The sequence below is a fragment of the Mirounga angustirostris genome, unplaced genomic scaffold (genome assembly GCF_029215605.1).
Source record: "Mirounga angustirostris isolate CCGP_5_RB_7025 unplaced genomic scaffold, mMirAng1.0.hap1 SCAF_7, whole genome shotgun sequence".
NCBI lineage: Eukaryota > Metazoa > Chordata > Mammalia > Carnivora > Phocidae > Mirounga > Mirounga angustirostris.
The window spans coordinates 150174948-150463305 of NW_026991715.1; the positions used below are offsets into that span (position 1 = coordinate 150174948).

The 288358-nt window shown below is 46.5% G+C and overlaps 1 protein-coding gene, 1 long non-coding RNA gene and 1 pseudogene across 13 annotated transcripts; 1 reads left to right on the forward strand and 2 right to left on the reverse strand.

Annotated features, from left to right (window-relative positions):
- Window positions 1-32175: 32175 nt before the first annotated feature.
- On the reverse strand, window positions 32176-177822 carry ADAMTS16 (ADAM metallopeptidase with thrombospondin type 1 motif 16). 12 transcript variants are annotated; one of them, XM_045863753.3, is made up of 24 exons: window positions 177559-177822; window positions 177373-177475; window positions 170471-170796; window positions 139589-139847; window positions 136850-137049; window positions 135940-136023; window positions 133463-133622; window positions 131925-132030; window positions 122672-122809; window positions 113958-114111; window positions 105185-105280; window positions 99904-100052; window positions 98401-98573; window positions 96394-96524; window positions 94329-94452; window positions 93684-93928; window positions 91646-91781; window positions 75035-75161; window positions 41633-41834; window positions 41279-41473; window positions 40129-40353; window positions 33843-33990; window positions 33635-33699; window positions 32176-33463 (listed from the first exon to the last, which is right to left on the reverse strand). In XM_045863753.3, the coding sequence occupies exons 1-24, from the start codon at window positions 177670-177672 to the stop codon at window positions 33215-33217; spliced, it is 3909 nt and encodes a 1302-aa protein (XP_045719709.1). In that variant the 5' UTR covers window positions 177673-177822; the 3' UTR covers window positions 32176-33214. The 12 variants fall into 12 exon arrangements, 8 of the variants coding, with proteins under 8 accessions (XP_045719709.1, XP_045719701.1, XP_045719720.1 ...); XM_045863745.3 differs by having other exon boundaries at window positions 177373-177478; XM_045863764.3 differs by lacking the exon at window positions 33635-33699.
- On the reverse strand, window positions 100064-102081 carry LOC123834750 (large ribosomal subunit protein eL34-like; annotated as a pseudogene).
- Window positions 177823-178034: 212 nt separating the features above from the next.
- Window positions 178035-202974, forward strand: LOC135365459 (uncharacterized). The gene is made up of 4 exons (XR_010413372.1): window positions 178035-178311; window positions 182150-186190; window positions 195773-195915; window positions 201604-202974. It is a non-coding gene; the product is annotated as an uncharacterized LOC135365459 (long non-coding RNA).
- The last annotated feature ends 85384 nt before the right edge of the window (window positions 202975-288358 follow it).

Here is a 288358-nt window from a genome sequence, read left to right on the forward strand (position 1 = left end):
CCTTCACTCAGTTCTATTCGTGAACTTCTTTAAATAAATCACGTGGCTTGAATGAACAAACTGAATGTAAACTATACATCCTTTTCAAGTAAAACCTAACTAACCTGCATAGATAAAGGGAACTCTAATAGAGCGCTTGTTTTTCTTTCTTTTTTTTTTTTTACTTGAAGGAAATTTTAAGACTTTTTTTCTTTTACTGCTACAAATAACCACTATCTGAGACTATCACAGAAGAGCAATGGTTTTCAAGTAGAACCAACCCACAAGACACTAGAAAGAAGCCAGTTCCCCATTCAGTTGGGATGTGGTTACTTATTTTTTAAAATGAAGTGTTGGACACAGAATTCCCAGCCTCAGGGCTTCACACTGGCTGAGAGTACCTCCGATACGTCTCACTCTCTACGTAAAATTTCTTAGACGGTAAGTGAAGCCCCCATGACAGAGGGCCTTGACTCGCCAGGAGTCTGGGATCCGAATCTGCGCGTGCAGGGTTGTGGGGGAGAGAGGGACGGAAGGTGAGCCCTGCCCCACCTTAGCAGCCGACATCTTGCATGGACCTGACTGCAGGTGTCAGCCTTCGGACCCCCAGCCCTGCCTCCGTCCCCGAGTTCCAGGTGACCGTCCCCGACAGAGATATCTGCGTCTCTGGGCAGATGATGGGAGATTAAGATTTGTGGGACCGCACCTTCTGTGAGCAGTAGCTCTACCTGCCGACCGCGTCTGGTCCCCCTGGTGATGCTTTTGTCTCCTGCACACACAGAATGAGCTTTTAGAGGCAAAGTCCAGCTGTCAGCAGGGTAGGGACCACCTGAGCCTCGGGTTGTCTCAATTTCTCAGGCTCTGAGCCTCGTATGTTCAAAGTTCCCTGAGCCCCTCACATTCAAGGAGACACCTCACAGTTCCTCCGTGTATTTTAGAAAAAACACTTCACTCTTTTCTGCTATTGTGTTTAACTCTCTGAATCTGCTCACTTACCTATTTACTTAGGGTAGAGGGACTTGGGACCCTAAATCACCTTGAAAGAACTCATCATTTAAAGAGCTTGTGTTTTAAACATCTAAATGGGGATGTGATGTTTTGTAGAGACATCTTATGAAGATTTTAGGGGGGTCGGGGAGGGGCAGTCAGGCAATTCTTTATTCTGTGGGTCATTTTCTATCAAATGCGACAGCAGGTCTCAGCCTGATCTTAAAAGTCCAGACAATCCAGAGGGGAAAGAGCCGTCTGCAAGCCCACCGAACCCACTCGTCTCCACTGTCTTGGGAGTGGGAGGCAGCCCCTGCAGAGGCCTGCTGTCAGCAAGGCAGGATCATGAAAGTGGGATTCAGGAGGCAAGAATATGTGGGACCTAGAGATGTAGACTTCTTAGTGCGGTTCTATCAGTCAGCATAACATACCCAGCAGCTCCATTGTTTCTGTTGCCTTGAGCAGGGGCCCTTGACACAGTCCCAAGCCACGCCCCGGCCCTTGGGCCCCCGCCTGCAGCCATCTCTCTCCTCTATGGTGGTCCTCAGGCTGCCCATAGCCCCTCTCTGGCACCTCCTGCTGTTCACTCTGGATCTTCGGTTGTGGGTGCTCCCGTGGTAAACCCCACTCCCTCTCCCTCCCCAGTGGAGGCTCCCTGGGGAGGGGGCACCAGTCACCCCTGGGATGGGCCTTCCTACCCCTTGCTTTGCTCTCCCTTCCTCTCGCTCTGCTTGACTTGACCCTGTGAGGTTCCTTCTCTTCCCAGCCTCTCTGCTGTCTTCACTGATTTCCCTCACTTAGACCACAGGATGGGAATCAGTTCCCGGAGAAGCACAGGGTGTGTGACAATGGGTGAGACACATGCTGGGAATTTATGTGGTCTTGGCAAGTCCAGAACACTGAGGTACTGGATCCTGCTCCCAGACCGGGGAGGGGGGAGGAGAACAGAGGTGAAGTGAAAGGGTCAGCGCTAACTAACAACCCTGCCGAGGAGGCTCACAGCCTTGACATCCTAATAGTTACAACTCACAACTTAACCTTTGTTTTTCCCTGTCGAGAACCAAGCGCGTGGAAGGAAAATTCCGTGGTGCTGTGGACTGAATGTTTATGTCTTCTCAAATTCATATGTTGAAATCCTAATCCCACTGTGCAGGTTGAGAGGTGATTAAGTCATGAGGGTGGACCCTAATGAATGGGATTAATGTCCTTATGGAAAGAGACCCCAGTGAGCTCCCTGGCCCTTTGTCTCTCAGCCATGGACTTAAGTAGTGTGCCAAAGTTTTCCCCCACAAATTATCTTAATTCCCCACTTAAGTATGGCCGTGAACCTGCTAGTCCTTAGTAGAAGGACAGCACCCAGGCTGTCTAATTCAGCTGCTATAACTGACTGACGAGCCAAATCAATGTTTTTTAAAAGGCAGCCCGAAACATTAAAAACCTGAAATATCATTTCATACATGTCCTTTTTAAAAATTTCTCCTTGGAATGTCAGAGAATGTGGACACTTCATCATGACGTGACTTGAAAGGAATGGTTGCGTTAGTCAGGATTATCAAAATGTTTTGTGTTGACAGGGCAGCTTGATTCTCAGAGCTGTGTCTCTTTGTCTTTACACCCACACGGTGTCTGGCAAGATCCTTCAGCTACTCAGGCTGCACAGGGCTGCACGGGGCTCCCCAAAGATGCATGGGGCTGCACAGGGCTGCACGGGGCTCCCCAAAGATGCATGGGGCTGCACAGGGCTGCACGGGGCTCCCCAAAGATGCATGGGGCTGCACAGGCTGCACAGGACTGCACAGGGTTGCCCAGAGTTGCTCAGGGCTGCACGGAGATACACAGGGATGAATGGGGATGCACAGAGTTGCTCAGGGCTGCCCTAACTGCAGATGAGGTTGTGTCCACATGTCTCTATCTTTCATGACCTGGGGCAAGAGAAAAACTCTCTTAGCCCCTCCTTGGTGAGATTGTGCTTTGTATTTGTATATTTGGGGTGGGTTTATTTTGCTTTTAGGTGTGGGGATATTCCATGTCCAAAAGTGAGTCTATTTCATGATCATAGACTATTTACATTTTAAAGCATTTCACTGAGTAGAGTTCACTCCAGTTTCTGAAATATGCCATCCTCTTTGCCCTCTGAGAAAAGACCAAAGTGTTCCTTGGTGAGCATTCCCAGGAGTTGACAAACTTATGGTAACAAGAATCACATCTTTCAGAAGGTAAATGTTTCAAGTCTGTGGACTTGACATATAAGATGGCTAACTGGGTTTTGTATTCTGTAAAGAACAGATATTAAATGTTATGATCATAGGTTTTTTCTAAGAAGGCTATAGAAACACACACACACAAACATATACAAGTATATTCATAACTATGATTCTTACTTCATTGTTGAAAAAATGGATTTTCACTTTAAAAATGAGCATCTAATTCAGGGGCTTTACAGATAGTTTATGATGCTTGAGAAAGGAATGACATGTTCTCCAGAATTTAGCAACATTGAACTTTAATTTATCCCTGCAGGAATGACTGTGGAATTTGGTGAAATGATTTTCACAGAAAAGTAAAAAATAATTTTGTCCTCAAATTTCTGCTAATTGAGTAATCGAAACCTCTGTGACCTTAACTTCCAAATATTTTGGCCCTATTAATCCAAATAATGTCGATTTGCCAGCCACGTCAATTTCTGTGCCTACAACCATCTATCCAGCCTTTCATTCACCCACCATTCCATCATTTATTCTCAAAATGCAGTAAGTTGGGTTTTCCTTCTGTTGTGGGGCATAATGTGGAGAATTACGGATCCTGAGACATAACTCATTCCTTCATCCCTTCTCTCAGGTCAAAATTCATTCAGTTCCAAGAGTTAGAGGAACATACAGAATCACAAGAATGGTGGGGAGCTTGGGGATGGTCTGAAGCTACCAATGTGCTTGTGGGTGGAGCTTTGAGGACTGACATAGATGTAGGGGACCAAGGACCGCATGCTTTTGCCCCCCTCAATTTATAAATTGAAACCCTTTTCCCAGTGTGATGGTATCTGAGAGAGGCACCTTTGGGAGGTGAGAGGGTTAGGTGAGGTCGTGATGGGATCGGTGGCCTGTTGAGGAGAGGAAAGGGCTGCTCGCTCTCTCAGCGCCATGGGAGGACACGGCGGGAGGACGGCCCTCCGTGAACCAGTAAGCAAGGCCCTGCTGGCATCCTGCTCTCGGACTGCCAGCCCCCAGAGCTGTGGGGAGTTGCCGGCTGTGTGAGCCGCCCCGTCTGTAATAATTTGTAAGAGCCGACTGAGAGACTAAGGTAAGGCACAGGTATCCAGGCAGGGTGTCTACACAGAGCTTCCTCCTCCGACTCTTGGAGTCGGAGCGCGATCTGGAGAGCAGGTGCATGTCTGCCTGGAAGCGCAGGTAGTTTCTCACCGCGCCCGGGGTGCGGAGGACCCTCTCACCATCACTGGGGCCTGTGGTGGGTCAGGAAGAGCAGCTGGGGCAAGTGCTGTGGATTGGTCGTGAGGAACCAATTCTTATCCATGACCAGAGCCTCTGAGAAGGTCGTTGGTCATGGTTGCTGTCAACGTGGATATTGATAGTACGACAAATGGCTGATGGGCAAAATTAGCACCGATATTATCATTAAACTGTAATAAGCAGATGAAGCACTGTGTTTTCTCAAGAACAAGGACCAAATCAGTCTAATGGCTAAGTCCAATGTCAAACGCACACTTTAATTCTCCAGGGAGAAATATCAGTGGTTAATGTTAGGCTAGAGTTCTTTTCAGTGAATCAAAGATCTAAAATGAAAGGGATCACATATTTCTGGGCTTCACGGGCAGGTATTTCTCTTGAGTGATTTAAGATGAAAAGTCATTTTTAAATAGCTGAGTCCAGGGGCGCCTGGGTGGCTCAGTTGGTTGAGCGACTGCCTTCGGCTCAGGTCATGATCCTGGAGTCCCGGGATCGAGTCCCGCATCGGGCTCCCTGCTCAGCGGGGAGTCTGCTTCTCCCTCTGACCCTCCTCCCTCTCATGCTCTCTGTCTCTCATTCTCTCTCTCTCTCAAAAAAAAAAAAAATTAATTAAATAAATAAATAAATAAATAAATAGCTGAGTCCATGATTTTCTTAAATAAAGGAATATCAGAAACATGTATAATTATGAGACTTTTTAAACATCAGTGGGGTTTCACCATCCTATGATTGATGAGACATATTTGGGGCACGGATGTGTCACTCCGCAGGGGACAACAGTGCCAGACTGTGTTTATTTATTGAAAACTTAAAAGAAGTACAAGACCATTGGGATGCTCATGATTTTACAAAGGGTAAGATCAAATAGGAGTGGGGCTTTAGCACACTGTCCAAAACCAATGTTTAGAATAGGATAAAGGAAGCCCAAAAATGCAACAAAATACAAGTCCCTGGGCTTTTTCATTAAGATGTTTATCCTGGGTGGGATCGCGTTTCCTTGCTTCTGAGGGTAAGGCCTTGGCACCAGAGGACGCCCTCTCTCTTTTGGTCTGAAGCAATGCCTTTTCCTCATCTGAGGTGTGGTTTGGCTTCTAGGGGGAGCCCCCTCCCTCCCCTGTCTCCCCTCCCCCTTCCATCCTCCCTACCTCCCCTGCCACCCCTCATTTCCCCCTCCTGCCTCCCCTCCCCTTCCCTACCTTGTCCCCCCTTCCCCACTCCCTTCCCACCCCCAGGGGAGGAAAAGCAAGTCAATGCCAGTCTCCATGGCTGTAGGGTGTACAGGTTAAGTATAGGCTGGAACTTTGAGTCATGTTTAGCCCTACAGAGTTGGCAATGCGATGAGGCTCCTGGGGCATTCCCCAGCCCTGCCGAAGCCTTGGGGGGCCCAGAACAGTCTGCTGCCCAGAGGCCAAAGAGAGTGCCTTAGCCTGAACACCTCCTCACTCCACCCAAGGTGGAGCGTGAAATGGATCGGGGCCAGTGAGGCGCTGCGCGGACCCCAGCTCTACCTCTCACTGCTGGGTGACCCCCAGTAACCACTCCCACACTCTCTGCCTTGGTTTCCCTTCTGTCACGGATGGAGGCACCCCACCCGCTCACTCACTGGTTTGAAGATTAGGAGGAAGCTTACATAGACTGCTCAGCATGGCTGCGTAGCTGTGATATGTAATAGGAAAAATAAAAGCTACTCCAACAAGTGGTGTTTGAGCCATCGATGTCCTTCCACCAAAAATGAGCCTCACATCTTATAAAGAAGAATCTCAGAGTGGATCACGGACCTAAAGAGAAAACCTAGTTCTATAATTCTTCTGGAAGAAAGCATAAGAGAGAATACCTGTTATCTTGGATTAGGCGAGGACCTCTCAGATACAACACCAAAAGCACAATTCACAAAAATGAAAAATTAATTAATTCATCAAATGGTAAGCTTCTGTTCTGTGAAAGATGCTGAAATGAAGGAAAAAAAAAATAGACCACAGATAGAAAATACTTGCCAAACCCATGTCGGATAAAGGGCTTCCATACAAAATAATCAAAACTCAAAATAAGAAAACAAACAATCCAATAAAAGTGGGGAAACCATTTGAGATGTTTTTCCAGAAAGATGTGCAGATGGCAAATAAGTACATAGCCTACAGGGCTCAACACCATCAGATGCGGGGGGAGATGTCAGGAAGCCCGGGGGAGATGCCGTATGTCCCCGCCCATTCGACTGGCTGGATAGAACATTCTCAGACGCTGAGGCCCTCCAGCCCTGGCCACCTCAGGCTGGCTAGGGACGGAGCAAGGCAGCGGGAAGCATGGGAGGGAGGGAGGACGTGGGGGCAGCAGAGTCCCCGGCTCCCGGCGGCATCTTTATAAGAAGAGGAAGTGGGACAGAGTCTGGTCCCTACTACAGCTAGATGCACCTCTGCGGAAAGCCGCAGGAAGAACATTCTGAGCTCCGGTGACCTAGCCTACCTCTTCCGTCACCAATGTGATGGGCACTTGGAGGAGTTCAGGTCAGCTACAAAGAAGTAGAGGGGCCACATCTATTGCATTGAGAGATAACTCACGTGTAAGGTTATATTCGTTTCAGGTGTACAGCATAATGATTTGATATTTGTGTGTATTGTGAGATGCTCACCACAATGCATCTAGTTAATATCCATCACCACACCTCATGGCACCACACCTCATTTCCTTGTGATAATAACCCTTAAGATCTACTCTTTTATGAAGCGCCTGGGTGGCCCAGTCGGTTAAGACTCAGGCTTTTGATTTCAGCTCAGGTCATGAGCTCAGGGTTGAGATGGAGCCCCAAGCCAGGCTCCACATCAGGCTCCGAGCTGAGTGTGGAGTCTCTCTCTGCCCCTCCCGATCATTCTTTCTCTTTCTCTCCCTCTCTCTCTCTGTCAAAAAAAAAAAAAAAGATCTACTCTTTTAGCAAGAAGTCCCATTTGAGTGGCATTTGTACATTGCACCCTGCATACTCATTCACATGCTTGATCGGCACGTTTGAGTGCATCCAAAAAATTCAAAAACAAATTCTCTCCACAAAACTAAGTTTCCAGGAAGCTAGAGTCTCTTTGTCTCCTGCTGTCGAATGTGTGACCTCAAGACCCAGCTCATAGGCCTGTGGCAGGCATGTCCCGAGTGGAAATGGGCTGCGCTCAGTGATCATAGGTACACCATGGAGATATCAGGACAAAGTGTGAGTCTCCCCTTCGCTAAAGCAGATAGCATTTTAAACAACTCTACTGTAATGGGCTTTTAAAAGAATTAAGCACTAAAGGGGCGCCTGGGTGGCTCAGTCATTAAGCCTCTGCCTTAGGCTCAGGTCATTGTCCCAGGGTCCTGGGATGGAGCCCCACATAGGGCTCCCTGCTCCGTGGGAAGCCTGCTTCTCCCTCTCCCACTCCCCCTGCTTGTGTTCCCTCTCTCGCTGTGTCTCTCTCTGTGAAATAAGTAAATAAAAACTTAAAAAAAAAAGAATTAAGCACTAAAATCCTTTCTCCAGATATAAGCATACACAGAACCCCAATAGCTAGGGGAGACAGAGGGGGCTAGTCTGAAGCCAGCGCCCCCCGGCTGATGCATAATCACAATTCCCAAGCCCTCCTCCAACAGCTCCCGGGCCAGGGAGCCCCTTTAGGCTCCCCCCTGGGAGATTCTGTGCATCCAATACCAATAGGGGAGTTCACTTTTTGAATGGAGTAGGACTCTTAACATCCACAAGTTTTAATCACAAAATACTTTTCAAAAGGCTGGGAAGAAATATACAAAAAGTTTAGGAGTGATTATTTCCAGCTGATGGGATAGTGAGGATATTTCTTTCTTTTTTTTTTTTCCCCCAGTGCTTTCCAAATTCACCTACAGTGAGTATGTGATAATTCCATAATGAGGGGAAAAGTGGAGTGGGCTGCACGATTTGGCAGTCGGTCCTGCGTGTAGGCGAGCACCGCGGCGGGGCTCGGCCACAGCAGGCTGGCACTGCCGGAGGGGAGGGTCCCCGAGGGATTGTGGCTTGTAATGAGGGCTCAGCTTTGCTACAAGCAAATAGGGATTTCACATTAAAGATTCTCCAAGGGGCCATTTTCCTAATTGGTAACCAATGAAACTGTCTTCAGGAAAAACAGTTTTTCTATAGCGTTTGTTTTTCTGTTTAGTGAATTGGGAATTCCACGTCCGTGCTCATTCCTGCTCGCATCTCAGTGACACAGTTCAGAGGTTTGGTAACAATCACTCCTTAAGGAGACTTTGTTTTTATAGTTATCCTCGCGGTTGTATGCACACGTACCTGTGTGGCTCGGGGTCGAGACTCTGTGAGTGTGCGAGGGCAGGACAGGCCTCAGGGTAAGGACTTAGGAAAGCTGGGTGATTTGCCTCCCAGCTGATTCCTGTGGAAAGGCTTGAGTGGGGCAGCCTCCCTCTGGAGTGGAGCCAGGAGGCTGCGCTCAGCTCCAGGCGCCCCAGGGGCCCAGGCCCACGGGCAGGGCACCACACCCTGAGCCTCTGTCTTCTCGTCTGTCCAAAGGGGAAAGGCACCGCATCCTGCCCACGTCACCTGCTTTTCCTGACAGTCAAATGCACCGATGCAGGTAAAACAGCTTTGCTCTGTGTTGGAACATGGCGGGGCTGGCAAAGGCCAGTGTGTGGCAGATAAGAGTTGGAACGGGTGAAATCCTGTATCTCTTTCTGCTTGATTACCCGAGGGGTTGACCTTTGATGCACTTGGAGGGACTTCACGGTGCATCAGTGGTAATTCCAGCCCAACCGCTTTCCAGAACCCATCATCGGTTCTTGGGGACTCTGCTGTGAGTTTCTCAGAGAGGCCTTTGCTGTGACTGTGGGCAGCACGTCGACCCCCTCTCTCCCTCCAGGACAGTGTCTTGATTTCCTTAGAATCCCAGCGGTGGGAGTTTCTCAAGTGCCAGCACGGCTAATGTTTCTGTGACTCTATCTCCCGAATGCCCAAACCACTAGATAGCAATAGAAACTAATTTTCTTGGCATTTGAAGGACCAAAAGGATCCTGACTCATGCTGATGCAGCCAGTGAGGAAGTTTTAGGTCAGAACAACAAGGAACAAAAGTCTGAGTCAGCACAGATTGTCCTGCCCATCACCAGGGAATTTGGGCTGAGGCATTGGCCTTGTTCCTGCAAAACGCCCTTAGGGTGGCCCAGGTTCCTGTTGCTCTTCCCCGGATTGCCTTACTGATGTGGTTTGAAGGTTGGGGTTCGGAGCAGATGGCCAAGAAAGAATTCTTGAGCTGTCTTCAGTGCAAAAAGGTGGTTTTATTAAAGCGCGGGGACAGGACCGTGGTCCTGTGACTGATTAAGTAAGATTGTCTATCCTAGGGAGGGGAGGGTGGCGTTAGGGCTCCAGGAAATGGAGTCTATAGGTTTCCTGACATTGCTTTTTTTCTTGTAAATCATTAAGACAGTTGCAAACTGATGGAGACTCCTGTCCTGCAGGACTGTGATCTCCCTCAGTTAACCATTTGTCTTCCGCTTTCCTTTGTTCTCCAGTAGCCAGGAGGGCCTGAGGAATGCCACACATACCCCACCTAGGGGTTGTGGGGTGTTAGCTTGTGCTTTGTCCTCAGCTTGCCTTCTGCTCCCTCATCATTACCACCCCCTAGTCGGATAACCCCTCCCTGATTAACCCAATCCTTGCCTCATGTCCCCTTTGTCTTTAAACACTCAGCAGGGTTTCCTGGTGGGACCCTGTCTGATCCACAGAAGCAGCCTAGGCCCGGAGAGGTTGAGTGAGCTGCCCAAGGTCACAAAGCCAGCATGCAGCAGAGCTAGGATCTCAATCAAAGAGTGGGCTCAGGTCGTATGTGGCGTGAGTCCTCTGTTCACTCACGTACATCTGTCGGAGACGAACATAGATGAACATAGAAACGTGAACCCAGGTGAACCTTGCCGTGTTGGCATCCACAACATGCCTCCCCAGGACAGTGAGCACACACACCCCGTTTTGTCTGGTGTGGTGGCTCAGCCCAGCCTCAGATAACCCTGCTTCTGGCCCTCGCGGTCACTTGAAGTTGGTGCCCCTCGCATCCAAGGCCACCCCTGCTCCACGGCACAGGGCCCTCCCTTCCCTTCCCTCCTCAGCCTGTCGAGGCGGGTTCCACCTGGGTCCACTGCTCCCTCTCTCTCTTCTTCTCTCCCTTAGGCTGCCGGCATGGGGGCGGGGGCTGGCGGGGTCAGCGGAGGCAGGTGGAGCTGGGGTGCCCTCGCAGGTCAAACTCGGTTCAGGTCTTTGCCAAGGCAGAGTCTGTAGTATGTCCGTGCTTCCCGGCCATTCAACATGCATGAAACTGTACGGCTGGGTTTGCCAGGTTTCTGCCTTTCTTCTCAGTGTGTTCCTAATGAAGATTTTCAGTATCTTACTGCCATCACCCCATGAGCCCTGTGGTCTTCACTACAATTCTACACAGCTCGGTGGCATTTAGGAACACCCACGTCACATCATAACAGAGCTCACTGTATATACTTTCACGCACATGCACGCACACACACGTCCACATTCATACACACAAACTGCACGCACAAGCTCAGTGCCGCATAGGGCCTGTTCTCTCTGCCTGTTCAGCCGGGGAAGTGGTCCTTGTTCCCCACCCACTGGCTCCGCATGAGAAAAGGTGCAGCAAGGTACCATTCCCCTAGCTCACCCGGGCTCCCTGGATGACAACTCACAGCAGACCTGCCTTCTGCTGTGTGTCATGACCAACACAGTGATGATGGTAACTGATGCCAAACTCCTCCCAGTCCGATCAGTGCCCACTTCACCACCTCCTCCTTTCTTGCCAAAAAGTAGAGGAGACATGTATCATGTGCCTAGACTGGCCATTAAGTAGGACCTAGGGCCACTTGAAAGAGCCAATTCCTAATTCTGTTGAAACTGACCCAAATAAAGCAATTATTAGATTCTCTGTGGTCAGAGAGTATCAGACTGTACATTCCCTCACTATCGAGGCACGGGGCCCCTAGTTCTTTTTCTCAACGTCCCCCCCAGGTAACTGCTGGACCGCAGATAAGTAGGTAGCTATGGTAAGAAGACCACTATGTTGGCGGTGGCCACTGTGGCATCCTGGGAAATCAGGATCCTTTAACAGTGAGGAATATCTCATAAGAGACCATGAGAAATCACATGACTTGAAGAGAAGAGGTTAAATCTTATAGCCAAATCTTCATATTTCACCAATTAGGCCACGACTATATCTTAACATGCTATTGTTGGCTTTGTGTTGAGTGGCCTTATTATTCTGCTTCCAGTTCCAATGGGACTGGGGGTTGGGGGAGTTTTTCCACACCAAGCAATTCTGCAACACCAGCTGGGTGTCCTACAATTCAACTCAATCCTGATACTACCTAGAGACGGTGCCAGATCCCACAGGTGAAGCACTCAATCCTACGAGAATGCAGTCCCCCCCCAACTTCAGACACCCATCCAAGTCCAGGTTGGACCTGTGCTTCTGACCAACCGCTCTAGATCAGAGATTTCTAAGACCTCCTCCTTGGATTCAATTTAATTTGCAAGAGCAACTCACGGAACTCAGAGAAACAGCTTACTTATTAGGTCACCAGATTATTATAAATTGATGTAGCTCAGGAATAGCCAGATGGAAGAGAGGCACACGGTGAGGTTTGTGGGAGGGGCCCTGAGCTTCCATGTCTTCTCCTACTGGGCTACCTTCCAGCACCTCCACAGGTTCCCCAAGCCAGAAGCTCTCTGAACCCCATCCTTCAGCGTTTTTATGGACGTTTCCTAACAGAGTCACAACTGATTAAATCACTGGCCATTGGTGATTAAACTCAATCTCCAGTCCCTCTCTCCTCCCCAGGGGTCTGGGGATGGGGCTGAAGGTTCCAAACATCTAATCACACAGCTGGATCTCAGGGCACAGCCCCATCCTTAGGCTACCTGAGGGCTTTCCAAAAGTCATCTTGTTGATGTATAAAAGGCACCTTTATTGCTCTCAACACTTAGGAAATTCCAAGGGTTTTAAGAGCTCTGTGCCAGGAAAGGGATGAAGACCAGATATGCCTTTCTTATTATAAATCACAATATCACAGCTCTACTTAAAAATTAGATTATCCAAGTATTTAAAATTTAGCCTCAGACAAAAGGAAAGAAAGAATCGGAGGAAGTTTTGAAATGATGTCAATTTCTTAGACCCACTAAGGACTGACTTTAGCAGCAATGATTTGATTCAGACTGGGGTGCAGATGGAGGGAGAATGAAGAGAAGAATCCCTTTCTGAGCATGGTTATAAGATGAATGGGATAAAGTTAAATAAGCAGAGAAAGACCTGAAAGTAGCCTCTGCTCTGAGACTAGGTGGAGCCTGCTGGATGGATCGTCCTGCTCCTAGGAAGGAAAGGAATCTGAATTGCTTTGGGGAGAAAAACAGGTTAATTCTATAGGAAAAGATAACTATAGTCAGCGATTCCATTTGGAGACAAGGGAGAGAAATGGGCAGCCTGAAGGGACGATCTGCAAACGTGTGGCCAAAAACATGTGGTCCCATGCCCCACCCCCCGGGAGTTCTGCACCATGAGCCCTCCTCCGTTGGTCTGTTGGGGTGTGTGTATTGGGGGGCAGAGCATAATCCCTAGGGGAAAGGCAACTCACGACCAGGGTGAAAGATCCCTCCAGCCCCCAGTGTGAGATGAGTCTGAATGTGCCTCATGGGTCACAGAGAAGAATGGCGACCAAGGCATTTGTCATTCCATTGCCCTCCCCAGGCCCCGGCCCCCTCCGTGAGCAACCTGCCACCAGTAGAATGGAGAGGGGGTCAGACAGGCACACAAATACTACTTACATTACTCCTCAGTGGGATGAAAGAGTCCTAAGACGTTTATAGCCCAGACAGAGAAATTTAGTGCTGATTTATAAATATCATGTCAGCCCAGGGAGTCCATTTATCAGTCGTCTTGACAATCGCCATAGCTTGTCGCTAGGATCTCAGAACAAAGTGCCTGAGAAAGTTTACAAGATCAGGGAATTGAATCATGGGCACAAATAGGAAAAGAGAAAACCATCAAGCCCTTGAAGACAGCTGTGGGCGGCTCCCGCACCGTGACTTGGATAGTATTTCCCCTGGAAACTCAAAAGGTCACGGTCAAGTAAACTTGGGAACAGTGGATTGTTCTCGGAGAGGCTGGGAAACCTCAAAGACTCTCCATCTTGGGTGCATGGGAGTCCAGTAGCATTTCCTTCTCCTCATCCTATCCCCTACTCATCTGTCACTCTCCCCCCAAATTTGAGAGTTGACCCCCCTCAAGGCACCCAGGAGCCCCAGGAGAGACTCCATGTTGAAATAAGGTATTCCTCATTCCCCTGTTCCCTGGCTGGTGTTTCCTCTTTCAAATTCATACTGAGGCCAGACCTGCCCTGTATGATGTTTCCCTTCTGATCGTCTCATCATCTGTTTTTGTTTTTTTTTTTTCCTGTTGCCCTTTCAAAGGGCTGAGGCTGCCAACGAGCCCACCAGGTTGACCTGGGGGGCACATGTGCATCTCTGTCGATGAGAGGCCATCAACACAGTAGAGTCAGCCCTCAGGGGCGGCCAATGGGAAGCTCCTTGGATCCTGGAGCCTGCACTCCAAATTACCTCCAAATTATGAGCGCTTCTACTCTAGGAGGTTCTTGGTAGATCTTTGGATAGCTCAGGTGTCCATAAACTTTTGACAAGAAAGGATTGGAGTCCCTAAAATTTTACAGGAGGGACAGACCGAGCATCTGGCAAGGAAGACAGAGGTTGCTTTCTGGAACTATGGAGAGAGACACAAGACTGTAGGGACTCCATTCCCCATGGTGGAATCCTGGAGAAGCCACTTAGCATCCATCCTTGGCTCTCAGTCACCCATACGTAGAGGAAGTGGGGTGGATTCCTTGCACTCTCCCTTTTAAGATCCTGCCACAAAACCCTGGTTCTTCCCAAACACAATGGTCCACTTTAACTTTAAATAAATTAAATTGCTCTTTACAAAGTCAAATAATTTAGACCAAGCTACATTTCTAAATGTGTAACTTGTGTGTGTGTGTGTGTGTCTGTGTGTCTCTGTGTGTATATATTTGTATATGTGTGTGTGTTGTGTGTCAGAGGTGCATTTGTGTGTGTGTGTGTCGGGGATACATTTAATTGTGTAAATGTGTGTGTGTATTTGTGTGTTGGGAGTGCAACTGTGTATGTGTGTGTACATTTGTGTATGTGTGTGAAGGACGTGAGGAGAGCCTCGGATCCAGGGCCATCCTACGGAAGGAAATCTTCCCTAAATATGACTTCTGTCAGCTGAGCTTCTGACAAGCCCTGGAGGGGCGGAGAGCTCAAAGGTGCCCTTGGATGACACCTGGGGGGCGGCCCCTCTATTTTACTAAGGGCAGACTCGGTCAGGCTGCCTCTGGGCAGGTGGGCAAGGACCCGTGAAGGCTGAGAAGCCCGGCAAGGTGGTGGCAGTGAGCAGCAGGCTCCCCGGGGCGAGAGCTGAGCCCAGGAGGCCGGTGAAGCCCATGACACTGGGACCCCAGGCCCCGCCTGGCCCCCGTGCCCCACCCCGTTCCTGGTTTCTCCTGCCCCCTCCCTTCGGGGCTCAGCCCTGACAGATGCTGCACGCTGGGGCTGCTGGCCATTCATTCTTAGATTTCTCTTTTTGAAAAGCTATATATGTGATATGCATATAAGTTTTTACTGGGCAAGATTTAAGCTACATGCCAGTATCAGTCCAAACCATAGAAATTGCTCTTCACCATTCCCATTAGCCTCCAGAGATAACCGCTCGGCATCCTTCATTTATTATGTGTTGCACACTTACACACACACGTGCACACACTCACATACACCATGCAAAATATCCACACACACACACACTATGCATAATACACTCACGCATGCATGCACGCACACCACACGAAGACATTCATACATGTACACATATGCACCCACATGTCCACACACATATATACTTTCTTTTACTTTTTCAAATATAAATTACATGTATATATACTATTGTGTTATAAATTAAGATGCTCATACTATTTTATACATTTTGGATCCCTGTTTATAAACACTTGGCATTTCGCCTGGCTCACAGTTAGAGGTCTGTTATTAATACACATTATTAGTAATTTAATATTGCCCTGATAAGTTATTGCCCTAAATATCAACTTAAAATAAAGACTGTTCCCAAACCAGACAAGAACATTTTCATGATAAATTCTGTTAGTTCTTTTTTTCCCAAAGGGACCAGAAACACTTTTTCTTCAGACATATTAGAGATTTTTGCCATTTTATACTCACATATTCTGAGTAGACCTTGAAATTACTATCTATCTTAACCAAAGTCCACCTAGTGCATTTTACATTTAAATTATTTGAGTGATTTTGGTCATAATTCTGGTCTGAGTGTGGAGAATTTGGACAAACACCAGGGAGTGGTGGGTCAGTTGTATGATCTCAAGGCTACAGAGGGAAGCCTGAGAAGGCTGGCCAGAAAGAAGCATCCCGGGTATGGAAGGGCATTCGATAAGGATGTCTAATCCTCTGACATTAAATAAGCACATTGAGATGTGCAGTGATTACAAATTAACAGGTATTAGGATAATATTTCTGATCTGATGACTGAGTGTATTTGAGATCTGTTACCACCCCGGGGTGTGTGTACGTGTTTAAAATTAGCTCCTTCTCTTTCCTCTCAAAAGTTAGTTGGTAAGAGAGTTGGGGAAGATGGATAGAAGCGATGCAAAGTGTGAAGATGTCAGGATCCGGCTTTAACTGCCCCCCACTCCCCAACATGGCAACAGAAAATCAAACCAAACACACTCCAGGAATCACTCTGTATTAATGAGAACCTCCTGCCTCCAGGGGCAGATGTGATAAAATCTGTGAAAATTTGGGGCTTTATGGATGTTGCCCCGGAAAGAACAATTCTTGGGTTTTTCCAGGGCAGGATGTGTGGGTTGAATGGCTTTTTGTTTTATTTTTTCTTAATTTCCTGAATATGTAGGCAATAGTTGTGAGCCCTGAAGGCCTGGGGTGGGCGTCAAGCTGCAACCTTCCCCCCCGCCCACTCAGCGAATCCTAGATGGAGATGCGGGAAGGGTTTGGGGAGGCCACTTGGTGGAATTCACCTGGGCTCTGTGTCTGGGAGCGGGGGAAGAGCGGGTCAAAATTCCCCGCTGCGGGCTTAGGGCCTAGGACATCAAACACATGTTTGGGCAACTGGAAAAGGTGGTCTGCAGCCAAGCCTGGACCTTTCCTGTAATCCTCTTGTTCTGTGGGATCACAAACCAGTTTGCAGATTTGTGCAGCTTACATTCAGAAGAAGGGGCCTTGAGGGGCAGAGGTGTGGATGGAGCGATTTCAGGAGGCCCTGAAAAAAGATTGATTCATCTTCCTAAGAGGTTTCAAGTTCATAGTGTAACATGCAGCATAGAAATGATAGAGACCATCCGCTTTGACCCTGAGAAGCACACACTGGGTGACGTCGTCCAGCCACACGCTGGAAAAGGGCCAGTCACCAGGGTCATGTTGCAGTAGACACAGTAGCAGCAGGTGATGCTGCTGGAAAGGGGACAAGGAGGACATTCATCTGCAGAATACTGGCTATAGAAAGACAGATGTCATCAAAAGGCTGGGGCCTCCATCTGCCTGGCCATGATCCAGCTCAACCATATCACACACAAAAGGCAAACGGTGAGAACCTCAGTGGTGTGTCAGGACCAGACACTGGAGGAGTGAGTGTGAGTCTTCCTAAATTACACAGTGAAGCCATGGCCATGTTGCCTTAAGTACTGGTCTTCTCTATAGCACCAAGCGTTAATCTCTTAGGGTTACTTAGAAAACAATAAAACGAACTGACTCATTTTCTCTGTAATGCTTTCCACTCCTTACTGGTCCTCCTTGAAAAGTGTAGATCATCACTGGACTTAACAAAAATTTAAAAAAAAACAGGATTAAACCCTTGGAAGAAAACATAGACATAAATCTCTATGACCTTGGATGAGGCCTCCATTTCTGAGATACGACACCAAAAGCAAAAACAAAAGAAAAAAATAGATCCATTGGACTTTATCAGAAGTAACTTGTTCTAAAGAAAAACACTCTTGAGAAAGTGATAAGACAACCCACAGAGTAGGAGTACATATTTGTAAATCACATACCTGATAAGGGTCTTGTCCCTACATCCACAATACATAAAGATACATAAACACAACAATAAAGAAGACGTGGAGGCAGTGGGCCCCACCCACCTCGCTGCGGGGGCACACAGGATGGTGCAACTTCTTTGGGAGTCAGTTTGGCAGCTCCTCAAAATGTTAAGCAGGGACTCACCAAAGGGCCCCACTAATTCTAGTCCTAGGTAAACACCCAAGAGAAAGGAAAACAGTCCATGCAAAAACAAGTGCACGATCATTCATCAAAACAAGGAGGTAGAAACCACCCACACCTCCACCTACTGAAGAATGGATCCACAAAATGCGGAACTGTTACCCGCAGTAACAGGGACCGACGCATTGACACAGATCACCACACGGATGAAAGCAGAAAGCACGTTCGGCTAAGGAAGCCAGCCACGGGGCCATCCATTGTGCGATTCCTTCAGAAAGCGAAGTCCAGAGTAGCCACAGTCATAAAGATAGAACACAAACTGAGGGCTTCCAGAGGCTGAGCACCTGCAGACAGCACAGTTTCTTTTTGAGATGGCAAAAATGTTCTGCAGGTAGGTATCAGTGCTGGCCACGCAGGTTTGTGAATAGACTAAAAACTACAGAATAGTACTCTTTAAAGGGGTGATTTTATGGTATGTGAATTATGTCTTAATTTAAAAAAAAGCAAAGAAGAAGAAGGCATAGTGCATGCATGAATTATCTATAAAGTAGACAGTGGGAGCTTTATTTAAAGACCAGAGCTTTGGATCACCAAACGTTTCAGCCAAACAATATAAAAACATTTTGGGGGCTATCATGGCTGACAGTGGAGGTGTATGGCTCAGGTGAACCCTCCAGCACCCTCCAGTACCTCAGGGGATGAGTAATTCCATGAGGCGGGACACAGAGGCAGGGGGTGGGTTGAAGCCTAAAACCTGGCCGTGAGCTCAGGGTCCAGCCCCAGGACGGGGTCCTGGACCCACTAATGCTCAGTCATAGTCTCTGACTAATGGGGTAGCAAACAGGGGAGCTTCAGCCAGGAGGGGAAGCTCCCCCTTCCCCCTGCACCCTTCCGTGCTGTAAATAGCTTCCATTAACAGGTCGTGATTGTCTCCTCTTGTGAAGGCAGGTATTGTGGGCAGGTTTCTGGGTATCTGTGCCATTTCTTTTCCTGCCAAGGTCCTCGGTTGCAGAGTGACTCAGTGGGCCATTCATTCCTAGAGTTGCTCTGAGATGTCAAATTTAGGTTTCAGTTATGCAAAATGGCTAGCTTTCCTCAAAATCAACTCCCTGGGCAGTTTGAAGGGCCCAATGTGCTGATCAAGGACAGAGGTGTCCGTGAGCACTGTGCTAGACCCCTCATGGTTGTCGGGGTCTGAGGGACCCCCACACAGGTCACGGGAAAGATGCCTGGGGAAGTGGCTCAGGCTACACAGTTCCATCTGCAATCAATTCTTCAGGTACTTGAAGATAAATCCATCAGAACCCACTACCAGAAAAAGAGAGGCGAGGGTGCTCTGTCTGTTAGCTGTCTGGGGGCGTGAGGGACAGTTGAGTGATGGTAGGATGATGAGTAATGCGAAGAGGAAGCAGGCGTATGGAGGCTTCCACAAACAGGGAGGCCCGTTGGGGCCCAGAGGGGCGGGAAGTGGTGGGGGGTCTGGGAAAAGTGCGCTGGTGTTCACGCTCAGCTCTCCTGGGATTCCCCCGTCACTAATTCCAATCTCCTTGCAATGCCACATCCCAGTAAATTCTCCATAAAGGGATTGCTCGATGAATGGCTTTCCTGTTATTTGCCTTTGAGATCCTCACCTCCCTGGCCAAGGATCTGGCTCTCTGGAGACCCACAGATTTTTCTTCTGGCCTCAAATCTTTAGGAGAGAGGGAGGCCCCACGATGAAGCTGCCAAGCTTAATCAACTGCACCACAAATTATATTAATACAAAAAGGCAGAATGAAAACTGTTTCGTGAATTTGGGCTGTTTAGAAACTCAAGGCGGACAATTTGGGATCGATCATAAAATACAGTCATTAAAACAAAAGGAGGCCCTGCCCTAGAAATGGTTTAATATCTTTGAGAAGAAAAGAAATCCACAAGTTAGTAGGTTTGCCTTTGAGTTCTAAATTTGACTCTGGGTAGTGCCAGGACAAGGGGAGGGGGAATCTGGACCAGTTTCCTCAAGGTCCTGGGTTTGCCAAATCAAGGAGGGACCATGGTTGCACTGCCCCACCCTGGGCTGTGTGAGACCTTGTCCTTCCTCTGAGATCCATGCCAGGGAGAGCCACAGCAACCGGAATCCCAGGGCGATGAAGGCAGAGGGGCAGAATCCAGGCACCAGGGCAGCCTGAAACACGGTGGCCAGAGGCTGCGGCAGGTGGTGCTGGGCGGGCTCCTGGCAAAACTGGGGCTTCCTTGATTTCTTAAAAGAGCGATGATTATGAGGCTCTTAATAGAAGCTTACATGAGGGGAGAGAACTATCATTGTCTCTCACAAAGTGTATTGTGGAGGTGATCCTCCAGGCTGGGCTTGGCCACCATGAACAACGCTGCCAGGAATTGGTGTACACGTTTCTGTGTGACCAAGTTTTCAATTCTCTTGGGTATCTACCTAGAGGTGGAGTTCCTGGATTCTGTGATAATTCCATGTTTAATCTGTTGAAGAAATTCCAAACTGTTTTTCGCACTTGACATTTCCACCAGCAAGGGTACTAATTTCTCCACATCCTTAACCAACACTTGTGTGTGTGTGTGTGTGTATGTGTGTTTTATCAGAGCCACCTAGAGAGTGTGAAGTACTATCTCACTGCGGTTTTAATGTTAATTTCCCTAATGACTACTGATGATTAATATCTTTTTATGTGTTTATGGGCCATTTGTATACTTTCTTTGGATTCTATTCAAATCCTTTGCCAATTTTTAACTTGGGTGATTTGTGTTTTTATTGTTAACTAGTTAAGGGTTCTTGATATATTCTGAATATTAGGCCAGTATCAATATATGGATTGAAAATATTTTCTCCCATTCTTTGGGTTGTCTTTTCACTTTCTTGATAGTGTTCTCTGATATGAATGTTTCTCATTTTGATGACATCAGTCTGTTTATTTTTTCCTTTGGTTGCTTGTGCTCTTTGTGCCGTATCCAAGAAACTATCACCAAAACCAAGATCATGCAGATTAACATCTTCTAACAGTTTTGTAGTTTTAGGTCTTTTATTTAGGTGTTTGATCCACTTTGAGTCAATTTTTGTATATGGTGTGAGGTAGGAGTCCAGCTTCATTCTCTCACATGTCAATATCCACTTATCCCAGAACCGTTTGTTGAGAAGACTGTTCTTTCCCCATTGAATTGTCTTGGTAGGAATTTTACTGTAAATAAAAATTGAAATCTATTACCTGATTTTTTTTTTTTTCTAATTTCAGAGTCCCATTAGAGTCATTTCTGGGTGGTTGTCACTGAACAGATTCTCTTAAAATTTTCACTGATTTTAATTATCATGTTCAAAGTGATCTCAAAATAGATATAACTGCTGAGTGTTTAAAAATTCTTGCATGTCCCCTGTAAGCGAACACATATTCCACGACCCAGTGCCTTCCTGCATGTTGCACCACTCCTGAAATACTCTGGTCTCCTCTTTAGGACTCAATTTCACATCTCTCTTGTTAGGATGAAGCCTTCTCTGTACACCCAGGAGCTTCTGGATGTGATGTTTTATGTGCTTCCATTACTGAAGGGTAATTACTTGTTTCTATTCCTGTTCTCTCACCTTTGCCTCAGAACAGATGCCAAGTAAGCCACTTAGGGCCAATTTATGTCAGCAAAGATCACTTAGCATGACCTGGTTGGGGCTCTCTCTGGGTAACACGGCCACCCTGAGAGCACGGGGAGTGCATGGTGTGTTCTTATTTGTCACAGCTGATGGAGGGATCCCTGGCATTCTGTGGGATAAGGGTGCTCACCATTCCACAATGGGTGGAACCACCAATTATGGGTCAGGATTATCCTCCAAGAATGTAGGGGTGCCTACTTGGGGAAACTCTCCCTCCTCAAGGAAAACTCATCATCGGCTTATAAAAAAATCCTGGAAATTTCATTTAATGCTTGTTGAGAAACCATCAGTCATTTAATCAATTAGTGCAGGAGAATTAGGATTCCTGGAGAAAGAGGGTCACACTGCCATCAGTCCAGCGAGGCCCTCGGTCCTCTGTGATGAGGAGTTGCTCCTTGGGCAGCATTTTCCCAGGTGCTCAGGCAGTTGGCTGTTCATCCTGTCCTCAATAGGTTCTCTACTTCCAGAAACTTACTCTTTAGCTCTCCAGCTGGTGATCCATTCCTTCCTCGGTCCTTTGCCACGTCATTGAGGAGGGACCCCTGGTTTTGCTCTCCCCATCCATCTCAAGTCACATGACTCAGTTTCCTGACCCGCCAGACTGACTCGGTGACTGATGATGTCTCAGCTTGTCCTGGAGCTGCTTCCAGTCCTGCCTCCAGCCACACAGGACTGATGAGAGAGGTGCCCTTCCCACCCGGCATCTCTCCTTCGGTTTCAGTGGTACACAGAGCCCAAGTGCATGATTCACATGGTTCCATGTGCTCCTGACATTTAGCTCCTTTTGCTCCTCTTGTGGCATCAGCCTGGAAAGCCTTTGTCCTTTCGCTCCAGAACCTTGCATGTTCCACCCAATGTGCCAAGTGGCCCCTCTTCGCACCCTCACCCAAACCCAAGCCCCACCACAGTTTTATTCATATATGCTCTTATGTGAGATGCTCACTGCCTCACACTGAGAAACTGACTTCCACAATAACTGGAAAGCAGCTTGGGATGGGTCACACAAAACTAAGTTCTTCAAAAGACGATGCGGTGCACACCATGGGAGCCCAGACGGTTACTGATGACCTGGATTGAAGGAACAAATTTACACACTTACTAAACGTCTGTTATTTTTAGCCTTTGTGATTCTGGGGACAACCTTGTCTCACCTCATGATGTTACTGGATATTTGAAAGCTTGACTGTCTCAAATGTCTTAGGATGGGTAAAACCGGCTAGAAGAGGAAAGCTGAGAGAACGAGCAATGAGGCCATCCCTGGGGTGAAAAGTCTCTTGGGCTTTGTGAGCCTAGAAGCCACAAGCTTTGTGGTCCTGGCCCTGAGGACAGATTGCTGATTCCGGGGGGATTTTGTGCACACATACCCCTGAGCTCTGTGATCTGGGAGCACCCATGAAGAGGGTCTCCTGCGATCCGAACCAGAGAATGGGCTCCGGGATGGGGGTTCGTGGCACACAGCAGCTGAGAGCAAATGCCAAGGAAGCAGGTTTTCTTTACTTCGAGTTCCACGTTAAGAAGGGTGCTTCTCCGGTCTCCTGGCCGTGCCTGTTTTATGCTGAGCCCTGGTCGGTAAGACATTCCGGTTGAGGAGGAGAAACAGAAGGTACCTCCAGAGGTTAGTTGTGTTTTCCTTTGTCAGAAGACAGAAACTTCCAGGTGACTTAGGGAGATCTGAGATGTGTAGAAAAAGATGACTTTGCAGAGTGGTAAGTCATCACGGCTGAGCCATGACCCCTCTCTCAGAGAGGGGCCCACGCTATTTGGGCTTCCCAGCTACAGAGCATTTCAGGCTTGTCGCTTTACAGGAGAACCTGGCTTGCCAGGCCCACGCTTTCCCTGCTCTCTTCTCCTTCCGTGGTTGTGTGTGCACAGATCTGTAACTTGGGCAATTCACTTACTTCCACATAATCTTCATTAGATACTCAGTATGTGTTCGCCACTTTTATATTCGCTATTTCACTGATAAAGGAGTATGATTCACACACACCCATTGCCTATCTGAACAATAACCCCCTCCCCCACCAAACCAACTTGCCAGAAAGTCTGGATCTATTTGGAAAATGTCTTTGTTCTTCCATTCTGTACTTTTTTGCCCATTTGTGATAGTTGTGGAAGGCAGGAAGACACTTTTTGCCCTTTTGTTTTGGCCAAAAACACCTCCACTGACTCAAGGGGCTCTGTCCTCATTAAAACCACTTCCTCTGTGAAATGGGTGTGCTTCTGAGGTCAGCCTGAGAGGATCTCTGGATATTCTTGTGAGAATGGGAAGGAGGGAGCGTGTTCGGGGGGCCCCCTGGATGCACCACTGAGTGGCTAGAGTGGAAGAAGGGATGGCCAAGGTGTGGAGCCGGTGGGAGAGCTGGGAGGCGCAGGGCAGAGGCCCTGTGCTTACATCTGGGCAGGAGGCTTGCTGGTCTGCTGGTCCCAGGAGCTCCTGTGTACTGAAGGCTGTGCCCCCCAAATTCTCACAGTAAAGATCTAATCCTTAATGCAATGGCATTGGAGGTGGGCCTTTGGGAGGTGATTAGGGGAAAATGAGATCCTGAGGGTGAGGCCCCAAGGTGGGACTGATGCCCTGAAACCAGAGCCCTCTCTCCACCCTGGGAGGGCCCAGTGAGGAGGAGGCTGTCTGCAGGCTAGCAGGCAAGCTCTCAGCAGACACCGAATCTGTCTGCACTACCGTCATGGACTTCCCAATCTGTGGTCTTCTGGCATGGTGGCCTGGAAAGACTCAGGCAGGGGCCAGCTGAAAAGAAGCTCCTGGAATAAGAAAGATTCTAAGGATGAGGACAAACAAGGAGCCTATGGATGGGGCCAGGCTGTCCACAGAAGGGCCTACGAGGAAAGGCAGAGCAGAGAGGACACTGATGCTGAGAAAATAATGTGGCCGAGAATCTTCCAGAAGGAGCCACATGGAACCAGAATGGGGTTGTGGTTTTTCTACATCTTTGACACAGTTGGATCTAAAACAGGAAAAAATATTTTAAGGTGTGTTCAGGTTCCAAAATCAGCATGGTGAAAACTTGGAAAACAGGTTAAAATTAATTAGGGGACATTCTAGAGAGATCATCTCTCTAACCCAGAGCCTAAGAAGGACCTCATTCTCTTCAAAGACCTTGAAACCAACCAGGTCACTGATATGTGCGTTTTGCATCCCCTAGGATGGAGCTCATACACTGAGGCCCTTTCAACCCATGACCGACCAAACACAAATGGTGACATTTTCCATATACAGTCTTCTCACCCTTGTTCCCAATATCTGCATCTCAATCCTACAGCCTTTCCAAAAACATTTCCTCCCTGAGCTGAGAGAGCTTTGAGCAGTGATAAAATGTTGACAAGTAAAACCATGTCTGATATTGGGACTCATCAGAAAACCCTGGATGTACTGACCCCAGGCCATGGGCCAGTGTGGCTGTTGACCTCGGTGTCCATTCGGAAGAGAGTGATCAATGTGAACAGTAACCACAGTGCCTCATGAATTCTCTCCTGACATGAGACGCACCAGAGAAGGCATGATGCTGACATGATCCTTCCTGATTAGTTACCATCTTCTTTTTTGGTCCAAATTGCCATAGGCAATCTTAACATGTTGCACCCTAAGTTAAGATAATAACAAAACCAAGGGGTGCTTGCGGGCTCAGTCGGTTGAATGCTTGACTCTTGATTTCAGCTCAAGTCATGATCTCAGGGTCGTGAGATCAAGCCCCGTGTCAGCCTCCACGCTCAGCACGGAGTCTGCTTGTCCCTCTCTCTCGGTTTGCCCTCTTGCTCACTCATGTACACTCTCTCACTCTGTTAAATAAATAAATAAATAAATAAATAAATAAATAAATAAATAAATAAAATATTTTTAAAAATAGCAAAACTAAAACAACTGTGTGTTTTTGCTTTCATGTTGTTCGTGTAGGTTGGTCTGTCTGGATGGACCTTCCAGTAACCAATGGTTATGCCCAGAACCTCAACACCTACTTGGCAACAAACTGTATCTCTTTAGAGAATGAGAGCACACAAGTTTTCTGTTTGTTTTTTTTTTTTAATTCCTACCATCACTCCTTCCTTCATTTAAATTTGCCAAGAGTTGATTCGAGGCAGAGATGAATATGTGGTACTCATTCTAAACAGTGGAAGAAAGAACAAGACAATTCTCTAGTATCTGTTTTTGAGATTAGTCAAAGAAAGTGGAAAAAACTTGGTTGGTTTTTTGCAAATCTTACAATGTCCTCCCTTCTCACCTGGATAGGCACAGGTGTGTGTGTGTGTGTGTGTGTGTGTGTGAGAGAGAGAGAGAGAGAGAGAGAGAGAAAGAGAGAGAGAGATCTAGTGTCTCCTTCCTTCCCTTCATCCTTCCTTCCTTCCCTCCCTCCCTCCCTCCCTCCCTCCCTCCCTTCCTTCCTTCCTTCCTTCCTCCCTTTTTGCCCTTCCTCCCTTCCTTCCTCCCTCCCTCCCTCCCTCTGTCCTTCCTTCCTTTTATTCTTCCTAATTTGGCATCTTCATGGAGGCTTGCCAGGCCCAGGGAAAGCCTGTTACTGCTGGCGACAGGAAGCATCATTCTCTTCGCCGCTAGGAGCCCAGCCCTCAGTGCTCAGGGTTCGCCTAGCAGCAGGAACCTCATAGCCGCTCCTCTCTCCCAGCTGCTGCATTCTGTGCAGCTCGAAGAGCCCAAGACGGAGGGGCAGGCAGTGAGGGCCTGGCGGTGAGGTGGGCCTGGCCTCAGCTCCTGCTGGGGCCGCGCTCAGGGTGCTGCCCCAAACGCAGGAGGGAGAGCCCGCCAGGGCCCTGTTGAGGACACCATCCGTCCTACGGGATGAAGGTTTCACCTAGGACCTCATTTAACCTTAATTCCCTCCTCAGGGGCCCCATTTCCACGTGGGGGTTAGGGCCTCAACCTATGAATCTGGGGGGACACAATTCAGTCCCCAGCATGCAGTGTGCTGGAGGAGAGGGCTTTTGGGTGTCCAGGGTCTGGGAGTAGTCTTGAAGGGCACAGAAGAATGACAAAGCACAGCACATTCCAGAGCTATTGAGCTCACTCAGAAGTGAGAGAGAGCTGAAGCTGAACAAATATTTGGTCCATTTCCCCTCAGGCATGAGCCCAAGTGGAATGATGCGATATTTAGGTGTGTCCCAGCTCTAGAAGACAAATACACCTACCTGACCCATCTGCATTTATAGGAGGCATCCTCCAGGGCAGGCAGCTTTGCGACCTCCAAAGCCCCGCTGGGAAGGCCTGGTGTCCCACTTGATGGAGAGGTGGGGGCCGAGGGCACTCGGTGGTGCACAGTCCTGTGGTGGAATGAGCCAGAGGATGAGGCCCATCAAGGAAATCACGGAGACAAACGTGGCGTGCACATTGATCTGGATGGGTTTGCTCCTGATTTCCCTGGGGAGACTGGCATGCCCTGCTCAGGCCAGGAACACATGGGTGACTCCAGATGCGCAAGCAAGGCAAGCCGAAACATGCTCCGGCCCCTCCCGCTCCGGGCTGGCTTCCCCCAGGGCGCTTGCTGGGGCCTGACCTCCTGCCAGCGCTCCGACCCACTCGCCTCTTAGCCACAGGACACCCAGGTGTTGGTGAGTCTCTGTCCAGACTTCAGATGAAAGCCCTGAATTTGCAAACTCACTTGAAACCCTCTGGGGTTTTTGGACCCCAGCTGGGGCGTCAGCTGTCTGGGCCAGTCATCCAAACCCCTGAGGTCAGAAGAAGAAATCTTCATCACTGTGAGTCACAGGCTGGATGCTGACACAGGCGGGAGCTCCGGGAGCCTCTGCCCAGGCCAGGGACCATGGGAGGGAGCCAGGTGGCTGTAGGGTGAGTCTGGCAGGCACATGGGCCTGGGTACGGCTCCTGTCGAAGACCCTTGACAGGAGGACACTCCGCCCTGCTTTTGGTCTCCCCCCTTGCAGGTGGGCTGGTGGCCCTGGACTCCCGGGTCCGGACTCACTGCCTGGCCTCTGGGAGAATTATAGGTGGGAGTTCTGCTCTGCCCACCACTTAGAGTCTGGGAGTATCTGAGTGTAGGTGTAAGGATTTCGATAGGCATTGCCCAAACGATCCTTACAAACTCCCCAGGGCCCTCTTTTCTGTCTTCTAATGCAGGGAAGGACGATCTCTTTCCCTTCCAGTCCAATGACGTGGGCTAAGATCCTGTTCTCGGGGCTGATTCATGACCTCCAGTAAAGGATTAGTTTAATCATAAGTAAAGTAGAAAGGCCAGCATCTTAGAATTTCTGAGAACCCTGAAAAATCTAAGTCCTTTTTTTTTTTTTTTTAAGATTTTATTTATTTATTTGACAGAGAGACACAGCGAGAGAGGGAACACAAGCAGGGGGAGTGGGAGAGGGAGAAGCAGGCTTCCCACGGAGCAGGGAGCCCGACACGGGGCTGGATCCTAGGATCCCAGGATCATGACCTGAGCTGAAGGCAGATGCTTAAGGACTGAGCCATCCAGGCACCCCTCTAAGTCCTTTTTTTATGGATAATGAAGCCAACAGCCAGATAGGTGAAATGACTTGCCCCAGGCCATGCTGGGGGAGCCTTGAGGGAAGGGGTCTTATGCACTGTGCCTGGCACACAGCCCATGTGAGATGGTGTGGCTGTTCTGAATTACTCACTCCCTTCCCGGCAAGAGCGGGGACCACCCTACAGCTGTCCTGGGCCATGCAGGTCATCCCTGCCCGAGTCACAGGGACTTCACCTCGAGCCTCGCTCTGTGCGGACAGTGGGGCATGAGCACAAGGGGTGCCATGTCCCTTCTGCGAAGAAGCAGTAAGAGGCCGCTGCCATTCCTGGTGGCTTCTGACAGGTTTCCCACTGCCCTAAAGACAGCATGTCCTTGAATGAATAAAAAATATACATAGAAAACACATTTCGATGCTGAAATTAACGGTATTCTATTTCAGAGCTTCTTTCTATTTGGCCTTCCATTCCAGTCTCTTTCTACAACATTTCTTGTAAAGGATTTTGCAAACATTGCAGAATGAGGGGCTTTTTCTTCTGTCTACCGGATAGCCGCCGATTTCGCTCCTGAGATTTAAAGTTTGCCATCTGAAAAGTGAGGATGAACCACAGCGTCTGTCAGCCCAGAGGGGCTCAGTGGCTGGGCTGGCACTCCCTCCGGGACTTAGGGTTGAAAACCATTCCTGGTTGTCACCAGCCTTAAAAAAGCAGCCTATGCTTTTTTTAGATTCCACAGATCAGTGAGATCATATAGCATTTGTCATCTCACTTAGCATAGTGGTCTCCGGGTCTATCTACGTTGTTGCAAATACCAGGATTTCTTTCTTTCTCATAACTGAACAGTGTTTCATTGTATATATATGTACCTCATCTTTATCCATTCATCCGTGCATGGACGCTTGGGTTGTTTGCACATCCTAGCTATTGTGAATAATGCTGCAATGAACATGGGGGTGTGGGCTTCTTTTCGAGATCCTGTTTCCATTTTCCTTTAGGTAAACACCCATAGGGGGAATTGCTGGGTCATACGATAGATCAGTTTTGTGAGTAGAATGGTGGTTACTAGGGCCTGAGGGCTGGGGGCAAGAGGAAGATGTTGCGTAAGCGTACACACTTGCAACTAGGAGATACCCAAGTCCTGGAGACCTAGCCCACAGCACAGCGAATACAGTGAATATGGCAAACCACTGTTGCACGTGAAGGAAGGGACAAGAAGTTCTGCGTTCGGAGGGTCAAGCCCAACGTCTGGCATTTATGAAGGTCGTGGGCAGGAAGCCAGGAAGAAGCACAGAACACCAGCGGGGCGGGGGACAGGCCTGCGACGGTGGTGGGGGGACTGGCGGGGGAGAGGCTGGCCTCCTTCGCTGGAGAAGAGCAGACTCGAGGAAGCCTCCCTCCTAGTCCTGGGAGGCACGGCTTTGTGACCACACGGACACTGTCATCTCGGCCGCCACACTGCAGATGAGTGACATGCAGAATATTCGGGGAGGGGGCAGGGAATGACCCAGGAAGGTACAGACACAGTTCTGGGATTCTGGGGAGGTTCCCTTCACCTCCTAGAGTGTCTCTGCAGAACTTTGTTGCTGGGGCTGCCGAGCTGGGAGCTGGAGGGTTTTTATCTCCAGGAGTGCTGGGAGGGTCAGGTACTGGATGGATGGACGGAGACAGACTGGGTGACTGCTGTGTGCCTGGCTTATCTGGCAGGGCCGCCTCCTCCCCGTAGCTGTGCTCAGCCTGGAATTCCTGGGGGCTGAGTTCGGTCCGAGTCGCATGGCTCCCGGGGCTTGGTGACATCACCCCTTGGTGTGATTCTGCATCTGGGGGACTCCGGAGAGGCAAGCCGGGTAAAGAAAAGACTCTCTGTGGCTCGGTCATGGCCTCTGCAGGGAGCTGGAAAACAAGCAAGGAGAAAGGCCACCACAGCCACTGGGACAGGGGAGGCCTGGTCTCCCCAAAGCAGACTGCATGGCATCATGGGAACCGCACAATCCGCCTTCCCTGGATCGTCACCCCGTACCTGGGATCCTGTCAACCCAATCCTTTCCCACTTTCCGCTGTCACCCCCCAGGGCCAGGGCAGTGCGGATCACACGGAGATTCCTCAGCAGTGGGGTCAACCAGACCCCTGGGTTCCAGAGCCCAGAGAGAAGCCCCATGAGCTGTGCTTCCCAGGGTCGGCTCCTCCTCGCTCAGCCCACAGGGCAGGCCCCAGAAAAGGAGACAGTGGGGGGGGGGGCAGCTGGGGAGCCACTCATGCCTCGAATTCAGACATTTCCTACGAGGGGTCAGTGGGGGGATCCTCCCTCTGCACGGATTCTGACTTCATCCCCACAGGACCTGGGAGTTTCGCACCTAGAACTTTCTTCCAGTTCCAAGTACTGAGAATCTATTGGGATCACACATTTTCAGGAGAAACTAACTCAGGTTGTTGGGGAAAATCCCACCTCCCATCACTCTTAAGGAAAGTGATTCTCCATGGGCTAGATTTTCCCAGGGCACTGGGGGGTGGGAGGGGGTAGAGCAGGGTTCCAGACACAGAGCAGATGATTCTAGTCACTGTCCGTGTCTCCTGTCTCTGCGGAGCCCCCAGGCTCCCGGGCCACCCACCGCAGAAGCAGGGGCGTGCACCCAGCCCACAGGGGCCTGAAGACAGTGGTGCTGGCGAGAGGAGCCCCACGGCCTGCACGGATGGAGGGGGCGCTTCCAGGGGTCGGGCTGCACATGACGGGGAAGCCAGGACTCGCGCCACGGTGGAGGGCTGCGTGGGGTTTCGCACACCCGCACCCGTCTCTGTGCTTGGCCTGCAGCGATGCTACATAAACATCAAGGGACATGCAGCCTGCACTGTTTTGAAGCTCACGGTGGCAGCACGGAAATGAAGGTTCTGGTCAGGGACTGACACAGACACACAGGGCAGGGCACCCGCCCCTTAAGGGCACGTGGCAGGCCAGGCTGGGGGACAGACCTCGAGCAGGACACACGCAGGGGAAAAAGGCTGACCAAGTGCTGGGGGCGTAGGTGCCCAGATGGAAGGCTGCCCCTCTCCTGTCCTACCTCTTCCCTCGCTGATGGGAGCCAGGCTCCCCCTCTTCTGCCTGTCTCTGTCCCTGTGATACATCGCTTTGCTGTTTCCCGATGGAACATGAAGTCCTCGAGGGTAGAACCACGTCTGCCCATTTTTGCCCCCTTCCCACAACCAGACACAGATGTCCAGTGAAGGGTTTCTGAGAACAGTACTGAAGGATTATTGGAAATCTGTTAGAAGGACGGAGGTTTGGGAGGGGCCCCCTTGCCTTGGTGGATCCACAACACCCTCATGTGTTGGGACGAGCTGCCTGAGTCCTGCAGAGTCCCGGCTTGGTCTCCTCTGGCCGTGACACCGGGAAGCACTGCGTCCATTTCCAGTCTCACCTTCCTGTCTGTGATTCGGGATTAGGATTCTGTCCCCCGCTGGTGGGGCCATGCGCTAGTGAAGGCGGGGTAGGCTTGCTGAGCCACATCAGCAGCTGGGGTTGTCTGAAGGCCCGGCAGGTTTGGAGGGTGAGTGGGACGTTTCATGGTGCCCCATGTGGGCTGTTTTAATCCAGGCCAAGGGGAGTGGTGTGATGGATGATGCCACACGGTGACATGCTGAGCTATGGTTCCCACCTGCTTGGTCAAACACTAGACTCGATGTTGCTATGAAGATATATTTTATATATGATTGGCATTTACTGGTTAAATTAATAGACTTTGAATAAAGCTGATGATCCTCCATAATGTGGGTGGGCCTCACCCAATCAGTTGAAGGCCCTAAGAGCCAAGACTGAGGTGTCCCTGAGAAGGAGGCATTTGGCCTCAAGACTGCAATGCAGAAACCTTGCCCTCTTTCCAGCTTTCTGCCCTGCAGAATTTGGATTTGCCAGCCCCCATAACCCTGAGCCAGATCCCTAAAATAAAGCTCCCTTCTCTCTCCATGGGACACCTGTTCTTTCTGTTTCTGTAGCGAACCCTGTCTAATAAAGCAGGAATCACAGGGTCAGGGGTCGCCCTCGAGTTAGCTGTGGCCCAGGGAAGCTGTCCGCGCTCAGGTTCCAGTGGAAGCTGCAAAAACCTCAGTCCCCTGGCCGGTGGCCCCAGCGTCCTACCCACCCCCACACTGGCCACCTCCATCCCCGGTCACCTGCTGTCTTCCCTGTAGCCTCCTTATTTAGGGGCACTTCATCCTCTGACCTGTTCCAGCCCCAACTCTGTCCCTGGACCAGTTCCCCGCCTCCATGCCAGCCCCCGGATCTCAGGCACAAAACTCATGAGGAATCAGAGCAGGTCAGAAGCAAGCAGTACAATATAAAATTTATTATAAAACTTCAGCAAATATAAATATCCAGGTGCCCATTCGGAATGGAGCCACGTGGCAGGAAGGACAATGCAGAGCAGTACCAACACTGCGCGGGGTGTCGGGGGCCTGTGTGCAGCTTCATGCGGAAATGCTGGCCTTCTTTCTGAATGGGTCTTACAAAACAACCAAAATTCACGGAAAAAAAGTTCAAAAACAGCACAACACACGCAAAGGAAGCATGGGGTTCTGAAGGTCCCCACGTCCGCGGACAGGACAGCCAGCGGCTCATCAGGACGGCAGGGTTGTGGCGTAGCTGGTCGCTCTCTGATTCTGGTGTAACCTGTGATTCTGTCATTTCAGGGAGAAGCATTAAGGAACAGGTTGGAGTAGAAACGCTCGTTTGTCCGTAACAGAGAAGGATAACACGTAGGCTATAAAAGTTCTCTCCCCCAGCGTGTGAGTCTGAAAGGGACCAAAGCACCATAGCAGGACCTCATGTTTCCTGTTTCCAGAGGCAAAGTCTCCAATCGGGACACGGAGTCCTTAGTCCAGTGTCCCCCCTGGCAGGGCAGGCGCCCCTTCGAGGGGCCCCCCGGCTCTTGTCCCAGCAGAGAGAAGTGGGGCTCCCGGGGTGGGAGGAGGGGGCCATGGGGACACCTGCCGGGAGCTGTCCCACCCAGCTCCTTCTCCAGAGGGAGGCTGGTTAGTCCAGACCTGGGGCAGGGCCTCGAGGTGGGAGGGAGGCTGGTGTACGTAGCCGCAGATCTTTTGTACATGTTCCTAATGTCATGGCATTTCCTTCCTTCTCCAAAGCACCACATATTTAGCATTTAGCAAGTTCGGCTCCTTCTGTCTTTTGACTTGATTCAGCTGTAGTACAAGTGATGAGCATGACTCGGGGTCTGCAGAGTGGGCCCTCCCGCCTGCCTCCATGCTTCACCTGAAATGTGTGTGCATGCGTGCCCAGGCATGCCTTCAGACCCACGATTTGCACGCATGCACACACTCACACAGACACACGCACACACTCTCTCTGTCCCATCAGAGAGCCAGACACAGCTCTTCTTCTCCCAGCTTGCATCCTCCCGGCCGCGTTCCGATGCACAGCGCACAGCTGATGTGGGCTGAAGGCACAGCACCTCTACTCTCCGCCCTGGGCAGGGCCACCCGGGCCTCACAGGTTGGAGGTGGAGCACGTCTTGCAGCACCGATCCCCATAGAACTGGTGACTGCACATCCCGTGCTGGGGCACCAGAGAGCACCAGGGGAAGTGGTCTCTGCAGAAGCCATCTGAAAAGCACAGACGCTGTGTTAGCCGGGGCCCTGGGCAGCGGGGGCATGGCTCCGAGGCTGCGGAGGGCGGCCCTTCAGGGGAGAGGCAGCCCTGTGCGAGGGGCTGTTTCCACAAAGCCCTCCTTGGAACGTCCCTCAGGACGTTCTGTCCTCCCTTCTGTGCGGCACCTGCACACTTAGTGACGCCGGGAACGACGGTCCAGCCTCCTGCCACCGAACTTCAGTTGCACGTTCTCTGAAAGAGACAGAGACCCCGACGCCAGGGCTCTCTAACCGCGGGCACCCCACTTCCTCGGGCCCACTAAGGAACTGCTCCAGTCACATGACAGCCCACCCCGGGATGCCAAGGCCAAGCCGAGGGGCTCCAGATACTCACCTTTCTTCTCTGCGATGGGGCAGAAGTGGGTGTTGCAGGCCAGGGAGGCGGTGGGCTTCTGGTGAACGAAGCAGCCCAAGGCCGGCCGGCCCCCCGCCAGGCACTGCACGGCCCTGGTCTGCACGCCGCCCCCACAGCTGGCCGTGCACTGGGAGAAACACATGCACAGCGGTCATCCGGGGCCCCCGGGGCCCGGGGCACCCTCTCCTCCCCTCCACCCAGACTCCTCAGTGATTGTGGGGAAGAGGACCAGATTCCGGATTAATCCCAGGTGTGGACAGAGGGGGCAAGTACTGGAGGTCTAACATGCTTTTGAGTGGTCCGTGTCTGCTGAACACAAGGAAACTGGAGCATATCTGGGGGTACCAGGATCGTTCCCCGGGTCTACTGGGCTCTGGGGCTAGAACCAGAAACAATGCCCTTCGTGGAAGGCCATCACTCAGGCACCTTTTCTGGGACTCTTGCCAGGGAAAACCTTGACAAGCCAACTTCCACAGAGGCACGATGAAACGAAGTCCCTTCTAGACCCCAAGTTCCCGGAGTCTGGATGCCTGCATGGAGGTGGCCACACCAGGAGCCTGGGCTCGCTGGCATCCTCCCATTGGGCATGGCTCTGGAACACATAGGCCCTGGTATTCTAAGGCAATCTAGCACACTGGAACCAGGGCACGGATGAGCCGCACGGCTAGGTCATCCTCCCCCAGCTGCCAGGCGCACAGCCTACAGACTATGTGCGCGGGTCCATCTGAGCTGGATGGTGGGCAAGACATCAGAGAGACGGAGGAGCCCCAACCAGCAAGCAGTGAATCTGTCCAGAGAGCTACTTGAAGTCTTCACTGAATTACGTAAATTGTGTTCCAAAAAGGCTCCTCGTTCAAAAATGTCAAGAATGTAGGCAATTAAGGAGCACCTGCAAGAAGAGGGGGTCAGATAACATTGCAGTCGTCTGGAGCGTGCTGGGGACGCTAAATCCTGTAAAATGCAAGGATAGATCTGTGCAGAACCGGTATGTCCACGGCACAGGCTGGTTGCCAAAATGTACAAGACGGCACGCCAGACCCCCCTTCGAGCAAGTGCACTTAGCCCGCCCTGGGCTGGCTTTCCACAGCTGAGGTCAGCCTGCAAGGGAAAAGCCCGCTGCTCTCCTGCTTCTTTCCCAGGACCCGCTGTGAGCAGGGTCCCCGGAGGTGAAGACGCAGGGCTCCCGCTGATATGCACGTGGGTCTGGAACGTTTCCGTGAGGCCCAGCCCTTTCTCTTCAAGCCCGACTTCGGTGAAAGTCGTCAATAACTCAGGTTCAATAAATGACTGCAGCAATCAGAAAAAGAAGAACGGTGTGGGCAGATCCGCGTCTGGCGTCGGAATTAGCAGCCTCATCCATGATGGAGCCCCATGTTGCCCCCTGCCTACTGCACCTCTCCGAGCAGGCCGCCGCAGCATGTTTCCAGCTTTGCACTTGGCCCTCCGAGCCCCTCCCAGCTATGGCCCCACCGAGAGCTTGAGGAACTGGCCCAGGGCTCACGGCTTCGCCCGCATCACATCTGCATCTGTTCGCGTCCACGACCTCTCTGCCATCGGCAGAGCTCCTGGCATTGGCCTCAGCCGGGGCCGAAGTCCAGTCTTGCTAACGACGTGTCTCAGTTGAACACAAGAGATCTAGCCATCATTTTGCACCACTTAAAATCATGAAGAAGTGATTTGACTCTTTTTGTCACAGACTCATTTATTCACAACCTGAATCACTCCCTCCCACGTACCAGGGGCCGATCTAGGCACTGGATGCCGAGTGCTGGACGCAAGGGAGTCGCCCGTCCCCAGGATTTCCTGTCCCTACTCGAACTGCGATCCTTCACGCTTTGTGAAGAGAGACTCTGGGATTGGATCTGGAAGTCAAAGCCGATGGCATCTTCTTTAACTTGATGGGGTTTAATGTGAGCATTTTGGGTAATTCTTCCTGTGCATGGCAGGATGCAGGGGGGCAATGTGCTGCAGAGACGGGGGACTGCCCTTGTCCCTCGACCTACACGCGGGGACGAGTGCCAGGGCCATCCATCCAGGCCCCATGGCTGATAGCTCCAGCCCAGGTCAGCGGCTCTCGAAGCCGACGTGCAGGCCAGCCACCTGCTGGGCCCATCCCAAACCTGTAGCTTCGGCAGCCGGGGTGGGACCTGAGATCCTGCATTTCTCCGCACAGCGCTTCAGCTGGAGGCCGGGCCAGGCTCGCAGAGCCACCCTCTAGCTGACCAGAGCTGCGTCGGCAATTACTTTTTCCTCTCGTCTTTTAGTTTTCAGAGCCAAGTCCGGCCACATCTAAGTCCGAGTAGAGTGTGCACAGGGCCAGTGTGCGATCAGGGGAGCCGGCCCTCTCATAAAGGGGCCGAGACTTCCTGTGTCACTGTCACCTGGCAGCCTCGTGGACTGCCTCCCACCCCCACCCCCAACCTGCTTACTTCTGCCCGGGTGTCCCTGCTGCAGACAAGGGAGGACCCGGTGCCCCTCCTCGAGGGGAGCCTCTTCTTGCCTTCAGCCCTGGTAGGGCCACCACCGGAGCTCGGCAACATTCGCAAACGTTTTTCTTTACGGTCTGTGTCTCCTGCTGAGGCCCACACTCGCCGGGGGCAAAGGATGGCCTGCCGGTGGGCAATTCTGGGTCTTTCTGCTGAGGGGGCAGTGAGGCAGTTCCAGCCCCCCGTGCGGGGGCGCAGGAGGTGAAGGAGGAGCATCACCCTCTGAAGAACATCCCCGGGCTGCTCCCTCCACGAACACCAGCCTCTTCCAGGTCCTTGGGCCCCTGCTTTGCCTCTCATCCTTCAACTCCACATGCCTGCCTCCCTCATCCAAGGCCTGAGGCCAGGCACAGCTAAGGCAGGGCCCTTTCCAAGACTGCCCGACTAGGGGGGATCAGCTGTGGTCCAGGGGGAGCGTCCCCCCCACCCCGAGGTCAGCAAACTGGGTCTTCTTGCCATCCCAGGATTCAACAACCTTGTCGAATGTGACGGCACCTCCTGGGAGCCCTCCGTGCTGACGCCCTCGGAGTCGACCCCTGTGGGTGTGCCAGTCTCAGACTCCCCGGGGGTCTGAGCGGCGACCTGCTAAGCGCACATTTTCCAGAACACTGAAATCCTGAAAACGCTCTCCCTTCTGGACTTCGTCTGTCTCAGGAACAATCCCCGTGCTTTGTTGGACATCCCGCACCAAAGGCGCTGCATTTGCTCTGAAGAGGTGACTGGGGAAAACTGATCATCACTCTTAGTCATTATCAGAAATCCAAAGAGATACATTTTCAAAATAATGTCTGCCTCTGGGTTTCTTTTAAATTACAGGGATGACTGTGTGTCTCTGGCCCGACGGCAAAAGGCTGGGGATGCCTGCTGCTCTGAGCTCCTGGCTGATGGTTGGCTGGCTCTATTCAAAGGCTCTATTCATGCCCCCCCCCCTTCACGGGACCCACGAGTGCCAAGGGGTTCTTGCAGGGCAGGCTCAGCTCCCGAACTCAGGAACAGCTAGTAAACAAATCCACTTTTATTCCTGAGAGTCTGAGGTCTCATACCTTCCTTGTCCCACTGTGATGACATCTCTCCCCTCCGGGGAGACCCATGAACGCTTCTCCCTTTTTGTCTCCTTCCTGGGGCCTGGGGGGCGGGGTGCTCTCTCTCCAAGTCTGCAGCTGCTCCCCACCGGGGCGCTCCCCACTGTCCCCGAGACCAAGGTCTCAGGTCAGGATGAGAGACTACAGCCCTCGAGGGCCTCATCATTACAACCTCTGCTCTAAATAAACATAATCGCAGCTGTGAGTTTTTGTACAAATTTAATGGCTTACAAATAGAAACGCCCTCGACTCGGGTGGCATGTGCTGTGGCCCTTATCCAGCAGTGTCAGCAAGAAGGGTCTTGTCTCCCTGTGTCCACCCGTAACTGCAAGACGAAGATAGCAGATCAGCAGCAAATTCTTAGAGGTGGACAGGCAACTGGACAGCAGGGTGCAAGAAGCCTGTGTGTTCTGTGTGCTGGTGTGTGCATGCCCGTGTGTGTGTGTGCGTGAGTGTGCGCCTGCGTGGGTGCATGCCCGTGTGCACGGATGCCCATTGCTTGTGTACATGCGTGTGCCCGTGGGCATGTGTGTGAGTTTGACACAACTTTAATCCGACTCTTGTCATAGCTGCCATATTGATCATCAGCGACATGGCTCCTTGGTCCTCAGAGCCTCTGGGTTTCCAGGTCAGGGGTGCACGGTCCCGGTCAAGAACCCCTGGAACAATCCGGAGCCCCCACACTCCCGCACCGAGCACACACTCCCATCTCTGTCACGTAGAATCAGACAGTCCAACAGGTGTCACCAAGTAAGCCATTCCCAGACCAAATTAGCATGTGAACCACCTGACGCTAAGCCCAAATGACCCAAATGATTTAAGTCAGACCTACCAGGCAACCCGCCATGAAATGTGATAAGCAAAGCCATTTAAATCAATAGAAACCCTAAAGATCACATAACAGCAACCATGATCTTTCGACTGTGACAAGAATAAACCTGTCTGGGGCAGAGTTCAGCCAGGCCCAGGCCATGCTTTACGGCCCCACAATTTCCCACCGTTCAGGGATCCAGAGTCTTGAGTACCAGTGCTTACAGCAAACAGAACCCTTTGAGTTATGACTCCCCAAATGGTATAGTCTCAGAACGTAATAGATGAGTCACGCTGGATAAGAACTTCAGGCAGCTTATGATAAAAATGATTTCTTAGACAAACACATTGAATATTTCAGACTGGAGAAAGCTATGCAAGATGTATTTTCGGTTTTGGGTTAAACGAAATGATGATAAACCTCTGTTTTTCTAAATTTTCCCAAAGTCTCCAAATGAAGCACAGTGGGCTGAACGCTGGCTCAGCCGGAGTCTGGGGAGCTGCCTCAGCTTCGGGAGTCTCAGTGTCCCGTTGACAGAGGGACAAATGTCTCGGGAACCACCTCTATGTGCCTCTGACCCACACTTCCCGAGGGACAGAGAAAGTACGACCTCTGTCCCAGAGAAAACTTGACCCCGCCTCTTCGCTCACCCCTTGCTTCATCTCATGGCAAAGACTATGAGCTCACAAGAAAACAAAAGGGGTTTCCCACTTGGGAAAATGTTGTACTTATTGAGACGTTTTGTCTACTTAAATCAGAAAATGCTTGAGAAGGATATAGTTCACATGCCCCCTGCTCCAGTTATTTAAGCTGAACAATTTCTCATTTAAATACTTTCGGGAGACGGGCTCATATATTTCTAAATGCAAGTGCTACGTCAGGTTTGAAGATCCACAGAACCAGAAGCTGCGGTGGGCACCCAGAGGCTGGCCGCCACCAAACACCCCTCGTACTCCTTCCCTCTGTCTCCTCTACCTTCATCTTTCACAAAGAGGAGAGTCAGAGAGGGGCTGCCACGTGCAAATGAGACAGAGGTCTTTCCCATGGTTCTGCTCCTCTGGCCCGGCCAACAGACTAGAGAGTCAGAAAATGCTCTCTGCTCCTATTCACGGGCCTCACTGAGGTGAGCACCCGTCTCTCCCACGCAGACCAGCAGAGACCAGACTCCTTGGGGTCTGGCCAGCAGGAAGGGCTCAGGATGCCTGAGCCCCACACAGCCCTCCGGCCTGGGTGTACCCCGAGAACGAGCAGAAAACGCAGTGGGAGCAAGAATAGTGAGGGGACCCAGGACGGGCAGGAATCAGGGAGCACGGCCAGAGGAGCAAAACCACGGGCAGGGGCAGGGAGGGGAGCCAGGCCCCAGGATGAGGACTGCCAGGAATCCAAAGCGGGAAACGGGGCAAGGTAAGAGGTGGTTAACGACATTAACAGAATTCTTCCTTAGAGTGGAAGGCAGTGTGGACGGAGGGAGGGGTGGGGGCACGGAAGAGCCCGGGCAGGCCTGGACAGTCCGGGGTTCTCCACCCTCTTCCCACGTGGGCAAGGCCTCAGGGTTACTGGAGTAGAACGTACAATCACCAACTTATTCCAGATCCTGTACCTCTTCCGCATTCACACGCATCTCTGGGGGCGTCTGCCCAGCTTTTACAGAAAATAAAACATGTTTTCCCACACTTGATTGGGCCGATGATGTAGAACACGGCACAAGGGCCCTGGAGACCAGCCTTGGAGAGCTGCACCCACACCCAGGAACACGGGCCCCACACCCACTCTGGAGAGAAGGGTCAGGACCTGGCTCAGTGGGTTTGGGGGTACACCCTCACAGAAAGTCCCCCACCGAAGCCCCAGCCAGCTCCCAGCTCTGCGGAGACTGAGTGTCACCCTACCTGAGACCAGGGCGAGGCAAACCAGCTGGCTCGAGGGGGGCCTGCAGCTGTGTGCAGGGGGGGCCTGGGGCAGGGAAGTGGGGCGCAGGCGCGTTCCAGTTCCACAGCGGGCCGCGGCAGGTGCAAGCACTTCTTGGAGGCCAGCTCTCGGTATTTCCCAGAAACGTGCTTTTCAGCACACCTCAAGAATCTCTTCTGTGTTCCTCTTTCGCACGTAACAGAGCACTAAAAATGAAAACACAAGATGTGAGTGAAAAATATTTCTTTGCTGGCGTCTGTGTCTTTTCTATCTTGCAAGAGTCAAATTGTCTTCTGCTTATATCTGCTTGAACATGAACAGAAGGGTAAAATTTCTATGAGATTTATTAGACCTTGGCATTTTTAAAAGGAATTGCAGTATCTATCTTTTAAAAAGGAGGATCGTAAGGCTCAGCGCTTTGGGGCATTAAGTAGGGGCAGGGCAAACATAAACCGTGAAGGGAGTAGTTCTGAAGCTATCATTTGGCTGAAATGCTCAAATGCTGGGTTGCAGCTGATATTAGAGAGTGCAGAAATCTAATACCCGAGGACGAGACCAAACCCCGGGGCCCCAGTGAGCCGCACCACCCAACTGTGGCGTGATGCTGGTCCCCAGATCACCAGCAGGCGGGGGCACCCAGGGCTCACAAACCCCCCTCAGGAAGCCAAGTGAGGGGAGCAAGCATGCTTGGGGCCCAAATCCATTCTTTCCCCCCCAGGGAGTGCTCAGAGCCCGGGGCCGGCAGCACCCACCCGGGGCCCAGAACACCCACCTGGGGCCGGCAGCACCCACCCAGGCCTGGAGCCTCCACCCGGGAGTGGCAGCACCCACCTGGGGCCCAGAGCACCCACCCGGGAGTGGCAGCACCCACCTGGGGCTCAGAGCACCCACCTGGGGCTGGCAGCACCCATCTGGGCCTGGAGCCTCCACCCGGGGCTGGCAGCACCCACCCGGGGCCCAGAGCACCCACCCAGGGCCTGGAAGCACCCACCTGGGGCTGCCAGACACCCACCCGGGGCCTGGAGGCCCCACCCGGGAGTGGCAGCACCCACCCGGGGCCCAAGAACCCACCCAGGACGGCAGACACTCACCCGGGGCTCAGGGCACCCACCCGGGGCCGGCAGCACCCACCTGGGTCCAGGCAGACACAAGCCACTGCAGCTTCTTGTGCTTGAGGCAGCGCTTGAGCAGACAGACTTCATGAGTCCTGGGCTTGGGCTCCGAGCCGCAGACGGCGTCCGGCAGAAGCTGCGCCCTGGCCGAAGGGTTGGTGCTCTTACAGGCCACGGACCTCTTCCTCCACCCCTTCCCGCAGGTCCGAGAGCACTGCCAGGGAAGAAAGAGGGCAGCCACCAGCAAGGAGTCCATCAGACCTAGCCTGGGGGGTCCAACCACAGGCCCTGCAAGGCTCGGTGAGAACTGAGCTCTGCGATCCACCGGTGGGGGCCCAGCGGCTGCCCCCCCACGTGTCCCTGCCCCACTTACCTCTGCCCAGGGCCCGGTGCTCCAGGCGGGCGGGCAGCTCTGAGAGGGGCAGGCCTGTCGGCTGGAGGGCATGGGCTGCGGACACAGGATGGCCGCCACTCGCTCCAACACGTAGTGGGCCCGTCGTGTGCACTGGACGGGCCGGCTCTGAATGCCCCCACCGCACGTTCGGCTGCAGGTGCTCCAGTTGCCCACCGACCAACTGGGAGGAGACAAAGACACCTTGGTGAGGGGCACCACCTCTCCCGGAGACATAGCGGCACGAATCCCACCCACAGCCCACAGGCACGTGGTTATTTCTAGTTGCTCTCCAAGCCTGCTGGGTCCTGGGGCTTCTACCTCCTTGATTAGCTGTCCTGGTGATCGTTCTCCCCTCCCCTGATTTTATTCACCTGCACTTGGAAGTGACCCCCTCAACACAGTGTTCTGTTCTGCCCTCTGGCTTTTTAGGTGGGAAATTTCACACATGTGCAAAAGGAAGGCCCCACGTGTCCCCAGCCACCTGACTTGAATGATCTTCAACTTAGGTCCCCAACCCCGTAGCATGCGGAAGCAAATTCCAGATGTGTACATGTTTCAGTGCACATCTCCAGAAGATGAGGATTGTTTGGTTTTTAAAACAACCACAATACCACCGTGACATCTAAAAAATAGGCCATGATCCCTTAATGTCATATTATGCATATTATTATATTATTATTCAAATCACATAGTTCATATTATATCAATTCATGTTATATTATTCAATATCGTATTATTCATGAATACCATGCTATTCAGTGTTACATCTCCAGCGGGGTCATAAATGTCCTAACTGAAGTTCATCTGCTTGTCGGGAACCCAGAATCCAGATACAGTCCGCTGTTTGCAATGGGTTGGCAGGTCTTTCTTCTCCTTTACTCTATGGGTTCTTAACCTATTTTTTTCTATTCCATTTACTGGTTTCAGAAACGATACTACCCACTGGACTGAGTCTCCACAGCTCTTTCTGATGATCATAGTTGGCAGATTGCATCTCTGTGGTTTCCCTTTGCATGTTCCTCTGTCTTCCACACATCCTCTAACTTGGCACCTGGCTCCAGAGGCTGGGTCACAGGTTCTATTTATTTATGTACGTGTTTCTTGTACGATGACCTCAGACGTGATAACTTCCGATAGGAGACCCATAACGTCTGGTCATCTTTCTTTGAATTCTTTAGAAGCTGTAGAGAATATTCTCTCTCAAAGCAACCTTTTTTTTTTCTTTTCTGAGTATAAAAGTATTTCTTGTTGACATGAATGTCGGCCGCTGACAGAGGTGGGATGGACCTGGGCAGGCTCAGCCAGTGGTACCACCGTTGGGGGTCAGATAAGCCCGCGACAGTCTACAAGCACCCGCTGGCTTTGCACAAACAAATCGCAGGAGGCCCTAAGGTGCACACTCTGGGGTGGGCGGTCATCGGAGGCAGGAGGGGCAGAGGTGAAATGTGGCCCAGGGACAAGTGTTCTTATGGCGAGAACGCCTTGGGCTCCCCCCAGGTGGCAGCCATTTGGCCTCCAAGAGGACGTGATGATTCTCACTCGTATTTGTCTTCCCATTCAGGGCGTTCAAGCAAAAACTGGAAATTCTACAGGTAACGTCAGGGCGCAAATGGGTGCATGCTGCTGGTTGTTGAAAATCTGCTGCAAAGGGCAAGGAGAAGCATGGTCTTTGTTACTCAGGTGGCGCGGCGTGCCTTTGGTGCAGCGAGGAGCTCAGAGGGCCAGCCATGCTTCTCCCGCGTGGCCCTAGCCTGTTGGCGTGGGTTGTGATGCAGGCACGTCCCGGGACAGCCAACCCCAGGGAGCACCCATGAGCCTCTGTCACTGGCTGAACCCGCAAGGGGCTTCTGTCTACTCAGCAGCCATCCCTGAGTACGAGTTAACCCAACAAGGATTTTCTCCTGAATCTTCAGGTAAAACAGGGGATTTGTGAAGGTCCCCTGCTTTGTCCTTTGGCTTTGTGACCCTCCCTCCCACACGCACGCTGTACCTCAATAGTCACACTCTGGTCAAGCAACAGCCAAGAACACCTGGTGGAGAGTTCACGAGACTCCTCTCAGAAACACCCCGTGCCAACGGGAGAGGGTCCGTGAGGACCGAAGCAGGGACCCGACTTATGCAGAGAGGGACACAGAGCGGAAGACGGAGACTGCCCAGAGGACCGCTGGGACTGGGCCTCACATTCGCTTCGGCTGGGCCTCTTTCTCTGAGCATGTGTGCACATTGTTTTTAAAGGGAGGTGAGGGCAGGCAATACATGCAACTTCTAAATTCAGCGTTTTACAATTTGGGCGTGGAGTCTACTTAAAATAAAAAACCCAACAAAACAAAACAAAACAAATCTGAGAAACTGTTAGAGCCAAGACGAGCCCAAGAAGACACAACCAGATATAATGTGGTGTCTTAGATAGGTTCCTGAAACAGAAAAAGGACATTATGTAAAAACTAAGAAAAACCAAATAACCTGTGAACTTTAGTTAATAACATATCAATACTGGTTTATTAATTCTAACAAATGTACCATGCTAATGTAAGATGCTAATAATGAGTAAATTGAGTGTGTGGGGGCGGGGCATGGGGACTATGTAATATGGGACTGCCGGCTCAGTTTTTCTAGAAACCTAAAACTTCTAAAAAATTAAGTCTCTTACTTATTTTATGAATTAATTATATTTCTGTATTCAAGTAACTAAGAGAAGGTAAAAAAAAAAAATCAAGGTCTAAAACAACCATTTTGCTTACACAGCAAAGCCTTTGTAAATGTATTTTCAGAGTCTCTATGGACCAAGGTGCGGTTGGGAATACCTGGGGACCAAGGTATGGGAATACGTAAAGAAGGGAATGAGGGCTCCAGGCCCCGGGAGGCTCATGGGCATCAGGACGCTGCACCAGTTCCGGGCGTGCCGTGCCTGCCGACAGGTCCGAGCAGAGTGACCAGTACTTCCCCTCACGTTCTCAAGGGGGCAGGGACCCAAACAGCTGTAGAGCCAAAACCTGGACTCTTGTGAAAGCTGTGACAAATGAGGTGGTGAGGGGGGGACAGGGGGCTGAGGGGGACGGAGGGGCCCTGTCCCCGTGCTGTGTCCCCGCCCTGGCGCACTTCTCCTATTTTATACCCCGTGTTTCTCCTGAACAGATTCTACTGTGCTTCTAAGAAAACTATGTAATTCCAAGTCTTAGCCACCTAAAAAGAAACCGCTGGCTTTGTAGGAATTGTTCTAGATCCGCTGTGGAAATGTTTTCATTCTTCGGTGTCGATGGGATCAGTGATTTCTGTTTCATGGGAAGCCACGGACGTGACGCATCCTTGGTATGCACGGTCCGTTTCCAGCCTCGAGGCTGTCATGGTTCTGCCTCTGGAGCCTCTGGGATGCTCTTCTGTTGTTTTCCCCCATTTCCTACCTCTGCTCTCCCAACCCCGCTGCCTTATAAATTCTAATTGGTGTGTCCACACTGGGGTTGCAAAGACGGCTTGGCTGCTCTCAGGCTTTTCACACCACCTTGTTAAGTCTTCTGTCTCCACCGTCTTAAGCTGTTCCAACTGGGTTGATCCATTCTCTGCCCTTCTCTTGGCTGCACGTCGTGAAGAAATCCTCCCGAGCAAAGATCATTCACACGGCATCTGGAAACGCCAACTGTCTGTTTTGTTTCACAGGCAGAGCTCTGGGGAAACGTCTTGATTTCAGCTCAGGGAAGAGTCAAAATCCCCTCGAGCTTCTGTGCTGGTGTCTGAGGGTTCTGGGAGCAGAAGCCCGGTGTGCCTGGTTGCTCACCGGTGGCCGTACTTGGCCCACTGGGTTCTGTTTTCACGCAGTCCACCAACCAGAACGAAGCACGTAGCTGGTATCACCGAGTCAGCTGGGCTTCCCGGGCAGGACCTGGAGGACCCGGCCGCCTGGCCCCCGGGGTCCGTCCCCGCCGAGGGCTCCCCCGCCCGGCCCAGCTCCAGGCTCCCCCTTAACTTTACCACTGTCTCTCCACAGTTCAGGCAGGCTTTCCTGGAGTCCTGGGTTCAATACTCAACATGCCCAGCTGTCACCAATCATCAGCGGCTTCTCAGTAACATGACTTTGTCTTCTCCATTAGAAAAATAATTGTGACATTTTGGTTTTGATTATTTAAGGTTTCCTCTGAAAATGCAAATTCCCAGCGAAGGTATTTCAAGCAGCCCCTGGGCATCCCTGGGCTCACGGCTGCCCTTCTGACACCCAGGCCCCCGCGGCAGGGACGGGGCCTGCGGCCTAATTGAGGCTGAGCCCCACCCGGGGCCACCCAGGGCCTCTTGTGGATTTAGCATCAGGAAGTCTCGCAAAAAGCGCGTAACTGCTGGCTTCAGTTTAGAATTTGGTTCTTGTTTCTTTTTTCTGTTATTCTTTTTGAAATTTCAAGACTGAGCACTCTGCTGTTCCATTTTCAGGGAGAGCCCTTGACCTTCGCAAAGGTACACACACGGAATCGTGGCCGCAGCACCTGCGGGATGGCCGTGGGCAACACGAGGCCCCCGCAGCTGGAGTTAGTCGCAGGCGTGAGCGTGGGGCACGGGGAAGCCCGGCATGGAAATTCAGCTGCAACCACAGGGCGGCCGCCCGCGCAGGCCGACCTGGGCTCGCGGTGGGGCACCTGCCACGGTCCAGTGGGCTGCTCTGACCTTCCTGTACCATCTGCCACGACCTCTGCGGCTGTGAGCGTGGGCACCCCCAGGCTCAGCCCTCAGGGCTCAGGCTCCGGGGGGAAGGCAGCTTCTGCTGTGGTCCGACTGGGCGGGGACTGTGTGAGTTGAGGGCAGAGATGGGCGTGTCTTCACATGCAGGGAATTTGAGGTCTACACCACTTTTCTCCTAAATAACCTGTTTTAAAGATAACAATGCGCATCCAACAATACACAGATGCTGGCTTGAAAAAAAGCTGCCTTTTTCATAGGAAAAACGTCAGTCACAAGTTAAGGAGCAGGGGCAGGCCGGACACTGAAGGCACAGTGGTGGGGAACCGGGAGGACGCCGTGGGCCCCGAGTGCGCCTGCCCCGTCTGCTCTTGGGTCTGGCTCTGCAGGAGCCAAGGATCTTGGTGCCTAAATGTGTAAGCGAACATCGCAGATATAGCAGAGTCCCTGGACAAACAGCTTGCGCTCTGCTCACACCCCAGCTTCTGGAGCAATCATGCGCTTGTCCCCAAACGCACTAGAGTGGAGGAGTGAGCGCATCAGAAATGACAACAGCATGCCCAACACGCATCACCACTCGGCCACCGCCACGGTCTGCGAGCGGCAGGTCCTGGACACGGTCTCTAGGGGCAGCCCTGGGGACTGGCCCCCAATTTCACCCCAGAACGGGAAGTCTGTCACTGACCCGGCTGGCAAGAACAGGAGCCAGACCTCAGCAACCAGGAGGCCTGGACAGGGAACGTGGCCCCGGCCATGGGCCCTGGGACGCGTGCGAATTGACAGCTACTTCACTGTGTTCAGCCTCAAAAGTCAAGCCACCCCGTCCCGCCTGTGACCCTGACGGAGAGATTTATGATGAGCCAGACACCAGCCCGAACCGTGTTCATCCCTACACACACTCACGGCTTCTCTGCCCAGTCCCACAAAGCCATGTGGAAGGACACCAAAAGCTCCCCCCAGAAGGGGCGCTGCGAATATTAATTTTATGGACTGTGCTAAGTCAGGGGTATGCGAGTTTTTAGTATTCAGGGGCCAAATGCTATTTGTGCCAGATTTTTCTGTCTCACCATCCCATCATCAGAAGTTGTCTTGAGAAGAATCTCTAAGATCTGCAAGTGTTCACCTTCATGGAGAAAATCTGAGGGGTACACGGGCTGGAGAAATGGAGCCCACTCTCCTGGACAGCCTTCCGAATTCTATTTCAGCAAAAGTCCTTCATCTAGGGGTGTTCTCTCTGCTGACCACAGAGGGTGTGTGCATTCTGTCAACTCGGGCGCAAAACTTTGGCTCATAAAAGGTCAAAGGGCCATCATTAGATTCTCAATAATGACGAAAGGCTGGCTCACTGAGCCACTGCTCCTCCATCCAGTTTCCATGGAAAACGGGGAAAAGGAGGTTGGGCATCGGAGCTGGGGAGGACTTCACCATCCCACCTCAGGTCTGGGGAAACTGAGCCCCAAGAAGCAAGGGCATCCATCAACGCAGTTGCAAAGGTGATAGTGAGGGACGTGGGCCCCCAGGCTGTTCTCTGCTCATAGGATGAGCATCCTTTCCATCCTCAGATTTCTCCCTTGGGCGGGGGTGCCTCCCTCCTGCTCTCGTCCAAACCCGTTCAACACCCAGCTGCCTCGATGACAAACACTTCCGCATGGAGGCACACGCATTGGGGTGGTTGGTAACTACGTAGAGCAGACAAACCAGCAATCTGCGCCAGACTGCAGCTGGGACTGCGTACTGACAGAATAGGGGGTCCTGCCCCCGCTTCCCCGGGTCTAACATCCCAAATTCTCATGCCAGGGGAGCATGCAAAGGGGCTGACGGGACCTTGGACTCTGCCTGCGGCCCAGCCTGAGCCAAGACAGAGGTTCCCAAACCTCAGCTGGCTGGTGAGGCTCTCGAACACCTCTGCATGCCTGGCCTCTCCCCCGTTCCCCAGGGACTACAAATCAGGGGTGGGAGTCCTGAATGGGGATTTTTACAAAGCCCTTCCTTCCCCAACCTGGTGGCCTGGATGACCAGCAGAACCATGACTCGGAGAAATGCAAGCCCTGCTCTTCTTTGGGACAGTTCAGGGCACTGGCCCACAGCTCAACACTGCCTCCCCCCACCCCTGCATTCATGTGGAACTCATGTCATGACTTCACTATGAGGAGAATTAAGAGGCGTCAATAGAACCCGGGGCGGAGGAGCCTGGTGAATGGGTTCTTTGGAGGTACTTTCATTCCCGATCACTGAGTTAGAAGAGCCCACCCAGGTTCTCCTGGGGACCAGCGCCCTGGTTCCGTGTAGCGCTCCTGGTTTTTCAGACTGCCCTGAAGCAGACGCCCGGCCCCAGACCCACAGCCGGGAAGCTGGGACTACAAGGTCACAGCATCACAGCAGCTCAGGCCCCTTCCCCAAGAAAGACCATCCCAGAACCAACGTACCGAGGAGCTGGGACGGACAGGAACTGCTTCCAACCTTGAGATGACGAGCTCTGAGAAGTAAAGGTAACGAAGCCCAGTACCGATACCCTTCCAAGGCTCCCAGACAGCCCACCCTGAGGAGCGCGGACCCACCCCTGTCCTGGCACAGCTGCGTGGGGTGTGGATTTTACCTGCACATGACAGGCTGTGATAATGGACGTATTGCCAACTGGGGACCCCAGCGGCTTCTGTGCTGAGCAAGGCCGATGTAACCTCCTACGTCACACGCCTCCGGCCTGCCCTCAGGAGGACAAAGCGGCTGGGTACCTCTGGGTGAGTTTCTGTCGGGGGGCTCTCTCCATCGGTTCTGCTCTTCCGCGGACACCAGGCATGCTGCTGGCAGGGCTCCTCCCCGCCTCCGGGCCACTGCCCGCCTCAGGAGAGCTCCCTTCTCTACTTGCTCTGATCTGACCCATCAGACTCATCGGGCCTTTCCGTTCTCCTGGCAGAACAGCCCGGCCCCCGCCCATACCATGCTGCACGCAGGCCGAGCAGGCAGTCCTGGGTTGTCGGCATCCATCCTTCTGCTCCCCCCAGTGACGCAGGAGCGCTCACGGCCCCAGCTGCCCCTGCACACAGCCTCTGCCAGCTGAACTCGTTATTGGCATTATGTAATATAATTAAGTTTGGTGTAGCATGATGAAACACGAACACAAAAACCGAGAAGCTTGTTTCTATGAAAACTAAGTCAAACCTCTGGAATGACTCTGGAGAGACCAGTCATTAAACTGAACAGCAATCGGATGATGGGGGCAACTTTCACTTTTCTCCTAAAAAAACTCAAACTGGACACCATCAGTAATAGGCATGTGATTGCAAATAATCAACTTAGACCTTCCATAGGCAGTCCTCGCCCCAGGGAGCTTTGGGCCATGAAAGAATCCGAAAATGGATGCACGTTTTTAGAGCTTAAGTGAAAATAAAGGTTCAGCGCTGTGTGTATTATTAAGTCATTTTTCCTTGGCTCAACTTTTTTTCATCAGTGGGACGAATAAAAGCTTCTCGTCTATCTGGTGAGAACCCCCGAATCCTGCCTGGGGAGCTCCTCGCCCACGCGAATCCCTGCTCACAGAGCATCTCCCGGCGACAAGAGATAAGAACACAAAGCCCGCAGTCCCTCCCTCGGGCCCTGCTGTCCTGTGTGTGTGCCCATTTCAGGCAGGGGAACCCTTCTGGCTCTCTGACTCTAGCCCCTCCCACGTCTCCCCAGATCTACTCCTGATTGTCCAACAAAGCTGCTCTCTGCTGTCCATCTGGCTGAATCCAGGTCTGTGCTGGTTCATTTTATGTGCCACTTGGCTGGGCCATGCGACCGAGATGTTTGGTCAAGCACTAATCTATGATTCTGTGAAGGTGTGTTTTAGACGAGGTTAACATTGAAGTCAGTAGACTTTTAATTAGTAGCAGATTGTTCTCTACAATGTGGGTGGGCTTCGTCCAATCAGTAAAAGTCACACACATTTTGTTGCATTACCCCTAAGTGATTCTCCAACATGGGTAAAAATAATGTGATAACGGGATCATGATGTTGAAAGTATGCCATTTTAGGATATTCACGCTTATGAGAATTGTTGAGATAGTTCAGAATTACATTCTAAAAATGGGGGAGTGGGGATGAAGGAATATGGAAAACAATGCCCTGCAAGGAAAGGTAGCTGAATACATTTATTCATAATCTAAAGAAAGGCAAGTGGAAGCTATCTCAATTATATGAACCTAAATTAGAGATGGCCATCACAGATGTTCCTTGTCTCCTCTGAGACGGAACAAAAGCCAAGACCTCTGATGGAAGAGCATGGCCTTCAGGATCCACAGGGTGAAGGTTTATAAGGGATGAGAAGCTCTGCTAGTCCTTCCCCAAACCCTATCTTTCAGAGAGAGAGGGAGGTAGATCCTCGAAGAAGTCCTGAGAGACACTGCCAACACTCACGGAGTCATGGGAAGGAGGAGGATCTTGGGGCCTCGTAAGCTGCCTTTGGAAGGGAGGTGGTTCGTCTCCCACCTCCTTCAGAGAATGGGCCCATGAGGCCACCCACCATGCTTAGACATGTGGGTAGCTGGCTAGGATATTATACAATTTAGGGAAAAGCCAGCAGTATGAATATGAGCTTGCATGTTTATTGACCCTAAATCTCATTTACTTCTTTCTTTAGACAAACTTTCTTATCCTGAAGATACGCCACTTTCCTAATCGAGGAAGGAGAATAAAACATATCACCCAAATTGCTGAGAAGACAGATGTCTGAATAAACCCGTCATCCAAACCCCCCCTAGCGATGCCTACATACTGATGGGAGGAAGCCTGTGGACTTGAGCCAGGCTCAGGGGCGGCATTTTCTAGGAGGACCCTGATCTGGCTGGGAAGATGTTACGTGGCAAACAGCTGACCAAAGGGCCAGATGGCAAATGCTCTCGGCTGGTGGGCCACAGGGTCCCTGTTGTCACAATTCGAGGGAGTCACGGCAGGGAGAGAGCAGCCTGACCTCCTGGAAACATGTGGGCGAGCCCGTGGCTCCAGCCAGACCCCACTGACGGCACCAGACGGCCGGCGGCACTTGGCCCGTGGGCCGGAGTTTGCGGCGTCCGGGCTTAAATTCGCTTAGGAACACTAGGCTCGAACACTGTGCGGACACCAAGAAGCAATGGGTATTTTTACGGTAGTCAGGACGGTCTTACAAGGTAGATGCTTTGGCGTGTTACACCTATTCTGAGTGCGGCCAAAGCAAATTACTGGCAGGGTCGGAACACACTACCCCGTCGTGGGAGGCAGAGTGTAGCCATAAAACGGCAGCACCGAAAGCAACACGCCCTACACGCTCGAGCTCGAGGCTCTAGCCAAATACTTGGGGATCTAAGAGACAGAGTGAGGCCTGCTCAGAGTGAAGCGGGCGCCTTCACCAGCAAGTGGGAGGAACGAGCAGGCTGGGAGTCCGACGGATCCCGGTCAGGCTGCGGCCACAAGCTTCTGAGAGCTACGGACCCCTGCGGGCCGGGACTGCAACCAGCCAGTCCAGCTCCCCGGCCTGCTCTGGGCCCTGCGTCATTCTTGGTGCTTATGCCGATCCATCCATTCACACACACTCCCATTAACATCCCCAGTGAAATTCTCATCTTACAGATGAGGACACTGAGGCCCAGGGATGGGGAGTGGCTTTGCTGCGGCCCCTCAGGCTCTGGATGGTCAAGGTCACACAGCTGACGTGCGGCAGGGCCAGGGAGAAAACCCCGTGAGCCCACGTTCTTACCCACTCTGCTGCGTGCCACTCACAGAACAGGGCTGGGAACCTCTAATGGGAGGCAGTTCTCCAAAGTGACCTCGCTCTAAAAGGTCCCAGGAAAAATGCATACAGTTAGAGGTTTGCTGGCCACGACATATCTCAGTTGCAAATGGTGTGACGCATATCTATTTCATAATCACAGACGCGAGCTCGCTCCTCTAGGTAAAAGTTGTGTCTTTCTACTTATGGCTAATTATGCACACAGGGTAGTGTCTGGAAGGGTTCTTAATGATTCGGTATTGAATCAGTGTCCACATACTTAGGGCTGTGCTCTTTCCAAACAGTTTTCCCTTCCTTGCCACAACGTCAGATTTCCTATAACATCTGAACGATCTTTCCCTGCCTCTCAAGAGAGCCTATTTGGTGATGCTCAGGGGAAAGCCTGTGTATCTCACATTAACTTAACTATTCATCAACTGACCTGGGTTCATTTTTCTTTCTTTTAAAATGAATGACGTTCGCTGAGGAGAAGGTTTAATTCACACGTCGAGGTGCAAAGTGGGACGTAAATCATGGAAGAGTCACCAACCACTGCGTTTCGACTCCCTTGTTTGGATCCTTGCTTTCTCGGGGAAAGAAGGTCGCTTCTCCCTTCTGTTACGGAAGGTGAACTCTCCCCACTGTGGCTTCTTCCTTTTTATGAGAAGGATTTAAATTGATGGCCTCACTCCTCCTACGGTTTCAGGCTTTTCTGGCGTTTCTGCTTCATGGTTTCTTGGATGTTCACTCCTTGATAAATACTTTGAAATGATCTTCTCCAGACTCATGAGTCAATTCTCTAAGAATGCTTTCCAGGTGGCCTCGTCCAGAGTCTGGGCCTGGACGGCAGCCACCCAGCATGCAGCCAATGGGGCTGCCATGAGGTCTGGTCCAGGGGGGGCGGGGGGGGGGGGAGATCGGTCGGTGAGGGCAGCGGACAGAGGGCTTCTGTATGGGAGTGCCAGGGACTGTCACCCAGGGGGCTTTAAGAGAGAAACCAAAGAAACAGATGGAACCCATGTCTGACAAAGATGGAACCTTCAAGGAAACCGACCCCTGGGAGGCAATCGATGTCAATATCCTGCCCGGGGTTTCTGCCATGTGGTCTGCTGTCAGCTAGCAGAGACAATAAGACACAAGGTCACACAGCCACATCAGGTCCATGAGCTGTCCTCATCGCTCTGCGAGTGCTTAGCATGTGAAATCAAAACCAAACCGGTCATCCCATTTCGTGGCTTCTTTTGGCTTAATTGTGAAAGTGGTGATGTCAACTGTAGGACGGGGAATAGGAGGCCATAGCCTGCAGAGAGGGGTCGAGGCAAGAATTCCAAAAGCAAAGGACAGACATGAGGGCAGCTTCCACAAAAGGATGGCAAGATGTGATTTTTTTACAGTGATTGCTAAGAATCCCTAAGTTTTATCTGCGAAGCTGTCAAAGGGCTCCCGCACGGAGGTCCAGGTGTGAAGAGAGACAAGCTGCGGACGAGTTTCCTGGCCAGGAGGCGCCATAAGGCCGGGTGCCTGCCGAAAACACACGGTGAACACTGGATGGCAGAGTCCTCTTTCTTAACAAGGCTGGAACGATTCCATTCTACAAAGGAAGGATTTCTCACTGTGACACTTTAAGATTAACCGGATCCAGGAAATGAATGCACAGAGTATGGAGAACAATATTTATGTAACCTCGTGGCTCCCATCCCTGTGAAACCACCTTTTGCAGTTGCATTTGCTCTTCTTCAAGACATGTGTAGATTAGTCTCATTTTCTTACTAAGTCTTAGGAACTCACTGATTGCATTTAATCCCCACCAGGGCAGTCTTACATATTACCAAATACCGCAAACTTGTTACACATTAAAAATAATAATTAAATAATATTGCTAGTTGCTAGTATAGTTAGCTAATTAAATAATTATTTGGTCAAATACTGTTGTAATCTTTGGAGTCGACATCCTAATGTAAAGCTCCAGATATTATATCACAAAACTTACCAGATGAATCATGTTGTAAATGTCATATTTATCTACTGCTCTTAAAAACTCTGGAATATGAACAGGGACGTATACACCGGTATCTCATTAACTACATTTACTGTATTATAATTGGTATAACTTATTAGCCTGTGTTGCAAAAGAACCTAATGGTATTTACTTTATGTACATGGACATGAGAAAATGCTCTACTGTATATTTAAATGGTTTCACATATGCTCAGGACTCTTCCAATGAGTCAGGGTAGAGAGAAGCCCCATATTCAAAGACCTCATTTTCTAGCTCAGCTGGTTTAAGTGACTCAGATTGGAACGGCAGCCAACCAGTATGGCATTTCTGATCATTTATCCCAAAATATCATATGCAGAGCATAAAAACACTGTCTGGATAGTTTAGACAGTACTGTGATGTCTTTTTTTTGAACTGTCCATATGATGTAAGGTCTACATACATACAAGTAGCCATGAGAGAATTGCATTAGCATTCACAGACACGGGAGAGACATCTGTGGGAAATTCAACTCTGTGAACTAAAAAAAAAGGATCTCAACAGAAGAACAAGTGAAGGCATCTGGAAATGCGGCATAAGTCTCACGTGTGGCTCATCATGTAGCATGAAATGACACTGGAGGGTCTGCAAAATCTTATTATTCTAGAGAAACCAATATATGTCCTATGTCCGGAAAACCTATAGTCAGACAATGAATCCAAAGCCCAAATCCCTCTAGTCTGTCGAGTTCCATAGTGGTAAGGGTAGCAAAGCATCACTGAGATCCTTCATCTGCATTAGCCCATTAAATCTCACAGCAAATCTGTATGGGAGGTACAGTGATTATACCCATTTCAGAGATGGGAAGCTGGAGTCCAAGACACTAAGGAACATGCTCGTGGATCTGCAGGAGCACGGGGTGGAGCCAGGATGTTAGTGCAGGTAGCCTGGTCCTGACTCCTGGGCTCTGGACCCTACGAGGCCCACCACTCCGAGGCCACGTGAAGCATGTCACAAATATGGGTCACAGTGGGTCACAGTGACTACAAGGAGAGGAACCCTTCACAGGAATCCCCCTCTTGAGATGGCACCATGTCTGGGGGACAAATCATGCTGCTGTTGGTCAACAGAGCAGATTCTGAGTTAATGTCTTTGGTCACCACAGGTGGGCCATGTAATTATTTGACAGGTGTGGACCACTCTTCAATAGCTTTACAAAGAAAGCACATATCTCTGACACTCCTTTTTTTTTTTAAATTTAAAAATCATGGCAGGAATTTTGGAAAGAAGGTTCAAGTGATGCACCATAGAGATTCCTTTACCAAAACCAAATAAATGGCCGAGAGCTGTGAACATATCAAAAGAACCAAAAGGACTAGTCACATTATAAACTGTCTACATTTGTTCCAGAAGGCACTTGGGAAAAAAATGCGCCCCAGGAGCAAGGCCACGAGGAAAGAGACCAGCTCCACTCTGGGTGATAAAAGACTTGTCTGGAAATGCCCTGCTTCCAGCTGAGCTGGGAGAAAGGAACCTTAGTGGAGCCTACGTGAAGATTATAGAGCAACCCGTCCAACAAAATGCACAGGTAAAAAAGACAGCACTCAAAGGAAAATAAAATAAAAATATTGTGAAAGAAGACTTATTGTATCAAATAGAATTCTGCAAAATAGCTTCCACTGTCAGGAAATTTAAAAGAGAGAAAAAATTGAATGAAGGAAGACCTCAAGAATGAGGCAGGATGATAGGATGACATTACAAGAAGCAAGACAAGAAGCACCAGAAAGACGCTCCGAGGTCAGCAAGGGGTGAGGCGATCTGTGGTTTAAGGATCCCTCTTGAAAAATCTCCTTGAGATACACTCCTGCTGGCCAGGAGAAGATTTAAACTACTCAACTGAAGAATGAGAAAGTTATGGATGCAGGGACTGGCAAGACCACTGGATCCATTTAAACAGACCAGTAAGATTGTAGCACAGAATGAACACGCCCTCTTTATTGAAAGAATAGACTCCATGATATAAAAATCATAATAAAATTAAAGTTAAATTGAAATGAGACAATTTTAACAAAGATCAGGGCCTGAGCTGAAGTTTGGTGAGTGGAAAACTAAAGAAGTAGAAATATACCAATTGCCTTACTTTGCCCGACAACATTTTTACAGCTTTAGTTTACATTGTGACATGGATAAAAAAAAAAAAAAGAGTGGCTTAAGCATATTATTTTAAGTTGTATAGGTAACTATACTAGAATTCGAAACAGGTTATGTGTTTCCTAAATAACCAGAGGGGCAAACAAAAGAAGACCATAAATCCAAAGTTAGCAAACAGTAGGGAGCTATTTGGAAATCACAAATAGGAAGCCAACACAGATGGAAGAATTAATATAAGGCATATGTATTGAGAAATCATACACAAACCCACAGATCACTCTTATAGAAATGTACACGGATTATGAAGGGTTTACTATCAAATTAAAGGCACCGGTACACTAAAGAACACACAGCGGGGCTCCTGGGTGGCTCAGTCGTTAAGCGTCTGCCTTCGGCTCAGGTCATGGTCCCAGGGTCCTGGGATCGAGCCCCACATTGGGCTCCCTGCTCCGCGGGAAGCCTGCTTCTCCCTCTCCCCCTCCACCTGCTTGTGTTCCCTCTCTCGCTGTGTCTCTCTGTCAAATAAATAAAATCTTTAAAAAAAAAAAGAACACACAGCGACCAACAGGGGTTCACTGTTGGAATGCCACTTGGGGCCATTAATCACTCATCTCAGGTGTAGAATGACAGGTGCTTTCCTTCTCTTCACAAATTTAACATCCCAAGGGCTCACATGTCTGAATAATGGAAACGTGCCCCAGTTCAATGTGTTCCAGTGACTTGGGGGCTGACCCCACGTCCCTTACATACACACTCAGAGCCTGCAGTGAACACTCAGTGGTGTCCATGCTGCCTCTCAGCTCCCGTGAGTTTCCATCTTTGACCTGTAAAGCCCAGGGACCTGTGTGTGTAGACAAGGCCTATGATCTAGATCAATGGACCAGTCCTTGAGGCTCCGCAGCTCTGTATCCTGAGGGGAGTGTCCTGGGATCCGGGTGGGGATAGGAAGCAGGAATCCACCCTGTGCTTTGCTCAGAACCTCACACACTCTCAAAAACAGAATCATCAATGTCTTTTCTTTTTTCTTTTTTTCTTAAGATTTATTAATTATTTTTTAGAGAGAGAGAGAGCACAGAGGGGAGGGGCAGAAAGAGAAGGAGAGAGAGAATCTCAGGCAGACTCCCCACTAAGCGCAGAGCCCAACTCGGGGCTCGATCTCATGACCCTGAGTTCATAACCCCAGCTGCAATCAAGAGCCAAATGCTCGACCAGCGGAGCCACCCAGATGCCCCCATTGATGTTTTTTCTTAAAACCTTTCCAAGTCTGCTGTAAAACTGTCACGTCAAGAAGAAAAGACATTCACTAAAAGTCAGTAACTGAGAAAATACAAACAAGTGAAGTTTCATAATACGATAAATCAAAATGTAAGGGGCAACTTCTATGAAATAAAGAGCTGAAAATGTCAACACATTCCAATAAGGATCAGGAAAAAGGACTGACACATTTTACTTTTATTCTAGAAGCATATGCCTTTGTAGTTAAACTGGGGTGGGGTAGACAAGAGGTACGACATTAGAAAAGGCAGCCAAAATTATCATTATTGGTTTATGATATTAAAAATAAAAGATTTCTGACTGGAAAACACAAAATTTTAGTGTATGGTTACAAAATTAATTTGACTCTAATTAAAGTATAATGGTATAGATACTACTCACAACATTAATAAAAATATGAAATATTCAAGGAAATATAAATGCTCACAGTCACGTAAGTAAAGAAATCTATGAGCTCTTCCTGAAGAACCTAATGACCAAATGGGATAATGAAGAAAAAAAATTGGTTCTCAGTAGGTGACTTCCATATGTCCAAGATTTCAATTTTGTCTAAATTAGTCTACTAAGGCAATGTAATCCCAATCAAAATTTCAGAAGGATGCTTTTTAAAAAATTTTTTTAACACGGCAACATAAATATAAAGTTCATATGGAAAAAGAACATTCGAGAAGATCCAGAAAAATTCTAGAAGAGACACATGATTCATAAAATCTATTCATCAGACGTGAGATTCTGGCACAGAAAAATAAACCGGGAAGGGCAGTAGGGTCAATGCAGCAATTATATACATGGACTTAAGCTAGGATGCAGCTGGCCTTCCAGATCAGTGGGCAGAAGATGAATTTTTCACTAAGTGACATTGGGGCAGATCACTGGGCCGTGGAAGAAAAGCTGTGGGACACGGGCTTCATTCTTCCTGCCAAAATACATCTCATTTTCATCAAAGTCAAATATTTAATGTAACCAAAATGTCTGAAATGAGTAAAATATTTCATGATACAAGAGTACAGAAAACTTGCAAGTTACATTATATAAAGAAGAATCTATGGAAAGTAAATAAAAACTTCACTGCATAGCAATTTAAAAAGTAGGTAACAGTAATAAAAATGCATCTGACAAGGCGTTCAACAAATCTCCACAGGATTATCCCGAGAGCCAGGATGATGTGTTGGGTGACCAAACGGGGTTCCCCCCAAACCTTTGGAGGGGAAGGATACTACTGAATATAGACGGACAGTGGATCAACTGGAATCGTTCTGAGCACACTGGGATGTCCCATTGCCCTTCTTATGGGACTTTTGTTTTCTTTGTTCTATACACACACGTACACACACACACAGACGTATGTATGAACATACACTAGTTAACATATATTAACATGGTATTCGCTTTGATCACACGTAGTTTCCTAATAGACACACGTGTACATGTGCACGCACAAGGAAAAGAACAGTACAGATAAGGGGTGTCAAATATATTTTCATACTGTTCCATTTACATTCGAAACTTACACAAATCTGATCGGCGGCTAGGCGTGCCTGAGATAATTTCCTCTCTGCACAACCTCCCGTGGCCGTCTGTCAGAGTCTCCACGTCTCTACCGTGGATGGTAATAGTACTGACTGGCATTTCTGTGAGCATCTCGTGAGTCGATCCCTCATTCTGGCAAGCGTTAGAGTCTGTCAGGGTCACCACCACCACCGCTGGGGCGGATCCAGGTTTGTAGGGCCTGGAGCTTACAGGATTTAGGACACTCTCCTCTAAGAATAGTGAAAACAAAACTGGGGACTTGAGGCGAGAGGATCCTTCGTGTTACCTTCGGAGGCTCCGTGTCCCACCCCCCCGCGGATCACTAACATCCCTGCAATGACACAGAACGTGCATCCCTGGAAGGTTCTACTTCTCTTTTCAGATTCACTGCTTAGGGCCCAAGACGACGATCATTGGCTATGAAAGAAATCGCTGCATGAGCATTTCCTATCATAATTCAGTTTGTTTTCCTGTCGCTCGTGGAGAGCGAGGGCAGGATGACCTAGCACTCTGGTGGTCTGGGACTGAGGGACATCCCCAGACACAGGGCAATTCTAGGTCATTTGGGGCATATTGCTCACCCTACGGGTAATTTACTTTCCTCTCTGCTCAGTACAAAACGTATTTAACCCTAGACTTGTGTAAAGATTTCCAGTAATTTTTCTCCGTATATCAATTGCCTTTACTTCGACTTATTACTTCTAGTTATTACAGTGAATGCCCCAGCAGTGTGCATGTTTTCAGGATCTTAGGACTATTTTGTTGTCACTCCAAGCACCAACAAGAGAGGCCTTTCGTAACATGCAGTGGACTGAGTACATGCTGCGTTCCCCAGTTCTAACGGAGGCCAAGGAGGGGGCTTCTGCAGGAGACATGGCTCCGGAAGACCAGGAGAGGCGTGGGAACAGCAGGTTCTGAGACCCCAGCCTGGCCCCTTCCCCACCGTTCTGGAGGGCTGGGTGCACCTGCCACTTTTCCCTCCCCCCGCAACACGCACAAGTCTGATGACAGGACCCTTCCCTGGAGAAACCGATGATCCCAGGGCAAAGAGCAGCTGATAACCTGTCTCAGCACAGGGGGTGTCCGTCGGACGCCTTGGGGTCTCTGTCTCAACGTGCCTGGACAAATGTGGATGATGAGGAACTGGAGGCAGACACCGGCAGGACAGAGGAAAACCCACCACCCCGCTGCTAGGAAAAGGGCATATGGAGGGAATAATCTGTGGGGAGGAGAAGAGACAGAAAGAGAGAGAAACAAAGGAAACATAAAAGAAACAAAGAGAAAGACAGAAATTCTGTACTGCTCTGTGAGGTGCACCCGACACCCCACGCCTCCTGCTCTTAACACTCCCACCCCCTCCGCCTTGCTCTATTCTTGTTCTTTTTATCCTTGGTTCTCATCACCTTCTAGAATATTCCGTCATTTAAAAAATACCTTATGTTTATTGTTGCCTATGTCTCTCCGCAGATAAGCTCCCCCAAACAGGGACCTCTTTCAACTCACTAACGTATCCCCAGGGCCTGGCACGTAGCAGACACTCCAATTATTATATTGGTGAAATGAATCAATGACCTTAATGAATCTCTTGGGGTTTATGTAAAGAAAACTAATCAGGCGAAATTCAAGCCATTATTAAGTCTTAGAAAACATAAAGTTCTCATATCCAAAAGGACACAGAATCAAGGTATTCTACTTAGCCAGCAAGGACTAATCAATAATGAGGTGGACAATTCCAACTACTGGGGTGTAGCCACACGGAAGGATGCAGGGCAAGGAGGTGGTGACCACACAGCCATGGGAGGGTGATAAAGGAGATGCAGTGGACCACACCACGCAGTCCCCTGTGATGGATGGGACTGTAACCATGAGAACCAACACGTGGGACATGGTGATTATGCCTGTTATTTAGGAATAGGGGGAAGGATACCAGAAAGAGCCAGAGTAAGAGATTTGCCCCTGGTCCATGGGATTGGGGATGGAGTGGTGGGCAGGCAGGATGGTGATTTCTCATGGTGAGCTTTCAAAGTATAGTATGGCTTTTTATGCCATCTGCATTTGGTTCCTGCATAGTATAAAAATCAACTAAAATTATAGTGTAAAAAACAATATCCTAGAGAATTTAAATGGATTCTCCCTTTTTAGTTTTTTATTGAGGAAATACGTAATAAATGCATCAAAACAATTAAAAATCCCCTGTTAGAATCTTGTTTGACATAAAAATAAAATAAGGCTGCAGCCATATGGCAACTGGAGGAGGAGGGGGGATGCTTGAGTGGGCTCTTGTCTTGCATTGGATCCAGACAAATCTAAACATTCTGGGAGACTGTGGTCTTCCCTTTCTGGCGATTACATTCCTGGCCACCAGAGTCAGAAGCACATTAAAAATTTGCTTCCTGTTTCAACTCCCTTTGACCTGAACTTATATGGAACCTGTAGGAAAAAAAGCCACACGGAAATGTCTCAAGCTCTCATTTGGTCATAGTTTTCACCCTGCAGCACTGTTTCTTCAGATTGGGGGCGAGGGCTTATCCTAAAGGCGGTATTTCAATGGAAAAGTAACTTATCTAAACAAATGAATTTGAGGATCTCTTTGGTTGTGGGAATATTGTTTAAAAATCTATGCATGCCTTTACAAATGACAGAGGTAATACTTACTGAAAACTTTGTAAATCAAATAAGGACTGCTTAAGCAGAAACCCAAGGAAAAAAAGAGGGATGGGAAAAATCTAACCTTTGGTCACCGTATTAATATTGTCAGAAAATCTTTCAGCCACATGATAAAATTAATGCATAAGTCTTCTTTTCCTTCTAGACCTGGAAAACTCTATCAGATCCCTACAAGCTGGTAATAGGATTGGCAAAATCACGGTTTACGGGTGACTTTGGAACGACAACACATCAACAAGTCAACCAAAACTAACTTGACTTTTTAAGCAAATGTCAATGTGAATTGCAAAATAATTAAATTTCTGTATCAAATTCTAAAGCCAATTACAGTTGACCCTCGAAGAACATATATTTGAGTTGCGTGGGTCCACTTACACACGGATTTTTTTTGACAAATACAGGACAAGACTGTATATTTTCTGTTCCTCATGCTTTTTCTTAACATTTTTTTCTCTAGCTGACTTTATCCTAAAACACATAATATATACGACATGCAAAATACATGCTAGTCAACTGTTTGCATTATGGGTAAGCTTCCAGTCAACAGTGGGCTGTTGATCATGAGGTTCTGAACGTGCCAGCACCCCAACCCATGTGTTGTTCAAGGATGAACTGCAGTTTGGATTCCCCCTTAAGCTAAAGCTCTTTCAAGGTTACAGGAGCTCACCGGACTCATTTGCTCAATTTTTCTTGCCCTGTAATGCCCATGATTTTTTTCTTTTTTTCCTTTTTCAGTGAAACCCCTTTTTATGGTGATGGCAGTGGACTGGAGTGGGGAGGCTAACCAGGATTCTGGTGGGAAAAATAACTCTTTAAAACCTAGAATCTTACAGAACCTCTGAAGCCTCAACAAGCAGGAAACCCACCCTTTGCAGCGGTTACTATGGAGACGGGTGTCAAGCTGAGTAGTGCCCGGGGTCTAGGGTGCAGAATTTCTGTGGTGCCTGAGCAATGCAGCCCTTATAAGAGCTACAGTGTGATGCAGAGAAGGAAGAGCCACCCCCGTCCTTCCATCTGCTCTCCTCCCTCCACTATAGATGTGTGTGCTTACCCTTAGCAGGGAAATAAAGGGCGGCCCCCCCCCCCTGCTTTCCCACACTCATGCTGGCTTCAGAGTCTGAGAAAGCTGGGGACACAGCATGCTTCCTTTGAAGGGAATGTCCGGGAGTTTTGTCTAACGCTAAGGCCTCGGAACTCTCAGACTTTTTTTTTTTTTAAAGGAGAGAGTCTCAGAGTGTCTTCCTTTCAAAAACCTAGTTTATAACAATGTCATATCATGTCAAATACCAGAAACCAGGCTGGACAACTGTCAACCGCTTTCAACATGGAAGGAGTGTGCCTGATCCCTGAGCATCCATTGGGCTGATCACGTGAAATGTCCCAAACTCACAAACAGTGCATGTTAATATATGTAGTATGGATTGTCAGCAGCGCGAAGGGCTTCTTCCTTTCTTGTTCGATTTTTGCTAAGCCACCCGGTTTCAGTTTCTTGAACTGCATCATTGGCCGAACATGATTTTGCCAGGACTGATGTGCAGAGCACATGACTCCCTGGGCCCTGCTCAGGCACAGGCTAATCCAAAAGCACACTGGGCGGTGTATGGACATGTACCAGGCAGGGACTGCACAGGGGACATGCCTGAAAACTTGCATCTCCTTCAAGGTGGTGCCTACAGAAGAGCTTTAAATGACCGACTCTGAACCAAAACCAGTCCTCCCTAGGCCTCACTGCCCCCACCACCCCCTGAAAATACACCATGGGAAACAAGCCCAGGCTGAAATGACAAACTGCCCCTCAGTGTCAGTCCACTGAACAAACCCCCGGTTCTGTGTTCTTTAAAGCTGTGTCTCTAGAAACACAGCACTTAGGATGGTTTGGCTTTTAACACTGACCAAGGATACCTTCATCCAATGGTCCTGGGATTGCACAGACATGGGCCCAAGAGACTTTGTGTGGGGCAGAGCCACCTGCTTCCAGGGGCTTCTAGCACGTCACGGTGACAGACACTGGGAGCCCCCAGGACACCATGTGAGTGACCTCCAGCAGCAGGGCACTCCTGCCTCCTGAGCTGAGCCACAAACCAAGCATAGGTCGCTCACATTTGGTGTCCAGGCTGGAAAGAAAAGACACATCTTTAAACACTAGACAAAAACTCAGCCCTGTCACATGGGGACCAAAACCGAAGTCACCTGAGAACAGAGGGACAAGGACGACCCCCTTTGTAAAACTGAATTGGCCTTTCTCCCTCATTTCCTTGATCAGCAATCAGCAGCTGAAAAATGCCAGTTGTGTGTTCTGCAGACGCGTGCAACCAAATACCGGGCCTTCTTCAGTACTGGGCCGTGCTTGGATAGACGTATTTTTACTGGTGAATCACTTGAAATGAGGTTAATTATAACCTGTTTTATTTTCTTTTCATCCTAATCCTGGTTAAGCCAACTCTGCCCACCATGTCTGCAACTGTGACCAGGGTCATGACACTCCATGTAGGGCCTGCAGGTGCCCGGAGACGCACATCCCTGGCAGGGTCACCGTCCCACCGAACGCTCTCCTTCTCCTGCCAGCAACCCCCCTCGAACTCCCATGACTTAGCCTCTTTCACTGTGAAAACAAAAAGAATGAGTAAGGCGCTTCCTCCACGTGGGCCACCATGTCTCAAGCCGCGTCCCTCTGTGTGCCCAGGGTAACCCTCCCAGCTACCCACGGCTGCTCTCTCCAACCTCCCTGGCCAATCATGTCCAAACATGCACAGGTACACTGAACCAGCTCTGGCGTAAAAATGAGAAAAATGGCCGTGAACCCTCCCTGGGCTTCACAGACATTTACCGCCGCAGCCCTGCCCCCCTGCTGTTCTTGGCAGCAAGACTCCTCCAAAGAGGTGCTGGAGCCCACAGCTCTGCTTTCTCACTTGTTGCTCTGCCCCCACCTCTCTCTCATGCCTTTGTCCCCAGGTTCCCTAGAGGTGGGTCACATGGTACCAATGCTCAACTCTTCCCAAGTTTTATCAACACTTGAGGAACAGAATACAAATTCCCCAGCCTGGCCTCCAAGGCCGTGCACACTTGGATTCCCTTGCTGATCCCCTCCTGATCACGGCCACTGCTCCCTTTGACCAAGGCCACATAGGCCTTCAGCCCTCTGCCAACATCCAGTCTACCTCTGCCTCAGGGCCTTTGCACTTGCTGCTCATCTTGGCTGGATCGTTCCCACCCTCCATTCCCACCAGGCACCCTATCTAAGAGCTTAGAGAGATCTACTGTCATCCTTTAAGAGAAGTAAAGCACCCTTCCAGGATCTGCCATGCTCTGAATCAGTATGCACATGTGGAAATGCGCTTGTCCATACCTGGGTGCATGCTGATGGCCTGGCCCTGTGAGTCCCATGGATCAGGGCCCAGGTGCAAGCCATCTAGAATGGTGGCACGTACTAGGTGGTCATGCAAAGATCTGATAGATAACTGAATAGATATCATAGTACGTGTGGTCTCTCAAACTAAACTCCGCTGTGAAGAGTGAAGGAGTGTGACTTCTTCCTGTGATAGCGTGCCCATGCTCACCCTCCCACAGCCACCTGATTGTTCTCTTTAATGACATCAGTGAACCCCATGTTTGGAGACAGTCTAAAGGTACATTTCAGTCCAACTCAGCTTTAGAAAGTCACAAAGTTTAAATGAGTAATGTCTTAATAATTTCAGGTCACCATATGTGAAAGCATGCCCGACTCGCTTGTCCAGAATCAGAACCAAAGTATTATTCACATTATCTCCAAATTCAGCAATGCTTACTCCAGAGGGCAATGCTCCTTAAAACGAGGCCTCTGTATCTCGAAAACCTAAGTGGCACTAAAACATTCGTTCTTAATGAACACAGGGTTCACGGAGCAGTTTTCTTCTCTTTTTTATTATTATTGTTTATTGTGTTTTATTTTCTTTCTGGCAAGAAAAAAAGCAAAATTAGGCAAGCGGCCTTTCTTGAGGCGGGGGGACAAAGTATTGTCTTTCTAGGGCCCGTGGTGCTGGCTGTGTCCCCAGGGCTCCACCCTGCCAGCTGACCCAGCGGAGGGAAGGCCGGGGGAAAATGGCCCACAGTGCCATCGGGGAAGCCTTCCCTGAGCCAGGGCCCCCTGCCCACGACCCCGCCCTGGGGATGCTTCCATCCAGTGTGGCTCCTGACCCAGGGATTCTTGACACTCCCCAAAGATGCGTCCAGAACAATCTAAAATTCTGCACCATCCATCTGTGAGAAGATGTACTCCACGTTAAGCTCTCTCCAGTTCACTGAGCTTTTTCTAGAAATTATTTATTTGTAAGGGTTTTATGATATTCATGTATGAGCAATCCTCGGTGTTTCTCAAGTTACACTCATTTATACAGCTGTCTATCTTATTTATTTTTATCAGAAGCATATGGTGTGAAGAAAAGGAGAATATAGAGCTTCTGGCAATACTGACAGTAAAAGGGAATAAACACAATCCTACAAATTCATAAGAAATCAGCAGAGACATGGAACAACATGATGCAAAGAAAATGCACAGCAGACAGAAGACACATAAGAAATTGGAGCTAAATCCAAAAACAAGGGCAATTACAGCTCATAAAAGCAGACCAAGGGTATGCGTGAGAAGATACATTCTTTTCTTTTTAAAAAAAATATTTTATTTATTTATTTGAGAGAGAGAGAGATCGCGAGAGAGCATGCACCAGCAGGGAGAGAGGGAGAAGCGAAGTCCCCGCTGAACGGGGAGTCCAACTCGGGGCTGGATCCCAGGTGCCCCAAGAAGATATATTATTGATTTGATAAAATTAAATCCAACAGGGGCACCTCTGTGGCTCAGTCGTTAAGTGCCTGCCTTCGGCTCAGGTCATGATCCCAGGATCCTGGGATCGAGCCCCGCATCCGGCTCCCTGCTCCACGGGAAGCCTGCTTCTCCCTCTCCCACTCCCTCTGCTTGTGTTCCCTCTCTCGCTGTCTCTCTCTCTCTGTCAAATAAATAAAATCTTTAAAAAAAAAATAAAATCCAACAGAAAAGATGATTTGTTCAAGATGCAGAGAAACCTCATAATGCTGACATTTAAAAACACAAAGAATGAAGAAATGTCAGGCACGAGGGAATGGAAGTGAGGGCCATATTGTTCACTTCAGAAAAGAACAGCTTAAGTTGGAAAGCAATATTAGGTGTAAAGATGGTTCTTATTTAGCAGGACAACACCCGAGGAAGCTATAATGCTATCAACGTGATGTGGAACTTTAATGTTAATTATGAAATAAAAGTAACAGGAGAAATTGAAAAGTAAGCAATCATAAAGTGAGATTTAAAAATACTTCTCTCAGAAACAGATATATAAGATAGACAAAAAATCAAAATATATTTGAATAGATAAATAAGGACCGTGATCTAATTGCCATATAAATAACTCTACTCCAACACAGAGCACACATTCCTTCATTCCCACAGGAAACAGTTATAAACACTCCCATGCTCAAACCATAAAGGAAGTCTCAAAAATGCGAAAAATGATATAATTTTAACTCTTTCTTTGATCTCAATGTAATAACATCTGAAATAGCAAAAAAAATTACCGTAATGCCTCCATAAATTTGGAAATAGTAAACCACAATAATTCTAAATAATTCACAGGCTTAAGAGTAAAACAATGTTACCTCTTACCTAAAAACAGTATCCTATATTCTTCCCCCACCCAAAACATCATGATTCTGAGCGAAGCTTCCGGTTTTCAACAAATATTTCCAGAAGCACTGATTAGTATATATACAGTGGACATATGGATGTAGGTAAAGACTTGTAGTGAGATCTATTCTATCATCTATCTATCTATCTATCTGTCATGTATCTATCATGTATCCACCATCCATCCAACCACCTCTATCTATCTGTAAGTTAGTTTTTAATTTTAGAAACCAAAATAATAAAAATATTATGAGAAATTTAGGTATTATTTAATGTATAAAACTAGTTAAGTTCCCTGAAAAATGGAAGTATTCTCAAGGTGACTTTCTGCCTTTGTTCATTTGGATAAATAAATAGATATGTATATAAATATAAAACAACACACCAAACTAAAACAAATGAAGCAAAATCAAGCAGACAAAAAAAACTAAAATACAAAATATTTTACAGAACTACTTAAGGCAGATTTTTTTTTTTTAAAGATTTTATTTATTTATTTGAGAGAGAGAGAGAATGAAAGACAGAGAGCATGAGAGGGAGGAGGGTCAGAGGGAGAAGCAGACCCCCCGCTGAGCAGGGAGCCCGATGCGGGACTCAATCCTGGGACTCCAGGATCATGACCTGAGCCGAAGGCAGTCGCTTAACCAACTGAGCCACCCAGGCGCCCTTAAGGCAGATTTTTAAGTGTCAAATAACAAATTCAAATCTAGAAAGCTAATTATTTTTTATATTCCTATTGCAACGATTTTTACGTTAATATGTAAGTGACTGAGGAAGTAAATTACATCAGCCTTGCCAGGGCGCTTGGGTGGTTCAGTTGGTTAAGCGTCTGCCTTCGGCTCAGGTCATGATCCCGGACCTGGGATTGAGACTTGTGTCGGGGTCCCTGCCTACTGGGGAGTCTCCTTCTACCTCTGCCCCTCCCATCTGCTCATGCTCACCCTTCTCTGTCTTGCTCTCTGAAATAAATAAAATCTTAAAAAAAAAAAAAATCAGCCTTGCCTATGACGAATTCCATTTGTTCCTATTTGTAACCTGACTTTCCTTGACGATACATCCTAACAAATATCTGTACCACCTTTAACGCATTTTAAAGATTTTATTTTTAAGTGATCTCTGCACCCAACATGGGGCCCGAACCCACAACCCTGAGATCAAGAGCCACAGGCTCTACACTGAGCCAGAAAGGGCCCCTCGAGTGCATTTGAAATTCACTGTTTTGGTGTCAAGTGATCTCCTTCCCTGGGGAGCGCGGTCAGACATCATCTTCCGTACTAAGGTACAGTCACGTCAGACTCTGTCCTGACGCTCGCACCTGAACTGGTGACATCATACTTTAGCCAAACATCCCTCTAAAGACAGTGTCAATGTCACACTCTTCTGGTTTCCCTGACCAAACGGAGAAGGTCAGATGCCTTCTCACTGGGGGCACATGGGGTAGGACAAGACACAGAAAGAAGAACAGGGTCCGCCGCTCTTTGGGAGGTGGCGTCTCTGGGCATGAGCCACAGCGTCAGGTTCCCTGCCGGAGCTGGGCCCGCGGCCAGACGAAGAGGACAGGGGAGCGTGGAGCCCAGAGGACGCATCCTCACAGACTGTGACCCTGGGAGCGTCCTTCTCTTCAGCCACATTGGCACGCATCCCGTAAGTGAAGGGGAGAAAGCAGGAGAGGACTGCACAGAGGAGCCTCCATCCCTCAAGTCTACTGCTGTGGCATCCAGGAGACACCTGTGATCAGAAGTCCCCGAAGAATCGCTTTCCCAGCCCTGTTCCAGATAACACTGTTGAACAGAAGAGGGGCTGCTGGGCGGGACTGGCTGTATAATTCGTGGAAGCTAGGGCAGACTCAAAGACCGTTAGGAATTTCAAGTTGGGATGGCAGTGAATGAGAGCAAGCAAGGACCCTTCTGCACTCCGGGCCCTGGATGCAGGTCAGATGCCCAAGAGCCAGTCCCGCTGCTAGTTCATTCTCAGCCACTCAGACAATCAAATGAACTAACGCGCTCACTTCTTTGGCATTCCCATGAGTCAAACCCTTTCAAACGTGGGAACCGCCTAAGTGAGGACGGTTCTTTTCATTCCCTTGGTAACCTAGGCAGTTCATGTTTGTGTTGCTTATATCTAAAAGAGGTGAGAGACAAAAAATCACGGCCCCCTCTCCTGTCACTGGAAATGTTGCTGTGGGAGAGCATCCGTAACAGAGTTATCCTGCTAATCCTTACCTTGCATTTCTACAATGTGCAACCAAATGGTGACCCAGGCACTTTGGGTGAAAGCAAACAATTCTGCTAACGGGTCGGTAAGGAGTCACCAAAGTGTGGGCAGAAATAGTCCACCCAGTGGAAAGTACTACAGAGGGGGGCTGTCTTCGCATGACTTTCTAAAACAAGAAAACATAGTCTATTTGATGACAATCTGTTTTACCTAAACTCTTACTCTGCATTCCTAGGAGAATCGTGAAGAGGGAGGAAAAAGGCCTGTTTCCCATCTGGAAAGTATTTCCTCTCGCATCTCCCCGCCATTGTCCAGGAAGGCGTGCTGTTAGTATTCATGCTTCCAAAACCAGATACTAGTTAAGATAAATGACATGAAGGGCCACTCCATTTAGATAAGCTCAGAAATATAAAGGAAATAAGTATCTGTGTGATTTATGGTTCGTGTTTCACAGGCAAGCGATAATAGCCTGGTTCATGCTCCAAGGAGGACAGAGGTAGCGGGGCCCTGGGCGCACCCCCTGCTGTCCGTTCCAAGGCCAGCACTGAGCCAACCCTCTGTGTGGAGCAGAAGCCAGGAGAAGCCGCAGGCTTCCCCCTGGCCTCGCTCCAGCCCAGAGGAGCACCTGGGAAGTGCTGATGCCTGGTTCTTAGCCACGATGCTCCTGCCCGCCACAGCCTCCAGGACCTATTAAGATCATCTTCCTCCAGGGAGGAGACTCCTGATTCCCAGCCCACCGCCCCCACTCCCATTTACGAGCTGGGGAGCCCACATGGCCACTGAGGCTGGGGCTCCACAGCCCTCCTGCTGCACCAGCTCCAGCCTCAGCCCAGGCAAGTATGTGGACGCTGATGGGGAGGTCAGGAGTTGCAACCAGTGTAGGAGGCTTTCATTTTCATTTCAGTTAAAGATAAGGCGGCTACAGATTAAGATGTTTTAAAGACCCCACTCCCGGATCCCATTGAATAACGAACAAAAAAACTGCCAGTTTTCTGGGCAAGAGAGAAATGTATCTTACATCGCAGAGGAAAACAAAACAACTTTTTAAATTAAGATCTATTTTCCCAACTCAGTTGTTAAAATAAAAATGCACAAGGATTAATACATGTGATATTAGTTCATTCTTTTGTGTTTTGCCATAGTCTTGCTTCACAGACTAAATAAATAATGGATGTGAATTTGTTTCTCCTTTTACACCCTAAATAAAAACAGCCAAGAGTTATCGAGTGCTTAGCCCATGTGTTGCGCGTAGAGCGCATGGATCTCACATGAATTCCCTCAAAAAACCCTCGCTCTCTATCACCGTGGTTACATACAAAGTGGACACACAAGGGAGATCTGAACCACACCTTTAAACCAGCTCCTGAGCTCACACCATCCTTGCTCTCCACCATCCTCGTAATCCCGGCCAACCCAGTCCACTCCATCAAAAGGACTCTGATGCACACAGTTGGGGTCAGAGGCTGGGACATCTTGCCCCACCTGTTCAGCACAAACCTGCGGGGTCCCATTGGTCATCAGGCCTCTGCTATTTGCTGGGGATGTAGCAGGAACCTCATTAGGGATCTCCCAGCAGGAAAGTATGGCATTAGGTTTACAGCAAGCTTAGGACTGTCGCCAAAAGCTTTCTCCTTCAGATAAGAATACAAATATTCAAAAACATTAGACATAAATCAAAGAGCCAGATGGATGGAGGCCTCTGGATGTTTCCTGGATGAATTTAGAGAGTCCTCACTATGTTTTAACAATGCTGTTCCCATTCATCAGTGCCAATTTCCCTTAGACTAGTCCTTTTGCTCTGAACTGTGCCTTTTCTTTCAGCATACAAAGCTCTTGACAGAATTTACTGATAAAATTTTACCTGAGTAAGTTTAGAATACATCAAAGAACATAGAGATGTTTTAACAATAGATCCCTCAAAACCAGAAAGACAAACTCCAGGGAAGCAGAGGAGGCCCGGGGAGAAAAACAATGGGCTAAACAGGTGACCTGCCCATAAAGTGAGTGATCTCCTAATATGTGTGTGTTTACAAGACAGCATAAGGAAAATCCAACATCCACTTAGAAATCTTTGTTGGAAGGAATCGATAAGCCTGATGGAAAAGGGGAATCAGAGACATAAGCCATGAGGACTTTTCGGGAAGAAACGAGACCGTTGGCTCACTATGAAGAAGGGCCAGAGCGAGTGGAGGATTCACAGGTGGGCTGTTGGCAAGAAGCAGAGGCGGCCCTTACCTGATGCTTGTGTCTGAGGTCCGACATCATGGGCTGAGAGTGTGGATGGGGAGGAGGAGGAATTCTGGAGGACACTGGAGGTGACACGGAATCCTTGTCCTGGGAGGGGTGGTGGGATGGCCATCCTGGGGGGCCACTAAGAGAGGGCCCATCCTTTTCCACTGAGAACATGGGCTTTGAACTTCCTGCAGCCTGGAGATCCTGAGCACCGTGCACGGCCTGGGTGACGTGCTGGGTGTAGCCGGGTTGGGTTTCGGGGGAGGAGAACGAAGGAAGAGCTGTGCCAGCAGGTCCAGTGGGCTGGCGGGACAAGGGTTACAGTGCCATCCCTGGCCTCTGGGCTGAGGGCGGGCCGGGGGGGTCTGGACAGTGAGAGGTGGGAAGGCAACTGTCCAGGTGAGACAGGAGAACTGGAGTGTGGGTCCAGGACTGCTGAGCTGCAGTGACACAAGGAGGCAGTGGCCAGTGAGGGGTGGCTCGGACCTCGGTTTCACAGGCGAGGCACGCCGGAGTTAGGACGGTGGCTTCCCACACCAACGGGGACCGTATGGTCAGGGCTCCAACACGGGAGACTAGTCTCCTTTCCTGCAAGTCTGAGCTGGTAGGCAGCTGGGCTCCAGGTGAGGGCAGCTCTGCTTCGGGAGGTCACCAGGGAATCTGACAGCCCCCCATCCTGGGCTCCACATGCCTGGGGCTGGCCTTGCCCACAGGGCTGGAGCTGGGGCAGTGAGGAAGGAATGGAAGGGAGCTGGAGAGGAAGAGGAGGAAGCACAGCCTTTGCAGGGCGCCCATGGAGCGCACCCGCATTACTGCCGCTCGCTTCCCATGGCCCAGAGGACGAGCTGGGAGGGCTGGGGGACATCTAGCGGGGGTTCCGTGTGGGAGTGAAGCAATGTGTGTGCACACGGTGGGGGTGGGGCTGTGCCCTCCAAGGAAGCACCAGCGGCTCCGCCCGTGACTCTGGCCTCTCCTGCTTCCAGGTCGAGCCCTGCATGGGTCACAGACACAGAGAGGCCTCTTCTGGGTTCCCACTCTCAGTTCACAGCTGAGTCAGGTGATGCTTGAAGGCAGGAAGCTGGCAGCAGGGAGTTGGGGACCTCGTCTTGGGTGTTTTCTCTACATCCCCCTTGATGAGCCTCATCGAGCAGACAGGCGGGCTGGACTGCGGGCTGACTTCATGCAAACACTAACCCTTTCCAATTATCCGGAGCTTAAACGGATCTACCTTCACTAAGGCTGGTTCTGCATGTACATAAAAGTGACATGCACACATGTCTCTTCGTCTCAGTGAGGGAGGTTTCTCTGCAGCAAAGTTAACTAGCTGTTTTGAGGTGCCCAGGTTAGTGGGCCCTGGCAAGAACTCAGCACGATGTCAGCAAGCATTCCCAGGTCATGAGGTTCCGTGGAGATCTGCCATCGAGGTCACGGTGACAGCAATGCTGTGTCACTTGGAACACAGGTGCCCACCCTGCCGTCGAGGAAAAGGGAGTCCCAGGGGTGCACCCACTTGGCAGGAGGCCGCCCCGCCATCTGTCTCCTTCCCACAGCATGATCGTTTTTGCAGGCAATGGTGCCACGCTGCCGCCAGCCTCCCTCTGCCAACCGTGAGTTTCACTTCCTAAACCATCCAGAATTTTGTGCACTTGGCCTGTCGCTTCGGACCCTGGAGAAGCCTTGCGGTGGCCTGTGTTCTCGCTGTCCAGCTCAGCACAGCCCACAAGGCGCATGGGCCCGCGGAGTTCCCACGGAGGGATATGACGAGGGGATCAAGGAGTGTGGCCATTACAAGAGCCTGTCCAGCCCCAGAAAGGATCCCCAGGTCGGCACCCATGCACTGGTGGGTGATGGGCCTCCAGCACCAAAGTCCTCATGTCAGTTTCGACTGGCATACCTCTCAACAGCAGGCCGTGGGGCGAGCTGGCTGAGGAGCCCAGACTGGGGCAGGGCAGGTGGCTTTGTGAGGTGGTGGGTCCCCAGCCCCTGAGGGAGCAGGGAGACTGGAGGACAGGATGTCCCCAGGGAGGACCCCCCTCACCGTGGTGGAAGGAACGGTCCTGACCTCTCAGATGCGGGTAAGTGGCCTCCATCTCTATCCTGAGCCAGTGACCAGGGACCCAACAGCTCAGAGATGAAGGGAGACATGGGGCCTCTCCCTCCTGTGTCTTCCTGTCTCCCAGGAAAGCATCACGCTGCTGAGGCACATTTCCACAAACCTGGAATCAGCTCGCCAGCTACCGTGGATCTTTAAAAATCAAGCAGTTTGAGATTATCTTGTACTGTTTTTAGTGCGTCGGCTGTCTGAAGAATCTGGAGTCAGACTTTCATTCCGTAAATATGTTACTCACATGATTCTCACAATCCCTCTGGGCCGTGGCCCCCGTGAAGATGAAGCCACTGAGCACAGAGACGGGAAGGGCATGCCTGGGCCGGCACAGCTGGGAGCAGGGCCGGCCCAGCCCACCGACTCCGGGCACCTGCGCTTTCCTGAGAACTATCTCGGGGTGGCAGCACCGCGGGCAGAACGGGATGCCAGGGCCCCGGCTTCCTTCGCTCAGTCTCACACGTGCGCGTGTGCACGTGTGTATGCGTGTGCGTGCGCACACGTGTGCATGTGTGTGTGCACGTGCATATGTGCATGTGTGCATTGCATGCACGTGTGTGCATTGTGTGTGTGCATGTGTGCATTGCGTGACCGTGTGTGCACGTGCATGTGTGCGTGTGTGCGTGAGTGCATGTGTGTGTGCATGTGTGCGTGTGTGCGTGTGTGCATGTGCGTGCGTGTGCGTGCGTGTGCACATGTGTGTGTGCACATGTGTGTGCATGTGCGCGTGTGTGCGTGCGTGTGCGTGTGTGTGCATGTGCGTGCTGCAGCGATCCACACGCCCTGCCTCACCTGGCAGGCCTATGAATGCATCCTTCTGACACATTTCACTCAGTAGGCAAATAAACCAGAACGGAACGAACTGGAGGCTGAGAGGGAAAACGTTACTGTCACCACGGTATGTTATCACCCCTGCCAGCCGGCGGTGATTACGGTGAAAATACAGCAAATAGGATGCCGTTAGGAGAACTTGCACTTACGTTCACAAGATATTCCAAACATACCTGTTCAGGCACTTCTGGTTACTCTTGCTTCTTCCTCATCCCCGATTACATGACAACAATCAGCTCTTCCCTTCTCTAGACTCTGGAGCTCCCAAGACTCACCGAGTATATTTGCAAAACTATGACCCCTGTCTGGATGAACGCAGCAGCTCTTACCTGGGAGGACAGGCAGATACTTTGCAAGACACCACCCCCGTGACAGGTCTGGTGCTGGGATTACAGAACGATGTGTTGACTTGAAACCTCAGGTCTCGGTAGCAGCCCGCCCTCGTGGTCATCTGCCCTGCAGGAAAGGGTGCAACGTATAATAGTCTCAGAAATGTGCCCCATGGGGAAAGGCAGAGGAAGAGCAATGAAATCCCTTTTTAAAAAGGATTTACCACATTGGCAAGTCTTTATGCTAATGACCAGTTGGCCAACTCTTGGCATACTGGTTCTTTTCTGATCTGTCTTTGTGATTTTTATCAGGGAATTTCATCAATTCTAAGTTACCTGTACTTCTCTCCTGTATCTTCGCATCTTTAAAGTCAACATGTGCCTTTGTCTTGTAATTGGTGCCAACATACATTTGATGACACATCATTCTTTCCTATTGTTTCTGGAGTTGGGAACATCACCCACTTCTCAAAAGAAACATAATATGCCTGATTTCCACTTGATAAGTCACAATAGGAAGCAATCGATAATAAGCCAGAAAGAGATACAGACAAAAAAAACATAAAGCAGTTTGTCACCAGAGATTCCAGAGTTAAATTTTGCCATGGTTATAAACTGAACGGAGGCCTTTTCACAATAATGACTTAGCTGTCCTATTGAATGAGGTCAGTGGAAATGGTAGAAATGAAAGTGGGTTCAATCCTCAGCCCCTATTCATATCCCCAGTGCTGTTTACAGCTTTGCAAACATGTCCAAATTTGTTCAGTATTTCAATTCATTAAATTTACCAAAAAAAGTACTATTCTTTACATGAAGTTCCTAGAATAGTCAAAGCCAGAGAGGCAGAAAGTAAGATGTTGGTTTGCCCAGGGCTGGGAGGAGGGGGATTGGTGAGTCACTATTCCATGGGCATAGGCTTTCAGTCTGGGAAGATGATCAAGATCTGGAGGTGGATGGTGGGGATGTTTGCACAACAGTGTGAATGGACTTAACAGTTCTGAGAAACATTCTGTCATGTATATTTTACCACAATACTAAGGGGACTCTAACTAGATACACATTTTGAAGGACGGTATTAAAGAATTCATCCGATGGAGAAAAAAATAAAGAAAAAGAACCCAACTGGTACTGCTTTAAAATGAACACAATTAAAATATACTAAGATCTACAAATGATTTCACTGCTGCCCTTGGAAAGCCTGATGAAGTCCTGCTGCTCGTGTGGCCCCTCTGTCCCCCGTGTCTGCAGCCCAAGCCCGGGCACAACTCAGCATCCCCTATATCCAACTGGATTCCCCCGCCGGGCAGATGTTCAGAGCAAGAGACAGACCAAGTAGATTGTAGATGCCAGGCACAACCATCTCTAACACTAGGGTCCATGTGAAGACAAATCCTTCTTTACTCAAGGAAAACTAGAAGTCTCTAAAATACACATTGGACAGTGTGGCTAAACTTGGTCAGAAGGAATAAGACAAGTCAATGCCTTAGATGGGGAATGTTACATTCTCTAGGAAATTGGTTTTCTTAAGCAGTCAGAAGAGGAGAGTCCTCCCTGGTTCCAACAGGAAATCACCATGGAAGTTCATGTGTCTGACCCCAAACTGCCCACTCCGAGGGGTTAAGCTCAGTGGGTGCTGATGAAGGACAAGGAAATCGTAGTTAGGATCTTGGCAGTTTTGTAAAATTTTTCAGTTCTCTGCTGATGTAACGTAATTATATTTTTAACCAAGCTGTGTAGTTTTTATTTTATGCTCCCTAATGTAAATTTTGCAATTATTTCTGCCCAATTTCAATGGAATCTGATGAGAAACAGCTTATTAAAAATGACTGAGGGACACCTGGGTGGCTCAGTCAGTTAAGCGTCCAACTCTTGATTTTGGCTCAGGTCATGATCTCTGGGTTTGGAATAGAGCCCCACATTGGGCTCTGCACTGGACATGGACTTTGCTTAAGATTCTCTCTCTACCTCCCCCTCTGCCCCTCCACCCCACACTCCTTCTCTCTCTCTGGAAAAAAAAAAAAATTTTGAGGGGCCCCTGGGTGGTTCAGTCATTAAGCGTCTGCCCTTGGCTCAGGTCATGATCACAGATTCCTGGGGTCAAGCCCTGCATCAGGCTACCTGCTCAGCCGGGAGCTTGCTTCTCTCTCTCTCCCCCTCCTTTTGTTCCCTCTCTAGCTGTCTCTCTCTGTCAAATAAATAAACAAAATCTTAAAAAAAAAAAAAAAAGACTTTGATAATGATCATGAAATACTTCTGCAGAAGTTTGAGAAAATTTACTTATACATATGGATAATCCTAAAGAGTATTTCTATTAAAGAGCAAGGTTTAAATCACACAAAATGAATGCCCTTAAACACCAAAGAAGGTCAAGTTCATTGAAGATGAGCCTTAACCCCAGGAGGCGACAGAATGGTAATAAAAATGGTAGCATCTCAGCCCCAACACTTGTTCTAAAATACAGATTTAGGAGACGCCTGGGTGACTCAGTTGTTAAGCGTCTGCCTTCGGCTCAGGTCACGGTCCCAGCGTCCTGGGATGGGGCCTCGCGTTGGGCTCCCTGCTCAGCGGGGAGTCTGCTTCTCCCTCTGCCCCTCCCCCTGCTTGTGTTGGGCCTGGTGACCCGTGTGGGACATTCGAGTGGGATGAGTATGGTGACAGCTCCGATTCCATGTGTTCTGAGCAAGACGCAGGAGTCGCCCACCCGGCACAGCGCATACGTAAGGCTTCCAGACGCAGCGCTCAGTAAACCCAGGAGGCCTTCCTCTTGACTCCACCTGGAAAGCAAGTGTGTCCCACACCGTCCCACGACGTCCTCCAGACAGGGACAGCCAGCTGTGCGGCCTGTCACTATGGCCCACACGGGACCGACGCAGACACGCAGATGCAGGCCGCTCTTCTACTCAAGCCCTTGCAGGGCTGTACCCCCTCAGGGAGGGAGAAGCTGGGCTTCATCCTCTTCCATTTTCCTGTTAAGTGCTTTCCTGGGGTGGGTCAGACTCCCTTTCAACTCTGGCCTAAGGTCTCCTGGCTGCCTGCTGGACACACAGACCACACTGTCTAACAAAAACACAGATACAGACACATCCTCGTAAAGCAGGCTGCCCGAGACCCCACCTGCCCTGAGGTCTGTGGTCTGGGGTCTCCCGTGGGGTCAACGGGGTCGGTCTTGTAGCCCCGAACCCATGCCTTCCTCCAGGTATTCCTCCTCCCAAGTCCAAATGTCAAACTGAGAGCAAAAACATTTCCTCTGAAACACACACACACACACACTCATGCCACTCACAGATTAAATGCCTATTTTTCTTGTTTTAAACTCGAGGCTTCCTAGCCCTTTCCTTCCAGCCTCGCTGGTGCTGACGTCCCCGCTCCTCCGATTCTGTCTTGTCCTCCAGGGCCATCCCCTCGGCATGCCTGCCTGATTTCTTCTCATCCCTTTAAATGAGACCCAAATACGCCCTCCTCTGAATCCCCCTGGCCAACGGCTCTGGGTCTGGAGCAGGCATCAGAACTGTCTTATTTGTTAAAACGCAGAAAGAGGCATCCACCTCCAGAGTTTCTGATTCAGTGGGTCTGGGGTGGGGCCCGAGGATGCTGGCCAATGCCCAGGGGTTGCTGGTGCGGGGACCACACACTGAGAACTGCTGCTCTGGGAAAAATCTGAAGCCAGGATTTTTAGGTCCAGAGCTACGAGAGGTGTGACAGAGTAAAAAGTTAGTATATAGGTCTTTGTCCCTGGTTCCTGGCTAGTGGCTCCTAAAACCCTGGAAATTACAGGTAAGAATGTAAAAGTTGAAGGAATGTCTTTTGTATGCTAACGGGTGACTGGAGGCTGGGCCCTGGGGAGCCTAGGATGGGGCTGGCCTCCTGAGAGATCCAGATAGGAATAAAGGATTAGAACTTTCAGCCCCATCCCTGCCCTGCAGGGATGGGAGAGGAGCCAGAGATGGAGTTCATCACCAAAGGCCAAGGATTTAATCAATCAGGACTAAGTTCAAAAATGTCTCATAACCCGCAGGGTTCAGAGAGCTTCTGGGTCCATGAGCACATCCCTATGCGGAGAGGGCGGCACACCCCAGCTCCACAGGCACAGAGCTCCCTGAAGTCCCCCCTTGTACCCGTTCCTCTGGCTCTTCATTCCTCTCCCTTAGAATAAACTAGTACTTCCAAGTACTGTGCCTTCCTGGGTTCTGTGAGCTGATCTCACAGATTATCAAACCTGAAAGGGAGGGACTGCAAGAAGCCCCAACTTTGTAGCCACATCAGACAGAATGTGGGTCCGCGTGGCCCCCAGTACTTGTGACTGATGTTTTAATTGGGAACAGTCTTCTGAGGCCGAGCCCCGAAACTGGTACAGTCTGAGTAACCCAGGTAGTTCGTGTCAGAACTGACCTGCAGACCTCCCCTTGGCCACGGACAATCGGGGGCTGTTGGCGTGGCCAAGGCCACACACTTGGTGTCAGAAGTGTTGTGAATAAAGACAGCTGAGGCGAGGCGAGTCAGGCTTGTGCTCATCTGTCCTGGCAAACGGTAATGAGGACCCGCTCCCTCTCGAAGCATGCGGGCGTGGGCAAGACACATGGTGAGTCTAAGGACAAGGTTCAGTGAAGACATCGTGTCATCCCTTGGGGCGTATTTCTGGGCGGCAGAGAACATACGCTGCCTGTCTCCATAATCCCCCCGGCGTGCGTGGATCACTTTGTGCCCTCACTTACTAAAGAGTTTTTAAGCCACTGGCCAATTGCTTTACATTCAGGAACTTCTAAGTTCAGACACGTTAATAGTGGGGGAGCTAATGCCCAGACAAAAAAGCATCAAAGTAGATAGGGGTATATTCCCTTATTTATACATTACTTCGGATGAGTTGGGCGGTTCTGAGGAGTCGCCCACATATCAATGTAGAGATGAAATCTGCATCAGTGTTTTATGAACCCAATTTCCATTGCTAACAGGGAATAAGAAACTATAAAACTGGGGAGAAAAAAAGAGAAACAAATGTCTGTTTAAGCTGTTCTGCAAAGAATCATGGGGACTCCCTAAATTAAGCCAGTTAATCGTAATGATCCCATTTATATGAGGTCAATATTGAACAACAGTACAATTTCCTAAAATTGCTAAGAGTTTGTTCACCCTAATGAAAAGAGAAGGAAAACTAATCTTTTCTCTCCACTTATATGTCAATTTAAAAGTTCATTTTTTTACTCTTTAACCAAACTCGTCTGACTTTTTAGGAGGTGTGACTCTTTAGATAATGGCTTCAGTCTGGTTTCCTGTTTTGAAATTAAAGGCGTGTGGAATCCAGCCCTGCTGCTCCAGTCCCAACAAACAACCTGGCCTTAATGGTCCCTAGGGGTTCCGAGCAAGTCACAGGCTCTCGGTTAAGCAAATACAAAACTGGGTTTTGCTTTGAAATGGCCAAAGAGGTTGACTTTATTAAAGTGCTTGTTTTTCTTCTTTACTGGAGACGTCGTTTGGCTTCAGTCCTGAGTGCCTAAGTGTCAGCCGAGTGCCAGAGCTTCTACCTGTTAACTGGGTAAGAAGGAGATCTGGAGCTAGTAATTCCTGAAATAATTTAGTTACAGTGTACTAAATGTACATATATATTACCCAAAGGAAAACGGGGGTTTGTCTTACACATGTGCGGGTCCTGACTCTGCCAGGTCTCTTCTTAGCTGGTGACTTTGGAGACCTTTCCTTTTCCTTAATGGGGCACCAGTGGTGCATCGGCCACAGCCGCACAAAATGCAAGACTTCTGGCTGGAACCCCGGATCCCAGCCCCCTAAACGCCATGGGCGCTCACCCTCAGTCATCAGTCATCGTGGCTAAAATGTACGCGCACACGGGCAGTGCACCCTTGGGTTGACAACCCTGAAGGACATAAGTGGGTAAGGGAGAACGTTGACAGTGAAGAAAAGAAAGGGGGAGTGCAGTGTTGCCTCGAAATTTTTAGCAATTACTAGAAATAGGACAAAACAGGAGGGCAATTAGTAGGTTCGAAAAAATGCATTTAAGAAAGTAACAATGCGGGCTCCTGGGTGGCTCAGTTGGTTAAGCGACTGCCTTCAGCTCAGGTCATGATCCTGGAGTCCCTGGATCGAGTCCCGCATCGGGCTCCCTGCTCGGCAGGGAGTCTGCTTCTTCCTCTGACCCTCCCCCTTCTCATGTGCTCTCTCTCATTCTCTCTCTCAAATAAATAAATAAAATCTTAAAAAAAAAAAAAGAAAAAAAAGAAAGTAACAATGCTGGGGCGCCTGGGTGGCTCAAGTTGTTCAGCGTCTGCCTTCAGCTCAGGTCATGATCCCAGGGTCCTGGGATCGAGCCCCGCATCGGGCTCCCTGCTCAGCGGGCCGTCTGCTTCTCCCACTCCCTCTGTCCTGCCTTCCCCTTGCTTGTGCTTTCTCTCTCTCTCTCTCTCTTTCTCTCTCTGACAAATAGAAACTATCTTTAAGAAAAATCGCACAATGGTGAACATGGTATAAAACAATTTGTGGGATGTCGCACATCCCACTTGGAGGACTGTTCACGGTCGGAAATACTTATACCGATAAATAAGAATGGAAACCCATGAATGTAAGATCGAATGAGGATATGAGAAAAAGAGCTCAAGGAAGTAGAAAGAATTGATCTAGATGGAAACAGAAATCAGTGTATTAGAAAACGAATATATGTCAGAGTACTTGATTCCAGACAAAAACTTGTGTTGCAAAAGGGACAGTGGAATATCTAAGAGCTGACTTTGGGCAGGGGATTGTGCCCTCTTGCCCGGGAGACTGGCTTAGATCCCACCAAGGAGAGGCAGGAACACAGGATGGGGTGGGAGAATGTCAGAGACGCATCGCCACCCTCCTGGCTGAGGCGGGTCTGAGCATGTGCTTTGGCAAGCAGGAGCTTTGCGGTAAGGCAGGCATTTTCCTGGGAACCCTCTGTGCCAAGGCTGGCTTGGCTCTACGCCTAACGGGTGATTTCTGGAATGTTCCACGACTTCCTGGTTCTCAAATAGCCAGAGGGACTCTGAGAGCTAATGGTGTCTCTCTCTGACCTTTACTCCTCCACCCTCCAACTATTTTATAAGCAAGTGATCCTTTATATTAAATACCTTCCGGCATGACATACCTAGAATGACGCGTTTTCCTGGTTAACCTGCTGCTGATACACCAACTTAATGAAGAAAATAAGGAATAAGAACAAATATGCTAGATACGAAATGAGCATAAGAAAATATCCTACACAGAAGAAATTAAGAGAATTTAATGAGGGCGCTTTGTTCAAATTTATAAGCATAATATTTAAAATCTTACAGAAAAATATGGTTTTCTGAATTAGCAAAATTACAGAAGAGAGAAACAATCTATGTGGTTTAATTACCAGACAGACTACAAAACTGTCTCAAAGACCTAATTCCTGAAAATGCAAGAGTCAGATGCTGCAAATAGATCCCACCACATCTAAAAGAAGAAATAATACCAACGCTAGTTAAATTATTCCAAAGCATCCACGTAAGAGTGAGGGTCAGGAGGGTAGGCAGTCAGATGGACGGAAAGGAGGGTCATTCTCGTGAACAGGCAGTGAAGGCAAGGGACAAAGGGAGGGCGTGGGAGAAGGAAGAAGGTGTCCCTCCAAGGCTGGGGAGGACTGAGCACTTTCAGGAACAGAAGGAGAGGAAGGGCCGGTCTGGTGGCGAGGAATCGTGGTGACAAGGTCCAGGGTATCTGAGTGTCAGCTTCGGAAAGGAGGGGCTGCTCCTCTGAAGCAAAGGCCGGTGTGAGTAAGGGGGGGCTCTGGCTTGGTGGGACACGTGGGGCTGGCACTTGGCAGGAGCCTCCCTGCAGAGGGGATGTGAGCTGCCTGCGGGGACCTGCAGGGACACCCACGGGGCAGAGCCCATCATGGCCCTCCTCCACCTCGGACCTGGCTTCCAAGCAGCTTCCGAAGCCAGTCAAAGAGCTGCCTTCAGTTATCATCCACCAACAACAGTAAGTAGGTCTGGGATCCTGTTAGCGGGAACTGCTTTCCTCCTTTTTCAAAATGACTGATTAAAATCACATGGGAGGAGATGCTAACAGTCTGACTTGGGTCCTGGGTGTTTTCCAGGAAAGTTCTTGTCTGTAATTCTCCTGGCCATCCACTTAACCCGTCTTAACTCTGCTCCCGGAGAGCATCAAGCTGCCCTTGGACCATCAAAGTCCCTGGTGGGCAATCCTGAGGCTGCCATTTATACACTGAGGGGTATTCACTCAAGTCCCTGTCTTCTCTCAGCCGCTCTCCCCGGGAAGTGGGTTTCCCTGTGGTTCCTGAACCGGATTGCAGAGGTGCCTGTGAGGGCCTCGGGCTCCGGGCGGGGGCCCGCAAGTGGGCTTTCCACATAGTGTGTTAGGAGAGAAGACCCCTGGATGCGTCCTCAAACTGGGATTTGAGGACTTCGGGTTCTACAGGGCTGGCGTGGGCCCCAGAATCTGCATTTCTCACAAGTTCTTGCGTGATGAGGATGCCGCTGCCCTGGGGCCACTCACGATGCCCACCGCGCCTCAGTTACCCTTGCATGGGATTTCCCACACAGGCAGGGATCTTACACCGGTAGGCAGTCAGGCCCCGCAGGGTGAAATCGGATTCTTTACAACTCCATACCTCAGATCTCACGCCACCACTCCAAATCTGTGCCCACAAGCGAACAGGACTGTGTGTGCAGGCATGCGCGCTTGCACGTGTTCTCTGCTCAAGACGTTTAGGAACCATGCCCTCAAAATACCCACCAAAACATGGAGCCTAAATCTGTAATTGCTAAGGAATTTTTGGGGGGCACAGGGGGCTCATTGTTACAGTTTGTTGAAATCATTGTGACAAGCATTATAAACAATGCTTGAGGATATTGGCTCCAGAATCTGAACCACCGCATTAAAAATGGGCTGTTCGCTCAAAACCTTAGCAGAGACTCTCCGCCAGTGGTGGATACAGAGAGCGTAGTGATGGGGCAGGGGGTTGCCGTCAAGTCTAGAGAAGGGTGCACCCGGGAAGGGCTGTACGTGGGAAAGACCTGGGGTGGAATGCATTAAAATCCTCGCAGTGACTTGGGTCAGAGAGCGGTTTGTCTTCTTTTCTATCTGTTTACGGCTTTGTAAAGAAAACTAATGACAACATGAAAATGCACATCTGTCTTGCTGACATCACGGACACTGGGCAGTGAGAGGTGGGGGCGGGAGGGGCCCGACTGCCCAGGTGACCCTCTGGGGACTTCCAATTGGCCCCCAGCCTCTCCACCCCCCTGCCCTGGCCTCTCTCTCCTCCTTCCCTCTCATTCTCCCCAGAAGGCTCAGCATCGAAAGCCTCAAGGGGTGCCCACGGAGCTGAAATTCTGGTTTATCTCTGATCCATCTTGCAACTGTTAACTGACCCAGAAACAGAGAAAACCAAACCAGAGAGCTCAGCAGAGGCCGCATAAAACACACGCCCGTGTACTTATGCACGCAGGCAAACACGCACACTCAAGTTCCCTCCTCAGCAGAGGGCGGCGAGGGAGGCCGGCTCCCAGTCTGCTTCCCTCCACCTCACAACTCCGTGGGCTGTGCCCAGACAGCACATCTGCCCCCCTGGGGAGTGTCCAGGTGTCACCTGGCCTGGTTACTCGAGAACAGGTTTAGGTGATGCGTTAAGAAACAACTTTTCACAACTAAGCCAGAGCTACAGATAATCATGTGACATGGGGTCTTTGCTGTGCTCAAGGACCTGAAAATCTGTGCCCACTGGCTTGGCTAAGAACAATCAAATTTCTTCTCTCACCCCTGACTGTTAGCCTTAATTTCTGTGTGAGGCCTATCAGATCCTTGAGTATTCCCCTCTGATGTGCGTTCCTGGGGTGTACTCCCCACACTGTGTTCACCTGTCTGTCCACCATCAAGTAACCTCACCTGCAGGAAACATGGCAAGACCTAAGAATTAAGCAAAATAACGACCCTCTGCCTATGTCTTTTTTTCTTTTATGCAATGATTTTATTTATTTATAAGAGAGAGAATACTAGCAGAGGGGAGGGGCAGAGAGAGGAGAAGCAGGCTCCCTGCTGAGTGGGGAGCCCAAGGCAGGGCTTGACCCCAGGATCCCGGGATCATGACCTGAGCTGAAGGCAGATAGTTCACTGACTGAGCCCGCCAGGCGCTCCTGTCTACGCTCCTTTTTCAAAGGGCTTCCTTGGGTCCTTCATCAGAGACTTTTGCTCACCGTAAGTGTAGGATCTGCATACTCAAGATCTTGGGGAGTCTGTTCTTTGGGAAAGGAAGGATCCTATAGGCTGGTACACTGTGTCGACCGGATGCCAAGACACCAGGCTTGGGCTACCAAGGGAAGACAGAACTCTACCAAAGAGAGTTTCAGAGTACCAAACAGAGTGATAACTTGGGGCGTCAGTATGGGGCAAGTGGCCCGGGGACATCAGGAGGCCTGACTGCCAACAGCCACAGGATGACGAGCCGCCACATCATCCTGGCTGCCGGGACGGAGCTCGGACGGATGACCTGAGTCAGCAGAAGGGAGGCAGTTTCCAGCAAGGAAGCGGAGAAATCAGAAGACGTGTCCCAGGTACGCCTCCCTGCATCAAAGACACCGAGTCGTCTGTTCCCCGAAAGGAAGCTTCCAGGCGGCCCCTCCTGCCCTCCGTTCACACCGCTGCCCCTAAGCTGCCCCCACGTCCTGCCCGCCGCCTCCGTCCCAGTCCTGCGGGAAGATGGTGGGCCACTCTTTGACGCCTCAGCCGCAGCAGGTACAAGCCTGCACGCCCATGCACGCACTTCTCCAGGGATGCGCGTATGCACTCACACAGGCCTGCACACACGTGTGTGCACATATGTGCACAAACACATGCTTGGAGGGCGACATAATCCCAAAGAGGGAGGAAAGTGCCCCTCATCCCTGCCCTGGGGAGAATAACATGGAGAATAACATCAGGACGTGATTCCCTCCTGCTTCAAGAGTTTAGTAACCTAAACTGTCCGGTTTCTCAGGCAAAGCTGTAACATTAACAGAGAAGAACCGGGACTGACATTTACTTGTAGACACAGTGTTAAGAGCTTTACAGGTAGTCTCATTTAATCCTTAAAGGAACCCTATAAGGTAGCTTACGTTATTAGCCTCATTTTATAGATGGGCTCACTAAGGCATAAAAGGCTTAAGTAGCTCATAAGGTCGGGAGATTTTAAGAGGCAGGGCCTCACCGTGACTCCTGGCAGGCTGGTCACAAACACCACGCTATCTCTTCCAGCTCAGCAAGGCCTGATGCATCAACTCCCGGCCCGGTCTTTCCATCCAACATGAGATATGCAGGTAGAACTTGTAACCTCTTGTTTGACAGAAAGAGATGGGTACCATTTTCTATTTCAGAACTCTTCATACACTGGAGGACAATTTTTTAAACTCTATTCACTGGGAGCTGAGTAAATGCCTGGAAGCAAGGGAACCCGAATTCTGAATGATGGAAGGCATTTCCGGGCTCCACTCCCTGCTTTGTGTCTGGGAGCAGGAGGGAGGAAGAAATGAGGGAGCCCTGAGGAAGCTGCCCCCATGGGGGAGGGGTGCGTGTTTCTGGGTAACAGTGGGATGACCCCATATCACCCTTTCCCAAACACGGCCTTCATGTATTTCTAAATCAAAAAGTCATCGAGGTCCTGCATTTGTCCACTTGACAAATAGATCCTTGGTGGCTGGTGAGTGCCAGACGCATTGCTAGACCCTGAGGACACAGCAGCTAATAAATGTGACAAAAGCCACAACCAACCACGGCCCAAGTCTGTTCCAGGCTGTCACAGAATCTAAACACAGAGAGAAGGCAGCAAACAGCAAAAACAGACCACACCCAAGCCAGGTGTAACAGGGCCAGAGAAACTGATGGTGGTCCTGATGTGGGGTGGTGGGGACCATGGTCTGAGGCCTGGGGGTGTTCTGGAGCTCAGCATCGGTGAGCATGGTGGAGACATGCTCACAACTCAGTCGACACCAAACCCGGGCCCCAAGTCCTTTCCTCAGACCCAAGGAGAATTTCAGAACAACAAGAAAACTTACAAATAGGAAATTGGTACAAAAGAGACTCAAAACCAAGGATAAACAAATCCAAGTGGTGCTCGATCCCACAGCCATGTTGGAATGATGGGACCTGGAAGGCAGAATATACGCTCTTTTGTGTTCACTTGTTCATTTCCATGCAGTTGCTGTGACCAGATCCTGGGCATTCTGCATAGATTGATTTGAGAGCTTAAATAAAATTATCCTTTCAAGTCCTAGTCTAGCATTTACCTCCATTTCTGCATGATCAGAAGGTGAATAACACCTGATGTCTCACGGCATTTTCACCAGGATTAAATCAGATCACGAGTACAGAAGCAAAGGACAGGCAGGCCAGAGGAGTTGCTGAGCGTGGAACCCAATGCGGGGCTCGATCTCACACCCCTGAGATCATGACCTGAGCCAAAACCAAGAGTGGGATGCTTAACAAACTGAGCCACCCAGGCACCCCTAAGATTTGTCTGAGAAATTTTAATTGTAAATCAGATCAATATTTTCACTTAAACGAAAAGCATTAACCCCAGACATTGCATGGAGCATACTGGAGAGTTTAGAATGTAGGTATAAGCCAAATTTTAATAAGCATTTCACTTGGAAGCAAATCAGCCGTTTGAGATTAGTTATTTGAAATGCACTGAACCAATGGGATCAGAGGCTGATTTTTAAAAATAACAGCATCTGTAATTTTGAGAAATGTCTGATGCTTTTACATTGGCCACGAGAGTCTAGTGATGTCATTACCATGTGAAAACAGTGTCCACCTTAGAGTCAGACTTCATCAGCTAAGCCAGTTCCTATGTGAACTATATTCTTGGCTTCCTGTCTCTCTGTGTAAGCCCAGACCCCTCACCGATGCCCAGACACTGGCTGAGAGTCCGGTCAAGGCACAACTAAACAGGATCATTGAAATAAAAAATGTGGTTATATCATAAAAGTGAGTGGAAAGGAAAAAGGAGCAGGGGAACCTTGAGAGGAAAGAAGATGAATGGTCGGACCTGCCCTGTGTCTGTCAGGAAATCTTATTTTCCAGAGAGAGATGGGTCCATTAGAATAGAGAAGGAAATGACACCTCTTAAAAAACAAAAACAAAAACAAAAAAAACCCCATTATGTTTCCTCCACTGATGACAGGTAATGCATGTTTCTTGAATGAAACAAGAGGTGGGGTAGTTTCCAAGTGTCTTTCTCAGTTCATTAATTCCCTAACTGGGTCATTTAAAGGTCCCCTTATAGATATTAAGTTCACAGGGAGATAGCTAAGAAAAGTATGCTTTGAAAAGTTAATAACCCAGGATGTCGGAAGGTCTGTGCAACTAGAGATCCTGAAAACACAACATGGGCAGATAAAATGAAACTGGTGCCCATTCCTTCCCTTTGTCTTGGGTTGAGAATGTTGGGTGATGTGTTGAACGAGGTCCCCAAGAAAGGAAGACAGGAATCAAGTGCTCTTTATCAGATTCGCTGGTGAATTTAGTTATTCTCTCGTAAAACTGAAAACACAAGAACGGACCCATTTTGAACGGTCAGCCTCCAATGTTAATCATTCAGTCCTATTTTCAGATAATGCACATTTTAAAAAACCTGGCCCACCTTTCAGAAGTGAGAGGATCCGACAGCACAGAATGAACAAAACATTGTATAAACCTAAAGTAACTAAGGATTTATCTCCAGAAGATGTGTGTCATCAGATACCATCAAATCCTGAAACACCGAAACATCAAGACAACCACTTGTAATCAAGTCTGGGGAACTAAACGCCCCTACCTGAAAAGGAATCGTTATCTTTAATCCTTGGCAAATAACCATGTGATTTGAGGCTACTGGGGGAGGTCTGACAAGTCCATGAAACATAGATCAAAAAACAGCACATGTTAGGACTGAACAGGACAAAGCCTTGACCTTCAAGTGGTCATGAAAGGAAGCGCTACTGATAAGGTGGTGGAGATCTCACTCGCCGCCTCTCAGGCTTCTGTTCCGGGTACCACCGTTCCCATCGATGAGCAAATGCTCACTGTGAAGGGAAGATGCAGGCTGAAATCACCGTGCTTCCCAGTAGAATCATCTTTGTTAAAGAATGTGAACGGACAACAGCCTATGAGCATCGTGGACGGTTGGGAGTTTGGCCGCGGTGGGAAGCACACGGAGTCAGTGGAGTTGTTTGAATCCACACTGCCTGCTGGGTTATCTGGGGGAATTTCTGAAACTTCTGAACCTCTGGTTTCTACAGAATGCGGGGAAATAATACCAAGACCTCCAAGACATGAATAATGATTGCTTCCATGCACTGATACTCGTAAAATCTTACAGATTCAAGCACATGAAACGCTGTTGCAAAGATTTTGTGGATGGTGCCCTCCTGCAGCCCAGAGCTGCCCCCAGCAAGCACGTCCTGTTTCCACTCTCAAACCCTGCTGCGGGTTTCCGCAAGACCGCGCTTGTGACTACACACACAAGGTGCTCAATAAATGGCAATAGTGTTTTTCTCACTGTCCTCTTGCTTCTCTGGAGAATTAGTCCCGGGGGGCCCTTAGAGAGCAGGAGAGTTGAAGGCATGCTGTTTCCTTTCAGGGAAACAGGGGAGGGTCAGTGTAACCCTTCCTGACGGTTCCCATGTGGCCAGTGAGGGGTACTTGGACCAAGTGCTGAGTCTCGGGACCCTGGCAGGTCCGGTTTCTACCAGGAAGACTCTCAGAAGAGTCATATCCCACATGAGGTGCTGAAGGTCAGGCATCCTGCCCTCCATCTAGTTGTTGAATTGACAAACCCTAATTTCCCATCAATTTTTCCACCCAAACTGAAAACAAACAACACATTCACTGACTCGATAATGCCGTTCTTTAAGCAAATGATTATGGAATGGGTTCTGGGTTGATTTCTTCTAAAAACCTCAATGTGAGAACTATTACTGAGGGCTAATTAGGTGATTTGCAAGTACACTAATCACACATACAGCGTTTTCGGGACCCTGAGACGAGTAACTCGGTAAAAGCTGAGAAAACCAAGTGCTCCTTGGAATGCCTGACACGCGAACAGGGGACATGAATGAAGCTGCCATAAAGAAACAGGGGCAGACCCGCCATCCTCTGCAGACGTTCCCATGTAGTTCTTTCTATTTTTTTTTTCCACCAAATGAAAACGTACAAAGAAGAGTTCTGAAAATCATAATGTCCTTGCCCAAATATAAAGCTTTGTGATTCAGTTGTTAATTTAACCAAACTCTATTAGATATCTCTAAATAGGGATGGATAAAATCAACTATATATTCAATATAATCTGTGAAAGCATGAGGGGTTGTTTTAAGATCAGAAGAGAAAGGGAAGAGAAATAAGTATAATTAGAAATTAATTTTCCCATGTCATACACAGGGGATGCCTGTGAACATAGTTCTATTCCTCCATTCCCTGAGTGGCGGCACATGGTAGCTCGTCTGGCCCCGTCCCCCGTGAGGGGCCCATATACTACTCTCTATTTTGTAATTAAAGCCATTTGCTTGCTCTCCTTGTGTGCAGAAGGGAATCAGACTTTTCCTTAGGAAGCTCTTAATGTCAGAATTTAAACAGGATTTCAATATTTTATTTTTAGTTAATAATGGGGAGAATTAGTGTGTGTCAAGCACATGAGTGTCAGCAGTCCAGACTTACGTTTTTTTGTTAATCTTTGTTTTTCTCTATTTCTTTTATGTCTTTTATTAGAGCAACTATTAAGAATATATGAATTCAGGTTTACTTTTTCTTTATTCATTACATTCTTACTTCATGCAAGTCTCCATTTTGTGTACCTTTTTACTTAAATATCAACTCTCTAAATTAACTTCTTAATTATTAAAAGCTGGAATTCACAAAGCTGAAATCTGTATATCCATATGAAAACTTGTGTGTTTTTGAAATATTAGGTAGAATTGAGTATTGTGTTTCTAAATTTGAAAAATTTGCTCACCACTCTTTGTCAGACAGTATGTCTGGCTCTAGCTGAGAATGTTCCTGAAGTGAGCTACCTTTACCGATTTAGACATTCCTATGGTCAAATTCTAATGGTCTTAAGATGACCAAGGCATCGACTGTCATGTGAAATTCTCCTCTCTGACATGCTGTTTCTAGTCATTTCCACTGCAACTGGCATAAAATTCATATGGTTTCTGGGTGAATTTCAATACACGACTTCATAGTATATTTTTTGAGCAAGACGATTAGACAAAAACCTCCGTCTGTATCACAGTATTTTCAACATAAGCTTCTATTTCTCATCACCAACATGATAGATATAATAACTGGAGTGACTATCATTTCAATAATCTCAAATAGCAAAACTATTGTTTATCAAATCTTCACTTAGATGGAAATTAGAAACCAATTCAGTGCATGACTTCCTCAGAGCCACACGCTGACGCAGATGATGGGAGAAGGCAGGCCAGGCCTTCGAGGGACATTCAGAGCCCTGCTCTCTGCTCTCCCTCTGGGGACGGGCTACCTGCCAGGACACGGTGAGGACCCGTGAGTGCAGCGTGCCCGTGGCCCAAATGCACCCGGGCCCCTCAGTGCCCACCACCAGGGGAGGCGTGAGAAGTGACCTACCCCCACCGCATGACACGGAGCACTCGGAGCGGATGATGGTCCACGTGTAGCGAGGCTGGCTGCCAGGCTTTTCCCTGCTCAGCCGAGGCACCGAGTACTCCCAAGCAACACCCGGGTTCCTTCCCTGAAACAGAAGCTGTAAAATAAAAAGGGGGAAAACAGAGCAAGTTAAAATGGAACTGATAAATATAAGCTAATTTTTAAATAATACATAAACATCAATATCAACAATCAGTGTTACAATGGGAAACACTGTCCATCCTCCAAAATGTATATGAACTTTTTAAACAGAAGTGAACTGCCGGCGAGAATCAGACTCATTTAAAAAAATGTAGATATTTTACTCTTTGGCTTTACATTTAGTATATTCCTCCATGCAAGACTTTGAACACCTTTGCAACCTAACTAAAGTGTTTGGTAACGTCCCCCAGTGTTTCCTTGGGATCCCCCGCAAATCCTGTCCATCTGAGAGAATCAGAAAGCAATGCCTATAAGGCACTGTCCCACTTCCTAGTGATTCCAAGCAGCCCAGGCCTCTTGAGTGGGCATCACCCATGCCACCATCAAAGCCGAGTCAGAGGACTTGCTAGTGTGGCCGGATGCAGAGGTCTTTTGCCACGTGGCATGCACCCTGTAGATCCAGAAGAAAACTATCTTATCAGTAAAGATCTCTCAGGTTGAGCCTGTCCGTGAGCCGTGGCTTGGCACCTTGTATTTGGAATCCTCACCTCCTAGCTTGAAACCCAATCATTTGGACCAGTTCCCTTTCACTCATGAATGTATCGGATCCACTGATCTCAGTGAGAAGGATTTTTATTTTGGAAACCTCACCATTAATCCATTGGTAGAAATCCCTTCTCTGAGTCTTAGAGCCTTTCTTGGTCCTGATGTGATGTGCCAGTGGGTAAAGATATTGGCCCCTCCCTGACAACCTGGCACCGCGTTCCCCTCCCTGACAACACAGGTCAAGTCTTAGTTGCTGAAGGTGTTGTAGGACAGGGGAGGGCCCCGGACAGGTGGAGGCACGGCCAGGCCACTGAGATGTTCTCCTGCCTGACATCCTGAGCCTTTGCAACTCTTCTTCCACCCAGAACAGTTCCTAATAAGCCATGTTCATCTTCACACTTGACCTATCTCTCCTTCTGTGTGATTATTCCAGCTGAAGCCTGAGATGGTGGGAGAAATAATCAAGGCAAGAATTCAGGGTGAGGGGAACAGATCAGGGTCAGGAGGGGAGACAGAGGTGGGATGTGTGCAGATGGGGCGACTGCCCCCAGACCGCTGGGGGAAGCATCTCCCAGGAAGATATGAGAGGACAGAGGGGGCTGCTTGGCCCCCAAAGCAGGTGGGGGACATGTGAGGGGCTCACATCTGTGTACCCAGTTGTGGGCTGGTGGGGCAACTTTTGAACCACGTGCTTTAACCGTGCACAGAAATACAAAATGTAAGGAATTAGCATATCCAGTGCCTGCCACCTCCATCTGCCCAGTCCCATGGGGACAGATCATGTTGTAGGAAGAGACTAATTGCAGCTTGTGAGCCTCTGCGGTCGTGGGTAGAGAACAGAAGGGCAATGGGTCAGGAGGAGGCTGCGTGGCCCCCTCCCTGCACACCGGGGCCCATTTGAGGGCGCAGCAGGGGCTTTGCTTCTGGGTGCTCAACTCGCTCCCATTCCACAGGATTCAGTGGAATGCTGATCCCACCCCAAACACAGGCAAAGGCAGAGTCCCCTGAGTGTCCAAGCTTTTCACAGCCAGACAGCTTACAGGACAGGGGCAGACTTTTGTAAAAATCCACTGTAAAGGACCCCAAACAGGAGCTGCGTTATGTGCATAAATACAAATTTGGTGAGGCCCCAAGAAAGGAAAGAGAACGAGTCGATGGCCCCATTCAATGTACCCATTAGTCTTGTTTCTGAGACGCCATCAAGTTGTAAACATTATTCTCTGCATTTAAAATTATTCCCATAGCCCTCGATCTGCACCAATGCCAGAAGACCCCCACATCCCAGCCCGAAGATGAGAAGGCTGGGGTCTACCTCCACAACCAGTGTTTCGTTGGTTGGCCCAGACGAGGTTAAGCTCTCCGGCTGGTGGGAGGACCGTCTGTAGTCAAACGTGGTGCCTGAAAACTTGTATCGGCCGGGCCAGTCGACCGTCCAGTGTCCATTCAGGTAGTATTTTTTGAGAGCGTTGCGCACAGAGATGTAGGAGGTAGACACGTTTATCTCGTGGATGCGAATACTCCGGGCTCCAGGAGGAATGGTGACCATCTGATAATACTCTACAGTAAAGGAATCAGGATCGGGGAGAATGTGGTTTCTCATTCAGTAACACCTACGTGAAATCCCTACGCACCTGGGGTTCCCCACCACCAAAACCTGAGGATCCACATTGGGAACCAGGAGAAGCTCTGGTGTGGCAGTCAGTTCCATTAGGTCTTTAAGTGACTTTTTCTTTTTTTTTTTTAAATTGGAGCAGAACTGTTATCATTTTCGCTAATAGTAACCTAGCAACCGCTTCCCATCCAAAGGAAAGGCTTGACAAGTAAAGCAGGGAAGGAGATTTGTAGGTCTTTGAAGGACCCGTGAGGCTGCTGTCCCCCCTGCACCTCCAGGGTTGCCCACCAGGAAGTCCCACTCTCCATGTTGTCTCCACACCTTCAGGCAGCTTCGCGTACTCACGGTTGGCGCCATGGTGCTTGGCATAGAGCCCCTTGTGCGTCGTGCAGTCTGAGTTATTGCCCCTGCACACACCACAGGAATCTTCTACAGCATTGGACCCAAGGACATGGTCACATCCGACTCTCTGGGGGACCGGGGTCCCACGTCATTCGTGCAAGAGAAGACGACAAGGGCAAAGTCACAGACCTCCAGTGAGAAACCTCCCCGAGACAGCAGAACATTTCACCCACACAGGGTAGTTCACAAATATTTATTGGATACCAAATATGTGCACAGCGAGACTGTAACTCGACTCTCGGGTCCAAAGGAGGAGACCCTGACTCCTGTTCTCTTCAGTACGGCTGCACCACCTCAGTCTCTGGAGCCCTCAGTTAAATCTCTCAGAGCATCATGCTGGACACAACAGTGCATTTCAGACTGACACAAAGCTCTTCTTAGTAGAAATGACAAGCAGTGTGTCCACAGGAGGGTCCACTGGACCTGCCGCATGCCTCTGTATCACCGTGTGCAATGCAGAGAAGTAGCACATGCCACGTGGGAATTATTCCCAGCAGTAAATTATGTAGCAGGCGTATCTGTTTACTGTCCTAGAACTTAAGGGGCTCTTTATAATCTCAGTGGTGCTGCTAGTGTTATACTTCCTAACAAAGAGTTAGTATATACAAGTAAAAAAATCCATTCAGAAATGAAGTAACTACAGCCTGCAAGTCCTTGCTTGAAATCCTTAGGGCCGATGCATTTCAAAACTCAGGGTTTTTGGATTTTAGGAAGGTAATTAACATATTATGCATATAACGTGAGAGTCCCAGCAGGGCCCAGGGCAGCAACCCTAATAAAGCACATAAATGATGTTTCTATAGTAAAATGCGAGCATCATAACTCTAAGCGAACTAAATAAAACTGAAAAAAAGTCTCATATCAGTTCAGGGCGGGTTTTGGCCAGCGAACAAATTCAGGGCAGCTTACATTGTGCAGCCCAACAAACTTTCTGTTAGATAGCTTTTGGGATTTCAGAACTACACGTAAGGGGTTGTGACATTGTATCATTAAGGATACCTGAAAATAATGAAGTATTTAACAAGTCAACTAGTAATTAGACAAAATGGACAGAGATCTGAACATTTTAAAGCTGAAAGAAAACTCAATAGATCGGAGTCGATCTTCACCTACTAAAAAGGATGACACTGTGTGTCTCAGGGGATGACCCTGAGGGGATGTCTCAGGGTAAAGACCCTGGTCATCCAACTCAGAGAAATCTAGAAGGAAGTCCAAGGTCCTTGGACTCGTGGGTACACAACCCGAGTCACCTCAAGGAAAAACCCATTGTTCACATGCAATGTATTTGATCCGGTAAAGATTTCACTTTCTGCATATAACAGAATTCCTTCCCCATCCCACCTCTGCATGGGGCAGCAAGCTCAGGGCTCTATGGCCACTTAGCCACCAAATCGTTCCCAGCCTCTCTTCCAAGTCCCTCCACCAAAGAGACCCCTGCACAATGCCAAGTGGCCTCGGGGCTCAAAGCTGTCCCCATCCTCACTGCTGCCCATGTTACTGCAGGCTGACCCCCGCTCTGCTCCTCTGGGGTCCCAGGGCCTGTTCCTCCCTGATGTGAGGATACAAACCCTCTGAGCATCCCTTCCTGCCCCCTCACCTCCCTCGGCACCCCGGCCCTGTCTGCCCTTGGGTACTCTGATGCCTGAGTTGGGGCCTACCAAACCAGGCCTTCTCGCAGGAGTCTGCTCCCCCAAACGCCTCTGCCAACTCACCCTTCCAGATCTAGCTCAGAAGCTCCCTTCTCCAAGGAGCTCCATAAATCCCCCAGATCTGCTTCCAGGAAGGAATCTGCTCTCCCCCACTCCCCATCCTCTGTACGCACCTCGACTGCAACAAACCCCATGTGTCTCAGTGTGTGTTCGTCTGGCATCCCGCCCCCCCACCAGGCTGTGAGTCGGAGAGAAAGGGTGGGATTTTAATGTCTGGTGTCTTTAGCCCCTTAGAGGATGCCTGGCACAAAGCAGACTGTCTGGACACATGTGTTGAATGAATGAACGATCATTATTACCTCACATATCCCATCTATACAAACATTACGGCTATCCTCCGAGCATGGAGTCCCATCTTTGACTTTATTTGACAAAGAAAAGAAGAAATCAAATCCTTCTGCGATACAGTAGAGTTTGCATAAGTGCTGATCTTAAAAAGAAATACACACACAAACACAAATAAGAAAGATACTTAAGCTCTGATCATTTTTGCTCTAAATTTTAGATAGACTTTTTAAAGGTTTTTTTTTTTCCCCATAAAATAACTTCCACACAATACTCATTGCAAAGACATTTTTTTATGGTTGTCTCAGGAGGCTTGGGTTTTTTTCCCTTTAATTTTTAATTTGTATAAGGCTTCACTATTAATTTTTACTCTGCTGTGTCCTTTCCTGCCCTTGTTCTTTACCCAGAAGTGGCACATAGTAGGCATTCAATAAATATTTGTTGACTTGAATACAACATAACTGTTCTACTACTCGTATGATTAACTACTCTCTTGTAGAAATGCAAAAGGTCGTTACCATTTAGGAGCAATATATAAAATTCTCACAAATAAAATGTAATAAAAGAGTTCAAATGATCACCAAATTTCTTAATAGCTAACGCATTTGATGAAATATGTATTTTTGAACTGATAAAAGGAATAACTTCTAGATGAACTCTCCAGAGGATAATGATTTCTATGAATATAATGATTGTCGAAACACACTGATAACGTGGAGAATAAAGGTATTATTGTACACTTCAGCATGGCAGATCAAGGTGACTTCCTCTCTTGATAATCTATTTCAAAGATTTTATGATTTACATAATTAATATGGACTTTCATAGAAACTTTTTCCCTTCATTCTTCTTGGTAAAGAAGGGAAGAGTTGATGATGAAAATATAGTCTGCCTTAGGAATTTTCATGGGCTCAAGACTCATCTACAAATATTTTCTTTATTGTGTAAGATGAAACCAACTGAATAACCCTAACAGTCAAGTTGAGTATGTGCTTCCACGATAAATGTATTTATTTCCTGGGATCGCGGAGTCAGGGGTAACACACATATTTTGACCCTAATTTCAAAGTCCTTTCTCTTTTTTCTCCTGCCTACTTATTTCTCACTGGCTCAAATTTTACTGAGTTTAGGAGTTCAAAACACAACCAAAAATGCTTTGTGTGAAACTGCTTAAAATTTTCCTTTGAGACTGTACTGACTTCATCAAGCTCTCAGCCTCATCAGGGCTAGTTAGCTTTTTGTAAGTTCAATCCATTGTTTATCTTAGAGCGATATATATGCATACACACATAGAGCATAAAGTACTCATCAGGGCTAGTTAGCTTTTTGTAAGTTCATCAAGCTCTCAGCAAGAAAACATTGTCTATTGGGCTGGGGAGGGGTAACTTCAGAGGAGATTCATGTATTTCGGTATTCCCGGTTTCAAAGAGCGAGATGACTAGCTATTCTTTGAATTTCTCCTTAAATTACTGCCAAATGAGCTACCGTGTTCAAGGTATTTTAATCTTAAGATTAATAGATCTTTCTTTCAACCTAGAGATTAAAATCGGACATATGGTGCAAATAACCTTCTTGGTTTAGATCAAGACTTTTGAAAATAGTACACTTGAAAATGATCTGCTTTTCCAAAAGATGCTAAAGTTTTGCTCCCATTCTCTGGCCATGATAAGTGTTCAATGGGGTGACATGCTTACAGCGATATCACCATCAACTGCCGTGATTTGTAAGGAGGAAAACATTGACCCATGATGCATAAATCCTGTATTTTGAAAGCTTTGTCACTTCTTTGAAGATCTGGCTGTGTGGTGCACACCCTCTCTAGTTGCTTGCTATTTTCCGACCACGCAGCCGGTCCAGTTTAGACCAGAAGTCGGTGGCCGTGGGGCAGGCGAAGAGCCCTGGCAGCGACCTCACACAGCAGCATGGTCTATCCGAGCAGCACAGCTAAGATCATGCCACTCTTGCAAGAGTGCAGATAACAAAGCGCGAGGCTGGTACCGGGAGAGGGATTTAGGATTTACCTTCCACTTGGGTGTATGGCTTCCACGTGTAGCGCCATCCTCGGAACCGTTTGCCATTGTACTCGGCGCACTGCAGTGCGCGGAAGTCAAGGCTATTGTGCGGACACTGCTGACGGTTGCAGAGCCTCAGGGTACGAGTGGAGCCCTCACAGAACTTCCCTCCGTGCGATGGTCTGGAACGGTTAGAAACCTTGCATTCAATAGCGACTCTCCCCTCCCTGGGAACTAGGCTCATTGGAGAGAGGAGCAGATCCGGTTAAATGGCTCACAGTGACCAAGGGAGAAGCTACACACCCCGAGGGGACCCTGGCACTTTCTCACCATGAACAATATGAGCCGTGTTACTGATGTCTCTAGGGCAAGTTACGATGTGGAAGTGGGTCTGACTGCTGCCTGTTCACGGCTGGTTCCCAGCACCCCTGCAGAAGGCAGGTGCCATCGCTGTTCCCCGCACTCCATAGAGGGACCTTCTACCACCATCTTCCCTGCGGCCAGGCCAGGTCAGCAGATCGGCTTAGAAGTCGTGACCTTCCGCCGGTTGGTGCTGACAGCAAAGAGCACCTGCTCACCCCTCTAGAATCCATGTGGACACACCCCGGAGAGGGCACCCACTCAACGCAAGGGACATATTGGGTATCACACATTGAGGACATGACCAAAGAGCTGTCATATGACTCATGTTTTAAACCAATTGAGGTGAAAAAGGAGGATTGGGAACCTCCTCCACCCCACTGCACTGGGGACCACCTTTGATGGCCGTGTCTTCTCACAGAAGGCCACAATTAAACCACGGGTGGCAAAGCTAAATATATTGGATGAAAGACCAAACATTTGGCTTTTTGCACATAAAAAGTGGTTCTTACAGATTCTTATTCATTTGTCTATGCTTTCATGATTGATTTGCTTACCTTGGTATTTCACATAAATGTGGTAAAAATCCATTTCCTGAATACCACTGCTGGGTCTGTTTCCCTGTGCTATGGTCAAGTAGTTTCAAGCATCCTAAGTTATACCGAAGAGATACCACTGTTTGAGAAATACTTGACTAAAATGACTTCCCTACTTAGTGATTTTTTTTTTTTTTAATTCCAGTATAGTTAACATATAATGTAATATTCAGATGCGGTGCTCATCACGACAGGTGCACTCCTTCATCCGCATCACCTGTTTCTCTTGTCCCCCCATGTACCCCCCTCTGGGGACCATCAGTGTGTTCTCTAGAGTTAAGAGTCTGTTTCTTGCTTTGTCCCTCTTTCTCTTATTTTTTCCCCTTTTGTTGTTTGTTTCTTAAGTTCCACATATGAGTGAAATCATTTATCTGTCTTTCTCTGACTGACTTACTGCGCTCAGCATAATACCTTCCAGGTCCATCCATGTGGTTGTACCTTCCCACTGATTCCTACAATACTATGTGACGTACGGATCAATATTACTGTACGCAGGCTGTTGGGGAGGTTCACAGCCTAGAAATCGCTCATGAGGAGGACGTGCCGACGTGCTTACTTGGGATTTGTGCACAGGCGGTCTCTGTGAGAGACCCCTCCTCCGCAGGTCCTGGAACAGGGGGACCAGGAAGACCAGTCTGACCAATGACCATGGGTGGGCTTGGGGCCTTGGTCGCCATATTTCACACACTCTCCTCCACGGCACCACTGAAAGTTAAAAAAAAAAGAAAAGAAAGAAAGAACGGTTGACATGACTCACGGATGGACAGGTGGGTCCATGGCTGCCGTAATGCTCAGCCCTGGAGAGCTCTGCAGGGCAGGCAGACATCAACATCCCACCTTCAGGTAGCACATAATACAAATAAAATTAATGTAGCTTTTTTCTTTCCAAACCTAACGTGATTTCATAAATGCCCACAGAGGGACAATCCAGAGAAGAATCATTTTCTAACGTCTGAGCTGCTGGAATTCTGCACATTTAATTAAGTGGTGTTGCACGGATGTTCAGCCCGATTGTTGAGCTCTCCAGTGAGTAAACTCCAACCTCTTCTGGAACAACGTGCTTTTCAGAGCTCTTTGGAAACAGACAGAGTCTCGGGTAGAAAAGTCCAGCTGCAGGTTCCATATGACTCAACACCTTGTCATTTCTGGCCAGTGCTCTGTGCCTTCACTCCCAAGCACCTGGGCTCCGAGCCTGGAGCCTGGAGGTTGTTAGCGGATGCGTGTCAGAGGTCAGACCGCTTCCCGAGGAGATTAAACAACCCACACAGGAGCTCCATCCGTCCCCACGAGGCTGGGGATTCTATCAACTCTTCTTTCGCAAGAGGAGCACTCATCAATGTTAGTTCAAGCTAAAAGCCACGTTTACTTTGCTGCCATCACACGTAAAGGCCACACAACATCTAACGTTGTGTTCAGCGGTGCTGGTTTTCTGCCCATGGTTTGGTGTAGACTTCAGGGATCTTCTGGCCATCTGCTGAGAGGAGAAAAGGAACTGGCTTGTTCCTTGCTGCTGGCCTGCATGGAGCAGCAGAGCCCGGCCCGAGGGCTCGGGGTGGGGATGGGCTGAGGTCTCCTGTGTGTCTGTCTCCCAGATGAGGACCACCAGATTTGTTCTGGGCGAAAAAATGGGACTTTCCAAGAGGAAAATAATAATACTTCCATTATTAATTGTTGTGTTTGGTGAAAACATATCAAGTTGCTGATATCTGACCATTGTCACACAGAAATGGCAGTTACAAATGGTTTAATATCATTTAGGGAAGAAAAATGGAACATAAGTAATTCTGAGGACTAAAGCCTCATTCATTCAATTCTTTGATTCTTTCTGAGAAGTAAGTAAGTAAATAAATAAATAACTCACTCTTTTGTTACCTCCTGGCCACACCCCAGGTGATAGAAGGAAGTCCTAGAATCCCCCTGACACCCTCAGCTCAATGAGGGGCATGCAGCTGACAGCAAGGTGTCTGCTCCCTGATGGCCTCGTGAGTCCAAGGAGAGAGCTGGATCTGGGCAAAGCAGGGACCAGCTCATGGGGACTTCGGGCAGGGCCCTGGGACAAGGAGGGACACAGAGGGACACCGATGGATAAGGATGGTGTCTGTTGTGATTGTTTTGTCCCATTTTAAAAGAATGATCTGGTCGGAGCTTTCTAATACAAAGAAAGAAAATGGGAACATAGGAACCCAGGAGTTGAAAACTCAGAAAATGTTTTCAGGTTTTAAAGTCACTTGAAATAATTCTTCCTTGATGGTTATGATTAAGCCAACAAGTTGGTTAAATTGATTTTGCTTTTGGTATTTAAGGATCACTTTAAGAAAATTTGGTTTAATTTTTTTTAAGACTTTTGATTTTTTTTATTACTCAAAAAAGCTTCATTTTTTTATTTAGCTTTCTGACTCAGCACTTGGGCCTTCAAAACTTTCACAACGATTTTATGCTCCTCGGTAAGGAAAACACGCTTGATCCTGTCACAAACACACTTAGCACACGCGGAACCACCAGAGGCCCTGATGACGTGTTTCTTCGTTTAGGACAACCTCATAAGGACTTTAGGTCTTACAGCACGAACTCCTCGAAGTTGGCCTGGGCCGACGCCACGTGCAGATTTTGGTGCTTTCCCAACCTTCTGGGTATAAAGGTAAACGATTCTATTACCAGGGGTTCGGGACAGCCTAGTTTTGTTAGAGGCTGTCCTGCAGGACAGCCTACAATGTTAGGTCAAACGCTGGACCATTCTGAATGCCTATGGACGCCGTCCCTGGAAGAGCTGGTTTAATTTTGTTTTACAATTACACAAAGTACTTTAAAAAAAAAATATATGGCTTATTCCCTTTATTTTTTAATGAAAGGAAGTATTTATACAGATTAGTATTCCCTTGTCTTTGGTAAGTGATCACACACAACACATGTTCTTTCATGTGCTTCTCCACCTAATAGTGCGTCTGGAGATCATCACTTGGAAGTGTGTAGACAGGTCTCTCATTCTGCATTTCGGGTTTTGCTCTCTTCCTGGACCCCTGCATGATTCCCAGTCTGCAGCTGTCACAGTTGTTGCTGCCATGAGCAGCCTTGCCCATGCAGCTTCTGCTATCTGCACCAGAGTATCCTTAAGTGACTATCCTTTTAAAAGTTATTTTAAAAAACCTTTCTGAAAATCTGAGGAGAAAGCACTGTACCTTCTGCCATGGAGGTTGGGGGGATGCAAGGGTGCGGGCCGACAGAAGCACAAACACACGCACTCACACACACACACACGACCTGGAGTGTAAGTCCACGCAGGTCACAGACCTGTGGAGCCCACCGTGAGCAGGTCAGGGGAAGAGCCTGTGTTCAACAGACATATGACATTTCCACCGAAACACCAGTTAAGTTTCTGAGGACCGTCCCATGTTTCTCACCATTTTATATTTATTGATGGACACTGTGGCTTTTGAGAGAAGGCTTTACCTTAGCAAGCAAGATGGCACTGTGTATGCTTGCTTCTGCTGTGATGCTGTCCCCAGAGTCTGCATGTCACACCAAAACCCAGCACACACAGGAAGCACCCCGATAAAGTACAACAGTGGACTTGGGGAGAGGGGAGGAAAGGAGCCTCTGTACTACTTCTGCTGCTGTGTGGCCTGGGGCAAGTTACTCAAGTGCTCTGAGCCTGCACATCCTCCTGAGAACCTTAGGGATGGTACAAACTACCAGAATGAATTGTTCCCAAAATGCAATGCAATGACACAGACCAAGTACCTAGCACCAGGTGTAAATATAACGTGAGAGTGGTTTAATATACTACATTAGGGACCCATGATTGTTAGAGAGCTAGAATCTGCTTTCCTATGCATTAGGCTGTAGTACGAAACCCTCGTCCTGGATTTCCCATGGTGTGAGCACAAAGGACCCTAGTGTTCTTTCCCTGGAAGGTTCCTGAGTACACAGTGGGGCTGCAATGGGCTCACCCTCACAGGGTGGTTGTGAGGACTGAAAGTATGTGATGTACTAAGGATGGAGTCTGACACTACAAAATGCAATTTAGTTCCATTTACCACCATGCACAAGCCTCAAAGGCAGTACAGGGTGGAGGGAAATAGGCCCCCACCCAGGAGAAAAGTGCACAGAAGCAGTATGGTTATTGCCAGTCATCCAGGACACACCACCTGCTCTGGGATATCCTGTAAGCACTGAGATACTGACTTCTGGTAATGCACACGCCTAAATCAGTAAACCTCAGGGACACACAAGAACCCATAACACAGGAAGACACACAACTAACAGCAAAGGGAGCTCTCACAGGAGCCTCCAGTGCTGCCCCACCGTGGCCACCGTGCAGCCCCTGGGCAGAACACATCTTTCCTGAGTAATTTTAGGCATGCGTTCTGGCTTAGCATGCACTATTTCTTTTTTATATGAAGGAAAGGCCCATATTTGGAAATACACTGAGAATAATTTAAAAATACCCATGACCATCAATTTAACTGTGCTTTCGGGGTAAATAAAATGTAAGAATATATAGGTTATTCTGAGGAAGGTCACTGCTCTGATCAGTCCTACAGGAAGTAGGCGATGGAGAAGCACCCCATGCCCGTGTGACTTGAAACCCAGGGGCAACAGCGGGAGGATGGACAATCTTTCAGGAAATGGAGACACTTTTGCAAACTATCACCTGAAGAGTAAATTTTAGCCAATTATGTGGAGAGAGTGATGACCAGCGGCAGCTTAGTACTCAGGCAGCTTCCCCAGCCTCCTGAGACAAGGGGCATTTCCACACCGCAGTGCATCCGCATGTCCCTTTCCTCTTCTGAGAATCTAAAAGCATTTTTATTCAGTTTGGGGGGGATTATAAGTTATGTAACTACTGTTGCTTATATCTCTGGAAGGATTTAAGAATCCACCCCACACTCTGGGGGACTGCGAATAAAGCACAGAGGCGTATGCAGGACAAGTCGCTGCTGGGCGCCCTTCCCAGGTAAGCGCACGCAGCTCTCTGCACGTCCCCAGTCAGTGTTGCAATACTTTCACCTGAATGCAGGAGTTAGCGCTGTTTATGTTTAACCCTTGTTGTCTGTGCTTACGTTTAAATAGACTCAGGCTGTGATACGTTTGCTTTGGAATCAACACATAACAGATCGGTGCTATTTACACATGTGTCTCTTTCATGTGCGTTAGTGTCACTAAAAAGGTCACACGCCTAGTGGCACAGAAATGGGTACAGGGCTCATTTGGGTCCAATATATCTCTGTCTTTTTCAATGGTCTTGTATTTTAAAAAGAACAATGCAATCACAGGTTGAGTCAAAGGAATCAAAATAATACTCTTGGACTTTATGGTAATTTATTTTTGAATTTCAACAACAAAATTATTCTCTCCCAGTGAGTAATAAATGTGCTGTTTCTTTCTTTCTTAATGTACTTCTTTTCCCTGCCAAAGCTCCTCTCCTTTTTCCCAGGAGACACGGTAAGTCAGAATGGTCTGCCCAGGGTCTTTAAATTGATGCTCTGCTGCTTTAATAATACTACTTAACTCAGGTTCTATATGTGGTTGAAATACGGCCAAGAGTTTCATGTTTCCCCTTATTAAATGGATGTAGTCACCACCTGTCGCCTGGCATCTACATCTACTAATTGCAGATAGCCCATCAATTACATCATCGGGAAAGGGGCAAAAGGAGGAAGGAGCCCCATTCACAGTATTGATATAAATTAAACACCGTCTTCTGACCTGGGGGTAAATTTGCACATAGAAATGAGGAACACGGGCTGACAGAATACCGACACAGGAGGAGGGGAGATGCATGGGTAGAAAGGCCCTGACATCTGAACATGACTCATGACCTAAGATTAGCTCCTTACCATGTCAAGCCCACAAATAGTGCCTTCTGCTGCGGGCATAAACTTAGTCTCACATTTCCTTCCGATCCGGTGGCACCACAGGGCTTTACAGATATCCTACCAGGGAGAAAAGGTCATTAGTATTACAGGTGATCCACAAATCTATAATAAAATATCACTGAAAAATTTAGGGAAAAGAACTGATATAAATTAAAAGCTGATAACTACTTAGCAGTAGATAGACAGAAGACCCAGAGACTCATGTTCTAGACTTGCCCCAACTTAATTCCATCCCTGAAACTTTATTTATCCATATGTATTTATCATAAATGTAACAAAATTATATTTTCTAAATTAAAAAGTAAAATATTCTTAATTCAGAAGTTGCAGAAAACTGCAGAAATTAAAATTTAAAAAAACGGATAAAACCTAACATTTTATAATTCATTCTTGACCCAACCATTCACTAAGCTCTCCAAGTGTGAATGCTCATTTCCAGATTAAAGATGATTATGAAACTTTCTGGCTTGTCCATCCTTTCATCCATCCATCCATCTGTATGTCTGTCTATCCACCCACCTACTCACCCACCATCCCCAACCTTTGATGAAGACCTGGAATATGCCAGTTGCCTTGCTAGGAGGGAGGGAGGTTCCATGAGGTTCCATGAGGAATACATCCCAGACCTACCCTCTGGAGTATCATCTAAGGCGGGGGTGGGTAAATTTCCTATATGTCACCATATGAGGCATGTGGGAAGAGATGCTCCCAGGGGGGAGAGCACAGTGCAGGGTGAGTTTGTCAGAAGGGCAAGGCAGGGACACTTAGAGAAGGACTCATGGGAACATGAGATAGCTGAGCCAACTCCCGAGCTTGAGTGGTTTACTGGAGGGACAGGGGATGGCATTCAAGGGACAAAGAACAAAGCGTTTGTGCAAAGGAAGGAAGATGTGAAGGAAAAAGTGTGTGTGCAGAGCAAGGGAAGACCCACACGGCTGCCAGGGCAGTAAAATGAAACAAGATCTTGAGAGTTCTACACCATGAAAGTCTCTCCAAGTGCAAGGAATGAGTTTTCCTTTCATAACCTTATGAGCCCAAAGGAATGTCTTAGTGAAGGGCAAGCGGTAGGACTCAGAACATGATGGAAACTTCAGGAATGCCTGTGGTAGCTTTGACTGCACAGGAGGAAAACATTTCTTAAATTATCTGCACAAGTGTTCTGAATATTTGAACCGGCGCTGCATTATTTCCCAAGATATTTACTGGCTGTATCTACTGGGTGATCTTTATCATAAAGGAAATGCAACACGGCCAAAAGTCGGCATAGTTTTGCCTCAAAGATGGCATTTCATTCCCTTTATGCTTCCACCCCGTTTCATCGTGTTGAAAGATGAGCCCACACAGAGCTGTTCTACATTGTGTGAGTGATCTTTTGAAGGGTTTTATTGCTAATAATCAATATTAATTTTACTTTCATCAAACTATTCTCAAATCTCCTCCCTAAGCTTAATTATTACATATTTAGAAACTGAGGGCATACATGTATTTTCTGCCTGTATCTCTCTCACTAATAAATCAGCTTTTGGGAACTTGGAATGGTAAGAAGTAAACTTTCAGTGTTTTAATTTGGGTATCAATTGCATTTATTTTCAAGTATTAAAATAACCTCCTATGGTTACAATTGCTGTAATGTTAAATTTATTTCCCTGTGAGCCCTCCAAGTTCACTAAGCGTTACCGGGGCAATGTGTCACACTGCTGGTTAGTGTTCCCCTGGCCTCTCATGACATGAATTGGCACGCTGAGCTGGGGCCTCTGTTCTTGGCCAGAACAGCGTGTAAGGACCAGAGCCATAAGACCTCAAGGAATCCATAAAAGCAGGGGCCTGAGTGTCTGTAACTCTCCAAAGAGACAACTGGAAAGCTCCGTTTGTTTGCAGGGTGACAACTTGATCGAATACCAGGATATAAATAAAGCTTCCTTGAAATCGGAGCTCATGGACCCAGGCTCAGTGTCTGGGTGGAACTGTGGCGGATCAGAACCAGCATCTGTTCAGCAGTGCAGGTTGGCCTACCTGCCCTCGGGTGGTGGCCCACAGAGAGCAGCTGCCTGGCTGGCCTATGGAGACCTACTAATTCAGGAGGCTGAGTGTGCACACATCAACAAATCAAGGCATGATGGATGAATGGATGAATGGGTGGGTGTGAAAGAGGTGGCCGCCCGTGGTCAGGCCAGCCGGAGACGGACACAGTGGTCCAGTAGAGGGACTGGGCTTCCGAGGAGGCAGGCCTATCTGGCGTGGATTGGAAGGCAGATCTGGGGGCAGAGCCCGGTGTCCTCCTTGTATGCATGAGGATGGCAACACCTGCTTATTTGACTTGGCCTGGGAGCTAAATGAGGTGTTTGCAGGTAACGTGCCCAACTCAGGCCTAGTACCTGAGAGGCATGGGGCCAGCATGCACTTCCTTCCCCACTCCAAGGGCGTGGAGGTGATTCCAGCCCAAATGCAGCTCTCCGCTGCTTCATGGCTATGGCCTCAGGGAGTCGGTGGTACCAATTCATGGGACAGTTTCAAAGATTATCCAAGACGATACAAAATAAATGGTGTTTTAAAATGTGAAATTATTTTTTTGTATTTGTCATAGATCTCTGGCACGGTGCTCGGTACCTAGCTGGCTTTCGATACATGTTTTCTGAGTGAGTCAAACACCTATTAGTTTGTTCTCATGAAAACCTTGAACAGAATGAGTGGGAACATTTTTCGTGTAAAAAACCAATAATGGTAAGCAAATGTTAGCATTAGAACATCTAAGATGACATAGGCGGGCCACCTTATGTGTGAAAATATAGATCTAGACCTTAATATTTCTTTTTTTTAATTTTTTTTTTAAAGATTTTATTTATTTATTTGAGAGAGAGAGAGAGAGAGCACATGAGAGGGGGGGAGGGCCAGAGGGAGAAGCAGACTCCCTGCCGAGCAGGGAGCCCGATGTGGGACTCGATCCTGGGACTCCAGGATCATGACCTGAGCCGAAGGCAGTCGCTCAACCAACTGAGCCACCCAGGCGCCCTAGACCTTAATATTTCAAGTATTTTCTTTTTTTTCTTTTTAAAAATTTATTTATTTCAGAGAGAGAGAGAGAGCATGAGCAGGAGGGGAAGAGGGAGAGGGAGAGAGAATCCCAAGCAGACTCCCCACTGAACTCTGAGCCCGGGTGCCCCTAAAGTATTTTCATAATATTCTTACATTGTAGTTTTCTGGAACATTTTGCAGAATAAAGAAATACGAATGGAAGATACTGTTAAAGGTGATGGTTTTTACCTTCACTAAGGACAAAGCTCTGAAGTATAGGAGGCAGGTGGTAGCTTGCCCCCAAGCAGGTGACCCACTAACCCAGTCTGCGTCTGGCTTGTGCCCCCCATGTATTTCAGCCCATCCTGGGATCTGCTCAGTCCTCAGTGCAATTCTCCAGACAGAAACAAATGACAAGAGTTAGAACAGCCTTGAAATGCCATACAATCCATGCTACTGTTATTCAACATAGCGAAAAGTACTTGAGACCTTGGTACTCTACAGATATAACTGACATTTCACAAAAACGTGACACTCTACCCTGGAAAACAAATAAAAAATCTAGTTCCTCAAAGAATTAGATAATAAAATGACCATGAAACGACCGAACAACCAAAAACCAGTTTTATCCTTTCTTATCATACTTTGAACTACTAATTCTAGACAATAATGTGCAATGATTGTATTAAGTTAAGCATTATTGTTGTATGTCATTATATTCTTAATTAAATTTCAGGGTCCCCTTGGAACAAAGACCCTATTAAATCATACGTCTAGGGCCAAGGAGCTGGAATGTAAGACATGCTGGTGTGGGGGGAAGCTCCCAATTTCACAACAGTGCCCAGGACACTAAGGTGATCAAATTTCAAAGTAATTCTGGGAGCCACGCATCTCAGACTGCAGGGTCAGGCTGCCAAGCCCTGGATGATGCTGATGAAGCAGAACAGGCACTAGATGAAGATGCAATGTTTGTAATAACTAATACTTTGGAAGAAAAAAGCTAAGTCCACATGGACAGCCCATGCTTTTTTTCATCTTTGCAGCGAAGGAATCCAATCTTTAATGAAGGTGCTCACTTGTGAGTCTATGTTATAATTTAAGAGCTATACTCACGAAGACCAATTTCAGCCATACTGACTTGGTTGAGTTAAGCACCACAACCTAACACCCCAAATAAAACCAACATTTTCCAATGTCTGTGTTGGGAATTTATTGGGAGATTTCCCCACTGTGAGTGCACTGTCCCTGGATCCATTTTCTCATACTGTCGATATTAGACTCACCAAAAATACCAACTGAAAATGCCATCACAAATTATGTTATAATGGGATCTCTAATTTATCGCAATTATTTGTCTTTCAAGTATGGGGTACTTTATCACTAGTTCCAATGATCACTCTACAAGGCATCGGAGGACAGAGGAAGCTGTGGCCATATAGCTGCGTAAATTTATACATAAGTATGTAAACACACGTACACCAAATACACATCTATTTGTCCAAGAGACAGACGCATATGAATTTGCATTATCTATTAACTTTTCAAAACCAAGAGTCCCTTTCCAAAATAGCATTCACCCATCTATCACCTGCTCAGCAAATGTTCACTGAGGAGTCCTTAGGTGCTAATTGCTGGTTTAGGTAATTCGCTTGTTATTTATTTATTTGTTTTTCGAAGATGTTATTTATTTGAGAGAGAGAGAGATAGAGAGCATGAGCTATGGGGAGGGACAGAGGGAGAAGCAGACTCCCCGCTGAGCAGGGAGCCTGATGTGGGACTCGATCCCAGGACCCTGAGATCGTGACCTGGGCTGAAGGCAGATGCTTTAATTGACTGAATCACAGGGTGCCCTGCTTGTTACTAATTTAAATTCTCCCATCAGCAAACTTTTGGATCTTTATACTTCAACCTAACAAAACAGACCTATTTTCATAAAACTTCAGAAGGAGTTCATTGAAAAAATAGAATTTTAGAACTGAAAATGTTCTGAGATGCTTTAATTCACATGGAAAATAACCTAACTGCCCACCGTATCTAAATTTGAGATTCAGGACCCTAGAGATTCTGGCCACACAAATGGTATTAACTTAGAAAATCCATCAAGTTTATTTATGTTGAAGAACAATTTCACATCATAGGGAATGAGGTGACATAATTGATTGTAAAGGATGTAATTTTTTTTTTTAACTGAAGAGATATTTCCTCTACTGTCCTTGATAAAGGAACTGGTAGCAGGCTTACTTTTCTGCATACAAAAACTATATGAAACTGGACAAAATATATGGGCCAGTTGTTTTAGACTTTGCAACTGGAAGCACAGTATGTGTCCCTGGAGAGAAGGAAATCCGTAAGGTGAGTGTCACCTTTGCTCCATCAATCTGCCTGGAACACTTGCCTGACACGGTGCAGCCAGGTGGGTCCCAGGCAGACAATGACAATCTCCCTGCGTGGGGGATGCAGAGATCAGAGTTGGGGCCTACAGAAGTAGCTAGAACCTGTGGGACTCTGTGGGACCAGAAAGTAAAAAGTCACATTAAGTAAGGGGCCCCAGATGCCTGCCTGAGGATTTCCTGCGGGCCCTTGCTTATCTGTGGGGTGAATGGTTGATGAACTAGTGGACACCTCATGTGGCCTAGATCAGGGCAGTAGCTGTGGGCTGCACGCTGACCGGCTGGACGACAGAGGCCACACCATGCTGGGAGACACCGGAGTTTGGGCCCACACGTGAGGGAGAGACCTCAGTGGAGAGCCCAAAGTCCACGCTCCCAGCCAAGAGCCCAGGTTGTGCCTCTGGCTAAGGAAAAACTGAAAGAGAAGAGCCCTAAGGAAGAACCAAACAAAGCCTCAAAGGATGAAGGGATCCACCTATTATAATAATACAATACAAATTTATATAACATAAAGTGATACTCTATTATAACATGTTACAAATATACTCAAGGCTATAAAGGAAAAAGTGGACAGAATGAGTGAGAAAAGATGGGAAATTTCAGTAGAGAATAGAGAGTATAAAGAATCAGATTGTATTTCTGGAAACAAAACTTAAACTAACCTAAATGTAGAGTTTGCTGAATTGTCTAAATGAATGATTAGGTATGCCAGGAGATAAAGATGATGATCGGCTTTTTATCAGAAACAACCGAGTCCAGGAGAAAATGGAATTAAAACTTCAAAATGTGTATAGGAAAAAAAATAAAGAAAAAACTGTTTAGAACTCTATATTCAGGAAAACGATTCTTCAAAACAGAGGTTGAATTTAATGACATTTTCAGATAAAGAAAACCTGACCTACCCTATGCCCAGCAGATGCAGGCTATAGAGAACGCTAAAGAAAGATCTTCAGACCAGAGCAAATGATACAATTTGGAGTTGATCCATAAGAAAGTGTAAGTACTACATGGTGCATTTGTGGGTGAATATAAAAGGTAACATTATTTTATTTAAAAGCAACTCCCTATGTTAAAGCAAACATTTTAACATCGTGTCATGTTGCTTATAACATGCACAGAAGTAAAATACATGATGAGGACAGTACAGCGAGGGAGTCACATGGGCTTACTTGTTTTAAGGATCTTGCATTTTGCATAGAGCGGCACAATGTTAAATCAAAATCGACTGTAAATTAGAGATGTAGCTATAATCTCTGGAACAACCACTAAAAATCAGTATACGGAAGTATAGCTAAAATGTAAATTGAGGCAAAAAAACAGGATTGTTAGAAAGAAGTTTAATGCAAAAGGAAATAAAGAAATAAAAAAGAAGTGTGACCAATGGGAAACTAAATTTAAAACCTATCAACACAATTCTCCGCATTCACATCATAGAGAAGAAAAACAGTATAAGTACATCCCCAGAAGGAGAAAAAGCATTTCACAAAAGTCAACACACTTTTGTGATAAAATCTCTCAACAACTTAGGACCAGAAAGGAACTTATCAGTTTGATAAAGGGTGACTATGTAAAACCAACAACTAACATCATATTTGTTTTTTTTAATTAAGTTTTAATTGCAGTATACTTAAGATACAGTGTTCTATTAGTTTCAGATGTACAAGTGCTCGACAAGTCTCCATGTGACTCAGTGCTCATCACAACAAGTGTGCCCGTAATCCCCATCCCGTTTCCCTGATCCCCCCACCCACGTCCCCTCTGGTAACCCTGTTTGTTCTCCATAGTTAAGAGTCTGTTTCTTGCTTTGTCTCTTTTTTCCTTTATTTGTTTTGTTTCTTATATTCCACATATGAGTGAAATCATAGGGTATTTGTCTTTCTCTGACTGACTTACTTCACTTAGCATTATCCTCTCTAGTTCCCCCTGTCATTGCAAATACTTTACTTGGCATTTACAAAGTTCCAGAATAAGCAAACTGTATCTATGGTGATAGTAATCAGAACAGAGTTTGCTTACCTGGGTGGGGAAGGGGCTGAATGGAAGAGGGCATAAGGGAACTTTTTGGCTTTATGGAAGTAAGCCATGTTTTGATCAGCATGCTGGTAACACGGGTAAACACAGTTGTTAAAATTCCAACAGTACACCTAAAACGAATCCATTTCACTGCATATAAATATTCCCTCAGTAATAAAAGATGAGTAATAAAAGATTTAGCTTCTTACTTCTTGTATTTTCCAAATGGCGCCAGAGTACCATGGATGATACAGTCCATGGTCACACAGAACAAAAGAATGTGGAAACCTGAGCTTTGCTATAGAAAATCCCATCTTTGAAAAAAAAAAGAATTAGGCCTATGCTCCTGTCCTTAACAGACATAAGAGTAACACACTCAAAAACTTCCTAGGGATTTCACGTGGAAAAGACAACATTAGGGACACAGGCTGATGGTAACTGATTCATTGCTCTTGTCCCGAGCTGACATTACCCAGCTCGGGAGATGAGGATCCAGTCCTGGAACACGGTTGTAACTGACCTTACGGGGAAATCTCCTTGAGTTTAGAAGAAAAGAGATTATCACGTTAGATTTAAATTGGGAATATTCCCAGTACATTATGAAATGTTGGAGCTTTCTAGAGGATCATATTTTTGTCTATTTTCCTCTTGATTTCGTTATAAACTAGAATAAAAGAAATCTCAGGAATAGGTACTTTCATTTAATTTATGGGTAGCTTTCCTTGTGGTTCAGTACAGCAAGTTCCCAGATCCCGACCTGCCCGTCCAACATGGGCGCACGTCTCCATGTCACACGCAGAATTTATGACAGGAAGCCACGCCAGTCATGTCCCCGGGCTCAGCGGCGCACATCACACCTTCTACGAGAAACTTCTCTAGAAAGGTTGTCCTTGGGGAATTTAATAATCAGAAGCTCTAGACAGGTTGTTGCTCCATGGTAAATTCTGCTTATATCTGAGGAAGGTAAAGCAGGGAGGAACTATTTTCTTAAGAGCATTTGAAAAAAATGCAGAGCATTAATTTGCCAACTCACACCAACCAGAGGTTATTGCTGAGCTCCCACGTGATAAATCAGAAACAAGAGCTGACCTAACAGGCCAACTCAGTTCTCCGATGAAAAGCGATACCCACACCAGGATCCACCAGCTTCTTCTTTGCCAGGAGAACATATGTTTCCTGTTATCTAAGACCAGCTCTAACTCACAGGATTTGACATTTGGTAGGTACCCAATAAATGCAGAATACATCAATGTCCGTTACACGGAATAAAACAGTTTTATGAATCATATTGCACTGAGCATTTGCCAATAATCACTTGCCTTTTTAAAATCCAGCATGCAGAGCTTGGCTTTCTCTCCAAACTGCCACTTGCACTGAGTGTTGGCATCATATAACTCTCCCGGCAACTTCTCGGGGTACTTGTACTCCTTCACAGGCTTCGGCTGATCCGCGAGGCACAGCGCTTGGGCGGTGCTGAAACGCACAGGGCATGGGGGGCTAGCGATTCTGCAACACTTACCGGAGATGCACCTTCCGCGAGGCCGGGCTCTTCTCCTGCAATCTGACAACATTCCCTGTGCAGCGAGGTGGGGGGGGGGGGGGGCATTCTCCTCTCCTGCGGGCCCATGTGACATTTATCTCCATTCTATTTAAATACAGGGGCCACATATCTTGAAACTGCTCCTACTGCATTTCATCTTTTCCAGGAAGACAATTTGTTCTTCATTAGATTCCTCAATCTTATCATGGGGAAAAGTGAGACGGAATAGCACAAGATGTTCAGTGTGAGAAGTGCCAACTGCAGACACTTTTATGTACACTTCTGGCCATGAGTGATCAAAAGATGGAACTGGGCATTGTGGAAGGCTAGCAAAATCCACCTATTTCAAAGACAAGAATTTTCTTTCTTTCTTTCCCCCCACTCCGTCCTTACCTCCCTTCCTCCCCACATCCACTCTCCTCTTCCCCCCTCCCTCCTTTCCTTCCCTGGGCCAGGGGCCACCTGCACACAAGCTCACAACCTCCAGAGGTTCCCCATGGAACACAGCAACAATTTCTACCAGCAATGCTCTACGCTCAAGCTAATTTCTGACTAGATCCCAAAGTCAAGAAAGAAATTAACTCTGCTTAAGTTCACTAGCAGATGGCTAAAGACCAACTAATGATTCCTTCCTCCACGAACATGGTATTCCCTTCCCTAGCAGGGACAGGCATAGTTATAATTTTTGCATTCGGAGGGAGGGCGAACAGCGTTGGCATGTAGCAACTAAATCTTGCTTGCCAATTTTAATAAGCCAAAAAAAAAATCCCTTCTATGTTCCCAATATATTGAACGATGGCAGACCTGCCCGTGGATCCCTACACTTTTCTTTGCGTGGCTGCCCACCTCGACTGGGAACTTTCTGGCCTCAGTCTCCACCCCAGTCTCAAATTCCACTGCCTTCAAGTCCACTCCTGCATGCCTTCAATTCACAGTCACCCACGAAACACGAGGGTGGCCCCAGCTACTGTGGAGGAGACATCAGTCCTACATAAGAGGAAATCAGAAGCCCTTTCAGAGCACACTGGGAAGTATAGATTAAACCAAATGATGGGACAGTGTTAAGAGCAGTGGCCGACTCACTGTGAGCATTCAACAAATGACCTGTCTATCACGGTCACTAGGATCATACTGCAAAGGGATATTTTTAAGTAAAGAAAAACAATTAAAAGCATAATTAGCACTTCAAGACAGGTGTGACTTGGCAATTTTGGAATTCCATAGAACCTTTCTCTGATGGATCTTAAATGATTTATACATACGAGTTCGGTGTTCCCCATTATGTCCCTGAGGCTACGTCAGGGTGGCAATATGATCCCCGTCCTCTGGACAGGAAACCAGGAAAAGTCAGCCAAACTGACTGGCCCCAGCACGGGACTAACAATTAAAACAGTATCACGGGTTCAGGAATTTTTATAGATTGCGTAAATGTCTAAGCACAGGGCATGAGGACAAGGTACCCACCTGGCCATGAAAAATGCAGTGCACAGACTGGGAGCCTGGAAGAAGCTGGGAGCCTGCCAGGAGGTGCAGGAACACACATATCACTGCTGGGATGTGCAGGTCGGCTCCGATTAGCTTCACCTTTGAAGAAAAGCAACTCCCCATGTGGATCTCACCCTTGTGCTCCTGATTAGGCTCCTGCTGGAGCCCATCTGCTCTTTCTCCCTCGGCCTCAGCAGGTGTCATGGCCAAGCGCAAAGCCAATGGGGCAGGTGTGAGAAAACCCCATGGCATGGATGTTGAAAGGAAAAGCCACTGCACAAACAATCCACCATAGTATCCACGTGGACAAATCGTGTTTTGACCCTGTGGCATGCCCCAGACGAAAGTCAGGTTGCCTACATGTGATAAGCAAAACAATAAAGCTTGTAGGAGATCGTGTGGAAGAATATATTTGTGACTCTGGGGTAAGTAGAGATTTATTTATTCTAGCAGCCCACAAAAAGTACTAACTCCAAAGGAAAAGTATGGATTAATTTAGACCCTGTTACAAAAAGGAAAACTTCTGTTAACCAAACGACACCATTAACAGTGGAGATACCAAGTCATAGAGTGACAGAAGATACTCACATAATATGTATTTTACATAATGAACAAAGTATTCCGAATATATAAGGTACTCTGATCAAGAGACAAGAAAAAATAAAAAAAGCCTAATTTTTAAAAGTTCACGAGAGATCTGAACAGGCACTTCACTCAAGATTATTCAAATGACCATTAAACATGTAAAAACACACTCGTTCTCTTTAATGGCCACTTCGGTATGTCACTAGACACCCAGCGAAATGGCTAAAGTGGAAAAGACCGACAAGACCAAGTGTTGGCAAGGGTTCAGCACCCTGTGAATGCTCATAACTGTGGGCATGTGACTTTGCACAACCACTCAGGAAGCTGTCGGGGTGTCTCCTGACACTGCAGACTGTGTATTCATGACCCTAGACTTCCAGTCCTACAAATAATCAGAGACATATATGTAAAACAAAAGAATATGCAGAGTATCATTTCTTAAATAGCCCCAAATTGGAATCTCAAATGCCTCTCACCAACAGAATGGATTCGTAAGCTGTAGCATATTCATGCAATTAAAAATAAATAAATGATGCTATATTTTTATGTAGCAACAAGGATGAATCTCATACTTGTTATATTTAGCCAAAGATCCCAGATACAGAGTAGTATGTAGCTCATGACTCTGTTCATAGCAAGTTCAGAAACAGGCAAAACTAGTCTATGGTGGCCTGTATCAGGAACAAGGTCATCTCTGGCGAGGAAGGAGATGATGATGAGAGTGAGTACGGGGTTCTGGGCTGTTCACTGTGCTCTGTAGCTTTTTATAAAGGTTAGTTAACACATTCATTATCTCACATCCTTAGATTTGTGAATGTTGTATCATGAGAACTTTTTTTTTTTTAAGTAGGCTCCACACTGGGTGCGGAGTCTACCATGAGGCTTGAACTCACAGCCCTGATGTCGAGACCTGAGACGAGATCAAGAGTCGGATGCTTAACGGACTGAGTCTCCAAGGTGCTCCACGAGAACTTCTGAGATCTACTCTCTTAGCAACTTTCAAACACAGAATACAGCATTGTTCATAGTCACCATGCTGTACATGAGAGCCCCCAGAACCTACTTATTTTAGAACTACAAGTTTGTATGTGTGACCACCTTGACCAGCGCTCCCAACCCCACCCCGGTAACTCTTTGTTGCTACGAGCTTAAATTTTTAGATTCCACATATAAGTGGGATCATACAGTTTGTCTTTCTCTGACTTATCTCTCTTAGCATAATGCCCTCCAGGTCCATCCGTACCGCCAAAAATGGCAGGGTTTCCTTCTTTCTCATGGCTGAAAAATATTCATTATGTATATGTGTGTATGAATGAACTGAAATTTGTTCTTTCCATTATACCCCAAAACATTCTTAATGGGCTCTCAGGTCAAATCAGATTTTCTCATTGACAGAGGGAGGTATGGGTGTGGCAGGGGATCCACGCACTCCTCAAACTCCTGGCTCCCAGAGATGGTCCCTTTTCCCATGGACTGACATAGATCCATGGGGTCAGAGGGAAGGCACATTCACTGGTCTGTGAATACCATGATTCAAATTTTTAAAAAGTAAATTGAAGACGAGTCCCTGTTGTCATTAAATTAAAATAATGAGTTAAAATTTCCTTAGTCCTAAGCCTCCTGGACACAGACATGAGTAAATGGGATGAGGTCTGTGTCTGGTCCTGGGAAATGACACATGACTTCACTGAGTAGGTTGATGAATTTACTCCAAACACGTATCTGTCCTTCTTGACTACCAACTATGGAGAAACATTGTGCTGACAACTTCAGACTGACTGAGTTCCTTTTTTTTTTTTTTTTTTATAGATTTTATTTATTTGACAGAGACACAGCAAGAGAGGGAACATAAGCAGGGGGAGTGGGAGAGGGAGAAGCAGGCTTCCCACAGGGCAGGGAGCCCGATGCGGGGCTCGATCCCAGGACCCTGGGATCATGACCTGAGCCGAAGGCAGACGCTCAATGACTGAGCCACCTAGGCGCCCCTGAGTTCCTTTTTTCAAATATATTTTTTCCAGGTACCAAATGCGAGACTGCTAATAAAAGAAAGCAGATTCATCTTTAAAAGTTACTTATCCTTACTCATTGTTGGGATCGTATCCAAACAGCCACCTAATTGGTGGAGAACATAACAGGATTGTGATTACCTGGAAATCAGGAAGTCGGCAAACACGTCAAAGAAGACAGTCTCCAATTGATTAAACCAATGAGACTTCTCTGCTAACACAGTATAGAAATGGCCCATTCACCACTGGTCATCCCATGGGAACAAAAGCTTGAGTGACTTTGACAGCAGGAGGCTCTCTTGGGAAATTTAATCTTTTAAGAGAACAAATTTGTGAGCGTGCATAATGTTGTGTTTCTGTTTATAATCATGTGGCCCAGCAAAATTAGCAAAGTTCTTGAAAATAAAAGTTTATGACTGAATGGCCACACAAGGGTTTTACTGACTGACACAAAAACAAATGAGCAAACTTGAGCAGACATTGAACCGTCCCGGGATCCCAGAGCAAACATGTCTCTGAACCACACTCTTGGCAACCCCTCCTAGGGCCACGGTCTGATTCGAAGATCACAGCCCATATCTAATGTCATCAAAACAAGTGCTCTCTAAGCATATAACTATTTCCTTCCACGAGTTCTCCTACAGTTCTTGGCAGCTTAGCAGTGATCTGGACTCTCGTATGACGCTGATTCTCACCGTACACCCACACGTTGCAGCCCCTGCTCTCCACGTCGTCTGGGCACATTTCAAAAAAATTAAAAATGTTTATCTTGATCAAAACCATGAAGATGAAAAAGCTATAAAAATTTTGAGGGGAACCTGGATGGCTCAGCTGGTTAAGTGTCTGCCTTCGGCTCAGGTCATGATCTCAGGGTCCTGGGATCGAGCCCTGCACTGGGCTCCCTGCTCAGCAAGGAGTCTGCTTCTGCCTCTCCCTCTGCCGCTCCCCCTGCTTGTGTGCTTTCGCTCGCACGCATGCATTCTCTCTCTCAGTCAAATAAATAAATAAAATCTTTGAAACATTTTTTTGAAAATTAATCTAGAAAATTATAGAAAGGACTGATATAGAAAACTTCAATGTAAACTTAGGTTTGTGCTCTTTTTTATTACAGAAAGCAGAATTCTTCATGCACGATAAACACACACACACACCAAACAAAATTGAACAGCTCCAAGAAACAGCTACAAACAGTGCTAACAATCCCCAACTTGACCCCACAAGGAGCCCGCACAGGGAAGAGCAAACGTTGAAAGGACCTCGATGTGTCATGTCACCAGTAGAATAATGTTGACACTGCCTTTTTTATATTAGAAATAAAAGAAAAATGATCAAGTGTATGTTACTAGAATACAGATTTGTATTGCCAGGTGACAGATACTGTCCACGAAATTTTCACTCTTCTTGGGTGGCATGAACTATGGAAGGCAGCCTTCATTCCTTTAGGCGGTAAAATACCTTGACTGCTATGAAGTCTCATGGTAAGAACATGAGGAAAGAACCCAGGCTGAAGGTGAGTGGTCGGGATGCTGGCTCAGAAGACTTGCTACAAGCTCAGAGGAGGACTGAGGGGAAGGGCAGCGAGAAGGGGAACCCAGCCAGGGGCTCAGGGCTCCGCGAGGGCACGGGGAGAAGCCTCAGACGGTGAGCAGACAGGGAGTATAACCAACAGAAACGCCAACGTGACCCTGCCCCGAGGTGTGCTAAAGACAAGATGCTGTAATTTGTGCAACAGAAAAAAAGGAAGAAAAGGCTTTACTGGCAAAATAAGAAAGAAAGAGAAAAGGAAAGAAAGACAAAAAAATGAAGAAAACCTAGAGCCCAAGATAAGAAGCTCCGTGGGGCGAGTCAGTGAGGCCAGTGGAAGCCTGAAAGGTGTCTTACTGGGTACAACAGGAGCGGGGACTTTTGCCCTCGACTCCTAGCTTCGAATAATGAGTTCTGGGTTCTGACTATAGGCACGTGCATCTGTTACAGAGACTTGGAAGGCGGATATCTGGCTGCTAAGCTGGTAGTCCATGCGTACGCCAATCTTTTTTCCTTCCCAGCTCTGGTGGGGCCAGCGTGGGTCACGCACCCTGCCGCTACGCCTCCCTCCACGTTCCCTGTTCAGTTGCTGGCATCGTGTCGTGGCAGAAACAGGAGAGGGACAAGCATGTGCTCCTGGTGTCTGGGACTGGCCCGGGATGGACTCACTCTAGCGTGGGGTCCAGAGGAGGGTAGAAGCGGGGAGTCATCAGGTGCCATGGGTTAGCTCACACACACATATCCACTGAGGTACGTCCTACCAGTGTTTTTACTTCGTGTGTCTACCAGTACTTATAAGCACTCACTATGTGACATAATTTGTTACAGGTACGTAACATATTTTATATAGCAGATGTATAGCAGGGTATTCTGTAAATGTAAAGGATATGAATAAAATATATAGAAACACATCTATCAACACATGCACTTGGATGAATCTATAGTTCAGTTTAGATATACATAGGCACAGTTTCATTTGTTTCCAAGAATTCTGTGCTGGCAAAAGCCTCGCTTTCCTTGAAATACCGGTATTTGCCCTATTTTCTGTTCATATGAATAGATTTGATCTCCTTTCTTGCTTTGGTTCCTAGAAAGACCTTTGCCCAATTTCCAGCTTCAATATCACAGGCAAAGCCTATATTTTAAGACTGATATATTTGTGTGTTTATTCCTTGTTCTCCATTTTTTACTTTCATTTGCTTTTCGTATTCATCTGTCAATTCTATTTTTTTTGAGAGGGAGAGCGTGCCTTTGCAGAGGGGCAGGGCAGAGGGAGAGAGAGAAGCACAAGCAGGTTCCATGCCCAGCGCAGAGCCCAGCGGGGGTGGGGGGGTGGGGGGGGCTCAATCTCAGGACCCTGAGATCATGAGCTGAGCCGAAATCAAGAGTCACACGCTTAACCAAATGAGCCACCCAGGCACCCCTAATTATTTTTTGTATGTTTTCTTGTCATAATCTGCTCCAAATTCTTAAAGTAAGGTGGTTTGGCTTGTTAGCTTTGTCCAAGAATATATCACTGACATAAGAGCACTAACTCTCATACCTTCCTTGATGAGTCTCAGAAATGTGCGTGCATTTAATGGAGAACTCGCCAGGAAGGCCCTTTGCCGCCAGCACTGACACATTTTGGAAAGAAGGAAGCACATGCTTTGTGTCTCCTTGAAAGAATCAGTGGATTATTGAGCATTGGCATGTTTGTCAGAGAGTGAGCACAAGCCTTCTAGGTGTCTGGCAAGATACGTTTCTGTGTCACGGATACGCACGTCCTCCTCCCTGCTGAGCGAAAGCAGTTCTTCCCAGGGCCAGGGAGACAAGAATGTTCCCGAAAGGACAAGGGTGGAAAGGGGTGTGTCCTCCAGGAGGCACAAGAACCTCAGAGCACGGTGTGCTGCAGATGCCACCCCTGGGGCCCAGGAGAGCCGGCTCAGAAGGGAAGAGGAGGAATGCGGGGAGCTCAGGTGGGCGTGCCCCCGCAGTCCCAGCCCCGACGTTCATGACCCAGCCCTTGCAGGGTGGGCCCTCAGCTGCATGCTCCCTGCCAGGAACACAGCCCCGTCCTGCATGCCCTCCACAGCCTTCTCCTTCCCTGGGAGCCGCGGGCTGCGGTGCCCAGCCAGCCCCCACAAGAGGAAGCGGCCACAGGATGGAAGGCCCCGGGCTCTGTGTGACCGCACGCAGCAGGTCCGCTGACCCGGGCAACAGTGTGACACACGTCAGAAAGAAGGCTAGGGTCTGCAGCTGAAACCAAACTCCAAACTCAACGTCCTTGAGACTTGGGGGACAGTCTGCCTTACTAGCAGATCTAAGGCCACTTCTTAAAGTCCCTTCTTTCTCTAAAGAGTTGAAAATCTACTGACTTGCTCAGGGGGTCAAACCCTATCTCCCCCATGTCCTATATCCTAAATGAATTAGTGCTATAATAACCATTTACAAAAATAATTATTAAAATTGCAAGATTTTAGAGCCAGGCTAAGGTTTCCTCTTCTAATAAGAAATGTACTTTGTGGAAAAGAAAAGAAAAGAGAAGAGAAGAGAGACGAGAAGAGACCCCCAAAAGTTACATTGCGTTCCCACTGTGTGCACGGTAGGTCTTCTACTCACGAATAAAAAACATTTAGTCACAGAAATGAGAATTTAAAACAACTAAATGTTAGTGACAAATAGTTTGATTTGGTAAGTATCTTGGGTTTCATTTGAGTCTAAAGGTCAAATGATGTTGGATTCAGCCTGCAAGTCTTTGAGCTCTAAGGAAGTATCTGACAAACTTCTTGGCCGAGGGAACATCTCAAGACACCTTCGAAGGGGAGCCATCTTGGGAAGTCACAGCCAAGCCGGGGCTGCTTGGACAGAATCAGGCACTAAGAGACACACACCGAGCTCCGGGAGTTCATACCTTAAAAATTTGTGCAGGTACTGGCGGCTGCAGGGTGACCAGGAGAAGACCCCGTTGCGTCCTGCCAACGTGGGGGACATGATGTTGCCCTCAGACTTTTTGCACACGTTCCCTTCTCCATCATGGACCATGCCAAAGCTGTGAGAGAGAGAAACGATTCTTTCAAAACCAAGAAAAGGGTCAATGACCTAACAGACTCCATCAAATGCACGTTCAACACGGTGGACTCCTCCACGCCTGCCTGCCCATCAGGCAGAAAGAAAATGTCTGAACAGCCAGGTCGTAGAACATAGCCACGCATTCACAGACCTTTCCTGAAGAACTAACCTTCGGTCAGTTGTTTGAAAGGGCACACCAATGCAAAATGAAGCACGCGTCGGATGTCTGCTAAGGGCCCATGTTTTAATTATAAAAAAGCATTCTACATGGGATGTGGAGGGCAGGTCCCCTGACCTTGATAAAGCTGACAGCGTTCCCTCCTGCTCTCATCTCTCTACACTCTTCTGCTCACCAGGGATTTTCAGAATTTCCACGTGTTTGTCAGAAACACAAACGTGGTCTCCCCGGGTGCGTCTGATGCCTCCCACAATTGGAGAACCGACCACCTGCTAGAGCTCCCTGTGGGGCTGACCCTTTGTCCCCACTCCCACCAAGGGCTGCCCCACCTCCTGCCAGGTCTGCACTGCTGGGGGCTGTCACGGCTGGACAGTGCTTGACCTCATTCCCTATGTCCCTTTGGAGGACGTAGCTCCATGAAGCCCAGTGGGCAATCTTGCGGCCTTTATCTGCAGGAATTGTTTGAAGGTACACCTGTTCCTTCTGCTTCAAAACCAGACCACTCTGAGGTGCCGGCCCTAGCTGAGTAGAGGGGACCATCTCAAGCCTCATTGGCTCTTGGGGTACTTAATAGGGTCCTTTACAGAGGTGCCAATTGGCACCCCTTCACTGTCACCTGAGAAAACTCTAGCCCTACACCGATAAGAATGCCATGAACCGAGTTGCTACGTCTCTCCACCAAGTCAGCTTCTTCTTAACTGCCTAGAGCTTTGGCTCAGGAGTTTCTCACACTGCCATCTTCATCTACCCTAGAAAGAGCACAACTAATGGCTCAGGAAGAAGGCCTGGGCGATTTGGGAGTTCTATATGACCCTGAAGACTTCCCATGAGAGCAAACATATTCTTAGAGGGTGGAGCCATTGTTGGCCATTAATGTCTGGTAGCTGCCAAATCACTGGATGGATTCTTAGATAATGGGGTTCCACATGAGTGGGGTACAGAGCAAAGGGGAAGGCAAGGGGGCAAAGCAAAGAAGGGCAAGATTGTCACTGGGTCTGGGAACATTCCAAGAATGCCACCAAGAATCCCATGATGAGAGGAGGCAGGGCAGCAGGGACAGAAGACTCCCATCACTGGGGACAGGGGCTCCAACCATGGGCCAGGGAATCTGTATTTGCGGCTGAGGCTGAAAACACATCTCCCCCACTTTACTGGCTTACTCATAGAGATTCAATAGTATCAATAAAAATAACTCACACTTGGAAGCGCTCACTAGTGTTCAAACAGGATATTAAACACCTTATCTGTATTTTTTAACTTAAGCCTCCCCAAAAGCCTATAAGGCAGGTAGAATATCGTGACAGCAAGACTGAGGACTGGAGAGAGCCATGTCCACCGTCTCGGACTCAGGACTGCAACCTGATGCTCCGGCATCAGAGCCCAGGCGGGACCCGGGTAAGAGCGTAACACGAGCACCATCGAAGGGCGTATCCAAGGAAATCTGGCGTGCAAACATTGTTGAATTTCTGCAAAATTCCTGCTCAGTACCAAGGGTGATACAGATGGGAGTCATTTCAGCCTCCACCCATCCTCTGAAGTTCTATTAAAGCAATCAATCAAGGCCGGGGTAACCATATAGCAGAGGAAATGTGTCATGGCTATGAAAAGGATTCAGACTGTAATCACATATGGGTGTCTGCCTTGGGGAGAAAGTTAGGAAAATGAATAACCAAAGTACACTCCCCTGGCGGGCCCTTGACCTGTGTAGACGACACGTGCATTGTGGTCCAGTAAGTGCCCCAGGTAAATGTGCTACCACTCTGCCCACATTTCTAAGGACATGAAAGCCACAACAACCCAGATCTGGGGACATGGGGGTCTTAAACTTTTTCATCTAAGATATTTTCCATGATTCTTTCTATAATTGATTTTCAAACTCTGCTGTGCGTCAGAATATCTGAGAAACACACCTCTTGGTGTGGCTCCCCAAAGTCCATTCTGGTATATATGTATATATATATATATATATATATTTTAATTTAGTAGCTTGGGAGTTAGGCTTTGGTATTTGGGTGTATTCTAACACAATAAGGTAATCCTGATGCCCACCCAATCTCAGCGTGACTATGTTGCGAGTTGTCTTTCCAAGTAGTACAGTGCCCATACATCGTACTGTGATGTCAGCACATTCACGTGAAAGTACCCCACAGTGACCACATTTGATGGTAACAATAAAGTCAGGGAAGGATGAAAAGACCACATTTTCAAGATAAGGTTGGTATTTGGCAACCAAGAAATGTAATTACTACCCAAGTTACACCATACCAGATGTGTTCTTTGCTTCCGTGAGCCATAGTATTTTATTCAAAATTTCGGTCACCCCATAGGTTGAAACAGTAAATATACTGTTTTCTTTCCCACTCACTAGCTTTTAAGTTTCTAAAGGACGGAGACCCTTCTTGTCCATGCCCAGCCCCAGGCCGGTATGCTCACTAGCCCATAACAGGTTCTCCACTGATGTTTGCTGAATAAACAAAGAGCAAACTTCCAGCCATAACACCCACTCAAATACCCAAATGTAAACATAATTTCAGATTAAACTGGACTTGAGAATCATAATCAGTGTGCGATGCTTTTAATGTCTCCACAGTATGTTTTGAGTGACTCAATTGCATCAGCATGTATTCTGTCATTACTAACGATTTACCCAGAATGATGAACGGCCATGTCTCGTTAGAGGTTGAATCGAGTATTTCAGACTGTCCAGACAGCGTAGTTAAGGAAACAAGAAACCCTTCGAAGTAACCAGGGGCCACCGTCATCTGGATGGCTAAATCACACCCTTGGTGCCATGATGGTGCCACAGGTGGGCCTAGGTGTTGGAGCTCTGATGTGGACTTTCCAGGGAGCACAACCCACCCCCCTTGAGAGGGAAAAAGCTGGTGTGGACACAGCATCACATGGGTCTCAGGGGCCGGGGCAGGTCAAACAACCAGAAGAGCAGAGGCTGAAGATGGCATCCATCGAGGTCTTGCCTCTGTCCTTCACAAGCAGTTGGATTTGAGGTAAATTACTGAAGTCACCGGGCCTCAGTTTCCTCACCTATATAATAGGGTAATAAAACCTTGCTCTACAAATGCACAGAAGTCCTGGTACCGTGCACATCACAAAGGAAAATTCAGAACTTTTATCCATTTCCTTATTCAAATGTGGTCTTGCTCCAATTACTCAATGCCTAGATGTTACTTTTATACGTTTGATGTATGTGTGTGTGTGTGTGTGTGTGTTCAGCCAAAGGTCAATAGGTTTCAAATGTTTTTGGACACAGAAACAAAAACTCTTAGGAGGAACAATAAATACAATTGGTAAGAGATGACCCTCCGACCTGCTAGGGCTCCCTAGAGGGCAGTCTGACAGTCACCGGCCAGAGGGTCTGTAGTTGATATTGCACAAGCCCGCAGCACCGCTGGTGCCCCCCTGAGCCAGCTGCGGGGCTCAGTTGATAACAGTGCACAGCCTCACCCTCAAATGCTCAAAAGGGCATCTAACCTCACCAGCCAAGCCTGCTGGGCCTTAATGTATTAGCAAGCCACTTCTGCTTCGAGACTTCCCTGGTCCTCCCTGACGGAGTCTCTTGCAATGCCTACAGCCCGCACAGCCTGATCTGTGCACGCCGTATCTATTTTGTCTTTCTGTGAAGACTCTTGGAGGGGGTGAGTCACTAATCTTCATAGAACCCCACACAGTGCTTTGCTGGCAGAATGGAAATCATGCTCAGTGAACGGTTCGATACGTGTGGGAGAAGACAAGTGGCAGAATGATGGGTCATGAATATTTCTAAGCACAGCCAATATGTTTTAATATTGTCTTGATGGTCTGCAACGATAATGCAAGTTAAGCATTTAAGCAAGGGTTGTATGTTAGGAATGCTCAGCTCAACCAGTACACCTGAAATTGCACCTGCACAATCATGCCGAGGATCTCGGACTCTCTTGGTTTTGCAGAGGAAAGCTTAGGTAAGAGAAGAAAAGGCAGAGCGCACACTGGTCGCGGCCAATCTTCAGGAGAACTGCATGGATCCGGAATCCCAGGCCTAAGGTCCTACTCCTAAATGGCACCACTTCCTTAATACGTGGGAATTTTTCCAATGGAATCATGCCATTCAGGGGACATATTCTCCAAAACCTGTAGTTCAACATTCAACGTGTCTGTGCCAGTTCTCAAAATCTGCCTCTAGCAAACCGCACATCCTATGCCAAGTGATCGAATATGACCAGGAAACTCACCCTACACCACTGGCTTAGGAACAAGCCTGACCGAACCCCACATCCTAAAGGAGAACACACATCCTCACTCCTGGTCCTGTCTCCCTCCCTTTTCCAACACAAATCCAAACCCTGGGTCCCAGTGATTTCTATGTGCAGGTCAGATTCCTCCATAGAAACCACAAGATGTCCGGACATGAAAATAACTGGACTCAGTAGATGAAATTGGCTGACATTCACAGAGATCCTTCTCTGAGTTAAAGGTTAGAAAATCTCTGGCTGAAAGGCCTCGAGAAAAGTATGCCTCTGACCTCAGCGATATCCTCTGAATGTAAACAAACCTGAAAAAGTAAAACGAACCTCTAAAGCAGGATGTTTTATAAAGTCCTAACAGATGCATGATTACTTTTTAATTCTTAAGGCGCAGGACTCAGAATTTGACCCCGCTTGGAGTTCATTGCCAGGCATGCTGTTTATGTTATGATGTTTGATCCATACACCAAGTGACAACTCTCCTCCAAGAAGTAGTATTTATTAAATCAGAGAAATGAGTAAGTGTGTTCATTTTCAATTCAATTCAACAAAAATCCATTGGGTTAAATCAGGGAGCCTTGCATGCTTTTCCCATTTGATGTAGTTGCCACAGCAAACGACTCAGTGAAATACTCTTCGTTCATCCATCTCCTCATCCCTGACTCACTCTGTCCGTTCTGTTCATTCACATTCGCTGAACCCTCAGCATCGTGTGCCCACGAGCCTGGTGGAGCGGGGAGAGGAGTGTCCCCCGCGGTCTCCCCGGCTTGAGCTGCATGGAGATTGCTCTGCAAATCTCACAAAGTGTTCCATGAACAGCAAGCAATACTATTACTACTGCTGTTATTACTATTAGTGCTGTGGTCGCTCATCATGCATGTGGCACCCACGACTCATTTGCATATCTCCCACGTGCACTTCCTGTTTCCGCAATAGGATCGGAAGCGACTTCAGTGCTGACGTGACATGTTCAGAGCTCCCAGGTCCTGCTTGTTGCATGATGCCCTCTTAACGTCAGGTGCTCAAGAAGGAGCTGATCATTTTCTGGAGTTGAAGCCTATGAGGAGCAGGACTCCCTTTCATCCAAACCTACAGCCCATTTCCTTCCTCCCCTCCACAGTCCCACTTGAAATAAAAACACTGTTACCATGTTTGGAAAAATACCTTTTCCATCTAGACCCAGTTCCGGTGAAGAAAGGGAATATTAATTGACTCCTAAGAAAAAATAAAAGGAGACACTGATCCTTGCTGACGCTGAAGACCCTTCTCTGAGGTGTCCAGTTTCACTTTGGGTAGACCCGCCACCTGCAACTCTGCACACGGCCAGTCCCGAACTACATCCCTTCACTTAATACTGAGCTGCTCAGCCCTCGGTGACTTAAACATTTCTTGCCCGGATTGTTTAATTAAATTCAGGTATGGTTCAGGGGACAGCCAGAGCCTCATGTCGTTAACGTAATGAGTTTTTTTGAAGTTTTAATGGTAGCAGCCTATTAGAAATACAATTATGATTTAACTGGAAGCTTCATAAATTGTAGGGGCAATTTTCTAGGCACTGAAAAAGTCAATCATTACCTATAATGAAGGGATCAGAAGCAGGGTATGAGCTTCATTTTCAGGTCATCAGTTCAGACAGCCAAGTCTGCAGGGCCTCATGGGGCCACACTACAGGCAGGTGCACGTATGCGACACACACTCAGGGACACAGACGCGCGCACACACACACACCCAACAGGACGAGGGGAACACGGATGCACACACACAACAGGACGAGGGGAACACGTACGCACACACACAACAGGACGAGGGGAACACGGACGCGTGCACACAACAGGACGAGGGGAACATGGATGCACACACACACACAACAGGACGAGGGGAACACGGACGCACACACACACCAGGACGAGGGGAACACGGACGTGCGCACACAACAGGACGAGGGGAACACAGACGCACACACACACACACAACAGGATGAGGGGAACACGGACGCACACACACAACAGGACGAGGGGAACACGGACGTGCGCACACAACAGGACGAGGGGAACACAGACGCACACACACACACACAACAGGATGAGGGGAACACGGACGCACACACACAACAGGACGAGGGGAACACGGATGCACACATACAACAGGACGAGGGGAACACGGATGCACACATACAACAGGACGAGGGGAACACAGACGCGCACACACACACACAACAGGACGGGGGGAACACGGATGCACACATACAACAGGACGAGGGGAACACAGACGCGCACACACACACACACCAGGACGAGGGGAACACGGACGTGCGCACACAACAGGATGATGGGAACACGGACGTGCACACACACACACAACAGGATGAGGGGAACACGGATGCACACACACAACAGGACGAGGGGAACACGGATGCACACATACAACAGGACGAGGGGAACACAGACGCGCACACACACACACAACAGGACGGGGGGAACACGGATGCGTGCACACACAACAGGACGAGGGGAACACGGACAAACACACACACACACAAGAGGACGGGGGGAACATGGACGCACGCACACACACACAACAGGATGAGGGGAACATGGACGCCCATACACACACACAAGAGGACGAGGGGAACACGGATGCACGCGCACACACACACAACAGGACGAGGGGAACACGGACACACACACACACAAGAGGATGAGGGGAACATGGACGCATGCACACATATGCACACAACAGGACGAGGGCAACACAGATGCACACACACAACAGGATGAGGGGAACACGGATGCACGCACACACACAACAGGACGAGGGGAACACGGAAACACATACACACACACAACAGGATGAGGGGAACACGGACGCACACACACACACACAACAGGATGAGGGGAACACGGACACACGCACACACATGCACACAACAGGACGAGGGCAACACAGATGCACACACACAACAGGATGAGGGGAACACGGATGCACGCACACACACAACAGGACGAGGGGAACACGGAAACACACACACACACAACAGAACGAGGGTAACATGGACGCGCACACACACACGCACAACAGGGTGAGGGGAACACGGACACACGCACACACATGCACACAACAGGACGAGGGCAACACAGATGCACACACACAACAGGATGAGGGGAACACGGATGCACGCACACACACAACAGGACGAGGGGAACACGGAAACACACACACACACAACAGAACGAGGGTAACATGGACGCGCACATACACACGCACAACAGGGTGAGGGGAACACGGACGCACGCACACACATGCACACAACAGGACGAGGGCAACACAGATGCACACACACAACAGGACGAGGGGAACACGGACGCGCACACACACACACACAACAGGACGAGGGGAACACGGACGCACATACACACACACAACAGGACAAGGGGAACATGGACGTGCACACACACACACACACAACAGGACGAGGGGACAGGCATTGCCTCAGTCCGTTTCTACCAGGGGATGGAGACGTCAGTTCTGCAAAAACTGAATCACAAACGGGTTTGTGGTTTGCAAGTAAAATCAGGGTGAAAGTGAAAAATAGGAAAATGGTAATTCCCAGTTGTGCATTTTCTGCGAGAAACTTCAAGCAGAGCTGCTGTGTACCAGGAAGACACCTGTGCTCCCACTCCTGGCGCTCATGCTGATCGGGCCAAGGCCAGGAAGTCAGCAGGTGGGCCGCAGTAAGGCGAAGACGGGACCTAACGCAGCTTATTGAATGATTAGCCCAAGAAACCTTATTGTAGAACGATAGCGTCTGTAAGTAATTGATAGAAAGTGTTCATTCTACAGGAACAAATGTAACATTTTCATGTAGAAAGACGCCACCATGACAAGCCACCGGCTGCTGAGTGCTCTGGTCAGCGCTGACATCCGGCTGCACCGAGCCCAGGCTTACCACGCACCCTGACGCTGCCCATTATGCTGGACATCTGGAGATGTGGGCAGCAGACCAGCTCCTACCAGCCCCGACCCCTAGTCTAACCTGCACTCTCCAAACTCTGTTTGGCATTCCAATCAAAAGACATCTCTACAAATTATAGAAGTGATAGAAGCACACAAAACTCCAGGGTAACTAGTTGACAAGAGACGGCCTTGTCACTATCGTCCCTGATAGGAACTAACCATGGAATGAAATCAGTGTGCAGGACCAAAGTTCAGAACAGGACAAAGGAGCGGAGGCTGAGACAACTGTATGCAGCCCTACACGCACGCATGAGCTGGGACGTGAAGGAAGAGCAGAGGAGAGAGGCTGTAGATGCGGGAATCGCCACGGCTTTAGACTGTGCATGGCTTGGCACTGAAATAAAAACCTAAGAAGGGGCGCCTGGGTGGCTCAGTCGGTTAAGCGTCTGACTCTTGATTTCAGCTCAGGTCTTGATCTCAGTGCTGTGAGTTCAAGCCCCATGTTGGGCTCCATGCTAGGCATGGAGCCTGTTTAAAATAAAAACAAAACAAAACAAAAGAAAAATAAGAAGTACCTAAGGGATCCATGTCCTACCTGTCGGTGACATTCTTCTTGGATATACGTGATGCCCCATACAGACTTGACCTAATGAACCAGCGTGTCTATGGCAACCATCCAGTGGGGAAAGCAGCCCAGGATCTAGCTTCCCACGGAGTACACTTACTTGTGTCCAGACTCATGGGCAATGGTGAAGGCCAGTCCAAGACCCGTATCTTCATTAATTGTGCAGCTGCGATATTTACTACACATTCCACTTATGGGCGCAAATCCTATGGGGCATAGAGATCAAAAGAATATACAGCAGTGTCATTGCAAAAAAATAAAGAAAGTATATTATATAAGCATATTTATCCCCTGTCCTTCAGAGAAGTGTACTTCTCACCTTCATGTGGCGAAATCTGAATGGGAAACTCTTGGGCAAGCACATAAGGGGTTCTTTGCAATGTGACTGAGGGGGATCTGCTCTCCACATGGAAAATAATTCACGGCTGTATGTGGTGTTCATGTTACAGGTTATAATTGGGGCAGAGTAGAAAAGGGTGTTTCCTGTAGATGGAGAAGAATCTCTGCCTTTTTATATAAAAATCTGTGTTCTTGGAAGCCTGAATAAAAGAGTACTGTAGTGAATGGGTACAGCAGGAGGTCCCCAAGACCAGCCCAGGTCCAAGGATTCATAGGACTCAGGCTTTGTCATACTCTCAGGTATAGTTTCATACAGACACCAGAGGATGCAGGACAAAATCAGCAATGGGAACTCATGCACGGGGAGAGGTTTGGAGGAAACCATGCAAGAGTTTCCAGAGCCCTCTCCCAGTGGATCCACACAGGATGCACTTCACTCCCCCAGAAACACGAGGCAGGCTCATTAGACACTCAGGACCCAAGGATTTTATCCGGGGCTGATGGCATAGCAGCCCTGCATGGTGTGGACCCAAAGTCCAGACTCCCAGAAGGAAAGCAGACGTCCCGTGGAAACCCCATTATCCGTACAAGCAAGCGGTGCAGGCACAGTGAGCCCGCTCATCAAGCAGGGATCGGAAAGCACCCTGGAGTCTGGTTGTCAGCATCCAGCCAGGGCCCACCTTGTAAGCAGGCCTTTCCAGGAACAAGCAGTCACGATTAACCTCTATTTGACTGAGCTCTAGCTGACTAAGTTCGCAGAAAGAAATGCAGAGTTAGAGAAAATGGCTAAGAGAACCCTGGTCACAGTGTGCTTTAGACTATTTGGAAAAAATATCAAAGTCCTGCCTCCAAAATATGCACAGCCTCATAAACATGTTAAAAAATTGCTAAGATTGTGGTATTTATGCAGCAAAGGAAATATGGAGAATATAATATCGCTATAACATCTCTGTAAACATTCATAAATGTACTGTTTCTGCCACAGAATGGGACATCCTTGAATCTGTTCACCCCGTTCTCACACATGGGAGAAGAAAAGCGAGAAACTCTTAAGTTAGAAGAGACAGGATCTCTTGAATGTATGAGGGACCGCTCCTTGTGAAGTCTTCACTTTGGGTGAATAAACGCACACACTGAGGCTTGGCCAAGTACCTCCAGGGAAGCACATCTGTGCTTACAGCCATATTCAGCAGCGACTACCACCATGGATTTGCAACGAGGGGCAAATCCTCAATGTCCTGGGCCCCCAAGGGCGCACAGCACGCACGCGCTCCTCAAAATGCCGCGAGAGGGTCTTACCCAAGGTGTCACAGGGTTCATTCTTCCAGGAACATATGTCCAGACCCGTCAGCAAGATGGCATGGTCGTGGCGCGTGCTGTCTTTGCTCATCAATCCCGACTGCCACTGGCAGAAGCTACTTAACGTGTGGTCCGCATGGTGGCTTATCACGAGCCCGGGCTGCGCAAGACAGACCAAGACCCCCATGACAACAGAGAGAAAACACATCACAAGCCAGTTGTTACTTCACTGTCATCAGCCTGTCAGTAACTGGGATTTCAACTACACAGATGGGTCCGAATGGCCTATAAGCTGATACACCCATTTCATGGATTAAAATCCAAAGGAGGGTGTCTTCTATAAAATGGATTCAGGGTGGACACTTCTGTTCATTTCTGTAGTTCTGTACAAAGACAGCTGGGATGTAGTTAGCCGACCCCGAATGCATTTTCAATGCCCCAAGAAAGATGAGTCGCCGTGCATGCAAGGTCTGCATCAGAATCTTTGTAAAGCACTCTGTAAACTTATATAAGGCAACAGAACCATTTTTATGTGATTTTGCACGTACACAAAAACACACCTAGATGGTTGATTTCATAACCAAGCTGGGCACCTGGGATTTCTGATTCATAACTCTTACCATTTATCATTGAGAGTATTAAATTAAGTCACTTTCCTACAGAAGCAACATGCTTATGAGAAGGGGTAGGTCAACTGGAAAAGCTCTCTTCCTAGAAAACAGACAGGAGCCAGAAGGAAACAATGCAGGATACATCCCACCAGATGCATGTATACCACGTCTAACACAGCAACAGTGAAATGTCAGGGGAATTCAGAAGTGGGGGGTCAGGAACACCAGAGCAGGCTGCAATGAGTTATTTGATCTTTGTAGCTATTTCTTCCCATGGCTCCGTCAGAGAAAGCCAGGTTAAACAGCGTGATTCCAGGACAACTTGAGTAAAGCATTCACGATTAGATGTTGGGTTGAAATGTGCGTTTCTCGCTCACTGAAGAGGTTTTCTCCTTCAGTGCTTATTTTGTCTTTGCAGAGAGTCAAATGCACCTAAGTCTACTGCCGCACTGGGACATGCCTCACATTCTTCAGCAGGTGATTTCCAGGAACACCGCATTAATCAGAGTTAACACAGGTGTACGATCAAAAGATAACCTCGCTTATTCTTTGCAGCTTGGATGAATTCCAAGGTGAAACCGATTTAATACAACGAATAATTAACCTGTCACCTGAGACGCCCTGCCAGTTGAGCAGCCCCTGCCCAGACGCTCACTCACACAGACAATGAAGCTGTATCTTCCTGACCACTCGGGCTAGAAATAGGCTTGCCCCTGCAGGCCCCCACTGTCCAGAAAAAGAGCAACACCTCAGAAGCTCCCCTTCTGGAGGCATCTTAGATCTTATGAGTGATCTCTGGTTTCAGCTAAAAAAATTCTGTGTTATAAACAAGAGAACCATGGCTAATGGGGGACCCTGCTAAGATGTCAGCACGGGAAGCTCACTCCTCCGGTGCGGAGCCAGCGATCAGCTTGGGGCCAAGCAGAAGTGAGAGTCCTGCATGGCTGAGACTCCCCCATTACATGTGCCACAGAATGTGCATATAGAACCTCCCTTGAACTGAAGTGCAAGCCCGTGTATTTACACAGGGACGCTGGGATGCAAGCAAGGAGACGCTTTTACCCACTGCGACCAAGATCCGCCACAATGAGGTGTTTGGATGCAATGAGGGACATGCACATGGCATTCCAGAATCTCTGTGAAAACACAATCCTGTGACTGAAGCTGGTAGGGGCTGTAAGTCCGGTCAGTCTTAGGAGGTCACAGAGGAAAACAACAATGCCCCACAGCACGATTTCACTGTAGTTTTCGTTTTCTAGCAAAGACCTGAAAGGGTGGGTGCCTGGGTGGCTCAGATGGTTAAGCGTCTGCCTTCGGCTCAGGTCATGATCCCAGGGTCCTGGGATCGAGTCCCACATCGGGCTCCCTGCTCAGCGGGGAGCCTGCTTCTCCCTCTGCCTCTCTCTCTCTCTGTCTCTCATGAATAAATAAATAAAATCTTTAAAAAGAAAAAAGAAAAAAAAAAAAAAAAAGACCTGAAAGGGCTCAGTTCCACCCAGGAGCCTAAAAGCTCACGTTGGGGAGGTGGCTGAAGACACACTGTGCACTTTGTATCCCCAGTGTGGGTCCCACGCATATGTTTAAGGCAGCTCCTCTGTTCTATTTTCTCTTACGCCTACTAAGAGAGCATTCCTCACTACCTCTGCGCACACGCACGCACGTGCACGCACACACACACGATTCAAATAATCATTAAAAGAACCGGTAAGAAACTCATTGCATTAGACACAAAATATTAAACACTTTTGTTCCCAAGCGAGAGAAAAGTCAAGAAACCACAGAGGGATCACATTGAGGGGAAAAAAGGCCTCACTTTGCGTTTATTTTTCTGGGAGGAAAGAAGGCGCAGCTTCAGAGGCAGATTACCTGTTCTTCCTCTAGAAGGATCAGACCTACAATTGCAATGTTGATGTTTCCTCCTATCGTTCCGTCTTTGAACAAAGCAGACACCTGAAAAAGACGGGCAATCTTGTCAGGCCCCGTGCGTGGTGCCATTTCCCCCGTCCCCAGAGTCCTGCCGGGCACGGCGGGTCCCCATTCTCTCGTGACACAGCAATGCCGACTTTCTCAGGCTGCTAGACGGACCGGTACAGAAATGTCTAAGGGCCAGGTAGAGCAAGCGTGGAATCCTCACCGTGGGGCAGGCAGCCAGACGGGACACCAGCAAAGACACCCAGGTTCAGGGGTGCTGAGGTGGAATGCAAGTGTGTTTTCCAGAACATCGTCATCCCAACTCGTTTTCAAACCACACGCACGTGACCTGGGATCTTGTCTTCCATTATTTACGTGTTACTTAGTCACCCCCGTGGGGCTTAGATGCTTCTCGTCATCACAACGGCTGCCAATCTGGGACACGGGACATTCTACCCAAGATGGTAGCCTATAGGGTTGTAGGTTTTTCTGACGTTGTAGATAAAATAGTATATATTCAGTATTTAACCCTTAATGTTCCTAAAGAGGTGGGTATTTCTGTATAGCCCTCTAAAATCACACATAAGCGGATTTACTGCACTAAATAGTCTCAGCGCCCTCTTATAGATTTCTAGTAAATGAAGACATTGACCCACCCAAAACATGCCCCTGGCTCACAGAGAGGGCCGGACCGTTTCCCCTCCTTATAGTGTTCTCTGACGTTCTGAACGTGGCTCTTTAGGTTGGAACACAGTAAGAGTGAAGGAGTCACCAGAGAGAACGCATTTCTTGCATGTGAGACATAAATGCGCATGCCCCACGAGGGGGCATTACACACATGGTTCAACAAGAAGGACTCTCCTACCATGTTGAGTATGGTCAGCACGTAGGTGGTGATATTTTCGTGGCCGTGGTTCTGCATCATCTTCCTGTCGACGACCACCAACGTCTCCACGTTCAGCTCTCTGTTCCTATGGGACTTCAGCAGAGAGCGCTTATGCCGTAAGCAAGACGCGTACTCGTCAGGCAGGACGAAGAGGTCCTCCTTGGGAGGCTTGGGCATGTCTACGGAGGGGATGTTCCGAGAACAAATGAAAGCAAAAGCCGTCACCCCCAAACCAGCAGTGGGACTTGTTATACAGAAACTGGATTTGCAAAATGAACCTTCATGTATGAACGATATAACCCTTAAGACTTTGTGATACAAAACTTGTACCAAAGTGGGACTTGAGATGTAAATAAATTTCGTGTAACCTAGATGTGATGGAAGCCATCGCTGTGTCTACCTCTGTGTAAATTTGTCCGGGTTTAAAACAAAGAGAGAGGACCCCTAAGCTCTCATGTTCTAGCCGCAGAAGCACAAAGCTCAAAGACCACTGGCATAAGGATTCAGGACGGGGCCTCTGCAGAACGTTTACTAACAAAGCGGTAGAACCAACAGTCACAGAACACAGTGCCATCTTGCCTCATTTGCTTATTTGGAAGATTTTAATGGCTTGATTCTTCTTAAAACTGATTCCCATGTCTGGATGCATAACTGGTTTGCCTGTCTTGTTTCAAATGGGTTACAAACTACGTGACACAGATCCACTTCATGGCAGAGCTGAATTTCCTAGAAAGCACCCTAAATATTTACCTCATTTAATTACAAGACAAAATATACTCTGTCCTCCTGGAGCCATTTAAAAATAGTTTGGGCATTTATAATCGGTAAGTTAACACTGTGTTAAAGGAAATTAGGTTGAGTGATGCCTCAGAAAAGCTTTTCATGTGACTGTAGACCTTAAATTGCCCATAGATCTAGGTGGCACTAATTCAGAGCTATGCCAACTCTATTCACAGCCCGTGCAGCTAGAAGATGCTATTTTGTTTGACTGGCACCCACATCCGGTGCATTTTATCTCTTTGCTAAAATACTCTCAAACCTAAACGAACCCCGTGGAAGATAATCACGGCTCAGGCCAAGTAATTAAAACACTCATCGCGTGCCACAGACCTTGATAATAAGAGCCGTCTCTACGCCTGCTCCAGGCACAGATGGGGCCACAGAGGCACAGGGAGGGAACGTCACTTGGTCACAATCCCTCCCTAGAAAGTGTCAGAAGTGGGTGTCCAATCTGGCAGCATGGTCCCTGAGCCTGTGGTTCAGCTTCATCCTTGATTTTAAGCAAATCAGTCTGCCTCTGATGACCCCTTCCCACAGGTGCCTAAACATACACCCCAAAACGCCCATTTTCTAAACCAGAGACTCCAGTGGGAAGAATCTTTGTACGTGGGAGCCCCACAGAGGCAGAAGGGTGGGATTCCTGCAGGGAAGCGCACAGCCCCGTGAACAACATCGAAACATCCACGCACGGAGAGTGGAGGTCTCAAGAATGACAGGCTTCAGCCTGGAAGCAGCGAGCGCCACTTTGCCAGTCACATGGCTCCTGGCCACGCACAGAACTGCCGTGTGCCGAGCAGGGAAGGGACAGAAATCTCAGGCAAACCAAACTCCACCATCTGGATCACTAATGTCTTCCAAGAGGCGCTTTGTGACCCTTTCCGTCTCACCTCTGATTATGACTGCCCGGCCCCGGCCCACACAGCCGACCCCTCTGCTGCAGTCCGTCCAGGCAGCCCCAGGCAGCCGATGCTGATGCTGATACCCTGTTCCGATACCCGTTCCAACTCTGTCTCCCTGACGCTTCAGACTCCTGTTCCCCTCCATTTGCTCCCAGCCCATTCTTCCTGCGGCTGACCGAACCCCGACTTAGTCGATCTGGGTTTGAGTTTTCACGTGAATGTAGCGCAAGGCTTTTATCTACAGGACACTCTGAGTTCAGACGACACAGAGGTGCTGATAGTTTAGTAGTACTTGCTGCTCTTATCGCCGTCATTGGCTCTATTCCACCTGCAACATGACCGTCTCCATTTTAGGGTGCTGGCTCCAGCAGCCAGCGAAACCAGCGGGGAAGAAGGGCTGGCAGAAGATGGGTTCATGGGGGGAAGCTTAATGCATCCAGGGGTGCTGGAGGGGAAGCTGAGGGACACGAGGGAAATTCCAGAAAACACTGACCTCCCATTCCTGAACTGTGAGAGACTCCCACATAAAATGTGACTATCACATCACCTCCTGAGTGTTCACTACATAACAAAGGACTTCCACAAAGCGCTGGTGATAAATTGTGGGCAAATTAGGTCATGCCTAGCCTGTCCTTTTGATGTGGTGGAGCAGAGAATATAAATATGTATGGAGATAAATTACCTTGCAGAAAACTATGTGGGCTTTCATAAATCTAGACCTCAAAACGATAGAATTACTGAGCAGACATGCCAGGCTCTTTTGAAGACATCCAGTGGATTCTGCATTTCTGGGCAGTATGTCATTTCATCTGCCCAGGGAATGGTTCTTTTAAACAAAAAACCTACCATGATCTGCCCATCCACCATGGGAGACGGTGCATAGTGAACACACAGACGATGGAATCATCATGTAAGTTTAGCAGACGGTCTGTTAATCCCACCTCACAGACAGACTATTCTGAAGAATATTTAAAACGTTCCATGGGCTTACATAAAGGTCCGAATGGGTAAATGCACAAAAGGAATCGCCCTTACATACATTTCTTGCGTCTTCCACAGAAATGCTGCTTTGGTGGGTGCCGGAGGTTGAAGCTGCCTCGCAGGTGTGGATTCCCCAGCTCCCGATCCCTCTCGGTCATGACAGCCTGGGGAGCCCCCGGAGCCCGCACTTCTGCTGATCTCTTGTACAGTATGTGGGAGGGGGGCCCAGCCCCGGCGGGGTCCTGCAGTCTCCCCGCTAGGTGTGGAGGAAGCGGCTTTAGGAAGTAATCTGCTTCTTGTGTTCTTATCATGCCAGACTGGAAACAGAGAGAAAAAGATAAAGTGCATTTGTACCATCTGACCAGAGGACGCCCCCTCTCCCAGCATCACCTCTTTCTCACTCCTTCACAAGCACGCTCTTCCCTCCAACACCTGGGCTGGGGATGAGGATGGAGAAGACCCATCGCTGAGCCTTCCCATCTGCATCCACTCAGGAAGATCTGTGTGCAGGTGTTCCACGACGTGATGCCAGGAACAGAGGGAGCTCCCAATATACTAACGGGGGGATTCAGACCACATGATGGAGGAGAAAGCTCACCTACACAGACTCAGATGTTAGGGGGGGTACACGGGAAGCCCCACACAGGAAGAGAACATTTCAATCCTAACAGAGTCATTTGTGCAACTTCTTTCAAACTTGAATATTTTGCGACACTTGATATAAAAGTGTAACTTAAGAATAACCGAGAAGAAAGCACAAGAGAATTTACTGAGGATATCAGGAAAGTCTTTCTCAGCAAGGTATCATGGAAACAGGAAAAAAACTAACTCATAAAAACACTAAAAATGTCTGCAGAGCAAACGTAGCATAAAGAACACTAAAACAATCTTAAAGGAGGCAAAATTGAAGGACTGCTTTTTACCTTTTAAAGTGACAAAGATTTTATTTATTTGATAGAAAGAGAGAGACAGCGAGAGAGGGAACACAGCAGGGGGAGTGGGAGAGGGGAAGCAGGCTCCCCGCTGAGCAGTGAGCCCGATGTGGGACTCGATCCCAGGACCCTGGAACAATGACCTGAGCCGAAGGCAGACGCTTAACGACTGAGCCACCCAGGCGCCCCACTCTGCACCTTTCTATTTCCTCACCCTCGAGAGGAGACTAATACAGAATCACAGAACTGCAGTCAGAGATTCCAGTGAGGTATCGATCATACAGACGATGTTGCCCCAAGTTGCAGGAACTCGAGACAAAATATTTAATTATGATTATCAGCTGCACACAATTATCTGATCTGTTTAATGTTGTGTACTCTTCAAATATATAAGTTCTAAGGATTCAGCTTTCTGGAATTCTTACCAAGTGCTTCTTGTAGGTGCTTCTCCAACACTGTCCAATAAGTATCCCTGTATGTGGCAGCATTGTGTGCAGTAACATAAATGTACAAATAAAACTAATAAAAATAAATCATTAAAATGTTTACCAATTAATTCAGGGTAATGTTTTTAAAGGATACTTTTTTTTTAAGATTTTATTTATTTATTTGATAGAAAGAGAGAGACAACGAGAGAGGGAACACAAGCAGGGGGAGTGGGAGAGGGGAAGCAGGCTTCCCGCTGAGCAGGGAGCCTGATGTGGGACTCGATCCCAGGACCCCGGGACCATGACCTGAGCCGAAGGCAGACGCTTAACAACTGAGCCACCCAGGCGCCCTAGTAATGGTAATTTTTAAAGATTTTTTTGTAGTATGATTTCTAAGCAAAATAGAAAAAAAAAGAAAGAAAGAAAGAAAGGTGCAGTGATTCACTTCTGTTTCCAAGGTGACCTGGCTAGGAAGTGGAGCGTAGGGATTCCAACAAAATCAGAATAGGCTCAGAATCTGCCCATTGGTGGTTTTTATTATAAGGGTTTCCAAAAGGGATTAATTTTTAAAGTGTATAATAGGCAGTGTGATCCCAACTGTTCCCATTTTGAAAAGCATGATCTGCACTTAGAGAACCTTCCTGGGGTAAGTGAGGGCAGTTGCCGATGGCGGTGGGCGGCGGTCTTTGGGGCAAAGGCTGCGAGAGAGACTGGCTTGCATCCCCTTCAAGCTTTTAGAATCCATTGTATTCTCACATAAGTAATGTCAGGAGCATTGCTGGATTATGGGCTTACAGACGATTTTTAAAACTCTTTGTAAATGTTACTCCATATTGCCATAATTGGAGAATCCAATTAGTTGCTTCTGCACAACTATCCCGCAGTCACTTAAACCTCTCTGGTCCCGAACTACCAGTATTACAATCCTGCTGATTTTCCCCAAAGTCACTTTGGTAATTGATGACACTGAGCGAGACACCTAGTGACTCAGAGGCTGATGCATGCGCACCAGTTCTAAGTGTGCCTCTGATTTCGGAGCCTGAGTCTGACTCTCACTTGGTGGCGGGGTGGGGGGGGTGGGGGTTGCTGTGTGTTCCTGCCCGCCAGGATGAGATTCTGTGTCGGGCTGGGCCACCCCATGTGAGTCTGAATATCTGCACACGGTGGGATGACAGGCTTGGGAAGGCACTTCTTAGATCTCGGGACAGGGACAAACACAACGCTCAGGAACAGGAGGGCTGGGGGTGGGAGTGAAGACGTTTATCGGAGGATCAGAGATTAAGCATTGGCCCCGGAGTTCCTGAGGGTAAACGTGGCCAGTCATCAAGGAAGTCATCAGCACCATGGGGGGCAGACCTCCCAGGGCCCAAGTGCCACCTGGCCATGGAAAGGCTGAATACCTGGGATTTACTGCCTGCATCGCAGAGGGGGAGGAGGCGCCCCTGGCGCAGTGCTCTACATGAGTAACCTGGGAATCTCTGTCCTCTAGAACACTACCAGCGCAACTCCGTACGACCTCGCTGGAAAGTTCACAGTTCTATCAAGGAACAGACAAGCGTGAAAGGACGTGACAGCTAGGGCCAGCGAGGTTTCGTCCTTTTTGCATTTAAACTAACCCTGGAATAACATGAGCAGTCACATGCGCTCACCCTTGTGTAATAACACCACCCAAAGAGGTTTTCCACCTTTGAAAGTAACCAGTTCAGTATTAAATGTAAAAAAAAAAAAAAAAGAATTCTTTTCTCACCTTAAAAAAAATCTTTTCTGATATGTAAACTACTCCTTGCCTTTCTAATCACCCCTGGGAAGACCACGAGCTCCTTGAGAACGTGGAGTCGGTATCAATCGGCACACCTCACTGGAGGCCCCGCTGACTCAGAGAGCGGCCCGAGGAGTCCGACGCCCAAGCATGCGCACCCAAATCCAGCAAAGCTACCTGTCTGACCTTCGACAGTTTCCTCAGCCTATCTGTGCTATGTTGTCCTGGAGGAACTGGAGATAAAGCTTGTTGCCTGTCATGAGTTTGTAGGACTTAACAACGAACGTATTTCAAAAGCATGACCCACAGAAAACATGCAAAACGATCTGCTTCCGCGCTAAAACACTTGCGCCCTCTGACAGCTGTTCCAGTTCAAAAGTGACTTCTGCTTTCTCCCCTAGGTCCAGGCTCCATTACGGTGCCTGGGGCTGAGAGGACCGGATCCTCAGGCAAGAGGGATCTGATGCAGCTGGAGGGATTCCTAGTTTTCATTAACAAAGTAGTCAATCCCCAATTTCATTAAATGCAGAGAATATTAGAACTGATTAAGACTGATGTTTTGATTTCCCTTACATTCAACAGATACTGAAAAATACAGAAAAAGTAACTCTATTATCTTGCTGCATCATTAGTTTGCCGGCTTACTTAAAAGGTTAGATAAATCATGGGAGATTAATGCTGTCTGCTTATTAAAGCTGTTCTTTATTGAACCAAGAATATTTATTTGGAGACTCATCAAATGTCCAGTGTACCCTGCCCACAGTAACCACAGGGATGTCAGCTGGGTGCATTATTAACCAGGCGTACAGAAAAAGGCCAGTGCCCTCCAAACTTTGCAAAGGAGCACTCCTGGGGCCTGGATCTCTCCCGGCCAGCTCTGTAAATCATTATACATGGGGAAATTCATCTAACGCTTGTATTGCCTTTGTAAGGAAGGAAAGAACACGTGCTAGGCTAATGCTGAGAAAATGCAGTTTCTCCCTCAGCAATGTACGTGAAGGAAACGCTGAAGCTCTAAAGTAGGAGAATTGTATTAGACTGTTTTATTCACAATTAAAACTTGCTGAATTTCTACAGACAAATCAATTCAACAGAATACACACCTACAATAGTATGAAAATGTAGTTGACATTGGAGGAGGTTTTGCAGTTAGGAGGAAGAAAGGGAATCATCCAATAAATGATCTTGAGAAAACAGGTTAGCTCTTTGGAAAAAACAAATCTAGTTTTCTTCTTCATTCTGTTCCCCAAAATAATGTCCAACAGCAACAAGGAATCACAAAAAAAGTAAAAAGATTAAATAAAATATATATTTGTAATCTTGGTGTAGAGTAGACACTTACAAACAAAGAACAAAATCAGGAAGCCATGAAGAAATGGATTGATAAAATTGGGTAAATTCGACATTGAGTATGGTGAAAAGTACCATGGAGTCAAATGACAAGTTAGGGGAAATTCTTGAATGCAAGTGACAAAAATTATGATCCTTAAAAATAATCCACAAAAACTAATAAAAAATGAAGAAGTGGGCGCCTGGGTGGCTCAGTCCTTAAGCGTCTGCCTTCGGCTCAGGTCATGGTCCCAGGGTCCTGGGATCGAGCCCTGCATTGGGCTCCCTGCTCAGCGGGAAGCCTGCTTCTCCCTCTCCCACTCCCCCTGCTTGTGTTCCCTCTCTTGCTGTGTCTCTCTCTGTCAAATAAAAAAATAAAATCTTTAAAAAAAAAAAGAAGAAGTAATTCAACTTAAAAAAATGGAAAAGAAACAAAATAGGACAAAAAAAAAAGGCAACTCACAGGTGGGGAGAGGTTTATGAAAACAGGGTTTGATTGTTACTTCCAATTTTGCAAGAAGATGAAAACCACAATGAGATGCATCTCATCCATCCCACCGCCTGACCAAAAAGGCAGCGCATACCCTGCTACAACCAAGATGTGAGGAAAATTAGTAAACTGGTAAAGTACTTTTAGAAAGAATTGTCAGTGTCTCTCAAAATTGTAAATGCATGTACATTTGACCTAATAATTCTGCACCTAGGAATTTACCCCAAGAAAATTCTAACACATACACCCCCAAATATGTAAAATGATGTTTATCATAGTAAAAATAAATAAAATAACCTCCAAAATGAGAAATACTTGAAATGCCCCTGATGAAAGACAGGTTATCTAAATGAGACTGTATGTATTAGGAATCAGTGTCAGCATCTGAAAACAATTAGACAGTTATTGATATAGAATTATACCCATTTTTTTCCCTTCCTACTCCTAATGTCCTCCATGCTATTCCTTATGGTCCACAAATAAGTGAAACCATATGATAATTGACTTTCTCTGCTTGACTTAAAAATGAAGGGGGGGGAGAGATGAACCACGAGAGACTATGGACTCTGAGAAAGAAACTCAGGGTCTTAGAGGGGAGGGGGGTGGGAGGATGGGTCAGCCCAGTGATGGGTATTAAGGAGGGCACATATTGCATGGAGCACTGGGTGTTATACGAAAACAATGAATCGTGGAACACTACATCAAAAACTAATGATGTATTGTATGGTGACTAAGATAACATAATAAAATTAAAAAATAAGAATTATAGCCAAATTTATTTAGTGAGAAAAGTAAAGTGCAGAACTACATTGATATTAGTCAATGCTTTCTGTAAAAAAAGAAAAAAAATTGATAGGTTTATATCATTATATATCTATTTATAAAAGCTGTCCATAAAATGGAGTATTACTTAGCTATAAAAAAGAATGAAATCTTGCCATTTGCAACATGGATGGACCTAGACGTTATCATGCTGAGTGAAATTAGCCAGGAGAGAAAGACAAAGACCATATGATTTCACTTAGGTGGAATCTAAGAAACAAACAAACAAAATAAACAAATAAAAAGCACAAAGAGACCCATAAATACAGAGAACACACTGATGGTTTTGAGAGGGATGGGATGGGAGGATGGGCAAAATAGATGAAGGAGAGTGGGAGATCCAGGTTTCCAGTTATGGAATGAATGAGTCACAAGGGTGAGAGGCACAGCATAGAGAATATAGTCCCTGGTATTGTAACAGTGTTGTATGGTGACGGGGGCAGCTACACTTGTGGTGAGCACTGAGTAAATTACAGAAATGTAGAATCACCGTGTTGTACACCCGATGTTAATGTATCATTGCGTGCCAACCGTACCTCAATACATAAAAATTAAGGGGTGCCTGGGTGGCTCAGTATGTTAAGCATCTGCTCAGGTCATGATCTCAAGGTTGTGAGATGGAGCCCCGGGTTGGGCTCTGCACTGGGTGCAGAGTGTGCCTAAGATTCTCTCTCTCCCTCCCCCTCTGCCCCTCCCCATCTCCATTCCTATAAATAAATAAATAAATAAATAAATAAATAAATAAATAAATAAATATTAAAATAAAAATAGAAGCTGTCCATAAAAGTTGCATGAATCAAAAAAATCATATGGAAATTAAGAAGAGATGTACAAATGTCCAGGAACAGAGCCTGTTTCTCCTGCAGTGTGACAGATCCCATCGAACTCATTCCAAAAGTACCTCAGGTGACTCCATGAGCCCTCTGCAAGAGAGCTAGCTATCAACCAATATGTAAAAATGTGATTCAGTTCATTAGGATAAAAAGCATTTCATTTCCCAACTAATTTAAATTTACCCTCCTCTGTGTTTTTTCCAAAAGCATCATTTGTTTGGGGAAATATTCTACACATTTTAGTCTTCTTAGTGACGTTTTAGACACATAAGTCAATTGCAACTTTGACAGAACTTTTATAGAAGCCAAACTCTGCTTTTTATTTCCTTATAACCTCAGGATCAAACAAGAACCCGCCCCAGGTCAGTCCATTCTTTGTCATAAGCCTGAGACCACACGAAGTCTTGCTGCGTAACAATTTGTGATGTTTTGAAAATTGCAATTCACTCAAAATCTTCTAAAAAGGTAAACACACCAAGAGGTTCTTTCTCCGTGAGATGTTGCACCTGACTCTTTTTACCCCATCCCTGCTACACCTGGCTTGGGCCCTGGGCTTCTTCAACCCTCTTGCCTGCAAGGACAAGGGATCTAATGCGCTGGTCACAGGAATCACCCATCATACTAAACCCACTAAAGTTCAGGCTTCAAAATGTAGCCACTCACTCAGCTATAAAACCGGTCCCTGGTTGCCTTCCTATTGCTCATCTGTCATTTCAGAAGACTAACATTCGGACACTTGGTACTTTGCTAAGGTTAAGGCTAATTACAACAAGTCTTCCTAGGGGTGGCATAAGTCCCAATCATCACAATCCACCACGAAGACTGAGTCCAGGTTTCTCCCAAACCCCAGTTCCTACCACAGTGCCGTCCGGTCAGATCCCTACCCCCTGAACACTTGCTGCCAGGGTGTGGGAGGAAAGGAAAGACTGCAGAAGTTGTCAGCTGGAGGCTGACTGGGCCGACTGGGCACTGACTGGAGGCTTACTACAGGCTGGTGGGAGGCTGATGGAGGCTGATGAAGGCTAATGGAGGCTGACTGGGAGCTGATGGAGGCTGACTAGAGGCTGGTGGGAGGCTGATGGAGGTTGATGGAGGCTGACTGGGAGCTGATGGAGGCTGACTAGAGGCTGGTGGGAGGCTGATGGAGGCTGATGGAGGCTGACTGGGAGCTGATGGAGGCTGACTAGAGGCTGGTGGGAGGCTGATGGAGGCTGATGGAGGCTGACTGGGAGCTGATGGAGGCTGACTAGAGGCTGGTGGGAGGCTGGTGGGAGGCTGGCGGGAGGCTGATGGAGGCTGATGGAGGCTGACTGGGAGCTGATGGAGGCTGACTAGAGGCTGGTGGGAGGCTGGTGGGACGCTGGCGGGAGGCTGATGGAGGCTGATGGAGGCTGACTGGGAGCTGATGGAGGCTGACTAGAGGCTGGTGGGAGGCTGGTGGGAGGCTGATGGAGGCTGACTGGGAGCTGATGGAGGCTGATGGAGGCTGACTAGATTAGGCACAGAAGGGTGGCCTTCCAAGGAGGGGAATTTTTCTATGTCTTTCTCCATTTGCATGATGCAAACAAATACATCCTTGGTTGACTTCTCTCTGGATCTTGTAACCTGGACAAATTGGGCCAGTGTGACAACTAGCAGAGTGGGACATGTGCTACCTGGTAAAGTGCCAACCACCTACACTCCCCACACAGCTCACCCCTCACAGGAAGGGTGAGCTCCACTGCACACACCTGTGCCTTTAGCCGATCAGGCTTTGGGTGAATTTTATTTATTTTTTAATTAATTGATTTTTTAAAGATTTATTTATTTATTTCACAGAGAGAGAGAGAGAGAGCAAGCACAAGCAAGGGTAGCTGCAGTCAGAGGGAGAAGCAAAGAAGCAAAAAAGAAAAAGAAAATAAAATTAAACCCAAAGTAATTAGAAGAAAAGAAATAATAAGAATTAGAGCAGAAATCAATGAAATTAAAAACGAAATCAACAGAGAATGTCAATCAAACCAAAACTTGGTTCTTTTAGAAATGGTGAGATATACTCATGCTGCACTTAGAGAAATTTCAAGTCCTGAATGCTTTCCTATTTAAAAATAAAGAAGATAAATATCCCTTTATTTTTTATTTTTTTACTTTTTATTTTTATATAAAAATAAAAAGTAAAAAAATAAAGGGAGCTTGGGTGGCTCCCTAGGTTAAGCTTCAGACTCATGATTTTGGCTCACGTCATGATCCCATGGTTGTGGGATCAAGCCCCGAGTTGGGCTCCATGCTCAGTGCAGAGTCTGCTTGAGGTTCTCTCCCTCTGCTCTCCCCCCCAGCTCACATGTGTGCTCTCTCTCTCTCAAATAAATCATTAAGTAAAATCTTTAAAAAAATAAAGAAGATGAGCAAACAGCATTCACTCAAAAAGTTTTTAAAAATGCAATGAATGATTACCTAGAAACTAGAAAGTCTAATTAAAATAAATAAATTCAGAATATAGGAATTGGTAAATAGTAGAACCAGGTGATTCTTAAACTAAAGAATTCTAATAATCCAAGATCAGGGTTTTAGAACAAAATGAGCACACCTCATGAAAACGCAATGGGGATGCAAAAGGCCAGGAACACAGATAATAATATGGAATATGGCACATATTTATAATAGGGGATCAAACTTCCTTTGGAGATTAAATGTCACTGTAGCATGTATTCTCAGATTTCATTAGTGAATTTGTTGTTACTATTGTGTGTGTGAGTGTGTGTGTGTGTGCTTTTCAATTTTATGAGATATTTCAGACTAATTTATTACAAGGACTTAAGCTCCTGTTAGAGGGGACACACCTATACATGCACTGTCCAAAATGGTGGCCCCCCAATTTTAATTAAAATGGAATAAAATTAAAAATTCAGTTCTCTATTTGCTCAACAGCCACACATAGGTATTCAAATATAAATTTAAATAAAGTTAAAATTTTAGTCTTACAATTACTCAGTAACCACATGTGACTAGTGATTACCATATTGGACAGCACAGGTATTTCTATTATGGCACAAAAACCAGAAAGAACTATTCTAGAACAACTGGTAATAAGCAAATCTTCATGAGCTTACTTTTTAAGACTAGTTTGCCAGATACAGGAGAGGTTGCTACAACATTTCTCTATCATAGTGTATAACATACAGTTAGGAACAATCTTACAAATCACCTCCACTAACATCTTTATAGAATGGTTCCAGCTGAAATATTCAAAACACGTTATCTTAGATTGATTGCTTAATTTGATTAATTCTGATTGATACAAAAATATCTGAACTAAGAACAACTCAACCTAAAATTCTCAGATCTGTTTCTGTACATTTCCAAGACACAAAGAAATAGTTAAGCAAAGTCATTGAGTCAAGGCATTGAATATAGTGCTGTTACTCAATATGACCAAAATACCATCAATTAAACATTCTACTAGATTCCCCTCAAGAGATGTATAACATTTAGACATGGATTAAATTCCATGGGGGGACAAACTCACAGTCCTTCTCATCCAAGGAGTGTGTAGTAGGTTTGTTCATTCATTCACTCACTCATCCATTCATTCATTCATTCGATGAATATTTGTCGATGGCCTATTATGAACCAGACACTCTTCTAGACAATCCAGCTCTAACTATGAACAAAATAGATAAATATAACGGCCTCTTTGGAGTTTAAATTCCAGTGTAGGTATGAGGGGAGACTACACAGTACACATAAAAAAAAATCCTAAGAAGTTAAAAGGCAATGTGTCAGTTCTTCCCAACTTGATCTAACAATTTAATGCAACTCCAATCAAAATTCCAGCAAATTATTTTGCAAATACCACAAACCAAATCTGAAGTTTATATAGCATGGCAAAAGACCCAGACCACCCAAGTCAATATTGAGGGGGAAGAACAACGTTTTAGGCTTGACGCTAGCAACTTCACAGCTTCTTATAAAGCTACAGTAATCAAGTCAGTGTGGTACTAGAGAAAGCAGAGACAGATGCATCCACGGAACAGCTTAGAGAGCTCAGAAACAGACCCATGTAAGTGCAGGTACGCATCTTTGGCAAAGAAGCAGAGGTAACACAATGGAACAAAGACAGTTCTTCCAACAAATGGTGCTGGAACAACTGGACAACCACATGCAAAGAAATGAATCTAGACACAGACTTAAATCTCTCACAAAAATTAACTCAAAAGGCATTACAGGCCTTACTATAAAATGCAAAACTATAAAACTGCTAGAAGATGACCCAGGAAAAAAAACCTAGATGACCTTGGGTATGCAATGACTTTTTAGATACAACACCAAAGACATGATCGATGAAAGAAAAAAAAAAAGGGAAAGAGATTTTAGCGCTGCCAATCAAGATGGCAGTACGTGTTTCTAAAGAAGCTGCAGAGAGAGGAGGCAGTGTGCAAACCTCTGTGCTCGCTGGGAAAGAAAGAGCAACAGGTCAAGGACAATGTGGGGAAGTCACAGCAGAGTTGGACAGCCGCTGCTGGGGTCATCCCAGCAGAGAAGTGGGTCACAGTCACGGTGCGGGGTGGGCGCACGTGTTTCTCATGAGACATCATGGGTCCCCGGGGTGTCGTCACCTGGGTCTACAAGCCATGTTTTGTGCTCACACTCAGTCCCTCCAATGGCACCCTTTGCTCTGCACCACAGGCTGCCGGCTCCGGGCGAATCCTGACACGAGCTTATCAGGCAGACCCTGAGCCCACGCGTCAGCTGTTTTCCTTACTTGACTCTGCCCCTGGAAGTATCTCTCTCCCCAACTGGACATCTAGTCCCTCACGATGGCGCCCCTTCAGCTCCAGGTTCCAAGCTGGTCACATCTTATTTCTGTTAATCATATTAAATCGGCTGTATTGATTATTGATCACCTACCATGGCCCTGCCTCAGTTCCAAGAACTGGATGCTGTATCATTGTCAATAACCCTCAAAACAGACTTGCAAGGCAGGGATGTGGGGGGGATAAAGAAATAGAGCTTGAACATCCCAAATGTCCATCCACGGGTGAATGGATAAAGCACGCACAGCATGCGCTTACCACGGGAACGGGGAGCTGATGAACACAGTGGGGGTCCGCGCGCATCATGCGGATCACAAGGAGCCGGAGCAAATGACCCGTATTGTGTGAGTCCATTTCTAAGAAAGGTGCGGAACAGGCACAGCTGTGATTCGGGAAGCAGATCAGGCTGCGGTGGTGGGGCTCTGGCGGGGGGGTGGGACGAGGCCTTGGGGCGCGCTGATCTCACAACCAGGGCGGCACCGCCCCGAGGCCCTCGGAAGGGTCCACGCTCACAACGGAACACAGAGCAAGAAATGAGGCCAGAGACCGCACCTGCCCAGGAGCAGGGCGTGTGTCCCGCTCCTCCCCAGACAGGGTGGGTGTCCTCAGCCTGAGAGAATCTGGCTGTCTTCTTTCACCAAGGCCCCTCAGAAAGGAGACTGAGATTTGAAATCAGCTGTTTGTTCACCTGTCTCACCCCCGCTGCCACCAAATGGGCAGCCGGCAAGGTAGGGACCAGGAGCCTTCCACCTGCCCGCCCACGACAGGACCGGACCGACTCTCCCTGAGGACACAGTCTACGGGTTGGGGGATTGATTATCCATATATCCAGCCATGCTCTTCAAAACCGTCTGTCCCCGAGAATCCTCAGAGCGGCCCACTGAAACCCATGCCCCCTCCCCAAGCTCTGAGTCAGCAGGTCTTAGGGGAGGGGTTCATGTGTTTAAGAAGATTCACACACACTGCTTGTGGCAGGAGGACCAAGGCCCCTACCCCCTGTGCTCATCCACCTTCCCCGACTTGCAGTCCTGCTCTCAGGGAGCAGGACAGACAGGGCGCCTGCAGGATAGCGTGGTGGCCGGATGTCTCCTGTACAATAAACCACTTGCTAGGATACTGTTGGAATTTGTGTTGAATTTGTTATACATGCGTTTCCTCATTTTCAAGCCAGTCCCAATGAGACACCCATATTTTCTGGTGGCAAAATGATAAACATCAAACATAATCCCAAGTACAACAATCTGCACTGAGTCCCCTGGGGCAAGCCCGAAGCTAGGGCAGGTAACAGCTGTTGGAACGCAGGGCTTGGAGTGGTCACCTGGGCCCGCGCTCTGTGTTTGACATGTGATATTCCAGGCAGTTCCCGTGAACGCCTGTTACAATGGACTCGACCTGACCATTCACAGGCTACAACTGTTACACATGCCGGAGTCGCCAGGGGACCACGAGGTTATAGCTGGTCCTATTTCCAGGCGGTCAGCTCAAACTGTAGAATCATTACACAATGTGGCAATGCGTATCCAGGTGGTCTTTTTTAGATGCCTTCTTAATACGCTGTTATCAAGAACTTAGGAAACAAATACCACCTTTTTTGTTTTTTTCCTTTTTTTAGAAAGAAAGCATTGGCAACACCATGGCAAAATCAGTCATGAGCATCGAGGACCCTGCTCTGTGGGTCCTCCAACAGCATTGTCATACGATCACATGATTGCAAGGGACTCACTTCTAGAGAACTCGGGCTGGTCCCTCACTTCCAGAGTAACAAAATAAAACAAAACAAACAAAAAGCAACAATAACGCAAAGAAACCAGGCCTAGGTCGGTTCCTTCATGTGACCCCAGCGGGCTTCTCTCAACCTCACCGGGCGGCCCGCATCACCCTTGCCAACCAGGGAGCAAAGGACTCACTCCCCACTACGGCTCAGGGACAGCAAGTCCACATAAGCCCGGGCACACTCTCCCCTCCTCTCCTGCGGCCACGGAAACAACCCAAGCAACCGCCTAAGCATGCGACCCTGGAGTAGAACCCAGATTTTTTTATTTAAATTCAATTAGCCAACATACAATACATCATTAGTTTTCAGTGCAGTGTCCAGTGATTCATCAGTTGCGTATAACGCCCAGTGCTCATCCCTTCACGTGCCCTCTGTCGTGCCCTCTGTCATGCCCATCCCGCAGCTGTTTTGAATCACATCTTTACATTCTTGTGAATCGAGTGCATGTGACTTCTAATTTAGCCTCCTCGATTACTGGAATCACTTCCATTCTCTCCATCAAGTATCCCCAGAGGCAGGGGAAGCTCACTTATGTTATCTGGCCCATAACTGTACTCACGAGGACTTGAGACCTTGATGCTAATCTTGCAGGGGCCAGGGCCTTCCGTAACCTCAGAGACGTATCACGGTTCAGTTTGACCTTTACATACTTGGAAGTTGTTACTATACTTTTAGAAATATCTGCCCAAAGAGTTTCTCAAATAGATGATTAACAACTTACTGCTAAGGACAAGGAAACTGAGAGTCAGGTAATAGAGGATGGGGGCCATACCACTGCCCTAAACTTGAAATAATCTGAATAATCCAGGGACCCTCATGACACAAGCCGACTCCTTTACACCAAAATGCGTACACTTAAAACAACGATGACTGAAGACTGCGTGGCCCCCCGGCACATCCCCTCTCCCACAGACACCCACCCATGTGCCGAAGCTCCTGGGCACGCTCAACTCCACATGTGTAAGTGTAAGATATTGCTTAAAAGTGATTAAAATACAGATAAGAGTAGGGCGCCTGGGTGGCTCAGTCGGTTAAGCGACTGCCTTCGGCTCAGGTCATGATCCTGGAGTCCCGGGATCGAGTCCCGCATCGGGCTCCCTCCTCAGCGGGGAGTCTGCTTCTCCCCCTGACCCTCCCCCCTCTCATGCTCTCTCTATCTCATTCTCTGTCAAATAAATGAATAAAATCTTTAAAAATAAATAAATAAAATACAGATCAGAGCTTGAAACACTGTAGATGATCAATACACAAGATCTTGAGGGGCCTGGGTGGCTCAGTCGGTTGAATGTCTGACTCTTGATTTCAGCTCAGGTCACGATCTCAGGGCGCTAGGATCAAGCACCATGTCTGGCTCCCTGCTCAGCAGGGTGTCTGCTGGAGATTTTCTCCCTCTGCCACTCCCCCTGTTTGTGTTTCCTCTATCTCAAATAAACAAATAAATCTTAAAAAACAAAACAACAACAACAAAACAAAACCTCAATATCCCTGCTCAGATCACAGACCTAGTCGTTACAGGGCAGCTCCAGGGCCTGTGGAGTTATTCATGTTCAGGTTACCACCTCCACCACCCCCCAAAATCCAACAGACTGAAAAGTTTCTAAAAGGAGATTTTTTTTTTTTAAATATTTTATTTATCTGCCAGAGAGAGCACAAGCAGGGGGAGTAGAGGGAGAGGGAGAAGCAGACTCCCCGATGAGCGGGGAACCTGACGTGGGACTCGATCCCAGGACCCCGGGATCATGACCTGAGCCGAAGTCAGAAGCTTAACCAACTGAGCCACCCAGGCGCCCCGTTTTTGTTTTTTTTTTTTTTTTTTTTTAGTCAGTATATATGAATGGGTGTGTGTGTGTTTCGTTGGCAAAAACAATTCCTGGCAAGTTATATTGTTTCTTCACAAAAGAAACTGTAAGAAGAGAATGTCCCAGGACGAGTTCTCTCAGTTCCTTCCAGGTGAGACATCACCTCTCTCGCTCAGCAACAGCTGTTATCACGATGCTCCTGAAGATGCCTTTCTGTCAATTCTCCACGTGCGGCTTTGGCTCAAGCGCACGGAAAGGAAATAATGCTGTTAGAAATACTGCTGTCGTGTCCACAGAGAATGCATGGGGCCCAACGGCTGTGACCCGGGCTGAACAAAGGGGGCCAGACACGATTTATGATCTTCAACTTCTGTAGCCTTCCTTGATTAATTTTGGATTAAAAAAATGCTTCTAACATATGTTCTCTGTCTCTCTGTCTTTCTGTTTTTTTACTGCTAACTCATATAATCCCGTGAGCTGATAAGCATGAGCTATAACAGACACATAGGCCCTCCAGAGTTCTCAGGGATCATGGCTTTCTGAGGGAGAGTGTGGAGAACTGCAAGCTGCCCCCAGTGCTTACACCCAAGTGATTAAACCCAGGTGCTGTACATCCAAGTTCTTCTAGTCCTGACAAGATCCAATGTTGCCCAACCAATTAAACTCCAAGGATACAGACAGACAATGGCCCTGTGTGGGAGCATGGGTGCTGGATGGAAGGCCCATCATGTGTTCTGCGATCCAATGGGCATGTCTCAGGACCCAGGCTCTGATCCTTGAAGGGTAGCAGCTTTGGACAGGTTACATAATCTGTCTGAGCCTCAGACTCCCCTTATACAAAATGAGAATAAAAACTCTTCTCAACAGATGTTAATAAAATGAAATGCAATAGTAATGCATGCAATGAATCTACATGCAGAAATTCCTGACATACAGTCGGTGCTTATCAGTTACCTTCCCTATTTATAATGGTTCCATTTTCATGTTTCACTTAAAACCATGAAATGACACCACTGACACATACTTTAATGTACATGTTCCTATGAGAAAGCAGAATTCACCATGTGTTTGCTCCATAACAACCAAACATGGAATACAGGTTGTGTGTAGGCCTTTTCAAAATGATGACACATTGGTACCAGGGTACACAGAGTATTGGAAGAATTGTAGGTTCCAATTTCTCCCAAGCTCTGGTTTAGGAGTTGGAGAAAAGCAATGGGTAGGCCAGAAAAGAAAAACAGTGCGATACACCGTGTTTGCGTGAAAGCATCCCCGTGCACCATGCTGTCTGCTTACCAGGAACAGAGGAACCACCATACCCCAAGAACCACCAAGCAAGTCAAAACCTAAGGATGTGTTTGCTTTTCCCATGAGACAAAAAAATATTACCAGAGGCTACCGTCTGGGCACAAGCTGATCATCTGGGCTATAAGATGATTAACTTGACAAGAGAGTGGGAGGAATGTGTGGATGGAAGGTGAATTATAGCCCCATGCTCACTGGGTAATTGTGCTCATCATAACAGGAATTCCCCCCCAGAGCGCCCAACTAAACATGATGGCAATGGCAGCCAGACTCTTTGATACTTCTAGGTCTCTCTGTTTTCCCAGATATAAGAATAAACTGTGTGTTATGCTGATGGGACTCTACAAGGCTACCCACATGTACTCTGTGTCCACAAGAGCAGAGTCTCAGCCGCTCCATCCCCTGCAAGAGCCCAAAGGCCACACATTCGACAAAGGGCAGATAATAGGGCTGAAGCCAGAGAAAGCAGAAGTTGGTTGTGGTTGACTTTGAAACCAAGATCAAACAAAAATGACCTCTTGAAAGTCTCTAAATCGAATCCATTTCACAGCACACGGGCTGACAATGAAATCTGAGCTGTGAATAACTGCCAGATGAGAGGATTAATTTGCAAAGGATACAACAGGACGTGATACCATCTCAGAATGTAACTAATATGCTTGGCCCTCCTGGTTTGATTCAGACGTTGGATAGAATGGATATTCGCTCCTGATCTTGTTACCGCATACATAGCAGTTTTATTACAGTATATGTATACAACTTGAATGTAATTCACTGGTTTATATGTAACCAAGGACTGCCTCTCAACAATTTAATTTTAGGCTCTGGGCCTTAAGACACTTTTACTAAATTGCAATCTGTGACTTCGTCAAATTATTCTTACTGATATGGATCACATTTTAAGACATCAGTGCCCACATCAGTTCATACCCTGTGCATTCCCTATACACCTAGAGGCACAGACGTCCCAGGGACACTGAACCTTCCTGTGAGACTGAAGCTGGGTTGGCCAGTTCTCAGCCCTGAGTGCACATATGGGACTCCACCCTGCGGTGAAGCTGGGGTTTTAAGTTTTTAAATAAATGTAAGGAGGGTTTTCATTAGCAAATGGAAATGTAAATTTTGCATGATCCAGCCTGTATTTAGAACCAAAATACAAAGAAAACTGCTCCCCCACAAAGTCCCTGCAACCCTTATAACCTGGGGATTCAGTTCTTCCAAGACACTAGACTGGAGCACATTTCAAATATGTGGGCATTAGCTATCTTCCGAAAATCTCATAAACCAAGCAGCTCTAGTTCTTCCTCCGGTAGAGAAAAACGTGATGCACGTTATCACTATCCTTTCAGAGGGTTGACAACAGGGAACTTGAAGGTGTTGGGGATTGGTAAACTCAATTTTATTAGAATGAATAAGCCCATAAGCTGCTCCCCAGTGGATAACAGACTGGATTACCGGAGGCAGAGGTAGGACATTATGATTGATATTAGACCAAGGAAAGTTTTTATATAGTAAACATAATTATGTACCAAAGCAATATTCAAAATTCAGAATAACGATACCGAATGGTAAAGGAAAGGTTAACTTAGTATTGACCCTCAGAAGGAACATGCAATGGCTTACGTTTCTGCATACGCTCGGTTACTCGGCACAGTGCTTATACATTTACACGTTCACTATTTACTCTCCCAAATCTTGCACACATACGTGCACATCTCAGCTGGTCACGGAACTGAGTTGTAAAATAGCCTAGCTTCTCTTCTGGCTTCTTATTCTGCAGTCCATCACTCTTCGTTTTATTACCTAATGAGGACCTGCAATGGGAATAGTCAAAACTGGCTCAGCTTTAGTGAGAGATAATCTCTGCAAATAAAACAAGGTTTATGGCTCCTTTGGCTGCTGCAGGGGGAATGCAGAGGCAAAATGTCAGCTATTCTGGGCACTTTCCTCATTTATGATACTTTATTAAGCACAAAGTAATCTCCCAGGTATTGAGAAAGGACAATGTAAATGTGTGGGCGTAACCCATGCTTCTAAAAATTGCATAAACTACACTCTTGCATTTTAAATCGCTTGCTCAAATGATACGTCTTTTTATCATCCCAAGTGCTTTCAATAAATCACCCAAAAAGCTTCACTGTAAATGAAATATATTCTGATTCTATTCCCATTTCATCTGTGGGGCTTCGCTGAAGGTCAATGTAACTCCATCTCCAACCTGACTTGAACCTGCTTGCACTGCAACGTGGGCAGTTAAGTTGCTAGTTAGGTTTGTAACCACATTTTTTAGTGGAGTAACGGGGGAGGCTGAGGAGAAAAGAACATGCTCAGCTCCTACTATGCACCAAGCTCTGAGCTGCGTGCTGGGGGCTTTGATGCAAAGAGCGTATCACCCCATCTTCCTGCAACATGGTGACATGGATGTTATTCACAAATTAAGGAAGTGCAGAATACTGAACCTTTGGGCCAGTAAATGTGAGAAATTCCAAGTGAACAACACCTCTGTGACTCCAATGGCCATGTTTTTTCACTACGTTTCCAATTTGGTTATCTTACTTAAGCAGTCATTTTATTCTGTTTCTTGTTTGAATGTCTGTCTAAATAGAGATCTTTCCTCGCACGTAGACAGTTTGTGTTCTTTTACTCATTTGCTTCCCAGGAGGATCACCACAGCCTCGAAACTGTAGGTGTTCCAGTGCTTACTGACTGGCTTCGTTCAGGATTGTAATTTTTTAAATGCTTAATATTTAATTTATCTCAACTAACTTAACAGAGTAGAAATGGAATTTTTTTTTTTTTAATTTTAGGGTAAGTGCCAAAATTTCATCCCTAAAAGTTCATACAGAATAAGTCCGCTACATCACTTTTTGTGAAGGATTCAAGGTGGTTTAAGAATACTGTTCCTCAGAAATCCTCATGCGCAACAGGCAATCCCCCCTGGTCATAAGCCTGATAACTAAAGAAGACATGTGTCCAAGACACAGAGACACAATTATGTCCCTATGTTCACACAATAAGGTCTAAAAAGCTAAGAGGTGGACAAAACCACTGTTTTCTGAATTGTACTTTACACAAGTCATATCATATCCTATCACCCAAATACATCGCAATGTTTCTTATTTAAAATTTGTTTAGAGATTCTGTTATGAGAGAAGTTACTCGTACGGGTAGGCCTGGAAAAGTGCTCACTCACAGGGGGCCTTTCCTGAGACCATGTGAAGTGAACAGCCCCGGCATTACTCTTCCTTGCTGTGGAAGTATGTTTCCAGGACCCCAAGAGACAGGCTTGGATCCATGTAGTGATTGTATGGGAAAAGCATGCCTTCCAAATCAACTTAGAACCATTTCTAGATAGAGCTTTTCACAGTTACTGCACCTTCTCTCTGGATACAGGAACTCTCTCCAGCATAGATGGAACTAGTATCTAAAGCAAGGACTTTTCATCCATGCATCCATCCATCCATCATCTATCCGTCCACCCATCCATCCATTTCTCTATCCATCTGTTCATCTACCATCCATCATCCACCCTCCATCTATTTATCTGTCCATTCATCCACCCATCCATCCATCCATCTATCATTTTCATTCATCCACATCCACCCACCCGTCTACCCATCCATCCAATTACTTCCATGGGCCATGAACACTGCTAGGTGCTGGAGGTCGTGAAAGGGTTCCCAACAACCGTGAACTTAAATGTGGCTTTATCACAGGAAAAAAAAAGTGCCTGCTTTTTCTCCTAGGAAAAAAAAGATACAATGTACTCAGATGGAAATGTAATATATGATGAAATGAAATGACCTTAAGGTCTTTAAGGCAAATATTTTCCACAGACTTTGCATAATTAAAATAAATCACCAATGGCTCAAACTACATTTCATTTTAAATGTTTTGCTCCAAATTTCTAATGTTTGAAGGGTTGAAGATACAATTATTCAATGACAGAAAATTGGGATGATTGGATATATCACATCATTGTCTACTGAAACTCTGTTATTTAGTACCATTTTTAAACTAAAGGCAGCCAACCATTTCAGCATCACTATAAATCTGGTGAGTAACACTATATGGATCTCTTTTTACTTTTGTCTTAGTTTAATTTAATTTTTGTTTTAAAACTGGTAACTTTTAAAATATACTGACAATGTATACCTTATTGGATATGCCCATTTTCTACTAAGGAAAAATAAGAATCCTGCCTACATGCCTTCAGATTGTGAATTTGCAAATGAAATATTTTTATTTAGGTTTCCTATAATTTCACAGAAATTACTGAAAAGAATATATGAAATTAATACTGTTTTCACGATTTTAAAATACTGGATTTACTTGATTTAATGTCTTTAAAATACATGCTGTTTTTCCTAAAAACATAAAAATAAACTCTTAAGTAGTGAAAAATATGTTTAAAAAAGGACAAAGGATGATCACTGTCAGTAGACAGAGGAATCAAAAAAATGACACATTCCTGGAAGAACAGGGGAACAGAGTATCAACAGAACAGCAAATGTTTCCAGTGGTTTCCACAGGAGTTCTGAGACTAAAGGAACCTGAGAGTAGGGTCAGGACTACTGAGGATGGCTACTGTCCCATGTGAGCAAGGACAGGACTCCACAGAGTGTATAAACTCACTTTGCTACAGAGTCTGGCCTCAGGCCAGTAGACGATGATACAGTAATCTCTCGTTCAAGAGTGATTCACAGGGACTCTGAAAACACACACCCACACATGCACACCCAAGCCCGAGTCCCAATTTATTCCTGTATAAGAAGTCCTGAAAGACAACCTTCAAGCCTACTCAGGAGACATGCTTCTTCAGGCACCAGGCAAACAACACAAGAGACTTCATTTCCGTCGGATCAGTGAACCAGGGCGGGCACAGCCCACCGCAGGGAAGGAATGTGTGCGTGTACTGGGTCCGACATCTTCATTCCCACCAGGAATAAGCCTGCTCCCAGGCCGGGTGAGGTCTAGTCCTTAAGGTCCAGTCTTTCCCTAGACAGGGCTTCCATGTCCCTACTGTTTTACTTTTGAGTCTCCATTTTTCTCTCCTCCAGATCAGTGGCTGTGCGATGGTTTCTGTAAAGCACCAGGACTGTTTTGTCACCAAAATATCTCTCATTCATCGAATAAACTTTGGAGGGCTTTACTATATGCCATGCATGATTGACAACGCTGGGGATAAAGCAAGAAAAATTCATGAATTCCTGCTATATTCTCAATATTTAGCATAGTAGACAGCTCGCTTAGTATGTAGAAATCATCCTTAGCTCTCACTCCCCTTTTAAACTCTGCTTTGTGGGCACCTGGGTGGCTCAGTCCTTGAGTGTCTGCCTTCGGCTCAGGTCATGGTCCCAGGGTCCTGTGATCGGGCCCCGCATCGGGCTCCCTGCTCCGTGGGAAGCCTGCCTCTCCCTCTCCCACTCCCCCTGCTTGTGTTCCCTCTCTCGATGTGTCTCTCTCTGTCAAATAAATAAATAAAATGTTAAAAGAAAAAAATAAACTCTGCTTTGTGATGTTGAGGATGGAACTCTATAAATCCCACTTCTTCTTTGCCACCTGCTCACTCTCCGGCTCTAATAGACCACATAGTGAAGGACTGGACAGACCGAAGAAGGTGGAAGAACTTGTACCTTCTTGTCTGTGCCCCTTGGACCTCCTCTCTGCCCCCCCACATTCTGTCTGCCCCCTGTGGACTTCCTGTCTGCCCCCCACACCCCCGTGGTCCTCCTGCCTGCCCCCATGTGGACTTCCTGTCTGCCCCTACCTCCGTGGACCTCCTCTCTGTCCCGCATGAACTCCCTGTCTGCCCATCCCGCACTGTGGACCTCCTCTCTGCCCCGTGGACTTCCTGCCTGCCCCTCCCCGGACTTCCCGCCTGCCCCCCGTGGACCTCCTACCTGCCCCATGGGGACCTCCTGTCTGCTTCCTGATCCTGTCAGCCCGCTTCACCGGGCAGAAGCAGCCTGCTCCAGTCTCCAGTTTACTTGAAGAACCCGCAGCATGCCCCCTCAGGAGTCCAGCACCAGCTGGCGAGATCCTTCTCGGGAGTTTGAGCCCCGCTGAAGCAGTGAAATTGTAATAACCAAGACTCCACTCTGTTCCCTCAGCCCCAAGGGCTGTAGCTACTTCCTGCATTTGCTATCTTGTAAAGCTTTTGTATTCTGTTTTTAATTTTTCAGTTAATACCTATTTCATGCATTGCATTAATTCTCTCTTTTCAAGTTGTGTGGTTTCTGTGTCCTAACTGGACCATGACTGATACAGATAACAATAAATACAAAACAAACAAACAAACAAACAAACAAACAGCAGGGAAGAGGATAGGAAGGATGTGTGGAGGGGGGACAGTAGGCAATTTTAGATGTGTGGGTCAGGGAAAATGACATTTAAGAAGAAAACGACCATCCTGCTGTGGTTGAACCTCAGGCAAGAAGAATCCTGCTTTACAGAGCATGGTTTCACCTGGCCTCCTCTCTTCTCTCTGGACGAGACTGGACTTAGTCTTGAATAGTCACTGCCTACAAAAGCAGGCTTCAGGTATAGAGAATCCTAGACTTGGAGCATTCCCCAGAGGAAATGACCACAGGGATCATGTTCCTGCTTCCCCAAAGAGACCCATTTGGCTGTCTCAGGCAGATCTTGCCCATGAAGAAAATCCTGCCCCACTGGTTGTGGACATGAGCACCTTCCGATGATCCTTTCAGCAAATATTCTACTGACCGAGAGTGTCCATATGAGGGCTGTCCTTGGCGTATCTGCCTCCTGATAAGAGACATCCAGAGTACTGAGCACCAACCAGAAGGGAAGCCTGCCATCTCTCCTCTACCCACTGCCACCTGGCCCAGATCTCCAGACCAAAGACACATTTCCTCTATTTGTAAAACCTCTGGCACAGATTCCAACATTCACATTCCTTCAATTGGTTCCCCAGTATGTGAACAAGTAATAGCATCCAGTGTGTTCAGCGAAAACATCACCAGACAGAGAATCTGAATACATGGGTCCTACACCTGTCTCAATCCACCTGGCCTTGCAATACTGGCCATGTCAACTGCATGCCCCTGAAGCTCAGGGTCATCACCTGGAAAAAAAGGGAAGTGGAGCAAAATTATAGATTCTATAATTAAATTCCTCTAACCATCTCATTCGTGTTTATAATGAACGGTAAGCTAATAGAAAAAATCTGTGGTCACATCAAGTGTAAAGGATTATTTAAATGTTACCTTGATCAGGCTCCTTGCTGGGCCCAACACGGGGCTCAATCTCACGATCCTGAGATCATGACCTGATCTGAAATCAAGAGTCGGATGCTTAACCGACTGAGCCACCCAGGCGCCCCTTACTGTACTTATTCTTAAGGAACTAGCAGAAACATATATAATTATCCAGTGCTGTCCTTTGGTTCCCCACACCCACATATAAATTTCCTAATAACTACCAACTTTGGCCCTACTTCCTCTAAAAGCCTTAGTTTTTCTACAATTTTATTACATGCCTCCCAAGACTGACATATTTTCAACCTGGTTATGCCATCCCCAGCCTTCTCAGATTGGGACACTGCTCTTAAGAACTCCTATTATCTCTTCTGACCATGACTGTGTTGGGTTTTCCCTTCTGCTCCTGCGTTATTTTACTGGCTCCAGAACATTTTTCAAAGTCAGTTAAAAGTCTGGCAATCTTTCAGGCAGTTTCCTAGGATTTATTGGGTGCTGTAGAAAAACTCTCGATGACTGGAGTTTCCAGAGAATCCCTGGAGTCTGAGGTTGGGAATCAAACTTAGGACAGTTCAAACCAGGGCCCCGATTAAGTCTCCAACCAAGGGAGGGAATTCTTAAACACACGTGACAACTGTTGCATTTATAAGTTTTCCAACATTGTTGAAAACAAGAGAATAATTAGATTTTAGGAGGAGTGATATGTAGCCTATCCATTAAAGCTTTAACAGACACAATGCTGTAAGTAAGAGGAGCAAAATTTCACGCAGATTTTGTGCCAAGGGTAATTGACAGACTTGATACTCTTTGGAGGGGGGGAGCTAAAGTGATAATCCAAGTACAGAACTTGCATAAAATCCATTAAGAAAATCTAATCCTGTCATATGCAACAGCATACATATCTAAAGGAAGCTCATCAATAGTACTGAGTAATGGAAGTTTTTAAAAATAGTTCATCAGAAACCTTATTGAAAAAACCATTTCTGGGGGTGCCTGGGTGGCTTAGTCAGTTAAGTCTCTGCCTTCAGCTCAGGTCATGATCCCAGGGTCCTGGGATCGAGCCCCGCATCAAGCTCCCTGCACGACACGGAGTCTGCTTCTCTCTCTCTCTCTCCCCCTCTGCCCCTCCCCCCTGCTCATTCTCTCTCTCTCAAATAAATAAATATATAAAATCTTTAAAAAACATTTCTGAGTAAACTATGAGCTTCAACAGAAAATTCAGGGTGTTTGGCATTAGCCATGGAAAGAAATCAGATGAAATGAATTCTAAAATTAATTGTATAGTTATTTATACCTCAAAACAGAGGTTGAGAAAATATAGTATGTTTTTGTAAATTTGAAATACAAGCATTTGTTGCAAGCAAAAATACGGTTTATGTTAACAGGAAGTTGGGGATACAAAGATAAATGAAGCAAGGTTTTTTGAAGAGCTCACAAACAAACCTGTAAATAAATAATTACGGAATGCATCCATATATATTTTTAAAAGAGGCCCCTTCTACAGTATAAATGGGGATCCTAAGCTCTGAGAGGACTACATGCTGAGGAAGGTGGCACTGAACTGGACAACAAATGAGAGAATCATGACCCCTATGGGAGCGTTCAAAGATGATGCCATGAAAATTCACGTAAATGATCTTGCAGGTCCCTGGAGGGCAGCTACAGCCTGGTGATCTTGGGACGCAAAAGTAGTCTATGGTTTGAAGTGCTGGTTCTTGAGTCAGGCTACCTAGGCATAGATCTCACTCTTTTAAGAATTATCTTGAGAGTCATCTGTAAAATGGGGAAAATAAAGTGGTCTTGGGCAATGATCTGTAAAATGTGTTAATAATAGCACCTACTGGAGACTGACTTCCCAAATGGAAGTGTGAGGGGTGAGGTAGATCTGCTCTCCAGTGAAATGATCATTTAATTGCTGAAAAATCACACACACACACACACACACACACACACAGAGAGCCAAGACATTTAAAGTTTCTATAAAACTCCCTAAGGTCATAAAAAGTGGAGAATCAGCTATTGAATTTAATTGAAACTTGGAAAGATGGGGAAATTTGGTGGCATCTGAGCCATGGTCTGGTCACCTACTCACCCTGTCCCCAGTCAATGTGACAGAGCTCTACTCCAGACACGTGCAGCCAAGAAGACAAGGGCTCCTTGTTCCCCCAACGTCCATTCTAGAACTGTTTCCACAGAAGCAGGAACAAGCCACCAGCATCTCTCCTCTCCTTAGTTCTACGTTGCAGAAGCTCTATACCAGGCAGGCATGGCCATGGGAACTGGTTTGCCTTCTGCAGGCCACCCCTACTCTTAGGCTGGAAGCTCCACTCCAGGCTCAGCATGAAGCCCTGAACATCCCCACGCCAGCTCTTCTGTAACATACAGGCTGCCGTCCAGGAAGCAAAAACAGAGAAGACCAGGCACCAACATCCTCATCCAGAGCTCCACTCACAGGATAAGGTCAAGCCCTGCAGAGGCAGAGTGCGGCCAGCATCTATAGATTTGCTACAATATGTTCTCTATGATGCTCAAGTTCTAGCAGAAAATTATGAGACATGCAAAGAGACAAAAAAGTGTGACCCCTACACATGAAAACAGACAGGCGCAGAAACTGCTTCTGAGAGGACCCAGATGTGGGGCTTAGTAGAGAACTATGTCAAAGCAACTATTACAAATATGTTCATGGAACCAAGGAGAAGGATGTCTAAAGAATTAAAGCAAGGCCTAATGACAATGACTTATGAAATACAGAATAAGGGAAATTATAAAAATAACCAAATGGAAATTCTGGAGTTAAAAAGTACAATATCCCAAATGAAAACTTTATTACAGAAACTTAATAGATTTGAACTGCCAGCAGGGAATCAGTGGATTTGAAGATAAATTGATAAAAATGTTGCAATTTGAAGTGCACAGAGGAAAAAGCAAATGAAGGAAAATGAGTGGAGCCTCCGAGAAATGTAGTAAGGCATTAAGCACACCAATATATGCATAATGAGAGTACCACAGGGTGAACACAAAGATACCCACACCCATAAACATCACAGTAAAAATGTAGAAAGACAAAGACAAAAAGAAAATCTTGAAACAACCATAAAAAAAAAAACCCAACTCCTATGCACAATAAAACTGCAATGAGATAAACAGCAGACTTCTCCAGAGAAACAATAGGGCTGAAGAGGCAGTAGGATGACATCGTCAAAGTGCTGGAAGTAAAAACCACTAACTAAACAATAACAAGAATAAAAACAACCAAACCACCATCCAATGATCTCTATCCAGCCACTCCAAGCCCCAATGAGACAGCACTTCATCCACACCAGGACAGCTATAATAAGAAGGAGGATAAGTGCTGGCCAGAATGAGGAGAAATCAGAATCCTCATGCATTGCTAGGAGGATACAAAATGGGAACGCTAATGTGGAACACAGTCTGGAAATTCCTCAAAATGTTAAACATAGAATTTCCATAGGACCCAGCAATTACACTCCTAGGTATAAACACAAGAGAAACGGAACATATGTCTGCACAAGAACTTGTACACAAACAGCAGTGATAGTCACAGCCAAAAAGAGCACAGGCAGTGAGATCCATCAACCGCTGAAAGGATAGATAAAAAATGTCGTATGTTTAGCAATAAAAATAATGACGTTTTGATACACGTTACAATGTGAATGAAACATGAACACATTACACCAAGTGAAAGAAGCCAGTCACAAAAGACCGCAAGTTGTATGCTTCCCTTTATGAGAAATTACCAGATTAGGCAAATCTACAGAGACAGAAAGTTAAATTAGTGGGGTTTAGGACTGATGGGGCTTGGGGAATGGGGACTGCCAGGGCTTTCTTTCTGGGGTGATGCAGAGGCTCAGATTAGGTGTGGTGAGGCTTGTACAACTCTGGAAATATACTACAAACCACTGAATTATACATTTCCAATGGGGGAAATCTCTATGATGTATGTACTACATAACAAAAAAGTTGTCTTTTAAAAAAAATAGTACCTATCTGTTAGCGTGGCCATTAGGCTAAGCAACATAACAAATGATAGCCAAGCATGTGGCACAGAACCCTCCATAAATTAGGGTCGCTCCTTCCGCTACTGTCCTGACCATCACTGTTTCCCACATTGTCACCACATGGTGCCTCAGGAAAGGCACGTGCTGTGTGACAGGCCTTCACATGCCTAAGCTTGGTGATCACAACAGACCTGTGATGTCAAATAGGTAGAGACTTAAGAACTATACACACCACCCTTTTTTTTTTTTAAATAACCTTATTTAGTGAAATACGAAATATTTTGAGTCAAGGTTCTTGGTGGCAATATTAGGAGGACTTTAGAGGTCTTCCTAGGGTTTACAGATGGTGCAGTGGAGAGTTCCATGACCTTGACAGATATTATCAGTCCTTCCTGGGGCAGCCTATTTCTCCACCAGGCATCACACCCCGCTTCTACTGTAAGGATTCAGGTTGGACAAAACTACCCCAAAACCATATGCGGATGCTGCCACCTCCCAGCAAGGCAGGGTGACGCACCCTCTCTGCCCCTCCTGGCACCCAGACGTGTCCTATTTCATCACTGAAGCAACACTGCCCATTCCCTGCCTCTCTCATCACACAACACAGATCTGAAGTGCATTTATTATTCACGAGACCCTCAGGAAAACACTCATTTTAGTTTGTTAAGAGTATTTATTTACTATAAATAAGGCAATCAGCTTTTAACTTTGATGGTGTTCCTCAAATCCATTTTTAGAGAATGATGGCAAAGTGCTCCCAAACACAAAAGCTGGGAACCAGGTGAGAAAACGATCTATCAGATTGGAAACTGCATCATCTCACAATTGTCAAGCATGTTCTCTACCTGAAGTCATTAAACTCTTAGTTAAGCAATATATTTTAGCTTACAGGTGATAGTCCCATACTGTAGGTAAAACCAGAAGAACAGAATATATATATATTTTTTTCTCCCCTACCAGGGATCTTGTTTTCCAAATGCTCTCTCCTTGAGGTGTATGAGGGATAACAGGTCAAACCAAAAAGAATTCTACTGACACCTGATGGCCAGCGAATAGCTGGGTCAACCAGAAACACCGAGGGGGGAAAACAAAAGCTTAACTGAGATCAACCTAGGACTTTAATTAGATTAAAAAAAAAAAAAACAAGAATAAAAAGAACAAAAAAGGAGCTGTCCTCTAATATAAAACCATGCCATTTTTCATCATACTTGAAGAGATTTGAAAGATGAGCAATGGGATAGATATCAATCAGTAAAGAAATAAAAGACTTGGCAGCCACTTGAGGGATGATCCCATTCAGTATTTGTTATTATCTGGCTAATGAAAGATGACTTCTTATCCTCCCTTTTTCTTCTTTAAAATGCTTCTGATTTGTTCTATCATATGGCAAATGCCCCTGAACCCCACACTCATATAAGTCTGGTTGAGGTCATTTCTGTCATGATCACCTACAGACAAAATAATCAGTGAAGTTGGATTTAATGTATTTGCAAGATTAATGGGGAAAGCATACAGATTTCTATTCCAGTGACCAGAATATTAAATTCCAGGGTTCATTACTCACAGGAGTCTTTTTTCTGCTCTTTCACTTCTTTATCTCACACGTAGTTGTCACTTACAAGTGAGCCGCTAACTCCCATGGAGATCAAAGAGACCCAGACATCTCAAGCTGCTGCCAGCCAGTTCTGCTCCTGGGACCGACTCCAGAGCAGGGCTCAGCCATCGGGAGAGCCTGGGCTCACAGAGACCCAGGGCATCAATAAACCTGCACCCCTGCTGGGTTAATGGGAAGCACCTCGCCCAATCTCCACAAACAAATCCAAGGCTACCAGCTCTGAAGTCATGGCATACCTCCCTACCACACAGATGGCTTCCATTTCCAGTCTGAGCCTTCGTGAAAGAAAGCCAAAGAAGAGATCTCTTCCTTTAGTGAATTCTATGAAGAGTTCTAGCCCTTTCATTAAGGAAGATCTGTTCTTCTTGGGAGAACACGGAAGAAATCAGCCACACTGTCTTCAATCCTAAAAATTATGCGAAATAACCACCACCTTATCTTTGGGAAATCTCTATTGTAGCCATTCTCCAATCAAAAGCCCTTTACAAATTAGAGTAGACATGGAATCAAGCCATTCCAAACGCAAAGCAGGCATTAATATTTTTTGAAAAATTTTAATGGGATTTAGCATTTGCACATATGTAGTATTTGAAGGGACTGGTTACAAATGCTGCTTCACCATCCAGTATCCACACACACTTGCACAAAATCCTTATAAGATGCAGAGTCTGAATTCCCTCTTTCCAAGAGAGAAAAAAATTTAAGACAGACTTAAAGCATTTTCTAGAAATATAATAAATATATAAAAACCTGTTTGCCAAGGGGCACCTGGGTGGCTCAGTCAGTTAAGCGTCTGCCTTCGGCTCAGGTCATGATTCCAGGGTCCTGGGATCGAGCCCCGAGTCAGACTCCCTGCTCCACGGGGAGCCTGTTTCTCCCTCTCCCTCTGCCTGCTGCTCTGTCTACTTGTGCTCTGTCAAATAAGTAAATAAAATCTTAAAAAAAAAAAAAAAACCTGTTTGCCAAACCTTTACTATGGTCAAGACCTTAAAACATTTTGGCCACACATTTTTGCTCAGCTACCTAAGTCCTGTCTTGCTCATCTGTGTCCGAATGATTAATGTACTCAAGACTCAAAAGTATCCGCTAAGCTTTTCTTCCCTAAAAATATGGAAGTATTTTAAGAAAATTAAAAGACAAGGCATTGGGATTTCGGCTTGGGGCAGCCCGAGGGATGCAGGTATCTTCTCAATGGGGCCAGACGATCGTCACTGTAAGGTCCCAGCAAAGGGGACCACCGGAAGCATTCAAGTGATGTTCAGTGTCTACATCAGATACTAAGAAAATGGGGAATGTACCACAGACTCATCGGTCCAGGAAGTCTTGGACTGCCGCCGGGCCATGGCTTCATCACCGCATTTGGAACGAAGGCCCTATTCTGTCAGCATGTGATCCTCAACAGAATGGCAGAGGTAAAGTGCTTCCCAGCTTCGGATCAAATAATCCACCTGGCCCATCAGTTTCGTACTGCTGTTCTATTCGGAATGAAGACATTTCTGCGGCGCTGCACGGACCAGTGAGTTACGGTGGAAGCGGCCCCTGGGAAGTTCTCTATGTCAGACCTGGCCATGAGCTTGAAGTACAATTTTCACACTGGCGCGCTCTTCCCTGGTTCTTGTAAAACAACAGAAGTCTGGGCATGTGCTTCTATTGCCAAGTGTGCCAAAGAACGACATATTCTAGAGAGTATTACTTGGCGATTTCCTCCTGCTTTTACAGACCAAAGAAATGTGTCCTGCCATAATAGCGGAACCAGCTACAATCTCTCAAGGGAAACAGCACCCAGTCCCCTATCACACACCACTCACACCCAAGCTGTACTCACCAAACCTCTGCACGTTGAGAGAGCCACCGAGGAATTTTTGTGGGATCGTAAGGAGCCTTGATAGAAACAGAAATCCTCAGGCGGGAAGGTGTGCACGGACTTAGTACCTCCTTTCCCCAGTGTCTGCACGATAAATCCGGGAGCCACCAGGTTGCTGGAAGCTTTCAGCTCCATGTGGAAGTCGTGCCTGAAGCCCTTCAGCCGAAGGTGGAGAGACTCCACCCCGAGCTGGGCCAGCGCCCTCTTCCTCCTTTGAGGGTGTGTGATTTCGTGGGACACATAGTCTCCATTGTGGTCAACCTCATAGGGAGACACCAGGTCATATTCTGAAAGACAAAGAGAAGGTGTGGCTGAGTAAATTCAGGATTCTGAAAAGAATCAGGCAGTCTTGGAATATAATTTATTGCCAGAGGCCACTTCCGCCCAATAAAAATGATGGGAGGAAATGTCAGCATTGAGCCAAGCTCAAATCCGTACCGTAGGATGTGAATAATCATAGTCAGGAGGGAAAATCTTCAAAGTGGCCTTTAGAGAAGTCTCTGCTGCCCCAAAATATGTTATTCCCAATCCAGCAAAATCTACAACACTCCAAAGGAAAAACGAATCACAGACCAAAGAAATCCGAAAATGGACTTTTAGGATTATATTTCATAATGTTTACTTTGCACTCACGATAACATGTGATCATTTATGGTTCTAAATATTTTTTTTAGCCATGCTTGTTTTTTATAAAAATTTTCATTGAGCTGACATGAACTTTAGCTTCAAAATACCAACAATTTATCAAAAATTAGTTAAAAAGACAACTACGGGGCGCCTGGGTGGCTCAGTTGGTTAAGCGACTGCCTTCGGCTCAGGTCACGATCCTGGAGTCCCGGGATCAAGTCCCGCATCGGGCTCCCCGCTCAGCGGGGAGTCTGCTTCTCCCTGTGGCCCTCCCCCTCTCATGTGCTCTCTCTCTCTCAAATAAATAAATAAAATCTTAAAAAAAAAAAAGACAACTACGATGGCTATACTTTGCTGCTTAATATTTTAACAGTTAATTGTTAAATCAAGGAATCCTACAAATCATATGCAGACATATTCCAGATGCTAACGTTTCCTACACGGTCTGCTCCCACTGAATACTGCTGTCCGCCCGCTCACTGGCCTGAGTTCTTGGCATGACATCAGAGTTCACCACCCAGGGTCTTCCCCAATGTGCACCATGGTCTTCTGCCCACTCTGATTCATAGTATACTAGCCTAAAACACATTCAAATACGTAATTTTTTGAAATGTGAAGAAAGGGGCTTTCTGCTTTCAGGGCACCCACACAGGCCTGTGGGGCATCAGGGGCCGACAATGTCACAGCGTGGCCCTCTCTGTGGAAAGCATAGACAGAAGCTTTGCAGCTCCTTTCATTATAAAATGTGCACCCAGGAAGCTGTGAAAGTCTCATAACCGGGACTCTTTTCTGCTTTAGTGCGAGTTGGACATTCTTCTTAGAGTCATAAGATAAAACACAGAGATGGTGTTTGGTCAGAAGTAAGCAGTATTTGGGTAATAACTTTTTCTGGAAAAATGAGGTTTTCTTCACAACCAATCTGTTTCAGTGCAGGTGTCCGTCCATGGGTCCCTGTGCCGTCAGGAACAGGGAAAGGTCACACTTGAACAGGACAGGCAGCCAGCACCGATCAGAAATGGCACATGGTGGGTTGGGGGAGAGAGAGCAGGCCGCAGATGGTGAGGCCCTGCCTTGATCCCCCCATGCTGAAGCCAGTGGCAAGGTGTGTGTCCAGGGCCGGCAGTGAACTCGATCCAGTGGCAGGATAACCCAACGATCGGTTCTGGCCTTGGCGACCCCAGGGAGGCCGTTTGCTCCGGGCAACAGCTTCGATGTGCGACCTCAGGGGCCTGGCCCTGCCACTCAAGGATCAACAGGTACCCTGAGGGTCACGGGCAGCGGGTTATAGCAGATCACAGGACGACCAACCATCAAAATCTATGTCGAAGTAGAGCATTTGTGTCCCAGAGGGCAAACTTTATTGGGTCTGTTTCCTGTTTTACTTAGGAAACCAAGAAAATAAAAGAACTCTGGCTCAACTGTGTGCAATGACAGGAGAAAGGGGAAACAAGTCAGGGATCTGCTCGTCTGGTGTAAGGATGTGACTGCAGGCTGTCCTGGGCCAGTCTGAGAGACAAGTGTGCATGCCTTTCTACCTCAGTTTCTCCCCACTGCCTTCCACATCCCCAGCCTCCTTGATGGAGGGGGGAGGCTGGCGCAAGTGGAGGTGTTGCCCCTTTCACTCTGCCCCCGGGACTCTCAGGGGACCCCTCTCCCCCCACCCCAAGTCTGTGTCTATTCCAACAGAGGCTGTGGACACTTCCAAACACTGCCTAATCAGCACATTTATTGCACATAAACACATGATTACCACTTAAAGAAATCAAATTGTTTCCAGATGATATAAGCCACATTCTTATGACCTTTGTTTTGGAGGACATATAACATGCATCCTTTATCTGGAGGGGAGTATCTACTCTTTAGTATCTCTACAGTATCTACTCTCAAAATAGCGACTGATAAGGCTCTTTTACATAAACACATACAGCATCCTGTTGATAAATGCTAGACAACCAGCTATCTGAGGCGAAAGAATAAACGGCCTGCTTTACCGCATTTGCCAGTTCCCCCGGTGTAAGACTCCCACCGTGGCTGATCTCCAGCACCAAGGTGATGTCACTCCATGTGGAGCACGGAAGAGATACCCAGTAACACACCAGTACACACGGAGTATCTCCCGCACACAGAAACGAATAATGCAAATAACACAAGAGCACAGATAAGAGTAAAATAATGATGAGGGATGAGATTTGCGTATTTTAATTTTGTTTTTAAAAGGACTTGTTTCACTATAGCTTTGCATATTTTACTTTTCAGTGACCAGCTCTGCCAAACTTAAAGGAAAGGAACAATCAGCTCTGGAGGACGGGTACAGGCTGGCCCCAGGCCACCAGCTCCAGAAACAGCAAAGCCACGCTTTGTAATCTATGACAATCTGTTCCCAAGAATGAGGAAGCAAATGCACGATGGGAAGAAGACCCGTTTTTTCAATTTAGTCTACTGGTTCTCAACCAGCAATTCCTCTCCCACACCCCCGGGGAGACAAATGTCTGGAGACATTTCCATCTGTCACGGAGTGGGAGGGGACAGTGGTGCTCCTGGGATCTAACGACCCAATCCAGAGATGCTGCTACAGAGTCTTCAATGCACTGGACAGGCTCTTGGGACAAAGTAATAATACTGCCAAGGCGGGGAATCCTGATTTAGTCCCGCAATAGTCCTCTCTACCAAATGTGTACTCTTGGTTATGTGTCAATGAATGTGGAAAAGGTCATCACTAAAGAATTCAATGAATGAACAAAATAAGCATGGCATCTCATCATACTCCTATTACTATCTGGAAATAAATCAATACATTACTGCAATAGACTGAAAAAATTAACTTTTGAGCTTATGTTTTAAGATTATAACCCCCACAACTATTGGCTTGTGATTTCAAGAAAAAATTAGTGCGATTCCTAATCTTTAAGAATCTTTTATTTTTCAACCTTTTTAAAAAAGATTTTATTTACTTATTTTAAACAGAGAGCGAGCACACTCCAGAGCATGAGCTGGGGGAGAGGAACAGGGAAGGAGAGAAGGACAATCTCAAGCCGACTCCCAGCTGAACCTGGAGCCAGACACGGGGTTCAATCCCATGATCCCGAGATCATGACCTGAGCCGAAGTCAAAAGTTGGATGCGTAACCAACTGAGCCATCCAGGCACCCCTGTTTGAGACTCTTTTAAATGAGACCTGTATCCTATTCACCCTTAGTTAAGGAGAAAAACTTCACATATGGCTATTCCAGTCAGTGGTCAGAACTCCTTGATTTCAAGAGGTCTTCTGACCACAGCCTCAAGTCCAAGAACACTCTGGTTTCAAGCTGAATGCATGAAGTGTAGTCCACCTGAGCATGCAGGGCTGGTTCCTAACAGCTGCCGAGAGCAGATCTGCACCTTGCATCCTACCCCTGTACTCAGTGACATCACATCCATAGCTTGGAAGCGATAACGGTGCGAGTATTTTGACCCGTTTACCCCATGGGAACCAGAAAATGCCCTAAATCCGGGCTCCAAAGAGCCTGTCGTTAAAGATTGACAAGCACGGGGCGCCTGGGTGCCTCAGTCGTTAAGCGTCTGCCTTCCGCTCAGGTCACGATCCCAGGGTCCTGGGATCGAGCCGCGCGTCGGGCTCCTGGCTCAGCGAGGAGCCTGCTTCTCCCTCTCCCTCTGTCTCTCTCCCTGCTCATGCTCTCTCTCTGTATCTCTGTGTCTCAAATTAATAAATAAAATCTTAAAAAAATAAACATAAAAAATAAAAAATAAAAAGTAAGATCAACAAGCACGCTACCTGAAAGAGACGACCCTGTCTCATATTCCCCAAATGTTTGAATGTAGATCAATGTAATCTTCCAATGCACACACACAAACAACAGGTCTATTATGTACGACGAAACCCATCTCTAAAGAACTTCTAAACCTTGCCTTGGAAGCATAACTTACTCTAGAATCAAAAGCTAACAAATCTGTGATACATCTTGGCTCTTAACAGGAGCCTCTATTTTTATTACAAAGGCAAATTTGTAGGAAAAACATTAAAATCTCCCACTAAGGAAAAACAACTCTGAATCAGCCAAAATGAAACAGGCGTACTTAAATGTCTGAAAACGGTTTAGTTATCCACCATGGCATCAAGAATAGAGGGCGTTCTCTTTCCCGCTGCGGAACTGCTTCGGACACGGAGGAAAATCAAAGGCTGAATTATGCGGGAAACAAACCTTATGGCCAAAAAGAGCGATCCCAAAGCCAATCTGTGTAACAGATACCTAGAAATGCAACAGTTACACAAAGTGCACCCTGGCCCTACTGTTCTACAGCGAAACAAGGAACCTGCTGAGCAGAAAGAGTCTTTGCTCTGGTAGTGTGAAAGCCCTCTGGTAACACCCACTCTCTCTGGACTTGGCCGTTTCTTTCTTTCTTTTTTTTTTTTTTTTTTAAGATTTTATTTATTTATCTGAGACAGACAGAATGAGAGAGACAGAGAGCACATGAGAGGGGGGAGGGTCAGAGGGAGAAGCAGGCTCCCCACCGAGCAGGGAGCCCGATGCGGGACTCGATCCCGGGACTCCAGGATCATGACCTGAGCTGAAGGCAGTCGCTCAACCAGATGAGCCACCCAGGCGCCCCTGGACTTGGCCATTTCTAATTAAAGACCTAAAACACACAGAGGGTAGGCAGGTAGGGGGCTGGACTTTGTCCACTAGGCTATGACTTCATGGATGACGGCTCACACGTTCCCTGCCAGTTTTTGACCAGGCGAGGTATGTGCATGACGTGGCAATGCTTGGCTTGTGACACCAGCCGAGGTGCCAGGTGTTTCGAACCGCATGCCAGCCAGGCTAGAGTCCAGCTCCCAGGAGTCCGTCCTGGCCAGGAGCAGGGGAAGCTCACTTGGGCAGGGAGCCTTTGACTTCTCCTTCCGGAAATGGTTCTCTGTCTGTATTGCTCCTACCTTAATAAAATGTTATACAGTCCCCTGAAAAATCTCCTGAGACCTTCATGAATGTTCATGATTTTAGAGAACTTTAGAGAACTTAACAAAAAACTCTTTTTTTCAGAAGTGTGTGTGGAGAGACAAATATAATATGGATAATTAGATTGTGGAATGCATCCTGAGAGAAACATGAAAGAAGACAAGGGCAAGCCCAAGAAGGTGACCTTTCAAAAGATAGATAATTACCTTTCTCCAGCAATAACGGAGCCCTAAGGGATTTTTATGTTTCATATCACTTACATCTAGCGCCCTCTGGTGGTGCTGAAGGTCTTCTGTTCCAGCGTTCGTCTACCTACCACTGTATTTATAGACTATTCGCATACTCACTCAGTGGGACAGAATTCAAATAGTTAATGCATGCGTCAGATTCTTGTCTTTATAAAAGATGGAAAACTATGCTCAAAAACTTTGAGTTATTAACTTTTCTAGATTTCCTGAAAATAAGCTGGGATAATCAAACCTCGTCCTTCCTCTAAAATACTAACACTTGATATGTCAATTTATTGTTGGAAATGTTGCAAAGTACAAAACAACTGCCAAAGGACTGGGTTCAGATAAAAACCACCCAGCAACTGACATCCCACACCTGCCTTTCCCTTTAGCCTAAGGCAGTTCAGGGCAGGGCCGATTATTCCCAGGAGATGTGACATGTACAACTGCAGCTTGCCAACAGCACAAGGAAAACCACGCATTGCAAGAGGATCAGACTTGTACGCCAGATCGTGGCAGAAAGTTCGGGCATTGCTTGGGCTGTCGCAAACGCGCATTTCCCATTCCATGCACTATGTTACAGTTATGGCTCAACTCCTGAATAGCATCCACTTTCATACTAACTGGATCAGTATTAAGCAAAAACGGCTTTCTTTTGTCTCCTGCTCTTTAATCAAGGGTATACAGAGAGGCTTCACTTTAAAAGCCGGAGGAGGCTCAGGAGGGGGCGAAGGGGTAGAGAAAGGAGTAGTAAGCGCTTTCTAATGTCCTGAATGCATAAATTAATAAAACCTCTAGATTAGTCCTTGCTTTTTAAATGTTCTTATTCAATATGTATTGCTTGTTTTTTCCCCCTACCGCTTCTGGTAATAACGCTGGTAAGCGTTACTGTTTCACAGCGGAATACAAAATGAATATTGGTGAAAGTTGACTCATGGGCGCTCGCTCCTACGGCAAGGAGGCAAGGCAGCATCCTGGGAGGAACATTCGCAGCACCTTAGAACCCAGTGGCACTTGGTGAGGACTTGGACCCCCCTTCCCCGCACACCTACCGCCTTTTTCCATCCAGTCCGGCTGAGCCGCAGAACCCGGGGGACGCCAGGCGCTCGGGCTCCCTGGCGAGGCCGCTGCGGGTCCCACGGAGCACGCAGGTGCCTGCTGGAAAACAGCGGCCACACGTCGGTGAGACCGGGACTGCAGGGGGGAAGACGCGGGGCACCCCCCCGTCGGGGACTCACCTGCACAGCCACCTGGGCCAACAGCAGGGCACAGAGCGCCGCGCAGCCGGGGCCCCCCGCGCCCCGCGCCCGCCGCCCGCGCTGCGTCCCCGCGGGGAGAACGCGCCGCTCCATCCAGGGGCGCTCCAGGTGCCCAGGGCCGCGGGATGGCCCCTGCCAGGCGGCGGCAAGTGGGCACCGAGGACCCGGCCGGCCGCGCGCAGGACCTTGCCCGCAGGGCCTCCGCCGCCCGCGCGGGGTTATCGCTGCGGCTCCGCGCGGCGCGGGGGGCGGAGTGGCGGCCAGGAGGCGGGCGCGGTGGTGGAGCACCAGCCCGCACCGTGGGAGAGCGGCGGGAGGAGGGGGAGGGCGGGGAGGCGCAGAGGATCGCGAGGGGAGGAGAGGAGGGAGCGGGAGGGAGCGGGAGGAGTTGGCAGGGGCGGCGGGGTGGGGAGCTGCAGGAAGAGGGCAGGAGGGGGGGCAGACGGGGGAGGGAAGAGGCCGGAGAAAGCGGGCGGCGGGGTGGGGCAGAGGGGAGGAGGGCTGGGAGGATCCCTGCGCGCGCTCGCCCGCCGGCCGGTCGGGGCCTCGCCCAGCTCCCCTGGGCGCGCGGCTGGAGCGGTGGCCAGGAGGCTCTGAGTGTGAGCAGCTTGAGCCACCACCCCCCGGTGCCTCTGAACCTGCAGTCGCGCCGCCCCGCCCCAGGGCTGCCCGGCCAGCACCCCCAGGGCCAGACCTGTGCCGCCTCTGGCTCAGACACCTGCCGCCCACCAGGTGAGGCCGGGCTGCGCCTGGGGCCGCTGCGCGGGCCCTCGCGCTGCGTGTGGGAGATCGAGTGCGGGACAGCGGCGCCCAGGGCTTCAGGGCGTCCTGCGTTCTGAGTACACACAAAGGTGCCTTGCTCGTGCCTTGCTCTCGCCTTGGGGAGGGATGGGAGGCCCGGTGGTCTAAGAAGCAACGTCTGTCTCCTGGTCAGTCCTGGATGTAGAGGAGCTCCTGGCCCCGGGGCCACCTGCCCTGGAGAGCCTGTGTGCCCAGCTGCTGGCTGGCTGCGCGTAGCCAATCCATTAGGAGGCCTTGGGGCTCAGGATCCCTGTGGGCCCGGCTGCAGGCAGGGTGCCAAGGGCCCAGGGAGCAGCAGGTGCTTGACCACTGGCCTGGCAGCAAGCCCAGTCAGTGTTCTACCACGGTGTGTGTGAACGCATGTGTGTGCGTGTGGACGTGAGTGCGGCTGTGCCTCAGTACCCACTTGTGTGTGCGCATGTGTGCATGTGTATGTACCCTTGCGTGCGCGCACACGTGTGTATGTACCGTGTGTGCGTGCACACGTGTGCATGTACCCGTGTGTGCACACGTGTGCGTGTGTATGTACCCTTGTGTGCCTGCACACGTGTGTATGTACCCGTGTGTGCACACATGTGCATGTGTATGTGCCCTTGCGTGCGTGCACACGTGTGCATGTACCCTTGCGTGCGTGCACACGTGTGTATGTACCCGTGTGTGCACACACGTGCATGTGTATGTACCCTTGTGTGCGTGCACACGTGTGTTTGTACTCGTGCGCATGTGCACACTTACCCGTGCACATGTGTGCGTGTGTATGCACTGTGCGTGAGTGAACACGTGTGCCAGTGCGTGTTCTCACCACATGCATTGCCTTTGACCACTCTGCTGTACGGATTGCCCTTTTCCTCTCTGGCCAAGTACTTTCTGCGGGTCCTGGAAGCCTGGGTTCCTACTTCTGTGGTTCCAGTGTCCCTCACATTCACTTTATCCCAGATTTGCCAGTTTTGCACATTTTGGAGGGGAAAGTGGAGAGGGAAAAGGTGACTGTGGCCTCTGGTTCCCTTTGCCCAACTAGCTTTGAGCCTGTCCATGTTTCCTACTTCTGGCAGTCTGGACGTGCCAGATATCCCGGGCTTGGACAGCAGAACCCCCAGGCTGAGCAGTGGCTGGCTTGCCGGCTCTCTCTCTCTTTCTCTCATATTTATTTGAAAACAGGTCTTAAAGTGAAAATAGTTTTACTGAAAGGCCTGCATTGGGGGTGGTCTTTAAAACACCTGCCTCCTCCCCTTCCTCCAGCTCTGGACAAGGGTCTGACTCAGTGAAGGGGGCAGGGAGCTCAGCCTGAGGGGAACCAGAGGCTGAGGTTGGCCGGGCAGAGCCTCTGGGTCTGGCAAAGCTTCTGCGGGAGGCTGCAGTTCCTTCTGTCCTGAGTGCAAGTCCTCACATGCTTGAGAAATACGGACCTCTATTTCTAATTATGTTGACTGTAACCTGCAAGGGGATCAGATTTTCCAAGTCTAGCTAAGATCCCATGAAGGCACCCAGGGGTTCTTTTTTTTATATGTTTAAACAGATGGAATGAAAGGATTCAGTTTTAGGTTTTTTTTTTTTTTTTTCTTTTTGAGTAGTACCCAATGAGTCTCTTTCCATTGTGAAGAAACCATATCCTTTACAGCGATGAGTGTTTTCCAGTTCTTTTAGCTGTTCACAGAATTCAATGCTCATCCCAGACCAGGAATGTGTCTTAGTTGACACAGAGCAAACTCCTGCCTGGGGCCAGGCAGGGAGCTGAGCTGAGGGAGCCTGATGAGCTGCATATGAGAAAGGCCTTGAAACAAGGTGGAGGGGAGGGGAGTTGTGATTTCCACTAGGATACATATAGTTGGTCTTAGCATTTCTGACAGAGAGCTCCTAAAACCCTTGGAATTTCCTAAGAAAAGAGTGAGAAAGGGGCCTTTTGTTATGCTAACAAGGTGATTTGCATCCAAGGTAGGGGGCTGGTTGCTTGAGGTGCCAACCTGGTGAGTAGAAGAGTGGAACTTTCAGTCCCACTTCCTGACCCCCTCATTCCCAGGGAAGGGGAGACTGGTTGGGGGTTTAGTTCAATCACCAATGGCCAATCATTTCATCAATCCTCCCTATGTAATGAAGGCTCCATGAAAACCCCTAAGGAACAGGGTTCAGAGAGCTTCCCCTTGGTGAACAGGTAGAGAAGCAGGGAACTGGGAGCATCAGAGAGTGTGGAAGCTCTGTGCCCTTCCCCCAGACCTTGCCCTGTGCTTCTCCATCTGGCTGTTTCTGACTTATATCTTATTATAATAAACCAGTGACCTGGGGAGTAAAATGTTTCTCTAAGTTTTGTGAGCCACTCTACAAATTAATTGAACCTATGGAGGGGGTCCTTCCCATCTGTAGCCATTTGATCAGAAGCTCAGGTGACAGCAGATTCCAAATTGGCGTCAGAAGTGGGGGTGGGGTGAGGTGACTGTTACCTGACCAGAGGCTGGGTCAGGGGGGTCTGGCCCCATAGCCCTTCTCTAAAGGATGCTTTATAGTCCTACAAGTAGAAAGAGTACCTCCACAGTGTGAAACACTAGCATATTTAGAAACAAGAAAAGGCCATGTTTGATGTCAGAAGCTTTAAATTCCCAAAGTGAAAGATTAGGTCAGGGCCTGTGTCTTGTGGATTATCTGATGTTTAGAGCTGGCCCTGAAGTCTGACTTAGTACAATTTAGGAAATCAGGAGCTGCTGGAAGAAAGGACCTCCCAGAGTGGGTGGCAGGTGGGATGCAGCCTCTGTGTTTCCTCCAGAGACCCACGCAAGTCCTGGCTGAACCTGAGCAAGTCAGCTTGCTGGGGGCTGAGAGGGTTTCACACCTTAGGTCTGTGGGCCCAAGGATCTGTCAGAAGCCCCAGAGCTTCAGTGTTGGATTCCGAGGCTGAGTCTGTTACTGGCTACACTCCAGAATCTGATCTCCTCCCTCACTTTGAGACTTGACTCTTAGAAAGAAGCCAAAGGGAAATTGGGAAGCAATGAGACAGACAAGGTTAGATTCCTTCAATCAAAACATGGCATTTATAAGCCTCTTTCCCTTTATTATTAAACACTTAGAAATTTAGCTCAAATATTAGTTTAGATTATTATATAAAATATAATTATTCAGTATTATAATTTTTGTTTATGACAGGCTTATAGTCATTATTATACATAGATTTATTTTTTAATGGATTTTATTTATTTATTTGACAGAGGGAGAGACAGCGAGAGAGAGAGAGCACAAGCAGGGGGAGTGGGAGAGGGAGAAGCAGGCCTCCTGCCAAGCAGGGAACCCGATGTGGGGCTCCATCCCAGGACCCCGGGCAGTTGCTTAACCAACTGAGCCCCCCAGGCGACCCTACACAGATTTTTTTAGAGGGGGGCAGGGCAGAGGGAGAGGGAGAGAGAATCTTAGGCCGGCTCCATGCCCAGCATGTGAGCCCAATGTAGGGCTCGAACACATGACCCTGAGATCATGACCTGAGCCAAAATCAAGTCTCTGAAATCAAGTGTAGTGAGTATTTGATAAGCGAGTAAATTATTCTCTGTATGTTTAGCTTCCATTCTGTCTCCTCAATCACAAGATTCCATGTTCTCGTTTCATGGAAGGCAGGTCCTTTTCTGAACAGGAAGTACCAGGAGTTTCAAGAAACTTAATTCTGGCTCCTGAAGGAGGTCATGTTGAAACCCCTCAAAAGCATAAAGTTGCACAAAAATCAAAATGGCTGCAGGAGTGCTTAAGGGAAGATGGATTTCAAACTAGGTAACCTATTTCCTCTCTTCCCCAGGCCTCCGCTCCTCCCTTCCTAGCCTTTTGTTTCTGGAACCCCGAGTCCTTCTGATGCACGAGGCTCGACTGCCATCTGATCTCAGGCAGGAACTGTCCACACTGGTGGCTGCTGGTGGCCTGGCCGACCGGATCCTCTGCGTCCTCTTCGAGTAGCCATCATGGTGGGCGTGATCCGGTTCCTTTTCCGGTCCCACTCCCCTGTCCAACAGGCCTTTGCCTGCTCTCTTGTGGTGCTCTGCATCACTCTAGAACATAAAAATTGTCATTCCCTGTGGCCACAGCTGCCAGTGTTTTTCCCATTTCTGCCTCTGGTTTTGCCAGCAATCCGAGGGAGCTCGCCTCACATGCACCCTATTCATGGCCAACTCCTTCTTTGCTCCCACTCTCCTGTGGACACTCATCTGCTTTTCCTGAATGGACGCGGAGCGCCATGGCGCAGGATTGCAAGAGTGTCCTTGGGGAGTCATAGGTTCAGAGTGGGGAAGGGACTGTACATGGCCGGGCTGCAGATGGGGCGACCAACATGGACTAATTTATCAGGAAACAGGTGAGAAATGACGGTGGCCTGCAGAAGCGTGTGATGTTGGGCTTGTGGACAAATGAACGATGTTAAGTTTATTTAACAGGATTGGTGGAAGTTACAAAGTGGATGAATGCACAAATGAGAACAATTAAAGAGTAATCAAGATATTTTAAGTGAGCAGCTCACTGCCAGGACAGACAATAGTGAATGCGGAGCATTGTTCCAGATTTTACAGCCTAGTAAAATTCCCCAATGAAAACTCGCAAAGAAAACCAACTCCCAGTGGCCAGGCTTCCGTTTTCCTAAGCTAAGAAAAATATGGTAAATGCATTATCTCAAAATTAAGAAGTCTTTTTGAGTTGAAAGCCTTTAACTTAATGGAATGCTCATTATGTTGACCTGATTGTTCTTATTCACCACTAACCACCCTGAGTCTGTAAACAATTAGAAAAATGAATTCAGGATGGGACTCTCCACGGTGTCATGACCTGACAGAGGCCATAAGCTTCAGGGAGTATCTGAGAAGCAAGCGAGAAAAGAGGTTGGAATGAGTTCCACGTGGAAGAGAAATCATTGATAAAGGCACTCAGGCGGTGCTTGGCCTTGCTTTCCTGGGTCCTGAGTCCTCTGAAGGAACCTCCCTGGTTTACATCGTGGCATGCATTCCAAGGCCGCTCACCACACCTTGGCTGAGCACCTCCTGCCTTTGTGCCAGCCTCGGCCCTTTCTCTGCGGGTTTTATGTGCTAGTGAATGAATCCCCAAAGCTGCAGCCCCCCACCAAAGTCAGAGCATGCAGGAGCCTGAAGCTTAGCACTTCTGATTCTTGCTCTAGCAGTAAAATGGCAGTTGGGCAAAAAAATTGGAATGGCCAAACCCAAACATTGGCATAACCCGAGAGGCCCCCCAGACACTACAATTCAAACCCCAAAGCCCACCCCAAACCTCCTCCACATGTACTTACTGTTGCTAGTAATTATATCCTCAAGGCTCCTGGACTTTCAGTTTACCGGTCCCCCAAACCTCAGGCCCTCCAGCCCACCCTGTTTTGAAGGGGCCGCATCTAGACGTTACCACGGGGACCCACGAAATGAAGGGCACAGGCTCCCAAGTGGGAAGAGGAATAGGAGGGGTCATCAGACCTGGTTTCTTCTTCCAAACTCCGCTACTGAGTAGGTGACCCCCTTCCTGGGGACACTGAGTGGCAGAGGGGATGGAGATGAGCCCCAGAGCTCCCCTCAGAGTGGAGAGAGGGCACGGAGCATGCTCTTTAACAGTATGGGAAAGAGTTCAAAAATGCTCTTATTTGAAGGAGTTTCTTGTTAAACATGCCCCGTTCATGGAATTTGTCCTTGTACCAGCACATTCATGACAATAACAGGGCAGTGACAAAAAGCATTGCATGAGGCTGTCACTCCTGCGGGACCTGGGAAGTTGTCCCTAGTAAATTTTAGGAAAAACAGTAATAGTGTGAGTCCTGAGGAGGCACCAGGAGAGAAGAAAATATCCAGAATATTGCTTTTCGAACAACACGTGGGGAAGAGCATCCTCTTCTTCCCAAACTGGAGCAGACGCATTTTTAATGAATTAAGAATGAATTACTAGAAAAAAGAAATGAAGTAGACATAGGATACAAGATCCTTATTTTTTGAAATTAATGAACTCAAGTGATATTACGTGATGGTCGAATTGCTTGGACAGCTTCCAGATGCTCTTGGAAATTTAGTCTGCATTTGCCCATCGCAGAGCAGTGAACATCCGCCCATCCCCGTTGCCTGGTCTGGGAAGCAGGTGTAGTCCAGCAGGGCAGGGAGCCTGAGGTCCACCTGTGGGCTGGCATTTGCCATCTGGGGCTGGCCTGGGGCCCACCTGAGTGCAGCCACCACCCCCACTGCTTTTCCTCTTGTTCCCCTTTTATAAACATCTGTTTTCTTCTTTTCTACTTTCCTTCCTTCCTTTCCTCCCAGTTCCCTTTCTTTTTCAAATGTAACCACACAATGAATCCTTCAGTGAATTCCTGAAAGGCAGCTCCAGCTTCTAGACTTAGGGTTGCCCTATGTCCTTACTGCTGTGTCCAGTCTCTCTATCAGGACCTTTCCAGCTGACCCGATCTCTCTGGGCCTCAGTTTCCTTATCCATGGACAAGAGAGACAGCAGTGCCTTGCTCACGTGTTAGGGTTGGTTGTAATGATCTGAACACAGAGCACAGAAGAGCCCCTGCACCTCCCCTCCTCCCCCTGCGACCACAGGAATGGAGGCCACTGTGGAGCAGAGTGTCCCCGAGGAAGAAGATGGAAGGATTTGAGCAAGTCAGACTGTCACTGGGCAGGACAGCAGGGGAAACAGTGCAATGTGTTTCTGTTCCCTGAGTCATGACAAGGTTGACTTGGAATTAAATGTCCAAACCACAGCATTTTTTTCTCCCAAATATATCACTGTTGTGATCTGGTGTTTGCTTTTGCAGAGGAGAGCAAGTCTGGAAGCAAGTTTGGTTTTATTTTCATGGCAGCCTGTTTTGCTCTTTAGCCTGCGTCCTCCTAGGAGTAACCCACATCTTGGTGTTTTTTCAGCACGTGTCTGGCTTGCATTTTGTCGATAAGTTTGCCTGGAATATCCTAAGTATCATTTTTTTTTTTTTTCATCTTTGGAAAGATCTAGATACTTACGTGTTTATTATTTGGAAGATATGGTATTACATGAGTAGTGTTTAAAATAGGTAAACGGAGTTTGGATAACTGTTGACATTACAGAACTACAAAGGTGATTATGGAAAAAGTCAGCATATATGCATATGTATGTATAACTAAATGAGGTTAATAAAAATAGTGGGTTTCATATTCTGCATAATATTTTCAAGAAGCAGACAGGGAAGAAGGGGCAGAAAAGCAAAATGAAATTCTCCTGAAATTCTATCCTACAGATGAGGGAATCTGCATGTTCTACTTTATTCGTAACTTCGAATATCAGCGAACAAAGCTAAAATTCTTTTGTAAATACTGGTGGTAAAGATAAGAAGAATATTTGAGGAGAGAAGAATAATGAGCTCTTGAATATGTAGAAAAAAACCCAGAGACTAGCAACAGACAAATGAAAATGAGAAAGCATAGGTGTGACAAGAGAAGACATAAAAAATTTATAAATCCCTAAAACAGGTTAAATTTGCTTATTATGAAACAAAATCTTAATACTTGAAACTAACATAACATGCTGTGTCCACTATACATAAAGAAAAAGAGACAAAAACCAAAGTCTTAGATTCTGTTAATGGAAATAAAATTCAATCATATGCTCTTAAAAAGTACACATATACTGCAAAGGAAAACTGAAATATTAAATTAACTATTCAATTAATATTAAATTAAATTAAAATCTTTGTCAGGTAAATATAATACGATGGAGAATGCCGGGATATGGCCATGGGCATGTTTCCTAACTCGAAGGAGACTTCATTTTCCCGACCTTATAGTGGATGCAATAAAGGTGAAACCTACTCCATCCAGGTTGATAGGAGGATGAGGTAAGTTACCATTTATAAAGGACCTAGAACAATGCCCGGAATGTAGAGATGCTCTGTAAGTTTAGGAAAATTTCAATATGAATGAAATTTAATGCATTTAAATGAAAAATAATATATATTTACTTGGAAAAAAAATGGAAAAGGGGGGTTGGCAGTATCAGATAAGACCAAATCCAACATGAACATCAGTGTTTCCCTTGCTGCAAGGTTTGCTTCCAAATCCAGTTGATTTACATGGGAAATAATTCCAGTGATCCTTCCAGGATAAAGATTGCGTCTCTTGAACAGAATTTAGCATTTCTGCACACCGAAGGCCAAGAACTGCACAACAAATCTGTTGTGACCAATCTGATTCCTTTTTCCCATATCACATCTAATTTGTAAATACCTTGAATAACTGGAAAAACTGCTCATCAGCCTCGCAAAACTCATGGGAGAGGAGAACCCAGTCTTGCTCTTTGCAAAAGAATCTGGGAAAAATCTGGATAATTTCCAGAGATAAAGAATCTCCTCTACACTGTTACAAACACCACAGTTTGTGCTGTGCTTAATGCCCTGGGACAGATTCAAATGGAAAACCCTGCCATGTACAACTAATTAACATCATGACTCCATTATTGAGCAATTTTCGTTCAGCTGTCTCATTCTATCTTCATGAGACGAAAAAAATCCAAGTTCCCAGATTACGAAATTCCAAATCGGTAACCACATGATACCTATTTTACAGACTAGGACCTGAGTATTTATCACCACATTCTTAATGTGACTTTGTTTTTTAATTTAATTTCAATTAGCCAACATATAGTACATCATTAGTTTTGGGTGTAGTTAATGTTACTTTTACAAGCAAAACTAGCTGTGGGTCTGAGAAATCGCCAGGATACAAACGTTCCCCTTGATTCCAGATAACTGAGCTGTCATTTCTTTGGGGGAATTTGAATTTGTGATTTTTGCTGAAGAGTGCAAGTAGACGGTTCTCCGTCTCCAGCTTTCTCTACCTGTTCCCTCCAAAGACCCAATGGGTTCGGCTGGTGTTTCTGAAACATCTTCAAGCCAGATCCAGCTTGGTAAGTGCACAAATTGAATCGCATCCTTCAACACAACGTGGAATTTGAAAATAAACTAAATATATAATAAGAAAGACAAATTAAATCTTTCAAGCTCTAGCTGCCTCAGACATTGGGTGGGCCCCTCTTAGCAGGGACAGACTCCATGGAGGTCAACCCACACAGCAAGAAGTCACTTTGCAGAAGAAAGCACAGCTGATGAGACTGTCTTGGGCAACACCATGATTTTCTCCTGTCCTTTCATGTCATAAGGTTTATCACAAACCCCTTTCTAGAACAGATGATCACGTCCTATCCACTGACCCAGGTTTCTTCTCTCCCTCCCTGTCACCTGGCCTCACAACCTCTGTTCCCGGAGTTCCCGGCTCACTGCTTGCACTCCCCTGCGATGTCTGCTCCTCTGTGTCTCTCCCTCTCAGGGGCCTGGCACGGGGTAAGCTCTCACTCCTGTTACAGCTGCCTGCAGGATGGAGCAGGCCTCCATTCAACTGCCTTCCACCTTTCAGGATGCTCAAAAAAACCCATGCTCCTCGCACTCTCCTGAGTGGTAACGGGAGATGGTATCTTCTAGCCTGTCCTGAAAAACTTAACGCTCTGACCCCTGAGCATGTGTTTTTAGGTTGTGAGCAGAATATTATTTTTCTGCCCACAGAGAGGCTAGCATAGAAGTATTGTCCCCCCAGGTGGGATGCTTACTAACTTCTGACATTCAATCTCCGGGTCCTTCCTCCTGTCCAGACCCTGGGCCCTTCGCACAGAGAAGAGAACTTGAAACTTCGTATTTTAGAACACAAAGCAGGTTTAAGGCTTTCAAGATCTGCCCACACATTTTAAATGATGTGGGCTTCTCCTTTGGCCTGCTTCAGGGCAGAGACCGGCTACAAAGGAGGAAAGGTGGATCCGGTCCAGGAAAAGGCCTAAACCAGGGAGGCCCCGAGGGATTGGGCACGAGGCAAGGGGACACCAGTGTGCAGAGCTGGGCCACGCACACACCAGATCAATGCAGAGTGACCCAGCAACGCCGAGGGACAGACCTAGCTCCAGGGCGGGGGTTGCTGCCCTCGGGCACAGAGGCAAATGCTAAGAGCGAAGGGCCCATCGGAGCCCAGGGCAGATTTAACAGAGGAGAGCCCAGTGGCCTGGCAGAGGTGCCGGGACGAGGTGGGAGTCTCTGCCCTTCGAGATGCTGCCTGATCTGGAAGACCTGGCAGCTGAGCTGCTCCCACACAGCCAGCCACCAGTCCTGTTGTCGGCTTCCAGCTCCGCCTGATTCCTGATCAAGGGCCGACATGCGTGGGGCTGAGTCCTGCAATACGGTCAGTCTGCAGATCCGTCATAACAAAAGCTGCCTCCCTTGCTGGATCCACAGACGTGGCCCCAAATTAAAGAGAGCAGACTAGTCTGGATTCAGTCAACACAATCCCCAGCCCAGCTCCATTGACACACGGTGTTTATAAGGATCTAGGTATTGACATGAGAGCACTTTCTCAGCCAGTTCAGGGTTACCTGCTTCCTTACGAATCCATGGGAAGTAGGATCTGGTAAAGGCCTCTGCACATCCCGGACTCTGCTCTAAAGTGAAAGAAATGGGGCGGCTGGGTGGCCCAGTCAGTTAAGTGTCTGCCTTCGGCTCAGGTCATGATCTCAGGGTCCTGGGATTGAGCCCCACATCAGGCTCCTTGCTCAGTGGGGAGCCTGCTTCTCCCTCTGACTCTGACCCTCCTTCCTGCTCGCTCTCATGTGCACTCTCTCTCTCTCTCTCAAATAAATAAATAAAATCTTTTAAAAAATAAAATAAAAAATAAAATGAAAGAAATGTGTGGGCCATGAGCTTGGGGTTAAGAGAGAGGCAGTAAAAAGAGAGGAGATAGTCTTTTCTGGGGAGAAACCTACTGAACTCAGCTATGTTATGGCAGCTCCTAGCTCGTTGCTGAGGAAGTCAGAGGACCCAGGCGCTAAGGATGGCTCTGGTCTTACTAGATCCTTTTATTGCTCCCTCTACCCCATTCCTGCACACAGCACCATCCAGAAGACCAAGCTTCTGACCCTCGCAAGATCCCCAGGCTCACTTCCTAGTCACTTGTTTTAACTCATTTCTCACCACGCCTCAGCCTGTTCCCATTATCCTTGACTTAGGGACACATCCTCAGACACGTAACAGACTTGGCCTCCGAGGGCGCTGGCCTCGGTCTCCTTCATCTCTATTGGCTCCCCTTGCTTGTCCTCCTTAACCCCCTGAACAAAGGCTCCCTGGTTCTGCGGTCCAGCCCATCCTTGCAAGCCTGCCCTGAGCCCTAGGGACCTGTCTCTGTCCCTGGATGAGGCCTGCTTTCTCCCACCCACCGCCTGTCCGGTGATCTGATTCAATCCACTTGAGTGGGGCAGGAGTAAGCAGGGGAGGCAGCTGCATGGTCCCACAACAGAGCGGACGGATAAGCCCGGATCCCGGGGAGCACCTCAGGGAATGCCTCACAGGAGGGGCAACTTCATGCCTATTCTGGACAACGGCAACACCTGCTTCCCAGGGACCTCACTGATGTCCACGGAGAGCGTCGCATGTCACAGCGGTTTCATCCTGGCCGCTTCCCTGGGGCAAGTGTGGCCAGACTTCTATCACCCCTTGCAAAAGTGGCAGGTGGCCCAGCAGGATCTAGAGGGCACGCTCCTCAGATGCACCCCAGCCTGGAGGCCCAGGCCAGTCGCAGGCCTGTATCTCCACTCAAGACCCCTATCCTCCAGCCCCCATCAGCCCTGGCATTGCACTACGTCCTGCATGGCCCGGCACAAACACTGCTGGTCCCCAAAGGCCATCCCCACTGAGTGTTGCCAGGCCATGCACAGAACCTGGAATGTCAGGGGAACGTCTACCGGATCTTCCCTTCTCCTCCCAAACTCAGGTCTTAGAGAGCACTTGACAAAAGGGGCCAAAGGTTGGCTTTATTATGGGTAATGCCTGGGCAAGTGCCAATGAGGGGCCACAGTCAGGCTTTATTCATACTTCTGTGGAAGGACTGACTGGCATACACTCACACTCATCCTCAGAGGTTGTTCTGGAAAACTGCAAACCGCGTGCCTCCCTGTCAGGGACAGAGCCCACCCCACGAAGGAACAGAGGACTTGTGCTCTCTATAAAAAAGGGGGCACCACAGGGTGCACAGAGAACCCCCATTTGCTCCTTGTACCCCAATAGCAGTTAGGTCACCCCTGCTTTCTGGAGATGAGAAGCTATGGAGGCAGGTGGGGACCCTACGGATGGACGTTCTTTCTGCTGGAGGAAAACAGGGTTGCCCTCAGTAATGTGCAGTGAGGGAGGGATCTCTGAGAGGTGAGAGGTTGGGAAAGGAGGTGGCCAGCTAGGGATGGATGGGTGTACCCCCAAAGTCTGGACTTTTGCCCCCTAGGGAGCCCCAAGGTGTCACAAGCTGGTGGCAAGGGGTGGTACCTGCAATGAGCATGGGTTTGCCTGCAGTGATTGGAAACCCCTTCTCAGGGTGGAAGCTGGTGGTCAGCACCTGCTGATCATACCAGACACCTCTGGGAAGATGCAGAATTTCTGAGTTAATTGGTGGGGACCATCCAGGCACTGGATTTGGAAAGTGCCACTGAGTCAACTGTGGATCCTGGCTTTTGTTATAAGCCACAAGCGGGGAGGATTCAGGGTTGGATGGAAAGACTTCCTATTCCCCAGAAGGAGACAGGGACCTCTCCTGGGTTGGTGAGATGCCCCAGGGGAGAAGGACATGGGAGAGGCCTGGTGGCCAGCAGGGAATTTAAGCTCAGGTACAGGCTGGCTGTACATGGCCCCTTGCAGTCAGAGCTGCACGGGTCAGAGAAAGATGGGTGCTCAAGAAGCCCCCCGATTCCAGAGTAGGGGCGAGGCATCCTCGGGGAACTCTGGGAGTGAGGGACTGCCCTACTTTTGGGGCAGAAGCCCTCCTGAGAAGGGGAGAGACAAATCCCCAAGAGAATGAGTCACCCTAGAGGGGTCAGGTGTATGTATTAAACTTACACGACCCTCGAACCTCTAACACAGGTCTAGAATTCATTCTTGTTTTGCTTGTTTTCGGTTGTCCAGCTGTGAGCTAGGGAAAATGAGGGCTTGTGCACAAGGTGAACTCTGATGGCGAGAAAGCAGGATGGCACCTTTCTTCTGGCATCGTGGTTATCTCTGTTAGTTTGGAGCGTGCAACACAGAGGTCTAGCTAGCAGGTGGTGGCTGGAGACACAGCTCCCGCGCACCCTTGGAGGTGCCCCAGGGACACTCCCCTGTGGGCTGGGGCAGCAGGGAAGGAGACACCCCTTTGCTTTAACCAGCTCGGGGCTCAACAGGAAAACTTGGTGGAGTTTGTTCTCCATGTTTGTCTCTGCGGACCCCCTTGATTTTTTTCCTGGAATGTTCTTCTGCATCTGTGCAATATAAAGCTGTGGCGAGGATGGGTACCATTTGGCGGCTCCCTGACATTTCTCAATCTTATCCCTATTTCTCATCTCTGTTGATTCCCACAGCACATACCTAGAAAAGAAATGTGCCCCCAAACACCCACTGGAGCATTACATAATCTTCAGGGCAGGAAGACAGGCAGTGAAGGCCTGATCTGTGCAAATGCCCTTCTCAGGCGCCTGGCTCTTGGGGGAGGTCAGTCCCCCCATCAGCAATGTGCAGAGTCGGCATGTAATTATATAATTCTCTTAGCTGCGGGAGGGCTGAACTGCGGCTTCTTGGGAAGGACTGGGTGTATCTGAGCACGTCTTTCCTTAAAGCATGGCTGTCCTTTATCCCCTGAGCCCCCTGCAATGCTGTCCCCACAGGGCTCAGGGGCTTACCTGATTCCCTGGATTTGTGACTCTCCCACTGGGGAGACGCCGTTGTCCCTATTCTATGTTCTGAATGACTTTTTTTTTTTAATCTAACAAGCTCACCATCTGTCTTAAAATTTTTCTTTTGGTTCTAGAGGACAAAGAATTTCACGTTGCTGAGTGAATATATGTAATAAACTAGTTTCCAAAACTAGAATATCCACATTCTCCATAGCCTATGAACATTAATGTAGTGGCTTTAATTTAATTATTTGCCATAGGTCAATATATTTCGTATTTCTCTGAGACCATAAAAAAAAAAAAAAAAGATTTTGACATCATTTTAATGAGCCAAATTAAAAGTATTGTGATTTTGGTGCCATTATTATTATTATTATTAATGTGAAGCGTTGCCAGACAAAAGTAAGCTTACGAATGCAGGATACTTGAAGGGATGATGTACTGAGCAAGATGGTGTCCCTCACGTCAACCAGTAGCTCTTGTCAAGCGGTGACCCCGGCAGCTAAGAGCGTTGCTGCTAAGATTAGATACCACCCAAACTGTACTGGCTGCGGACACACCCAGGACCAATACCCAGCAGAACCAGAGGAAGTCTGCAATGGCCTAGGACTGATTAACTCCCTTTAAGAGGATTTTTGATGCACAATGTCAGACTTTCTTGACTCTGACCACATCAAAAGTCAGGTGCTGCCCGAGGCTCTGTCCGACTGATCTCCGAAGAGAACAGCGATCCTCTGCTGTCTGAAGGTCATGAGCAGCATGGGGCACGGGGGCAGCTGACCCTGACGCTGACTGCATCGAGGCCTCCCTTCCACTGTGCACGCACGGACTGACTCTGAGTCTGGGTCCTTAGCTTCCTATCCCCTGATCTATCTTGTTTCCCGTGTGACTTTGACTTCTGCTTGGGTTCATGTGCCGTGTAAGAGGCCAAGACAAACGTGTGAGATGTCATGGAGTCTGGAATCCTGACCCTGCTTTCTAATTATGTCCACCTTGCTTTAGGACTGAATAAAGCTGACATTGTGGAAGGGCACAACTCATGTGTGCACCTTCATACCATGCTCATGACATGCCCGTTTCCCCAAACAACCCAGAAATCTGTGGTTAGCAATGACTAAGGGTTTATTTAACCCAGATTGTGAGGCCCAAAAATAATCAGCTGGCATTGGCTGGCTGGGCTCTAAACTATTAAATACAAGTTTGGGGTTATTTACTCTTTCCTGAGCGTAGCTATGATTGTATATGCGAAGCCATAAAAGCTGAGACTTGGCCTGTGGACATCAGAGTCCCACGCCTTCTTATGGGTGAACTTTTTGCTCCTAGAACTGAGGAAATTTCTAGAATGGTCTGGATCTCTCTTCTTCTTGGTTATGTTCCTTTCCTCTGTGCGTCTTTTGAATCCAGTTTCCTCTCCCAGGCAAGTAGAGACTTCAGCACAGCCTGGGCTGAGCTTGATTTCCAGGAGTCTGGGGTTGGGGGTGCAGGTGATAGAGGAACTTCTGTTACCGAACCAAAGCAGGTCCACCCTTGGGGAATCATAGACACACCAGGTGGAGCTGCCTCACAGGGTCCCCTGTATTTGCAGCAAATAGGGACATTACAAGGAGTGATTTCCAAAGTCATGACTCTCTCAACAGGGGTAAACAGTCTCCTTTTATTTTTGGATTGGGATGAACAAATCACAGGGTGATTTTAACATCATAATGAAGCTGAGGTAACTGTGTATATAGATCACATTTTCCTTATCCATCCGTCTATCGATGGACTCTTGGACTGCTTCCATGTCTTGGCTATTGTAAATAATGCTGCTATAAACATAGACGTTTTCGTTTTCCCTGGGTAAATATCCAATAGTGGAAATACTGGATCATTTGGTATTTTAATTTTTAATTTTTTTTAGGAAGCCTCATATTGTTTTCCACGGTGGTTGAACCAATTCACATTCTTACTAGCAGTGCATGGAAGTTCTTTCTCATCTACATCCTCACCAACACTTGTTGTTTCTTGTCTTCTTGATTCTAACAATTCTAACAGGTGTGAGTTGATATCTAATTGTGGTTTTGATTTACATTTCCCTCATGATTACTGATGAGCACCTTTTCATGTGTCTGTTGGTCATATGTAGTCTTCTTTGGAGAAATACCCATTCACGTGCTCTGCTCATCTTTTAAACAGATTGGGTTTTTTGGTGTTGAGTTGCATGAGTTCTTTATATGTATATTAACCCCTCATCAGATATATCCTTTGCAAATATCTTCTCCCATTCAGGATGTCTTTTTGTTTTGTTGATGGTTTCTTTCACCATGCAAAAGCTTCTTATTTTGGTGTAGTCCCAATAGTTTACATTTGCTTTTGTTTCCCTCACCTCAGGAGACCTATCTAGAAAAACGCTGCTATGGCCGATGTCAGAGAAATTGCTGCCTGTGCTTTCTTCTAGTATTTTTATTATTCAGGTCTCACATTGAGGTCTTTAATCCATTTGGAGTTCACTTTTGTGTATGGTGTAAGAAAGTGGTCCAGTTCCGTTTTGCATTTTTCCCAGCACCATTGGTTAAAAAGACGGTCTTTTCCCCATTGTATATTCTTGCCTCCTTTGTCGTAATTAATTGACCATATAAATGTGGGTTTACTTCTGGGGTCGCTATCCTGCTCCATTGATCTATGTGTCTGTTTTGGTGCCAGTACCAGACTGTCTTGATAACTACAGCTTTGTAGTAAATCTGGAATTATGATACCTTTGGCTTTGTTTTTCTTTCTCAGGATTGCTTTGGCTACTTGAGATCTTCGGTGGTTCCATACAAATTTCAGTATTATTTGTTCTAGTTTTGAGAAAAATGCTGTTGGAATTTTGGAAAGGGATTACCTTGAATCTGTAGATTGCTTTGGATAGTATTACATAGCCATAAAAAAGGATGAGACTATGCCATCTGAGACAACATGGATAGATCTAGAGAGTATTATGCTAAGTAAAATGATTCAGACTGAGAAAGACAAATACCCTAAGATATTCCACTTATAAATGGAATCTAAAAATGAATAAATAAAAAAACACAGAATCAGAACTATAAATAGAGAGAACAATTTTTTTTTAAAGATTTTTTTTAAATTTATTTGACAGAGAGAGACACAGCGAGAGAGGGAACACAAGCAGGGGGAGTGGGAGAGGGAGAAGCAGGGTTCCCGCTGAGCAGGGAGCCCGATATGGGACTCGATACCAGGACCCTGGGATCGTGACCTGAGCCGAAGGCAGACGCTTAATGACCATGGATTCTGAGAAACAAACTGAGGGTTCTAGAGGGGAGGGGGGCGGGGGGTTGGGTTAGCCTGGTGATGGGTATTAAAGAGGGCACGTACTGCATGGAGCACTGTGCGTTATGCACAAACAATGAATCATGGAACACTGCATCAGAAACTGATGATGTAATGTATGGTGACTAACATAACATAATAAAATAAAATTAAAACATTTTTTCGTCTTTTTTCATATGCACTTATTTTATTTCATGACATGCCTTTCTTATTTTATAATTTCTTCTTCTTGGCGCAGTATTATTATCTCACTATTATTATTCACTCTAATGTCACTTTCAGTACTTTAAATAAATATAATGATCTGTTTGTATTGCTGTTTTAACTTTCTTTATTCTAGAACAGGATCATCGAGTTTTATCGGTTTGTTTTGTTATTTATTTTCTAGGATATTACTCTGCCTGAGGTTATTTGTGACTCGGATCTGACCTCATCTCCTCTAGCAGATTTCTCTGATTCAAAAGAACTCATCTTCTCCTGGGAATCTCTAAATGCCTCCATGCTTCAGCACCTAGGAGACCTTCCTTACAGGTAAGGAAGATGAGAAATGCCCCCAAACACTGCCCCCCATCTAAATCTTCTAAAATCTAATTCAAAATGAGAGCGCACAGGCAGAGACCTGTTCTGCCTGGCTCACTCTGGTATGCCAGCCTCCAGCACAAGGACCGGTGAGCAGTAGGGATGTAATAAATATTGGTTGGATGGATAGATAAGTGAATGCTCCAGATGCAACCTCCAATTCCCCATGCTTGAAGACAAAAACTGTTGTAACTTGCAACAATGGCAGTTCATCCCAATTAAAAATATAATAGCAGTATTTTGATTTCACAAGTCAGTCCAGAATCACTGCATTTTTTCTAACAACTCTGCTGATCCACATCACGTTTCCAGCACTAAAACATGCATGTTCATGGTGACCCACGCATTGTTTCTGGGGGAAGTTGAGAATCACACTGCGGAAAGGCATGTGGATCGAACAATGGTCACCATTCAACTTCCATGGTGCTGCATTTGCCAGGGAGATGCACCTGAGCACTAGAGATCTTCCGTCCTTGTTTTTTTGGGGGGGGGGCGGGGTTCCTTTAGCTCAAAATGAATGCACTGGGGTTTAACTTCGTGTGGCTTTAGGGGAATAAATGCATGCACATTGCACTTAAGAAGAGCATGTGTCACATTCAGTCCTTTAAAAGACATTGTATAAAGTGCTATCACCTTGCCAAGCCCTCTATACTGAGGTTATGCTCACTGATACCAATTCTGGAGAGATCTAGTGAACCAGCAGTCCACTAGGGTAGGGGAAAGAGCCCACACTACTTAGCCCAAGTTTTTTTGTTGGCTTTTGAGATGATATAAAAAATAACATAAAGAAAAGAAAAGAAAAGAAAAACTTCAGCCTTTTGTGTCCCGAGATTGTGAGACAGGAACCCTGCAACAATATCAAACTGAGGGACTCTCTTGGTTTGTGTCATAAAGGGATACAAGTTGGAAACTGTAAGAGACAATGGATAGATGGGCCTCCAGGTTCTAAGGGGGGGTCAAGAGCAGTTTCAGAAACAAGTATGGAGTCGTGAGAGCTTCAGAGATAATTGCTAAGGAAACACTGGAAATCCATGGCTTCCAAACTTTGAAGTCAGACCTGGCTGCTAACAAAACTACCATCTACCATGTTTGCACATTTAGAAGTCTTGTAACCCTAATACTCTTCCATTTCCCATTCGTACTCTGGGCACGAGACCACCGATTGCACTTGTCCATAGGGAAAAAAAGGAGAGAAAGATAGCTTATGTAAAGGCACACGGCACTGAGGAATTGTTCAGTCCACCTTCCTGTCTACCTGTGCATCAGGGTTGGGACATTGCAGGTGCCACGGTGACTTTCAGACTATAACCCGTGGTCTCCCGCAATCCACACTGTGCCACGAATCTACACCACTGGTCCCACGTAGCCACAGAAAGCTGCATTAATGTCATTCTGATCTATTGAACATCTTGCTGGTCAAGCACAACTTCTTACTTTGGCTTCTATTCTGGTGCTATTCCTTTGGACACAGCGCCCTTCCTCCCTGCCTTTCAAGAGCTCCCAAAGTTCTATAGACTGAATCAGTGCTAAGACCTACTCGCTACCTGGATCACTCTATGTTTCCCTTGTCTTTCCCTCTTTTTTAAAACACAAATTTTATTATTATTACTCAGGTAAGCTGAGGCCAATGGATCAGGAGATGACTGTGATAGTAAATGCAGTCTGTTAATCACAGATGCCAAGAGGCGGAATGCCCTGAATGATGGGGGGGTGGCACACGGGGAAGCACCAGGGTCACCAGGAGGCAGAAGTAGTGGGTGGAGGGGTAAACACGGCTTTACTGTGGCTTCCCCAGGGAGAAATAGGCTCTGCTGTGGAGGCAGGTTTGGAATTGGCTAATTTGAATAATTTCAGAGGGCTCTTGGGTGTAGGGGCTGGTCTTCGTTGCCTAGTACTGGGGGCAATTAGTTTCGAGAAATAGTGGCCAGGAGCGTAAGCACCCCGATAAAGGGAGTGGTCAGGCATGGGCTCTGGATTGGTTGGCCCTCACATGACAGGCACACTTCCTGGGGCGTCTTGCACTATGTCTTGGAATTGGCGGGCCCTGCGAGGGGCAGTCTCTCCAGGGTTGACAAGTCCCTAGTGTCAAAGCACCCAAAATACAGAAAATTAAAAGGCCTGACTCAGAAACTGTCTTTTCTCTTGGCACTTTCATTCAACTATATATTCTGATTTGTTAATTCATCCAGCTTACCTAATAACCTTCTTAACAAAGGGATGCTTCCTTATTCAAGCTTATGATTTTGCAACATTTACTAGTGTCAACTGCTTATAGTAAGTACTCAGTGGGTATTTGTTCATCGAAGGAGAGCACAACAGACATTTTACTTGACAAGTGGCAAAGAGAAGAGAGGGCAGCAGAGATGAGGAGGGTGGTTACCAAGGGTTGCAGGCAAAGGGAACCAATAAAGAAAATTAAACAGTATGTGCATGCTTTGTCAGCAAGACTCATCATCTGATCTCTAAATGCATTGCCTCTTAGCAAAAAAAAAAAACACAAAACAAAACAAAAAAGCAAAACCAAAACCAAAAAAAACCCAACCTCACAGAATACAAATGTGCTAGTGATTGGTAAGAGCTGAAGGGTAACTCCTATCTTCCTACCCCAGGTATTTATTGTCATGTCCTCATTTTTAGCACCTCCTAGAAAACCCAACATTAACTTGACTACAGTAATAGCACGGGAGAATTTTCTGGTTAAATAGGTTGCATGTAAGATGCACATCCAGGAACAGGGATGGGCAAGAGTGCAAGCTGACCAGGATCCTTCCCTCTTAGTGGTTCCCAGAATGGCTGGGCTTGGTGGCAGGGCTTCCACTGCTCAGATGATTTCAAGAGACAAATGCAGAGGCAGGGACCCAGAAAACCGCAAGACCCTGGGAAGTTTGCCACAGCTTTACTTCAAACCAATCTTTCAAATCAGATTTGCGGATGCCTCTTCTACTCAGTGGGGAGTTTGGAGGACGATAGAACGTTTGTCCAGTATGTGTTAATCTAATGATTCATCTCCATTTAACAGCTTCAAAGCATCACAAACACAAGACACTCATTAAAGCTTACAAGTGAGGCATAAAGCCAGCCGGCGATTTTGACGCCGAGCTTTGACATCAAACTGCTTTTGGGAAACTGGTTGTCTCTGCTCTGACTGGGACAGAATCTACTTTCCTTTTGAGGCACGAGACTTCAGGAATAAGTCCAGCGCCAGCTTTCAGTGGAACCGCCCAGAATATAGGGCTAAAGAGATCACATGGGATGTTCACATACAGCCCCACACTTGCTGGGCTGGTCCTCTTGCTTTACCGAAGAGCACGATGAACTCTAGAAGAGTCTCAGCACAGAGGCACCGCAGGGCACGTTCACTGCGCCAGGGACGGGGCCTTGTCATCAGCTCTCAGCTCCTCTCGCGTACTTCCCCATCACCTATGCTTCCCAGCTTCCGCTGGATCCGCCCTCCACAGAGTGTCCCGGTTGGCCCTGCATCTTCATGCCTTCCTCTTTCCTGGCTCCAGTCTTCCTACTGACGTCTCACTCAGATCGGACCCTCCTACAAAAAGGGCCTTCTGAGTCCATTGCTTGCATAAGCTACCGTCACAGTGTCCTTCTCTTTGCTGCCGGGAGCCTGAGCATTGTCCCTTCCTCACCCTGGATTCCCCAAATGGCCCCCTGAAACTTCTCTGGGAAGGTCATCTTGACTGCCGGACACAATAGCCTTCTTTCATTTTTCTAGCCAGGCTACTTCTCCCCACATGTTTGCTCTTATAAGGGCAGGTTCTAAACCACACGTTCTCCCCTTCTTAGCAGATGGGGCTAACTCCAGACTGGACAGGCCCCGCAGTCTGTCCCCGAGCACAGAGAGACAGGGGAGGGAAACAGAGGGGACACAGACACCACCACAGCCCCTGTCTGTGTGGCCCACGCCGTGCACATCTCTACAGTGAGCTTAATAATAGCACCTACTCAGGCTTGCTATGCGATTGGACATGCTCACATATGGAAAGTGTTTTGAACAGTTTCTGGAATGCACAAGATTTGAGAGTCTTTGTTACGTGTTGCTACTCCTTCTACTTCATTTCTGGTCCAGCCTCCACTTCCCTCTGGCCAAACACTTATGTTGGACTTTTGACCTTGGACACAGGCTTTCTGTAGGAATGTGGCCTGTGGGTTTTCTCATCACCTTGCAGAGGGATGAACATCCTTGGTTGCCCATTGTCACCAGATGTCGTGTATTTAGTCTCTGCAGAGATCAGGAACTGTTGCAGGAGCGCACAAGTCTGCCACTTGGCCTGTGGTTTGGAAGTGGACCAGTGCGGAGGTTTTGACACATGTCTGGGGCTGGAGGGGAGGGTGTTCTCACCTGCTCCAATTCCAAAGTTTTGAATTAGATTCAAGCCGCACTGTGAGGATCTTCCAGAGATTCCAGACTTGGCTAGTGCATGCGGAGAGTCACCTGTTTCCTCTACATCATCCACCAATGGTGGCTGGTTCCTGTTATTTCCCATTTCCCAGAGAGGGACAGCCAAATGTGCGAAACCAGAGAGAACTCTTTTACAGTTTGAGTCTCATTTCAGCAACTATCATTAGCCAAACCAGTCTAATTTTAGTGATCTTAGAAAGAAAGAGAAGAGAAGTAGAGGACATTCTGTGGGAGGAAGATCCCTGGAAAGTTCTGTGTGCTGACCTCCGAGGGGCAGTCCTGGCCCAGTGCCTGGCTGGTCCGGACGGGCAGCAGGTGCCGCTCAAGAGCGGTGGTGTTCCTCTCACCGCGTCCGAGACTGCCCAGTGCAGGGGCAGGTGGCCTTGGAATTTTGAGCGTCTTCAGACCTTAGGCTCCCACCTCTCCCTCCGCCCTCCGGTGGTGACCCTGGTGCCTTCTACTCTCCCACCTGCAGGAACAAAATGTGCACTCTGGTCACTTATGTGGACTTCCGGTGTCTCTAGTCAAGGTTATTGGGGAGAGAGCTTCTGTAAACAACAATAACAGAAACACTTAATGAGGACTTTTAACGTATCACGTGACAGAACTTTTATAACCAAAGATAGGATGCTTGAACCAAGCAATCAGAAAGTAAAGTTTGGGGGATTAAAGTATTTGGCAAACATTCCCAAGATGCTGACTCGATACAAAACAGCATAGACTTTGTATAAGACACAGCTTTTTTTTTTTTTTTTTTTTCCTTGAATCAATCACTTGGTCATATAAAGAACACAAGAAAAACAAGAAGTTAGTATTTATTTGGTTTAGTAAACTCAATCAGTGTAACATGTGTAGTAGTACATTTTTGTTGAAGATTTTAATTTTTTGATAGAGTGCGAGAGAGAGCACAAGCGAGGGGTGGCAGGCAGAGAGAGAAGCAGGCTCCCCGCTGAGCAGGGAATCCGAGGAGCAGGGAGCCCGATGCGGGGCTCGATCCCAGGACCCTGAGATCATGACCTGAGCTGAAGGCAGATGCTTAACGACTGAGCCACCCAGGCGCCCCTCTAGTACTACATTTAAAATTTTCAAGTTCTGAGTTCTTTCTGGTATAATTTAACCTTTGACCACATTTTCCAGCTTATATAAGTTTCTCGTGCCACATCTAAGGCACTTCTTAGTTTATAGAGTCATTCATGCAACTAATAGTAACTCTTTGTCTGTTACAGGCTTCCCCCTGGCACTTCAGCCTGGCCTCTTGGGAAGTGAGCACGCCATCACAGACTTCTGAATTTCCACTAGACAGGTGCTTGCACACAGGGAAAGGAGACAAAGTTGCCATCCACACAGAAACTTTGAAGAGCTTGGGCAGCCAGAGCAGGGCTGGTTTGAGGTGCTGATCCACAGGCAAAGGTCCCCTAGGAGCCCAAGCCACTGGGGTGGGGCTGCAGGTGGGGCCAGGGCAGGGCAGGGGGGCAGGGCTGGAGGGGGGCCTCCTCTGATCCTACACAGTCACCCATCCCCTGAGCTGGGAGACGTGGGGCTCGGACCTCTGGGCAACGTGGCAGGGAAGCCGGGCTGTGTGGGGGTGGACCTGGTCCGGGGACAGTGTATCGGGAGAATCAAAACGAGCCCAGCCCCAAGGGAAGATGAGGTGCTGAGGAAAAGATGGGCAGGAGACCATTTGGACTTCTGAGTATTACAAGTTCATTTATTTAGACTGCTTTAACAAACAGTCCTTTCTAATTTCTAAAAGCAAATATTACTAGAAACAGAAACATTGTTTCTCTGTCATTCTACACTGCACACCTTCTCCCCAGTTGACAATTGGCTTTTAGTTTTTTCCATGATGTGTCAACCATGCAGGTGATCAGGCATCTGTGTTTCCCTGCGTGGGGTTTGCTGTCTCCGCTCACTGCTCTTCCCCAGGGTCTCCTGCCCCCGTGGCGGGCCTGCCCCCCAGAGGAGTGTGGACAGGCGCTCCATTAATCCACGTCTTTGTGTCCTTTGGGAAGGTTTTGTAGTTTTGTTCAAAAAGGTGCTGCATTTAAATTCGGTGCCACTTACAAATATTGTTTTCCATAACATTTCTAATAGTTACTTCTGAAATATAGAAGCATATAATTCTTGTTCATTTGTTTTTCTCATCAGTCACCTTGAATTGTTTGTGTGTGTGTGTGTGTGTTTGAATCAGTAGACCAACTTAGTATTTATGAATAATGATTGTTTGTTAATAGAACTTTCTATTATTTGTGACATATTTCTCAGATTTCTTCAAGTTTTGTAACAATGGTTACTGCTTACAGAAAAATGTGAATTATAAACTTGATGGCAAATAACCTTGCCTCATTCCGGATTTTAATGGGAATGACACCATAGTTCTGAATTAGCTATGACAACAGCTATGGATTCCTCAGTCACCAAGTGAGTTTTTCAAGAGTATATATGGAGGGGCGCCGGGGTGGCTCAGTTGTTAAGCGTCTGCCTTCGGCTCAGGTCATGATCCCAGGGTCCTGGGATCGAGGCCCGCATCAGGCTCCCTGCTCCGGGGGAAGCCGGCTTCTCCCTCTCCCACTCCCCCTGCTTGTGTTCCCTCTTTCTCTGTCTCTCTCTTCTCTGTCAAATAAATAAATAAAATCTTAAAAAAAAAAAAGAGTGTGTATGGAATCCTACCATAGTCTTGTGAATCTACTGAAATGGGGGTGCTTTTTTTAATCCTAGATCCAACGATGTGATGAATTATATTAATTTCCTAAAGCTAACATGGGAATCTGGATTCCTAAATTACATTAATTTCCATTCCAGTCAACATGGAAGTCTAGGTTGATAAAAGGTTTCCTCTCAGAACACTGTTTTGCCAGATTTTCTTGCCTGTGAGAAGCCTGCTCTCAACTGAACGTGGTTCCACAACTGATGTCCATTTTGTCTCCTAAAAGACCACCATATCCAGTTGTTCATGTCCCCCACTTCACAATCTAACAAGTGCTAGTAACAAACAGGTCAGCCCATGAGCCTGGGAAGAGCTGAGTTCTGACTTTCTGCTTTTCTGAAAACATGGATTTATTTAAATTTATTCTATTCAGTATTTGGTGTACATGGGGAATAGAAGTCTCCCAGCTTTCTTTCATTCTGGAAACCTCTTAGCCATCATTGGTTTCAATATCATCTTTCTGTCAATCTTTCCTGCCCTGGACGGAAGTCCTCCCTATCCGTCCTCCATCTATTACCTACTTCTTCTATGTATCCTGTAATCACTTTATCTCCCTGGTGAGCTTCTGTATCTGTTTTTTTGTTCTTGCACTTGTGTTTTAATTGTTTTAACTCTGGGCTTTTGTCCTAAGAAAATTCTTCAGTACAACTATGCAGGGTTTTTGGGTTTTTTTTAAGATTTTATTTATTTGACAGAGAGAGAGAGAGCACAAGTAGGCAGAGTGGCAGGCAGAGGGAGAAGCAGGCTTCCCGTTGAGGAAGGAGCCTGAGGTGGGGCTCGATCCCAGGACCCTGGGATCATGACCTAAGCTGAAGGCAGCCACTTAGCCGACTGAGCTACCCAGGCGCCCCACAACTATGCAGTTTATTGACTTTGTAGTCAGCTAGAGCCCCCACATCTACTGATAATTTTTATCATGATGATTATATTTTCAACTCCAAGTTTTGTTCATATATGACAGAATGCTTTTATTGAAACAAACTTTGGACTTCAGGTTAGTGCTGGGATTATAGAACAGTTGCAAAGATAGCACAAAAGAATTCCTTTATACTCTGAATCCAGATTCCCATGTTGTTAGTACAGAACCTACATGATTATTATACGTTTGTCACAAGTGATAACTCAACAGTGATGCATTACTTTTAACCAACCTCCATATTCAGAGTCCCTTAGTTTTACCTAATGCCCTTTTTGGTTCCAGGACCCCATCTGGGATATCATATTACATTTAATCACCTTGTCTCCTTAAGCTCTTCTGGGCTGTGACATTTTCTCAGACTTGCTTTGTTTTTGATGACGTTGGCAGTTTTGCAAAAAATACTGATCAGGAGTTTTATAGATGATCACTCAGTTTGTATTTGTTTGATGTTTTTCTCATGATCAGACTTGTATTACAGGTTTTGGAAGGAAGACCACAGTGTAAAGTACCCTTTTCATCATATAATGTGAAGAGTCCCAGCTCTCAACATGAGCTGACAGTGAGGTGTTGACCTTGATCACCTGGCCAAGGCTGTGTTTGCTAGGTATGCCCACCATAATGTTACCTTTCCCCCTTTCTATACTGTCCTGTTTGGTAATACATCACCAAGGATTCCCCACCTATGGATGATCCATGAAGCATGACCCATAGGTGGGGGGCTGAGCAAATCCTTCTTGATGAGGAAATGTCTACATAAGCTCCTTGGAATTCTTCTGTATGGGAGATTTGTATTTTATTTCCCATTTACTGGTTCATGCAGTCATTTCTTTGCATCAGTATGGACTCAAAGTTGGTTCTAGTAGGAGAGATTTAGCATCATCTTTTAAACTTGAATTACCCACAGGTAGATCAGAGGAGGTACTTTCTTTGGAAATAGGAAACTCGTGTGTGTGTGTGTGTGTGTGTATTAGAATAAATTGTCAGGAAAATCTCTCTGAGGTATGAAGGGTTGGGCAGGATCCCATATGAGAGGGCAGCAAGCACTGGGCTGACATGATGGATCGTTGGCTCAGCCAGTGCAATGCCTTGCTTGCTCCCGGAAAATGAAGCTTTTGGTTCACGTCGGCACATGGTACTTGACAATCAGGTCCACGTTTTCTGCCCTCTTCAATAATTGAATTCTACATCATTTTGGCAAGTTTTTTTTTTTTTTTTTTTTTAGTGAGGAAATGTATATAAAACACAACACAAAATAATGAAAGCATAATAATAAAATTTGGCTTAGAGGACATCTATTAGGAATTCTTGATGTACATAAATATCTTTATGGGGGATTTCTTGGAAAGGGGGAAGAATGTAAGAACACAGAAGGTGAATGTATACAAAAATCCGTGTGTGTCAGCCCAGGATTGAGGGAAACCAGAGCTGGAAGCCTCTTTGCATTTGAATAAGAGATTCATGTTGGAAAGTACAGAAAATACATGCTGTGTTCTCACTTATGGAATCACACTGAGGGTTCTCTCCATGGGGTAGAGGTGCATGGAAAGCTTTTGGGAGTCAGACAAATAGACAAATACAGCATTAGAGAACAATGCTAATCTGTCCACAATGGCCTGTATGTTGTCAGCGGGCCTTTGATGTCTGTTTGTGGGCACCACATTTTACATCTTGGGTTAGCCATTCAACCCCCTGAGATGTCTTGATTGACAAAATAAAGACCTTGGGCCATTCATCTGTTAGATCAAAAGACTTGGAGGCTCACCATTTTCCCCTTAAACTCTCGACATCCTATGATTGATGTAATCTACATTCACACTTGTGTGTCTAGTTTATCCATTTACATGGCAGTGTAATATTCTGTTACTACTCACCAACACCTTTCCTAAGACTGTGGTGGGGTACAGTATCTGAGTTGTTAGGAATTATCCACCTGGCATCTGGGACTCCCAAACCTCAGCATCTGATTCCTAAAAGCACAGGTCTGGCAGGAATTACAGGTAGAGATTCTCTTTAGGGTATTCTTTGTTCTTTATTTAGACAGTTTACAATTTCAGTTAAAATTTACATCTCTAACCATTAACACTCTAAGGATTTAATAGTTGCACTCATGAAAAAAAAAATACTGTCAACAGGGTTTGGAGAAATAGCCCCTCCTCTTTAGGTCCCTCTCGGTAAGTGATGCACTGGGGAAGTGAGGTGGTAGCTGTGAAGGTCAAGTTCGTGAGTTAAAATCCTGTGTTCCACATGGAGGTAAAGACTGCATTTCCCAGTTTCTTCCTTCCATGAGAGACAAAGCCACATGGGTCTCATTTAATCAAAGTCTAGGTCTTGCAGGGACAGGGGGAATGATCAGCTGTTCTAGATGGCGAGGTAGAGGGAAGGAAGACTTGGGCCTGACTTTGAAATTCTGAATTTCCAGCAAGTTCCATAGGAACTTGCCTGAATCATGAATCATGTAATTGCTTTGAGTCAATATCCTAATCTGTACCTAAGAATAATCCCCGCTTTGCTCATTTTACGCTGTGGACTGTGAAAATCTCAAGGTAATACAGGTCGATCTGTTCAACACAAACTGTTCAGTAAATCAGTAGGAGGCTAGGTAGAGACCCTACCATGGTTTTTGTTTCACAACGTCCATGTACGTTGTTCCTGTTCCTGAAAGCCTACGGTGCATATGGCGGTCAGTACAGATGATCTCGGCTGCAGTCCCATGACCCCTGCGAACTGTGCTTGGGTTCTCTATGCCCCAGACTCTGCTCCGTTGCCTCTGTTGCTGTTGGTTTGTTTTCTTTCAGGATCAATGTGGGTGCTCTCAATATAAAATCTCATGTTTAATTTCTTCCTGGATGCTTAGCTTTGCCTACTGACACCTAGAATGGACCCAGCACCCTAAAGTGTCCAAGATGAAATCCTGCTACTCCAATGTCACGTGATCTTCTAATTCTACTAGTGAGCAGAAAATGTCCAACCGCAGCCACCGCAGATCCTAATGCACCATATACTATCAATTTCCATGCAAAGGAAATGTTTTCAGTTCCTAAAATCCCTAGTTGCTTAAAGGGCTCCCGTTCCCGGGTTCGCCAGGCTCTGGCTCTGTGGCCGTGGGGACCAGTCTAGACCTACCATGGATTTGTGTCGCCATGTCCCTGGCAGTGTGGGTGGGACTTAACCAGTAATAGAAAAAAGAAGAAAAGGTGGCAGGAGAATTAAGATGGGAGCAAGAGGAAGGGCACTTCCCACCCATCGGGGTACCATCTGCGAGCTGACTTCAGCCACGGGCTCAGTTGCTCTTTTAGAAAGCAGTGGGTTATGACAGCTTTGACCCAGCCCAGATGAATCACAGCAGTGAGGGTTACTCTGAATCAGGGACAGCTCCCCAACCAGAGTCCCAGGGGCCACAGGCAGGAAGTCAACAGGTATCAGTTAATACCACTAATAATAAAAGAAGACGTGCGTGCTGAAACTCTGGATACAAAAATCCACCTTTGGGGAGAAAGCCAACAAGAAGTTAGGCATATAAAAATCCTCCGGCCAAATCCACCGTTGGCTTTGAAACAATACCCATGAAAAGAAAAGTAGCAGCTGAGTTTGGTTTGAAACCAGGATACACAGCTTGACTCTGGTTACAGGGAATTTGGCACAAGCTGAAGCTGCTGTGTGTCGCTGCCTCATCTGAACATACATTTTTGTTTAAGTGAGTTCAACAGTGTCGAGTGAGGCCTGCCTGCCTGCCCTGGGCTGCAGGGGAGTGGCCTGCAGGGGCGAGGCCTGGGCTTGGACTGCCAGCTCACTCACAGCCTGTGTGAACCAGGGCATGTCCCTCAGCCTCTTGGAGTCTTGATTTCCTCACCTGTAAAGAGAGGGTGGGGTAGTAATCCTACTTATTTTTAGAGTTTTAAGAAAAAATGTAATTCATAAGGTGCCAAGTCCTTCACACACAGCTGTCAACAGTGGTGCAGGTCTAAAGCGGTAGCTTCACCAACAGAAGCCTGCCTGCCGGATGGTGGGCCACGCGGCTGGCTGGATAATGCAGAGGTCCGTGCCGTCCATCAGCTTCTCAGGTCCTCCAGGGAGGAGGAAGGCCTGGGAAGTGAAGGGGTGGGGTTTGGATTCCGGTATTTTTTGTGGGCCGGTCGAGAAGCCTATTCCCAAAGTAGGATTCCTAGCAGGTGTCTGGACAGGTTGGTCCATTCTGAGATAAAGACATGGGATGGCAATGCTTGTTAAGATGAAAGTCTTAGTTTGACTTTGAAAATGCACTTGGATGAAGCCTTATTGCTGGGCGGGCAGATTCCAGTGCACGTTAAGGCGAGGTATCTCTAGGGACAGTTTAGGCATCAGAAAATTAGGAAGTAAGTGTTCAGTCCAGACCCCATGTAACCCCAAACATAAAAGGGACTTGCATTGCTTGATAAATGTCACCTCTGATCACATGAACAATCTTCTCATGTCAGAGGAAGAATGGATAGGGCTGAGCCAGGCAATGATCTCCCAGTAGCTGTTCTCCCTCTTTCCTCAGGAAGAGAACCCCCCAATTTTATTGTCATTCAGGCATATGGCCCAGATAAAGACTGCATTTCCCAGTTTCTCCCTTCCATGAAGGACAAAGCCAAGCCATGTGGATCTTGTGGGGACCAGGTGGAATGATCAGCTGTTCTAGAGGCCACTCCTAGGTTGAAAGGCTAACTCAGTTCCAGAATGACCTGTAGTTATCTACAAAGGGGTGACAATGAGGAAAGAGGAGATATTTTAGGAAGCAGAGGGAACAATAATATTCTGAGATAATAAAAGAAGGAATTAACATTCACCTTCTGAGCTTGCGTTCTTCGCTGAAACAGCAGGGGTGTATTTCTCTTCATTCATGTTGGTATGCATATGTAAATCACTCCAGTTTTATTAACGGACATGATTCTTACTGTTCATTGCAGTACGCAGACCCTGGTTGGAATGCCTGGCTCTTCGTTTGGCATCAGGATGTCACAGGGCTGTTTTCTTGGGCGCGGGGACATGGATCCCTGGCATGTGTGTGCTTGGGCAGCAGAGTTAAGTGTCCAGGCCCACTGCAGGCTGTAACTTCTCACCCAGTGTCTTCCATCAGGCGTGTGGGTACACGGAAGGGACACCGAGGACGTAAGGGGGTCCCTTGTGTCCAACAAGCTAGCAATCGATGGCATGGGCTAACTTTCACCCGACCCAGGGCTAGCTCCTGTGAAGGAGCGTGGTGTCACCGGGGAGGCCTGTGTTGGCCAGACCACCTCTGCATCCAGTTAATAGCTCACTCTTCACAGAACTGATTTCTGACCCCAGAGGTATTTCCGAGTGTTCCGGTGACTGCACTCAGCACTGAGTAACCGGGGTTAACACAAAACTCAGCACGATGGCCCCTCGAAATGCTTCTTGCTTGGGTCTCCAGGTCATAGATCATGCAGGGAATTCAATCTCCCTTCAATAGAAAGATTAATGTTGTGACCTCATGGAGGGTGGGGGAGCCCTGTCTGAGTTGTGTGGATCAGGCTTTGGGGCAAACCGGCTCATCTGGTGTGAAAGTGGCGGGAGGCCGTTGCTCCTACAGAGACTCTGATGATCCTGCCTGAGCGTCCAGCACAGATGGATACACTGTGCAGGCAGGGAGAGGAAACTCTCCCCATCGCCACAGGGATGCCATGGGCCCTCTGGCTAGTGAGCCGAATTTTCTAACGCCATGAGCTCTTGTAAGGTGAACATACCGAAGCATGTTGTCCAAAACCCACTTGTTAACACACACTATCATGTAACAGGCGGGATGCAGGGGCTCCTGGAGCTGCCTGGAGGAGCCCCTGTTTGGGGACCCCTGGGTGGTCTTGTATGTTCTGCACAGATGCGGTTCCTGGGCCCCTGCTTGCACTCCACTATCTCTGCCTCATTCACAAGCTCTAACATTATCAACCTCAAGGCCTTTGGACACTGGGGGGTTCGGTGTCTGAAACTTGGCTTCTATTAAGGCTTCTGATGAAAGGTGCACTGGATTTCCACTTCAAAATTTATGCATATTTGGGGAAATAATCCATTGAATGTGATGTGGTGAGCAGAGTCATTGGCGGGAACATCAGAAGCAAGGCTGGTCTTCGATGGCACTGGACAAGCTCGAGGGGTCACGGGGAGCGGGAGGTGTCTGCAGTTTGGGATTGCACGGAATGTGTTCTCTGCTCCCTGTGTGGGTACTCCAGGTAGGTAAAGAACAACGCGGTAAACCAGAGACCCTCACGGCCCCTCACCCAGCTCCTAAGAAAGCCAGGAAGGCAAATCCCCCATTTGGATTATGAATTTTCAGGGGACAGCAGGCCATCCTATGGCATCTGCTATACACCAGAGAGTGTTTATTCACCTGTTGAATCTGCACCACCACTGAGGGAGAGGAAGTAGATGAAGATTCCTGCTTCACAGGTGGGGACACTGAGACCCAGGGGTGTGAAGGGACAGCCACAGCCCCGGCGAAGATTTGCCCTGCTCTCCCTGGGCTCAGCGTCCGTGTCCTCGCCACATCCTCCCCCCTACCCCCCAGGAGCCCCTGCGGGTCCTCAGAGCACTGTGCTCTAACTGACCCCCTGGCTTCACCAGCTTAGCTGCAGGAGATGCGCTCAGACCACTGTGAGTCCAGGAAGAACCATCTTACAAAAGTGATTTGGTCAGGATTGGTAAACCTAACTTTTTTATGGTGAATATCCACCCCGTCCGTGTCTCTGGACACTCAGCTTTCTGAGAACACCATCTTTTTTTTTTTTTTTTAAGATTTTATTTATTTATTTGAGAGAGAAGGAGAGACAAAGATAGTGACAGCAAACACAAGTCAGCAGGGGCAAGGAGGAGAGGGAGAAGCAGACGCCCACTGAGCGGGGACCCCGATGCGAGGCTTGATTCCAGGACCCTGGGATCATGACCTGAGCCAAAGGCAGACACTTAACCGACTGAGCCACCCTGAGAACAGCAGCTTAACCTCCCCTAAGAGAGGATCACTTGTGGGCTTTTCGATGTTAAGTCCTTCCTTAACAATTAGTTGTTAAGCTAAATATATGTCTTGAGCTTTTTTTCCCTCCCACTAAGGAATTAGGAAAGTCGAGGGAGACAGCATGCCTCTGGTATGGCTTCCTATCAGCACATTAAGGAATGCAACTTCGTCTACACCCCAGCAGTCCACACTCGGTTGTCTCATGTTTGCACGTTTGTGGCATGACTCCCCGTATTGCAGCCTGCCTTGCTCATGCCGCTTTCATCAGATGGAACCCTTATTCTAAATCAAAGCTCATCGGGCTCATCTGCAGGCATAGGAATCACCCCCAACTCTGACCATCCACCTCCAGGACCAGAACTGTAAGGGAGGGCTCCCTTTTCCCTACTCCCTCGTCCCCTGCACTGGGCATTTTGTGGAACTGGGAACCTCGTACTGTGGAAGCAGCTGTAGGTTAGTGGGAAAGAATATGAATGATTTAATGAATGTAATTAAGGAGTCTTGTTTTTACAAAAACAGGTAGCTTGAAATGTGGTCAGTTCCACTCAACAGAATTGCTGGATACTCATAATCTTGTAGGGTCCCATGACCTCAGATTTCCAAAAACACGTTTTTCTTCCTCTGAGCACCTTTTTTTTTTTTTAAAGATTTTATTTATTTATTTGAGAGAGAGAGAATGAGAGACAGAGAGCATGAGAGGGAGGAGGGTCAGAGGGAGAAGCAGACTCCCTGCCGAGCAGGGAGCCCGATGCGGGACTCGATCCCGGGACTCCAGGATCATGACCTGAGCCGAAGGCAGTCGCTCAACCAACTGAGCCACCCAGGCGCCCCCTCTGAGCACCTTTTATGCAGGGGTAGGAATGGCTGGAGGAATGTCAGCACAGAGGACACTTTACAGGTTTTGTCAATCATTTGCTTTGATTTTGATTTCTTTGGGTTCAATTAAAGTGCATGTGTGTGAGAACTTCCTAGGCTGTCTGTGAGGATGGGGGAGAAGAAGAATTCCTTGCCAGGATGGGAGAGCAGACATGTGAACCCTAGGGGACATGGGGGCTGGGGGGGGACCAACTCTACTGTGCCATCTCAGCCCCCTCAGCCCTGCCCAGGCCGCGCCCCCTCCGCCGCGCCCCCTCAGCCCCAACACCCGGACCAGATTACCATGCCTTCTCATTCTGCAGTGAGTGAGTGGGAGTCTAAATCATCTGCAAGCACTTCTCCATCTCGAACAATGACAATTCTGTATGCAGCACAATAGTTCCCAGCGGAGAAGAAATATATTTTTCTGAAAGCAAATTAAAGTCAACTCAATGTTCATTGAATTCAGTTCAACGTTAAATGCACGTGTTTGTTCAGAGAATCATTACATCTCCCTTAATCCTGAATCCTTCCTGGCTGTCAGAGCAGGCAACCCTCCTGCACAGTTTTTTTTTTTTTTTAAGATTTTATTTATTTGACAGAGAGAGAGGGAACACAAGCGGGGGGAGCGGGAGAAGCAGGCTTCCCGCGGAGCAGGGAGCCCAATGCGGGGCTCGATCCCAGGACCCTGGGATCCTGACCTGGGCCGAAGGCAGACGCTTAGCGACTGAGCCACCCAGGCGCCCCCTCCTGCACAGTTTTCAGGGCACTTGAGCAACGTCCTTCTGGGGCCAGGGGATGGGCACAGGTGCTCTTAGCGCATCAGCCACTGTTCATCTCTTGAAGAGGCCGTGACAGTGAGCAATTTCTTATCTCAGTTGCCAACCTTCCAGTTGGGGGATCTATGAGCTAATGGTTTTTCTGTCTTTTTCTTGAGAAATAAGAAGAGAAGTAGATTTGTGCCCTGGACTCCTTAACTGCGTCTGTTTTTAAATTTTAAACAAATTTTATTCTTCTCTTCTCAGCTCCTTAATCAGCATGTCTCCACCCTGGATGTCTGTTAGTGCTATGTGGAGAGCTTTGAAAATACCAACGACACTGTTTGGGACCAGGCCATCTCCGCCAGGGACTCGGGGAGAAGGCTGAGCCTCTCCTCTCTTGGGTAGGGAGGTTGCTGTTCTTGGTTTTCGTATTTGTGATCTCCACTGGGATTCTTATGGGGAGCTCAGCTTGGGGACCACTGCACATGTACTCACGCTTTCTCGGGGCTTTCCGGATCTTCCCCCACAGCCCTGCCCTTGTAATTTACTGTCTAAGGCATGATTCTCTAACTGTGGTGCTCGGACTAGCGGCCACAATGTTGCCTGGGAAGGAAACGTCAGTTCCTAGGCCCCATCCCAGCTCTGCTGGCTCAGAGACTCTCCGGGGGTGGACCCAGCAATCTGCGCTGTTATCCAGCCCCCACGTGAGGCCGATGCGAGCTGAAACCCGAGAACACCTGTCTGAGGCACCAACTCTCTGCTTTCCGCGAGCAATTTCACTTTTCCAGCTTTGGCTTCCTTCTGCCGGTGTCCATCTGGACGTCCCAGCAGTGCCTCGTAATCATGTCAAATAGTAAACCCACATCTTCCCTCTTTGCCTCTTCTAAATTCCTCACCAGGATTCTGGACTTCCAGGCTCCGTATCGGAGTCTTCTCAGCTTTACTTTGCTCCTTCTCCTGGCAACCACTTTGTCCCCAAGTCCATGTGCTTCTGCTTCACCATTGCTATGAGGCCTGGCTTTGCTCGGATTGTTACAGCCCCTCTCTCCAAGGGAACTGGGGCTCTGCCTTCCCTCCCTGTTGTCATCTTTGCTGCTGATCTTGGGAAAAACCTCTCAGATCTCATCAACCCCCTCTGCCCTCACTGCATACCAGAAACAAACACATCCACCAATTCATCAAAATCAGTGCCAGATGCAACCCCTCCGCCCACCCCCCATCGGGCGGTGTGACCCTCATCCATGCTGGTTTCCCCTCCTGTGCCCCACTGTCAGACCCTGGCCGCTGGGAACAGTCTCTTGGTTTCCTGCCTCTGCTTCTCATATCACACTCCTGCTTCTGCCGACATCGCTTCTCCGTCTGATCACTAGACCCTACCAGCAGCCATCCTTCAGGCTCAGCTAAACTTTGTCTCCCACCTGCAAGTATTGGCACCCTTTTTGATCCTTTAGCATTTTCTTTGCAGCATTTATAACACTTGACATATTAATATGAGTTCTTATGAGTTCTTATGAGAGTTCTACTTTTTACAACAAACAGAACATAAACTCAAAAAATCTCCTCCCTCTCTCTTCACTAGAGCTTCATAGATGGAGTAAGCATTGGGTAATTCCTGTTTTTCCTCTTAGATTTCCACTTACTTCCTTAGCCACCTTCCTGGCTGTCTGCTGCACACTTCTGTGCCTTACCACAACCTCTCCAAACAAGTCCCTCTCGATTTCTCTAATTTTCTTTATGATAGTCCTACTCTCAGGGAGCCAACCTGAATCCTTGGAGATCTTTTCACACTCGTCTCTTCAGTCCGCATACCCGTCATTTGCTTAGACACGTTGGTTCTTCTCGTTTATTCTTCGTGGTTTGCCTCTTTTTCTCTGGTTCTTATGCCCTAAGTCTAGTAGATTCCCTTATCAATTCATGCCTGTTAAATGTGTGGCAAACGCAGGCTGGAACCGGTGTTTGACTAAGGGCCCCTTGTCCCGTTAGCGTATGCACGGAGAGCGCAGTGCGTGTCTGAGCGCACGCACAAGCACTTGCACACTTAGCCAGGCACATTTTCTCAGATCTTGCAAATTCCCTAGACCAATATTAAAATTAAAATGGGATTTTACCAATTCTGTTTCCAGGGCAATTTTGCGTCCTCTGTTAAGATTTTCAAAATATTTATTATCTGGGAATAGTTTTTCTTCCAATTTGTAGCTCCCCGGAGCTTCTATTTTTAATTTATTTTAACTTAAATATCCCAGGGCACAATGCGCTTTCCGTTTTCTGTGTTAGGGACACCCAGACACAAACTGGGCCACCTCGGGATGCAGCTGCTCAGGCTTCAGGAGGAGTCAACATCGTGTCCCAGCTGTTGGTACCAGAGTCTCTGCTCACTCGGCCACCAGGAGTGCTCCCACCAGCTTCCTGCTTTACACCTGCCCACGTGAGAGCCCAGTGTTGGTCCCCAGGAGACACACCTCAGTTCTCTCCCCACGCAGCACCTGGCCAGGGAGCTTCTGCCGCTCAGAAAGCCCCAGCCGGGGAAGGATGGGGAGCTAGCTCCGAATCTCCCCTCCAGCACCAGTCTGCCTCCCATCCCTTCCCTCCAAGACTCTTTGTTTTAAGGTGCAATAGGAATGCACAGCACTCCCAGTAACTTCGCTCAGTATACTCTCAATTGTTTCCTTTCCTTTCTACTTTGGAGGCGAGTGAGTTCAGAGTCTCAGAGCAGTTTGGGCCATCACATGTGCTGCAGGCGTGGCTCACCATCCACCCTCAGGGGGTAGCATGACTAAGATACTTCTCAGCTTTGTGGCCTCAGCTGAGACCAGAAAAAAGGGTTATTTAATATCTGGCTACTCAGTTGTAGCCAAAGGTGTATGACGCACCATAGAGAAGCAAGTTCAAATACGGATCAAAGCTAATTCACTGCAGAACTGGTGAGCCCAAGATTTCACTCCGCTCAGCAGCATCTCCCCACAAATGGCCCGCATCCAGGGCTAGCATCCCCTTGCTCCCCAATATCTCCCCCTTCCACTCTAACCTCCAGCCGTGCCAGTTTCCGGTGCACGCTCGCGTGTGTCTGTGAGCACGCACAAGCACTTGCACACTTAGCCAGGCATGTTTTCTCAGATTTTGCAAATTCCCTTGACCAATATTAAAATTGAAAAGGAAATTTTACCAATTCTGTTTCCAGGGCAATTTTGCATCTTCTGTTAAGATTTTTGAAATATTTATTATCTGGGAATAGTTTTTCTTCCAATTTGTAGCTCCTCGGAGCTTCTATTTGTAATTTATTTTAACTTAAACATCCCAGGGCACAATGTGTTTTGTGTTTTCTGTCTGATCACACTGCAAGGTCTTGGGATGGTCCCAAGGGAGCAGAGGCTGGAATCGTCATTTCCCAAAACCCCACTTCTTGGTTTTTAGATATCAAATGATAGTTTGTCTCTGGGAAGATTGCCAGTGGCTGTGGATCTGCAGCTCAGGCCTTCGTCAGATTCTGGGACATTTACTAGGCATCTTACCCAACGTTGACAACTAGTATGCTTCCAACTGAGTTATGTAAGTGTAACTAGTGCGGTTAATATTGAGTGGAACTGGGGCGCCTGGTTGGCTCAGTTGGTTAAGCGACTGCCTTTAGCTCAGGTCGTGATCCTGGAGTCCCGGGATCGAGTCCCGCATCGGGCTCCCTGCTCAGCGGGGGGTCTGCTTCTCCCTCTGCCCTCTTCCCTCTCGTGCTCTCTGTCTCTCATTCTCTCTCTCAAATAAATAAATAAAATCTTTAAAAAATATATTGAGTGGAACAAAATTCTATATTAAAGTCAATTCAAATTAAATATTTCAATTTACTTGTAATTAACTACCATGCTTACCTAATTTGTTCATGGTAATAAACAATTTTAAAACGAACTCTTCAAATGTAGTGCAAATATATGAGCAAATCGTCTCAAACTGATAGGAAATTCGTCTCCTTGCGGGCGTGGGAGGTGTGTCAGGGACATGGGCATTTTCTTCTTTTGCTTAGAGGCTGACCGAGAATTGCATGCGGAAAAAGTCTGCAAAAAGAAAGTATTCATCAGAAAATTGACGACAGCACTGAAACTGTATGCTGTTAGCATCTTTCCTCTTTTCCCCAGTAAAATTTCAAGTGCAAAATGGAATCACAACCTGCAAGAATTCAGGGCAAGTATTGTAAACTCCCACCTGGACTAAGGACAAATCCAGCTGCCTGCTGATGCCTAAAGTCCTTCTCCAGTGAAAGAGACTTAGTTCCCTGACACATTTATCGCTATGGTGCCATGTGCATTGGACCCCGTGAGGAGCAAGCCGGCAGATCGCTCATCACTTCAGTATTACGGCTCAGATTTGAGGAATATCTGAATGGCCAACAACTTAGACTAAGGTAGCATGCAATACTTTACAGAATGCGGTCACATACCTGATTTCATTCCACATCCAGCACAGACTCTGAGAATTACATGGTTACAGTGACCCAGCCGAAACCACCGTCGTGCCGTCCTGAGTGGCCGACTCTGCAGGACCTACAACTTCTCTGCTATCTATCGCTCTGGTTTCCTGTCAGTCACACTCTAGCCCCCTCCGGGCAAAATCCTGATCCTCTTAGCAGCCCCTAGAAAAGGTCCGAACTGGGCTCCAGGACATTTTATTTCAGCTGACTAGTTTATCCTACCTTTGTACCAGCTCTTTGGGCAAATTTGTTACACTGTTATTTATGTGAATTGAACTTAAGCCTCCCCCCCCCCCCCCCCCGTCATGTATACATGGGTTACTGATCCTGGTGCTCTTTATGTGCATATAAACTCATTGATTTGTAAGTTTGTTTCTTTTAAAACCAATTGCAGAATGCATTGATATCTCATTCAATGTGATCTTGTCAATTTCTGCCCTTACCCATGTGGCTAGGACTTCTTTATATTTTATAAGTTATACAATATTTTCCTTGTTACATTAGTTTTGGCATTTCAGCAATAAATTGGGAGGGGCAAGGATTAAAATCCATGGCCTTATAAATCTGGGGTGTTTTAAAATTATTCCTTAAAGTTGTTCAAAAGCTACTGGTGCTTTAGAATTGCCATGTATGTGATTCTGTTCAGATGATTACAAACAGTGACGGAAACATCACTTCAAGTCCTTCGACACTCCATATAGTCACATGAAGATGACATCTATTTGTATTTGCTTTGGGAGTTTAAAACTCCGAGTAATCTGTGGTTAGTTTACATCTAAGAACCCCAAACAGATGTGCACCCTTTATAGAATTATTCTTTATCAAACCAACAAGAGGTGACCACGGAGCCGTGATTGTTAATGCTCTCTTAAAATGTGGGTTCTACATTGGAGTGATGGCAGCTGCTTTGTCCTGGCCATGTGGTGATGCATCTAATATCCAATCGAGTTTCTGTCTGCCCCTCTATGCTGATTTCTAGTTTCCACACAACCTGGACCCTCCCCCCTCCCCAGATCCAGATGTAGCCTCTTGGGCTTTGTGCACACAGACAGTGTCTTCCAGCATGTTAAGTGGTTACACTCTTTCACATTTCACTGCATGTGGAAGACCAGGGTGGATTTCCAATCCCTGGGGAGGAAAGTCCTGTGAACCAGCAGTCCTAAAACTTCACATGTCATTTTGGAAGAGGGAGAAAGCCTCCAAGCACAACACAATGTTTTTAGGCAACAATTCCTGGGGTTTCAAAGTCTACGGTTTTCAGGAACTCAGCCTCTGCTGTTGGGTCCTTGTGTGAATGACGCATAATGGCTCTTCCACGAACAGCTTAGCCGAGTTTGACTGGAGTCCTCAAGCTTTCTTGTAATGAGTTTGAAGTGCACCTAAAAGTAAAGGAGGGGCTGGTTTGGCAGCAAGGGGAGGGATCCCTGTAGAATCAGGTTGGTGGATCCCGCTCCAAGGGTCCACCAGCATAGAATTCTATTCTGCATCTGCTCACCTATGGCTAGTTTCTGGCCATCAGTCAAAATGAGTAATTAGAGAGAAAAACAATCTGAGTCTTTGACCATGAAAGGACTATTATTTGAGTCATAACTAATGAGTGTGGCAAGGTAAACCTCAACTAAGTCGTATAAAATTACCACAGATTCTAAAATACTGGGATTTCCCTCTGTTTAAATCATGTATACAGGAAAAAAATAAAACAAGTATTCAAATCTGTTATCAGTAAGGTAAATATCAATACTATATAGACTTCTTTAAAAATAAATAAGCCTTGGCATGGGCTGCCTGGAAGATCATTTTAAGACTAACAACACTGCAGGAAATATACATCTCAGCTCATTCTAAGCAACAAACATAACCGGAGTCCTTATTTCAGCTGATTGGGTTGGTGGAGGTGGAGGTAGTTGCAGATAGAAGAGGCTCCTACTTACCCAGCAAAACACTCTGTATCGATTTAAAGCATTCCCTCTGGGCCATCCAGCCGGGCTCAGCCATGAAGATTAGAAAGGTCTGGAAGGACACTCTCCACTACTTTTACAAGACTGTCTCCCCTCAATGAAAATGAAAACGAGAGACTCAGTGGAAAACCTAGTTTAAGCAATTACCAGAACTTTAATTACTTGGTCTATGAAGAATCTAACGTCCTTTTCTCCTGTCCCTAGCAATGGACAGAGTTAAAAGTGGGGGATAATGTGGTTATTTCTGTGAAATAAATGTCAACAGGGCATTATAATGAACTTCCATTTCTCCCAAGTCCAAGTAAATTATACTTTGATTCTCCATTTGCTCAAACACACTCTCATATATATATATATGTATATTATTAATATTCTATTATATATTATCTAAATATTTATATATTTTAATAAATATATGTAATTATACATATTATATATATATATATATATATATTTCAGCTGGTTGGGATTGGTGGAGGTGTAAGTAGAGGCTCTTATGAGCATGTACCCAGCAATTTCATATACATATATATGATTTTCTACAAGATATAAGTCAACTGGCCCAAGGTTCCCAAGTGGACGGCCACAACAGAAGTGGCAGTCTACGATGACCAGTAATCCCCCGTTGTAACAGCTCCTTTATTTTGCAATAAAAATTAACTTACACATTTTTTGACCCTGAGACCTTGTCGGATTCCAAGCTCCCTTCCGCCAGTTCCTTCCTCCGACAAACCCTGTCTGTCTGTCAGGCAGGAGGCGGGACATGCCAAGCCCTGGGAGGCAGTATGGACCACAGTGCACGCTCACAGAGCACAGGAGGGAACAACGTGACTCTGAATAAAATTAGGGAGGGCTCCGAGGACAAGGGAATTAATTTTGCCCCTGACTGGGGGACCCTGGCATGTTTCAAGGGCCTAATACTTCTGAAAATCATAATTAACATTCCACCTATTAAAGACGGTGCTGAGAACAGAGCAGCCGGACAAGGTAGGAGGCAGGCTCTTTCCAGTGCCATCATCACAGAAGCTGGTGGGGAGGGGCCCGCCTTCGGGATGGGGCTTGAGATCAGGTTTCGAAGGGATTTAAGCTAAAGTATTGAAATTTATTTTGAAGACAGTAGAGACATTCCCCATTTCCGAGGAGGGGACTTTTATGAACTGGTCTGTGTTTTCAAAGGCAACTCCCAGAAGTTTGGGCATAAATCAAAGGGAAGGTGTCTGGAAGCTTCCTTGTTTTGTCTTCCACATTCAAGTCTGTGGTTCAATTCGAGTTAATTTCTATCTCTGCTGTGACGTAGAGGCCAAGATTAATTTTCTTCTATATAGATATTGGGCTTACCAGTTGCTCCCTGTGCAAATGTTGTATTTCCCCGATTAGTAGTTGTTTATTCATTGCAAATCAGGTCACTCTATATAGTTGGTTGATTGCACAAAGATCCCAAGTAGGGGTCTCCCTGTATCCACTCCCTATAACTTTTCTTCTGTCCAATCTTGCTTTGGACATAGCCATGTGACTTATTTTGACCAATTAAGCGTGAGTACTGAACTGCACAGTACATGTGAATTTCCAAGTGCCCTCCTGCACGATTACCCAGGCTCTCCTTTCAATCTCTGCATTTACTATGGTAACATGGAGGGCTATAGGGAGGTGAGGGACCCATGGATAAGATCTCAGTCTGTTGGCTGGCCTCGCTGAAACCATGATAAACTGACAACAGCCAGCTGACCCCCAGCATGTGAGACAGCCCAGACTCCAAGAACTGACCAGGAACCCAGCTGAGATCAATAAATCTCCCCAGCTGACCACTGACATGTGAGTAATAGTAAATGTGCATTGTTTTATGGTAACACATGTTAGAATCGTTGGCAAAACCTGTAGATAGGTAGATAGGTAGATAGGTAGGTAGGTAGGTAGGTAGGTAGGTAGATAACTATTGCGGAAATTGCTGGGTAGCAAGTACTGCTATAACAAAAATCTAAAGTTATCTGCCATCCACTGGGACAGAGTGGAGGACAAGACTGGAAAATGGGGATGGCGTTTCATAGGAGGCTGGAATCATGGTGGCCCATGTCATTTAGTGGTGGGCCAATTTGTAAAACCATTATACGTGGAAACTCGAGCTAGCAAATGTACTGAATAAACATTTGGATTTGAATAATTATATTTTGAGGCAGAATGCTGTATGTTCAGCTGGCTTCTATTAGCTCTGTAATGAGCTAAAGCAAGAACTGGGCATTTTACAAGCAGAATTTAGAGGAAAAATGGACACACCAGAATTTTCAGGGTTGGGATGTAAAATTCTCATCTCCAGCATTTCCACTAGATATAAGTCTCAATACAGTGCATCTTCTTGGCTAATGGGTTTTACAGACCATAGAAGAAGGAATCAAAATCTAGAAAAATAACATGGATATAACACTATCAGTGTATCCCTGAATTCATGGCTCATATTCAAATTGTACTAAATTTCCCAGTGATGTTCATTGTAGCTACTTTTCTTTTTTCTACCGCAGGATCCAGTTCAGAATCTCACATTGCATTGGATTATGGAAATGGATATTTAGCCCCCTTTAATCCAGAAAATATGCTCACTCTTCCTTTGTCCTCTGTGATCTTGCAATTAAAAATTCAGCTTGGTTATGTTGTAGAATTTGGGTTTTGTTGCATACTTCCTTATGATTGAAGTTACACTTTTATTTTTATTTATTTATTTATTTATTTTTGGTAAAGTACTAAAGAAGTAATGCTTCCTTCCCAGGGCACCATATTCGTAGGCACATGATATCCGTTTGTTCCATTATTGGAGATGTTGACTCAGATTACTTGGTTAAGGCTGTGTTAGGGTAACCCGTTGTAAAGCTATTCTTCTGTTTGTAATTAACAAATAATTTTGAGTCTGTGTACATATTTATTATTTATTAAACCTCCACTCATCAGTTTTCGCATCCACTGAAGAATCTTGCTTGAATCTCTGACTGCTTTAACGGCACTGCATTTTCTTTACCGTGTGGTACCATGTACCATCGAGGCTGTTGGTTACACATCACAAATCAATCCTAGAAAGTTTAAACAGAAAAAAAAAATGTTGAAACAGAGTAGAGACACTCAGAGAGGGTCACACGGGGCCAGAGAAGCATCCTTGGAGAATTGCAGTGAGGAGCAGTTCCCACATACACGGCATGATGGTTCCGGCAGGAAGGCCCACTGCCCACCACAGACAGCCCTGCTGGGGCTCAGCGGGGAAGCCGCGGCTGGACCTGGGGCTCTGCTCTTCTCCTCACCGCGTTGGAATCCACAAGGCACCTACTTTTTAGATTCTCTGGTTTCTGAAGAGAAGCCTCAATCATGCTTATTCAAATATGCTGCTTGGTGGAGACAATGCTTGTGCTCTAGCTGGGGGTGAGTCTGGGAAGTGAGTTCTGATTTCTTCCTTGTGGGGGCAGAACACCAACTCACAAAATGAGGGAGTCACCAACCACTGGAAAGGAATGTTTGCAAGATTGTAAATGATTAACTTTAACAGCCATATACTTTCTTTTTTTTCTCAATTTCCTTTCTCTTTTCTTTCTTTCTTTCTTTCTTTCTTTCTTTCTTTCTTTCTTTCTTTCTTTCTTTCTTTCTTTCTTTCTTTTTCTTCTTTCTTCTCCTTTTTAAAATTTTTCTAACATTACTTTCTACCAGTTTGAAACAATGTTTTCATTCTTGTTTTCTTTCTTGAATGTTCTCCATGCTTTTAATAAATATGATTCACTCTACACGTTTGTAACACTGTTTGAAATTATTGAAGTTCTCTCTTCTCCTTCTACAAAAGGACAAGGAGCACGGTGTGCTTTAGCTACCCACTCACACCCTCTCAGCCTGCTTATGTAGTTTAGAATTTTAACCTGAGCCCTCTAAACACAAAAATCAGATTTAGACACATAGTTATAGTTACCAGGGTTTTTGCAGAGCTCATTTCTTTAATTCCTCTCCACCGTCTCTGGATGTACTTTCCCCCTTTTTATAATAAACAGTCTCTTCTTTAAATGTAGAATATTACTAATCTGTCTTAGAATTGTGAAACTGGATGTCTTTATCACATCATGAATTTCAGTGGTCATGGATCAGCACACAACTCAAGGTTCCTCTTATTTCCCCTCAGAACTCTGACCTTGCTGTCCCACTGCTTTCTCAACTTTACCAAGGAGAAGTCCACTGTTACTCTAACAGATATTTCTTTGTATTTAAACAAAATTCTTTCACCTTTGCCCCCTTTGCTTTGCTGTTCTAAATTTCATTGCCTTATGTTTTTAGGTGAATTTGTCTTTTTTTTTTTTTTTCAACTTACTCTGAATTCAGATTGAGTTTCCGATAGAAGATGCGTCGCTTTTATTAGGTTGGAAGCTGTATGAGCCATCACACCTGATCCTCTGTCCTTTTTTCTCACCTTCTAGAGCTGCCACTGAGTTTACCGAGTCTCTCAGTCTCTTCCGGGCCACATATTTCTCCTTATTTTTCCCCAAATCCCTTCTTGCTGAACTCCTCAGCAATTTCCTGGGCCTCTCAACTCTTTTTTCCTGCTCCATCTCCAGTCTTATTGTCATAACTTTGTTATTTTCTCTACAATGATGGCTGAGAGTCATTCTTTTACTCATTGATTCACGCGTTCATGGATATGTCCATGCTATCGATGGGAATTTATGGACTCTTTATTGGCACCATACTCTGTGTCAAGGGTGACTATTCCACAGCTTAATGAAGTCATAGAATCGACCAATTTTTCTTAAAGATTTTTATTACCTTAGTTCAAGGTAAGAAAAATCTCGTTATTAATAATGTAAGTCTCAGGCTCTCACTCTCAAAAAAATCATGAATTAAACTTCCAGAAATTGACTCCCCATAGGAAAAAAGAAACTTTTTCTCTCTGACATTTTATTCCCTGTGGGTGGGAACCTGATGCTTTCCTTCTGTAGGTCACATGTTCATACCTGTCCCGTTAACTGTCCCGCACTGGAAAAATTCAGGCCACACTCAAGTGTCTTTTTATTTTCCAATTCATACACTAGAAATAATCAATATTCTTTTTTCATAGTGGCTGTGATTAAGTCACACGAAAATTCTACTTTTCTTCTTTTCCTTCCCTCCCTCTTTCCTCCTCCCCCCCCTTCTTCTCTTCTTCTCCTCTCTTTTCTCCTGTTTTTTTTTTTTTTTTTTTTTTTTTAAGATTTTTATTTTATTTATTTGACAGAGAGACAGCTAGAGAGGGAACACAAGCAGGGGGAGTGGGAGTGGGAGAGGGAGAAGCAGGCTCCTGGCCAAGCAGGGAGCCCGACGCGGGGCTCGATCCCAGGACCCTGGGATCATGACCTGAGCCAAAGGCAGACGCTTAACGACTGAGCCACCCAGGCGCCCCTCTTTTCTCCTGGTTTTGATGAATGCGCGCTGTCTGTCCTGTGCTGGCTGTTGGCAAAGCTCACAACAGACCATATGGTCCTGTCTTCTAGGCTTTCCGACTCCCCAGAGGAGCAGACTTCGGTGCAGATTCTTACCAGAGCCGAGTGCATTGTTTCATCAGGGCGGGTGTGGTATTTGAGGAGACAGTTAAGCCCTGTGCTGTATCAAAGGAACTCTGGGGAGAGGTGCGGTTTGCATGGAAGTTGCACGGAAGACAATGGGAGGGCGGCATAAGAGAAAGCGTGCAGTGGCTGAATCCGAGCATGCGAAGCTGCCAGAGATGAGAAACATGCCTTCAAAGCAGTTCTTCCTTCGACTGGCAAATACTAAGTCCCGCAACCATGTAAGCTCCGTTCCCTCGTCTGCAACGTGGGTTAAGGACACCTGCCTCAATAGAGCTGCTGAGAGCAGTAAACCAGATAATGCCCTTAAAGACCTTGGCATGGGGCCCGGGTGAGGGGGAGCCCCCTCCAGGCTGGGCCTCCACGACTGCTGTGCGCAGGGGGCGCGGGGGGGGCAGCTCCCGGCGTCCTTCCTTTTCTCCATCGAGCCACTAACACCCTGTGTTAACTTTGCTGAGGTTGTGCATCCACTGGATAAAGGCATGCCCCCAGCCCCACGCATTCAGGGCTCTGTTGTATGGCTGACTGCTTCTTCTCTGGGAAGCTGTGGACTTTTCTGCCAGTAGCCATCATCAGCTTCTCCAGACCAGGTGTTTCTGCTCAGCTCCCTCCTGGGACCAATGAAGCAGTGGACCGAGGGTGCAGGAACCACCAGTCAGATGACACCCCCCGGGGGCAGGAGCACATACCCTGAGGGTCTGACCACGAGGCATCCAGGGCCAGGGCTCCTTGTGGGAGGGAGCCTACAACGCCCAAGGTCAGCCTTGCTCCAGGCAGCTCAATTCTGCCTTTTGAAAGACTCTGCGTAGCCCCAAATCAGAATAATCCTGCAGAGGCTGGGTGTTTGCCAGGAACTCACGGTGCTTCTGAAATGTCCACACTGCTCCTCCACCTTCCACAGGTTTTCCCGGTGGCAAGAAACAACTTCAAGTTCGTGATGATTAACTATCGATCTGTCAGTCCAGCTGTCCATCAAATGGAACTGGGCTTTGGCATTGCATTCAAAGAACTGAATGACTTAAAACAAGCAGAAATCAAGTGCTTTGTACAATCTAAACCCACTTGATTATAGTTCCATCCTGGATGCTGGAGAACGTTGACATTATTTTATTGGATTTCCAATTTAGTGTGAAATGGGCGTTGTCAGTCCTTGTCTAGAATCCCTTTTCCTCATTCTGAGAGTAGATCAGGATGCAAGAGAAGCTTAATCTAGATGGAAATTCCTGGGAGAGTGCGAGGCTGACACAAACCATCTACATTAACTCTTCAAGGAACTGCTCGCCTTTGGGTAGCGGCTACCTCAGGGGATCCACGTCCTCTGAAGCCCCAACCGCATCCCAGTCCACTGGCCCCAAGCAGAAACTAAGGAAGCTTAGGATAGCCCTGCCAGTGATTTTCTTTCCTTCAGAAAAGTATTACTCTGGGGGTGTATTCTTTTTTTTTTTTTTAGATTTTATTTATTTATTTGATAGAGCGAGAGAGTACAAGCAGGGGGAACAGTAGAGGGAGAGGGAGAAGCAGGCTCCCTGCCAAGCAGGGAGCCGGATGTGGGGCTCGATCCCAGGACCCTGGGATCATGACCTGAGCCGAAGGCAGACGCTTAACCATCTGAGCCACCCAGGCGCCCCTGGGGGTGTATTCTTAAAAGGCAAATACCCATGGGGTGCCTAGATGGCTCAGTAGGTTACGCGTCTGACTCTAAACTGCAGCTCAGGTCTTGACCTCAGGGTGGTGAGTTCAAGCCCTGCATTGGGCTCCATGGTAGGTGTGGAGCCTACTTAAAAAAAAAAAAAAAAAAAAAAAGGGACAGAAAGCACAAACACTCACTCCATCTTTCTCTTACCAACGGCTAATAATTAAGGCGTACTTGCTTGTTGGGCCTCCTCGACAGTGGGGTCTGGAGCCCCCCCACCTGCCTGCCATTGTTGTTCGAAAGGCATGTTGAGAAAGGTGGAAGCCATTGGACTCTGGGAGAGGAATAACAAAATTTAATCTTAAACAGTAAAAAATGAATAATAAAAAATATTTCTAGCCTAAGATTCCCTTTTCTTGACAAAGTAAAGTGTTCACAGATGGCAGAAGCAGGAACAAAACAGTGTTTGCTATTAGAAAAAGAAATCCTCACTGTCCACACAGGATAAGGGCCTTTATCTGTGTACAGGGAAGTGAATAAAGGTTGGAAAAAATTATCAAGGTCGGAAGAAAGAAAGAGGTCCATGTCTCACTGCCACTTGTCCATGTCACAAGGGGAAGGAGCAGTTGGCTATTAGTTGTGAGTCACCGGACAGGGTGGGAGTTCCATTGGGTGTTTCGGTCCTAGGCTTCAGAGCAGAGGAAAGGGGCAGCAGAGAACACAGGACTGATGACGGCAGCCCTGCTTTGGAGGCAACCGCCGGCTGGAGGAAGGCAGTGGCCCACCACCCCTCCGCCTCTCCGGGGACCACAGAGTGAGGACACGCAGGAGGCAACAGGATGGAGGTGTGGGGTGCTTCCCGATGTATCTGCCCATGAGATTCTCCTGTGCCACTTGCCCGCTTAGCTCCTTCTCACCTGGGCTTCTCTTAGTAAAGAAGAAATCATAAATGTACCCTACTGAACCAGCAAGCAAACATCATCAGGTTCACTGGAAACTCAAAGTGAATTTAGAACACAACTTAGACTCTTCAGCGATGACACGAGTTTTGGTTTGGTTGCTTTGGGCAAACGGAAGCAACCAGAGAGATTTAATGAAGCCAGAGTTTTCTACCTGGGGGGGTAAAATCTGGTTAGAGATTCGGAAACAAGAGGAGGGAAGGGACATATGACTGATAATATCACTAAGGACCTTCTAGGTCATTCTAGGGTTGTGGGCTGAATTTTGTCCCCCCACAATTCACATCAAATTCTTAACCACTGGCATGTCACGATATGACTGTCTTGGAGATAGAGTCTTCAAAAACTGATCAAAGTAAAATGACTCCACATGCGGGGGAGCTTCATCTAACATAACTGGTGTCCCTTTACGAAGAGAAGATTAGGACACGGACACACACAGAGGGACGCCCAGGGAAATGTTCAGAAAGCTGCCACCTGCCAGCCAAGGACAGGGGCTTTCCCGGGGGCCAACTTTGCTGAAACCTTGAGCCTGGGCTTCCAGGCTCCAGAGCTGTGACAAAACAAATGTCTGTTGTTTTAGCCCCTAGTCTGGTATTTGTTATGGTAGCCTGAGCAGACGAATGCATCTGGCAAATACTCGTTTTATCCATCTAGCAGTGAGTGGAGGACACTGGAAGATGGTAAAAGGTATTGTGGTGCCAGGATCTGAACATAAAGTAGCGAGGACAGCGGAGTGGGTATGCGGCCCAGGCGCACTCTCATCCTCAAGCCTGGCACCTGCCAGTCTCAACATCGCTGGCTGTGCGTACCTACCGAGCGCTTGAAATTGGCCTAATCTGTATTGAGATGCACTAGAAGTGAAAAATAAATCCTGGATGTCAGTGATTTGGTATAAAAAGAGATTGTAAAATATCTCACTGACCTTACATTTATTTTGGTCAGTGTTGCTCTAGGCAACAAGAGAGGCCGGGTGCGTGGACCTTGGGCCCCAGGAGCGCAGGACAAAGGTGGACCAGCTACCTGGATGGAGCTTCCAGGTGAGGTGGACCTATGGGGAACAGGAGCTATGGTATTGGAATGACATCCTTTTCTTCCGACCGGGAAGGATTATTAATGCATATCGCGTAGATTGTTTTTGGTATGTTGAGGAGTTTGAGAAGCTGGCTGAACATACATACTTGTGTGGGTCAGAGTTGTGATTTGCAAACCAGGTCTAATAATGCTCATCCCGCAGGGGTCACTCATCTAGCAGAGATGTGGGGAAACGCAGTTCAACCCCATCAAGAGGACAGGAAGCATAAGATGGACAGACCAGGGAGGATTTATACTCGGTGTGAACAACATGATATTACACTAAACATTACATTGAGAAGGAGAAGCACCAAATAGGGCCATTAGACACATTTGGCTTACGGAATCGGTGGAGCTGGGAGGAAATGGGAAAGCCCTTTGGGGAAGAACACACTGATTAGGTGATCAGTGCTGGGGTGATCAAGGTATGACTTAGCACTTCCAGCCCAAGTGGTGCTGGGGATTAGGTGACAGCTGAGGCGTGGGGCACCTCCCGAGACCGATTCCCTGGCTTTGGACTGGGGCAGAATCGACATCCTGCATGGGGCAGCTCTGGGATGGTGGCTCACGAAGTGGACATGCTGTGTTTGTGTCCGTCAGGGTTCTCAAGGGTGGCCTGTGGTGCGTGTTTATAGCAAAGGCAGCCTCAGTCTGGGGGAACTAGGCTAAGTACACATTAAGCTTGTACCCACAACAGACGCCATGGGACCTTTCCTTTTATTCCCACTTTCTGATTAGGTGCTTCCTCGAAACCACTTTGAATGCCCGTTACACCCTGTGGCCATCCGTGATTTCCCTTAAGTGGCCACTTTCCACTGGGAGAGGCAAAGGCATCAGACCCAGTGTCTCAGGCACTGAGACAGCAACCTGGGCTGGTGTGTCCCCCTCGCATGAAGCCGACATCTAGGTTGTTGCTCCGGTGTGTGCAGGACGGAGCCCTCACCCCCACCAGCGGGGTGCTCTTGGCTTTGCTCGTCCATAGGCCCTTATTCTCCTTCCAGCTCCTATAGGAAAAATCTCTTTATTGGACATGCATGTGGCCACACAGTTTCCACAGCCTGAGTTTTCCTGCCCAGACTAATAAACATGGGATCCAATAGTGTCTTTTTAAGGGTTATCGTTTACAAACACCATCTATCTTCTAAACCTGCAGTATCACTTTGTACATTTTTTTCCATTTAGATGAGTTGAAGTCCGGGAATGTATTATTCTGATTTAACAGATTTTTTTGTTTCTATGTTTTGTTTTTGTTTTTGTTTTTTAGCTACTAGATATATCCAAATTGTGTATTTAAGTTTAGAATGAGCAACATAAATGTTTTCTGACATTTTGTAATTTAAAAGTTTCCTTTCAGGGCGCCTGGGTGGCTCAGTTGGTTAAGCGACTGCCTTCAGCTCAGGTCGTGATCTCAGGGTCCTGGGATTGAGCCCCGCATCGGGCTCCCTGCTCGGCGGGAAGCCTGCTTCTCTCTTTCCCACTCCCCCTGCTTGTGTTCCCTCTCTTGCTGTGTCTCTCTCTGTCAAATAAATAAATAAAATCTTTTAAAAAAATTTAAAAAAATAAAAATAAAATAAAAGTTTCCTTTTGACTGGATGAACATTAAACTATCCTTCTAGATGAATACGTCCAGCCAAAGCTTGAAGACTGTTTCTATAATCATTTTACCTTGTGGAAGTTGGACAGTTCCTAGGCTGGCGAGGGAGTTTGACCAACGAAGGACATATGAGAAACTTTAGGGAAAAAAATAACTCCAAAGCAATTATGGATTTGAGTGTGGTAGGGATTGTTCTTACAACAATCAGTTCCAGACAGGTCTGAAAAGAAGCTGGGGGAGGCATGCATAGCCCCCTTCCACCCCTTCCACACAGGGATCAGGTTTGGATCTGACAAAGGTCCCCTGGGGGGGCGGGGGTGGGGGGGCATAGCCTCTTTGCAAAGTTTTCCGAAACCTTTGAATCAACTCCCTTTGTGTTTTCAGATCACTGAGTTTGCAGACACAAAATAAAGGGATGGAAAAGATAGGTTTACAGGGGAAAACAACAGTGAATTTCAAAGAAATAGAGCAAGATACAATTATACCAAGCACATATCCCCACGTTAGCGGTCCTCAAGTTCTCAGCTCTTCTCCATCGTGGGACCCAAACAGATCAGCCTCCAGTATTAGTGTTTTCATGCAAAAAAATCAGAAAATAACCTGGTTATGTCTTAGTCAGGACCGGAAAAAGCTTATTAAAGTTTGGGCAGTTCTTTTTAAATTCATGGTAATTTTTTTTTTTTTTTTAAACTAACAAGAGGAAGGGAAGAAAGAGCTGACAATGATTGGGGGAGCTGAGCAATGTCGGGGTTACTGAACTCCATTGTCCAGTGAAGCTGAATCCTGTGTAAAGATAAGAAGTAGTTGGTGTGCGACAGGATTCGACATGGCTTCCCAAACTCATCTAAGAGCTGCTTCTGGGAAAGCTTTGTGCAGCCTGAGGCATGAGAGGGCAGCTTTTGACCAAAACTTCTCCTTTTGGCCCAAGACTTAGAATAAGTCCCATTGACTGAGAAGCATCTGTCAGAGCAGATCCTCACGTGGATGTTCCTGTCTGACACGTGAAGCTGCCAGTAGACAGAAGAAATAAAGCCAAGAGCCGGGGGTTATAATGGAGGCCAGGTAACAGTGGCCCCAAACAGAACCAAGGGGAAAGTTCCCTGTTGAATAACCTGGCTTTTCTGTAGGACTGAACCCAAACCACTGTGTCTATCAACACGTGGCCTCCAGCTTCAAGATGATCACGTCCTCATGTTGGGAACAAGGACCGAGCAGAGATAAGCAGAGTTTCTGTTGGGTCCAGGTGAGGTGGGACTCTAAATTCTAAATCCCCTGAGAGAATGAAACTGAGCACAGGACTGCTGAACTGCATTCAGGAAAGGATCGTGACCCTATTGAAAGATATCAAAACTGTCCTTGTGAAGGACTCCAGTTGTTCACATTTTCTACGGGCACGTGACCAGCTACAAATGAACCACAGAGGATATGCTAGATAAGGGTACAGTGAAATAAAATGTTGCTGTTTGAACATAAGTATATTTTTAGCAGGTTCGAAAATAGCTATCCACCATATTTCAAATTCTTAGCTAACCCTCACTAATTTATTTGGACTATTTCAATTGTTTCTTTTGAAACTTATACACACACATAATCATATCTAAAGCTGTACATTTATCTATCACACGTGCATGTGTGAGTGTGTAGAAGGTAATGGTCACTTTGAATGTATAGAAACAGTACCAATCCAAGCTGGGATGATGGATGCAGAGGCATTTCCCTGCTTGGCAGGATCCCAATAAGGCAAAGGCATCCTGCTTGTCTCAGAAGCAGAATGCATCCTGCTGTTTTGCTGTCTTGGATTACAAGAATCCCTGGGTGATAGACAAATTTAGAATGCATTTGTAAACTTAAATTCATTGTAGGAAACAAATTAGTCCTCACTGAACTTTCCCAGTGGGCATATTTCCACTGAAGTATGGGAATTTATAATTACATTCTTTTATAGACTGGTCACTTTTCTCAAGAGTGTTTGAAATTCAAGCTGAGAACCCTGGATTATCCAATTTTCCATCCACATTGTGGGATTCTATAATAATTCCTTAGGCATCTATTCCCCAAGCTTCTGTTTTTCAGTTCAACCAAGGTCTGAGTGTAAATCCCATGAAGACATTTCAGAGATCAGTCACTTACTAGATTTAAAGTTTACAGAGTTTTTAGGTAAAGTGACAAGATTAATTTCATATTTTTATTGAAAAAGTCAATCCCATCTATCTATTTATCATTAATATCAGGAAAGACCCATACTCCCCAACCGCACACGTTGTCAGGTTTTACCTTCAGTCATTCTATTGTGCAGAGCAGGATGTTCACCTTAAAGTAAAGAGAGAGCAGATGCCATTCTGGGTGAGGACCTAGGTCCATGAAACCCCAATTCTATTGCCAACAAGATCTGGGGAGGCTCCAAAAAATGGCCTATTGATTTGACCCGGCATTGATGTTCAGGGTTCAAATGAACCTACGAAACTGTTCTTCATTATCTCACCGAGCCATTTTTATTTTTGCACTTTTTTTTAAGTTTTAATTCCAGTATAGTTAATATACAGTGTTAAGTTTGTTTCAGGTGTTCAAGATAGTGACTCAACAGTTCTCTACATTACTCAGTGCTCATCATGATAACTGTGCCCTTAATCCCGTTCACCTAATTTCACCCACCCCCCGCCCACCTCCCCTCTGACAATCATCAGTTGGTTTTCTAGAGTTAAGAGTTTGCTTTTTGTTTGTTTGTTTGTTTATCTCTCTCCGTTCCCCCCTTTGTTCCTTTGTTTTCTTTCTTAAATTCCACATAGGAATGAAATCATATGGTAATTTTTTTGACTGACTTATTTTGCTTAGCATTATATTCTCTAGATCCATCCATGTTGTTGCAGATGGCAAGATTTCATTCCTTTTTATGGCTCAGTAATATTTCCCTGTGTATACATACCATATCTTCTTTCTCCATTCATCAGTCAATAGACACTTGGGTTGCTTCCATAATTTGGCTATTGTATATAATGTTGCAATAAACATAGGGGTAGATGTATCCTTTTGAATTAGTGTGTTTATATTCTTTGAGTAAATACCCAGTAACATGATTACTGGATCATATTGTAGTTCTATTTTTAGTTTATTGAGGAACCTCCATACTGTTTTCCACAGTGGCTGCACCAGTTTGCATTCCCTCCAACAGTGCAAGAGGGTCCCTTTTCTCCACATCCTCGCCAACATGTGCTGTTTCTTGTATTTTTTTTCACCATTCTGACAGGTGTGAAGTGATATCTCATTGTGGTTTTGATTTGCATTTCCCTGTTGCTTAGTGATGTTGAGCAACTTTTCATGTATTTTTAGGCCATCTGTATGTCTTCTTCAGAGAAATATCTAGGCATGCCTTTTGCCCATTTTTAATTGGATTATTTGTTTTATTGGTGTTGAGTTGTATATGTTCTTTATATAGTTTGGATACTAACCCTTTATCAGATATGTCATTTGTAAATATCTTCTTCCATTCAGCAGGATGTCTTTCTAACTGGTGTAGGATCTTGGGGCTACGAGCTGTGTAATTCTATCTTGCTCTGTGAAGCGATACTTCTTTTTTATTCTAAACCTGCCTAACACAAGTTTAAAGTTGCTTCTTGTAGCAATTACATACAATTAAAAAATAAAGTCACATCCATTTCTGTCCTTTTAGTTTTCTTTCTTTTTATAGCTTATCTATTATAAAAAATAATTTGAGGTGACAAGTGCCTGACTTTCAACATAGATACCATACTTGTCCCTATTTTGGTCATTGGAATAAAATTCCTATATCTCGTCTTCATTATAATACAAGTCAGAGAAAGGTCCATGAGTTCCTTTCTTGAGACTATTGTTGACCCTTGAATAACATGGGGGTCAGGGTGTTGACCCCCAACCTTTACATATAGTCAGAAATCTGCATGTAACTTTTGATTCCCCCAAAACTAAACTACTAATAGCTTACTCTTGACTGGAAGCCTTATAGATAACATAAACAGTCGATTAACACATATTTTATTTTATTTTTTTAAGATTTTATTTATTTATTTGATAGAGAGAGCACAAGTAAGCAGAGTGGCAGGCAGAGGGAGAGGGAAAAGCAGGCTCCCCGCTGAGCGGGGACCCAGACGTGGGGCTCGATCCCAGGACCCCAGGATCATGACCTGAGCGGAAGGCAGCCGCTTAATCCACTGAGCCACTCAGGCGCCCCAACACATATTTTATATATTATATATATTATATGCTGTGTTCTTACAATAAAGTGGGAGAAAAGTAAATGTTATTAAGAAAATCATAATGAAGAGAAAATACATGTACAGTCCTATACTGTATTTATTGAAGTAAATCCACATGTAAGTGGACCCCCGCAGTTCGAACCTGTGTTGCCCGAGGTTCAACTATATTAGCATATTTGCCACTTAAACTTTCCTGCTAAAATAGGCACCAGTGGGTGAGTTATAGCAATTCTTTGCAACATACTTTGGAAGTAAAAGCATAACAAATTTGCATAACTGGATTTAACTAAAAATTTGGCCAAAGTCCAGAGAAGTATAAAAAACTACTGTTTTAGTCCTCGCTTAAGCAAATTTCAGCTGTGTATCTTTCTGGGGTGGACCAGGAAGCTCTGAGCACCTGCTGTAGCCAAGCCTGTATCTCTTTGGCCCTCACTGAGCACCTGCCACTATCTTCCAACTTCCTCAACAGATCCTCTACAATGTTCCTCTTGACTCTCCCTTGGTCATTATTACTTCTGTTTCTTCCTCATGCTACAATGTAAACCACAGGCCAGTTAGCGTTTCTCACTTCTGTTCCCTGTGGTTTCTAGTCGCCAGCTAGTTCCCAGCACATGCTAGCTACTGGCTGAATGAGTTACCATTATGTTAACCTATTTAATCCTCCAATTATCCTTTGTGAATGTACTGCTCTTGGCCCCATTTTACAGATGAGGAAATGGAGGCATGAGAAGTATTTTTTTTTTAAAGATTTTATCTATTTTTTAGAGAGCGAGCGAGAGAGAAACAGTATGAGAGGGGGGAGGGTCAGAGGGAGAAGCAGGCTCCCCGCTGAGCCGGGAGCCCGATGTGGGACTCGATCCCGGGACTCCAGGATCATGACCCGAGCCGAAGGCAGTCGCTTAACCAACTGAGCCACCCAGGCGCCCATGAGAAGTATTTTGACTTACTTTCCCAAAGTCACACAGCCAGGATGCTGCCACGCTGGATCTGACCCCAGGCAGTCGGATGTCCAGACGCCTGTTCTTGAGCACTTTGGCACGATGCCCATGCTTCTCCAAGAACTGAGTGTCCAGGGGACTATGACCGACAAGCCTCCTGCCCTCGTGGGTACAGCAGTCCAGCGTGAGGGGCAGATATTAAACCCCACAGATATCTCTACATTGAGAGCCCTATGAAAAACTCACCTCGAACTCGCTCTCTGGTGGAAGCATTCTGTCTTTCACCTTGTCTACTCACTGCAGAAATATCTCCATGTGGGTTTTCATCAATCCCTTTGAACTCTTGTCAGTTAGGGTAGCCACAGGGTCAGTGCAGGTCTTAGAAAAAAAGATCAGAGCAGCAACATTTTATGAATAACTAAGAAGATAAAACCCCAAAGTGAAGTGTGGTTCCTTCGTATTCTCTTGCTGCCATAACACATTACCACAAATTCAGTGGCTTAAAACAGCACAAGGTTGTTGTAGCTTAGTCCTGTTAGTCAGACACATGTTTTGCTGGGTTAAAATCAAGGTGTCAGCAGGCCTGATGCCTTTGTCCTGCCTCAGGAGGAGAATCAGTTTCCTTGCCTTTTCTAGCTTCGACACGTGGCTCACAGTCCTTGGCATGCGGCCCCTTTCCCCACGTTCAAAGTCAGGCAACTTGTGTTTCACTGATGCGCCTCCCTTGTCACACCTGTTTCTCCAGCCATCCCTGAGAAAAGTGTTTTGCATTTAATGATCCAAGTATCCCAGATTAGGCTCACTGGGATAATCCAGGATAATCTCCCTATCTCAGCATCCTTATCTTTAACCACATCAGCAAAGTCCCTTTTGTAATCAAGGATAACATATTCACGGGTTCTGGGGGTTAGGATGTGTGCGTCTTTGGGGACCACTCTTCCGCCCACAACATATGGCTATACGTTAGAGTTACTGTGGGCCAGGAAATTAAAATGGTCCCTAAAGCTTCCGGCTGAACAATGCTAGATAGTGGGGCAGCTGATTCACTGGGGGTGGGGTTATTGATCCTCCAGACCATGCCTGTGTTACGATTCCTTTGCATTCCAACCACCGAAGCCCAGATCAGTGATCTCCTGGGCAGACTGAGGCTCTACCTTTCCAAGCCCCCTGAGCCTGCGTTTTATGGCCTCTCCAGTCCCAGAGCTACATTTTGCTGTGGCCGAGTCTAAGGTCCAAATGCGCCTCATGTCCTCACATGAAAAACTTTAATGACCCTTCAGTGCCCAAAGGACAGAGTTATTCATTCCTCAAAGAGATACTCAAAACTTTGCAAGTGGAATTAAATAATGTGAAACCTTCATTTATTTGGCATTTGGTTTAAAGCAGGTGCTATTTCATTTTTGTTGTTGTGTGTATTCTTTTTTTTTTTTAAATAAGAACTATTCATTTATTTGAGAGAGAGAGAGAGAGAGAGAGAGAGAGAGAGAGAGAGAGAGAGAGAAAGGAAGAGAAAGCCTGGGGAGGGGCAGAGGGAGAGGGAAAAATCTCAAACAGACTCCCTGCTGTGTGGGGCTCAATCTCACCACACTGAGATCATGACCTGAGCCAAACTAAGAGTCAGATGCTTAACCGACTGAGCTACCCAGGTTCCCCTGTTGTGTGTATTCTTATAATCAAGCAAGCCATAGGTACTTTTATTCCCCTACATATACATTTTGGTTTTATATATTGGGCTAGGCTATAGTTTTCAACCATGTGAATTTTCTTTTGTTGGTGTTAAACAAGAATTTATTCTGTACAAATGCATAACACTGCTGAGCTCAAGAGGAGATTAATGATGCTCACCACCTCATACTCACAAAAGGAATAAGAACAAAATGGGTCTAGGTCTTTCAAATCAAGAAAACTCACGTGGATCAGGGCAGAGGGGAGTAAGGAAGGACGGGGGTGTTGCAGGAAGTATCCCTTCTTCTATCGTGGGACTAAATGAAGATAATTGGACAAGACCGTGCCAACATCAAGACTAGCCACAGCCCACTGGGGGCTTCTTGTGGAGTACCTAACATAATGTTCTAGAATCCCATGGAATCCTATTTCCAGTTTGCATATCTGTATTTCGATAAGTAGATCATAACAATTGTAGGTGAAATTTGAAGGGAATGCAGAGGCAGAAGGGATTATCCTAGAGATGCCCATCACTTTCTCTGTCTCCGATCTGCTGTCCCCGTTCGCAGGGCCAAGCCAGGGCCCGGTGCCTTGGAGCAGACCTTTCTGATGAGCGGCCCCTGAGTGTACATGTGGTGAAGTTGGCGTTGCCTGGCCCAGCCCAGCGACCAAGGTTGGACTGCCAGGGTGGTCAGCTCATCCCTCCTTCACTCTTGTCTTCAGTCTTCTGAACTTCTCATCTTCCTTCAAACTTTTCAAATGTACATTTTGGAAGCCATACAAATATATTTAGGATATCCATAGCATGGCAATGGTCTTCATTGTCAAATGAGTTGTTATTTCTGACACAAAGAAGTCAAAAGGCAGTAAATGAAACTTTTCCTATATCTGAGCATAAAATTTACTAGTCTTCATCATTGGCGCCATCCTCACTCCCTTACTGAACTTTATAAGGAATATGGCAACATTTACCCCCACATATGCCACTTTGGGACTAAGAACCCTACTGACAGGGTCCATTGCCAGGCTGACCCTCAGCTAAGGAACCTGCAGTGGCCTGAGCACAGGAGGGACCACTCTTCCAGCAGGGGTCTGGCCTCTTAGATTCAGGACACTGCTCATCAGCAGTGTCAATGAGGGTCACTGCATTGTCAACAAGACTTGTCAGGTGTGTCAACAGGACATAACATCTTCCAGGGCCATGCAGACACATCCTGAGCCCAGAAAGAAGACAAGAGTCAGCAATGCTTTGCATGTTGGGCAATTTTGCTTTGCTAAGAATTATCAGAAGCTACTTGCTAGCATGTTAAACTGAGTTTACTTATACTGATATAATATTAACCCAACTATATTTAAACCATATCATCTTCAAGTCTACCTTTAAGTTCTTTGCTTATGAATTTCAGCAATGCATTCGAGTCTTAAAACGGTCTAAAACATTTACTAATAATTCAAAACAGAATTTAAAATAATGGAAGAGAAAAGTATTTTTGCATTAACCTAAATTTTATTTGAAATTATTACAACTTATTTAAAGATAATTTATCTAATGCCTGCTTTGGGAGGCATGGATGTGTCTTGATGTCTCAAAGTATACACAGATGAGTGAAAAAAGCCCTTGTTCCCCATTACCTTCTGGCATGGGTGATAAGCCCGAGGATGCAAAGAGAAGAGTCACACGTGTGTGTTAGATGGTGTGGAGTATGTGTGCTACTGAGCTGTCCAATCAAGGTCCTCATGTGTCCCTTGAGCTGCACTTCAGTTACAAAGACAGCAGGAATAGAGAATAGATTCCTAGTGGCCCCAGTGAATGAGGCTGAAGAGTAACAAGGGGACCTCTCAGAAAATGGGTAAATTCTTGGATCTTGGAAGAAATACTTGGAGTCAAAGTTGGAGAAACCAGAAAGCAAGGAAAAATGTGTCAGATAGATATCAGGGAGAGGGTAGAGGATAGGATGGGTGTTACTGCTCTAAATTCCAAAAAAAGTCCCATTTTATTAGATTTATAACATCAGGATTCAATTTTATTAATTTCTGAACACAGATACAGTTTTTTTATTTGAATTTGGCTTATGGTTTTTCTTTCATTATTTCCGCAAGGGCATAAATTCACTTAAGGGAGGAACATTAGAATTGTTAATACAATTTATGATGACAATGGGGACACACATAGTAATGTTCATTCCAAAACATGGTTAAGAAGATCTCCAGAAATTATTTTCCCTCTCCACATCTATCATTTTATAGGAAATCATTTTTTTTTTTATTTCTCACATGTGATTAATCCCAAATTTTCTTTTCTAGGCTAAAAATAAATTTCAGCTATAATATTGAGTTAGGATGCATCACTCCCTATGTTGGAATTCAGTGCTCATCTCCTATTTGCCAGATGCACTCTGTCAGTCCAGCTAGGACATGGGTCGCACGGGGGCGGGGCGAGGCGAGGTGAAAAATCCTTATTGTGTCAAAATTATCATCTTTTTTTTTAACAAAACGATAAAGAATTAGGACTTGATCCTAAAGGAGAAGCAGAAGAACGCTCTTGAACAGGAGTTGGATATAAGCTAATTTGCATTTTTGGAAGATAGTTCTGGAGGCAGAGATCAGGACTGAGCGGAAGGTCCAGCAAAGGCAACGGGGTTGTGTTCTAGGACCAAGAGGTAGCTCAGCCACAGGGGCTAAGAGGAGAACCAAATTCTCTCAAATGTAGAAGCCAAAGCACTTTATGATCCCCAAACGAAGCTGTCGTAAAGAATGACATTACAGATAAAGGGCTGATCTCCAAGGTCTATAAAGAAACTCAAACACAACACTCAGAAAACAAATAACCCAGTCAAAAAATGGGCAGAAGACATGAACAGACACTTCTCCAAAGAAGACATACAAATGGCTAACACACATGAAAAAATGTTCAACGTCATTAGCCATCAGGGAAATATAAATCAAAACCACAATGAGATACCACCTTACACCAGTTAGAATGGCAAAAATTAACAATCAGGAAACAAGTGTTGGTGAGGATGTGGAGAAAGGGGAACCCTCCCACACTGTTGGTGGGAATGCAAGCTGGTGCAGCCACTCTGGAAAATAGTGTGGAGGTTCCTCAAAACATTAAAAATAGAGCTTCCCTATGACCTAGCAATTGTACTACTGAGTATTTACCCCAAAGATACAGATGTAGTGAAAAGAAGGGCCATATGCACCCCAATGTTCATAGCAGCAATGTTCACAATAACCAAACTGTGGAAAGAGAATAGATGTCCATCAACAGATGAATGGATAAAGAAGATGTGGTTCATATATACAATGGAATATTATGCAGCCATCAGAAAGATGAATACCCACCATTTGCATCGACGTGGATGGAACTGGAGGGGATTACGCTGAGTGAAATAAGTCAAGCAGAGAAAGACAATCATCATATAGTTTCACTCATATGTGGAATATAAGGAATAGCACAGAAGACCATAGGGGAAGGAAGGGAAATCTGAAGGGGGAGAAATCAGAGAGGGAAATGAACCATGAGAGACTATGGAACCCGGGGAAACAAACTGAGGGTCTCAGAGGGGAGGGGGTGACAAGGTGATGGGTACTAAGGAGGGCCAGGCGTTGTGATGAGCACCGGGTGTTATATGTAATTAATGAATCGTTGAACACTACATCAAAAACTAATGATGTACTATGCAGTGGCTAACTGAACATTAAAAAAAAAAAGAGTCAGTGTCCTTTCTTCTTATATACTCATTGGATATTATTGTTCATGATTCAACAGGATGAATTTTATATCTTGAGAATACGATTTTCTCTTAGTCCCATGAAATTACTGACATTTGATCAGGGTGACATAGATGCAGCTGAAAATTCCCAGAAGTTATGGAGGCTACAGAGCAGCGTGGTGACGGGTCCATATGCTGAGCATTAGCACCACCCTGCTCCCATCCTCAGCACCAACCGCACCGCCGTGCCCACCATCTCTCCAGTAGTGCTGCTGATTAAGGGCTGCTTGACCCCACGCAAGCAAAGCGGAACTAGGTTGTCACAATTTGGAAACCGTTTTTATTTCTCTGTCTTAGCCTATTTAAGTGTTTCAAGGTTTCAATCAACTTTCTCCCTCCAGTAAGCCCCAATTTCCTTACCTTACCGACATGAGAATTTTCTCCCACCTCTGACATTTCTTGGAAGTATATGACTCAATCAAAGAATAGTTAAGAATTGTCAAGTAAGTGATCACTTTAAATATAGTTTTTGATATAGACTATTTTTAATGATCTGTAAATGTAATACCTTGTTAGCTAATCGGTTACTAGTGACTGTGTGATTATATAAGCTGACTCCACAAGCCAAGTTTCCTTTTTTTTAGTGAATATGAAGTGTGTTTTATATTTCTAATAACATTGGAATGAGGAAACTAGAGCTATAATTATTTTCAGATTTGCTGATTAACTAGCCAGGCAATCTGAATAAGTCAGCTAAAAACTGGAATTATAAATTTATTAAAGTAGCTAATTAAAGGAAAGTATGGAAAAATGACCCGTTGTGCAATGTGAATATCTTAAGATATAATCAAGCACACATGAAAAAACGTTAAGAATTAAAAAATTAACAATTAAAATCATATTCTAGAAAAACATTTAAATACTAAAATAGGATAAGGACAGCTGTCAGGAGTAAGGGTAGCTCTCTAAGCTTCAAGAAAAGAAAAAGACGCTCAACAAGTGAAATAAAATGAGAGGAACAAGAGTAGCTCGGAAACATTCACCTCTGCGTGAAGTCTGGATAGAGAATTATGGTTGATAGTGTATAAAATCATGTTGGAGTTACAATAAAAACATCAGGATGCCATTTATAAAATGATGAAGTTATGAAGTGTTCGGTATGAGCTGTAATAAAAACATCTGGACACTGATATGAGATGAAACAAGATCAGCTGTTTATTGCAGGCGTTGTGATGGGCAGCATCCGGGGAAGGTCTAAAGATAGCCCCAAACTTCGAGCCTTTCGAAAAATCTCTTAAGACTTTCCACACAGGAACTATTTCCCTAGATGTGATGAACCAAACCTCCCCAGCAGAGTTCCCAAGGATGCCGAACAATTTTAAATATCCTAAATGACTAATATTAGAGGAAAGAGAGATACTTAATCGAGTTGGTTAATTTATATATAATTATTTATATCACATCTCTTTCCATTGAATATTTGAGACTCCTATAACAAAATAAGTATCTTTCATAATGGTAAAATGTGTCTACAATTATAAAATAAGAGACGGGAAAGAGAAGGCATGTGTAATACCTACAAGGTGCAGCCTGACTTCTGTGAAGGAATTTCAGGCAGGGCTTCGGAGCCTGGTGACATCATAAGTAGGAGGGAAAATAGAAATATGTATAGCATTGCGATTATGAGAAAGGAGAAAAAGTGTCAAGTTCTCCGTGACAGAAAGAGGTCTTAGTCTTATGTTCTGAAAGAACTTTCTCATCAAGAAGTTTGGTATTATTTGGTATTTGGTATTACAGTCACTAGTAACCTATTAGCTAACAAGGTATTACATTTACAGATCATTAAAAATAACAGTGCGTGCGATGTCCACGCACAAGACCGACATAATACCAATAATTCCTGTTATAAGGAATAATTATGTTATAAGAAATAATTACGTTACTGCAAATGGAATCTTTTGACGATCAGACAGGAGCAGACACAGAATAACGGTGTGGAGATGTGTGTGGACGTGAAGGAGATTTCCTGCCCCCACAGGTCCAAGACAGGAAGCATGGCAGCAGCTGGGGGGCCATGCGGAGGGAGTGCTCAGCAGGTGGGGCACCACGAGCGAAGACCCATGGGCACGTGCCTTTATGGGGGTCAGGGTGGGGCACACAAGCAACATTGTGAGTGATGTCACCAGCTCACCGATGGGAAGGACAATAAGGTGAAATCGTGACAGAGGCCAGCCTTACGTGGGTGCACCTGGTCACCCGGGAGGGATGCTCCCAGCCTGTTAGTGAGGAGGTTGAGACAGCAGGAAAACACGAAGTTTTAAGGATTTATAATCCATCCTGGAAGACATGAACTGCTGTAACAACTGAGGCTCTCTTAAACACTTTTGCAGCAAATCCAAGCAGTTGCACCAATAATCTAGAGGATCTTTAGGTGACGCAGAGTTCCAAAAAAATGCCTCTCTGTGATCCTTTGGGTCAAATGTGCTAGTGTGCACCTGGAGGAGGGGCTGGAGGAAGCCCGTCAGTTTGGCAATGAATCCCCGCCGTGGCCCCTCTGTCCTCCGACTCCCCAGGGTCTGTGGTCCACCTCGCTGGGAGGTAACTGGCACCTTGGCTGGGCTGACCTCTGCTCTTTGCTCTGATACTTTCTTTTCTGTAGTCCTGGCTCTTCTGCCCCTGTTCTAGCTTGGGAATCACTTTGCCATTCAAGGATTCTGCTATTCCACGAGTCTTGTGCTTTCATGTGTAAGTTGAACTCTGAGCTATGATTATTTCTTTATTTAATTGTGTAAAATAAGATACAATTTTTGGAGAGTAGCTCCTCTATCTGGGGACTCCTGGGTGGCTCAGTCCGTTAATGGTCAGACTCTTGATTTAGGCTCGGGTCATGATCTCAGGGTTGTGAGATTGAGCCCCACTTTGGGCTCCAAGCTCAACAGGGAGTCTGCTTGTCTTCCTCCCCCCCGTTCTGTCCCTGCTCCCACTTGTGCATGAGCCCACCTGTACTCTCTCTCTCTCAAATAAATAAATAAATAAATAAATAAATAAAATCTTTAAAATAATAGCTCCTTTATCTGAAGTTGGCAGGCTTATGGACTTTACAAATCTTTATTTTCTAAATCTCCTTTAACATCCTGATGTCAGCTTTATAAGAGCAGAAGATCACAAACTTGCACAATAAGCCTGGTAGGACCACTGAGCCTCACTGTCCTCCATGAAGTGTCAATCTGAGCGATGTCCACGCCATGGACCCCAGTCCCTGTAATGTTGCTGTTTCCCTTGCTGCACAAGACCGACAAGAGGTGGTTTCTAGAAAAGACTGGCATATTTGTATTGAGTGTGTCTTGAAGTTCTCCCTACATAGGTGCTTTTCTCTCGGGACTTTGTTCAACAGGGTTATTAGGGAAGAACTGGCATAGCCCATAGGCAAGCACACAACCATGTTGTCCAGCAGTAGCTACACCATACCCGCTGGGGGTACTGGGCAGTATGGTCAGTGTGGCTGGTCCCCATCGACATCACTGTTGTCCTGAAGGATCCATTCCCCAGAAAAGAAGCCAGCAGTGGTGTCCTGGGTCTGGGCTACTGTCTAGCTTGTCCTATTTAGTATCTTCACTTCCTAGAATCAGGTTGAGAGAGGCTGATATTTGTGTAACCCTCTTCCTCCTGCACCTCGAAGCCGATGCTCTCTGTAGGGGAACATGGGAGCTCTGTGGTCCCGGAGGACCGGCTCACCTTCTGCCTAAAGCCTATCACAGTTAGGATTCCCATCGAACTAGTGACAGAACTCAAAGATTACCCAAATCTGACTACTCTCTGGGGTTTATAGAAAAGTGATTTCCATTGTCTTCAGTTCTTTCTCAACTTTTCCACCAGTAACTTTTTCCAAATTCTTCTTTAATCATTTGTTACAATGATTTCCAGTTCTTGCAGAATAAAGCCCTGACTTTTGAGGCTCTCCACATTTGGTCTAAGACAGGGGACTAACATGTGGGGTCCTGCTTCCCTCAGGACACGACTTAGAGGAGCTCACGTCTCCTGCCTGACGTACCCCATGCATGTGCTCCTGGGCCCCTTTCACTAAGCTCACGGACACGGATGCCGTGACTGCTGGTGCAGCTGGGTCGGTCCACCCCAAGTGCGGCTGGACCACAGGCCCCGGTGTAATAGCTGAGTTTCCACCCCGATCTCATCATCAACAAGGCAGAGTAGGAATGCAGTCCCGGTGTCGGCTGTCAGACAGCACCCACATGCAGGGGAGATGGCTGGGGTACAGTTCCAACTGCTCCAGAGCAGAACCCAGGAGCCCGGGCTTACAGAGGCCTGTGTGGAGAAAGAGAGCTTAGCTGACTAAGATCTCACGAACCCTCTTTGCGGCGTGAGTGCCAGAGTGCGGGGGCCTGGGCTGCACGTGCAGAACAGAGCATCCGGAGTGAAGGGTGCGGGGCTTTCCACACCGTCCTCCTGGCCTCCGCACAGGTCCCACATTAGTTCTGGATGCCTCCTGTGGATGGTATAAAAAAACAAAGCAGAGTCCGAAAACCAGGGCCAGGGTGAGTGGCCAGAGGAAAGTCTGGGAGAGGGGACACGGAGGCTGTGACAACACTCAGCTGTTCAGAGAAATAGAACAAGGGAGGGGGTGCTGCTCTCACACATTTGGAGGTCTCACGAGGGAAGCAGCCCAGGGATCCACTGCAGGGCTCACATACAGGAGCGGCCCAGGGATCCACTGGAGGGCTCACAAGGGAAGCAGCCCAGGGATCCACTGCAGGGCTCACATACAGGAGCGGCCCAGGGATCTACTGGAGGGCTCACGAGGGAAGCAGCCCAGGGATCCACTGCAGGGCTCACATACAGGAGCGGCCCAGGGATCTACTGGAGGGCTCACGAGGGAAGCAGCCCAGGGATCCACTGCAGGGCTCACACACAGGAGCGGCCCAGGGATCTACTGGAGGGCTCACGAGGGAAGCAGCCCAGGGATCCACTGCAGGGCTCACACACAGGAGCAGCCCAGGGATCTACTGGAGGGCTCACGAGGGAAGCAGCCTAGGGATCCACTGCAGGGCTCACACATAGGAGCAGCCCAGGGATCTACTGGAGGACTCACGAGGGAAGCAGCCCAGGGATCCACTGCAGGGCTCACATACAGGAGCAGCCCAGGGATCTACTGGAGGGCTCACGAGGGAAGCAGCCCAGGGATCCACTGGAGGGCTCACGAGGGAAGCAGCCTAGGGATCCACTGCAGGGATCACACATAGGAGCAGCCCAGGGATCTACTGGAGGACTCACGAGGGAAGCAGCCCAGGGATCCACTGCAGGGCTCACATACAGGAGCAGCCCAGGGATCTACTGGAGGGCTCACGAGGGAAGCAGCCCAGGGATCCACTGGAGGGCTCACATACAGGAGCAGCCCAGGGATCCACTGGAGGGCTCACATACAGGAGCAGCCCAGGGATCCACTGGAGGGCTCACGAGGGAAGCAGCCCAGGGATCCACTGCAGGGCTCACACACAGGAGCAGCCCAGGGATCTACTGGAGGGCTCACGAGGGAAGCAGCCCAGGGATCCACTGGAGGGCTCACATACAGGAGCAGCCCAGGGATCCACTGGAGGGCTCACATACAGGAGCGGCCCAGGGATCCACTGGAGGGCTCACGAGGGAAGCAGCCCAGGGATCCACTGCAGGGCTCACACACAGGAGCAGCCCAGGGATCTACTGGAGGGCCCACGAGGGAAGCAGCCCAGGGATCCACTGGAGGGCTCACATACAGGAGCAGCCCAGGGATCCACTGCAGGGCTCACACACAGGAGCGGCCCAGTGATCTACTGGATGGTTCATATACAGGAGCAGCCCAGGGATCCACTGGAGGGCTCTACATACAGGAGCAGCCCAGGGATCCACGGAGGGGCTCACACACAGGAGCAGCCCAGGGATCCACTGCAGGGCTCACATTCAGGAGCGGCCCAGGGATCCCCTGGATGGTTCATATACAGGAGCAGCCCAGGGATCCACTGCAGGGCTCACATACAGGAGCGACCCAAGGATCCACTGCGGGGCTCACATACAGGAGCGGCCCAGGGATCTATTAGAGGGCTCACTAGGGAAGCAGCCCCGGGATCCACTGGGTGCTTCACACACAGGAGCGGCCCAGGGATCCATGGAGTTCAAGCCCGTGACAGGATGCCCAGTGTGAAAGGAGCCGGGGCTGTCCACAGATGCGGAAATCACAGTGGTGGGCATATTGCTAATGGCTTCAGAAGAGCTGTGTGACCACCTGGCAGGGCTGATGTGAGGGCAAATCTCGATGTCACTTTATCCAAACCCCATCAGATGAGGTTTTGCTTCTCTGAGATTCTTTACTTAAGATTAAAGTGCACACATTGCCCACCCCCAGACTCCACATGGGTCTCCCTTTGAAATCTTCCCAGTCTCTTCAAAAGGCCCTGCCACCATCTAGAAAACTCCAAGTCCCATGCTATTTCCTGAGTGTCTTGCATCCACACTCAAGCCAGTTCTATTGATTCCACGTCTGAGTAACCACACATACATGATGCACTCCCTTCCTCTCCTGGCCCCGTGTTCCAGGCCACCATCACAACATTCTGCAAGTAGTGTCACCATCCTAACCATTGCCCTGCTCCATCCTCGATGCCTCCTGTCCAGGCTCCAGGCAACAGGAAACTGACATTGAATACAAGTGGGATCATGTCACCCCAGACTAAACCACTTCCTTCTCTTCCCATTGGCTTTAAGATCAACCTGAGCATCTCCCCTGGCCCCAGGACTGCAGGGTGATCTCAGACCCAGCCATTCACCCCCATCCCAGGCCGCCTTCCAACCAGTCCCTAGTCACCAACCACACTGGCCTCTCTCAGGCTTTTGGCACTCCAAGCTCTTCCCTCCTGAGACCTGTGCACTTGTTGTTGACTCTGGCGGAACACACCTCCCTCACTGGGCTTGGCTGCTTCCTCCTCAGCCACGGGCTTTCAGCTTGCAGGTCACCAGCCCAGCCCAGCACAGCCTCCCACCACTCCTGTATGGGGGCGGTCCTCCCGTCATCCTCCTGCCTCCCACCCTGCTGGTCTTCCCTCCTGGTCCCTTCCACACTTTCTTCTGTTGTGGGTGTTTTGATCCATATGGGCAAGAACCAATTCTGTCACCTCACAAAGGCCAAGCCACCCCTGACCTCAAGCCCCCCACCCAAGTCACCCTACCAGCCCTGCTTTTCTGTTGGTTTGCTGTTGTTGTTGTTTGTTTTGTTTTTTTAAGAGCCATTCATTTATTTCAGAGAGAGAGGGGGAGAGAGAGTGCGACTGGGGGGGGCAAAGGGAGAGGGAGAGAGAGAGAGAATCCCAGGCAGACTGTCCGCTGAGCACAGAGCCCGAACTGGGGGGTCAAGGGAAAGAGGACACGTGGATCCTGACTCTCTCGGAAACCCTTTGTCCCACAGGTGATGGTCTTCAAATCAAAAGTACGTTGAACCGAGTTCTTATATGCCTATTTTTTTGTTCATGTGTCAGAAATGCTCAAAAATTTTTTGGTTACCAAAGACCTCTTATAATGTCTTTGAACAATTCTAGGCTTTCTTCCACTTCTCAGCTGATGCATACTCAGGGATAATCAATTATATTTAAAATTACCCTGTAAAAAGCATGTTAGGATGGTATCTGGTGGTGTTGCTCTACTATTGAAAGACAAAAAGATGAACAAATAAGCTGGGAATTTTGTATGTGACAAGTAGAGAAAGTTCTGGAATTACCCAGGATTTCATGCTAATCATGTTACTTCCCCTCAGTTTTGAAGGTAGTATTGAAGTTGAGTCCCATCGCATTTGAATGCCATTTACGTGACAGAACTTAGTTTTCTTCTCTTAATGGCATAGACAAATTTGATGTTAATGCTGTGAGGTTGAGATATTAAACCCTCAGCCACCTCTGTTTAGGCTAAAAGGGATGCCTGAAGTGTGTGTTACAAAGCAGTGGATGTGGAGCTTGAAAATACAAGGTTGTAGGACAGGCAAGACCCAGGGCCTAGGGTTGGTTTTGTCCATGGCTATTGGTCACAGGTGGAAGTCAAGGACTGTGGTCCCCACAACAGTGGGGATTTGGGTCCCCATGACAGAAGCAGAGAGCAGATGGTGAGGACAAGAGCAGGAGAGGCACCTCCCTGAGAACGGGGGACAGAGGTCCCAACCTGGCCGGCAGAGTGAGTCTCCACGTGGAGATTTCCTTGGAATCCTGCTTGCCCTGAACTCCTCGCTCAGGACACTCAGGCGTGAATGCTTTTCTCTGTCAGGGAACGAGAAAGGAGCCACAACTAGAAAAATGTATCTAAGGAGACCTCCCGGGGTCTGACAAAAACTACTTTCAGCCCAAAGATACTGACATCCAAGTCGTGGCTCCTCTGGGAAACTCCGGCATGGCATTTTTTGGCAGCCGGTGAAGGTCTAAGAAGTTAGTTCCAGTTGGCTCGCAGAGGGCTGTGTCCCTGACGGGCCAGCCCCACACTGTGTGAATACACCACAGACCGTTTCTGGACTTTCTTTTGGCCTCGGCCACTTTGTTCTCATTCGGTAGGCTGATCTCCACCCAAGATGCTTCCCTAAACCTTTTCGAAATCCCATAAAACACGGCCATGGCATTTATGGGAACCAGGAGGCCAAATTACCAGCAGCACGAGGAGTAGGCGCGGTTCCTCTGGAAGCTTCCTGCGTCTGAGTGACAGGCGTGTGCTGACTGCCCGAGGGACAGAGAGGGATTCAGGTCGTGATTAGCACAGATTTGTAAATACCTTATATAGCACAAAATTGTCCAAGAAGGAAAACCGACATGGAGAGGCCATTCGTTTCCATTTTGGAGGTTAGAAACCCTTAAGTTTCCACACACGTCCCCGGTTATGGGGAAGATTTTGCACAGCAGTCATTTGCACGAATTAGTGGCATTTTGTTTCTGTGAATGTTCTGAGGCTATTTGAGAAAGCAAACATTTGTCTGTTTTCTATTTGACAATTACATGGATTAGAGCAGATTACAGCTTAAAAGCGTTACCCCTGCAAAAGTTACTGAGCAAATTCACATTCTCACTTTTCCTAGTGCCTGAGCAATGTTTTATAGATGGACTGCCAAACTAATTCAATGTAAGTTATGTTTTGGTGGATTTTATGATTTATGATTTTTATTTTTATTTTTTTTTAAATTTTACTATGTTATGTTAGTCACCATAAAATACATCACTAGTTTTTGATGTGGTGATCCACGATCCATTGTTTTCGTATAACACCCTGTGCTCCATGCAGTACATGCCCTCCTTAATACCCATCACCAGGCTAACCCATCCCCCCACCTCCCTCCCCTCTAAAACCCTGTTTGTCTCTCAGAGTCCATAGTCTCTCATGGTTCATCTTTCCCTCCAATTCTCCCCTCCCCCCATTTTTCCCTTCCTTCTCCTAATGTCCTCCATGCTATTCCTTATGTTCCACAAATAAGTGAAACCATATGATAATTGACTTTCTCTGCTTGACTTATTTCACTTAACATAATCTCCTCCAGTTCCATCTATGTTGACGTAAAAGTTGGGTATTCATCCTTTCTGATGGCTGAGTAATATTCCACTATATATGGACCACATCTTCTTTATCCATTCATCTGTTGGAGGGCATCTCGGCTCTTTCCACAGTTTGGCCATTGCGGACATTGCTGCTATGAACATTGGGGTGCATATGGCCCTTCTTTTCACTACATCAGTGTCTTTGGGGTAAATACCCAGGAGTGCAATTGCTGGGATAGGGTAGCTCTATTTTTAAATTTTTGAGGAACCTCCACACTGTTTTCCAAAGTGGCTGTACCAGCTTGCATTCCCACCAACAGTGTAAGAGGGTTCCCCTTTCTCCACAACCTCTCCAACATTTGTTGTTTCTTTCCCTGTCCATTTTTGCCATTCTCACTGGTGTAAGGTGGTATCTCAATGTGGTTTTGATTTGAATTTCCCTGATGGCTAATGATGATGAACATTTTTTCATGTGTCTGTTAGCCATTTGTATGTCTTCTTCAGAGAAGTGTCTTTTCATGCCTTCTGCCCACTTTTTGACTTGATTATTTGCTTTTTGGGCGTTGAGTTTGAGAAGTTCTTTATAGATCTTGGATACCAGCCCTTTATCTGTAGTGTCATTTGCAAATATCTTCTCCCATTCTGTGGGTTACCTCTTTGTTTTGTTGACTGTTTCCTTTGCTGTGCAGAAGCTTTTTATCTGATGAAGTCCCAAAAGTTCATTTTTGCTTTTGTTTCACTAGCTTTTGGAGGTGTATCTTGAAAGAAGCTGCTGTGGCCGATGTCAAAGAGGTTACTGCCTATGTTCTCCTCTAGGATTTTGATGGATTCCTGTTTCACATTGAAGTCTTTCATCCATTTTGAGTTTATCTTTGTGTTTGGTGTTAGAGAATGGTCGAGTTTCATTCTTCTGCATGTGGCTGTCCAATTTTCCCAGCACCGTTTATTGAAGAGACTGTCTTTTTTCCATTCCATATTTTTTCCTGCTTTGTCGAAGATTATTTGACCATAGAGTTGAGGGTCCATATCTGGGTTCTCTCTTCTGTTCCATTGGTCTGTATGTCTGTTTTTGTGCCAGTCCCATGCTGTCTTGGTGATCACTGATTTGTAATATAGCTTGAAATCGGGCATTGTGATGCCCCCAGCTTTTTTTTTTTTCTTTTTCAACATTTCCTTGGTGATTCAGGGTCTTTTCTGATTCCATACAAATTTTAGGATTGTTTGTTCCAGCACTTTGAAAAATGTCATTGGAATTTTGGTCGGGATGGCATTGAAGGTATAGATTGCTCTGGGTAGCATAGACATTTAACAATGTTTATTCTTCCAATCCATGAGCATGGAATATTTTTCCATCTTTTTGTGTCTTCTTCAATTTCTTTCATGAGTGTTCTGTAGTTGCTAGAGTATAGATCCTTTACCTCTTTGGTTAGGTTTAGTCCGAGGTATCTTATGGTTTTTGGTGCTATTGTAAATGGAATCGTTTCTCTAATTTCTCTTTCTACAGTTGCGTTGTTAGTGTATAAGAAAGCAACGGATTTCTGTTCATTGATTTTGTATCCTGCCACATTACTGAAATGCTGTAAGAGTTCTAGGAATTTGGGGGTGGAGTCTTTTGGGTTTTCCACATAAAGTATCATGTCATCTGCAAAAAGAGAGAGTTTGACATCTTCTTTGCCAATTTGAATACCTTTTATTTCTTTTTGTTGTCTGATTGCTGTGCTAGGACTTCTAGTACTATGTTGAACAATAGTGGTGAGGGTGGGCATCCTTGACGTGTTCCTGATCTTAAGGGAAAGGCTCTCAGCTTTTCCCCGTTGAGGATGATACTCACTGTGTGTTTTTCATAGATGGATTTTATGAACTTGAGGAATGTTCCCTGTATCCCTATACTCTGAAGAGTTTTAATCAGGAAAGGATGTTGTATTTTGTCAAATGCTTTTTCTGCATCAATTGAGAGGACCATATGGTTCTTCTCCCTCCTGTTATTAATGTGTTCTATCACATTGATTGATTTGCGAATGTTGAACCACCCTTGCATCCTGGGGATAAATCCCACTTGGTTGTGGTGGATGATCCTTTTAATGAATTGTTGGATCCTATTAGCTAGGATTTGGTTGAGGATTTTGGAATCCATATTCATCAGGGATATTAGTCTGAAATTCTCCTTTTTGATGGGGTCTTTGCCTGGTTTGGGGATTAAGGTAATGCTGGGCTCATAGAATGAGTTTGGGAGTTCTCCTTCTGTTTCTATTTTTTGAAACAACTTCAGTAGAAAAGGTATTATTTCTTCTTTGACTCTTTGGTAGAATACCCCAGGGAATCCATCAGGCCCTGGACTCTTATTTTTTTGGGAGGTTTTTGATCACTGCTTCAATCTCATTACTGGTTATTGACCTATTTAGGTTGTCAATTTCTTCCTGTTTCAGTCTTGGCAGCTTATAGGTTTCCAGGAAGGCATCCATTTCATCCAGATTGCTCAGTTTATTGGCATATATTTGTTGATAATAATTTCTAATAATTGTCTCTATTTCCTTGGTGTTAGTCGTGATCTCTCCCCTTTCATTCATAATTTTATTAATTTGTGTCCTTTCTCTTTTCTTTTGGATAAGTCTGGCCAGTGGTTTATCGATCTTATTAATTCTTTCAAAGAACCAACTTCTAGTTTTGTTGATCTGATCTACTGTGTTTCTGGTTTCTAATTCATTGATCTCTGCTCTAATCTTAATTATTTCTCTTCTAATGCATGACTTAGGCATTGTTTGTTGCTTTTTCTCTAGTTTTTAAGGTGTAGAGTTAGTTGGTGAATTCGGGATTTTTCTATTTTTTTGAGTGAGTCTTGGATGGCTATGTATTTCCCCCTTAGGACTGCCTTTGTAGTATCCCATAGGTTTTGGACTGATGTGTTTTCATTCTCACTGATTTCCATGAATTGTTTAAGTTCTTTGATTTCTGGTTGACCCAAACATTCTTGAGCAGAGTGGTCTTTAGCTTCCAAGTGTTTGAATTTCTGCCAAATTTTTTCTTGTGATTGAATTCCGGTTTTAAAGCATTGTGGTCTGAGAATATGCAGGGAATAATCTCAATCTTTTGGTATCAGTTGAGACCTGATTTGTGACCCAGTATGTGGTCTATTCTGGAGAAAGTTCCATGTGCACTCGAGAAGAATGAGTATTCTGTTGTTTTAGGTTGGAATGTTCTGTATATATCTATGAGGTCCATCTGGTCCAGTGTAAAATTCAAAGCTCTTGTTTCCTTGTTTTCTGCTTAGATGATCTGTTCATTGCTGAGAGTGGAGTATTGAGGTCTCCTAAAATTAATGTATTGTTATCAGTATGACTCTATATTTTGGTTACCAGTTGGCTTATGTAGATGGCTGCTCCGATGTTGGGGGCGTAGATATTTACAATTGTTAGATCTTCTTGTTGGATAGACTCTTTAAGAATGATATAGTGTCCTTCTGTGTCTCTAACTACAGACTTCAGTTTAAAATCTAATTTTTCTGTTATAAGAATTGCTACCTTAGCTTTCTTTTGAGGTCCACTGGCGTGGAAGATGGATCTCCATCCCTTCACTTTCAGTCTGGATGTATCCTTAGGTTCAGAAAGAGTCTCTTGTAGACAGCATATGGATGGGTCATGTCTTTTTATCCAATCTGCAACCCTGTGCCATTTTATGGGAGCATTTAGGCCATTCACATTGAGAGTGATTATTGAAAGATATGAATTAATTGTCATCATGTTGCCTGTGAAGACGTTGTTTTTATAGATTGTCCCTGTAAATTTCTTTTTTTAATAAAGATTTTATTTATTTATATGACAGAGAGAGACACAGCGAGAGAGGGAACACAAGCAGGGGGAGTGGGAGACGGAGAAGCAGGCTTCCCGCAGAGCAGGGAGCCCGATGCAGGGCTCGATCCCAGGTCCTGAGATCATGACCTGAGCCGAAGGCAGACACTTAACAACTGAGCCACCCAGGTGCCCCTGTCCCTGTAAATTTCTGTTGTACATCACTCTTGGGGTCTTTCTCCTTTTATAGAACCCCCCTTAATATTTCTTGCAGGGCCGGCTTAGTGGTCACATATTCTTTTAGTTTCTGCTGGTCTTGGAAGCTCTGCATCTCTCCATCCATTCTAAATGACAGCCTTGCGAGAGAAAGTATTCTTGGCTGCATGTTCTTCTCGTTTAGTACCCTGAATATGCCTTGCCAGGTCTCTGTGGATAGGTCTGACATTATTCTGATGTTCCTCCTTCTGTACATAAGGAATCTCTTCCCCTAACTGCCCTTAAGATGGTTTCCTTGGTTCTAAAATTTGCAAGTTTTACTATTACATGCCGGGGTGTTGACCTGTTTTCCTTGATCTCAGGAGGGGTCCTCTCTGCCTCTAGGACATGAATGTTTGTTTCATCCCCAGATTAGGGAAGTTCTCAGCTACAATTTGCTCAAATACATCTTCTAGTCCTCTCACTCTCCCCACTCCCTCTGGGATTCCAATAATTCTGACATTGGAACGCTTCATGGTGTCACTTATTTCTCTGATTCTATTTTCATGGATTCTGAGTTGTTTTTCCCTGGCCTCCTCTTTTCCCTTTTTATCTATTAAATTGTCTTCCAGGTTGCTTATTCATTCTTCTGCCTCATTTACCCTAGCTGTTAGATTATAGATTAGATTGTATCTCATTGATAGTATTTTTAAGTTCTGCCAATTCAGCTTTCATTTCTGCCCTTAGAGACTCTATGTTGCCATTAACTGATTTCTCCATTCTAGCTATTGTCTTCACAATTGCTAGCCTGAATTTAATCTCTGACATCTTGGTTATATCTGCATCCATTTGTAAATCTGTGGCATAAGTCATAACCTCTGAGTCTTTTCTAATTTGGGGGTTCCTCCTCCTAGTCATTCTGTCGATGGGTGGTTGAGGGAATGTATAGAGTCCAAATTATTGACCAGAACCCAAGCAAGATACACCTGTTTTTTTTTTTTTTTTTAAGATTTTATTTATTTATTCATGAGAGACAGAGAGAGAGAGGCAGAGGGAGAAGCAGGCTCCCCGCTGAGCAAGGAACGCAATGCGGGACTTGATCCCAGGACCCTGGGATCATGACCTGAGCTGAAGGCAGATGCTTAACCATCTGAGCCACCCAGGCGCCCCAAGATACACCTGTTTTCTAGGGACTGTAGGGTTGCTGGTCTCTTGTTTTCCCAGCCTGTCTTCTGCGGGAGGGGCCTGCCTTGCTGTTACTCAGGCAACCCTGTTCGGGCAGAGTTGCCCTGCCCCCCTGTGGCAGGGGATGAGCTCGGTGGGAATCAGTTTTGGGGGCTTTTGTTCTCTGGCACCTTTCCCTGGTGGCTTTCTGCGTCTCTTCGACGAGTCAGAGCAGAAGAGACTGTTTCCAACCCTCTGCCTCAGAGCAGAGAGACCTCAGTCTGTTCTTCAGTGAGCTCTCCAGGCCTCACCGTCTCCATTTCTGTCCGTGCTGCTATAAACTGCAGCGGCCTGGGTTGCGCGCCCCTCCGCAGCGCCCCCAGTCCTGCCTCCAGGTCGGGGCACATGTCTGCCCTTTGTGCTTCTAAAACTGTCAGCCGGTCCCAGTTCGCACAGTGCGTCCCCGCGTCTCCGGGTTTCCACCCCAGGGGCTGCCCTAGAGTCCTTTCCCTGCTGCTACCGGTCTGCGAGTCTGTGCCCCATCCCCAGTGCGCGAGGCTGTCACTCACCGGAGGTGTAGGGTCCCCACATCCAGGCACCTTCCCGCTGCCGTTTATCCTCTGATATCTGCCCCCGGAATCATGGCTCTCTGCTTCGTACCTCGAAACCAACTGCCCGCGATATTCTGTTTGTAGAGATCCAGATCTTCTTACATCTCAGGCTGGTTTTGTGGGTGCTCAGAGTGGTCTGGTAGATATCCAGCTCAAATCCGGGGACCAGTTGAAATAGGGTCCCCTACTCCTCTGCCATCTTTCCTTCTCCTATTATTTTTATTTTTTTTTAAATTTTATTTATTGACACACAGAGAGAGAGAGCACAAGCAAGGGGAGCTGCAGAAAGAGGGAGACGGAGAAGCAGAACTGCCCATGGAACAGGGAGCCCAATGTGGGGCTCGATCCCAGGACCCTGGGACTATGAGCTGAGTCGTTGGTAGATGCTTAACCTACTGAGCCACCCAGGTGCCCTGATTTAGGATTTTTAATGTCATCTCCTCATTGGTTGTAATTGACATACAAAAGACATACTGATCTTTTAAAAATTTGCCTTGCTGAATCTCCTTCACTGAGGGTTCTTTTTGATTCTTTGATTCAGTGGATTGCCTTGGTTTCTTCCAAGCGCACAGTTACGTCATCAGCAACTGTTATTTCTGATTGATTTCGGTTTCTGTGCTTTACGGCTGTTGGCTGTTCTTATTTTTCTAGCAGTTTTACTTTACACAGTTTGATGATTTGTTATTTAGCTCACAAATTGTCACAAGTATAATAAATAAATAAGACCAGAGAAGTAGTCTCTTGAATGATCCTTGAACAAAGCCCTTTCTGGGATTTAATATTTTAAGATGTATTTTTAAAGGTAGGAATATAGAGAGTAGCACCATGGGCTAAGCTAGGAACCATGTGAACAGACAAAGCTCTCCATCTCTAGTGTTCACTATGTCTTTGTGGAGCAAGATGGTTTGAATGAGGATAGTGGCAGGGAGGAAATAAAAATGATTAAGTAGAAGTTTCCAGTAAAAGAGAAGTTACAGCATTTTTAACTTCCGTGTTGTTAACATTTTGCTTGAAAGTTCTTATATATGCATATGGATGTATATGTTTCCACAGACGCACATGAAATATATATTATGACCTGCAAATATTGGGCTTTCTGAAACAAGTAGTTTTTAAAAAATCACGTATTTTTTACTATCATTGCTTTAACTGATTCAATGCATTTTCAATCAAAACTAAATTTGTTTTGCCTAAAGCACCTCTTTTAGACAAGTGGAGCCCATGGGTTTAGCCAATGCCCCCTATGCAGTGGGAGTGGGCTGTGTGCCGTGGACCAGCTAACAGTATGACCACCTCAGCAGGCCCTGCAAGTCCAGAGTGCAGTGGATGATTTTACCCCGAGCAACTGAATAGAGGGCAGTGGTTTTGTAATAGCTTCCCTTTGTTGCTGTAATAAATTGCCATAGACCTGGTAGCTTAAAAGAGCCTGAGGTGTATTCTCTCCGCTCTGGAGGCCCGGAACAAGTTTGCAATCTGTTTCACTGGGCAGAAATCAAGGTGTCGGCAGGGCCACATGCTCTCTGCAGGCTTGGGAGAGAATTTGCTCCCGCCTCTCCTAGCTTCCGGGTGGCTGTTGAGTCCCCCAGCTTGGGGCCACAGCACTCACATCTCTGTCTCCGTAGTCACATGTCCTTTCCTTCTGAGTGTGTGGACTATCTCTCCACCAAGATGCGCGTGATTGAGGTGGCTGTCTTTGGGCAAGAAGGACATTTTCAAGCCTACCACCATTTAATGGTTTTCCTTTTAGCAGATAAAAGAATGTGAATATTCCTTTTCAAAATCGACAGCAAAACTGTTAGTATCAGGTTTATCTTTGAAACTTGCACAGGAGTTTCTGGTCTCATTGAAAATGTCAGCATCTAGTTGTGATTCTCTAGATACAGCTGCTGGGCACCACCACAAGATTCTCCGATTCTACAGGGCAGACCTAGCATCATGTTTTTTTATGCAGCAGTAGGTCAGAATGCCCTGTCACTCACTACGCATTTTACTCTATATCTTTTCCTTCCTTCAAGTGTGAAGCCTTTGGGCTAGGTAGCTGAAAAGTTAGAATAATGTTCAAGTCTCTGGGGTGGTCTTCTCCAGGAACCACGGGCCAACCACTTGGCCTTTCCAGGCCCGCTGATTCCTCCCCAGTGAGCACTCACCAGCTCATGACGATGCTGTGAAAGTTGGGGCAATGCCTGCCCAGCTGTTCCCTCCCAAAGATAAAATAATAAAAACATCTGGAAAAAAAGATAAAGCTGCTGGCAAATGTTTGGAATACAAAATTTTGTAATGACAAATACCACACTTTTAGGAACAGAGAGTGGATTCAGAAGATCATGCTGCCTTTCCTCTGAAAGCTTAAATGGTAAGAAGAGTTGGCACTGTCCTTCCTCGTGGGCACAGTGAGATTCTGGATCCGTGCAAATACCAAACAAACAATAATACGTACCTTTTTTTTTATCTAGGTGATTCTTTCTAAATTCGCATTACTGAGAAATATTTTAAAGGTACACAACTGAAAAAGAGTCCATTGCTTCTCACTTGGGAATTCTATTCTCAATAATGGATGCAGGGATTGTCCTGGACACAGAAACCTGGGCCAGTGACAATGTCACATGACATGCTTGTTCTCTGAACTGTCTATGGGGTTTTGAAAGAGTCAATAAATGTCTTCCCTGCCTCCAAGTTTGGCAGTGATGAAGCGGTAGAGCGAGAAGTCAGGGCGATGGAGAGCAGAAGAGTTGCCTTTCCTAATAACAAGGCTGCTTGCATAGGACAGATTCCATCTCTGGCAAGGTGGGCTTCCTGCTCAGCAGCCCCGAATTAAACCCTGCCAGTTATTGATTGAAAACTTTAGCCTCCCCCTGCCCTTGAAAACTGTGACAGAAGGTCAGAGGATGGATGCTTATTTCGGACAGATTTCCTAAGAGAGCAGAGCCAAAGGGCAAACCACATAAGCTCTCTTTATTCTCCTAGGTTTGCCAATCAGATTGTTTGTGCCATCTCTATCTGGGAAGAGTGAGTGGACAGAAAGGGAGGCCAGAGGTACAAATTAATCTAAAAGAAGAGCCTCACATGAAAAGATAATGCATATTTTTCTATTAAATTTGACATCATTTCCTTATATGTCTGATTTATTCTATTTGGAAGCTAAAATTCACATCATAAAAATGGCACAATTTTTCCAGTCCCCAAACCACTATAATGAATCCTCTTTCTTAAAGCTAAGAAGAGGTCTCCTGAGACTCTTTCAGGGAAAGACACACCACTAGCAGTCAGAGTATTAATGAAAGCATAACCTCGAGGCAGAAGAGTCAGTATCCTGCTTAAATATGATTTAGAACACAGAAATTGTTGCTTAGAAGCATGAATTTGGGTCATTGGCTCAGGGTTTAATGTGGAAGAGAGAAACCACAGCAGATACATAAAATACATCAGATATTAGCAGAGATTAGCAGCAAAAAGAAGCCAATGCAACTAGACCAGGGGGGCACAGGGTATGGGGGTGTAACTGAGTTGAAGCTCACCCCAGTGGGCTGTCCTGGGGATGCTGGTGTTACCACACAGCCACTGCCATGGGAGGCATATAGAAGGAAGATCCAGCTGGCTTATCCCCTCCCTCCACCTTCCAGTCCTGCCCTCTTAGTGGCCACTAACTGGGGATGTCAGTTTAGAGTCATCAATTCTGAAGCTCAAAGCAGAGCAGAGAACGAGAGAGGAATGGACAGGAGGGCCAAGATGCCCAAAAGTCATAAGCAAGAAGAGCAATTTTTTACCCTACTTTAGATCAAGGAAGCCTGTAATGCTTTAGAAAGATTTCCATAATCATGGTTATATCACTTAAATGGATCTAAAGTGGAAAATTTCAATAACTTGGAAAACAGGTAAAAATATATAAAAATATAAAAAGCAGAGCAGTTTGAGTTAAATTTGCAGACCAGTACAAACTGTGTAAAGCCCAGAGATTTTGAGAGTATCATTATATCACAGTGAAATGCAGTAATGTATTATCTCAATTTCACTGGACATTAAATAAAATCATGTGGATGCTGTATATTTTATTCGAGTGGAAAAAATACAGAGTATATTTTTTTCACAAGATTTTTAGTATTTGAAGTATCTAAAGGGTGACAAAGATTCTTGTTATGGACTAAATATTTGTGTCCCCCCATCCTTCCACCTCTAGCTCCAAATCCCTTTGTTGAAACCTGGTCCCCCAGTGTGAAAGGAAAGATGATATACTAGGACTAAATTGAAAAGTGGAAGAAGCTTCCAAACAGGAGAAAATAGCCTGATGGTGTCCACCAGGAATCTGGCTGTCTCTCATAACAACATTTTTTCATCCTTGAAAAGGAGACAAGGTAATACCTTGTATCACTCATGATATTTGGCATACAATATAAATTTACTAAGTAAGCAAAGAAGCAGGAAAATATGACCCATTACCAAGAGGAAAAAAAAGGAATTGAGAGAAAGAGATTTCAAGATAACCAGATACTAAAATTATCAGAGAAGAAATTGGAAGCAGCATTAGAAATATATCCAAGAACTTTAAGGAAAAGATGATTCTAATGAGTAGACTAATGGGGAATCTCCATAATAACAGGAAACTTATGATAAAATATTAAATGGAAATTGCAGAACTGAAAATGATTGTATCTGAAACAAACAAAATCAGTGGATGGGCTTAACAGTGGATGAGGAATGGCAGCAGAAAGAACCAGTGAACCTAAGAAGAGGTCAAAGGATGTTATCCAGACTGAGGAACAGAGAGAGAAAAAGAATTAAAAACTGACCAGAGCCTCACTGACCTGTGGAATAATATCAAGAGGGCTAACAGGTTTAACATGAGTCTCAAGAATAAAGGTAGATGTAGAACCAGGCAGAGAAATATTTTTGAAAAATAATGGCAAAAATGTCATAAAACTTGTTGAAAAATAATCAACAGGAGAATATGAACTAGGAAATCTAAGAAGCCAGATAATCTCAGCAGAATCCATTAAAAAGAAAACAACTAGGGTGTCTGAGTGGCTCAGTCATTAAGCAGCTGACTCTTGGTTTTGTCTTGGGTCTCATCTCAGGGTTCTGGGATCAAGCCCCGAGTGGGGCTCTGTGCTCAGAACTAAATTTGCTTGAGATTCTCTCTGCATCTCCCTCTGCCCCTCCCCCTGCTCGAGCTTTCTCAGTCTTTCTCTAAAATAAATAAATAATTGTAAAAAAAGAAAAAGAAAATAACTATGTATATGCATATCAGAGTAAAACTGTTGAAACTAAAATATAAACGTAAGTCTCACAAGCAGATGGAGGAAAGAGACCCTTTATATAGAGGGTAACAATACTCTAAACGGCACCTGACTTCTCATAGGAAGCAATCAAGTACAGAAAACAATGAATCAGCACCTTTAAAATACTGAAAGGGAAGAAGAAAGCCAACCCCCCAGTAGGCCCATACATACATGATCACATAATTTTTGAAAAAGTTGTCAAGTTATTTCAATGGAGAAAGGAAAGTCTTTTTAATAAATGGTGTTAGAAGAACTGACTATCCATATGGAAAAAAAATGAACCTTGATACTTAGCTCACACCACATAAAATTTTTACTTGAAATGAATCATTCACTGAAACATTAAAAACTCTAAATATAATACTCTGGATACAAAACAGGATGATATAATCCCAATTTTAGGGTAGGCAAAAATTTCTTGAAGAGATGAGGAGAAAGCACTAAGCATAAGTAAAATGTAATGTATTAATTGAATTTTGTTAAAATTAAAAATTCCGCTCCCAAAAGACACCATTAAGAATATGTTAGAAGTTTATGCAAGCCAGTTTGAGAGGAAATTTTTGGGATATGTGTATCTTATATGCACTCTTATTCAGAATATATATAAATCAATACTACGAAGTCAGATATTGAATAAAACAAAAGATATGCACAAACTTATCAGATAAAGAACATCAAAAGGCAGAGATTGGTAGAATGGATTAAAAATGATAGAAATGTATGCTCTCTTCAGAGACATATTTTAGATCCAAAGACACAAATAGGTAGAAAGGAAAAAAAGATGGACGCGTACATATCATGCAAACATAGCCTATATTAATGTTAGACAAAGTACTCTATGACAAAATTATTACTAGAGACAAAGAAAGATATTTGGAAGGACAAAAGAGCCAACCCATTAGGAAAATATAACAACATGACAATTTCAAATCTACAATCAGCTTTTTGCAAAAGTACATGAGGCAGAATCTTACAGAATAGAAGGAAAAATAGGCAAGTTAACACTCATGGCTGGTGGTGTCAATAACTCCCTTCAGTAATGGCTGTTACAACTAGTCAGAGGAGCAACATGACCTTAGGAGACTTGAATGGGACCCTAATCCAGTCGGACCAACTGACATCTGCACATATTCCACCGAAACACAGCAGAGCACACAGGGAACATCCTCCAGGATAGACTGAATGCCAGGCCGTAAAACAGACCTCAATTCATTTAAGAAGATTGAAATTATACAAAGTATTTACTCTGGTCACAATGGAATATAATTCAAAATCAATAACCAGAAGAGATTCCAGATATCCATAAACATGTTGAAGTTAAACTACTGACTCTAAATAACCAATGATCCAAAGAAGAAATCAGAAGGGAAAATAAAGAATACTTTGAGGTGAATGAAAATGAAGACAACAGCACGCCAGAACTTACAGGATGTGGTAAAGCACTTGTTAGAAATGTATGTGTAAACACATCAATTAAAGAAGAAGAAAGCTCTCAAATCAGTCAGTTTACCTTCCACCCTGAGAAACTGGAAAAAGAATACAGGCTATTAATGAACTAGAGCATAGACAACAATGGAAAGGAAAAAAAGTTAGTTCTTGGAATAGATCAGGAAAATTGGTAAACCTTCAGTTAAAATGACCAAGAGAAAGCTATGAGTTTAATCACCAAAATCAAGAATGAAGAGGAGACATTAATAAAAAAAGAACATAAGGGAATACTCTGAATAGCTATACGCCAACAGATTACTTAACTCAGATCAAGTGCACACATTTACTGAAAGATGCAAATCAACAAAACTGACATAAGAAGAAATAGACAATTTGAATAGACCTATAACAAAGAGTTTGAATTAGTAACTACAATCCCACAAGGAAAAGTACAGGCCCAGGTAGCCTACAGGCAAATTCTATAAACATTAAAAGAATTAATACTGACTCTTTACAAACTCTTCCAAAAATAAAAGAGGAAGGAATACTTCTCAACTCGTTTTATGAGGCCAGGATTCTCATGATACTAAAACCAGATAAAGGCTTCACAGGGAAAAGAGACTCCAGTCCAGACCAATATAAATATAGATTTTAAAAATCCTCAGCAAAATAGTAGCAAGTGAATCCAGCAACATAAACATTATATATCACGAACAAGTGGGATTTATTCAAGGAATGAAATGTTGGTCTAACATTAGGAAAATAATTTGGTATACTTTACCAACAGGATAAGGAACAAAGACCTCATTACATATGTTTATTTAGACTTGAATGGATAATTTCAAACTAAATTCACCTTTTCTCTGAATGTAAAGAAAGCATGTTTCGGTCTTTGACTCTACTAAGTGTGTTCTCTGAATTTTTTACACAAAATCCAACCTACATTTCCCATCTCTCTTTTAAACGTAAAGAATACCACTTTTTGTGGGTTATGTCTTGTAGACACATTCCATGTTGGGCTGAAGGAATAAGGATCATTCTAAATGATGAAGATTTTAATCACAAACCACAGCTTCTGGATCAAAAATGTTCCCAACTTTTCAAGCTTGTGGAGGCAAGGGTCAATCACACTCCTTGGTGGGGCCTCACCTCAGACCCCCATTCCTCACCTCTCCATAATGGGACTTCCTCAGGAAAACTAGCTAATGGTCCATTGTTTGCTCAGTTTATTACAAAGGAAGGGGAAAAATGTTCAATGTATGGTAGATGTCAACAAGCTACAGTGCTGTAAAAGGGATATCCACCAAGAGTCTTCTGGAAAAGCCCCTTGATATATGGCTGCAATCTCACTAAAAAATAATGCAAATTGACTTGTGATGATGTCACAATGTAAGCATTCCTATGGTCATTCCAGTTAGTCTCTGGGGCAGATCTTTTCAAACCTGAAGAATCCTTTTTTGATGTGAATGATATTCTCCTACATTAACAGATGTATTGTCTGTATAGTGAATTTTTTTTACCAGTGTATTCATTAATGGATAAGTGATCGTGGTATATTCATACAATGGAAAATTATTCAGTAATAAAAAGGAGCAAACTGGGCGCCTGGGTGGCTCAGTCATTGGGCGTCTGCCTTCGGCTTGGGTCATGATCCCAGGGTCCTGGGAGCGAGCCCTGCATCGGGATCCCTGCTCAGCGGGAAGCTTGCTTCTCCCTCTCCCACTCCCCCTGCTTGTGTTCCTGCTCTCGCCGTGTCTCTCTCTGTCAAATAAATAAAATATTAAAAAAAAAAAATTAAAAAAAAAAAGGAGCAAACTACTGATTGAGAAACAGCCCATCGTGGCAGCCTCCCTCCCCCTCAGGATCCAGGGTGACAGTGTGACCTCATTAAAACTCCCTGTGGACCTCCACTGGTTTTAGGAAGTGGCCGGACACAGAGAAACCTCTGCCCCAAAGCTGAAATGTCTCCCAGACTGTCTGCTTCCTCCCTCACAGCCAACCTAGGACCGTTAAAGTTTTCCTAAACACCAGCAGAAAATCTCCTAGCCTCCAAAAACCCACTCTAATAGAATGCTTTTCAGTCAGAGTCTGTTCCTCCCATTTCCTGCTGTGTCCTCTATTTACTCTATGAAACACATTCTCCTTTCTAACACCTTTGAAGCCCTGCTGAAAAGAAACTAAAGCAGAAGGGTTCCCCTATGTTTATGAATAAACAGCCTGTGCTTTAAACACACACACATGCACAATGACATAGCTCTCCATGCCCATTAGTATGGTTAAAAGTAGAAAGAGAGGCATCATTACAGTTTGCCAAGGATGGGAGGCCACCTACACTCTCATACGTTGCTGATAGGAATTTAAAATGATGTGACTCCTTTGGAAAATGGTTCGGCAGATTCTTAAAAAGCTAAATACGTAATTACCCCATAACCTGGCAATTTTGTTTCTAGATCCTTACTTAAGAGAAATGAAAATAAATTTCCACAACAAGAATTGTACAAAATGTTTATTCATGGACGTCTAAAATTGGAAACAAAGATTCTATCCATTAGCAAACAGATAAATATGTTGGTTACTTTTATGTGTCAGCTTGGTTAGGCTATGGTGCTCATGGGTTTAGACAGTCACCAGGGGAGATGTTGGTTTTACATGAGATGAACATTTAAATCTGTAGACTTTGAATAGAGCAGATTGCCCTCCATACTGTGGGTGGGCCTCATCCAAGCAGTTGAAGGCCTTAAGAAAAAGTGATGGGTCATCAGGAAGAAGGAATTATGCTTCCAGATGGCCTTCAGGTTTGAGCTGGAACATCAGTTTTTCCCTGGGTCTCCAGCCTGCCATCTTGTCCTGAAGAATTCAGCTTTGCCAACCCCCACAATCATGTGAGCCTATTCCTCAAAGTTTTTGTACACACACACTATTAGTTCTATTTATCTGGAAAATGCTGACTAATACAATAAGAAAATTGTGGGGGTACATGGGTGACTCAGTCAGTTAAGCGTCTGACTCTTGATTTCTGCTCAGTTCATGATCTCATGGTTGTGAGATCGAGCCCTGCATCAACCTCTGCCCTGGGTGTGGAACCTGCATTAAAAAAAAAAAAAAAAAGTGGTATAATGGTACAATGGAATACTATACAACAACCAAAAATAATGCGCCATCAATAACCACAACTATATTAACACACCTTTAAAAGCTCTAGTGACATTGGGGAGGGTATGTGCTATGGTGAACGCTGTGAATTGTGTAAGACTGATGAACCACAGACCTGTACCCCGATGCAAATAATACATTATATGTTAATAAAAACAACACGAACAACAAAAAACCAAACCAAAAATAAAACAAAATGGGAGGAAAAGAAAAGCTATAGTGAGTGAGATAAGCCAGATACAAAAGAGTAAATACTGTATGATTTCATTTATATGATATTAAGGAATGGGCAATACTAATCTATAGAAAATCAAAACAGTAGCTGTCCTGGGAGGGGAAGGTGAGGGGCAAAGGGAAATACTGGAAATGTTCTGTATCTTGGTTGTGTGCTCGTTACATGGGTGTATATATTTGTTAAACTCACTGGATCACACACTTAAGATCATTGTGTTTCACTATATGTATACTTTATCTCAATTAAAGAAAAAAATGATGTTTATGTCTTGGATGAGAGTGACAGCCCTGGGGTCAGGAGAAAGACATCAGATTCTGGGTATGTTTTATCTCTAGAGCCAGTAGGAATTGCTATCACGTGCCATGTGGGGTACAAGAGCATGCGGGGAGCCAAGGGAGAATCCACATCTTTTGGCTGATGAAATGGAAGAATGGAGTTCTCATTTACAGCGTTGCAGAACAACAAGAAGGAATAGATTTAGGGGTTATATATTCCCCAAGGGGGAATCCACATCTTTTGGCTGATGAAATGGAAGAATGGAGTTATCATTTACAGAGTTGCGGGACAACAAGAAGGAATAGATTTAGGGGTTATATAAGATCCAAAGTTTGGATCACATCAAGTTCTAGATGTTTAAATACACTTAGGGGCGCCTGGGTGGCTCAGTCATTAGGTGCCTGCCTTCAGCTCAGGTCATGATCCCAGGGTCCTGGGATCGAGTCCCACATCGGGCTCCCTGCTCTGCAGGAAGCCTGCTTCTCCCTCTCCCACTCCCCCTGCTTGTGTTCCCTCTCTAGCTGTCTCTTTCTCTGTGTCAAATAAGTAAATAAAATATTAAAAAATAAATAAATACACTTAGTAGTGCTGCTGAGCGGCTACTGTGCGTAAGTATCTAGAATTTAGCAGAAATTAAAATGTGGGCTGAACTTATATGCAGATGATGTTGAAACCATGAGACTTGATGAGCTTATCAGTGGAGTGAATGTGGATAGAAAGAAGAGAGGTCCCAGGAGTGAGCTCCTTGGATCAGAGAGATAAGTAAGGAGCCAGCAAGGGGACTCAGCAGGAGGAGTGAAAGGGGCAGAAGGGCAGCCAACATGAACGAGCTCTGACTCTCCTCACTGGCTCATTGTGTCAGTGAGAACTGCGAGTATCAGTGCGTGTTCTGGGTTAATTACAAAGCCTTGAATCTTTTTAGTGAACTAACATAGCTAAGAGAATAGTTGATTATTGAGGTGCCATATGGGACCAGCTGCTACTGGATTAAATCTGGTTGGTAGACATTTCAACTGATTCAAGGATTCCAACCCTTACATTTCAGATGAAACAGGCCCTATATTGTGAAGGGCCATGTGCTAAGATTTTTAAGGCAAGATATGATTGCTACTGTCCCAAACAGCTCCCAAAGTCCACCAGGACTCTGCTGTGGGATATGAAAATCCACTGAGGGTCAAGGCCAATTCTTTGGTATGTTGTTTATGCAGATTAGGAACATAGGAGTTCATATAATAACCCATATGTGTGCTATTTTAGTCCATTGGGTTGCAACAACAAAATGCCATAAGTAGGGTAGCTTATAAACCACAGAAATTTACTTCTCACAGTTCCAGAGAAATCACGCTGTGGCTGGTGAGAGTCCCCTTCCTGGTTCGTAGATGGCTGTCTTCTAGCTATGTTCTCACATGACAAAAGGGTGGAGGAAGCTCTCTGGGATCTCTTCTATAAGGGCACTGATCCCATTTATGAGAACTCCACCTTCACGACCTAACCTCAGGCCCCACCTCCTGACACCATCACTTTGGAATTAGGACATAACACATGAATTTTAGGGGAGCACATTCAGTCCATAGCAGATGCTCCCTGCTGCTCACTATGCATATATTCATAGCCAAGGGAAAGGTAACTATTTCAGTACTTATGTTTTCTCTTGAAATACCGATGGATTAAAGATATCAAGAAAAGAACATATTAAAGAAAATCATGTTTGTGTTTAAATATTTGAAGTAGCCACATGGCGTTCATCAGGTGCAAATGTGCAGAAGCATGTTGCAAGAGGGGAATCTGGGGCACATGAGATAAAGTCTCGCATTTCGCTCAAGAGTATAAAGAGCAGGAATGCGAGGAGGTGTGATTTGGGCATGTCCTTAAGTGGCTGGAGTTAGAAATTAACATTAAATCCTATCCTCCCTATAAAATATTAAACACATCAAATGCTGTATAAATAGATGCTTCATTTATAAAATTCAATTTGCATGCCACCCAGATAGGTGGCTTGCTATTAAATTATGTGTTGATTACATCTCACGATTCCTTAGTAAGAACGGAGCAAACTCAGAGCATTTGAAGTTAAGAAAGTGGCTTATGAGCATCTGGTAAAAGCTGGCGTAAACAATTTCCCGAGTGAATGTCATTTCGGGTGTTTATAAGACCTCCTCCATCTCCCTTTGAGGAGTTAACATGCCCTGGGAATTGGGTTTGTTTATGGGAAGTCCTGCCATCTCCAGGTAAGCAGCTCCCTCCCGCACCTTCAGTGATCCCGGAGGTCAGCCGAGCCAGCTCTGTGTGAGGCTGTCAGGACGCAGTGGGGCATTAGCTGATTTCTACATTCCCAACAGAATTTAAGATTTTATAGTTCTAATATTTGGTAAAGGAATCAAGTAGTGGAAGTCAGGCGTTTCTGGTACCTGGTCTATTTGTGTAGAGCACCGATTCTCAAAGGGGGACAAGATTGCCCCCCAGGGGACATCTGGTCATGTCTGGAGACATTTGCTGCTGTCGGCATCTGGGAGGGGTGTCCTGGCACGAAATGGGCAGTGGCCCGGCGGCGCTAAGCCCCCTGCAGTGCACAGGCAGCCCCCGTCCCCAGCAAAGAAGCACCTGGCCCCAAATAAGAATAGTGCTAAGCTTGAGTAACAACCATGTAGCAACACTGAGCTGATCTTCTGGAAAGTGGCCACCAGCCGTCATCAGCGTGGGCTCCGTGGGATGAGGGAGACAGAAGCCTTTCAGGCTGAGGACAGGAGGCTGAAGTTTGGCCCCTGAAGGCCTCATATATTTTGGGTTGGAAAACTCGAGAGACATTTACTTGTACTACAGTGACATGAGAGACTTTATAGTAGACTTTGTATTAGACCCTGAAATAGCTGAACAATGAGCAAGAAATAGGACCAGAGATCTCTCTCAGAAGCCTGGCCCCGTGACTGAGACCCAGTCTTATTATCGAGAGTGCAGAATTCTGGAGGGTTTTGAGGACCTTGGAAATGACAGGTAAATGGACAGCAGGCTGCACTGTTGTTCTCTGTAATGCAGGCTGCTTTTATGGGGGTGGGAGTGGGTTGTCCAGGCACAAACATAGTCTGGTTTGAGATGATTTTTTTACTCATTTTTATTTATAAATAAGAATAACAAATTACTTTTACTAAAGGAAATAGTGGTAGGCATCTTAGAAACAACTTTTCTGCAAAAGCACTGGAAAACAAGTTTGCTCGCTCATCCTTGGAGGCTCATCTGATATCCACAAACACACCTGGGCCCGAACACTCCTGATGGTCCTGTTCAGCCCTGGCAAGAACGACCACTGAGTGTGTTTAATGCAGATGCTCCTTGGAAGCAGACTGTAGTAACACTTCTCTGCTTCCAAATATCCCAGATTCACTTTTCACAACTGTTGGAAACATGCATTGTTGGATGAGAAAATACAAATCTGTACTGGTATATGGCATCCAGCTGGCCTTTTTATTTTAGCAGACCAGAAGGTACGGAAGCCAGAAATCTTAATACCAGCCTCCAAGTGACAAGTAAGGGGACACCAAACCCACCAAATGGCCACAGGAACCACTAAAGCATAATCCACATCTATAGCCACTACTGGCTGATTTGTGATTTGCTTTTGCATGGTAGCCTGTTTATTTTTATTTTATTTTTTTAAAGATTTTATTTATTTATTTGACACAGAGAGAGAGACAGAGAGAGAGAGCACAAGCAGGGGGAGTGGCAGGCAGAGGGAGAGGGGGAAGCAGGCTCCAGGAGAAGCAGACTCCCCACTGAGCAGGGAGCCCGATGCGGGGCTTGATCCCAGGACCCTGGGATCAGGACCTGAGCCGAAGGCAGACGCTTAACGACTGAGCCACCCAGGCGCCCCTGGTAGCCTGTTTATTACACTTTGTTGGTGATAGTGGTTGTCTTTTGCATTTATATGTGGGCAGTTGGTTTTTAAGCAACATGCTAGTGTAGCTGGCCGAGACTTGTCACACTAGTAAAGTAAGGGTGTAATGACTCCAAGGAGTGGAAGCTTATGTCTTATTTCTTACTCTGTCATGTAAAATCCAAAACAGTGTTCCTGGTGGTTGGGTAGCTTTTCCCCAATCAGTGACCCGGGAACACATGCTCCTCCCATCTGGGATTGATGATCTCCAAGTTGGCTCGCGCATCTACACTAAGTCAAGGGCTGAAGAAAGAGAATAGAGACCTTTAGGTGGGGAGATCTTCTGTGCTGGGCCTTCACCTATTACTGAGTAGCTCACTTCTACCCATTTCCATTGGCTTGAACTCGTCAATTCCTTGGCCACACACGTAGCTGCCAGGGACCTTGTAAAATGTTGCCCTGCTGTGTTCTCAGGAAGAAAACGGCATGCATGGATTAGCTGAGCAGCTCACTGGTTTGCCATGTCAGGTTCAAATTCCTACCTCACCCTAGCAAACAGTGTTATGTGCAACACCCTCCCTCTGTGTTGGTTCTAGTTTCTCCCGTTATATATTCAGACACATGGGCCGCATGACCCTATGGGGTCTCATTCAACACTGAAGTTCAATGCTAAATCAATCAAGTTCAATAATTGTTTACCACAAGGGCATGTAGGGGACCGGTCCCCAAATACAAAACAAACAAACAAACAACAACAACAAAAAACTATCACCACTTTACATAAATTATTCTCGAAAACACTCACGTCTGTAATTAAAGGGGAGCAAAGAGAAGCAGAAATTACATTTTGCTGCACAGCTTATGGCAAGCCCCATATTTGGCTTGGCACAGGTGAGTGATGTCTGAGAGCCCGGACCAGGTCCTGAAAGCATTCTACTGGAAAAAACAAATTTGAAAGGCCAGCCAAGTCCATATTTTTCTGAAATGTATTTGTAAACAATTAGTTTTCCAGTGAGAAAATTGCTGTGATTTTCCGGAGCTTTTGCTCGTAAACCATATTTCCCCAGTAGAGGATCTGCCTTTGATCTCCAGTGGGTCCACAGCATCGGATGTTGATTTTTCACCTGGAACCAACTAAAGCGTGGTGCTCAGCCGATGGAAACTACAATGTTCACCTGAGCATTGTGTGCAGAAAGTGGAGAGGAGGCTGGTGAGGGAATGCACCATCTGCTAAACTCTATCTACTCATTTATAGGCTGCATCAATGAGCCAGGCATCAGGAGCCCCTTCCCAAGCCCAGGCCAGGTCATACGCAACTCGTCCTGTGGGACAGTTTGTGCTTGTGAACGCTCAGACTGAACACTGTGCACCACAACTAAGCAGACACACACAACACGAATCTGCCAAATAATATAACTACCAGCCTATAGTCACCAATTTATAAAACAACAAAACAGCACTCGGCAGATTTCAGGGGAATGATTCATAAAGCACAGCCCTGTTAAGATATGTGGCAAATTAAAAAAAAAAAAAAAAGTCACTCGAGAACCATCGGTGGAACTGAGTCCTTTTGCGACTGGCTCTGGATTTGTCACAGAAAAGGTCCTCTGCCCTAAGAGATCTGGGTGTGTCAGACACAGAGCCCCAAGAACTGACAAAGCTACCTTTACTTAGATGTTAGGAGATAGGACAGAATGACTCAGATTGGTAAGGGCATTGTAGTCAGGGGAAATAAGATGTGGGTGTATCACCTTGTGTGGGTACTAACTCCGATTCACTCTCAAAATGTAGCAGAAAATTAGAGTTTGACTTGCTGCCTTCCTAACACAGTGGAATTTTCTGGAAGACACCAAGGTGGTGGCCATGTATAAGAGCTGGGTCCCCTGCTCTGTTGTCATATTTATCTGATCTGGGATGAAAATGGGACATTGTTGAGATATTTATTTGATAAGTTGATGAATCAGTTTATCCCTTTTTACAAAATGATTTCACACGACTAACAAAAATACTTTCAATGTAACAAGAGAAAACAACGCTTAAAATTGATGAATGAGGAGAAACCAGAAAACAAAAGAGGAAGGTGGATTAGAGAAGAGTGCCCCCACACCCATCACCCCCTTTAGAAGAATTATCCATCTTTTAATTTGGAAAAACAAAATAGGCTTCAGTTACCAGCCTCCCCAGAATGGGAGCCCATTCCTCCTGCCACGTGTCCCCTGGGCCTCCATGACTGCGTCTTTGTCCTTGTGTCCTTCCCCTAAACTGATTCGTACATTTGTTGGAATCTCTGTGGCTGGTTGGGGTTCTCCAAGACCACCCTAAGGATAGGTGGCTCCTAGGAGGACTCACGCGACTCACAGTGAGTTTACTGCAGTGAAGGATGCAAAATAGAAGCAGCCAGGAGAAGAGACTGGGGGGCGGTGTCCAGGGGAGGCCAGGAGCCAGCTCCCAGTGACCCTGTGTGATGGCCATGTCAAGTGCTGTCGACCAGGAAAGCTCAGCGGAGCCTGGGGGCCAGGGTTCTTCCTGGGGATCAATCACATAGGCCCTGAAGTGATTGCCTGTTGAGGTTCTTCGTTCTTTGAATTTCTAGAATCCCTGCACCAGGCCTGGCTTCAACCGAGCTGTGTCCTCACCATCCCCGTGTAGGGGGGGGCTTGCACTGGACAGCAGGTCACATTACAACAACGCTTCCCTATTGTAGGCGGGGGAGCCCGCAAACTGCGTAAGTGTGTGTGGGGGCATCTCGCGTTGCTTTTCTAAATAATTTATAAGGCTTTGTACTTTCTCTACTCTGGACCTCCCCATACTCCCCTCGAGCTGTTTAATGTCCTAAAAACCACACCGTCTATTTCTGCCCATGCGGATGCATTCTGCTTACCATCCTGGTCCTCACCACAGTGACTGGGAAGATCCTTACCAGTTGCACGCTTTTGAACACTGAGAAGTAGCCCAACAATCAGAGTGTGGGTTCAGTTACTTACTTACTGGATTTTAGCCACGGTGGGAGGAGCTTCCCTGCTGGAGCTGGACCATGGGGACCTCAGCACGCCGTGGCCACTGTGAGAAATCTCAGTGACGTGAGGTCTCACCTATGCTGGACCTCACACGGGGTCTCACTGGCCTCCTTCGTGGGTTTCCAGAAGCACCAGTTATAGTTTTAGCTGCAAAAAGAATCATGAGTGACTTAGGATAATTTCTCTGAGTTTGGGAGATTCTAAGAGGCTTTGAAGTGTCTGCAAAAGAATCTGAGGAAGGATCAGTATACACAATTGATTTCTGTCTTCCATTGGGTAGGTTTCTGTAACATCCTGAAAAGGAAAACGCTATTTAGAGAGTAATAAGATGGGAAGATCCTGCCTGAGCTACTAGGAAGGAACAGGTACTTAGGAAGGAAAAGAGCAAAATGCAAGTAATAACTTTACTGTTGTTCTCACAGGGTTATATAACACCTTTGTTTTCATGGTTCATTGTGGCGTATTACCATTTTTCTCATAGGCTTTACAATGTCCCAAGGAGACAAAGACAAATATAATTATGTCTATATAATGGATGAGAAAACTGGAACATGGAATGTTCCATTTAAAAGTCCCTGATCAGCAATGAAAGTGAGAATCAAGGCCATATTTAGTCATTCCCAGAGCCCAAGAGTTATTCATTCAATAGTAAAACAGTTTGAGATCCCTCGGAGCCAAGGATTGCACTAGATGTGGGGGTGAGCAATGCTTTTGATTCAGCCCAGCAAAAGATCCAAGCATGAAAATGATATGAAAAACTACAACATAATGTGTGCTGTGTTATCAACATGTGCATTAATTGTTAGTTATAACTTCCATGGGAAAATTAGTAGAGTACCTACAACATGGTAGATGCACTGTTGAGTGTGGGCCATAGAGTATAGCAAATGAAATATGTGCTCCTTGTCGTCCTGGACCTTGCAGTCTGGTGAAAAAGACATGTTAAAACACAAATACTCATCATACCATTTTCATACAATGCTGAGCAGGAGGAACACGAGACATTGTGGACAAGTTTACAGACAATCCCAGTTCTGGGGGAACTCAGGAGAGATTTGTTACTGCTGCTGATGGGATCACAGCATTGATGTTAATATTGTTTTTTTCCACCTTCTCAATATCAATTTCTGAACTAGACCAAAAAAGAACAGGACGATGTACTGGTTTAGAATACAAGCTACTGGGTACCGGTCACCCCCTAGGTTGTCTTGGACACAGCTTTAAGGATGGGCCCTGAGGTTTCTGGGGTCTTTTCCAGCATTAACATCCCATTTGCTATCTGAAAGTCTATTTCTTGAACACTCAAGCATTTGAAAGGGATCATATGAATCCAGTTGAGTCATCTTTAACCTTATATCTTATATTGTCATATTGTCCCTACTAAACCCATAAGAATGGTAAGATGATGGTGGCGTGAAGCCTATAGAGATGAGCTCTCCAACCCAAAGGGCATCCGCTGCTTACAGAACAGTGTGGACGCAAAGTGGCTACGTACGACTTCGTGTATTCTTTGAGTGCCTAGTAAAATAGCTAATTCTGTAAATAGAGTATTTCTGCCTTTATTTGTGATGTTAGAAGAGGACATGATTTCACGGTCTGACAGCCAGTCTGAATACAGATGTCTGAAAAGTGAGCACACTGTAAGGAGAACCTCTCACTTACTAGCGCATCATCCCTCATGCTATAGGAACTACCAGCCTGATTCTCATCCCCCCCTGAGTGCACTGTCTTACTGCGGACACCCTATTTACTCCAAAATTTGGAAGGCAATGCCACCCACAGGTAGGTGTTAACCAATGCACCATTAGACCAGCAGACCCTTAATGGTAATGTAAACATCACTGAGAAACGTCTTGGAGAGGAGGGTCACTCAAAAGACCTCAAACTACAGAATGGCATTGTCACACCTCCAGAATCATGCTTAGTTCTTTCCGATCCAGAACTATGATTAGTAACTGGACTTGAAATTGAAAGTGTTGGAGTCCATCTTTATCCTGGCATATATATAAGATCAGACTTCACTCTTTCTATCGTTATTACAGTGTTTCACACACGTTTTCTGTGTTGGTCTTTAATTAAGCTGCTTCCAGCAAAAATGGTTCAGTCCACTCAATGGGCATGACCCAGATCAGTGGTTCTCAACCTTCAGCACAGAGCAGAATCACCCAGAAGCTGCTGCAGAGACACGACTGTGGAGGCTCAACCTAGAGTCTGGGATTCAGTAGGCCTGGCATGGATCCTTGCTTCTCAGTGATGCTGATTCTACCGATTTGGGGACCACATAATTGAGATGCACTGATCTAGACCACCTCTCACTTGATGTGGACTGTGTTACTAGCGAGGTCTTGTGGGAACTGTCCACTCTGCTGACTGCCACATGACCACCACCTATCAGACCGTCCTCATAACCCAATGGGAAATGTATTATAGGTGTGGAGGAGCCCCACAGCATTAAAAATCATTCCCTTCCTTGTACTTAAATTTTAAATATCAAAGCAAAATAAAATAAAGGTCTTGGGTTTATGTCGTTTACACTGATACAGTAGAAGTGGAATTAATATTCACTTGTGGGCACAGATACCTCTCTTAACCAAACAAACTGATGTTGTCGACTTTAGATTGACATGTTACTATTCTAAGTCACTGATAAATATCCCAAATTCGTGATTTCTTTGAAAGAGTCTTGTCTGAAATTTTATTTTATTTTTGAAATTTTAAATAAAAAAACCCCACTCAGATTGCTTGACCTGAATGGCTTTAATAAATCAACCACACACCCTGTTCAAAAATGTGTGGACTCAAGAGCTAAGCGCTTGCATTGCAGAATAATGAAGTCACGTCAAATACACAATCATCTCCACCCATTTCACTCCTTCTTCTTAGTTTCTGCCTGAGCCTACAGGTGGTGTGCCAGAAGAATGGGAACCGATTCCCAAGAGATATTCCAAACAAGTGAGGATCTTGGAGAAATAGCTGGTATAGCAAACAATTCCAGCTCAGGTCCCTCGGAGAGATGCATATCCATGCACAAGAACACACACATGTTGTTTCTCTTAAGTGTTTTTATACTTTGAAAATATTGCAGTAAAACTTTCAAATGACTATTTATATTTCTATTAATAATGATGATTGTACTTAATATTTGAATTAGTTGGTTGGCTTTATAGGTTCTTAATGACATGATCCATGAGAACAAAGTGAGTATTGAGCCTCCACAAACGTGACATGTCATTTTTTATAGATGCTTTTAGAGATTCTGATTTTGAAGATATCATTTATATACTCATCATCTCTGTGTTCCAGGTTCTATTTTTTACAAGTTATGGAAAGCCCATCCCAGTCAATGTTTTCTTACTTGTTTCTTTACTTTCATTTTCCAGAAAATTAAACTGAGAAAGACAACTCCCTAGAAAGTTCTTTCCACTTTTCATTTGTTGAGAAACTTTCCATTTTATTGTCAACCATCAGATGGAACAGCTTGATATCTGCAGAAGAAATAGAGAAAGAAAAGGATGGGTCCACTCTTGGAGAAATTTGTGATATTGACAGAGGGCAAAGAGAGTGCAGAGCCTCTTGACCACGGCTTTGTTTCTATCATATTTGACTAGAAGGTAGCATTGGGCTCGATGGTACAGAGGTGTTAGCAAGGAGGTTCTGCACCCCTTGAGAGGTGGAGCAGATGCTCCAGGAAAGTGCAAGACTTCAGCCCCACAAAAGTTACAATTCAGAGCCTGAGAATATGTGCCGATAGGATGAAGGAGTTATTTTTCCATGAGAAAATACTGAGTTGTGGGAGAGGAGCCAGATGAGTGGAGGAGGCAAATATTTTTCCAATTTCAAAATTGGAAAAAGGATAAATTCCAGAAACAATGGGCCGATCACTTCAACAGTGACCACTGACAGCAATGAATAAGTAATTATTACCAGTCCAGCGAGCACTGAAAAAGTAGAAGTAGTCACGAGATCCAGTCCAGTTAGTTTCACAAAAGCAGCATGTTTTCTCTTTGTGTTTAGTAAATTCACTTTGCTGGGTTCTGGTTACATAAAGATTAATGAAGAGCCATACTTGAACTTACGAAGCTCGTTCCATCCTTGCATCAGACAACATTTTAGATTTTGGGCTTCCTACTTCAGCCTGGCAGGTAGCTGTCCTTTTGATATTCTTGTGCACTTGATGAAGCCACAACTCACCAGGTCAGAATTGTGTTAACATTCTACTCAAAGAGGGGCACTGATTAAATGGTGTCAGTCAAAGGAGAAAACCCAAAAACACAGATGATTATGTCCTGTTCTTTATCATGTGGTAACTGCTAAGTCCCCCAAAAACATGCTTGTAAGATTTGCACATGACCTAAAAGCTCAAGGGGGGGGGGGTTGTTGATATAACAGGTGACAGAATTGAGCTTCAGAATTATTCAGAACAAAGGAACTGGGACCAGAAGGAATGGCAATGGGCAATGTAATGTTTCTAGGAATTTATGGTAGTTGTTCACAAGATGGCCAGCAATCAGAGCTCCATACTTGTTTCCGTACTTTTGTGAGATTAAAGCTCACAAAACCTGAGTGTGAACTTACAGAAGAGCGGTGTTTTGATTTGAGGGGTTAGTGGGGACAGTGTCTGGCCAGGTGGGTCTGGCTGCTCCTCTCCAGAGCAGCATGGCTTTTGTCTTCCACACACCCACAGAGGAGGCGTGCTGTGGAGGACCTGACGATGGGTGGGAGGCCAGGGCCCGATGAGCAGCCCTCGCTGCAGGTCCTGCAGCAGCCAGAACCTGAGAATGAGCGGGGCAATGGGGCGTGGTGCTCGCTGTGCCACAGGTCAGGACGGGCACAAGATGATGCATTTCAACAGGAATCAGATCACGGTTTTGCTCTAAGGAATGCGCACCTACAGAACACCCCGGTGAGGTGGGGAAGCCACTTGTCCCAAAATGTATTCAGGTCAAGGATGGAAATTATGTAGAGTGGATCCTGCATGGAGGCAGGGGAGCAGGACCGGACCTGCTGATGGGAGGCCCTTCCAGCTCTAGGATTCCTTCCTCCCGTGATCCAGCTGGCCAGAGGTTCAAGGCTCTCTCCAGCATGGGTGCACGCATGCACTTGCTTACACACACACACACACACACACACACACACTCACAAACACACATTACTCAGAAAGAGCCAACCTGAAGGAAGTGAGACATGCCCAAGTCCAGTCGCAGCCTGTGACCGTGGGATCTTTACCCAAAGTCGAATGCTTTCCAGAGAACGTCCAGCAACACAGCATCTTGTCTGAGGTGTTTTCCACTCACACTTGTTGTCGCTGCCACAAGAACTAGTTGGTTATAAGGAGCTCGCTGTCAGGTTTTAATTAGACTTCGGTTTCATTATGGCTTTCCCCTCTTTGCTTCTATTTGTTTCCTATGGCAGCACTTGGAATGCTGAAGTAATGCTTGTCCCATGTCCAGCTTCTGAATTAGGATAGCATGGGTCTGAAAACCCGATGAAAATGTCTGTGGACGTTTCAATTATCGAAGGAACTGTATATTGAGATGGGTGATTTTTTTAATTGCTTCCACAAGAAAGGAACAACATTTTTTTCTGGATAAAACAAAAAATATAATAGAAGGGAAATGTAATAGATGAAACCTTGAAGCCTAATGGAAGGAGACACTGAACTCATTGTCTTTCTGTCTCCCTTTATAAAGTGAAATGAACAGTCATGAAACATTTTAAAAAGTATGAAGTAGTAGTGATAACAATCTTTTATTAAACATGGTATAATTTAGTAATTGGCAATAATAAACCCAGAAATCATCCCACACTTTACCTCTGAGGAATAAACTTGCAAACTACATCAGAATTCTATGTTTACTCTGTTTTCACAGGGGAACACTATGAGAGAACAAAGAGCCGTGTGACTTGCTGGTGCCCTCATCTCTTTAGAATGTGACCTGGCCCCAAACCTGGTAGTCACCTCAGCCACATCCTTCATTCCTTCATGTGCGCACCCATTCAGTAATCCATTTATTGCTTTTATATGTGAGTTCTATAATGTGCATTTCTTCTCACTGGCTTTTCTAGTTTCATTGGTGTGGCTGACGGTCCATACATCCTGGGGCTATGGATCTTTAAGCCTCAGAGAAGAAGCTTTCCAAGAACACAAACAGCAAGAGGGTTCCTCCAGATGGAGCATGACAAGATGGAGGCCTTGTCCACAGGGCTGGGGTCATATGGGTGAACTTGAGGAGTGCTGGTATGCGTGCTGTACATCCATGAGGGCTTGCTGGAACCACTCTGGTCCCTGTTTATAGAGCTAAGAGTAGAAGGGAAACCGGGCCCTTGTTGTCCAGGGTGGGGGTACATTCAACAACATGAAAACCACACACTCTCAAAATATCAAGAAAACATCCTAAAGAAGGTTCCAATTAGACGGGTATTTTTACTCAGGTTTATTGGTGCTGGGGGAGCATAACATAAGTCCCAGACCAACAACAATTATGCAGAGTGGGTGTCAGCCAAGGAAATTTGAGAAGATGCAAACATTTAATCCCCAATATTAGAAATGTGCTCTTTATGCAAACCTCCATTGAACTAAAGTGTAAAACAATTGGAAGAAAGAGAGTTGAACACATTATAACAGACCCATTTACGCAGATGATCTGGAATGGAGATAAAACGGGGATCGCCAAGGGTCTAAATGTAGAAATAAGACATCTTATAAAGAAAAGAATTGCTCCTGTCGATGTGATATCAGCATGATTTAGAAGAAGGAGAGCCTACTTCTTACAGTGCAAAGCAGAAGTTATTAAACACTCGCTTGGTTTCATCAGTGTCATGAATTTTATGTGCAGCTTTTTTTTTTTTTGACTGCACTTTTGCTTAATTCCAAACAGGCAATCTGATCAAGAATGACAATGGTAAGTGATAAAAAAGGCGAGGTTCTGCAGAACGTAAGTGTTGGAGTAGCCCCGTGTCAGTCAGCCCCAGAGCGTAGGAAAGGAAATTGAGATGTACTGCCCTTAGAGAAGGTGCACGTTTGGAAGTGGCTGCCCATCCTGGGTAGGTCACGCAGCGGTCTACACCCTGGGTCCCTCGGGAGCTCCAGGGCCTGGAACCAGCACCGCTCTCTTCTCTGCTGGTCATCCATCGACTGCTTCCACCTCTCCTAGCTTTTGCTTCCGCTGTGCCTTCCGCCAGGGGCACCTTTCCCACCGCCTGGAGGAAGACGCCCTTACTCAGCTTCTAACTCAAATGTCACTTCTTCTGTGAAGTTTTCTTGGACTCTGCTGCCCATCTGCGAGCAGAAGAGGTTTCTCTAGGTGTTGAGTGACAAGCTGTGTGGTCCTGTCCTCTGGCCGATGTTAGGGGGTGCTTCTTATCATTTCACGAAATGTGTGGAAGCCGGACTCTTCTCCGCTGACCTTTGTAGCTTTAGAATCTAGCTCCAGTTTTGGCACAAAATGATTTTTCAAATAGTCTTTGTGGTTGTATGAGCACGTGGCAGATTCTGTTGTGTGTCCGCTGTCCACCCAGTAGAAGGGGCTACGGGGGCCTCCCACGTTCAGGAATCTCGCTCCCATTCCCTATTGCTCCTGGAGAAGGTGACCCTGGCTGATGTCCTGCTGGAGTCTCCTGGAGGCCGTGGCAGACAGGCATGGCCACATGGCCACATGCCGCTCCTCGTCCTAACCTCTGCAGGTGGTCCAAGGGCTAGGAGGAAGGAACGGGGCCTTGCTCCCGGCAGGGGTGAGGCCATGCCCTCTCGGGGCCAAGCGGGGAGTGTATTCAATCACAGGGTCAAATGTTCAGGGAAGTAAATCAAGGTGGAATTAAACGCATGTTTTCCAAGAACTTGCATGGTTTTTGGCTGCCGAACAACCAGTGTACTTGGATGTCCTGTTCTCTACAATGTCCAATGGCCACTGCTCCCCGGGGCTGGAACGCATCAGGGCTAAAGCTGCCAGGAAGCTGCCTGAGCAGCTGTGCGCCGGGAGCGATGGCTGGGTGTTAGGTGTCATGGGCACGGAGTTGCCTCTCCTCTCATTATACAGGTGTAGTGACAGGTGTAGTGACAAGCGGAGGCAGAGGTGTACCTGCACGTACAGGTGTAGGATTAGGTACAGGTGTAGGTAAGAAGCTTAGCTAAAATGTCTGCAGAGATCGAAACCCCTGCCCCCATTCACAGCTCCCCTAAGTAGAGCGTCCACGGGGATGCACCCATCGGCTGAATCCCAGTGGCATCACCCACAAATCAGGAGCTCTCTGGGGGACACTGGATGACCAGGAAACTGTCATTAAGGGGTGTGGACGGAAACATTTTCCCAGGCAAATGATCCAAGCTGGGTGCATAAACATAATTCCTCTCATTAGCGTAAAAGCTAGACTTCAAAAGGTGTTATATGTGTTTCCAGCTAATCCTTAAAGTAAGCATTTACTAGGAGGGATTGAAATTAAGTATCAGCTTCTAGTCACATTTCTGCCTACTGGGCTATTTTCCCAGCATCACCTGACTTCCTCCCCAGGCATCTTCTGGTGGTGTTTATTTTTATTTGTTAACAGTTGGTGGAATCTATGGGTCAAACACTCTTACTCTGGTAGTTTAATATGATAGAAGTTAAAATACTCTTGGAGTCATGAATTTTGGATGGTTTCTAAAATAAGAGGCTAAAGGAGATGCTATTTCTCTTTGGCCCATAACTCTTTTCTTAAAGATTTATTTATTTATGAGAGCAAGAGAGAGAGCATGAGCAGGAGGGGCAGAGGGAGAGGGAGAAGGACTCTGAAGCAGACTCCAAACTGAGCGCAGAGTCCGACGCGGGGCTCGATCCCATGCAGCAGCAAGGTCATGATCTGGGCCGAAACCAAGAGCTGGACACTTAACTGACTGAGCCACCCAGGCGCCTCTCAATTGTTTTTAATAATATGAATTTTTATTAACTTGAAGTATTCTTTGAAAACAGATAGGCCATCCTTCCTGAGAAACTGGAGGATGAGTATATAAAACCTGCATTTAATTCTAAAGCAGACATTGACATTTTCAAGGATGAGCTTTATCCTTATCAAGCATTATACAATTAGAAGAAAAGTACATGAGTTTTCTTTTGCTGCATAACAAATGACCAGAAATTCAGCAGCTCCAAAACCTACCATTTATCAGTTCATAATTTTTTAGGTTGGAAGTCGACATTGCGTGGCTGGATTCTCTCCTCATGGTCCTACTAGGCTAAAGTCAAGGGGTCAGCTATACTGTGTGGCTGTCTGGAATCTCTGGGGAAGAATTCACTTCCAAACTTATTTAAATTGTTGGAGAATTTGGCTCAGTGTGTCTGTAGGAGGGAGGTTTCTGTTTCCTTATTGGTGGTCAGCTGGGACCCCACCTCAGCTTCTTGAAACTATCCACATTCCTTGCCATCTTCAGATCCAAAAATGGAAGACTTCTCTCCCATCAAATGCCTCTCATTCCTTGAAATCTCTTCTGTCAGGAAGAAAAGGTTCACCTGATTATGCCCAACCCCTAGAGTCAACTGACTTGGGGCCTTAATTACATATTAAAAAATCCCTTCACAACAATGATCAGATTAATGTTTTATTGGATAACTGGGTGAAGATGTTCAGACGCCAGGGAGTGGAACGCTGGGGGCCATCTCAGTTTTGCTTACCACAAAGAAGAAAACATGAGCACTGAATTTAGACACTTCCAAATCGTTTCCTTCAGTGGACATCTACTGAGTATCTTCCACATCTGACCACACACAGTCCATGAGGAAGAGTTCTCGTGATCTTAGTTCACAATATTGCAGGAGCAAAAGACATGTAAGGAAGTGACGATTAAATGGTGTATGGCTATCCTCAACTTAAGTATACACCATTAAGTGTTCAATACCAGTTTAACAGAAACAGGAATAGTATGAAACACATTTAAAATGTTAAACCATGGGGCACCTGGCTCAGTCGGTTAAGCATCCGACTCTTGATTTCAGTTCAGGTCTTGATCTCAGGGTCATGAGTTTGAGGCCCAAGTTGAGCTCCATGCTGGATGTGGAGCCTACTTAAAAAAAAAAAGAAAAGAAAAGAAAAGAAAAGTTAAACCAAAACGATTTGATGATTAATAAGAAAAACGGTGGGGGATCTGTGGTTTCTGGCAATTAACAGGGAGCCAATATCTAGAAACTGAGCCAGGGACTAGGAAGGGAGATATAGATTAAGGGATAGATTTGGGGGGAAATAATGAAGCCCAAATTGGCAACTTAAAATACCAAGAAGACATTCAGGAAGATTGTCTGAGGGGTGTCCTAGCCCCCAGGAGAGATATGGGCTGTGGGCTCTTGGTGCCATTACTCTGAAGTGAAGATGGAACCATGAACATAGTTAAGCCAACTTACCTGGGGGGGAGTATGTAGAAAAATAGCAACACTCAAGGATGATATTTTGGACAACACTAGCATGTTTCTCTAGACTTGAATATTCACGGATGTTGGTTTTATCTTCTAACTAGAAATTTCCTTTAGCTCATGTTAGTACAATGTTGCTTTTTCATTTTCCAAGCTTCCCCCAGGTAGTCAATGTAGTGAGTGGCCTTCGGTAGCTGCTCAGGGTTGTTTGTTGATGAGTTAATGATAGACTTGTAAATCAGAGTCCCCCAGATGGTTGCTTATGCCTGACAACTATGCCAAATCCTCAGGCCAGATGAGATAATGTATTGTAAACTAATAAGTGCTCTAATAACACACATTATTACGAACAGCAGAGGCAAATGTAAATAGCCCAGACAAAATGGTAAAAGGAGGGAGGGTTTGAGTTCCCCAAGGCTTTACTAGTTTAGGCCAGTTTAACATCAGTGTAAGCCTGGGGAACGTACGCCAACTCAGTGGTGGGGAGGGGGTGCTACAGACCTGGGTGGGGGAAGTCAGGAAGAATCATTGCCCCCTAAAGAAAAAGCTCTTTGGATAGACTTTCATTTCCTCTTCTTGGAAAACCAGCAGGAGTGCTCCTGGTTTGAACAGGAATTTTCAAGCAAAGTGGACTTCTCATGAGATCCTAGAATTATTTTGTCTCTAAGGAATCCCCCATTATTGTTAGTAACCCAAACTCAACTTTAAAAGAAGATTCTCAGAGTGTTTCTCCAAGTCTCCCAGGCTTGAGACTTTGTGCCCTGTGAACTATATGCTGTTCCTCATGCAAGTCACAACCTCTGCGTCCAGCTCCATGAAAAGAAATGCGGGAGCTGGTTCCCCCTGAGAATGGCTTTCTGACTGGCTCCTCACTTTTCCTCATGCCTGCCGCCTGCCCGGTTTCCCATCTCCTGGTGCTTTCAACTTGTTCCTTTAGTGTCTGACCGCGGGGCTTCACCAGCCCTGTGCTGGTTCTCACAAAACAGGTGATCGATCAGCTAAATCCATCAGCTAAACTTAACATGATCCTTGCCTATTTGTCTCCTTTGGTTTCATTTTTAATCGCATCACGATTTTATGGATTGCTCAAGTCCTTCTAAGTAGTTTAAGCTTCAAGCTGGGGAGCATCCTTGAATCTGAAGATAGGATTCAAGAGGTCTCGGATGAGAAAAGAGGGGGGTGGTTGGAGGCAGGAGCTAACCATATTGAACAAGGTATGATTCATATTCGCTGTCTACTGAATTAAAACTTGAGGAAATATTTTGGATGGTCTATACACTTGTAAAATAATTTAGTGCAATGATTACTGTATGCATTTATGTTAAGTTTTTCATGCTTAGTTCTACATTAATGAATATTTCATATTCTTATGAATACTCTGATTTAAATGGGATAACTCAAGTATCCAACTCTTGCCCAGTGGAGAATGCAAATTGTCTGCAGAGAGATATGGCTTTTTAGATCTATCCATTCTGTTCAGAAGACAAGGAAAACTCTTCCTTTTATTTCATCGTTGGACCTGTCACCAACTATTGATACTTCCATTCCAATTTCTTCTAACTCTTTCTTGTTACTGTTATCACCAGAGGTGAGGCACTCACTACTTTGTGTCTGGTTGTCATTGAAATAAGGACAGAACCGACCCATAGGGAAGAAGACTTAATTATAGTGCAAAATAATGGCAAGGGATGGTCAGAAGACCTAATTTAGGTTATAAGATCTAATTTATCCCTGTCTCCTCCCTCCCTCCCTCCCTCCTTCCTTCCCCCCTTCCTTCCCTCATTCCTCCCTCCCTCCCTCCCTCCCTCCCTCCCTCCCTCCCTTCCTTCTTTCCTTCCTTCCTCCCTTCCTTTCTTCCTTCCCTCGTAGACACATACTAAGCATGTATCATTATGTTTCAGGCATTGATCTCAGAGATAAACAGTAAAATCCTCATGCTCAAAGGCCGTGATGATAAAACACTGTCACAAATGTCATGGTAGAAAAGAGGAGGACTACCCACTTGGCATGGGTATGGGACCCTAGGGAAGGTTTCCTGGAAGTGGATTCACCATAGAAGCTGAGAGTTAAAAGATGGGCATCTGGTGAGCAACGAAGGTGGAGGATATTTCTCCAAGTCCTGGAAGAGGCAGAAATATAGGAAATGTCAGAAGAGAATACAGAACACTTGAGAGAACATACACCTTTCAGGATGACTTGAGAATTGGAGTCAAGAGAAAGAGCTAGAACAGAGAGCTAGTGGGGGTGGTGGGACTGAGATGCTAACAGAACTTCCAGGCCATGCTAAGTGTAGATTTTGTCCAAAGTCTGATGCCAAATGATTGGAGGATTGAAAACTAGGTGAGGCATGAGTGGATTACTCCTTTCTGGTTTGTTCATCCCTCTAAAATGTAGGTTTCTAAAGGGTGGGGGCCTGGTTTTGCTTCTAGAATCAAGGAGGATGCCTCCTGTATAATAGGCATATGATAAATATGAATGGATATTCATTTTTTTTCAAGCCTCAAGTGAAAAGAAATACTATAGTCAAGGTCTTTTGTGGATTCTGGAAGACAATGTTAGTAATCAGATGTACAGAGCCATAATAAAAACACTTATACAGTAATCAGATGTACAGAGCCATAATAAAAACACTTATACAATCATGCAAAACCCAACCTCTTAGCTAAGATATACACTTCAGTAGAAGGATATGTAGCGTCAGTGTAGTCTTTTTCAGTCAATAATCGCATCTTTCTGTGACCATTTTGGAGAGCTTCTGGAATGAATGCCCACCACCGGGGAACCTACAATTGAGGCAGAAGGGTGTCCAACTCCATAGAGAAAAAAGGAAAAGAATATGGAAAATTGATGGTAAGTGTGCAAACCTGGCCAGCATGGTAGGCTCTGTGTGCCCCTCATGCTGTGTCATGTGAAATGGAAAAAAGAAAAATCAGAGTTAAGCTCTGCTGCTGTCCCGGATGTCATCACCCACTCCACTGTGATGGTCCCCGAGGACGGCTTTCTGGTTCTCATCTCCACTCCCACGTTTCTGGTCCAGCCAACCTGCACTCTATCAGACTAATGCTCCCCAAACACCTGTTTCATCATGACATTGCCTGGGTCAAATAGTTACAACCTAGACAGCATTCATCTAACAAATATTTACGATTTGGCAGCCTGGGCTGCTGGGCCACAGCAGAGCAGATCTGAATAAGCCATTTGCAGTGTCCTTGCAGTGCTCAGAGCCTGCAGAATGCTGGCCACAGGAGAGCACCTGGGTTAGGAGCTCAGCCTCCTGGGCTGGGCCGGACGGGCTATCACGCCAACTGAGGTATGAACTGGACGGTGGTCCATCGTGTGGTCCATCTGTCTCATCTGCCAAGTGGAGGCCTTGATTGCCTCTCACAGGGTAGTGCGCAGATTGCATGTGAGAGAGCACGCCAGGCATGAACTGCCCTACAGTTCCGTAGATATCAAGACATCCAGATGATTCGGTGTGATACTCATTTAGGACACCCTTTGCCTTGGCTCTGGATTACCTTGCAAACTTTTTTTTTTCTTTCTGACTATTCCAATAAACTGCATTCCCACCTTGGGGAGCTATTTGCACCTACCTGCTTACTTCCTTTCAACTTTCAGGCAAGGGAAGGGAGCTGTGCATCTACTGAAAATAAGACAGAAGTTCTCAAGATGGTCAATGAGTTAGTTGTTTCTCTGTCCCATAACAGCAAGACTTCCTCCTCCAAGTGTTGATTCTAAGTATTGCTGGAAGACTAGACTGAATTCTGTCTCAGTGGTGTGGGGTGTGGTGCGGAGAGCAATATAAATAAACAAAACTGGGCCCATGTTTATTGTTAGGGCTGAGTATTTCAGCACATTTATGTTAACTCTTACATCACTCTGTGGAGTGTGGTTTATCATACTGAATTCTTGGATGAGGTAATTGAGACTCCTGGAGATGAGGGTGATTAGTTCCTAGTCACTCTGTAGGGAAATGTTCGCATCCTTACACCAAAGCCCAGATTCTCCCCTTCGTTCTGTCCTGACTCTAGAGGAGCATAAGACCATTATTTGACAGGTTCCTTGGGTCAATGTACAGGTCTGTTATTTCAAAACTGGCAAACTGCTTTTCAGAATTTGAGGGATGAGACAGCTCTCCTCTGGGGTGGACGACTGTCAGGCTGGGAGTATGGTCTGCCCATCCTGCAGAGCCCTGACAAGCGGGGAAACAGGTACTGCTTACAAAGTCATTTCAACTAGAACCAGTCTGCTAGTTATTAAGTGTCTGGAAGCTATTTCCCAGTTTTTAAGTAGCCAGGATTTGCTGCTAATATAGTCAGAGTCAGCATTACACTCACTGCTCATAAATGACTTGTTTAGAAGGAGGCAAGACATGTTGTGACTTGGCGGCCTTCTATTCTTTGGAGATAAGGTAAAAGTTCCTAGTAACGAAACATGAAAACAAACACATTGCAATTATTTAACATATGTTACAAGTAAATAATTGGAGAATGCACATTTGCCTTCTTTTTTCCTGCCTTTTATTATTTCCTTTGAACTAACACGTTCCCCCAGCTGCCAAACACATGTTTTTTGGGCAATAGAGTCTCTGGGAGGAGCGGAGCCGGGTTCCCCCCTGTCCCCTGCCTGGCGCCGTGGTGCCCAGCGGATGAGATCACGCTCTCACTCTGAGCGTGGGTGACAAAGGTCCTGGAGTGCGACAGCCACGGGTCCGGTTCAAGAAATCCTGGCTTGTTATTTACCTCCGCACTGAAGTGAGAGGTGCCTTTCCTGGACAGGCCCCCAGTGTAGCCATCTAGTGGCAGAGTTTCTGCTCTCCTGAGAGTCAGCGCCCGGCCATGATGGGGTCAAGCTGCCCGTGGGTGGAAGTGTGTGCTCTAGAATGGGGCAGCGGAACGTGAATATGGCTCCATCTGATTGCTCTGCCTGGAAAGTCCGACCCAGCCTTTCTGCGTCTCAGCTGCCCCGTGGAACTGACCTCTTGGGGTGTTTGAAGAAATTAGCAGAATTAATTACATAAACCCTGAGAGCAAAGCCTGAGCCATGGTAAGCGT

Bases quoted from the DNA above. Each gene is read 5' to 3' on its own strand.
- ADAMTS16 (XM_045863745.3), bottom strand. From the start codon at position 177,672: ATGGAGCGGCGCGTTCTCCCCGCGGGGACGCAGCGCGGGCGGCGGGCG. The intron at 170,797-177,372 runs GTAGGTGTGCGG...TTTGTCTTTCAG, and splicing joins GGACTGGATGGAAAAAGGCG to AATATGACCTGGTGTCTCCC. The intron at 33,991-40,128 runs GTAGGGTGACAC...TGTTTCTCCCAG, and splicing joins TTGCCTCGCCCTGGTCTCAG to TGCACGGCCAGCTGTGGGGG.